This window comes from Ischnura elegans, chromosome 5 (genome assembly GCF_921293095.1).
Source record: "Ischnura elegans chromosome 5, ioIscEleg1.1, whole genome shotgun sequence".
Taxonomy (NCBI): domain Eukaryota; kingdom Metazoa; phylum Arthropoda; class Insecta; order Odonata; family Coenagrionidae; genus Ischnura; species Ischnura elegans.
The window spans coordinates 14,665-303,022 of record NC_060250.1 but is presented as its reverse complement, the minus strand read 5'-3'; the positions used below and the strand labels follow the sequence as shown (position 1 = coordinate 303,022).

At 40.0% G+C, this 288,358-nt stretch overlaps 1 protein-coding gene across 7 annotated transcripts; it reads right to left on the bottom strand.

The window, feature by feature from the left end:
* Window positions 1–155,369: 155,369 nt before the first annotated feature.
* On the bottom strand, window positions 155,370–278,379 carry LOC124158409 (gastrula zinc finger protein xLCGF3.1-like). Of its 7 annotated transcripts, XM_046533487.1 has the most exons (6): window positions 278,282–278,379; window positions 277,361–277,860; window positions 250,225–250,383; window positions 227,363–227,492; window positions 162,232–162,718; window positions 155,370–155,512 (listed from the first exon to the last, which is right to left on the bottom strand). In XM_046533487.1, exons 2-5 carry the CDS (start codon window positions 277,400–277,402, stop codon window positions 162,246–162,248), a joined length of 804 nt encoding a protein of 267 aa, XP_046389443.1. In that variant the 5' UTR covers window positions 277,403–277,860; window positions 278,282–278,379; the 3' UTR covers window positions 155,370–155,512; window positions 162,232–162,245. The 7 variants fall into 7 exon arrangements, with proteins under 7 accessions (XP_046389443.1, XP_046389441.1, XP_046389447.1 ...); XM_046533485.1 differs by lacking the exons at window positions 227,363–227,492; window positions 250,225–250,383 and adding an exon at window positions 213,173–213,518; XM_046533491.1 differs by lacking the exons at window positions 227,363–227,492; window positions 250,225–250,383 and adding an exon at window positions 213,173–213,518 and having other exon boundaries at window positions 162,529–162,718.
* Between the last annotated feature and the right edge of the window lie 9,979 nt (window positions 278,380–288,358).

Sequence of the window (288,358 nt, the reverse complement as noted above, 5' to 3'; positions counted from 1 at the left end):
TTAGGTGCGAATTAATATTTAGCTTGGTAACACCTTTTGTTACTCTATCATCTACACAACAATCATAATATGAACTCAAAGGAGAAATCACATCCTAATTGAACTGATCATTATCTTCGAAGCGATCAAGATCTTGGGCTCATCGCCCTACACTTTTTCACAAACTTCAAATTTCCGCTCACTTCAGATCTCACATTCACTTGATCTTGATTTTCACACAACACTGTAATAGTTTCGTGAAATGAAGCAACATACAACCATTCGTTATTTTCCAACAGGGTCCATAATGTTTGATAAAGACGAACAATTCTCACAGAACAATCTTATGGTATTTTTCGTATAGATTGAAGCATTTTAGCTTCACACTCTTCATGCAAATGTGTGCATAACTCAGGGTACAATAGTTTACAAAACTTCCCATATTCTTTAATTCTCTTACATTCTAATAAATCCTTTTCATTGACCTTATTATAGTACCTTTTAGCAATAATCATGAAAATATACGGTTTTTCTGTTTGAATAAACAAATACTTAGTACCACAGAAATCAGACCAAATAGGCAAAGGAATAAACTCAAGATCTGATACACATTGAACTTAGTGTGGTCCTTTAAAGGTACCTTAATCACATACACAAATAAATCATGATCGATGAACACATCAAATTCGATAACTTTTAACAAAACACTACTTTAAGTCACACTCAGTAGGATAGGTAGGGACAGGTCACTTGGGATCTCACCTCGGCTTATCTGCATACTTTCCACTATTAGTGCAGGAGTGACGATGTTTGGCTGTAGGATACACTGTGTCGCACCTACGATTCGCTCTCACTATCATTTCATAGTCCAATTCCACTTCCTGAATTGCACAATTCAACTGCACTGCATGCTTGTTCATTAAAATTATGGCATTCACACAATTAAATCTTCCTTTCAATTCACCGTCTCTTTCATCCAAGTTATCTTCATTTTTCTAGAACCTCCCTAACGGTAGAGCTAACTGTTCTGAGGGTAGCCTAAACCACTGGCATCTCCTCTCTCGTGAGTTTGAAAAAGCCTCTTTGCTCTCCTTCTCATTTACTGAAATTTTCCGTACAATATTTGGCATTTTTCTCATCTCTGATCCCAAACAATACCTTGCTTAATTCACCAATGAAATTAAATCTTCTCCATATTGACCTTAATGAACTCTCTTGATTACGGGCCTACTTCTTAATCAGCTTCCTCATACTGCTGATGTCTTTCATTTTATAAGCCACGCAGTTTTAAAAGCTCAAGATTAAATTTGCACAATTCAACAGACATTCACATTAATAATCTATTTCCACTAGCTTTACATACGTTACAATTCTCCATTCAGAATTGTACAATTGCGCCTCTTTCGTATTCGTAATACATCCCTGGCTAATCCCTCATTTTATCTAACTTAAAATCTAATACATTCACTACAATACCGGTAGCTTATCACTCGTCCCACTGTGATTTCTCTTAATTAAAACAACCATTTCAATCTATTATTGACCTTCGTAACCTAACTTTTACCTTTAATGGTTACATTAACACTCATAACCACGCATGGATCTGAACTATACTCTCATCCACTGCTCAAATAACTTTCTTTACCAACCCCTTTTGACATTCTCATCTTAGAGAAATACCGTATCCTCTCCTCGGGATAATTCCATCTCTCTTTCTAATTTATTTTCCTCAGTCTTCTTCCGCACCTTTCTTTTGCAGAATCACATCACCTTTCTATTCTTCTCTTCTTCCTGTGTATCTCTACGATTTCTCTGACATTTCTCTATCACCTTTCTTTTCTTCTTTTCTCTCTGCCCCTCTCGACGATTTCTTCGTCGCCTTAATATCACTTTTCTTTTCTTCTTCTCTTCTCGCTTCCTCTCTCGATGATTTCTTCATCATCTCCCCACCATCTTTCTTTCCTTCTTCTATTCTCTCTGTTTCTCTCGAAGACCTTTTCGCCATCTGTCTACCACATTTATCTCCTACTTTTCTCTTTATCTGTCTCGATGATTTCTCTCTGATTTCTCTATCATCTTTCTCTTCTTCTCTCCTCTCTGTCTCTCTCGACGTTTTCTCCGTCGTCTCTCTATCACCTTTTTCTTCTTCTTTCCTCTGTGCCTCTCTTCCGACCGTTTCTTCGACATCTCTTTCCTCCGTTCCCCCATCTTTATTTTCCCTTTCCAGGCTGAATATTCTACTTAGGGCATCAGCATTGGAGTTCAATGTTCCCTTCTTGTAAACGACCGTGTACTCAAATTCTTCAAGTTTGAGCCGCCATCTCATTAGCCTTGAATTTGGGTCTTTCACATTAAATAACCACGTGAGAGGTTTGTGGTCACTTATAATAGTGAATTTCCTCCTGTATAAGTAAGGACGGAAGTACTTCACATCCCAAACAATTGCGAGTAGCTCTTTCTCTGTAGTTGAGCAGTGCTTCTCGGCATTATCCAGCGTCCGACTTGCGTAGGCAATAGGGCGATCCTTCCCGATCTGACCTTGGGAAAGAACACTCCCTAATGCCCCATTACTCGCATCAGTCATGAGAACAAATTTCTCATCAAAATCAGCGTACCTTAGAATAGGCTCTATGGTCAGCAACTCCTTAAACCTTTCGGATGCTTCTTGTTGCTCTCTTCCCCACTCATACCGCGCGTTTTTCTCCAATAACTCATGCATTGGTTTGGCAATCTTTCTGAATGCAGGATTAAATCTTCTATAGCAGCCTGCAAGCCCTAAGAATCCCTTTAACTGCTTCGTACTTTTAGACTGAGGGAACTCTCTCACCCTCTCCACCTTTTCTGAGTTGGGTTTAACTCCATCTTCTGTAATGACGTGGCCCAAATACACCACCTCCTTCCTTAGAAATTGGCATTTATCCGGTTGCAGCTTTAAATTGCTCTCTTGCAGTCTCTGAAAAACATCCCTCAGTTTTTCGGTATGGCTCCTAAGCGAATCTCCATGCACCACAATATCTTCAATGTATACCAAACATTTGTTTCCTCGCAGTCTCGATAACACTGCATTAATTAACCTACGGAACGATGAAGGCGCACCCTTTAAGCCAATAGGCGCACGAGCGTACTCAAAATGGCCGTTTGAAGTACTCAAAGCGGTCTTCTCTCGGTCCTCTTCTCTAACTTGGATTTGGTGGAAGCCGCTCGCCAACTCAAAGGTTGTAAAATACATGGCCGTCCCTAGCTGATCTAGGATATCTGCGATGTTCTGTAGGGGAAAGGCGCCCCCCACGGTGACATCACTTAGTCCGGGGAAGTCCTTCCTCCATTTCCTCTTACCGGACAAATCCATTTTCTTTGGAACCACTAACAATGGCAAATTCCACTTGCTTTTGCTTGGCAAATTAATTCCCTCATCGAGCATTTTCTTAGCTTGCTCATTTACAATCTCTTTGTGTGCTTCGGGTATTCTGTACGGTCTTACATTGATTACTTTCATCGAATCGACTCCCGGAGTCGGAATACTGTGCTCAAGTACATCTGTGCGTGATAGTGAATCCCCAGGCAAATAGAACAATTCACCGTATTCATTAATCAACTCCATAACCCCTCTTTTTTCTTCATTATTCAGGTCATCGAGACGCAGTTGAGAATGGAGTAATTTCTCTCTACCCAATGCCGACTGCGCGTCAACTTCCTCGTCCACAACAAAATGTTGTTTCTCAACAGGAATCAGCTCTACGACGGGTGCTTCAATTTTCACGTCCTCTTCATTGGAGTTAATGAGGCATTCATTTCCCTCGCTGACGGTTAATGATGCCGCTAAATATACTCCAGGACAATTCTCCCATTTCTCTATGACTCCTTCTCTATCTTTCTCGGAAGGGCATGCCACAACTACCTCACTTCTAGCAGGAAGTAAGATGTGAGTGGATTCTCGCGTCCGCGATGATTCACAATTTTTTGATTGGGAATCAAACTTAACGATCACGTCTTGCATGGTGATCGACCTCTCTTTATAGCTGATCCTAGCCCCCATATCGCACAGAAAATCCTTTCCTAAAATTCCGTCGTATTTCAACCGAAGCTTTTCGTCTGCAATCTGGAATTTGTACGAAGTTTTCCTTTTCTTTGTCATCAAGGTGAGCTTCACGGACCCTAACGTGCTCGCCTTTTCACCTGTTACTCCGTTTACCTGAATTCGGTCTTCGGGGAAGTAAATAACGCCTTCTCTTAGCAATGAATGCTTCACCAGGCTTACATCGGCCCCCGTATCTACTAAAAACGCGAGGCGTTCCTTTTCGCACTCGTCAACATAAAAGGACACTGTCTCCACGGCGTTGGTGGTGAGGGCGCTGACCCTTTTCGTCACGGCAATATTTCTTCCGGGTCCCTTCTCCATGTGGGCCCATTTCGTTCCGCCCCCGTTTCCATCATCTCGGCCCCTGGGTTTTCTCTCTAGGTCACGCCGTGGAGCCCTGCAGTTCCTCGCCATGTGACCTTGAGCGTTATAGTTAAAACATCGGACCCCTGTTAAAACCCTAACATCCTTGGCGTCTTCTCGCCTCTTCTTTAAAAAGCATTTAGATACATGATGACCTACTTTGTGGCAGTTTTCGCATTTCATTTTCACATTAGCAAGGGGAGTGCTGCTGCCACCTCTTTCTCTCTGGGAGAGAATTGCACTCTCTTCCTCGAGCGCAATTTCTATTGCGGATGAAAGGAGAATCTTGTCACCGCGACTTCTTACTATGGTTTGAATCTTATCGCTCGATAAACCTTGAATGAAACAGGCTTTTGCTAAATGGTTAATTAGAGCTATCGCCCCATTTAATTCTTCATCCGTCACATTTCTTCTAGTTGCATCCCTCAATTCCGTCTGCATCGTATCGATTCGACTCCCCCAAGACGCTATCGATTCGGTCTTTCCTTGCTTGGAATTGAACATCTTACAGGCGTAAAAATCTAATGTCCTTTTCATGGCATAATTCTCTTCCAATACGCCTTTCACTCTCTCCCATGTATCTGTGAGGTCTCTGACGATTAACTTAGACCTAGCCTCACCAGTTATTTCCGCTTTTACGAATTTTAAAAGCTTATCGTGGCTATTAGGATGCACTAATTCAAACGCCACGTCCACATTATCGATAAACTCTCTCAATTTCTCCTTATCCCCGTCAAAGGGCTGTAAAATTAACTTGATGGCCTCCATGATGCTGACTACTTACACTTGCGTTACCTTGCGCCATAGTTATTTTATAAAAACTGATCCCAAAATTCACTTAGGGTTAGGGAGAAGGGAATGAGTGTGACTCACCGATGGCAACAGAGCGGCGGTGAATCTCCGGCAACCCCTCGTCCTCCTGGCAGCGTCTGCGGCGTCCGTCTCCGGCGTCGAACTGCTCAGCGCTCCCCTCTTGGATCTCTCCACGGCGACGGCTGCAGCTGCTACTCTGCACGGCGTCGAATCTCTCTCCGCGCCCCTCTCTATGGCGATGGCCAATGCACCTTTAAGCTCTCTGCTTCTCGGAAGGCGCCTCGGTGGCCTATCTTCTTCCTCAGCTACGGCGTCGAATGTGGGCAGCGTCGATCTCTCGCTCCGCGCCCCTCTCTACGACGATGGCCAATGCACCTTTAAGCTCTCTGCTTCTCGCAAGGCGCCTCGGTGGCCTATCTTTTCTTTCGGCGACTTTAACGGCGTCGAATCTGGGCAGCGTCGGTTTCTCTCTCCGCGCCTCTCTCTACGACGATGCACCTTTGAAGTCTGCTGCTTCACGGAAGGCGCTTCGGTGGCCTTTTTCTCGCCGAACTCGCGAAACAATCTCGTGCGAAATTACGCTGTGCCGACCCCGGACCTGACACCAGTTTTTTCCTTCCGTATGTTGTGTCCCGAAAGACAGAACGCAAGATGGAATAAACAATATAGATCTCCGACCCGAGTGGCTAGGCCGAAGTCTCGAAGAGTGGGTATAGGCACCAAAGAGTAGAAACTCAAGCGTTGGCTTTAAAAGATGTTTATTTAGCCCTGGCCGGAGAGTAGCAGAGCCTCCGGCGGCACCTTGGAGATTGTTCCCCGAGTACCAAAAATCTGGGGTATTTATACGCTACCCTGGACCAGGAGGCTGCAGTGGGTGGCGTGAGAAGGGTCCTTGGCTAAGGATTCCCACGGAAACACTTTCCCAGGGAGAGCAAATGCAATATTCGGCCAGTGTGCCGGTGGCCCAATAAGCGAAACCTCTGTTTTAACAATTAAAACCCAACACGGTTTGGGAGGACGTCTTCCAAAATTATGACGCCTGACGAGTGGACCAGACCACCTAAAAATGGGCAGCTGGGCCTTAAAATCTCCCCTTCACTCTAAGCGTGACCCCTGACGCTCCCACGCCAGCCTCCTGGACACATAAAGCACAATGACAGCTTCCACCCTCATACTTACATCTAGAAGAGGGGGCGACATACCTAACATATTGTTGAGTATGCCGTGTTAGGCAAAGTTGACATTAGTCCAATTAGATAGTGCGTGCAGATTAAGAATTGAAAAACTAAATGAAGAAGTCTAAAAATGTCTAAAAACCTTTACGTATTAAGTAAATTGATAGATGCCAATAGTATATTTAGGCCTTAGTGTATCTAATAGTATATTTTAATCTTCTATATTATTTCTACTGTATAGATACATTTTTCTCTACTTATATACAACCAAACTCTACAAATGAAGTACACAGAATTTATCAAAGAACAAGCGACGGCATATCTTAATTCCTAAATATTGCTATTGTTTCCTAAAATTCGTTTTTAAATAATAAAAAAAACATAAACCGGTAAGTATTCCTGACGTTAACGGCGCACAAACTGATATTTTGTTCATTTGCAACAATATCTCGTATTCCTAAAATAACTTTTATCAACATGCGGCTGATTCCACATTCAAGTCTCCTGATGATACGAAAGTGTGAGTCATCATGTGCGTTTAACAGAGGATAGTGTAATTACTTCCAATGTTGTGTTTAAAGAGGTCCTCTGACCTGGGAGCGGGCGAATCACGGTCGTCAAGTTTTATTTGGATAACTAGGTATTTTTGTTGAAAAAAACGGAACATATGGCATCACAAATTTAAGACCTAGATTGCCTTAAAAACTAACTAAAGATACACAAAATATTCAAAAATTTTGACCCCTCGATGGAGTGTGCCCCCCCCCCCCCCAAGCATTTGACTCACGAGCCGCCACTTCTAATAAGAGGATAAAAGTTTTTTGAAATATCCATTTCGTCAGAAACAAAAGACTGTAAAATTGAAACACATATTAAATTATATTTTTTTTCTTTTCGTTGTTTATAAAATCATGGTGGTGAGGCCGGTTTCCATCCTGAGACTCTGGATTTCCCCGGTTTTGCTTGGATGGCGAGCTTTCACGGTACGGAGGTGTGGTGGTGGAGATTGCAAAGGTTTTCGTTGCGAAGGGAAAGTAAAATTTCATTTAAAATTTTAGGTTTTTTTCCGGCGTATAGATTGATGAACAATTTCTCAGGATTTGAAACCTCGGAAGTGTATAGCGTCCCGTGTGAGTGCGGTCACGTTTACATCAAAGAAACTGGCCGCACAATCGAAAAACGTCTGACTGAGCATGAAAGATGCATACGCCCGTTTTATCCGCTAAAGTCGGCGGTAGCGGCATTCACTTTCGCGAGCCAACTCTTGGCAAGCAGAATACGTGGCGCGGCGCCGACGCTTCCCGCCCGCCCGCGCCGCAGAGACCTGCACTCAAGAAGCGGCTGGATGTCTCCTTTCTTTCCGCTGCTGCCAACACCCGCTCCTGCACCGCCCGCTGGAACAGCAGAATCAATCAAGATTCCGCTGACAAAGCGGGAAAAGAAGCAGCGCTTGCAAGCCGCCGCTCCCTCTAAATCTGCCGGCTTCTTTGTCTTCTCTGTCCATCCACGATTCCATGGAGGCCATGAGTACAATTGCTGCCAATCTTCAGGCAACTCTACAACTCCTGGCGTCCACCATGGCGCAATTACCTGATATCATTTAGTACATCAACAATGGCCAATAAATTACAACGAAAGCAACTCACAGTCCTCTCGTGGAACGCGGGCGGCGTCGTGGCGCGGAAAACTGCAGAGGTCATCGCATTTTTTGCTCGGCAAAAATGCGATGTGGCCGTCATTAAAGAGACACAGCTGAAGCCAACAAGCCGCTGGACTATTCCCAAAAGTGCTCTGCGATGATCGCAATACCGGCGCCAACGGCGGCGGAACGGCGATCATCGTCGCGGATCACATCAATGCACAGAGATTCTCTTTAGATACTTTGTAGTCATCGATCGAGACCACTGCCATCGCCCTGGAGATGGAAGACGGCCCGCTGCGACTCATCAGTAGATAGATTTTGGGGAGTCTGGCCCAGCCGCCATCTTGGCCGCCATCTTGGATTATGACGTCACGCGATTGTCATTTGTTTTTCCCATTTCGATAGTCACTTGTTCAATTTCGATTGTCATTTGTTTTCATCCACTTCCACGCCATCGTCTCGCCAGCTGCGGGTGGGAAAAGTGTGAAATAAAAGGTGAAAATCTTAGGTAATGTTTTTTTATTTTTTCAAACAAGTACATTTGTTTTCTTTTCAGTTAAATGAGACACTTGAAATTATTTTTTCAAACAAATACATTTGTTTTCTTTTCAGTTAAATGAGACACTTGAAATTTTGATGAGTCCTGCAAAAGCTCCTCAAATTCCTCAACTTTTATATTGTCCATGATCCATTTCCGTATTTTTTCACAGTTCCTCACAGCACAGGTATACCTCTCCGTCCGATGGATCCATAGGTCACATTCAACCTCCTTCGTATTTGGCAGCGTTTTCAAACTGGGCACCTTTAAAAATTTCTCAAGCTCTATCACCGGCCGATTGATTATTGCCGATATAACATTAGCTTTCTGTAAACCCTTCACAAACACAAAATCGTATGCTCTAGTTTCATTGTTCACTATGCTTTTCAGCTGCCCATACGGGGTATCCCCCATGCTGTGGTGGATCCCATGGTGGATCCCATGGTGGTAGTTGGTAAGCCACACATTACTACTATTACCTCTCTCGTATATCGCAGGAATTTCAAACACCCATGATTTCCGCCGCCCCGACAATAAATCCTCCATCCCCAATTCCCGTATTATGTATGTGTTCTTTCCTTGGAGGCACGCTTGGAAATCAATAATAATTCCCCCCACCCTTCCACGTGCACCGGATCTAGGGGAAAACAGGTCGTCGCGATGACCGACTGCTCCACCCCGAAGATGACTTTCACCTCCTCCATGCCCAACCTCCGTGCTGCGTTTTCGAATGAGAGGAAGTACTCCTCCAACCCTTCCCTGTGTTGGTTGACAAGGCGCACCGCAAGTTGGACATTGTCCAGAATACTTGCGAGGGCTTGCCATTCCTCCTTGTTTAGGGCTACTAATGCTCTCCCCTGGGTAGAAAAAACAATGTAGTTAGTATCGAAGAAATTTTTGAATGTTACGGAAAATTTTGGATTAGAAACCCCGTTTACAACGTCTGGATTGGGAATACCACAATTTAAGTACTCACTGATGTGATGCTCGTTGTGCTTTAGCAGGTGAAGATCGTTGGAGAAGAGATCAATCGCTGCACTCGACTGCTGTAAAATTCTCGCAAAGGCTGGTCCCTCAGCTAAAGACTGCAGCTCCAAACCAATGCGAAGAATTTTATCCCCGCCGAGAGAAGTGCCAAGGCAGTAGAGAACCTTATAGTCTTCTGAAGGGGATGGATACGCGATACAGTTTCCGATCGCAGAGTTCTTCCGCGGTTGAGAGGAGCGTTGTGAGTTCTTCCGCGGTTGGGAGGAGCGTTGTGGGGTAGGTTTTCTCTTCTGCTTGGGAATCCTTTTCTCTCGGGGCACTGCAGTCGATACTTCTCCGGTGGGCTGTGGCTCGCCAACTGACTCAGTAATTGCACTCTTCTTTCGTTTCCGCGTTGGGGTTTTGTCCGCTCTTTTCCGCTGCCTTGATGTGACGGTAGTGAGCTTGCGTGGCTCTGTGATTGGATCCTCCACTGCGGCAGATTTTATAGCGATGGAGGAGAGCATGTCTTCATCGTTTGATGTCTGCATCATGACTAATAGCTTTTGCGTAACCGCCTTCTCCAAGTACTGGTTTCTGCTAATGCGCAGCAAGTTTGCGACCTTGGATGACATCGGCGCTGTTGTCGACCACGCCCAAATACGCGAGAGAAAAGCGTGACTACTGCGCAATCATTGGCGCTGGGGTGGGGAAATGCTCGGGTGAATTGCGTCAGCAATCGCTTGGTCGATTTGTAATATGCATACAGGCAGCAGTACTCACCACATAAATCGGATTTAAAATTTTGCAATCGTTTGGAATTCATTTTCACCGACGCAAAGCGACGGAGAAAAGCCAGTATATCAGGTATGAAAGGAGGTAATGCGTAAGAATCGAAATATTCTGCACGTTTGTGATTGATAACGTGCACAGCAACCCAGTGAATTCCGGGTAATGTGGAAGGATCTAAATTAATTACATACAAACCAGGTTTGATTTTAAATTTTGGTAATCTATCCGAGGGGAAAACTCCTCGAAAAAAACCTCGAGTATATTGGTTACCTCTAAGCGCTTTAACGATTCCCAAACTATCCATGCTTAACGCTATTTCCATTATGTCATATTTAAGGTAATTTCCCTGTTTTTATTAATTAAAATTTCGGAATCATATTCAGCATATGCAAGAACCGTGACGGCATGTGTAAGAGGCTTTTGGAATTTACCTTCGATTCGTAAATCCCCCGAACGTCTTGCGGAAACATGGTTTGCGCTCACGGAAGCATCACGTGTGAGATTCCAAGCCATAATAAAGTAACCTTCTACAAACATATCTATCGTTACTTGGTTCCCTCCGTCAACGTGATGTAATCCTAATGCGGAGTAGAGCTGTCTATAAGCCCTTGTGAAAAACTTGTGTCCTACCGTGTCAAAATCCGTTTCTATTCCTCCACACGGGTATTCTTCAGAATCAACGTGAACTGAACATTGTATTAGACTATAGTGATGAAAACTAAATGGATTTTTAGTTCTCTTTCCAAGAAATGCACTGTCATCTATCATAACGGCAAGAAGTAAATTTGGAATCGGACCGTGAAATAGGTTATCGGTGAAAGTGCTGCTATTTGCAGGAATGGTGAATTGTTTCATTTCAACTCGTTTGTAAGGAAGAACAGCAGACATCCCACTTGCAAAAATTTGTGCATGTGCGACCAAAACGGCAGGATCGAGATCATATTGAGTCACATGCAGTGTAGCATCTAAAATTTTCAAAGTTGCTTGCCCACCTTCTTTATCTGTAATATAGAATTGCGGTTTTGCAAAAGCTAAATTAAAATCTAAGTCAACACCGTTTGGAAGGAGCCTTTCTTGATGAAGCATATCCACATGTAGCTTCCCCTCCAGTTCTAAAATATTGCTATTTTTAAACCACGATTTTCTACTAATTAATCCTTTATTCGTTTCCGCATTATCAAAATCTGCTCCAGTATCGAGGGCCCATCCAACACATTGCAAATGCGTCTGTGCGGCATCGATTCCATAATTTAGCAGGTTTTCTAAGTAACTTCGGTAGCCGTAATGAGATGAAGTTGTAACCCTTCGACCGTTCAAATAAACGTCGCAGTTCATAAACAACGAATGTAGTACGTTATTTATAATAGCGGGCTGATCCTGATCATTATCCGTATATTGTAAATTACCGTTTAAGAGTTTGAGTTTGATAGTCAACGAAATATCATTCAAGTCGATGTATCTGTCACCATTTCCCTTGATAGAAAATTTCAATTCAGAGTATGTATCGATAGAAGTTACGGGTTTATATGCAATAACGCGGTGCCCTAGAATACTACTTTGAAAGGGGCGACGTGTGAAAATATCCAGACATGAGGGAACGACCTGTGCCATTTTTTTATTGATGTACTCTCCACCAACGCAGTTGAAAGACTAATAACATATTTCGATAGACTTATATTATAATGAAAATATATCCCTCAATCCACTACCTTGTTGTTTCACTTTCCTCCTTTTATTTTTCGATTTAGTTTTGGTTTTTTTCTTCCTCTTTAATGCACGAATTTGTAACGGTTTCGTCGTCGTGCTCGTGGCCTTTTTTTTCGTGGTCTTTTTCAGATTCTTTTTCTTAAAACTCGGTTTTTTAAGAATTGGAATTGTTATCGGAGTCGATACAGTATAACGATGATTCCTTGCAGTGCGCAAACCGGCTCCGACCATTCTTCCCATTTTATCTTCAGCCCGTCTCCTTAAATTACTCCCCGCCTCTGTAATACGAGTTTTAAAAATTTCTTTGGCAGGTTTCGTACCGATATCCGAGAGTGCTCCAACTCCCGCCTTTACGGCTTCCTCCCCGACTGCTTTCAAACCGCTAGTGAGGAGAGGTCTGACGTATCGCCAAAGACCACTGAAAAAACTCCCTAATCCGTTTCCTCTCTGTTTATATTGACCAGCTCTGTAAATGTAACCGATATCTCCACCCCTTTGCTGGGAAGTAAAAAAATCTAAATATCGATCCACATCTGTGGACATCTTGATGAATACTAACGAATTTTATGTGCATCTACTTTTTTTTAAAGTTTAGAACCAATGCTGCTGGCTCAGTGCTAGAAGCAAATGGATAAGGTTGACCCATTTTATCTGCGAGAAAAATCTCAACACTATCAAATTCTTTTCGTTCAACAGGTACATAATACGGTTGCTCGAATATTTGATGTCTACCTCTCCCCATATTGATGACCCTCAGACACCTACTCATTGTATCACCAATGAATTGTGGCTTCACGAGATCGTTATAAACAAATATGATTCCGACGTATTCCTCATTATTCGTTTGTGGCTTGGAATCGATGATACCTACTGAATTTCCAACTTCTTTTGTTAAATTTGCAATTTCAACATCATACTCTAATCGTCTATTTTCAGGTACAGAATTTCGAAGCATACCAAATAGTGAGCTTAATGTGTAATCAGATTTTGTCAATGTAATTTTATGATTCTCGAGAGTATGAATTGACACCTCGGTACTCACTGAGGCGCGTGCAGGGGGTAAGGATATTTCACGTAAACCAACAACCCATTCTTCGTTTTCATTTAGGGTAATTCGTTCGGCGAGTTTTGTGCGAAAGTGGGCGATTGTATTGTCTGGGTAATAATTGACGGAACTATCGCTAAGAAGTGTAACAGTAAAATCATTCATATTTATTCAATTATTAATTAATCTTTTCACCGTGGAAGCTAATATCCAACTGTTAAAATTGTCTCCATAACCCTTCCATTTAACGAGATATTCTTGACCAGCACCACTACCTCTCCGTTTCAGGATTTTTTCAATTTTAAATTCAGTATCGTCTGCTATTCTACTTCGTACTAATTCATGCCCATAAAAAGAACCCTGTAATTCTTCACCATTTAAATCTTCCAATTTGTAGGTAGGTACGATTAAACCTTTGGAAATCGACTTCACCTTAAATATTTCCGTGGAATAATTAGGTGTGTAACCTTTACTGAAATGCAGCTTCTCCTTGCTAATACGAACATGATCACCAACCTCAAATTTTCTTCCACCACTGCCATCATGTTTAATTTGTTTCCTTAACTGATAGACAGCAGTTGAAAATGCATTTGTTTCATTTACTTGAGAAGGAGCTATTCCAATGCTAGAATGAACGCGATCATTATATCCTTTGAGGAGCTTAGGAACCACGTTCACATAATTAAAAGTGTTGTTTTTCGTAAAATATTTATACATTTTGCTTTTCAAGGTTCTATTAAACCTTTCCACAACTGCTGCTTTAACATCGGGATTGTTGGTTGTAAAAAATTTTATTCCTCGTTCGGCGAGAAATTTTTTAAATTTGATATTAGCAAATTCCCCGCCTTTGTCGCTTTGAATTTTCAAAGGTTTCCGCTTGTTCAAAATTGTACGGAAAGCTTCGATGATACTTTCGGGTTTCTTATTTTTCAACGGTTTTGCCCATGCATATTTTGAAAAAAGATCAATCACTGTAAGAAGATATTGATAACCATTGTTATATTTTTTTAAGGATCTCATATCATTCAGATCACATTGCCAAGTTTCATCGATGTAGGAAACATCATAGTGATTTCTAGGAAATCTTTTTCTCACCGGTTTATGTAGTGTATAGCTATCCTGAAATTCTAGCCACTTTTGAACGTTTTCCTTCGAAAATCGTCTTCCCGAGGCCGCCCACAATGCATCCCTGGTGGAAAAACTGGCTGGGTGGGAAGGATTGAAATAGATTTTCTTCAAGGATGATTCGACCATTGAATTTCCGTTTCCGTCGTTACCTTCTTTTTTTTCCTTGGAGTGGAGCCGGGAGGTGTCTTCTTTCCCTTTCGCTTCCGATTTCCTATCAGAGACTTTTTCTTCTTCTTCCTCGGAACCTGAGGCGAATATGGCATTTTTTTGACTCGCTTTCGGCTTCCTCTTCTTGGGATTGTTGGCAATACTCCCCAAAACGTTTCGTCTGCATCCAAGTCCATTTCTTCCTTCTCCTCCTCCCCGACGTCCACTTCTTTTTCTTCTTTCATTTCCACATCTCCTTCTCGAATTTTCTGCTCGAGATCGTTCAGTATCGCCTCCAACTTCTCTCCTTTTTCCCGCTGTTTTCCCCATTCGTTTTCAATTTCTGAATATTTTTTTAATAGATTTTTTCCTTTAGACTTAAGTTCATTTTTTTCTTCGCCAACTATTGGTGTTATACTTCCCTTCTTAGGAGAACTATATGCCTTGAGGTTTGTTGACGGAATGGTATCTTTGGATTTTTTAATGTTTTCTAAATATGAATTTAGAGCTCTTTTGTAATATTGCCATTTAAGAGAGTTTGGGAGATCTTCACGTTTTAAAATTCCTTGTATTTCTTCATCTAACAAAGCACTTTTACTCTTTTTACCTCCAACGCTGGGTTCATCCCTAATTCCATCACCGGGAATATTAAATATTTGTTTTACTCCTTGAGGTAAACTTAGCTTTTTTCCATTCTTTGCCTCCCTGGTGTATTTAGGAGGAGTGAGAACGTTGACTAAATCAATTGGAGGTAAAACATTTTCCCGTTTACTAACCGAAACCGTTTCCAAGTACTCATCTAAGATTCTTCTGTAATGATGCCATTTTTGTGAATCTGCTAAATCTTTTCTCTTTAAAACATCGTGCATTGCCTTATCCAACTTAGAAATCCGAGCATTAAGAGTTTGTGATTTATCGAAATCATCGGCGTTCACCAGCAGGTACTTTTGAAAGCTCATGATTTGAGAAAATCTATTTGATGAAACTCCCTATTAAACCACTCAGAAGAGAACCAAGAAGAACGGGTAAAAATCCCCCTTTTTGGCTTAATAATCGTCGTTTCTTTTTCAGGGGGACTTTGTAGCAAGCTATTTCACGGATAACGTCTTTAAATCTGGCTAATTTCTTCTTCACCTTGGGAGTTATTTTAACATTTCCGTTGATAATATTTTTACAACACTCACTCAAGGATTTGATAAGATCAGAGTTTGCTGTATCAATTATCGATCGTCTTTTCCGCGGACCTGCTCGCCTTAATTCTCTCAACACACTTTTATTTCGTTTTATCCTTTCCAATTTTTCCTTTTTCATATTCCTCGTTTTGTTTTATTTAGTCTTCCTTTCCCCGATTCATTAGCGTCGCTGGGACGAAGACTTCGGTGATCTCGTCAGGGAAAATGCTAGTCCGGAATCTGACACGATCATCCGTCTCCTGGGCGAAGTCTAAGAGTAAATAAGTGTATGGCTTCGATGTCACCTGCATATATACTTCAGTGAGGCCCTTCGAATCTTGAGGATATACTTGACTTGCTAAATATCTAAATTGAGAGCGATCTCGCACATTTCTGAAACAAACAATATATTTCGCGTTCAGAGATATCGTGCGAGAAAAAGGCGATTGGTAGAAAACATTTTGACTTATGAGAATGACTGAAATGTTGGCATGATGTGATCCCTTTGTGAATAATTCACTCACCTTATTATTATTTAAACAGTCATGCATCAAATCATCAATAATGAAGAGAGTGGGTGTCTTTTGCGGGTTCGCAAAACTCTCGGGGAGTTCATTTAAAAATGTTATTCCTTTCAATCCCGGTCTGCTTTCTTGACTGCAGCACCATATAATCTTAGATATTTTCCCCTCGACTAAGTCGGGTAAATTCTTCAGGAATCGTAAAACAAAATTCGTTTTACCGCAGGATGATGGTCCCGCAACAATGCATGTGAATGGCGCTTTCCACTTGATACACACTGACATTTATAAACACTCGCCTCGTCCGAAACAGAAATGTCTTATTTGGTTCGGTCCCACACTTATATATATGCTCGATAATCATTCCACCATTAAAATCATTTTATAATTTAAAAATTATATCGAATTAAAATTATGCGGATGAAATTGTGGAAAAAATTTTAAATTCTGGAAAATTATATATATATATATATATATATAATTTTCCAGAATTTAAAATTTTTTCCACAATTTCATCCGCATAATTTTAATTCGATATAATTTTTAAATTATAAAATGATTTTAATGGTGGAATGATTATCGAGCAATTTTCATTCTCATTCTATCTAGAATAGGGGGGGGGGGAATTGAAAAGGGGGAGTTATTGCTAGTTGTCGGAATTCACGATATTTCTTATTCTATCAAGAAAAGGTTGAAAAATTAAAACACAGTGGTAAAGACCCAAAAAAATTTAATATGAATAAAACAAAACACCATGTACATAAAGTCATAAGAATACAAATATGATATAAAACAGTTTTATTACATCCCTCATTCTCTCTTCTTTTTCGAACTATCCGTCTAAGTTTCACTCTCACTGTCCGACATCAAATAACGCTTTCTTGTTTTCCTGTGTGCTTTAGCGTCAAAATATGTCATTATCGATACAATTTTACAGTCAGATTCAATAACCTGTATGTCGTCCACATTAAGATGTCCACTATTAGAATTTTTCGAATTACAAGATCTCTTACAATAGTCCAATGGATGAATGTTCGTAAAGAGAGATTTGGTAAAACATATCGAACACCAGTTATCGACAGCAGAAATGATTTGCACTGCGTTCCTTGTCAAAACACTCTGCTCCATTCTCCTAAATTTCGAATCTCCATATTTAACTAAATAATCTTCATAACTTGGGAAAGCATCTATAATGGAATAATAACAAAATGGGCACATCCTTTGTCGTGTTCCATTTGGTTTTCCCAGAAGTATGTATGAGAACGTAATGTGGAACGGATTCACCCCCCTTATCGCAGCTATAATGCAGGCATCCAATACCGATAAGTCTCTTAAATTAAAGTATTCGCTGTAGGAGTGCCAACGTCGAAATATAACTCGCGTGTACATTTTTCCCCTCGTGGTCAAATAGGCGAAATCTCTGAGAGCGTTCCCGTTGACTGCGTCAGTTTCTTTCAAAGGCAGGTTCAACTTCATCAACTCCTTAAACAGGTGGGGATAATATTCTTTGAGTATCTTGGCAACTTCGTATAATTCACAGCGATGCTTAGTCCCGTTCCAACTTCTAATACTCTGCAGACACAATGTTTGCAACTTCTCCATGGCACGCGTGTAGCTTATTATCTCTATGTTATTCAATGGATTGAGAGAGGATGCGATTTGTCGCTACGTATTTAAACATCTCTTCCTATCTCCCCTTCCCCTCATACCCCTTCACATCCCCTGACTCCATCCTACCCCTCCTTAGCAGGAGGAATTAAGAGGTGGGGGGATTGGTGAACAGTCATGCGATTGACAAGGCTCGACGTTATTTTTCAAGTAATTATATTGCATCCATTGTGCAAGAGAATAAGCATTTCTTAGAGCGCATGTACTCTTACACAATTTATGACACGGGTTTAAACATGAAATCGATGGAAAAGAGCAATCCTCTGGCGCGGGACAGTGAAGTTCCGTCTTGAGAGGAATAAATGACCGTTTCGTCAATTCCGAGAAGAAATTACACTCCTCTTCGCTGAATGCGTACAGCGCCGTCCCCTCCTCGATGATAGCCTCCAAGGTCGGCTGCATGTCCGCGTGAGTGATGAATCCATTAGCGAACGTCGCCGCGCTGCACGTGAGTGGGTTGTGAAATTGAAGCTTTTTTCCTCCCGCTGTGAGCTTGGCGTGCCTTTGAAACACACCCCAGAAGAACCGGCTCGTGGTTACGTCAACAGCCGCCACTTCCACGACGCCCGACTTGCAAAACACCGCGGATAGTATGATGTTCATTCTGCCGAGTCTCTCTCTCGAGTGAGGAAGCAAAGTGTTCGGAGTTCATTTATAAAATGGCACCTCTCGATTTTTCGAGGATTCCCATCGATTTTTTTCCACCCGTGGATCCCGAGGTGGTCGAAGGGCTGTGGGATGGTTTGGACGAGATTTTAGAGGGGGTGGACGAATTGGTGGACGATTCATCAACGGACGAGTTGATCGGTGCCATTTTGAATGATGTTAACGAAGACAATGTTAATTTTTCGGAGGAAATTCCCGGTGAACCGGACGCGGCAATTCCCATGGAGTCGGATGAGGGGTCGTCATATCGCGGCGACTATACGGTGTTCCACCATGTTATCGTTCCCGAAGAATTGCCGCCCATGTCGCTGCAGGAAGTCCAATCTTTCTGCGAACAGATTGATGAACCGGCCATCGGTTTTTTCACCGATTTATCGAATGAAGGCAGGTCTTGGGTGGTAATGTGGAAGTGCGATAACATTTTTACCGCCGTGGCCGTGTATATGGCTGCCCCTCAGGTGTTTGGATGGGGAATCTCTCGGGTTTTCGACGCGAACGGTGATCCGATTGAATTTTAGTGAGTTCGAGTGAGAGAGAGCAAACCACTTGGAGGAGAAAGAAGCAGAGCGGTTACAAAGAATGGATTACAGGTAAGCTACTGTTATTTTTGTTTATTAGGTTACTAAAATTTATTTTATTTTTTTAATTCATCCCGCTTGATCCGAAACCGTTAAAACCTCTTTCCGTTTCGCTCATTTTACTAACTTTTTCTATAGTTGGGTTAATTATAACTTCACATACCAGCTGAGCTATCTTGTCACCAGCTTTAATGTTAAATTCACTGCAACCATTGTTAATTATTATAATTGCAACGTTCCCGCGGTAATCGCAATCAACGACGCCCCCAAAATATCAATGCCATACCTTAACGCTAGTCCAGATCTTGGCGCTATTCTTCCATAGCAACCTTTCGGTAATTCAATTTGTAGATCCGTTTTCACCAACGCTCGGCTTCCTGGTGGTACATCGTAGTCGTATGCACTTTTCAAATCCAACCCAGCCGCGTCTTTAGATCCCTTGGATAAGTCACAAGCATTCTCGGTTAACTTCTTGTAACGAAGTATATTATCACACATTTTGCTAGTTGGACGATAAGCGCCTTCTAATGTTTATATACTCTGGCTGATGTGGGTTTTCACGTTAACATTACAGTATGCCACGAGGCGAGAGACGCGTCGAGCGATGATGAAATGTTATCCGGCATGCGGCTGCCAAGGTGACTTCCTCGCTCCGCGTGAGTGTTGCGGTCGATGGTGGAATGGGCCGAGGACGCAACCGCAAGGTGACTCCCTCGCTCCGCGTGAGTGTTGCGGTCGATGGTGGAATGGGCCGAGGACGCAACCGCAAGGTGACTCCCTCGCTCCGCGTGAGTGTTGCGGTCGATGGTGGAATGGGCCGAGGATGCAGCCGCAAGGTGACTCCCTCGCTCCGCGTGAGTGTTGCGGTGGATTATGAAATTGGCCTAGGACGCAGCTTGCATGATCTCATCCTTCTACGTGACCGAGTGCTTTAATGCCCGTGTGATTCGGCAATGACGCACAAAGTTGTTTGTCGGATTCCAAAGATGATGAGTGGAGGACGCATACCCAAGGTGACCTCCTCTCTCGGTGATGAGTGTTGCGTTGGATTATGATATGGGCCGAGGACGCAGCTGGCATGATCTCATCCTTCAACGTGACCGAGTGCTTTATTGCCCGCGTTATGTGACAATGACGCACAAAGTTGTTTGTCGGATTCCAAAGATGATGAGTGGAGGACGCATACCCAAGGTGACCTCCTCTCTCGGCGATGAGTGTTGCCGTGGATTATGAAATGGGCCGAGGACGCAGCTGGCATGATCTCATCCTTCAACGTGACCGAGTGCTTTAATACCAGCGTGATGTGACAATGACGCACAAAGTTGTTTGTCGGATGCATAAGATGATGAGTGGAGGACGCATATCCAAGGTGACCTTCTCACGTGGCCATGATTGCGTCGCGATGATGAGTGGAGGACGCATACCCAAGGTGACCTCCTCACTTGACCATGAGTGCGTGGATTTCTTAAATCCTCTTCCTCTCCACTGAGTACCTATTACTCGTCGTCCGTCGCTGCACTCACCCGTTCGATTCCGTCGTGGACTGAAGCATACGACCAACGACTCTCTCGTCTTCACGATAGAAGTAAGTGAGTCACAGTCAATTCCACAATGTTTTATTATTTATATTTATTGGTAAAATTACATTCATACTAAAATTCGATTTTTTTGTTTTTTCAGATGGAAAACATAAGATCAAGTTTGAGGAAATTTAACGAATCGTTGCCGGCATATATAAAGAAGGAAGATTTGAGACCGGAAGAAAAATACATTATCATCAATATTTCGAGTGTTGACAGTAAGTACGGACCTGCTCTGTCGGCCCTCATTAAAGGGAAAGATATATATGGGAAAATCTTCCTTCCTAAAAGATACAGAATGTTATTTACGGAAGAGTTTCTGAGAACTATAAACCAGGGTGAAGGAGAACCCCTACATCTGGTGTGGGATGGTGAGAGACTCACCGTCATTGACTGAGGCAGATAATTTTGGAGTTTAATTTTTTTAAATGTCAGTGAATAAAGAATAATATAGTGATTTTTAATTTTTAAGGGTAATATTGTCTTGTTATTCAAGGTTTATCCTGAACATCTACATTGATTAATCTGATATATATATTGGAGTTGACTTTATTTTTTTTGGTAGACAAGAGGAGGTGAAAACTAAAGACTCGGAATTGTTCTCTCTTCAAAAGTGATGTACATATTTTGGGGCAAGTGCGTGTAAAATGAGGCAAGAGTACCTATGTGAAATTTGTTTTACTTATTTTCGAAATAGAGTCAGTCATGAGGCCAGTGAAGTGCATCGTAGACATATTTTACGACAAGTTGGTGGTGGTGATGCGAGAAGAATAGTTGAAATACAATCGGCCGCTAAAGATAGACTAAAAACGTATTGGGTTTACTGTTTAGATGAGGGTAGCGATTTGGTGACTTTCCTAAACAACAGTAAACCCGTAATTCATGAAAAAATAAAAACGGAGGTTCAAAATTCTCCCCTTAAAATTAACGTTCTAGTTAAGTGTAAATTTTTGAAAGAGGGTAAGTTCGATGAGAGATGGTTCAAGACGGAAAATGAGCGAATACTTGTAACAGATGATATTGATGAAGTGCTTTCGCTTTTCTTTGCAAAGTTAATGAAAGAGAAATCGGAACATCAGGCAAAAGAATCAGGCTGGACTTTATTTGAAATTTTAGGATTGGAGTTACGAATTAATAAATTCAATCCTTTGGGAGGATCAACCTTTATCGAACTTCCGAGAAAAATTTATAATACGAAAACAGTGATAAATGTAAAGAATAATGATGTGTATTGCTTTAAATATTCCATCTGTTCTAAATTTATTGCTAAACATGCTGATAGAGTTGAGAATTACATCAAGGATGGAAGGTTTGAAATAAAGTATAATTGGGATTGTGTTAAATATCCAGTTATTTTATCGGATATTCCTAAATTCGAAAGAATCAACAATATTTCGATTAACGTTTTTGGAATTGATGAAAAAATTAACGTGTATCCGATAAAAGTGGTAGACGAAGAATTACCCGATCATCGAGATTTACTGTACCTATCCGATGAAAACAAATCGCATTATTGTTGGATTAAACGATTTGATCAGTTGATTCGATCACAAATTACGAAACATAAAGCTGCTCTTTTTGTTTGCAAGCGTTGTTTCTCCCATTATCCTACAAAAGATAAATTAGATGTTCATCGATTAGATTGTTCTTTATATGCTCCAACGAAAATAATCATACCGAAAGATGATGAAAAATGGTTAAAATTTAAAAATTTTGGTCGAGCAATGCGTGTTCCAGCAATAGTTATTGCCGACTTTGAAACTATTCTCCCGAAAATTGAACATTGCTCGTCTAATCAAGAACATTCGTATATGTGCCCCACTCAAAAGCATGAAATAATGTCATTTTGTTTCTTGCTAATTTGCACTAATGGTTTGAATTTTGAACCGATTTCTTACCGTGGTAAAGATGCAGCAAAGGTATTTATGAGTTGGATTAAAGAAGTCGGGGAACTGGTGGAAAATATGTATCGACATGAAATACCAATGATTGATCTGACCCCTTCTGAAAAGGAGGTATTCGAAAAAACTACTCATTGTTCTCTTTGTGGAGAAGAATTAGGAACGGATCGCGTGAGAGATCACTGTCATTTAACGGGGAAATTCAGATCTGTTTTACATTCACGATGCAATCTAAGTTTCAAGATGCCGAACTTTCTTCCAGTTTTTTTTCACAATCTTAGCGGATACGATGCACACTTTATTGTGTTAGAATTAGGTTACGATCAAAAGAATATTCATTGTATTCCAAACTCTGAGGAAAAATATATATCCTTTAGTAAAAGCATAGGGAAGAATTTTAGTATCCGATTTTTAGATACCTATCGATTTATGGCCTCAGCTTTATCGAAACTAGCTAACAATCTACCTCGCGAGAAATTCATTCACACAAAACGTATTTTTGGTGATAAATTAGACCTTGTTACGAGAAAAGGTATTTTTCCCTACGAATACGTTGACAATTGGGAAACGTTGAAAGATACATGTTTACCTCGAAAGGAATATTTTTACAGTCACATCACGGGAGAATCAGTAAGTGATGAAGATTACGAGTTTGCTAAAAAATGTGGATAGAATTTGATTGTAAATCTCTCGGTGAATATTCCGATTTATACCTTAAAACTGATGTCTTGATCCTATCCGATGTTTTTGAAAATTTTAGGGATGTTTGCATAGACACTTATAAACTTGACCCTGCCTGGTACTATACATCACCCGGCTTGGCATTCGATGCCATGCTAAAACATACTAAAGTAACTCTCGATTTAATGACCGATTATGATATGATTCTTATGACGGAAAATGGAATTCGTGGTGGTATCAGTCAATGCTGCAAGAGGTATAGCAAGGCAAATAATAAATACTTGAAGCATTACGATAGTTCAATTCCGAATAGTTATCTTCTATATTTGGATGCAAATAATCTCTACGGATGGGCAATGTCCCAGCCTCTCCCACGAGGAGGTTTTCGATGGCTCAGTGAAGATGAAATTCAAAATTTCAATTTGAACGTGCCAGATGATAATCATAAAGGTTATCTTCTTGAGGTCGATTTAATATACCCAAAAAGTCTCCATGAGTCACATACAGATCTTCCATTTTGTCCGGAAAATAAAATTCCACCAACAGGTAAGTATCCAAAATTATTAACAACGCTGCTGCCTAAGGAAAAATATGTCATTCATTACGTGAACTTAAAGCAGGCGCTGAGGTATGGCTTGAAACTTAGAAAAATTCGACGAGTGATTGAATTCGATCAATCAAAGTGGTTGGAACCTTACATACAAATAAATACTGAAAAGAGAAAATTAGCAAAAAATGATTTTGACAAGGATTTCTTCAAATTAATGGTAAATAGCGTTTTTGGTAAATTAATGGAAAATTTAAGAAAAAGAATTAACCTTGAATTAGTCTGCAATAAAAAAAGACTGAATAAATTAATTTCCAGCTCGAAATTTTTAGATAGAACCATATTTTCGGAAAATTTGGTGGCTGTTCACAGTCGTAAATCGGTGATAAAAATGGAAAAGCCTATTTACGCTGGGCAAGCAGTATTAGATTTAAGTAAAACTTTGATGTATGATTTTTTTTACGGGCATCTTAAAGTCAATTATGGATGTCGAATGGCACTTAATCAAATGGATACAGATGGAATGATCATTGACGTGGAGACCGATGATATATACAAGGATATGAAAGATAATCTTGATTTGTACGATACATCTGAATATCCGCCAGATCATGCCTGTTACTCAAATGTGAACAAAAAAGTTGTTGGTAAAATGAAAGATGAAAATAATGGAAAAATCATGACACATTTCATTGGTTTGAGAAGCAAACTTTATTCCTACCGAATGGCCGATGATAAGGAAGTCAAAAAGGCAAAGGGCATAGCCAAACCTGTCATTCGAAAATCGATAAATTTTGAACATTTTGAAAAATGTTTGTTTGAAAATTCTATTGCTTACCGAGAAATGTACATTTTACGATCTATTAAACATGAAATGTTTACCATGAAAATAAATAAAGTAGCTCTGAGTGCGGACGATGACAAACGATACATTTGCGAGGACGGTATTATGACATTAGCTTGGGGTGATTATAGAATTGAAGGAGCTCAGTCACTAAAGCGAGCTCACGATGAGGCCTTTCCAATGACGTCAGAGACTTCCCCACCATTACCTCTCACTATAAATTCATCCTGACGTATGATCGCTTGCTCATTTGCTTCTTTTGCATGCTGTCATACGCATGCGATGATTGTAATAATTATATTTCTGCTCTTCGCAGAGCTCGGAGTGCAAAGAACGTTCTCCTCCAGTGAAGGAAATCAAACGCTATGCGTTGCTGAATATCTACGTCAGTATGGTTTTATAGATAGGAGTGAAAATGAAATTGTTAACATCAATCAAACTGATTTAAAAGAAGCTTTGAAAGTTTTTCAAGAATATTATAACATAACGAAAGATGGTGAATTAAATGAAATGACCCTTAATTTAACGAAAAAACCTCGCTGTGGAGTTGCTGATAATCCATCATTTTCAATATCTTCTTTCAAATGGAATAAAGATGTGATAAAGTGGCACTATGGATTTGTGAATGACTCTTATATCAATATCGCTCACAAGGCGTTTGAAATATGGAGCCAAGTTACAAATTTGAAATTTGAACATGATTCCCAAAATCCAGACATCTTCATTATGAATACAAGGTACAACCATAAGAAATATCTTAAGAGAGAAGTTTGCACAAATCCGTTAGATGGAGCTGGAGGTAAATTAGCCCATACTGAATACCCTTCATCTCGAGATCTCCCTCTGGAAATTCACGTCGATCAAGATGAAGAGTGGTACTTGGACACGGACTATGTACAATATCCGGAAAAACAGTACAGTTTACTCGCTGTACTCTTACATGAAATTGGGCATACACTTGGGATTGCACATTCAAATTATGAGAAAGCTGTAATGTATGCATATTATGATCATTTTAATTACCGCCTAACCTTGCATGAAGATGATATAATAGCAGTACAATTTCTCTATGGACCACCGATGGAGCGCAACGAGGAGCGCGATCCCTCGAGGAATGCCTCGACAAATGGAAGCCGCAGTGAAGAAGCACCTGAGATGCCAAGAGAGGATGGCGATGATGAACCAGTGGTTCAACCGATTCTACCTCCGAATTTATGTGAAATTGATAATGTACACCATTTACTCATTATCAATAACTTGCTCTATTTGTTTCATACAAAATGGTTTTGGTATGTGGATATGGAAGTGACTGAAAAAACTGTCATAGTTGGTCCTCAGCTTATCACAAATTGGTTATCATTTCTGCCTGAAAAGGATTTTAATGGTTTTGATGCTGTTTATCGAAGACCTAGCGGAGAAATTGTTATATTTCTTAATAATATGGTATACATGGTTAACTATCCAATAATGGATTTAGCTGATGGTTTTCCCATGAATGTTGTATCCATTGGTTTTCCTCGTAACGCTAGAGTCGAAGCAGTTGTTAACACATACTCCGGCCGTACCTGGGTGTTTCACAGTGGGGATTTCATCATTGAAATGGATGAGTGCACATTTAGACCAAAGGATCAAGCTCGTCACATGAAATTCCTACCACAGATACCACCAGGAATACGGTCGGCGTTTAAATATACAAATGGAATATTATACTTTTTCAACGATAAAAATGTTTATGAATATAGTGAATACAATAACACTGGTCAGAGCTGGTAAAAATGATCTCAGTTTATTCAACATACCTTGTGAAAAAAAGTATTCCTCTGAGATATCTACCATTGTTCATGACTTAAAAGCTATCGTTACTCGCATGGAAGATATTATTGTTAATTGAGTATAAATTGTAATGTAACGCTGAAAAAATAAAAAAAACATTACCTAAGATTTTCACCTTTTATTTCACACTTTTCCCACCCGCAGCTGGCGAGACGATGGCGTGGAAGTGGATGAAAACAAATGACAATCGAAATTGAACAAGTGACTATCGAAATGGGAAAAACAAATGACAATCGCGTGACGTCATAATCCAAGATGGCGGCCAAGATGGCGGCTGGGCCAGACTCCCCAAAATCTATCTACTCTCATCAGCGTTTACTGTCCGCCGCGTAATACCTTGCGCGCGGAGGACATTAATGCATTGTTTACATCTGACGAGCCGACGATCGCAGCGGGCGATTACAACGCCAAACACCCCGGTTGGCACTCCAGAGTCGAGAATCAGAAAGGACGCCGCCTTTTGAAGATCATCACGCAGCGACGGATTACCGTCAGCGGGCCGCGGACGCCGTCTCGTTACAGCACACAAGGGGAAGGCGATGTGCTCGTTATCGCATTGCATAATCTTCCGTCGGCGTTGTCTGCGAAATCTATACACGCGCTGGACAGCGACCACGTACCGGTTCTATTCCATCTAAACCGGCGCCCAGTCGCGCTGCTTCAACGTATCATCAAAGATTACCGAAATGCCGATTGGGAGATATATCGTACCGAGGTGACGACGGGTATGGAGCACCGCCTGCCACTCACCCCTCTCATCACACCGGAGGACATCGACCGGCAAGTGGCTACGCTGACGGAAATCGTCACGGAGGCGATCGAGAAATCGGTGCCGACCAAAACAGCTCGAAGCTCGAATCATCTCGATCTTCCTTTCCACATTCGATGTCTTATCCGGACCAAAAACTATCTTCGTCGCACATTCCATCGGCAGAGACATCCAGAGGCAACGCAGATAAGGCCCGGATGAACGACGCGAGACATCGAGTGCGCGACGCCATCAGAGACTTCAGGTAATCATCACGGGATTCAAAGATCAGCTCTCTGGATCTCGCCGACGGCGCACTTTGGCGCATGGCGAAAGCTTTGCGCGATACATCGGCGGAAGGAGCACCACTTCGAACGGAAATCGGTCCGATCTACTCGCATCAATCATAGGCGGACGCAATGGCAGATTATCTGGAGAGAATCTTCTCCCCCCTTCCACTAAAGGCTGGCATTCTATGCCCACTGCAACAACCTGTCTCTTAGTAGTATTAGTGTTTATTTTATAGGGTGCGTCGGCGGCTAAGGCCATTTTGCACCACTCACTGACTGGTATTGATAAGGGAAATTAGGCCCGTTCTGAAATTAACGTGTCAATAATTTACAAGAGGTATCATTTATATTTTATTGAAAAGTCGAGTTGAGTGTAGGAATGCTATCAGTCGGGAAATGTTTTCGGGAGTGTCTCCTAGTACCTCAGCTAGGTTGACTCCGAGGTTGTGATTCACCCGTGCAGTACGATATCTTGCACAGTCCGTCAGGATATGTCGCACTGTTAGTGGACAATCGCAATTTAAGCATTGGGGCTGTATTCTCTCTTCGGTGAAGAGGTATGAATGGGTTAATAAGCAGTGACCAATTCTTAAGCGTGTTAAAACCACTTCCTCCCTGCGGACATTTCTTATAGAGGTCTGCCACGCAGTTATTACGGGCTTTATTTCCCGAAGTTTGTTATTTTGGATTTCGAGCCATTGCGTCTTCCAATTTTGTCTAATCATACCCCTCATGGCATTCCCTAAATCTTCCGCTGGCATTAACTGAAAATCTGTATCCGGAGAACTGAGCGCATCTTTGGCTGCAGAGTCTGCTTTCTCATTCCCTGGTATGCCCACATGTCCAGGGACCCAAGCGAAGCTTATAGTGGTCCCTTTTTTACTCAGGGATAACAGAGTGCTTTGTATGTCCTGAACAATGGGGTGACAAGGAGAATAAAGAGATATGGATTGGAGAGCACTGTAAGAATCTGTACAGATCATAAATGACGCAACACTGTTTTTAATGGATCGGAGAGCAATCCTAATGGCAGTGAGCTCAGCCGTAAAAATGGAACAGTACGGATGCAATTTTGCCTTAAGGACTCCATGATATGGGGATACCACAGCGCACCCACAGGCGGTATCCGATTTCGAACCGTCAGTGTATACGAACGTAGATTCGGAGTTTTCGGCGCGGAATTCCTTGAAAAGTTGTTGGTATTCTCCCGGCATAGTAGTAGATTTAGAGCAGCGAGTAAGATCAAGTCTCAAAGCTGGCCGGGGAATTAACCACGGCGGCACGTTGCTGTACCCAGTGGGGTACGTGGCGGGCAAGGTAAAATTGCGTTCTGCGATAAGGTTTCTGAAGCGAACACTTAGAGGTTTAGTGGATCTTGTCTTTCGGTTAAAAAGGTCTAAAAGCAGTGGGTGAGAAATAATGTTAAAACAGGGGTGGTTCGGCGCGGATAAAATTTTTGTGGCATAATTGCACATCAACGTCTCTCTGCGATTGACTAGGGGAGGCTCTCCTGTATCGGCGTAAATGCTCAAGACAGGGGAGGTCCTGAAGGCACCGGTTGCTAAACGCAGTCCCGTATTATGAACCGTCGAGAGCGGTTTCATGTAGGTCTCACGGGCGGATGAGTACACAATCGATCCGTAGTCTAGCCTTGAACGTACTAATGCTCGATACAGCATAAGCATTGAGGTACGATCCGCGCCCCATGTCGAATGTGACAGAAACCGTAAAATGTTCAGAACTTTGAAGCATTTGTCTCTTAGAGCTCGGAAATGTTCGCGCCAATTCAGGCGCCGGTCCAATGTCATACCCAGAAATCGGGCGTTCTCAACGTAAGGAAGCTCATTACCATTGAGATATAGGGACGGTGGGGCTTGTACACCCCGTCCTCGGTAAAAGTGAATGCATTTCGTTTTCTCAGTAGAGAAACGGAATCCATTTCTCTGAGACCAAATGGAGAGCTTATTCAGAGTCAGCTGGATCAGCCTAGAGGCATTCGTTAATTTTGATGACCTGCAGAAAATAGCGAGGTCATCAACAAACAAGGAGCCCATAACTGGGGAGCGGATACACTCGGTCACATCGTTTATCGCAATGGCAAATAGGGTCACGCTCAGTACGGACCCCTGGGGTACGCCATTTTCTTGTGGATATAAGGTAGATAGATATTCACCTATTCTAACTTTAAAAACTCGGGCATACAGAAAATTTTTAATGAAAATAGGTAGATTTCCTTTAAACCCCCATTTATCAAGTGTCTTCAGAATTTTGTACCGCCAAACACGGTCATACGCTTTCTCTAAGTCGAAGAACACGCCAATTACGTTTTGCCGCAAGAGAAATGCTTCCTGAATGAAACTGTCAGTCCTGACGAGATGGTCGGAGGTTGACCTACCCCGTCGAAAGCCGCACTGGATATCCGAAAGAAGGTTCCGCCGCTCCAACCACCAAACGAGACGACGGTTGACCATTCTTTCCATCACCTTGCATACGCAGCTGGTGAGAGATATCGGTCTATAGTTGTTTGGGTCCGATCCATCTTTTCCTTGTTTAAGGATGGGTACGACTATGGACTCCCTCCAAGGGTCTGGAAAACTACCCTCTGACCAAATTTGGTTAAGGGATCGCAGCATATGGGGGAGTGCTTCTTTGGGAAGATTTCTTAGAAAAGCGTTATGCACCTTATCTATTCCTGGTGAGCCGTCACGGGATTCGAGGATGGCGGAGGTCAACTCCCACAGAGAAAAGGGGTCGTTGTAAACCTCGCCAGAGTCTCTCGGGTTAAAGGTAAGAGGTATCGTCTCATTCTGCTCTTTCAGTGTTCTAAATGGTTCGTCGTAGCTGCCGTTACGACTCGTCTCCGCAAGTCGACGTCCAAAGCACTCGCTTATTTCGGGAGGTGTCGTCAGAACTCGGTCAGTCTCCTTCAGGGATGACATTGCAGGGTTGTGGTTAGAGCCAGAGATGCTTTTAATCTTCCTCCAGATGTTGGATATGGGAGTCCTGTGGTTTATAGAACACACAAACTCCTCCCATGAAGCTTTCTTGGCCTCCTTAACCACTTGCCGAGCTTTCGCCCTGAGGCGCCGGAAGGCGGTGAGATTTGTCGCCGTAGGATATTTGCTAAAGATTCGGAGTGCCCTCTTTCGCACCTGTATAGCTTTTGCGCACTCCTCGTTCCACCAAGGAACTGTGGGCCTGTGAGATCTGCATTTAGAACGGGGTACGGTGGAATTTGCGGCTTCTAGAATGTTATCTGTGAGTACTTTTATGTTCCCCACACCATTCATATTGTCGTCGTGGTTAAAATAAAATTTTCTTTTAAAAAGAGACCAATTGGCCTTGCGGACAACCCAATTGCTTGGTTGAGTCGGACGGTGGATAAAACCGCCACCTTTAGTAATTAAAATAGGGTAGTGGTCGCTACCGCATAAATCTTTATGTACGGACCACTCAAGCCTACGCATTAGGCCACCTGTCGAAATACTTAAGTCGATACACGAGAAGGTACCGTTGAAGCTGTTGAATCGAGTTTTTTCACCGGTGTTTAGTAAAAACAAGTTAAGGTCATTGATAAAATTTGTGACTATGTGTCCCCTTTGATTGCACTGAGTTCTTGTGCTACCCCATAGGGTGTCGTGTGCGTTGAAGTCACCCATTAAAACATAGGGCCGGGGTAACTGACGAACGAGGGATTCTAAATTAACTCGACTCACAGGTGCACCTTCCGGCAGATATACGTTGCAGAGAGTAATTGCCTCGGGTGCGTGTACTGTTACTGCAATTGCCTGCAGCGGAGTGTCCAATTGCACTCGTGAGGTGTATAGGGCCTCCCGAATAGCAATTGCCACTCCACCCTGGGCTCGCTGACCACTGGTGTCGTCAAGTCTAAAAAATTTAAAACCTTTTAAAACGGTCTTGTCTGTCAGCTTAAACTGCGTCTCTTGCAGGCATATGCAGACGGGGTTATAGTCTCTAATTAAAACAACCAGCTCCTCCTTGTGCCTATAAAAACCATTCATATTCCATTGTAGAATAAAATACATGGTTTAAATTGTTAAAATAAATAAATAAATAAATAGGTTAAAATCTGGAAATGTACGTATGTACACAGTGAGCGGAGGATCAACGTTTTAACCGTTGTTTCCTCTGCTTTATCCTGGCCTGGAACACTTCTGTGTCCGAGGCACAGAGGTCTTCTTCCATGGCATCATATTGTGCATCTTTAGAGGATGTGGGTGGGGGTGTTTTATCCCGCTTATTCCCAGCATCCTCAGAAGTAGATTTTGGGTTTTTCTTAGGGGAAACCGCCTTAGAATGACTTTTCCTGTCTGTGACTTTATTAATTTGCTTTTCTGTTTTTTTTGTTCTCGTATGGGCATCTTCGTGCTCTCAATGCGAAAATCATTATAAGTCTGAGTAGAGATGGTACATGTAGTTTTTTTAGTTGTGGTTGCGACTATTTGCGAATACGATTTTGAAAATGTTGGGGCCATCTGTGACCGGTATTTCATTCGTGCCTCGGAATAGGGGATTCTTTCCAGGGTCTTTATTTCCATTATCCTCCTTTCATCTTTCATGACGGGACAATCTCGGGAGTACGATGGATGCGTGCCCTCGCAGTTGACGCAGAAAGGCTCCGATGAACATTTCTCACCGTCATGCTTGTCCTTGCCACAGCGCGGGCAGGTGTTCTTGCCCTCACATCGCGGTGCGATGTGGCCGAATTTTTGGCATTGAAAGCAACGCATCGGGTTGGGAAAGAAAGGTCTCAGAGGTACCGTTTCATAGCCTAGGTAGACTTTGCTCGGGATTTTATCCAAACCGAACGTGAGGATTACCGAGGTAGTATTAATCACTTCACCGTTACGCTTCGTTGTAAGTCGTCGACAATCAATGACACCCTGGGAAGCCATCTCCTTCTTAATTTCGTCTGGTTCGACATATAGTAGGTCGTAGTGGCTTATCACACCCCTAGATGTATTTAGAGTACGGTGGATCTCGACATTGATTGGTATATCGTGCAACTTTTCTACTTTTAACAATTTTTCGGCTTGTACGTTATTGGCTGTTTCGATTAATAGGGAACCATCTCTAAGTTTCTTTACTGAGTTTGGCTCTCCTGGAATGATGGCTTGAAGTGCTTTTTTAATGAAGAAGGGAGAAACCTTTTTCAAATTTTCGCCGTCCTTGGAGCATTTCAATGACAGAAACCGTTTTGCTCTTTCGAATAACTGTTCTCCTCCGCCCGTGTCCGGGCGGGATCTCTTTGGTGGAGGAAGAATTTCAGACTCCATACTACGTTATATTTCATCCCCTGGGCTCCCCACCCACCACGGAGCCACACATTCGGGACGCCACACCGAGATTCGGTGTGGTCACCAGGGCTACCCAAGGGACATAGGAACCTTCGAAAGGGGGTCTCTTTCGGGTTAGAACCTCCAGCGCGGGGGCCCTCCGAACCCACACGCCTTCAGCCGCCCTACGGAGACCCCCATATCTCCAGCACTAACCCGTCCTGGCGTACGCTCGGAAGGAGCCGCCAAGCTCCCCAGCCGCCAGGAGCCGATTGACCGAGCTGGGCTCTTCTCGGCCGCCCGTTTTGCGGGGAATCCAGGGCCGAAGTGGGGTGTTGAACTCCGGCCCATACCGGGTATCCGACGCCCAGCTGGGTGCCGGAGAGCTCACCCACCAGGATCCCCTTCTCCCCCACGTACGGGTCTCCACGCACGGCAAACACGTGGGTGATTCTGGACGCCAGATCTTACGGCTACTCAGAGCAGCAGAGTCACATGCTGTCTGGACACTATCCGAGCGAGCGACGGGGTTTTTTTACGAGCTTGTCTCCTCGGTGGGCTCGGGTCCGTGGGGGCGCGACTCCCCAAAGGAAGAGATAACTCTCCTCCCCCCGTGCGGGGACCTGTCTCTTTCCGCACGCTTAGCAGAGAGAGGTGGGGGCATTACGGACAACCAGCGGCAGAGGATGTGGAGGACTCTGGAGGGGGACTCCCCGCCCCCACTCAGGCAGCGGCAGAGCCGGCAGCAGAGGAGGAGGGGGAGGTTACAAGCCACCGAAGCTCCCCCTTCCCTTCCCAGCCGGCTGCGGGCGGCCTACCGGCCGTTCACCCGCAGCAGACAACAACAACAGCACAACGCCACGCACTCCCTAGCCTTTGCCTGTACTCGACCGGGTCTCCGATCACCTCCCACAATCCTCCCTCTCCCCCCTCAGCTATGAACCACTCACAACATTGGCCACGCGACCAGTGGGGCCGACTCCATGGGACCTGAGGGGGCCGTAGCCCCCTCAAAAATTCATTATGGGTGTGAGAAAAAAATTGTTAGGCTTGTCGATTTTCCCCGGATTGTCCAGATATCGAGATTCGAGTTATCAGGGTTCTAATGTTGATCATATGATTCTTTTTAAATGCTTAAAAAACTTAAAATTCACTACTTATAAAATTTCCCGGGGCAAGATCCCCGGTTTGTGCCCCCCCGATGTTTTTTGTAATTCGGCGTCCCTGCACGCGACTCCCATGCACCTGCATGCGTGGGAAGACCACAGGCAGAGAACATAGAAGCGGCGACGACCAATGCACTTGGTTCTCGCCGTTTCACTCATCCCGCCTCCCACCACTCTCCCACCCGCCCCCCAAAAAAGCAGAGGACAACATCACGTGCACGCGTGGGAAGCCAAGCAGCCGAGGACTTCGAGGCGGCTGAAAATTCGAATGCGGCGAACAATACCGATTGTTCTCGCCGCTATGCACAACCTGCGATACACCCGGCGACTAGCATCCCATCTACGAAGAGAAAGAGGCGAGTTCGGGGCGGAGGAGAGAAAGCGCCCGATATTTCGGCATCCCATCTTCTCCAAGCGGTGAAAAACACCAAGGCAAAGAAAGCACCAGGACCTGACGGCATCACCGGCGCCGCCATCCCGCGCTCAACGGCATTCATTCTGCTGTGCATAATGAACGCGTACGTCTCTATTGCACTCTTCCCATCTCAATGGAAGCGCGCACGCGTCATTTGCATAGTTAAGCCTGGTAAATCGCCCAGCCGCTTGGAGAATTATCGGCCGATTTCTCTCCTCAATCCGCTGGGGAAATTATTCGAGATCGTCCTATTACAGCACCTTCGAAAGAGGAGCTGGATCTTCTCCCGGACTACCAATCCGGCTTCCGGAGCGAGCATTCAACAACTCATCAAGTCGCACGTCTGCTGAACTATGTCGTTGAGGGCTTCAACTGTAATCCTCATACAGCTGGAGGCTTCTTCGACATCAGCAAAGCTTTCGATAAAGTTTGGCATGAAGGCTTGCTCTGGAAGCTGATATGCTTCGGTTTTCCACGTTGGTGTCTTCGCATCATCGAGGCCTGGCTCCGGGAAAGAAGCTTCTCCGTGGAATGGGGTCCGGCGACATCGATGCAGCGGCGAATAAGAGCAGGCGTCCCGCAGGGATCCGTTCTTTCGCCGCTGCTATTCAGCATCTTCACGGCTGACTTTCCGAGCAACTTCGGCCCGAACGTGATGGCGGCACTGCTCACCAGATCGTCATAGCAGTAGTAATGGGCAATGTCGACCATTTTAGTGATTCAATCATTTTGACTCGAGTCACATAAATGATTCAATCAATTGATTCAATGATTATGATCGAAAAGACTCAAAGGAATCAAGATCGAAAAGACTCAAAAGAATTATGATTGATAAGCAGTGGCGCCGACTCCATGGGGCCTGAGGGGGCCCGAGCCCCCCCAAAAATTCGTTACAGATGTGAGGAAAAAATGTGTCAGGCTTGTCGATTTTCCCCAGTGTCCAGATATCGAGAGTCGAGTGATCAGGGTTCTAATGTTGATCTTATGACTCTTCTAAAATGCTTACAAAACTTAAAATTCACTACTTATAAAATTTACCGGGGCCAGGTCCCCAGTTTGGGCCCCCTTAATATTTTTTGCAAGTCGGCACCCCTGTTGAAAAGGCTCAATCAATGGATGTAATAAAACACTTTGAATAATCGAATAAATACTGCCCCATCTGCGAAGAGCATTGGTAACGCTTATTGCTATCCATATTATCATTTCATATACTATTTTGATTGTAGATTCCTAGATGAGTTAACTAGATTGCAAAAATTAAGGAAGTAGTGTCATGAAAATATTTGGGAAGACAAAACTGCCACAGTCTCTTAACACTGATAGAATAATTTCAAACTATATATCTCAAAATATAATACAAAACACACCACACACTATGCATGAATCTGATGCGCAGGATAATTTTATGAACGGCACAATAAAATGTTAACAGCTGCAACTTCTACTTCTTAACGTTGTCCTGCAAAAGCCACCTTAATGTTTTCCTTTTACGTGTATTGGTGTTATTAATACTGATAACCGCTGGAAAGCATATAAGGAAAAGATTACACAAGTATTCAGTTCTTTAAATCGTAGTATAAAATTTTCTCACAACTATTTATGCCCTGTCAAAGAGAGATCAAGCATCGATCGTTCCAAATTTTGAAATAAACTGGAAACCGGGATGATTTATATGAAACCGGAAGTTGGAATGTTTGATGATTGATGATCGACTTGTTTAACGAAATAAATCATGAATCATTTGATTCACTTAGTGATTCAATCTTTATGATCGAATCGTTCATGATCGACCCATCACTACACAGCAGTGCAAAGCTGTCGAATACCTGCAACGTGCCTCTGACGATCTGCTGGAGTGGTGCGAGCGTTGGCGCATGGCAGTTAACGAGACAAAGACGCAGGCGATCGTCTTCTCTATAGCTCGGAAAGAGCCCGGCGAACTTCTCGTCGGCGCTTCGGAAGTGTTATGGAAAGACATGGTGGAATATCTGGGCGTTTTTCTAGATCGACGCCTCACCATGCTGCCACACGCTAGCCGCAAAGCAGCCATCATGCTCTCAAGAAGGAACCGGATTGCTTCAATTCTAATCGTAAAATGGGTTTTGTTGAAAGAATATTGGGAAAGTGCGACGACAAAGTGAGAGAAATTAGCTACTTTTCCCTCGTTAGGCCACATCTGGAATACGCTGCCAGTGTTTGGGATCCGCATGAAAAAGGCTTAGTAACAGAGTTAGAACGCGTGCAAAGAAGAGCTGCCAGGCACGAGAGAGGTCGTTACGATAGTCTTGTTAGTGTAACTGACCTATTAGATAAACTCGGATGGGAATCTCTGTCGGACCGTAGTTTGAAAAATAGACTAAACCTTTTAGATAAATTCAAGAGCAGTGTCTTTTCTGACGAAGTTGACCATATCTTACGGACGCCAACATACTACGTAAGATCAGATCATATAAATAAAATAAGAGAGATAGATTGTACAAAAGACAGATTTAGAATGTCATTTTTTCCACGATCAATAAGAGATTATAACGGCAGCGATAGACCTCATAAATAGATTGCATGACTTGTGGTGTAGCCAAGTAAGCTATGTAAAACTTAATGCATGTTTCTTAATTTCATAATTATTTCTAACAGCATATGGTAGTATAATTTGCTAGTATGCGTGACGTTTTGTGGACCGTGTGGTGTGCACGTTGGAGTCCAATTGCATGCTGCATGCTGGTGATTGATCACCCCCTGCCAAACACCCTAGAGGTGGCTCGCAGGGTATTATGTAGATGTAGAATGCTCGGAAATGTCAGCCTGCCGCTACATCGCCGGATCATGTTGCACAGGACCATTCTTCGGCTGATCATAGAATATGCCGCCACAGCGTGTATCGGACTCGCCTCCAAGACTGCTCAGCGCATACTCTGTGTTGCCGATCGCAAGAGTCTTCGAACAGCACTACGCCTAGGTGTCATGACACACAATGACGCCCTATGGCCTGTCTCAAAGTTGCCGCCGCTGGAAGATGTCTTCCAGTCCCGCGCGCAGGATTTCTACGAGAAATTCACAACACTCATCCACGGCGAAATTCGGCATTTTGCTGACTTTCACGTCATGCCGTGGGATCGATTTCGACGCCCGCGCGCGGGGACTGGACGACGGGATGACCAGCCGCCACCTCCGTCGTAGCGGCGGTGACTTCGACTCACGAGAGCACCGCTCAAGCCTGCTCCGCCAATGCGTGCGTGATGGCCCAAAGTCGGAGCCCGTGCATGATTTTTCACGAAATTGCTGTTCGAAGACTCAACGACTGTGCGCTGAGCAGTCGAAAAGGATGGCCAAGATGCTGGCCATCTGTTCACGTTCGGCAGCATTGCTTGGACCTTGGTCTTTCGATGGACTTCAAAAATACAAAGGTTTTGTGCCACACTAATAACTATTGGGTTAGAATTATAAAGGAGGCAATTGAAATTAGCCATGAGGAGAAGAGATTAGACAAAGGTAAAGGCTTCCAACTGAGCAGTGCCTGGAATGCCATAATTAATCGTTACATCCGCACACAACAGTAACGGTAACCAGGGATATGAATGAATAAATAAGTACCGTAAGAAAGTACTATTAAGAGTAAACCCCTGAAGACGATGGCAGACTCAGACATTGAAACGTTGGGAGAATTAACCCAATACCACACCCAAATAAATGGGAATCCCGAGAAATTTTTTATCAATTAAAATGTCATTGTTGCTCAAAGTGCAAAACCAATTTAGATGCGTGGACCAGGTGGGGGCGATAAATACACCTCAGAATGTCCACAGCACTAAATTAGTGTCATGAGGCGTCTCCCTATCCGAATGTATACGAGACGATGGGATTAACATTATGGTGTCAGACGAAGTCAAATGTCTGGGATTCGGGATAAATTTACCGATCTGGTGAGATGAAGCAGCTTTTAATTTATCGCTACATCCTATCCAAGGCTATGAAGTGCGTCACGTTTGGTGTTCAATTTTTTTAGGGAGAATGAAGGACCGAACTAATGGAAAGCCATCGCAAAAGCTATCACACTGTGTTCGGGAAAGCGATCACGTAATACCCGCTTGGGCTTTTAATTTCGTTTGCATAATTGCATTAATAGACGTTGTCGATTTCTACTGCACGCATGATCACGATAACTATATTTAACACCCAAATATTTTCTATTTTAACCCCTACATATACCTGTACTTAACTTAACAAATGGAATTCAATTATTAAAAATCTCTCAAATTTATGTTGTTTATGATGTCCTATTCACCTATTATGTACTACATTTCAAACCAATTTTTCTTAAGTAATACATGTATGTATTCCTCAGCAGGGGCGCAGCTAAGAACTAAGGCTAGGGGAGGTTTAGGGTGTTAAACTGATACTAAGGGGGTCTGGGAGGTATGGAATGCCCGTTAGGGTAAGCAAGAGGTGTGGTGGGTCCTCCCTCAGATATTTTTAAAGATAAATGATTCAACATGGTGAGTTTAATGTCTATCTGCGTCTGTCTATGTGAGTTTTAATCCACTTAACTATTATATAATTGCTTACTCTATAGTAATATTATTCCAATTAAGTAAAATTGATTAAAATTAAAAACTCTGTGAGCTCTAAGTGATAAAAAATTGTTATTGCGGTAATCCGTAGACGTATTCTTCGCGCAACTGAACTAGCTTCGGCAGTTACTCCGGAAAAATAAAAAATCAGGGTCCACTATCTTACTTCGGTTTTTTTTAATTCTCCACCATTTGTAAAAGTTAACTCTCAACAAAGTAAGTCAACAAACTCTTGACTACCCAAGTACATAGTAATTTTTCCGTTGATAAAAAACAGCATTATCTGCGAAGATACGAAATTGCGTATTTCATAGAAATCTTAACACTAAGGGGGGGTTTATCCCCCAAAAACATCCTCATCGCTGCCCCACTATTCCCCAGTATTTTTAATATTTTTTGGTTTTAATTCCATTGCATCTAGGCAACTTTTACGACTTTAACCAGAGACATAATTTACTTAATTTTTTTATTAACTTATTTAATAATATGCTTAATTCCAAAAGTCTATTACATGTACAACGCCCGCGGTTGCCTGGTGATACTAATGCAATTGTTGCACGGAGGATTGAGTTATTCAATTGGCCGTCCTCATGCCTCGACATTGACATCTACAAAGTGAACTGACATTGGCCTGTGTGCTAAATACTGTTGCTGATGTGTGCTAATAACTGATTCAAATGACTGATAGTCTGTAATAGATCCGTTGCACAAGTGAAGAAGGGGCCAGATTTACTCTGGGTCAGGTAAAATAAATCCTAAAGTCATGTCAAGTCCATAAATAATTTGCAACTTTTATGATGGTAGATTAGTTTCAGATCACCTTCACCAAGGCTGTACGATATAACCTCAGTATTTTTTCGCTTACCTCCAGATGTATGTCCATTTCTATGTGAAATTCAGGCCATAGTACTTACATTTATTGATTGCAAGGACAACTCCCTCGTTCACGCTGATTTTACATGCCATCATCTACTCAAAAATAGTCATTATCTTACGCAAACTCATTCACACCTAATTGTAGCGTATCATTCCTTCTAAACAATACTACAAATGGTACTAAATTAAATATCCTCATTCATACGTAATCATATACTCTCAGGCACAAAATAAAAACAATAACTTTTTCCAGTTAATTTCCACACACCCTCAACCACACTAAACTACATCCTCACATCACATTTAATTAAGTACACCCATTCAAACTAATAAATATGTAAAATATCACTCACCGAATTGCATTCACACTTTCACATTAACTCTCATTCATACTAAACAACAGTCTTATGGCACTAAATTACAAGCTCGCACTCACACTAAAGAATATGTACTCTAATATCAGTTAGAGTCACACACTCACTCGTGCTTAATGTAATCTCATTCAAACAAATTAATAACACTTCGCCGCACTGAATTACACACACTAAAAGTATATAATACCGTCTCAACTATTAGTTCAGTGATTAACAATTAATCACATGATTCTAATTTATACATAGCAACACTAAACATAAATTAAGTGCTTTTATTAGTACTAACAAATACATGGTCATATTCCTAATTTTCATGCATTCATATTCTCACTACATTATTAATATTCATTGCATACCCTTAAGAAAAACCTTACATTTATTTGGGTTAACGTAGAAAATAAAAAAATTGAGATTTTACTTCTCACAGAAACGCATATAAACATAGTTTAGATTAAAAATAAAATACAGTGACATATACAAGGTCTACAAATTAAACAATGAAAAAACGTTTCCGTATATAATTATATAATATTTTTATTTTATATAAAATATCATAATTCACAATTATTATTTCTCACTCTAGAAAATGAAACAGGTAGGTTTTGAATATCATGCACGAATGTTAACATTTTATTGAAAATAAAAACACCCATACACAGAAGAAAAATAAAAAATACGATTTTTTCCGCAGAGCAGATATAAAAAATAGGTAATTTAAAAGTATTATCTCCCTAGTCAGACATGCAGTAAAACAAATTCTGAAATTATATTTTGGCACAACATTAAATTGTACTGATAAAAACAAGGAAAACACAGTCAATGAACAATACCAAGTACAAGGGTTTTTGTCGGCGAACATAATCAGTTAAATGAAGGCAATTTAAAATTATTTATTACTGAAATAAACACATGAATTAAGTAGATAATTACTGAAGTAAAACATGGCTGATTGATAATTTTTTTATCCAATATAATATGATACAAATAAAAACATAATATACATATACACCACGTTTCGACTGTAAGAGTTACATAATATAAATAGGTAGTTAATTTAAAAAAAGTAGGTAATTTTTTTCCGCTCAGCGAATGAAGTAAAGAAACATTTTAAGTGAAATTTTAGTAAATCATGAAATTTATTGAAAATAAAAAGGTTTATACTTTCAAAAAATGGATTGCACATTGATTCGATATACATTAAATTACGGGCAAATTTTACAATGTGAATTAAAAAATATTAATGAAATGGAATACAATTGATATTTAAAAAAACTGAAACACTTACAACTGTGAACAATGTAAATTAATTCGTACACATTCCGATACATAAGTCACCAACTGCATTAGCCAGCGGAAAGCCATATAGGAAGAATCTAGTTCACCGGTTTTACATTTTGAAACCATCAATGTAGTTTGCAAGAAATCAAAGAATTCGACAAGTTCTGTGAAAGAAAAATTAGCAGGAAAAACTGCCGAGCAAAATTTCGAAAGTTTGTTTGAAATCACCATGGCAACCTCGTTGAAACATGGCTGTCCGCTGTTACACCCCCTCTCCACGTTGAGGACGCAGTTGGATTTGAGGGGGACATGCACTACTCTACCATCTACTATCTACGCTACCCAAGTTCTACGATAAAAAACAAGTACTACTTCAGCCATCACATAAAATGGCCTCCTCCAATGAAAACTAGATGGCACTTTCATTCACACCAAATATATTAAACCTTCATTCACACATAACGTAACACAAGGTCATTCGCAATATAAACAACATACCATCAATCACACATATATCGATAATAAACGCTTAATTATAATAAACAATTCCTTCTCATTCACACTCAACAACGCACTCTCGCTCAAACTAAAATTAAGTACTAATAATCGCACTCATTCACACTAAATATCATACCATCATTCACACGAATAAAATACCTCATTCAGACTACATAATATAACCTTATACACTCGAAAAACACACGTCATTCACACGAAATAGGATTCGTCATTCACACGAAGAAGCATACCTAACACACATCATATAATATTCCACATTCACACGGAATAAAATACTCATTCAGACTAAATAATATACCCTCATTCACACGATATAGCAAGCACCCTTCACATCATTTAACATTCCACATTCACACGAAAAAAATACCTCATTCACAACAAATATCATACCACATTCACATGAATAAAATACCTCATTCAGACTACATAATATACCCTTATATACTCGAAAAAACATACCTCATTCGCACGAAATACGATCCGTCATTAACACGATATAGCATACACCATTCACATCATATAACATTCCACATTCACGCGAATTAGTATACCTCATTTACACAAAAAAACATACCTCATTCACACGAAATAAAACATACCTCATTCACACGAAATAGAACATACCTCATACACAAGAAAAAATTTACTTCACACCAAGTAACAACGTCATTCACAATAAATGACACGCACTCAGTCATTCTAAAGCACGCAATTTAACGAACACTGATCCAATTACTCTCATATACATATATACTAAATACCATTCTCACATTCACACCTGATATCATTCTCGCACACAAACTAAATCTCATTCACTCATTTAAACACAAATTAAATCAAATTCATCAAAAAATACAAAAGGCACATACAATCGAAATAGACACAAAATACGAAACAAAATATAATCTAAATCTTCAGACTTCGGATCGCCATTCTTCTTCTCTTGAGTCTTCAAATGGTTCATATGTTCCTATCGTGTCTTCATCTCTTGACTCTTCAGTTCTTCAGTTCACGATCTACACAATTCGTTTCCTTCTTCATAATTGCTGAGTTCCTAAGTCAATTCCATTGGTCAATGTAGAGCATTCCACGTTCATTTCATTCCTAAATCTCCTTCTTTAATGTCCATCATTGCAAGCTGCCTCTCTCTCTGTCCCTGTTGATAAAACAAATTATTCAATATACTCATCCATGAGATAGAAAAGTCACCTTGTACGGCACAAAGGTTATTATTCTTGATATGACCAAGTTGAAAAAAATAAGAAAGGATTCGATTGAAAATACAGAAAAGGATTCGACTCCCTTGACTAAGTTTTATAAATAGCGGAATTGGATATAAAAAAAATTTTTTTTATTATTCAGTGTCATTGCTGAATATTAGATCCCTGCCAAAAGTTTATATTATGTAAAAAGATTAATTTATCGTCTTTGAAAACACAATTTAAACGAAGACAAGCTTAAAAAAGGATAACGAAAATTAATTGAAAATTAACTATAGTTTTTATGTAATGGGGCTTACAGGATATCTGTTAAGAAACGTAAAAAATAAATATCTCCAGGAATAAATGAAAATGCATGGTACCATTGCACGGGGAAAATCAGCGATGATATTAATAGATTCGCCAAGCCTTTAGGGTCCATGCGGTGAATTAGCAAATGATATTAACGTATGCAAGGATTGACTGACATTTTTAAAGCTTGAAAAAATAAATAATTTGCACTTGTCTAAGTACTAAACCACAAAAATTGGAGCGTACCGATTTGAAAAATTAATATTCACCGTTACACATCGGAATATGTATAGAAATCAATACATTCTGACGATGAAAGTACAGAAAAATCAAATAAATTGAAAAGAGACGTATAAATAAAAGGAATATGAGCATACTGTTACTTCTAAATTTTACCTGTATTCTCGTAAATGGCGTAAGGGTATATTAAATCAAATCAGATTTTGTTCACGAAAAATCGTTTCTTCCCTATGGCGTAAATCATCATCTTGGCTCAAACGGATATGAAAAATATGGCTTTCTTGAAAATGAATATTAATTTCATTGTCCAGCCACAGTGCAATTATTAATATTAATCGTTAAAAATCACTGGAAACCATAATCAATGTTGAACATAGTCATTTAGATTTTGTCAAAAATTAAATGGTTAGATAGGTATTATAAAATGTTTTCCTTCGCAATATTTTATAAAATAATATTAATTTTTATATGTCATTCAGAGTTTCATGGTACGTAGTTATGTACCCATCATATTATATAAAAATGTATATTGTAATACTAATTTTGTATGCATAAAATTATGTCCACTAACTGCACCATTAAAGAATTTGACGCCAAATAAAGCTACAATGATATTTCCTTTCAACCACGACTAAAAACCTTTTAATGGGCACCTTAAATAATCGATTCCAAAAATAATTAGACTTTTCCGCTCAGCTCTCCGTGAATATCAATTCTCCAGATCAAATTACAATCACGAATACATTTTTCGTCATTTTACTTTCGCAAGGGTGGAAATAACTCTCTCATGACTGCACGAGAATTGAGCATTCTCTATCGATAAATGAATGGGGTATGACGGCTATAAAATCACAATGCGACAGTGGTTTTGTGAAAATTATTCTTTTTTTAATGTCTAAAACAACTAAGGGAAACATTAAAAGGAATCAGAAAATCATGATGCGAACTTGATGAGCTATTTGTAAAGGATGCCGATCTTCTGAACAGAAATATTGAATAACACAAACTGAGCAGTTTAATGAAAATTCGTACTACTCATCGTTCAATGCTCATTTTCAGCAGTAATTGATTCAGCTGACAGAGTTAATACCAAACTGATGTTGGGCTGAATTTCGGATATCCATCCTTGCTGAATGAAAAATACTGAGATTAACGGTAAGCGTAAGGGATATTACGGAAGAGTTGGAGATATCGGAAGAATGATTCAAATTCTTTTTCAATTATTGTAATTTCATTAACGAATACCCCTTTCCATGCACTGTAAAAAATTGAGGAATTTATTAGGTCTCCGAATAAAAAAACCACCATTGCCTGAAGCTATTTACGTGTCGTTACCAAGGCCCAATCAAAGCAGATCAATTGCGATACACCACAACGAACAAGTCAAAGAAAAATAATATTACTGAATTTAACGAAAATAAAATTATCTTCTCTCTTTTCTCTATTTGAGTTATTCACATCGTACACTTTTAAAATAATTAACGGACACAGAAAAATGTAATTGAATGATTTTCTTACCTTTTGGCGTGATGTCACTGCATTATCACATTCCGGATTAGCGCCATTTTTCCAACAGCGCATTGCCATAATCCTCTGCGATGACTTGTAGCTGAAGAGAGAGAAACGGAAATTGAATTTTCCTCCTTTGACTCACATAAACTCCATAAAAATGCAATTATAATGAATGGGACGCGAGAATTGACTTTCCATTCAGCCATGCGCTAATTGTAATTGCCTATAAAGCGCATGTATTACCTCTTCACGAAAATTTTTAAAAGGCGTTTCCTTTCGACAGAGAGGAACTAGAATAAAAATCTAACTTTTAAAAGAATATTGAGGGATTTGTTCAGAGTGGTTAACCAAGTTGTAGAACGAATGGTGATTTCTAACCTGAAGATAACTTACATTCATGTTTCAATGCTCTTTAAAATAAAGTCTGTGCAAAGATAATTTTGAGTTATTTCCATTGAATCGATATGTCAGCAACAGAATAAGTGTTACATACGCATAGAGAGGTATTCAAACGTATTCACAAAAAAGGTATATTCCGAAAAATTAAAAATAAAAAACTTTTGGAAATGTTTTCGGAAGGATTCGAATTCAATGATAAGGAATGGAAATAAATCACCAATATGAATCAATCATTGGCCAGATAAATGCAGTGATTGCGTATTAAAAAAGACTTCAAAATAATAAAAAATAAAACTGATTAGACGCAGTGATCATAACGTCTCTGCGTGCTACGAAGCAAAAAGATCTTTACACAAAATTAAAGAACTTATATGTATTATTAAGCTCAGAGAATATAATATGTATTTAACAGACACAGAAAAGACAAACTATTAAGAAGATATTATAAATGATATAATCGGATTTTAGTCGGATTCAGTAAAAAAATAATAAAAACTTAATAAAACGTACTGGACAATAAATTGAAACAGTAATTGGTTGTCGAGAACTCATATCTAGTATAACTGTATAACATTTTGTAATGTAAGCGTCCATTTTAGGGCAAATCATATTTAATTGGTACTCAATTGAGAAAACAGGGGAAATTGATTTTAATTTCATTATCAAACTGAGGTTCTAAACTTATTATGTTCATAGGAGACATTATAACATCTACTCGTCCACAAAACATAATTACATCAACCTAACGATGCGATGAAATATAAAAACCAAAACAGCATCTAAGAAGCAATGGCGAAACATATTTTACAATTTTATTCTTACCGATTTCCATGTGAAGAATATCCTGGTTGATTTTTCTTAAATTCCTTCTTCAGTAAACTGATGGTCTCAATCTTCAGAATTCTTCATGTCTTCGGCCACTGGAATATCTTCAGCCTAAGGAGAAAGCGGGTTAGTGCATACAAGGAAAATAAATCACCCTTCCCCCCAAGGAATCGCATGCGCCCCACCACAATGCACGGGAAGTCACCGTAACACAAGGAGGAAATGACCACTTTTCCATCCAAGTGACACAGCTTCATCCCCGTACACTGCAATGGTTTACAGAGCATGCTAAACCTTGGTTCGACACAAAAAAACTATAATTAACGCAAGCTAAAAAACCTAGCCTTACTCGACGCCATGATCACGGCCCTAAAGGCCCAAAAGCTAACCTAGTTTTGAAGCTGGGGTCCTCTTCACGTGAAGTTCTGATGACCTAGACCCTGGGGAAAGAGGGAGAGAATACATACAAGGAAAATAAATGACCCTTCCCCCGAGGAATCGCATACCCACCACTACAATACACGGAAAATCACCGTGACACATGGAGGAAATTACCACTTTTCCATCCAAGTGACACAGTTTCATCCCCGTACACTGCAATGGTTTACAGCGCATGCAAATCCTCGGTTCAACAAAAAAAAAAACTAAAATTAACGCAAGCTAAAAATCCTAGCCTTACTCGACGCAATGATCACGGCCCTAAAGGCCCAAAAGCTAACCTAGTTTTGAAGCTGGGGTCCTCTTCACGTGAAGTTCTGATGACCTAGACCCTGGGGAAAGAGGGAGAGAACACAAACAAGGAAAATAAATGACCCTTCCCCCGAAGAATTGCATGCTCCCCACTACAATGCACGGGAAGTAACCGTGACACAAGGAGGAAAATTACCACTATTCCATCCAATTGACACAGTTTCATCCCCGTACACTGCAATGGTTTACAGCGCATGCAAATCCTCGGTTCAACACAAAAAAACTAAAATTAACGCAAGCTAAAAATCCTAGCCTTACTCGACGCAATGATCACGGCCCTAAAGGCCCAAAAGCTAACCTAGTTTTGAAGCTGGGGTCCTCTTCACGTGAAGTTCTGATGACCTAGACCCTGGGGAAAGAGGGAGAGAATACAAACAAGGAAAATAAATGACCCTTCCCCCGAAGAATTGCATGCGCCACCACTACAATGCACGGGAAGTCACCATGACATAAGGAGGAAATTACCACTTTCCCATCCAAGTGACACAGTTTCATCCACGTACACTTCAATGGTTTATAGCGCATGCGAGACCTCGGTTCGACACAAAAAAAAACTAAAATTAACGCAAGCTAAAAATCCTAGCCTTACTCGACGCAATGATCACGGCCCTAAAGGCCCAAAAGCTAACCTAGTTTTGAAGCTGGGGTCCTCTTCACGTGAAGTTCTGATGACCTAGACCCTGGGGAAAGAGGGAGAGAATACAAACAAGGAAAATAAATGACCCTTCCCCCGAAGAATTGCATGCGCCACCACTACAATGCACGGGAAGTCACCATGACACAAGGAGGAAATTACCACTTTCCCATCCAAGTGACACAGTTTCATCCACGTACACTTCAATGGTTTATAGCGCATGCGAGACCTCGGTTCGACACAAAAAAAAACTAAAATTAACGCAAGCTAAAAATCCTAGCCTTACTCGACGCAATGATCACGGACCTAAAGGCCCAAAAGCTAACCTAGTTTTGAAGCTGGGGTCCTCTTCACGTGAAGTTCTGATGACCTAGACCCTGGGGAAAGAGGGAGAGAATACATACAAGGAAAATAAATGACCCTTCCCCCGAAGAATTGCATGCACCCCACTACAATGCACGGGAAGTCACCGTGACACAAGGAGGAAATTACCACTTTCCCATCCAAGTGACACAGTTTCATCCACGTACACTTCAATGGTTTATAGCGCATGCGAGACCTCGGTTCGACACAAAAAAAAACTAAAATTAACGCAAGCTAAAAATCCTAGCCTTACTCGACGCAATGATCACGGCCCTAAAGGCCCAAAAGCTAACCTAGTTTTGAAGCTGGGGTCCTCTTCACGTGAAGTTCTGATGACCTAGACCCTGGGGAAAGAGGGAGAGAATACAAACAAGGAAAATAAATACCCTTCCCCCGAAGAATTGCATGCTCCCCACTACAATGCACGGGAAGTAACCGTGACACAAGGAGGAAAATTACCACTATTCCATCCAATTGACACAGTTTCATCCACGTACACTGCAATGGTTTACAGCGCATGCTAAACCTCGGTTCGACAAAAAAAAACTAAAATTAACGCAAGCTAAAAAACCTAGCCTTACTCGACGCAATGATCAAGGCCCTAAAGGCCCAAAAGCTAATCTAATTCACTTGCTTTCTTCTTGATGTGGTCCTCTTCTCTTGTTGTTTTCTTTCTTCTCCTCCTTAATTTGGAGGACACACGAATCGCACTCGAGTACTTTCGCCGTTCATGCGATCAAAACGCAATTTTCGCTCAATCGCGCAACGCATCGGATAAAACGCAACGTTCACACGCATGCCGGATCGCTTGTTTTCTTCGAGATCTCATCGCCGTCTTTTCTCTTCTACGTCATCCTGTAACAGAGCTTATTAGTGCACATGAACATGAAATACAAGTATGCAAGTCACTCAAGAAAATGCATGACAAAACAAAAAATCATAATCACCCACTAAAAATTAATAATTACGGTACCTATATCATGCCAACTTAAATTTTGTATTTTTGGCCTGTTTCGTCTACACTTTTCTACCTTTTGGTATATTCGGCGCCTTTTATAAATGTGAATTCTTTCGCCATGGTCTTTTACGAATTCTCTGCTCACGAGAATTCTCATCTTAAGACTAATTTACTTTATGAGTCCATAACCATATAATAACCTCATCGGATCCGATTTTACCAATAGCTGAATTCAACTCATACCCTATCACACCAGTTCTTCCCTCTTATTACAGATGTCAAAGGGAAACCGTATTGAAACATTCATACGCTGATATGCACATCATCCTGTACTGGGCATGGTTCGTGCACAGGTACATAAAATACGCATTCGATGTCACCCAAAAAGTAAATTACAAAACATAGAAACCATAATCATACGCATCAATTTGCTCAACATGGTACCTTTATGCATGCCAACTTATGTTTTGTATTTTAGGCCTATTTTTGCAAATTTTGATACCTTTTGTATTTATGGCGCCTTTTTAAAATTTCACTCTTTTCACCATGCTGTGAACTTTCCGTTCACGAGAATTCTCATAATAAGACCCATTTATTTTATGAGTCTATAACCATATAATAACCTCATCGGATCCGATTTTTTACCAAAAGCTGATTTCAACTCATACCTCATCATACCAAGTCGTCCCTTTGGATTACACTCATCAAAGAGAGACCTCATTTTACCATCATACCGCGGTATATATATATCATTGTGCTAACTAGCTTTTCATTCGATGAATTCTGTCGGGAAAGAAGCAACATATTAACAGCATGAATCATAAATCACTGAATTATAATAAAAACCTCAGCAATAAGCAGCCTTCTGCTCATCACTGCAATCCATCTACTCGACAGGAGATCCATCAGCTGCAAACACGCCTTCCGTAGTCATAGAAACACCTTGTATCTTATTCCTTGTTTCAGTTTTCTTGATACTTAAGATGACCACACGCTATTTTTACTCCTGGTAAACGGCTGTCTTTGTTCACCCTGTAATGAATAAAAATTATATTGTAATTTTGAAGTTTATTTTTAACCTATCAGTAAATATCAATATTAATCATTGCATTTAAGTTATATGCCAAATGTTTATTGCCATTTCATGCTAGTCATGCACATATCAATTTGTTTTCAATATTTGTTATGTGTTCTCATAATTTTAATTAGGTAACAAAATAGATTGCTGTAATCCATCAAACGATGGAAAAAGTCAGCACCACGTGTTCAAAGTCCCCTTGGATAAATATTTCATCTGTTGGCTGGTTACCATTCAATTTTCAACAAAACTCATAATGACGTGCGGTAATAATAGATTAATTGCACAAATTTTTACAATTGTTGTGTAAGGTTTCTAAGGGAAAATAAAGGTTTATGCTATGATTTGTAAGAAAAATATATTACCGTAAGTATTTAAAAAGGGTTTGAAATTCGGGTTTGCGAGTTGGTGCAAGATTTTACTTTAGATTCACAATGAAAAAGCTTCATAGTTTAAATTAAAATGGTATAACTTCATAAATTGACGCGGTATAAGTAACTTGGCGGAAGTCGGCGGAAGTATCTACTTTTGCTCTACGTTTATTTAAAAAAAAATGGCAGAAAAAATGCTCCACCATTTTGTAATAAATCCATGGTTATTGATGAAACAAAATGTTTGCAAACCCTCCAAATGGAAAATAAAGGAATTTAAATTAAGATGGTATAACATTTTTGTCTATAACACTATTAGTGAAACCACTGCATGGGGATAAATTTAGCTCTTTTCAGAAAAAAATCGAGAGTGGTCGTTTTTCGTTAAATTTGTTCAACTTATGCCTCAATGAAATTGTTAAACTGAAGGAACAAGGAAGAAATAATCTTGAAGGTTATGCACAATTTATTGGAGAATATGTATGCGAAGTTTCTACTTCCTAGCTCAAAAAAATCGATTTTGAGGTTTTGGCCAATTTTTTCGATTCTAGCTCACTGTGCGTCTGGGCCATTTACATTACATCACGCGGCACACACCCGTATGTCCCTCGTCAATCGCCGTGAGCTAAGAAAGCTTTAATAAAGATTTTACCGAAAGCAAATTATAATAGTCGACGTGTAATTCATCTTCCCATTGCAAAAAATTATTAATTCTAATCATCATTCCATTTTAAAAGCATTGATGATACGTAATAATTGAAACATAAAAAGTATACTATCTTGTGTGCTATGTACAAGCAATGAATACAATTTTTTTCACTGCGGTTATAGAAGATTTTTCATGGAAAATTGAGGCTATTTCTATGGTCTATAAAACAATAAAGTTACTGTAATTATTTCATCAAATTCTAGAAGGTTTGTTGCAGAATATGTTTCCGGAGAAATTTATCAATTGTGGAGCCCAGAGTGGGGTCTCGAACTTAATATGAGCAAATGCATGCCGATGCATTTATCGCCGAGTTTGTCCAACTTTAACCATGTTTATGGAGTGGATGGTGTGGACACACGGTCAACAGTCGAAGGTAAGTACGTCGGAGTTAAGATAATCTCGATCTTCTCGTGGGGAACACATGGGAGGAATATTTGCGGCATAGCCCTGAAGAAATTAGCATTCGTCAAGCGTATTGTGCGGAGATTTTCGGATGAGAAAATGAAAGAAAGGTGCTATTTCGCACTCGTCCGACCAAACCGAGATTATGCAGCGATATCAAATGTTATCCGGTGCAGAAATACTTAATCCACGAACTGAATAAAATACAAAGGAAGGCTGCGCGGTTCATAAAAAAAACCGCTACGGGCGTACAGACAGCGTTACTCAGATGTTTAGCGAATAAGGCTGGGAGCCGCCGGAGGCTCCGCTGCGCGCTAGGCTTAGATCGCTTGACCAAAAGGGTGGTTTCGTATTATTTTTTTATTGCCTGAATCAAAAGATTATTACTCCTCGAGTACGCATTTCACGCTTTGAGATTTTTAAATGACAATATCTATTTTTTGCGATGAAATGAAAAGTGAAAAATTTCAAGCGCGCGAAAACGCGAAGGCTAAGTGTGAATGCTGGAAAAACTCCGTGTGACGTCGTTCTTGTTCCCGCTGCAGCAAGTGAGATTACATTGGGGAGAGGCTTTGAACGCTGATACGACGCAGGATGCTAGCAGGTAGCAGAGTATCCTGCTAGTGGTAGCGCTCGGCTTAAATAAGGTTTATAAATACCTTATCAAACGATGGAAACTCTCCGACCATAGGTAGTTTTAATAGGTGATTATTGAGAGATGTTTCCCTTAGCTCTGTGCCTCATGCATGCATTGGTAATCTCAGGCGATGTAAAACTCCTACCTACTCGTATAGAAACTATGCCCCTGTGACATCACATGGAGTGGCATCGCATGGGCGCCAATCTGGCCTCTTTCAAATGAGGTTAAAAATGACCGTTAACATTCGTCTAAACTGGGATTTTTCTAAAACTTAATAATTTGTATATTATGAATACACTAATGGTGGGTAACGAATCGCAATCAATGCCTTTCGTTTTCTTTGATGAAGGAAACTACCCCATTGACAATGGAGCGACATGGTGAACTTAATACTAGAGCCACACTATATTTCCAGGCCCCACGCACGCGATAAATTAGGAGAAACATGTTGTCGAAAGGATAGATAGGCGAATTGCTTTTTCCCCCGGACCATAAAGGACTTTAATAAATGCCAGTCGTAATTTCCATAGAGCACTTCCATTTTATGTGTAAATGGCTGGTGTCCTATCACCCCCTGCCACAGGCCTTTTAGACAGCTGGCGGCGTAGAATGTGGGTGCAGAAGTAAAATTCATAAAATGCGAGGTCAGGAGTGGAGGCATTTGAAATAATGTGCAGCATAAGAATGATGAAGGCACAACATATTGACGTAGTAAGTGACGAAGAAGTGTAAACAGAAGTAGGAGAAAATAGAAATCTTGTAAAAGAAAACCCTCAGACATCAATAGGGATGATATCATAATGAAGAAAACTGTGGAATGACAACTGTAAGGGATGAAAGGCAAAGGACGGTCCCGAATGAGTTACAAAAGACAAGTAGCTAATATGTCACCCGAACACGCTCACCAAATACCAATTTGTTCACATGAATTAACACCAAAGCAAGGTAATTGAATGGCAAGGTCACACAAGAGGATATTACGCAGAGGGTAAAGAAATGGTGGGTCATTCATGGATGACTCCTGTGAGGAAGGTTTAGCACATAGCAACGGTGAGCAGAAGTCATAAACATGATCGTTTTACAAGGAGCAGAGGTAAAAAACATTAGTTTCTTATTAAACGAAGATATATTCCTGATTAAAATGTAAAAAATCACAAAATATTGTGTGTTCTCCTGTAATTATGATTCAAATATTCAACCGAAATAAACGTGAGCATTTATCTCCATTCAAATTCGAGTTACAGCACTATAAGTTTTTGCATACTGGTAGACGACCTCATCAAGTAAACAGCGACGTACCACGCCAAATTGGATGCTTTCCATTCACGCGCCGTCTAGTGTCGACTCACGGAAACTGTTCATAACTCTCCAATACCTGCGCGTAATCGTCTGTTGAGTCGTGTCACAACAGTCGGCGACTCTCACAGAATAGAACACGAAAACAACGACGCAAGTTGACTAGCGTCGACGTTTGTCTATCAATGGAAAGCACCCTTTAAGTCGAGATTAGGTTTACCCTAACGACGTATTAAGTCAAGTTTAGCTGAGGCCTAAATGCGGAGGCGAGGTAATTCATTCAGTCATTGCATGAACGACTCTTTTTGTCGATCTGCCTCACCACTCACAGCTCACTCCTCAGAGAGCCGCTCGCACAGTGCGACTCATCAAAGCGATTCTGTGTTGAAGGGAGGGGGGAAGAGGGGAGTGGAAGAAAGGGGAAGAGGGGAAGGTGGTGAGGGGGGGATTTCTAAACGAACATTTAAAATGCAACATTCCTAACGAAATTAGCTATATCTTACGGACGCCAACATACTACGGTAGATCAGATGATGTAAATAAAATAAGAGATATACACTGTAGAACAGACAGATTTAAAGTGTCTTTTATTTCACGATCAATAAGTCATTATAACGGCAGCGATAGAGCTCACAAATAGATTGCATGACTTGTAGTGTAGCCTACTAACTTATGTAAAACTTAATGCATGTTTCTTAATTTTATTATTATATCTAACAGCATATGGTAGTATAATTTGTTAGTATACGTGACGCTTTTTGGACCTTGTGGTGTGCATGTCGGAGTCCAATTGCAAGCTGCATGCTGGTGATTGATCACCCCCTGACAAACACCCTAGAGGTGGCTAGCAGGGTATTGCGAAGATGTAGATTTTGTAGATCGCAATTTGAAAATCACGTACTGCAGAGTCAAAATGTTTAACAGGTGATATAACTGAGGAGACATTTCTGCCGATACTATGTTATATCTTTCATGTAAGATGGAAAATGGATTCCGTCCCCCGAGCTTAGAGATGAGGACAATTTAAAAAACTCTGTTTTGACAAAATATTCTCTCCGAAACTACATGATAAGTTTATAATTCATAATTACCTGTAATTATTCAAGTTGTTTGTGTTAGAACAAATTTTCATCATTGCCTCGTAGATATAATTGTCTTAAATTTGCCGTTGAGAAAACTTTTATATGAGAATCTTCCAACATTTTTCTTTCACGACACATGGAACATGCAGGAGAGAAAATTACGATAAGGGTCATGTGAGTTTCTTTAGAGAAATACCCAGAAAATGAACCAGGAGAATCTTTCAAGTGACGTGAAAAGGTGAGCAGTGGGCAACCAGCGAATAATGCCTTGTGCTCCATTCGACCCGCCAAACGTGCGATGAGCATAACACGGAAAATGTTTGTGGAACGAGTCGCGTGCGCATGGAGTCCGACCCCACACCAACATTTTGCGATGAGGGAGTCGTAAGCGCCTAGAGTCTGAATTCGCCTCGAACAATAGGGTGGTTTCCTATTTATTTCGTATTGCCTAAATCGAAAGATTATTACTCCTCGAGTACGTATCTCACGCTTTTAGATTTTTTTACCGTATCTCCTTTCCGCGATTAGATGAAAAGTACACATTTTCAAGCTCGCGAAAACGCGACGGCTATATATGAATGCTGGGAAAAGACCGTGTGACGTCACACTGGTTCCGCCTGCCGCTGTGCGAGGCTACCTTGGTGCGAGGATATGAGCGCCGCTACGATGCAGGCTGCTACACGGTAGCAAAGTACCCTGCTAGCAGGTAGCGCTTGGGTTAAATGAGGATTATTAATACCCTATCAAACGTAGGAAACTTTCCGGCCATAGGCAGTTTTAATAGGTGATTATTAAGAAATGTTTCCCTGCGCCCTGTGCCTCATGCATGCATTGGTAATGTCAGACGATGTAAAACTCCTATCTACGCGTATAGAAAATAGGTCCCTGTGACATCACGTGGAGTGGCATCGCATTGGCGCAAATCTGGTCTTTTTCAAATGAGGTTAAATTTGACCATTTAACATTCGTCTAAACTGGGATTTCTAAAACCAAATAATTTGTATATGTATTATGAATACACTAATGGTCGGTAACGAATCGTAATCAATGCCTTTATTTCTATTTCTTTGATGAATGAAACTACCCTTTTTCAGCTACAGTATGGCCGGAGGGAGTCGTTTGTGGAGGGAAGGGAGTTTCGACTCACCGAATAAGACTCGCTCGGCTCACAGCTCTCTCTCTGCTGAGTCGCTCATTCGAACTGACTCACTCTCACACTGCCCATCACTGCATTCATTCAAAGTTTAGATCTTCGGTTGACGTATGTCTGAGGCGGGAGTTTGCTGGTGGAGGCCTTAAACGTTGGTGATAAATGTTTAACGAAATGAATGCCTTCGAAGGAAGGAAAGTGGTCGGTCAGGTGCTAAGGAAAGTATATCTAACGAATGGAAATAAATAAAGCATCAGATAAATATGGCAGGAATCGTTAAAAATTACTACAGGCGAAAAGTCAGCACAACAGCGCTTTGGCACGAGTGTTTTTGGAAGCCACTAGTTATTTAACTGTTACGTTCCAAGATTAAACAGCTTTAAAAATTGAGGAGAGTCACCTATCATTACTGGAAAAGAGTACATTTTGAAAGAAACGAACTGTGTTTTCAGATCGATCAGAAACGATAAAATACGGGAGATAATTCGCCCAAGAGATACGTATAGGATTTTTTTATTTCCCACGCATAATTAAGAATTTGTTAGGGAAATTAAACCAGCGTCATGACACCCACAGCATACACAGAGGCAGATTGTTCATAAGACCTCTCGGTCGCCGCCCCTCCCAAAGATTTCAAGAAGAAAAAAAATTAAGTGCCCATTCAATTACATTTATACATCTTATTAACCAAAGGGTTTTTCTTCAATCGCATACATCGAATATGTGGGAAAACACACGCAAAACTAGTGCGAGAAGTTTTAATTTGTAGTCCTGGGGTGCTGGCCAGAACGTACAAATCCATATTAACATGCAGTTATATGGAGAGTGGTAGTGGTAGGGGCTGCTGGCGCTATGACGCGTCTAAGGTTGTGCCTTGTGGAAGTCTTAGGGCGCCGTCCGAGCCTGCGCAGAGCGACGTATCTAGTGAGTTGACATCGCCGCGCCGCCCAGCGGCCGTATAATATTGATGTGTTGCAGAATACCTTGTTTTGGTGACCAGTTGACTTATTATGTGTAAATTGTTGTGATGTAAATAGACCTAGCTGTAGCTGATTTAATCGATTCAGTGATTTTTAGTGTCTTAGTGAGTCATAATGGTCTCTAGATTGCCTTAAAAAGTCACTAAAATACAAAAAAAAATTTTTTTAAATTCATCCCCCGGTGCCCCTCCCAGCATTTGACTCACGAGCCACCACTGAGCATATACTTAAATCTCTCCTCTATCTTAATGTCTATCTGAAGCATTGTGATCCCCCTCCATGCCACTAATGAGTCATCTTGCGGAGTAAGATATATACGAAGACTATTAAACAAACATTAGACTTAGAGACCGCTCTAACTGCCATATTTATCAATATCATACGTATCTACATTCTTTCCCGCAATCCTCATGCAAGGTGTGTGGCATGGTATGCTACGAAAACAGCCGTTTACGTATAAAAAAGAAAATGCTCAAACAACATTACGAATGGTAGTTTTTTTAAAACTTTTATGGCTCGGGGAGATTTCCTGGAGTACAATATGTTTAAAATTAATGGTATCATTCTGAAAATATCAGAACATGTAGAATATACCCTTATAATTAAACTTTTTCTATTCACAATAAAAAATAGCATCAGATTTCTCCTTGAGGTAAACTGTTCCTCTCCTTCGCCCGTCAGCCATTCTCCTACGTTACAGATCGCTCTCTGCGGTCGCTGTATACGCCACTCAAGGCCATGACGTGCACATATTGATGACGAGAGAAAGTAAATCTCATTGCACTAGAAGAACATTTACAAGCGAGGCTTTGCAGACGGAGATTTGATATTAACCCATTTATGCCTAGTGTTCCATTTTTGGAACACCTGACGCGACATTCTAATTTAATGACTACGACTCATTACACACCAATGTGCCACGGTTTTCCTTTCTGTGCCTCTTTATAACGATATATTGTATTATGGGGCGCAAGGATTTAGTCAGTTCTGCCAACCCATCGCAGCCAGTGTGTTGAGAAATATCGGTCTTTTTTATCAAGGGAGTTTTTCTGAGACCATCTCTAATATTATGTTATTAACTACTTTAAAATACGCTCAAATGTTGTTAATTTTTCCCGGCATGTTCAGTAATAGTTAACCTAAAGTACTTAATGAAGGAAATTTTGAAACAACGTATTTTGTTTTCGTTATAAGCTTTTATTTAACAGTGTTCCATATTTGGAACACTAGGCAAATCCACTACTATTATGCGTGCATTCAGGCGCACTGAAATGTTCACTTAAATTTAAATAAACCAACTAATTCGATGTGGAACAATAAATAAACTTCCCGGTTCATTGCTGCGCGCTTCTTGACTATTCTGCTCTTCTTTTCGTTGCCTTCACGACCATCGTTGAGGCACTGTTATCTGGTATAATGCTACACCTGTTAATGGTCGCTAGATTTTTGCATAGGCGAACCACTGCCGTGGGGAGAAAGGAATTGAGGATTACTACTGTTTGTTTATCCATGGAGAAAAAAATAGCATGCCAAGATTTGCCGATGACATAGCCGTTATAGCAGAAACAGAGACGGATTTGAAAAATATTCTGGTTAATATGGGTAGGGTAATGAGTAGATATCAACTGAAAATAAGCACGAAGAAAACCAAGATCTTAGTATTATGCAACAGAAGAAAAGAAGCCAAGACCAACACTAAAATAGGGAAGCAAAAACTGATGGAGGTAGATGAATTCTGTTATTTGGGAAGCAAGATAATTAGTGACGGGAGAAGTAAGAAAGAAATTATCAGCAGAATAGCCCAGGCGAAGATAGCATTCCACCAAAAGAGAAACCTGCTTACAGCGGGAAACTTAAATATGGAAGTAAAGAAACAATTTATGAGGACATACATCTGGAGTATGCTCCTATACGAAAGTGAGGCATGGGCAATGACCGCAACGGAGAAAGCAAGGATAGAGGCCATCGAAATGTGGTGCTACAGAAGAATGATGAAGATCAAATGGATCGACCGAGTTAGTAACGAGGAAGTTCTAAGAAGATTAGGAGAGAAGAGAAGCCTCATGAAAACCTTAATAAGAAGACGGAACAACCTTATAGGCCACATCTTGAGACATGATGGCCTGATGAAGACGATCGTTGAGGGACAAATGGAAGGCAAGAACGGAAAAGGAAGACCCCGAACAAAATATATGTAACAAGTAAAGAGAGATGCTGAAAGAGAAGAAATGTGTAGTTGCGAAAAGATTAACTGATAGGAGAATAGAGTGGAGAGCTGCGTCAAACCAATCCTACGATTGTTGATGACCACTGTTTGTATTCCGTTTTGTTGGCAGGCTCTTTATTCGGTCCATTTTTTGCACTCTTATTTTGCCCGCACCTAAACGTAATATATCAAAGTAGAGCCCTGGGACCAAGTCTAAAATTTTCGTTCAGAGATTCCGCGTCGAAGGCAGCAAATCCGATTCCTGCAGCACATGGTACGACTGAGACTGACACTAAAGTGTGACTTCGCAAGATGCAGATAGACTGACGGCAAGCTGAAAACGAAATATACGCATGATCTTCGACTTGGCCTGCAGGTGTCGGTTGATTTGGTTTCTCAACTTTTTCAGAAATACTCAAGATTATGTTTGAGTTATGCAAAAATCAATTCAAACTTGAACGTTAAGAACAAAACTTTGTTTAAAGCACCTCTATTGACAAACCTGCAGTGAAATAACGTATCGAGGGAGTTGATCGTTCATTGCAATGTGGAATAACATGTTCGTATATCCAATATAATCAGAAAACAACTCACTTGGGCAACTGACGAATTTAAAGAGTAGAGGAAGAGATGACTGGAGCTTTCCTGGCGAAATTTCTGGTTTAAGTTCTTTCGGGCTTTCATTCGGGTGAGATAATTCACCTGGTCCAGCGATTAGAGGACCATTACATTCTCCTTCCTCACGGAATGATCCGTGAATACCCCATTCTTCATCACCAAAAGGGTGATCTCCTATTATTAGTCGATTTGCCTAAATCGAAATATTATTACGCCTGGAGTACGTATTTCACACTTTTAAATTTTTTAATGACGATATCTATTTTCCGTAATTAAATGAAAAGTGAATTTTTCAAGCGCGCGAAAACGCGACGGCTAAGTATGAATACTGTGAGAAGTCCGTGTGGCGTATTTCTGGTTCCAGCTGTCGGCGTGAGGGGTGACCTTGTTTAGAGGCTATGAGCGCTGCTGCGATGCAGGCTGCTAGCAGGTAGCAGAGTACCCTGCTATCAGGTAGCGCTTCGCTTAAATAAGGGTTATTAATACCCTATGAAACGAAGGAAACTTTCCGACCATAGGCAGTTTTAATTTGTGATAATAAGAAATGTTTCCCTGAGCTCTGTACCTCATGCATATAATCTCAGACGATGCAAAACTCCTACCTACTCGTATAGAAACTAGGTCCCTGTGACGTCACGTGGAGTGGCATCGCATGGGCGCCAATCTGTCTTTTTTCAAGTGCGGTTAAAATTGGCCATTAAACAATCGTCTAAACTGGGATTTCTGAAACTAAATAATTTGTTTATTATGAATACACTATTGGTGGGTAACGAATCGCAATCAATCCCTATATTTCGTTTTCTTTGATGAAGGAAACTACGCTATTGTCAAACCAAGGAATGCAGCACTCATCCAAGCCTCAGTGGCGCAGCGAGGGGGGGTTTTGGGGGATAAACCCCCCCCCCCCCCAGAGCTCACAGAAATTTTTAAGTTACATCTATTTTACTTATTTGGATTAGTATTTCTCATAGAATAGTGAGAGGATTAATAAAATATCCCTCAAAAGACCGTAAAAATCACCATTTTGAACCATTTATCTTAATTATTTTCCGGCGGAAGGCCTCCGCACCTCCCGCTTACCCTGGCGGGTATACAATACCCTTAACCCCCCCGGTATTAGTTGCGCCTGAAACCCCTCCTACCCTTAATTCCTAGCTGCGCCCCTGCCAAGCCTTAATCAGAAACGCTCACACACATAAACCCCCCCCCCCCCACCCCAGACGCTTATATAATAGACAAGATTTTTTATGCAGTTATCATTCCATTCGACATGTTTTGTGCATTACATAGCCTCAGTACACAATGTTATTAACTTTCATATTAAAATTAAGAGCATATTCCGTTTCCCCTCGGCAGTGCATTCTACCAAAAAGACGGACGGTGAAGAGACACGCCATTTCTTCGAATTAAAAATAATACTTTGATGAAAATCACGTTAAAGTTTATTTTGAAGAAAATATCGTTCAAAACTTCATGTTACTTTGATGGGCCTGAAAAAGGCACAAAGGATACGAGACTCAAGACAAGGTAAAGTAGTACTATTATATAAGAATAAGTGTTGATTCTAGGAAGAAATTCATGAATACTTTCGCATGGACACATTGATGTGATAATGGGCGCAGAGGAAGAGAGAAATGACCAAATATAAAGTCGTAGAAATGTGGTTTTGGAAGAGGGTCACAAGAACAAGGTGGGCCGACAGATTAGTAACTGAGCAAATGCCACACGATGTCCAATATGGAAGAAAACGAATATAGAAAGATCAAAATGAGAAAGTATTTGAGTTTACGCAGTCACCGTCTGAATAAGTGGACGATACAAAAGATGGCAGAACCGCTTTCATTACGATAGTCACCAAACACATGTATCCATGGAACACAAAACAAAAAAAATATCAAAACAAAGAAATAAAGAGCACTCACGTACGATAAATATAGGAGTATATATACAAATCCCAACAGAAAGCAAAATTCATCTGTCACTTGATACGAAAACAAATCTACGAAATTGCTATTTTTTAATGACTTCAATCTCGTTTTGAAGAGTCATTAAAGAGTCATAACAGCCTTCGAAATCCAACTGTGAAACATTACGTACAGTCACTTTCAAAAGTCGGTCCCCACAGACAGTGCGAGCAACCTTGTCCTCCGCCGAGCTCCAACTTCGGGTACTGCCTACGTTATCTGTGCCTTGAAAGGGCCAGTTTGACTTAGTCTCCTCACCGTCTGCGAAAGTCATACCGAGGCATTCTTCTCTATTCCTAAATTCTTCGCAACTTCCCAAACTCCCGGTGCCAGAGCACAAGGCGAAGCATAAGTTCCCAGTCACGAGATTCTCACCCTGATAATATTCTTATATAGATGGTCTGAGTAATCAAGCTTGCACTCAAAAATATCGAGACGTATTAGCGTCACAACGCACATATAAGGAAGAAAGGAAAATCGGAATTTACGTCTCAAAGAGTATTCTAAAAGTTCTATACAAAATGACTGTCTAGATTTTGCCTTTAACACCCCATTGCCAAACACCATCAATGCATATATCTCTATATTTTTAAGTACTTTAGACACTCTGGTAGGCGTATTCATTATTCCTGAGCATTATCTTGGGATATGAATCATCCTACAGTTTTCTAAGTGTCTCATTACACGAGAAACCAAAAATACTCCTGTGCGCTAAATTGTTATGTTTACTTCGGCATTATATTAGTACCAGTTACTAATAATATTTCCTGAAGCATATATTTAAATTATGCTTAATATATTCCAGGTATCAGTAATTAATAAACCCAAATCTTCATAATCATCTAAAGTGTGGATGTCTTAATAGTTACTATAAATATATTTCCGATAGTTAAAAACAGAAAAATCACTAATTAAATAACTTGTTTGCCTATTTATTGCCATTTTAAGGCAAATTTAGTACTATATCAGTTATCTTTGCCTCTTTAATTGAGAGGTCAAACTAAGCCCTTTTATTTTTTGCTTTATTTCTCTGCAAGAATCAGACGTAATTTGCGCAAATATGAATTGAATTATTATTATTATTATTATTATTATTATTATTATTATTATTATACAAGTAAGCGCAGTAGAGGTTTGAGTCGAAATTATCTTTGAATCCCTAATGATTGTTCACAACGACACTTATTTCATTAATAATCATTGATGATAATATTATGATGCTTTTTGAGGTATTCAGAATAATTATTCATCCTTCCCTTTGCGTTAATAGAAATGTTTAATGATAATCAGAAACCACTAGGCAAAATCTCGCATGAAGGACTATTCTATTTGTTATACAATTATACGTACAAATACCTTTCAAAAATCATTTCTCGTTACGGAATCTAAATTTTTGTATTCTATCGTCAACGGCTTAAAACAGAAACATTAAAAATAAGCATTCAAATATAAATTATTAATTGATTATAAATTATATAAACACAAGGATCTAATCAGTGGAGGGCTACATTAAACTCTGATTAACAAAACACAGCCTATAGATCTCACGCATGTGGCTTAACTATAATCATTCCTTCTTTGTTATCTTATTTTAATTTAATTATCATACTGTTATATCGTTATTACTTCTACGGGTTCTTACGAGAGTTCTTAATTAAAATAAAATAGTTGAATTACAACACCTATTTAAATGAAATTTGCACTCAAATGTCGCTAGACACCTAATGTCTGTTTATTTATTTAAAACGCAATAACTTGTGTAGCAACATGGAAAAATGACCGATATAAAATGCAAAAAACCTATAAAACTCTAAAATAATGAAACCGAACCATATGAAAATGTAATTATAGCAAGCCACACTTGGATTTGATTGTTCATATATGTACCTAATGAGTTTTTTTGTGAGTCTATCATTGTATAATGAGTAATGCTCCAAGGGTGATTGCCGGAGCATAATCAAATATATTCTATATACATTCCAATGCTGAAAGGGACTCATCAATATCGCTATTATCATTCTGGAGACTGCTTTTCGTCTTCGAAAATTTTTCAGAGTCGAGAATGCGAAGCTGTGGGTTGGGACTAGGAGTGAATTGGCACGAGAGAAAAGAGAAAGTCGATGCATCGAAAGAGATAAGCAGAGCGAGAAATATTTGAAATTGAAGCCGAATAGAACGCCTATTTTACTAATAAGTATATCGACATCACCTCTGTTTTACCGACTATACCACGAATTAAGCTTAGAGTGGGGCATAGACAGGGCATATTCCTTCTCAACTTTAGATGGCATTTGAACTTCCTTAATCGTCAGAAAGGAAACCAATTTTCCCCATAGCGATAGCCATGGCACGAATTTTTGTGGGATACTATTTTTCCTCAATAGTCCATAGCCTGTAATAAGGCCGTCGCTGATATCGAAGTATAGCAATCGCTAAGGGAGATGATATTCCAAAGAAGATATAATCCATATCCTCAACGAGAGGATTAACTGGTCTATATTAAGGTGACTAATGTATGAAGGAAGCCGATTACAAGATTCTGCAGTAAAAAAACGGGAAGAATTAAAAGGAAATAGCCTGCAAAACAGTTAGGCAGCAAACAAACAGCACGCGAAGAGTTGTTTTGGAAGAAAGTCGTAGAATAAATATTATATTCCTATCAACAATTGCAAATCAATCGCTGTTCTCCACTCTTGTTGACTCCATTATATTTACTCGCAAAGATAAGGTAAGTGAATACTCCATTTCATTCAAATACATTTCACAGTATCTGAACGTTGTTCAAAGACGCATTTAACGAATGCCAATTTTTAAAAATTCCACGCATGAGCCATTGATGTGTTCCGTTATACTGAGTACTTTGTAAAATTCAGGGGTAAAAAAGCGGAAAACTAAACTCTAACGTGCTGTTACGTCAAAAAATAAAAACCTCGGCTTCAATTAATGATAAATGGTTAAAGGTTTTCGGAGTATTGCTAAAATCATAGGAGCCTTCAATGGTGGTCTAGTCCATCATTTATCAATGAGTAGCTCATATCGCTTTCAAGACCATCGCAAGGTAATTATACGCAACACCAGAGGAATTATTTATTGTTATTATATGCTAACTTTTGCGTCCACAAGAAAATATTGTTTCACAGAATGAACTAACAGTTGTTAGACGCTATAAGGAAGTTACCACTTATGTTTCTGCACCCAAGTTTATAACTACGCTTAACGACACGAAGACGATGAGATTCATTAAGGGACGTTACTTTTGGTTAGAGAAAGAAGACAAAAATTGAGGGCCTTAGACTTGTTAGTTCCTACTCATTTCTACACATGATAATTAAAGCATAGATTGCGCGAAGTGGCGAACGAATAAGTCTTGTCGAATATTTGAAGATGGAACAACATTTGGTATCATTTATTAAATAATTCCCTACTTCCTTAAATGCCCCGTTTAAATTAACTGTGTGGATATTCCTATATAACTTAAGCTAATGGCAAAAGAATCATCATATTGTATCACCCGTGGCCAATCCTCGACTTTAAATTTATCGAGTTCTAGAAGATTTGTAGTGGAAGATTTTTCCAAAAAATGTTCATTTGTGGAGCTAAGAGTGGGGACTCGAACATGATCTGAGGAAATGCATGTCGATGTATTTTTTTGCTGTTTTTGTCCAACTTTAACCATATGGTGTTGACATAAAGGCAACAGACGAAGTGAAGTACCTGGGAGTTACGATAACCTCGAACCTCACGTGGGGAACACATATAAAGAGGAATGTTTGCGGCATAGCCCTGAAGAAATTAGGATTCATCAAGCGTATTGTGGGAAGATTTTCGGATGAGAAAATAAAGGAAAGGAGGCAATTCACACTCGTCCGACCGCACCTTGAATATGCAGCGATATCAAATTGGATCCGGTGTAGAAAGACTTAATCCATGAACTTAATAAAATACAAAGGAAGGCTGCGAGGTTATTCAAAAAGCCACTACGGGTGAACAGACAGCGTTACCCAGATTAGGTTAAGTGAATTAGGCTGGGAACAGCTATAGAGACTCGGAGGCCGCGCGCTAGGCTTAGATTGCTTGAAAAATTGAGAATGGATACCTTTAGGAGCGACACAGACAACAAAATAATTATTAGAGCCACACTATATATCCTTGTCCGATAGAAGCGATAAATTAAGAGAGATGTTTTGCCGAACGGATAGATATGGGAGTTCGTTTTTTCGCCGGCAACAATGAAGGACTTTAATAAATGCTTGTCGTAATTTTGTTTGATCACGTGCTATTTATGTAAAAAAAGGCTTGTGTCCTCATACCCGCTTCCACACACCTTTTAGGCGGCTTGTGGGGTATTATGATGATTTAGATGTAACATCTAGTGACCGACTATGAGAAGGAGGTAAGTCGAATCCTCGAAATTCTAAAAGATATTTGTTTAATACCGACACTTAAAATTGACACCATAGAAACAACTATAATTGTGCTAGATAGAAAGAGAAGTTTGGAAAGATAATTTATATATTAAGTTTGTAGTGTGTCTGCCCGTCTGTATGAGTTGAAAAGGTGAATTTCGTGGCCCCCTGCCTCGTATTCACAATAGCGCGTGTCTAGTGTTGTATAGGAAGTGAATTAGTGCATTGAGAGTCGAAGTGGTTCACTCGCATTGGATGAAAAAAATAAAGCGCTATTCCCCGACGGAATAATATGAAGCAACGCTTAGGCCGTTATCCACAGTGCGAGGCTAGGCTGTCCCAAAAAAAAACATTTTTTTAAAATTTCAAAATCGTCAATCGGATTTCGATGACCCTCAGGTATACAAGGATAGCCAAAAAAAAGATTTTCGGAAAATTATGAATAATTATAGTTAGCGAGAGGCGCCCAAATACCATCACCCTCAATTTGTCATACGATTTCGCGAAAACTGTGAAAATCAGGATAAGTTATGACCCATAAAACTTAAAATTTATCGTTTTTTTTACGTATCTTTCACCGTTTAGGCTTTGCAGCCCTCGCAGCCTGGCGCCAAGAGTGGCGCTAAGCGATGCGGCTCGCGCGACGCGGCGCAACAGACGGCTGAGAGGCCGTCCCCCTCCCCTCCTCCTCACCCACGGCCATGTTCACATGCTTCAGTGACTCTCTCTCTAATTCAGATTTTGAACTCGCTTCGTAGACCTAATCATGTCGGCACTTATGGCAATTAGTTTTATCTTTATTTTATCTCGCTGCGAATGGGAATGCGCATTTTCTGCCTCAGGGTGAGGCATACGCTCTTCAGCTATTTTGTAACCACGAATGCTCACTGCAAGCACGCGAACCACCCGCATTCATAGTGAACACAATATGTCTTTGATGTTTAGAAATGTGCAAGTTGCTGCCGCCACAAGTCTTCTCTCTTGTTTGTTATTACAATATTCAGGGTGTTTCAAGTCTTTAACGTTTAGTTTCATAACACTTCACTAATAGGGTGATTTCCTACAATTTTTTTGCCTAAATCGAAAGATTATTACTCCTGGAGTATGTATTTCACGCTCTTGGATTTTTAAATGACGATATCTATTTATCGCGATTCAACGAAAAGTGAAAAATTTCAAGCGCGCGAAAACGCGACGGCTATGTATGAATGCTGGGAAAACTCCGTGTGGCGTCATTCTGGTTCCCACTGCTGCAAGTGTGGGGACCTTAGGACGAGGCTTACAGAGCCGCTGTGATGCAGGCTGCTAGCAGGTAGCAGAGTACCATTCTTGCAGGTAGCGCTTGGCTTAAATAAGGATTATTATTCCCCTATCAAACGAAGGAAACTTTCCGACCTTAGCCAGTTTTAATAGGTGATTATTAAGACATGTTTCCCAGAGCTCTGTGCCTCATGCATGCATTGGTAATCTCAGACCATGTAAAACTCCTATCTATTCGTATAGAAACTATATCCCTGTGACGTCACATGGAGCGGAATCGCATGGGCGCCAATCTGGCCTTTTTCAAATGAGGTTGAAACTGACCATTGCCATTTGCCTAAACTGGGATTTCTAAAACCAAATAATTTGTATATTATGAATACATTCACTAGTGGTGGGTAACGAATCGCAATCAATGCATTTCCTTTTCTTTGATAAAGGAAACTACCCTATTGTCGGATCAAGTCATGATTATCCATGATGTCAGTTTCGTTGTGGAGGTTTGTTGGTTTGCAGTGCAGAATTGTGCCTTGTTATGGAGCGAGGTAGACGGCACTTGAAGAACAGCACGGGGCGAGGCACCTTTGAGCACTGCTCTCTAACAGACTAGCACACGTCCACGGCACAGACACGGCTCGCGTCGAATTGTGCGACGCGAGCGCCTAATAGCGAGAAACCCCGGTATCCACAGTCCGAGGCAAAAACGAGCATTCGCAGCGAGGCATTCGCAGCGAGCAGCCTCGCACTGTGAAAGGCGCCATGGGGACCACGGCTCGACGTCCCTTCCGACGGACGGAGTGTTGCGCTTGAAGTGTCCTCCACAAAACATTCAAGCAGGGATTGGACAGTCTCTGAAAATGATCTGCCACCGCCGGGATATGAACCCGAGCTCACGGAGTGGGAAGCCAACACGCACTAGCCACCACACCAACCCGATCCCCTTGCACGAATAACTAAGCGCTTAAGATTTCAATAGTCATGCGACATCCGCCACACTTCACACGACATTTTAGTTTAGTTCGAGGAGTACGTTGATAAGGCAGCATTTGCACTGCATTTATAGTTAATAACTTAATACATTTGACAATACTATCTGTATGTATTTCTTTGCATGCCACAACTCATACATGAATCAATTGCTACGCTAACTTTTCTTTTTTCTTCACAGACTAACTAGTACCCTGAATTGCATGTGCTCGTGTCTAGGGACGCCGACTTAAGAAAAATATTGGGGGGGCCCAAACCGGGGATCTTGGCCCGGGAAATTTTATAAGTAGTGAGTTTTAAGTTTTTTAAGCATTTTTGAAGAGTCATTTGAACAACATTAGAACCCTGATAACTCGAATCTCGATATCTGGACAGTCCGGGGAAAATCGACAAGCTTGACACATTTTTTCCTCGCATCCATAACGAATTTTTGAGGGGGCTCGGAACCCCTCAAGCCCCATGGAGTCGGCGAAACTGTTCGTATCCTTAGCACTCTCCTAGTTTCTGGTCTGACCGCTTGTGCCGCTGTCTTCTTTAGAGATTGGGCTTTGTCCAGCAAGAGAGCGTGTTTCTGATTGGTGGCTGAGATGAGAGCGACGAATGATAGCGTATTGCACACCAGGGGCGAAGCCAGAAATTAAGGCTGGTGGAGGTTTAGGTTCAATTAATACCGGGGTGTGTGGGGGTTTGGTATACCCACCAGGATTAGCGGTAGGTGCGAGATTAGTAAATTGCGGGATTATAAAATAAATGGTTCAAAATGGTGAGTTTTACTGCTTCCTGAGGGATATTTTATTTATCCTTGCGCTGTTCTATTAGTAGTATCAATTTAATTATAAGTAAAATGGATTAAACTTAAAAATTTCACTGAACTCTGGGGGGGGAGGGTCTATCCCCCAAAACCCCGCCCCCGCTGTGCCACTGTTGCACACACACACACAATTTGCTGCTTGCCTCGTGTGGAATCACCCCTTGCCACACGAGGCCCTGGCGCTGGCTTTCACGATACCTCGCAGATGTAGATGAATGCGAGGTTCTGCTCAGTTTTCGAGATTAGAAAATTGTCCACATTGTGCGTGCAATACCTTAACCTTCGCCACCAATATTTGATCCCTAGAATCTTTCTTTCATAGCATGTTTCTCAACCCAATCCACAAACTGTAGATGGAATCATCACTTTAATAACTTTCGTCGTTTCAATACATTCGCCATTTACATCCTCTTGAGCAATGTGCATATATAATTTGTTCATTTGTAAAAATGCCTCTTTTAAAAATTGAAAAACGTGTAATTACTTCGGACTCGATCTACCACAGAACTCTACCACATATACTACTCATACCATGGACCCTATCGACTACTGAAATAAGTATTATTGAGACATAAACAGCAAGACGTAATGTGAATCTGACGATAGGAAAAAAACCTCGCCACGGAGCCCGAAAGAAAACACTACGACGGCACAAATGCCTGCAGCGACGTGAGTTTCTTCAGTTCATTTCATTTGCTAAAATTTTTTTCGATTGGGCATTCGCTCCTGGAGTTTGATACTCCTACTTCGGTATCTCTGTCGCCTCCGTCCTCGTCGGCTCTTGGTGCCGTTAAGGCTAAGGATGCAGGTTGCTTCATGTGCCAACCTTCCAAGTTTTTACCGACCGGCCCCATCAGTTAAGTGGGTCTCATGGGTTTATGCGTATTATTGAAAACGATAGAACATTTGTATATTACGGAAAAGGACTCCATGAAGAAGAATATCTGACAGGAAATTTTTCCAAATTTTTTCTTGAAATGAGATTTTGTTTCGAAAAACGATATCCGTGGAATAGAAAATGAATTGTTGTCATGAAAAAATTTACGACAGCAGTGGTCAATATTCGTTAAAGAGGGTAAGACAAATTAATTCCTGCCATCGCAAAAATAGTTCCTGCCATCGCAAAAATAGTTCCTGCCATCGCACGTCTCAGAAAAAAATCTTCAGAGAGGTTCGCAAAATCCGAATTCATATTGCTATATCCTCTACTTTACCACCAAGCCAACATACTCACTGATTCATATAGTGCCTCACTATGAGCTTTCCTAAGTCATGCAAGGGATCAAACCAGTTCTCTCTTATTTACGAAGAAAACTGACTTTTAACACACAGTGGCATCATTTGCAGTTATGTTGCGGCGGATATTTTATACATACAAGGGCATATGGAAAAATAGCGTTCAGACAGCGTTTTACGTTCGATACGATATCTAATAACGAGGAGAATTTCAAATTTCGCGTATTTCTTTCCATTTAGAATGACTACCAGCTCCATTACGATGAAGGAGTACAATAAACAGGAGTGACATAAACAGATCTTAAGATAAGATACCGTAAATCTTCGGTCAGTATCCTCTACTTCGATCTGATTTCTGAAGTCCGTAATACGAGACAAAATATCTTAGCATATTCTAGGGTGGTTTCCTATTATTTTTTATTGTCTAAATCGAAAGATTATTACTCCTGGAGTACGCATTTCACGCTTTTAGATTTTTAAATGACGATATCTATTTTTCGCGATTAAATGAAAAGTGAAAATTTTCAAGCGCGCGAAAACGCGACGGCTAAGTAGGAATGATGGGAAAAGTCCGTGTGACGTATTTCTGGTTCCATGTTGTCGGCGTGTGAGGTGACCTTGGAGCGAGGCTTTGAGCGCTGATACGACGCAGGCTGCTAGCAGGTAACAGAGTACCCTGCTAGCTGGTAGCGCTTGGCTTAAATAAGGATTATTATTTCCCTATCAAACGAAGTAAACTTTCCGAACTTAGTTAATTTTAATGGGTGATTATTAAGAGATGTTAAAAAGATGAGAAAAAAATGATCAACATACTGAGCAAAATACTATAGTAAAAAAATAATTTTCTAACCCCCGTGCGGGTGACTGAAAAGTCTTTCAATGGCATGTCTCACATAAATGCTTCTTTAGTCGATAAATGCAAGGAGTCAACTAAAATATTAGCGGGCGGTGAAGACAGACATCCATCTGAACTTGATATAGCATCAAAATGTAGCGCAAGCCAATTAGAGCCCAGAAAAAAATTAAATACGCGCGTCCTGTATATCGGACCTCGTGCACTATTGGGTTAAGTTACTCATTGGCAAGATAATTATCGGCACGGCGTCCATTCGAGATGGGCGTCCCAATTGCCGTGAGAACTGCTGCCTGTCATTACTTTTCTGCATGCGGAAATGGTTGCTTCGATTGAAATTCATCATCAATTTGAAAGAAGTCCATCGCCCAAAGTGCAAACGCTTGAAAAATGTTCGGGAGCGGAGCAGAAAATTTACCGCTCGCCGTCTCAACGTTCACGAAATTCAGTGGAATAGTTCAGTGGTTTCCTATTATTTTTATGGCCTAAATTGAAAGATTATTACTCCTGGAATACGCATTTCAGGCTTTTAGAATTTTAATGACGACATCTATTTTTCGTATGAAATGAATCAATGAATGCTGGGAAAAGCCCCTGTGACGTATTTCTGGTTCCCGCTGCCGTCGAGTGAGGCCACTTTGGTGCGAGGCTATGAGCACCGCTACGATGCAGGCTGCTAGCTGGTAGCGCTTGGCTTAAACAAGGATTATTAATACCTTATCAAACGAAGAAAACTTTCCGACCTTAGCCAGTTTTAATAGGTGATTATTTAGACATGTTTCCCTGAGCTGTGTCTCATGCATGCATTGGTAATCTCAGACGATGTATAACTCCTATCTACTCGTGTAGAAACTAGGTCCCTGTGACGTCACGTGGAGTGGCATGGGCGCCAATCTGGCCTTTTTCAAATGAGGATAAAATTGACCATTGCCATTCGTCTAAAATGGGATTTCTAAAACAAAATTTTTTGTATACATATTATGAATACACTAATGGTGGGTAAGGAATCGCAATCAATGCCTTTATTTCGTTTTCTTTGATGAAGGAAACTACCCTATTATCGGCGCGGTATCCATTCGCATTGGGCGTGCCGATTGCTGTGTGAAAAGCTGACTGTCATTACGTTTCTGCATACAAAAATGGTTGCTTGCATTGAAATTCGTCATCAATGGAAAGAAGTTTATCGTCCAAAGAGCATACACTTGAAAAATGTTCGGAAGCGATGCAGAAAATTTACTGCTCGCCGTCTCAACGTTCATGAAATGCGGTGGACTTCTCAAATCATCGGGCAAGATCATTGGTTTACGTCTTCTGGGTCAGAAAGTGTGTCCTGCTGATGTATTTCACGTCCAGGATACAAAAGTCAACCACGCGAGGCACAATGCGCCCCCTGCGAATGTGTGATGAACACTTTGTCATTTTTTAATTCTTTTCACTCGTTCACTTTTTCAGATGAAATACAGGTGCATTCGACCAAAGTTTCAAGATTGAAAGCTCAGTGTTTATTAGGTTCGGTCCTCTGCTTTCACTAAGTTCTGCTGAGCTTCGAGGAATTCCCTAGCACGGTCGCGGAAGGCGATGCTGACCCTGTCTATTAACCAGTTTGTGCTTCGCTGGTCATACGTACAGTCACTTTCAAAAGTCGCTCCACATACCTGACGCAGCCGTCTCAGTTATTCTCCGAAGTCGACCTTCGCGTATTTCTTCCGCGTCACTTGTCCGATTGATTTGATCGGGTTGTGCAAATGGTGCAAGTAACCCTCGCCAAGAGCCCCGAGCACGATTTCTGAGGTCCCGATGAACCCTCCCCCCCCCCCCCACAACCAAACAATTCCACCATCGAAGAAAGCGGAGAAAATTTAAGAATTTCTTCTGGCGAGTAACACATCGTGAGAGGGACATCCGAAATGTTTGGTAATCTTATACTGCACATATGATGCAAATAAAATTTTCCAATGCTACCTAAAACGCAAGGAAATGCATCAAAAGGAAGTAATGAGAAATATTCCGTCAAACATGACGCAATTTTTATTTAAACTCCTTCTCCAATGCACATTTCAAGCAAGCATCTGTCACGTACGTAAATGCCTCTTAATATATAAAGATATTTTATATCTCTTACGTAATCGCCCGGCGGCTTCCAGTCATCGGCCGACACCATCTGCGCGTCGTCTTCCCATCGCCGGCGTCCGTCATCACCGTAGGAGGCGGCAAGAGGAAAGGCCGTAGGACCTAAAGAGGGCCATTTTCGCACTTCAATCAAAATCATCGGAGAACTCTTCAGTCCCTTCCCGTTGCCATAAGGGATCAACCGGGGGGCCGCGGCTGGCCGAGTTTGTACCTAATTTCGAGCTCGGCCACTGCGGTTCTCACCCTCGGGTGTCGCCCCCTCTGCACGGCAACCATCCCCGGTCGCTCTCGGCCGTTTCCCCCGGACACCCTTCTGAGCCGTTAGCATCGCTCATTGCACAGTCCGGGGGAAACGGCCGGGTCCCCTCGTTAGGGAATTAGGCCCCTCCCCTGCCCTCCCCCGCCAAAGAGGCCGCAATGGCGGCCAAAACCGACGTCGCCGACTCCCCCACGGAATCGGCGGCGCCGGAAGACGATGATACAGCGGCAATCCTCGCCGAAATCACGCGCCTAACAGCCAGACTAGGGCAAAAGTCATCGAAAGCGGCCGCGGTCCTAAAGAGGACCATTCCTGAACTCCGCCTGGCAGTATCCTCCGCGGGACCAGAAGCCGCTCCACAGCGCGTCTCTTCCAAGACGCCAGCGCCATGCCCGGTTATAACAGAGAAAAACTCCAATAAGTTTAGCCCCAGAACTACACGGCATAAAACAAAAGTAAAATCTACTCTTCAGCCTGCTGCCTCACAACCCGGCCCCTCAGGCCCATCAAAAGCCGTCAAGCAGTCTCCTGCTCTCGAGCAAACAGAAAGCCGTGCTACTCCTGCCAGCCAGTTCAGTCATGCGCACTCCCAATGTAAGAGCCTGGACGAAAATATCTCTACCAGACGTAAAGTCACTTCAGTTACTCCTATCATTGCTGTCAGCAATAAGTATTCCATTCTGGCAACGACTTGCGAAACGGAAACTGATCAGATAATCCAGCCTGCACTCAATAGTACCGAACCTAATGAAAATACTGTTATTCCATCTGCACCTTCAACCAATTCCATTCCCGCTGCCATCCCGTCAACCTCTACTCCATCTGTAAACATCCCCTCTCCTCCTACCAAAGCCAAAATTCCTCCAATCATTATCTCTGATACCACTAATTGGTCCGCCCTTCACGCAAAATTGCTTAAATTCTGTAAATCTCCACCAATATCTCATGCTACCTCAAAATCTGCTGCCGTCATTAAATGCAGCTCTGTCCCTGATTTTAATGAAGCCAAGAGGATTCTAAAAGAAATGAACATTCCATACAATACCTACTGCCTGCCAGAGAACAGACGCCGAGAATTCGCTCTGCGCGGTACCCTCACCTCCGTGGCGGACGAGCAAATCAAATCAGATCTTTTGAACCTAGGCTTCCCCATAATATCCTGCAAACGCATCTATTCAACCCGGCCCTCTGCCACACAGCGCGGCAGGGGAGTGCCGTCAGTCCCGAAATACCCTACACAAGTAGTCCACGTAATCACAGACTCCTCCATCGACGCTGCCAAATTCATTCAAACCAGATATGTAGCCGGACTGAAAATCAGCATTGATAATTTTAAAAAGGCAATTGAACCTGTGCAATGCCATCGATGCCAGGCCCTCGGCCATACAAAAAACTTCTGCAATCAGCCGCCCAAATGCGTACGATGCGCCCAAGGACACTTCTCCTACGAATGTCCAAAGACAGACACACAAACTCCGGCTACTTGTGCTCTCTGTGGCAGTGATCACACCGCCAGCTACCGCGGCTGTGAAAAATTTCGTGCGGCAAAAGCAGCCATGGCTGCCCGCCGCAAAAACTTAGAAACTGCTCCGCAACCCGCTCCACTAACCCGCTCGTTCGCTGCTGTCACCAATCCAAATGAATTCCCTTCACTATCATCCACCGACCAACCCGAAACCAATGACCTATTCTCATGGTTCAACAGCATCAATTCCCACCTGTCTTCTCTCCAAACTATTGAGGAGAGAAAAACCTACATTCTCTCCCAAATGCTTCTCCTCCAGCCCTCGCCATGAACCAACACCATACCACCAAACACTCTTTACAGGTCATCTCTTGGAACTGCAACGGCGTACTGACTAGAAAACACGAACTCCTTCAGTACGCCGTAGACAACAACATAGATATCATACTCTTGCAGGAAACACACCTAAACCCGACTCGTTCTTTCTTCTCTCCACACTTTAACATATACAGACTGGACCGCAACACACGCCGAGGCGGAGGAGTTGCAATCCTAATCAGAAGTAACATTCCCCATTCCCTCCTGAACTCCCCCACTCCAGAAGTGTTCGAAGCTCTTGGTGTATCGGTACACACTCAAGCCGGTCCCTTAAACATTTACACAGTATATCACATGCCAAATAAACTTATCACCAAAGACCACCTTGATAACCTGTTCTCCGCTTCAAACGGAATATACTTCGGCGATTGGAATGCCAAACATCCGTACTGGAACAGCAATAGAATCGACAAAAATGGAAAAATCCTGTACTCTTACGTCAAAAACAGAAACCTCCTTCCTCTCTCTCCACTCCAACCCACACACTATGCTCCCCGTTCCAGCGATGTAATCGATTTCGGCTTCTCCTCCAATCTTCCCATCCAATTCACTCCCTCTCTAATCTATTCTTTCACTTCCGATCATCTACCTCTTTCATTTTCCATTCCCTTAACGAATACTACGCTACTGCCCTCCGAATTTACTGTCACAGACTGGGACAAATTTGTCACGTTTCTAAATGACTCTCTCTCTACTCTCCCCCCAATATCCAATCCCACGCCGGAATTGATAGAAAAACAAACAGAAGCCATCACCACTGCACTTCATTCGGCCAAAACTTCCGCCTCCCGTACATTTGTTCCCCGCGCCAAAAGGCCAGACAGATTTCCACAGTACTTAGTCAACCTCATCAAACGCCGTAACACCGCTCGTCGTGTATGGCAGCAGTTCAGGATCCCTTCCGACAAAACCATCTATAATAACCTCGCAAACTCTGTGAAAAAAGAAATTAAAAAATATAGCATAAGACTCTGGGAGAACCACATCTCAACACTTACCCTAGAAAATCCGACTGATCCCCAAAAGAAACCAATCTGGAATACCATCCGCGCTCTCAAACGCACGGACAAACAGTTATTCCATCCAATCTCCTCCAACTCAACCTTGATATTCGATCCCGCCCAGAAGGTCGAAATCCAAGCTGATCATCTTCAACAAACAACATCCCTTGATTCCTCACTTTCTCCAATAGAACCCCAAATAAACTCATTCTACAATAACCTTCCCCCCTCCTCCACTTTCACTACCATCGCCAATCCCTCTCAAGTCCGCAATATTCTTAACACTCTTCCTGTCAAGAAAGCTCCCGGGCTGGATAACATTTCCAACTCCCAGTTGAAATATGCCAGCCGTTCCCCAAATTTTCTCTCTGCAATCACTGATCTTTTTAACCACTGTTACTCTGCCCCATATATTCCCGCTGCTTGGAAACAAGCCAAAGTCATCCTCATCCCAAAGCCAGGCAAAGATCCAAAAATCCCCGGAAACTCTCGTCCCATTTCCTTACTCTCTAATCTTTCAAAAATTCTCGAAATTCTTATTCTGTCCCGCCTCGAATCTTTCTCTTCCGCAAACAGCCTCATCCGACCTGATCAGCTTGGTTTTCGGCGCAAAATGTCTGCGCCCCACCAAATCCTCAGACTAGTGGAAAAAATCAGCCACGGTTTCAACCGCCGCTACACAACTGACGCGGTCTTCCTCGACGTTGCAAGAGCGTTTGACAGAGTTTGGCATAAAGGCCTCCTGTACAAACTTCACCTCCTGAAATTCCCTCCCTCAGATATTCTTTTCATCAATTCCTATCTGCACAACCGTCAATTCCGAGTCGCCGAAGCCAAAACGTTATCATCTCTGCGACCCATGGAAGCTGGAGTACCTCAAGGCTCCATCCTCAGCCCGTTCCTTTTTACAATTTATGTAAACGACATGCCCTCCACACGCAAAACATCGCTCCACATGTACGCCGATGATACAGCAATTGCCGCTACATCATGGAAGGGAGATACAAACATAGGCAAACTCAACACTCACCTTAGACTAATCCATAAATGGACGAATCTCTGGAAGATTCGCATCAACGCCTCCAAAAGCACATACATACACTTTTCACGCAGAAAAAAATTCGGCCCACAAACACAACCACACATCAACAAAATCCGTATACCAAGAGCCCGATCACACAAATTCCTCGGCGTCTATCTGGACAGCAAACTCACCTTCCTACCCCACTTAAAATACAGTACTGCTAAAGCCATCAAGGCACGGCAAGCGGTTTATTCCCTTTGCTCCTCATCCTCCCCGCTACCGCATTCTTCTAGAATCCGGCTTTATACTGCAATAGTCCGTCCTTCATTACTCTACGGCTGCGAGATTTTCGCTAACAATAAATCCATCAGAGATAAACTGGAATCCTTCCAAAATAAATCCCTCCGCCTTCTACTTAACCTCTCCCGACTCACAAGGACCAAAGATATTCGCTGCGCTCACGGTGTTCCGTCCATTGGAGAATTTATCAACAAACTAGTAAAAAACTTTAAGTCCAGGCTCAGGGAAACAAACAACACTCTCCTTACAGACATCTGGAATTACGATCCTACAATCCCAACAACATACAGACTGCCTCAACAAGCTACTCTTCTATGAGTCTATCCTATATCTTTCCTTCTTCTAGATATTAGTATTGCTAGGTTAGCATTGTTTTGTGTGTCCACAGTAAAAAAGAAAGAAAAAAAATATATATATAAAAAAGAACAAAAAGAAAAAAAAAATAAAATAAATAATAATAATAACAAAGCAACAAAACCAATATGGAAAAAAAAATTAACTAAAAAGAAAAAAAAAGGGGGCCAATAAAAAAATATATATATAAAAACTATTAAAAACAATGAAAAAATAAAACGTATTCAACAGAGGAGGAAAAAAAAAAAAAAAATCAAAAGAGCCCATTACAAATGTGGACGTTCTTTCCAACTCCGTTTTAATTACCTTGTACTCATCATTCTTCTGTAAAAGAAATTGCAAGATGTATGTAGCTTAGTGTATTTTGATGTTTAATATGTAAGTTTCTGCTAACACAAACAACACACTACCCCGACAACATATACAACTGCGCCCAAAATTATTGTATTGTAAACTGGCTGGTAGGGGTAAACATCGCTTTACCGGAACGGCTTTAAACGCGCCTTCGGCGCGCAATCTAGTGAAGATATATATCTCTTACGTATTTGATTTCTTACGCGAGTCTCGCGTTCGTCTAATACTACTTAATATTTCTAGTCTAATATTCCTATGTAAACGTGTCCGGCTACGGTATATATCGCTGTAGTCTCTATCATTACGATAAGAGACCTTTATTTTTACTGCTGGAAGGTTTTCTCATGCATTACAGGCATATCCTAATTACTTCGCCAATTCCCTGGCTCCCAGTACCAGAACACAAGGCGAAGCTTAAGTTCTCAGTCGATTCGCTATAGAATGACTCCTAATGCTATCAAAAGAGATTGGGGACATCTCGTACTTGGTTAACACAGCACGCCCTCGCCCACGGCTTCGCGCCAGCCATCGTCGCCGCCAGCCCGCGGCAACAGCCTGCGGCTAAGCCGCCACCGCAACTCTGCGACATCACCGCCGGCAGTCGAGGACACCCACGGCGTTCTCCTGCCACACCCTCCGCCATCGTAGGACTTCCTGCGCCTACCTGAAGAGCCGCCTAGGCCCTTAAGAGGACCTTTTTGGGGACTCCAACTTTTTATCTGCAAACCAGCTAAACGGCTTCCGGACGTCATTAGTAGAGCAGCGCCCTCAAGGATTTCGGCCGCCGAGGCCCTTAAGAGGACCTTTTCGGCGGATTCCAAGATTTCGCCAGAAGTCATCGGAAAGGCTCCAGCACACCCAGAGGCATCAAGCGCCCTCACGGGTTCAGTCGGCAGACTGCCCGGTAACGTATAAAAACAGAATTTCTGGCCAAATTGGCCCTCTTAAGGGCCTTACACGAATTTTACACGTAATTCGCCACACCACTTGCCCATAAACAACATTACCCGACACAACACTACACTAGGTACATTCACCCGGCAAAGGCGCCTGGGGGGAGGCGGGTGCAATCCCCAGGTGGCGTTTTGACCGGTCCTACATTCGGTTGTTCTCGGTCGGCAACCCCAAGGCAGAGGGCAACCTCACTGCACGCCTTGGGGGACCCGCCGGGTCCCCTCGCTAGGCTACAGACACACCAACATGGCTCACGCACTAGACTCTGACTCACCTCTCTCTCCGGAGACAGTCCCAATGGCTCCACTCGCCGAAGATCCGCGTTTCCTCGCCCTCTTGAGTGAACGCGGCGCCGAGCTAAAATCATTTTTCGCCGAACAGGCTGCAGCCACTACTGCCTTCACTGCACCGCCCGCCTTTACCGTCGTCGACAGCAGTTCCAAAAAACGCAAGGCGAACACCCCGCCTCCATCGACCTCTGCTTCCCGCCCGACTTCGCCCATACTGAATACCAACCGCTATGAGGTACTTAGCCAGGACGGTGACGATATGGAAGAGGAAGCACCGGAACCCGAGCCAACTTCAAAAATCCCGCCCATATTCATTAGGGACACTACGAACTGGATTGCTAAGAGGAAATTAATTTACTCGGTTTGCGCATTCCCGCCCGTTGCATCATTGCGCAGCAAGGACATTCTAATCCAATGTCAAAAAGTCGACGACTTTCGGGCGACTACCAGAATCCTAGCCGACAACAATATTCCGCACTTCACTTATCAGTTAAAAACTGACAAAAAGCCCCATTTTGTCATTAAAGGTGTGCCCGCGGATTCCACTCCGGACACGGTCAAAGCCGAGTTAGCTGCAAAAGGCATCACAACGGAGCATATCGTCCAGCTCCGATCCTCCCGACCGTCAGCAGCGGAAAACAGAAAGCGAACTCAGCTTCGTCAAGCCGACCCTGCCGCGCCTCTACCATCCTTGCCCTTGCGCCCGCTGCCGATGTTTCAAGTACGGCTAGACTGCCCGGACGAAAGGGCCAGGCTGACACAAATGAAGGACATCTTCGGCCTCAGCGCTAAAGTCGTTCCTTTCAAGCAATCCCCGGGGCCAATCCAGTGTCGCCGCTGTTTGAACTTCGGCCACACCCACAAGACCTGCGGCCTAGAACCAAAATGTTTTAAATGCGCTGGCCCTCACTTCTATACTACATGCACAAAGGCAAAAGACGCACCCGGAAAATGCGCCAACTGCAACGGCGCGCACATTGCAGTATATAAAGGCTGCCCCAAATACAAGGAAGTAGCTCGCCTCTTACGTCTTAGAACAACCAACGAAACCCCGGCCGCAGCTCCACCTACTCTAGATGAAGTAAACTTTCCAGCACCGCCTCCGCCAGCAAATGCATGGAACGCACGAAAACAAACTGTTCGCCCTACAGCAATTGTAACAACCTCCGAACCATCCCAACCTTCCACCTCACAATCTATCCCTTGCCACTCCAATCCCCAACCGACAGCTCAGACCGCACCGAACACCAGTCCACCTGTCAGAAACCTTTCCCAACCATCAACCTCAACACCAAGCCAACCTACTCCGGCTCCGCAAAACCCCACTGCCACCACGGACTCGTGGAAAACCCATTTAAAAGCCTGGTTATCAGGGCTTATCCGGAAAATAATAAACCCAGCCGAAGGCAAATCCAGAATGGATATCCTCTTAGAGGAGATCATCACAGGCGCCATGCTGCTCGTCAATGGCCTGTAAAACATACAAGACTCTCAACCACCTTAAGCTGCTATCGTGGAATGCGGGCAGCATCAAAACAAAAAAGGGCGAACTTTTAAATATATTACATTCCCATCAACCAGACATAGCCCTCATTCAAGAAACCTGGCTACGACCGAAAGACGTCTTCAACATCCCGAATTACTCCACTCGGCGAAGTGACAGGAAGGAAGGAACCGGCGGCGGAGTGATGCTCCTCTACAAAAAACACCTTCTAGAAACCCCCCTTAAAGCTCCACCCACTGCAGCCCTAGAACTTGTCGGATCCAAATTTGTCACCGCAAAAGGTGACCTCAATGTCTGGAGCGCTTACCTGCCCCCGAAAGGACACGGTATCCAGCAAAAAGACCTGGACGCTATCAACTCCATCCTCTCCTCCACTACGGTTCTGGGCGGAGACTTAAACGCGAAGCACAGCGCTTGGGGCTGCAAAAACACCAACCAAAAAGGACGGAATCTACATCACGCCGAACTTACCTTTCCCTTCACAGTCTTACCCCCACCATCCCCCACCCACTGTACTGCAAACCCAAATCACCCGGCCGACATCCTTGATCTTTTTCTTACCAAAAACCTCTCTCCATTCCTCCTACCGTCCACTTTGCCACTTACAGCATCCGATCATGCCCCTATAATTCTAAACCTCCCGCTCTCTTACCCAACCATTCCTCCTCCCCCGCAAGTAAATTGGAAGAAATTCAAGGATTCAGCAACCATGATCAGTTTTCCGGATCCGCGCTCCAGTTCCACAACGGAGGACGTGGAAAAACACGTTTCCCTGCTCAACGCCAGTCTCAATCACTGCCTAGAAGAAGCATCATTCACCCCCAAACCTACGCCACTGATCGACACATCACTTCCGCCGTCAATTCTTCCACTTATCCAAAAGCGAAACAGCGCGCTGAAACAATGGCGACGCACCCAAGACCCCATCGTGCGGAACTTATATAAGGCCCTTAGGAACCGAGTAACGTCAGCCATAAGAACCCACCGACAGAAGCTGTGGGACGAAAAAATTGCATCATTGTCCCACAAGGATCATTCCGTATGGCAGCTTGCCAGATCCCTCCGAAATCGAAAAACCCCTCCCCCCCCGGGGAACTTCAACGGCACACAAGCCACCACGGACGAAGATAAGGCAAATCTATTCGCCAAACAACTGGCGGAAACGTTCCGTGACGCTGAACACTCTGACGCTAATGAAGAATGCGAAGAGTCCAACTCGTCCATTTCTCTTTGCCCTAGCCCAACATTCCCTCCAGTTTCTCCAACCGAACTCCAGTCACTTATTCAACAACTACCAAAGAAGAAAGCCCCAGGACCGGATAACTTTACCAACCATCTGACCAAACAGCTCCCCCCGAACTTTCTCCTCTACCTTCGCCACCTCTTCAATACCTGTTATAAGATGTCATACTTTCCAAAAGACTGGAAATCCGCCAAGGTTATCCATATTCCGAAACCGGGGAAACCTCCAAATGACCCGAACAACTATAGGCCCATCAGCTTACTATCGGTTTTCGGCAAACTACTGGAAAAATCCATCCTACTCCGATTACTCCCAGAACTTCAAGAACATCACCTCATCCGGGACGAGCAGGCAGGATTTCGCTCCAGCCACTCCACCGCTCACCAAATTACCAGGCTCGTCGAAGCAATCCAATTCAGCTTTAACATAAAAAAGTACGTCGTAGGTGTCTTCCTGGACCAGTCCAAGGCCTTCGACCGTGTATGGCACAAAGGTCTCCTCCACAAACTCCACTCCACTCCCATTTCCATGTACCTAACAAAAATTATTCAATCCTATCTATCCGACCGTACCTTCTTCTCCTCCGTTAACCTCGCACAATCCCCACTACAACCAATCTCCTCCGGAGTCCCACAAGGCTCCATCCTTTCCCCATTCCTCTTTAACATCTACATCAACGACATTCCCTCCCATCCGAATACAGAAACCTTCCTCTATGCTGACGACCTTGCCATAATATCCAAATCATTCGACCCAGACACGGCCGCGGACCGGATCCAGGAACACCTCGACGACATCGAAGACTGGATGTCAACCTGGAAACTGAAGCTAAACCCGGCAAAAAGCCAAGTGATGCAGTTCGCCAAAAAGACCAAACGATCACTATCGACCCCGATTTATTACGGCAACAGCCGTATTCCACGCAGCAACACAACCAAATTTCTGGGCGTTATCCTGGATGAAAAGCTGACATGGAGCGCAAACACCAAAGCAGCAGTGCAAAAGGCAAAGAGTGCGTCTGCAGCCATATTCCCACTCCTCAAAAGTCCCCACCTGGGTCTACACACCAAGAAAATACTCTACACGGCCATGATCAGGCCGATACTCACATATGGCTATCCAGCGTGGGGATCCATAGCCAAAACACATTCACATAAACTCACAGTAACACAAAACAAAACACTAAGAACAATCACGGGAGCTCCCTGGTTCGTTCGAAATTCCTACATACACGATAACCTAAAAATTAAAACAATGACACAATACCTAAACGACATAGCAAAATCATTCGAACAATCACTCCAAAAAACACAAAACAACCTACTGACTCCTCTATGGAACTACACAGACAATCCACACTTCAAACACCAAAGATCTAAAACAGCACTTACACACCCGATGCAATAATCTCATAAAAGCCACTTAACACAAAACCGCCAACTTCAAAAATAACGCCAAAACGACGATTACCAGCAACGGCTGAACATCGGAAACATAACTGCAATGCAGTTACCAATACAGCGTCAGCGTCAAGTTCTCAGTCACGCGATTCTCACCCCGATAGTATTCTGAGATAGAAGGTCTGAGTAGTCCGGCTTGTACTAAAAAAATACCGAGACGTATCTGCGTCGCAACGCACATATAAGGAAGAAACGAAAATCGGAATTAACGCCTGATAGAATATTCTAAAAGTTGTATACAAAATGAAATTCTAGATTATACCTTTAACACATTATTACCAAACGCGATCAATGCATATTGTTCTAAATATTAGTATTTTAGAAACACTGATAGGCGCATTCATCATTCCTAAGCATTTTCTTGGGATATATATTAACCTACAAATTTCTACGCCTGTCATCATACGAGAAATAATAAATACTAATGTGCCCTAATTTATTATGCTTACTTCGCTATGATATTTACTCCAGTCGTTACTAAAAATTCCCTAAGAATATATTTAAATAATACTTAATGTATTCCAAGTATCAGTAAGTAATTAACACATTTCTTCGTGTTCATGTCGTGTCATGAAAGTTGGAATGTCTAAATACTTGTCATAAATATATTTTGGATAGATAAAAACCTACGGAAACAATTATTACATAACTTGTTTGCCTCTTTCTTACCATTTTAAGGCACATTTGGTATATTTTTTATTTTTCACCTTTTCACTGAGAGGGCAAACTAAGTCTTTCCCATTTTTTTGTTTTTTTTTCTGCTAGAAACGGGCGTAATTGGCTCCTGGTGATATCATGCACGTCAATGTTTTCTAAATTATTATGTATAAGTGGTTTCCCACCAATAATAGAACTTACACTCACGTCATGAATACCTTGTGGCAGTCTTACGGGTGAACAAATACTGATCATTATCCGACGAACAAAAAACTACGCATACATAGTTTTCATCCGATAAAACTATGCGGTGTCGGGTACCCGATGACTATTTCTGCGCAATTAATAAAAGCGATATGTATTAGCTACCAAATATAGAGCTTGTGATGTAGCGATTTACGGTGCGGAAACTTGGACGGCGACGAAAGATGGGCAAGAAAAGAATGAAGGCATCCGAGACGCGAGTATTAAAAAGAACGGAAAAGGTGAGATGGACGGAGAGGAAAAGAAACGAAGAAGTGATATCCATAGAGGAGAGATTTGAGGTACGGGGGGAGGATGAAAGCAGGATATGGATAGAATGAAAGGGCCCTAATGCAAATGTGAGTTACTGTTAATTAAAGTGGTAAGTTCAAGTTGGGAGGGGCTCAGGCGAGGTGATTCGTAAAATCTTTCACGGAATCAAACATTATCAGGATGCCTTCATTATATAATATTATAACTCCCTTTTTCATCTCAGAAGGGCGGGTAAATTTTGTTTTTTTCGTGACCACCATAAATGGTTAACTCACAATCATATTGTCACGCTGTTGTTCGCACAATTTTTCTTAAAAAACACCGAACAATACTAATGTAAGAGCATTCCTCAGAAAGAAAAGGACAGCATTTCCCACGACACTATGCGGTCTGAATGCTTGCCATTTTTCTCAATGCCCAAATATATCTCGCTACTTCTTTCACTGAAAAATTATATTTATCTTCATAGAAATTCAAGGCAATCCGATTGCACATCTGAAAAATATACTGCAAAAATTATGTTCTCTCAGAAAACAATTTCTTTACCGGTGGTTTTTCGAGGGAAAAATTAAAATACTACTTCTTATTTTATATTAACAGTGCGGGAATAAGTTATGGTGTTATAAATGTATGCACCACTTGTACTCCGAATAAACTTAAACTTGAGGAGTAACTGATATTTCACTTGTAAACATTGAAAAATATCTGAAAATTCTTCCCCCTCGACACGGGTGAACGCGAACATGGATGGTAGCCGTGACGCAAACGACAATATTAACATTGGCGCATATATTTTCGTATTTTTATCAAGACCGTGTTGAGAAAAAAATATTGCAGCATTATGCTCGAAATGTTCCGAAAATTTTATTTGCATCATATGTGCAGTATAAGTTTACCAAACGATTCGGATATCCCTCTCACGATGTGTTACTCGCCAGAAGAAATTCTTAAATTTTCTCCGCTTTCTTCGATGGTGGAATTGTTTGGCTGTGGAGGGGGGAGGGAGGGTTCATCGGGACCTCTGAAATCGTGCTCGGGGCTCTTGGCGAGGGTTAAAGCAGTCAACTTGCACCATTTGCACAACTCGATCAAATCAATCGGACAAGTGACGCGGAAGAAATACGCGAAGGTCGACTTCGGAGAATAACTGAGACGGCTGCGTCAGGTATGTGGAGCGACTTTTGAAAGTGACTGTACGTATGACCAGCGAAGCACAAACTGGTTAATAGACAGGGTCTGCATCGCCTTCCGCGACCGTACTAGGGCGCCCCCTGCGAATGTGTGATGAACACTTTGTCATTTTTTAATTCTTTTCACTCGTTCCTTTTTTCAGATGAAATACAAGTGCATTCGACCAAAGTTTCAAGATTGAAAGCTTAGTGCTTATTAGGTTCGGTCCTCTGCTTTCAATAAGTTCTGCTGAGCTTCGAGGAATTCGCACTTCAAACGGAGGCTGCGCGCTAAGCTTAGATTGCTTGAACACTTGACAATGGATATCTTTAAGAGAATACGCAGAACTAATATTACAACAAAAATATAATTCCAAGTCCCACAGAAACGATAAAATTAAGAGAGATGTTTTGCTGAACATATATGTATGAGAGCTCGTTTTTCTCCCGAACCATTTAGGACTTAAATAAATGCTAGGCGTAATCTTGATTGTGCGAGTTCTTTTTATGTGTAAACAGCTGGTGTCCCAACACCCCCTGCCACACGCTTTTTTGGAATAACAAAAGAAATAATAATAGTCAAAGGGAAAGCAAAATTCCTCTGTCATTTACACGACCACATCTCATCAAATAGAGTACTAGAGGGGTTAGATGGAAGATGGGACTTTCTAGTCCCAATCTCGCCCAATAAAGATGTTTATTATTATTATTATTATTACTAGAGAAGAAAAAGTTCGTAGAAAAAGAAAAAAAATGACAAATGAGAATTCCATACGTAAAAGTGTTTGCGAGGAAGCATAGGTCGTGATGCATCGCACGTGAAGCTAATGGTTAGTGGAACCGAAGAAATAACCGAGAATAATATGGTCAAATATTTCCTCTATACAGTCAACTGCCCGAATGGTTATGGAAGGTAGAAGTTTAAAATTTCAACAAATAACTAAGCGCTTAAGAATTCAAAAGTAATGGGAAATACTCCACACCACACACGATTATCTGAAAATTTTCTGAGATTAGAAAAATGTGCACATTGTGTGCGCGAAAGATCCGTACAACCACTGATCCGTAGCGAGACATTTTTACCCACTAGGCCACCGGAACGATAGGGCTGTTTCAGTTCCAGATCAAGGTAATGTTCACAGATATCCCGACGAGGGTAAATTCATTATTCATAGGTGAAACGTAGGCGATCAACTGAGAAAGAATTCGTAGTTGGGTCTTGTACGAGTTGTTTCACTGCGACGTACGTGATTAAATTTCACCTGTACAAGGTGTATATAGTTTTAAAATGTCTGGTTGTACATGTACACGTATAGTCATGTGACATTCTCTATGGGCCTCATACTCGGTTCTGCGAAATTTCAATGATCAGAAAAATGTCCGCATTCTGCGTGTGCAATACCTTATCATCCGTCACAAAGATTGGATTCAAAGAATCTTTTTTTCATAACATGTTACGTAACCCACAACAACAAAGAAACAATGGCGCTCTCTCGCAATTCAAATGTCCAATTTGTTCGACTTCGTTCGAAATGTCGACTTTGTTCCAATATATTCCGACGAGAGATTGGGGAAAGCATGATCATAAAAATATGAGAATGTATTAGCAGTCGGATCCGTTAAAAGCGTCCTCATACTGCGACGCATGTAATATTTCCCCGTTACAAGGGGTTATATGCTTGAGAATTCAACGAAAAAAATATTAACTGTAGCTCCGAGGTTGTAAAAGAAGGATATCGTCAGTCAAGAAAACGTTTCAGTCAATGAAAAGTGTTAAAAGTATAAGATATTAGAGTTCGTGGTACATTGGTGGGGCCCCCTAAGGCTATAGTTATACGAGACCAAAGCCATGAATAACAAGTACGACAATATCTGATTTAGCAAGTGTACGAGAGTAAATGCCTTAAATTGGAAAGAAATCTGTTATAGATGGCGCAATACTTTCAGTATACATTCGGCGGCTTGCTGGACAGATTCTTTTTTGCAAATACAATGGCTAGGTTCGATATTAATCTATTCACGGAATAATGAAGAAACTCTTACGCACCTCTTCATTGAAAACGGATCATTGTAAATTCAAACAGAAAATAGATAAATAGCCGCGACGGAAGATCATTCATCGAATCAAAACAACACAAATTGTCTTCTCTGGTAGATATATGTAATCCGTTACCAGTGGCGCCGACTCCATGGGGCCGTTATGGGTGTGTAAAAAAATGTGTCAGGCTTGTCCATTTTCCTCGGAGTGTCCAGATGTCGAGATTCGTGTTATCATGGTTCTAATTTTGATCACATGAATCTTCTAAAATGCTTAAAAAACTTAAATATCACTACTTATAAAATTTCCCAGGATTACATCCCAGGTTTGGGCCCCCCAATATTTTTTGTAAGTCCGTTACTCCTACCCGTTACCCCTGCAAGGTGTTGGTTAGTGACTAATTCTTTGGAAATTAAAACGACACAAAATGTATATCAGATAAGTAGATTTGATGAATTGGTAAACAAATCCACATCATTAATTTATAACTGCATTTTCGATACGAAATTCTCTCGCGTAAAATAACAACAACGCGTAGTGTACAAAATCTTTTCAATCTGAAATTAGGGATTAAACAAACGCCAGTAGTGGCCTACGGTAAAATATTTCTCATACGCCGAAACAACGTTGCTTCCTTAGTAATAATTAAATATTTAATAATTAGTTTAATAGGGAAGTTTCCTTCGTCAAAGAAAGCAAAAATTATTTGGTTTTAGAAATCCCAGTTTAGACAAATGTTAAATGGTCAATTTTAACCTCATTTGAAAGAGGCCAGATTAGCGCCCAAGCGATGCAACTCCACTTGACGTCACAGGAACCTAGTTTCTATACGAGTAGATAGGAGTTTTACATCGTCTGAGATTACCAATGGCTAAAATTGCCTAAGTTCGGAAACCTCATAGCCTCTCACCAAGGTGGCCTCACACGGCGGCAGCCGGAACCAGAATGACGTCACATGGGCTTTTCCCAGCATTCGTACTTAGCCGCCGTGTTTTCGCGTGTTTCAAACTTTTCAATTTTCATTTAATCGCGAAAAATAGATATCGTCAGTTAAAAATCTAAAAGCGTGAAATACGTACTCCAGGAGTAATAATCTTTCAATTTAGGCAATAAAAAATAATAGGAGACCACCCTATTGTATTTCACTTTTTTTCAGATTTCATCCTTTCAACTCAATCTTTCGCTCAATTTTTCAGTTAAAAAATATATACCGAGTTCACATTAATTATTTTTTATTTTTTTTATTCGAAAACTCATGGTTTAGATGGTTCGATCCACTGCTTTCCGCCTAATTTCGAGGAATTAGCCCAATGGAATGAATGCGGGAGGAAGCAGATGCCGTGATTCATCGAACGTGAAACTAATGTTTATGCGAACACTGAAATAAGGGCTGCAATGCGTAAAAAAAAGGAGTTCAAAAGTCAACCTACAGTCAACTGCCCAAATGGTTTAGCGAAGTAGAAATTTAACATTTCAACAAATAATCAAATAATCTAAGCGCATAAGAATTCAATTAATTTCTGATTTAAAAACAAGAACAAATAAACTTTATGAAAACAAAAGAAACAACTAAATATGTGCGTCATTTCCAATTCACATCGCTGCATTATTTCCAAGGATTAATTAAAACTATTTATAAATGCACATAACAACGGAAAGGGTATTTTTACACAAGAGAATAAATATACATTCAACCGAGAAAACTCCCACCCTCCTTTTAAATGTTGAATGCTCAAGAACCTATTTGACTGAAGTTAACAATTGGTGATATGTCACGTGGTCTCAACACAGTACGTCTGTACGGTAACACGAAAAGTTGTAACAAACAAACTCACCTCTGTCAATCACCATCCACTGTTTACGAAAAGGTTTGTGTTGTGTAGCCTAGCTAAAAAGCTCTCTTCATTGCTGGTCATCTTCATTCATGATATTTAAATAGCGTAGCAATTATTTACGAAGGAAACCAGATGGCTACGTTATATTTTATGAATTGCGAAAGCATTTGTCCACGCGCTTACATTTAATACCATTTTATAACCATTTTTAATTCACTTTTTGACCAGGGGCCGTATTCTGTAACTCCAAACCGATCGGTGCGGCACCGATTCGTCGGGTGCGACGTCACACCGACTCCCGGTAAGAAGTCGTGCGATTCTGTACGAACCCGGTCGGTGGGGCACCGACGAGAGGACGGGAGATCGTCGCTAGCCGTACCGACAGCAAATAGGTGTCGGTACGGCCACCGACTAGTGGGTTTCTCTGAATGATTTCTCCATTGCTGTTGGGTCGCTCCATTGCTTGCTTGGTTTTCTCCATTGCTTACTTGGTCACGGCTTGGTGACTTAGACGCGGCACGCCGCCAACGAGGGACCTCATCGGCATCGAGGGACACGCGTCACCGCTTGAGGCGCGGCAACCGCCGCCCGGGCCGTCGAGGACGCCCTCAGCGTCGTCCGGCCAACCCCCGGCAAGCAAGGAGGCCTTGCCATTCGACTCGCGTCAGCGGACGAGAAGGCAGCGTCACCAACTCCGGTCCGAAGGACCTAAAGAGGACCTTTTCGGAACTTGGAAAAAAAATCGCCCTAGAAGCTTGCGGTCACGCCGGACAACATCAGAGAGGCCCTAAAGAGGACCTTTTTCCGGACTTCATTCCCCTTCCGTCACCTTCAGGGACCAACCGGTGGGCCGCGGTTGGCCGAGTTTGTCCCTAATTTTCAAACTCGGCCACTGCGGTTATCACTTCCGGGTGTCGCCCCCTGCTGCACTGGTGACCATCCCCGGTCGTTCTCGGCCGCTACCCCGGGCATTCTGAGCCGCTAGTATCGCTCATAGCACCGCCCGGGGGAAACGGCCGGGTCCCCACGTCAGGGTAATAGGCCCCTCCCCTGCCCTCCCGCGTCAAGAAGGCCGCTATGGCGGCCAACTCCGCCGCCAAGGGCTCCCTCTCGGAACCCGAGGCGCCGGAAGATCCCGAAACAGAGCGAATTCTAGCCGAACTTCGCGCCATTTCTGACAAACTTGCGACGAGATCCGAGAGAGCTGCGGGAGTGCTCACCAGAGCCCTCCGGCGCATCAAAAGATACTCCATTAACGACGGCTCCTCATCAGACGCCGACGACAACTTCTCCGTATCGTCGGCCCCATTAGGAAAATCTCCCCCTGCCAGCCAGCACTCTACCACTTGTAACAGCCTGGACGATTCTGCGCCAAAAGTTCCCCCAGTCTACATTCGGACAAAAAATGTCAACCAATCACGCACTGTTACGCCAATGATTTCAAAAAAAAAGTCAAAAAAAGATACTAATAAACATTCCTATTCCGGAACCGTTCCGATTTCGAATCAGTATGAAATTCTTTCAACAGAACCTTCTTCCGATAACGCTCCATCAGAGCCGAATCCGCCAAGTGCACAACCTGCTTCATCTACTGCTCCTAGACTTCCCAAAATTCCCCCGATCAAGATTGCTAATACGGAAAGATGGCCGGAAATACATTCAAAAATCAATTCAATCTGCTCCTCGCCACCGATCTCACACGCGACCGGTTTGAATTCGGCGATAATCAAGTGTCACTCCATCGACGACTTCGTCAATACTAAATCCGCTTTGACTGAACTCGAAATCCCTTTCTCCACCTACCAACTAGCCGAGAACAAGCGCCGAGAATTTGCTTTGCGTGGCGTCTTCCCGTCAGTGGCGGACGAACGGATTTTAAAAGATCTCCAGAACCAAGGCTTTCCTGTGCTATCCGTTACCCGCATTACATCCACCCGCCCTTCCCCCGCTCAGCGGAAAAACGGAGACAATTCCGTAAAACGCTATAGAACCAATGTCTGCCATGTCACCACTGAACCAACAATAAATGCCACCCTTTTCATGGCAGTTAAATACGTCACTGGCCTAAGTGTCACCATGAGTGATTACAGAAAACCGGCACAACCTCTGCAATGTCATCGCTGTCAGGGATTCGGTCACTCCAAAAATCACTGCGCAATGCCAGTCCGCTGCCACAAATGTGGACTCAACCACTACTGGCGTGAATGCACCAAGCCAACTTCCTTACCGGCTAAATGCGCTTTATGCGACGGTCCGCATCCTGCCACCTTCCGCGGCTGCGAGAAGTATAAGGAAGCCAAGGCTGCCTTCTTTGCGCGCCGCAAGACTGCCAACAACCAAACTCCCACCCCTCCTCCGCCTCTTACTCGTTCGTTCGCCGCCACTGTCAATGTCAACTCCAACTCCGAATATCCTTCTCTCGCTTCCCAGCCTCAACCTTCCGCTCCGTCTACTCCAGCAGCCAATGAAAACAGTGATCTACTCACCTGGTTCACTGGAATCATGTCTTCCCTTTCCTCTTTCACCTCCGACAATGAGAAGAAAATCTTTCTTCTCAAGGAACTGATGCTTCTCCAATCCGGACAATGAATACGCACTTCACGCAAACTAACGAGCTTAAAGTCATTTCATGGAACTGCAACGGCATATTGAATAAAAAACACGAACTCTTTCAATATGCCGTAGACAACAACATAGACATAATCCTTTTGCAAGAAACCCACTTGAAACCGCATCATTCTTTTTATTCACCACACTATCACATATACAGATTGGACCGCATCACCAGGGGCGGAGGAGTGTCAGTTCTAGTCAGCAAAAACCTTACCCATTCCCTTCTCAATTCTCCCAACCCCGAAGTTTTCGAAGCTCTTGGAGTTCAAATCAACACTAAAGCCGGTCCCCTCAACATCTACTCTGTATACCACATGCCAAGCAAACGTATCACCATTGAGTCCCTTGAGCGCCTGTTTTCTGCTAGTCCTAATGGGCTGTTCTTCGGTGACTGGAATTGCAAACACCCTAGTTGGAACAGCAACAGAACGAACGCGAACGGTAAAACTCTCCACTCTTTCATCCGCAAAAAGGATTTCGCCATTCTCGCTCCTTTACAACCGTCTCATTACGCCCCACGCTCGTGTGACGTAATAGATTTCGGTATTTCTTTCAACCTTCCCTTTCTTTTCAATCCGTCAATCGTTTATTCTTTCACTTCTGATCATATGCCTTTACTCTTCTCACTCTCTCTCTCTAAATTAAATTCTCCGCCTCGTTCTGTTGCTGTTACCGACTGGGATAAATTCCTCTCAGTTCTCGACCAGTCTCTCGAGGGCCAACCTCTCATCTCCGATCCCTCCCCCGAAGCAATCGAGAACAGAACTGAACTCATTACCACCGCTCTCAATTCTGCCAAAGAGCGCGCCACCAAGTCCTTTCCTGCCCGTGTCCAAAAAGCCCGCAGATTCCCCGAGTATCTAGTGTCACTTATCAAGCGCCGCAACGCCGCTCGTCGTGTCTGGCAACAGTCCCGAAGCAAAATCGACAAAGCAGCATATAACAAACTTGCCAACTCCGTCAAAACGTCCATAGTTAAACTCAACCAACAATACTGGGAAAATCATATCTCCAAACTTACTTTTGAAAACCAAAAACCAGAAAACTCAGACAACTCACTCCACGATTCTTTACCAATCTGGAGAACAATCAAAGGCCTAAAAAATAAACAAAAAAATCCACACGTTCCAATCACCACAGACCAAGGCCTAATCTTTGATCCCGAAGTTAAAGTAGAACTCCAAGCTGATCACTTACAAACAGTCACTTCATTAGACTCCACACGTTCTCCCATTGAATTCAAAGTAAATTGGTTTTGTGATCGCCTTCCAGCATCTGACAATAACATTCTGATTTCCTCCCCTTCATCGGTCCGTACTATTCTTGCCACTCTCCCTGCCAAAAAGGCCCCCGGCCTAGATCAAATAACTAACCTCCAGTTGCGATTTGCCAGCCGCAGCAACCACTTCAATGCTCTCCTTTCTAATCTCTTCAACCACATCTACTCCCTCTCCCATTTCCCCTCAAAATGGAAACACGCGAGAGTAATCTTAATACCAAAAACTGGAAAAGATCCAAAAATCCCAGGCAACAGCCGACCTATTTCCCTGCTGTCCAATTTATCCAAAGCATTTGAAGCTCTTATCCTGGCAAAACTGGAATCCTTTGTCACTCAGAAAAAAATAATTCGTCCAGACCAACTCGGCTTTCGACGTAAAATGTCGGCTACTCACCAAATCCTGAGATTGGTGGAGAAAATAAGCCATGCATACAATAGAGGACACACGACGGACGCGGTATTCCTTGATGTTGCGCGTGCATTTGATAGAGTATGGCACAAGGGACTCCTCTACAAACTAAACCTTCTCCAATTCCCTCCCTCCGACATTCATTTCCTCGCCAACTACCTCCTCAATAGAAAATTCTGTGTCGCCGAAGGTATGGTCAACTCTTCCCTTAGGCCTATGGAAGCTGGCGTTCCACAGGGCTCATTGCTGAGTCCGCTGCTATTCACACTTTACGTCAACGACATGCCAAGTACACCTAAAACATCACTACACATGTACGCTGACGACACTGCCATAGCAGCGTCGTCTCGTACAGGAGACGCAAACATCAGAAAACTCAATAGACATTTAAACCTTATTCATACTTGGACAAAAACCTGGAAAATCACTATAAACGCAACAAAAAGCACTCACCTACACTTTTCACGCCGACGTAAACACATCCCGCAAACCACACTACACATCAACAAGCTGAAGATTCCAAGAGCTACCACGCACAAATTTCTCGGCGTCATTCTTGACGGCAAGCTTACCTTTACCCACCACCTACGATCCGTTATCTCCAAAGCCATCGGAGTCCGACAGGCAATCTCTTGCCTCTGCTCCCCCACCTCTCCCCTTTCCCATCAGTCAATAGCCAGATTGTATAAATCAATTGTTCGCCCAATTGTACTGTACGCGTGTGAGATCTATGCGAAAAATAAGAGCATCCGTCAGAAACTGGAAACTTTTCAAAATAAGTCTCTCCGGCATCTTCTCCGTATCAGTCGTCTTATTCGTATGTCCGACGTCCTCTCCGCTCACAACATTCCCACTATGAACGACTTCATTTCCGCCCTTGTCAATAATTTCAAGTCCAGGCTGAAGAGCACGAATAACACACTACTTACAGACATATGGGATTACGACCCAAGTATCCCGACAAAGTATACACTGCCTCACCAAATCACTCTCCTATGAGTCTTTCCTATCTTCTTGCAGATCTTTTAGCTTTAGACCGACATCTATTACTAATCTTTAGGTACTTTAATTAATTATGAACTCATTCCGTAACTGCATTTATATGTATTTGTTCCACAGCCAACTGTCAATAACTGGCTCTCCCTCATAAAACTCTAGTATGCATATGCCCAAAGAAAATGTATATACTGCAGTGGTAAAAAAAATAATCCTGAAAAAAAATATATATAAACTATTTTAAAAAAAAAAACATAAAAAAAAAGAATAATAAAGAAAAAAATTATATCCAATCAAAAAAATGACAAAAGAAAGTACACATTGTACTAGAAAAAATCGAAAAAAAAATATATATATGTTTATAAAAAAATATCTTAAAAAAAAAATATACATAAAAGAATTAAGCCACTGCAGGAGAAAAAGAAAAAAAAAATCTATGTAAATATTGTCACATCGCTTTCTCAATTTCATGTCATGTAAAATATTATTGTTCAGATTACAGTGTAATCGTCTAAGTTTAGTCTAATTTTAAGTTTCTCTTTCTCGCGAACAAATCACTACACCGACAACGATACACGCACGCCATTTACTGCTTTCATTTGTTAACTGGCTGGTTAGGGTGAGAAACATCTCACCGGCACAGCTGTCAAGTTCGCGCCTACGGCGCGGTCATTCCAATGAAAAAACCGACTAGTGGGTTTCATGAACTCCCCGGTGCGCATTGCACGTTTTATTTTGTTTTTACCTCATCACCAAATAAATAATGAGGTTTTCTGCAATTTTATCACACTGTGTCATCATCTATATTGATTACCTTGACAGAAATATAAGATAATGGTTAATAAAATGAGGTTTGCTAACATATAATGACTTTCTCTCATTTATGTTACCACTTTCACTCGCTTGTAATAGGCTTTATTTCTCTCTATCATGATTTATTTGCTCCTTTGACGTATAAAAGATATTTTTGATTAAATATGAGTTTTGCCGCAATGTTATCACTTTATATCACTCTGAATAGGCGACTGTTATTTCACTCCATCATCAACTTGGCGTTTCTCTCGGCATAGAAATAAGATCTTTTTATTTAAGTATGAAGTTTGCCACAACGGTATCAGTTTCTTTCATCTGTAACAGGCAACTATATTTCATTTCATCGTCACCCATTGATTCCCTTGACGATAAAAGAAGATATTTGTTAATAAGTATGAGGTTTACCGCAATATTATCATTTTCTCTCACTTGGAATGCGCAACTTATACATATGTATTTCACCCAATCACAATTTCTTTATTTCCTCGTCATTACACTTCTTTTAATTACACCCAGCTCCTTATTTTATAACAATTTCCCAACTCGTTCCTCTAGTATGACATTTACATTTGCTTTTGAATCCTACGTTCACGTTCCATGGTATGTTATTTTCGTCTGCTACGGTGCCAATGGCATAACCTTCTGTTGATAACATTTAGACGGAACTTACTTAATGACAACTATATTACCAAATCATGAATAAATAGCAATATACGGAACCAATATTTAAAAGAAACTACGATCTCAAGGATAGTTTCAATAATTCATTCCAGCAACAACAATCTTCATCACATACAAACTTTATTGTGATGTTGTAATATTGTTTCCTTCGATTCTGTAGGTACAGCATTACTACCACACATTATATAAGCATTGTTAACAACTTATCCAATATCGTTTTTCTTAATCTAGCAATAAGTCGTAATTTCCGCAAAAAAAAGATTGAGAATGACGACAACAAACTGTGCCAATGAGTCTTCACTTGTTTTTACCCTTCTTTCATTGGTGGAGACACGTGAAACTTCGGATATATTCGGATTTTCCCTGTTTGGGAAGGGGAGGGAACTGGAGGGAACCGTACCGACTGGTTTGAAACCGACGACCTTACTGAATCGCTGAAAGTGTCGTCGTCGGTGCGGAATCCGTTGTCGGTACGGTTTGATGTCCAGTCGGTGGGCTTGAAAGGGAAACCGACCGGTGCGGCACCGACGAAATACAGAATACGGCCCCAGTTTCCGGCTAATTATTGTAACTACTAAGGATGGACGATATCCTACTGCTTACGTCATATAGCAATGGGGATTAAGCAGATTCCGCGATACGTCGCATGTGTAGTTAAAGTGAGGTTAGTGGGTGAAACAAGGGATGCAACACGCAGAAAAGGTGGTCAAAATTCACTCCCCAGTCAACTGCCCGAATGGTTTGGGTGCGAGGTAGGAGTCAAACGTTTTAGCAAATAACCAAGGGCCTAAGACTTCAGTAGTCATGCGATATAATCCACACTTCTCACACGTCTTTCTGCAAAGGTTTTGAGATAAGGTAATGTACACATTGTGAGTGCAACACACTGAAATCTGTCAACTAGATATGATCCATAGCACTTTTGCTTCATTAGCATCTTACTTAGCCCACCGATCCAATTGTGTAGTTCACAAAAGTTCCAACGAAAGTTACCTCTATCCTAGGTGACATGTGGGTGAATCTTATTTCGGATAATGTGAGCAAGAATTCGAAATAGGGTGGTTTCCTATTATTTACAGAGAAATCCGTTCCAGCAAAGATATAGATGAACTAACGAATGACCTTGCTGCTATCCAAGCTTGGTGCGATGCTTGGCAGTTAGAATTAAATTTGGAAAAATGCGTCGTAATGAATTTCTGGAAGAAGAATAACTCCCTACAGCGTAACTATATAATTCGGGGCACCCAGTTAAAGGCAGTTGAATCCGTGAAATATCTAGGGGTTAGACTCAATAATGATCTATCGTGGAATAAACATATTAGAGAAATAACCGGTCAAGCTAATCGTAAAATGGGTTTTGTTAAAAGAATATTAGGAAAGTGCGACGATAAAGTGAGAGAAATTAGCTACTTTTCCCTCGTTAGACCACATTTGGAATACGCTGCCAGTGTTTGGGACCCTCATGAAAAAGGCTTAATAACAGAGTTAGAACGCGTGCAAAGAAGAGCTGCCAGGTATGTGAAAGGTCGTTACGATAGTCTTGTTAGTGTAACTGACCTCTTAGATAAACTCGGATGGGAATCTCTGTCGGATCGTAGATTGAAAAATAGACTTAACCTTTTAGATAAATTCAAGAGCAGTGTCTTTTCTGACGAAGTTAACCATATCTTGCGGACGCCAACGTACTACGGAAGATCAGATCATATAAATAAAATAAGAGAGATAGATTGCAGAACAGACAGATTCCGAATGTCATTTTTTCCACGATCAATAAAAGATTATAACGGCAGCAATAGAACTCGTAAATAGATTGCATGACTTGTAGTGTAGCCTACTAACCTATGTAAAACTTAATGCAAGTTTCTGAATTTCTATTCTATATTCTATTTCTAACAGCATATAGTAGTATAGTTTTTGTTATACATGACGTTTTTTGGACGGTGTGGTGTGCATGTGGGAGTCCAAATGCATGCTGCATGCTGGTGATTGATCACCCCCTGCCAAACACCCTAGAGGTGGCTCGCAGGGTATTATGTTGATGTAGATGTGTAGATGTATTTTTTATTGCCTAAATCGAAATATTATTACTCCTGGAGTACGCATTTCACGCTTTTAGATTTTTGAATGACGATTCCAATTTTTCGCGATTAAATGAGAAGTGAAAATTTTCTATCACGGCTAAGTAGGAATGCTGGGAAAATTCCGTGTGACGTAATTCTGGTTCCAGCTGTCGCCGTGTGAGATGACCTTGTGGCGAGGCTTTGAGCGCGGATACGACGCAGGCTGCTAGCAGGTAGCAGAGTACCCAGATAGCAGGTAGTGCTTAGCTTAAATAAGGATTTTTAATACCTAATCAAACGCAGGAAACTTTCCGAACTTGGGTTATTTTAATGGGTGATTATTAAGTGATGTTTCCCTGAGCCCTGTGCCTCGTGCATGCATTGGTAATCTCAGGCGATATAAAACTCCTATCTACTCGTATAGAAACTAGGTCCCTGTGACGTCACGTGGAGTGGCATCGCATGGGCGCCAATCTGGCCTTTTTCAAATGAGGTTAAAATTGACCATTAGCATTCGTCTATATTGGGATCTCTGAAACTAAATAATTTGTAATTTGTGAATACACTATTGGTTGGTAACGAATCGCAATCAATGCCTTTCGTTTTCTATGATGAAGCAAACTACCCTATTTGGTTTGCTGTATCGCAACACGTGTGAGGTGACATACATGAATTACGTGAGGCGTTTGGAGTGACGGTGATTCTTACCTAATCACCCGCGGAGAAGAGGGGATTTCCTGGCAATTAACGGAATATTTTTCCGCAAAAAAAGTGTAAAATTTGATTCTGGACTACGATTTAAGTAATCTTAAAGTCTTTTCTTAAATAATCTTACATAAAAATAATTAAACTAATCGCTTTTTTTAATAAATCCAACGAAATGAAGCATAGACATGTTTACCCTGAAAATACGCATTTTGAACCATCCCACGTGAGAATAGAAGAAGGGGGTTGAACCAAATATATCCACGATAACTCAGTAAGGTGCAATAGGGGCTCAAAAAATCGCCAATATCACCTTTACGTAATTAATGGAATAATGTGATCAATATGTCCCTGGTAAAAGGACTGTGTTGTCTAAAAATTCCGCGTACATAATATCAACTGTCCATCGGAGGTCAAAAGAAGGATATCGTCATCCAAGAAAACGTTTCATCTAAAGAAAAGTCTTGCATTAAATTTCAGGGTTCATTGTCCTTTGGTGTTTGGCTAAGTAAACAATACTAAATCCAGGGATAGATATTACTGTAGTAGCAGTATTGGCAATAATAGCACGTAAATGAATGCCTTAAAAGGGGAAGAATGAGGAATATCCTGTTATACCTAACGAACTTTTTATATAGTCGCGTGATTCCGTGGCTTGCTTATAGATTTTTTTGCAAAGACATTAGCAAGATTCGATCGAACTCTATTCACGGGCTAATTAAGGTACGCAAGCGCACCTCATAATTGGATGGGGATCAGAATAAACTCATGTTGGCAGGGTCCAGGGGGTCGTGACCCTCCTGGACCCTGCCAACATGATCCTGGACCCCCCCCCCTCGAAAAATAAAAATACAATTATTTTTCCTTTGTAAAAGAAAAGAAAATTTGAAAAATTATAAGTTTACATAATATTTCTCTAGCAATTGAAGTTTTTTTTTGACAATGAGAAGTGTTAACATTAATTTAAAACCCTCTACTTAGTACCGTGTTTTTTTTAAATTTCCTCCCTGGTTTTGGACCCCACCCCCGAACGAAATTCCTGGCTACGCCACTGACTAGGTCACATTCAAAGCAGTTTTAGTGATAAACAATCCAGGAGAATCTCTTTAGAAAGATAATCCCTTGAGGAAGCGACCAGCATCGGTCGGGAAACGTTAGGGCCACCCAAGAATTGACGCGGCGACAGACACCAAAAAGTTTTCATTCAACATGACGAGTACCCGCGAAAGTTTTAACGAAGAATTACTATGAACTCAAATAAAAATATATAGTAATGACCGCTATGGAATTCACACGTAACTTCCTTCGTAATAATAAAATATTTGGAAATTGATTCAATGTGCGTAATGTAATTAATTTATTAGAGAGTAATGCACATTCTGTCCGATTAATTTCTTTTCGCTCAATCATTACAAAATTTATCAGATTAAACACATATGTACGGACGGCCAAAATATCAGAATTGATAACTCAGGGTAGAGATTACTGCTCCATCATCGGCTCCCAATAAATTAGGTTCTTATATTATTATTATTATTATGTATTCTTGAGTATAGTAGGCTAAATGGAACGCCCTCTGTCGAACTTGTAGGAATCTTCCCTCATCGATGAGGAAAGGAAATGGAGGAAGAAGCAGAAGTGCATCGCAAGTGAAGATGATGGTTAAGGAAACCGAAAGAATATCTGTAATACGCAGAAAAGGTGGTCGAAATTCACTCTACAGTCAACTGCCCGAATGGCAATGCAATGTTAGAGTTAAATTTCAACAAATTAGGTGTGGTACGCTATTTGGAGGAGGCGACCGACAGCTGAGGTCATTTGCGCCATGAAAGAAGGGTAGGTAAGGTAACGAAGGGTGGAGGGAAACCCGGCGTCGGCATTAGGCTGATCTGAACGAAAGGCGCCGAGGGGACCACGGCTTGACGTCCCATCCGACGGACGGAGTGTTGCGCTTGAAATGTCCTCCGCACAACACTCGAGCAGGGATCGGGCAGTCTCTGAAAATTATCTGCCACCGGCCGGAATATGAACCCGAGCCCACGGAGTGGGAAGGCAACGCACACTAGCCACCGCACCAACCCGATCCCCTTCCACAAATAACTAAGCGCTTAAGATTTCAATAGTCATGCGACATCCGCCACACTTCACACGACATTATAGTTTAGTTCGAGGATAACTTCATAAGGCAGCATTTGCTCTGCATTTATAGTTGATAACTTATTACATTTGCCAATGTACATCTGTATGTATTTCTTTACATGCTACAACTCATCAATCAACATGAATCAATTGCTACGCTAACTTTTCTTTTTTCTTGACAAACTAATTAATATTCCCTGATTTGCATGTATTTGTCCTTAGTACCCTACTAGTTTCTGGTCTGACCGCTTGTGTCGCTGCCCTCTTTAGTGCTCGGCCTTTGTCCAGCAAGAGAGCGTGTTTCTGATTGGTGGCTGAGATGAGAGCTGCTTGCCTCGTGTGGAATTACCACACGCCCTGCCGCTGGCTTTCACGATACCTCGCAGATGTAGATGAATGCGCGAGGTTCTGCTAAGTTTTTGACATTAGAAAACAGGGTGGTTTCCTATTATTTTTTTATTGCCTAATTAGATAGATTATTACCCCTGGAGTACGTATTTCTCGCTTTTAGATTTTTAAATGACGATATCTATTTTTCGCGATTAAATGAAAAGTGAAAAATTTCAAGCGCGCGAAAACGCGACGGCTAAGTATGGATGCTGGGCAAACTCCGTGTGTCGTCGTTCTGGTTCCCCGCAAGTGAGGTGACCTTGGGGCGAGGCTTTGAGCGCTGATACGACGCAGGATGCTAGCAGGTAGCAGAGTTCCCTGCATTTGGCTAAAATAAGGATTATTTATACTCTATAAAACGAAGGAAACTTTCCGAACTTAGCCAGTTTTAATAGATGATTATTAAGACATGTTCCCCGGGGTTCTGTGCCTCATGCATTCATTGGTTACCTCAGACGATGTAAAACTCCTATTTACTCGTATAAAAACCAAGGTCCTTACATTAAAGGTTGCCTCATTCGCGACTCGGACTCCCATTGGCTTGACGTCACTGTAGACCCAACTTCCAGCGCCAATTCAAATTCTAGCCTTTCCGCGGGCGTAACTGCTTACCGCAGCGAGTTCTTGAAGTTACCCTCTATCGAACACTATAAGCCGAACTTTAAATTGAATGCCGATTTATGAAAATATAAATAATGTTAAGATTTAAAAAAAGATAAATTCGTGTATTCAGACGCTATAATTTCCTGATGAAGTTATGAAATGGGAAGGTATGCGAGTTAATTCCGTGTCCACACTTCCTTCCTGTAACTCTCAAAACACTGTTTTCCTTGCTACATCTGCAATATAATTTAAACATAAATTAATATGGCTGGGAAGAGAATGCGCCAAAAACGAATTAGTTGCTTCAAAAAATTACAATTCCGCCACTTTTTAAAGAGAAATTATGCTCGTTTTCATTCCTCGTCGGGCTTTGATAATATATAAAATAAAGAAAATTATGCAAGAGGACATTGAAATCCTTCCCTTCAAAGGGAAGAAAAAAATAAGCATATAGAGTGAAAAGAGTTGTAAATTTACCGTTATTACCATTTTCAAATCATTCGTAATAGGAATTCAAAGTGATCACATGTTAAGCAAAAGTCATACAGATGAAACGGAACTAACTTCAATATTACGCTGAGAGAAATAAGAATTCCCCGGTAAAATAATTTCTAGAAATGGAAAATGAACCACTAACAATTGCCGTTATCAAAACAGCACCATAGTTGCCCGCTTGAGTGGAGAACAGCCTTCGAATCAGAGGACTCTCCTCTATCTTAAATCCCACAGAAAGTTTCCACTGTAGCAATTGGTCAAAAAACCTGAAAGAAAAATGTTTCATGGCACCAAAAACAGGAAACAAATTCGATGATTTTCAGTGAAAATTGCTGATACAAAAACTTAGACTAATACATATCAGCTATTTGGTCGATCATAAGTCTGTTGTAGAAATTTAGCTTCACCGTCAAGGTTCATTTTGAAGAGGGTACAAATAATAAGACTCAAGAATTTATGCATAAGGATTTACTGAACCATTTTTAAATCTTTTTAGTGGCACTACCAAAGTTTGCTCTTCCTTGTTGAATTTTTTTTGTTCAAACATTTTATTCTTGTGAAGACCCTCTGCTTGGCGTAACATTTAATAATTGCTTTGTCCAAGTTGGAGACACAGCACAGAACATTGGTTATTTGTAGAATTGGTCCTAATTAGAGGGTAGAGTGTACTTCATTACAGTTTCCAGGTAAATATAAACGCGAAAGAGTACTTAAAAATATTATATGGTTTGACTCAAGTCAACATTTATAAGTTTATAAAGCCTATTCTTAACCAATTTACTAGTTCGAGAGATAATATTATGATTAAAATTAACGTAAGTTTCTTTTATGTGAAATACGATGTAATACTCGATTCCTGATAAATATTTATATACACGCTAAAACTTTTCTGTCCCTAAATTAATTAACAATTTTGCGGAACCGTGGCCTCGAAAATTTCTCAATAGCTCTCAAAGGCATACGAAACGACTCAAATTTACAGACTTAGTACTAGAAATTTACCTGATATCTTACCATTGGCACACGATGTTACTCATAGCATACGTGGTAAACGATGAATTTGCAAAATAGTTCCTGCATGAATGAGTGCGAAAAATATTAAGTTCAATTTGCCTTAAAAGGGAAGAATTCCTGATTTTGCAATGCAATAGGGGCATCTAAGTTCTTGATTACGAAATCTTTAGCATATCCACTTAGTTTGTCTGGCTGATTCACTTTCACCACCTTTTTTCACATGTGTGGGGGGAGAGACTCGGTCAATGATTCTATTAGTTAATATATACAATAAAAAGATTTTTCAATTTAAGCATCCGCCTGTGATATGAGACATTCCGTCCAGCTTTCTTCGTTTTCGACAAGCTGTTGGAGCACGTTGCCCCAGTACAACGGGAGCCTGGCATATCCGACGATTAAAGGCGCTCTTCACCCATAAAAAGTTCGTCTTATGAGTAGTGGACTACAAAGACGATTTCCAGTGAAATTGCAGGAAATGTGTTCAGATTCGCGTTAAACACAAGGCGGCGCAAGGTCTCAGGAACTTTTTCTCTCTCAATTTCTAGCGTGCAAACAGTGAAATGGCTAGGATCAGCTTGGATACAGGGTCTACAGTGACGTAACAGGACTTCTGCTGACGCATGCGCAGTTACGAATGAGGCAACCTTACAGTCTAAGAACCTTGTATAGAAACTAGGTCCCTTTGATGTCACGTGGAGTGGCATCGAATGGGCACCAATCTGGTCATTTTCAAATGAGGATAAAATTGACCATTGATATTCGTCTGAACTGGGATTTCTAAGACGAAATAATTTGTATATTATGAATACACTAATGGTGGGTAACGAATCGAAATCAATGCCTTTCGTTTTCTTTGATGAAGGAAACTACACTATTACATTCTTGACGTGCCACGTACAATGTATGCAAAGAGATGCCGACTTACAAAAATATTGGGGGGGGGGGGATCTTGCCCCGGGAAATTTTAAAAGTAGTGAGTTTTAAGTTTCTTAAGCATTTTTAGAAGAGTTATATCTATGAAATATTAGAACATTATAACTCTAACATTAGAACCCCGATTACTGGAATCTCGATATCTGAATACTCCGAGGAAAATCGACAAAGCAGACACATTTTTCCTCACACCCATAACGAATTTTTGAGGGGGAACGGGTCCCCTCAATCCCTATAGAGTCGGCACCACTGTGCATCCACGTATAATACTTATCTTCTCACAAATAAAACATATCACTATAATTAGTCCTGATATAAGTAAGAATTACCAAAATAGTTTTTCATATAGTGTGTGCTGATGCATGTATGTGATTACGGGCACTAAGAACGATATGGATAACATGAGTAACCAAATTTAAAATTGCAGGAATGTAATTTTGGAGGAGAAGTACAAGACCAAGGTGGACCTACAGAAAACGACTTGAGCAAATACCAAATGACGTCCAATATGTGAAATAATCAATGAAAAAAGATCATAATGAGAAAGTATTTCATTTTACGAATTCACCACCTAAAAAGTGGACGATGCTAAAAATGACAGAACCGTTTTTATTTCGATGGTAACCAAAACAAAGGTATCCAAGGGCCACAAAACAAAAATAAATATCTAAAAAAATTAATAAAGAGCATTGATGTACGATAAATGCGAGAGTACATACACATATCCCAACTAAAAGCACAATTCATCTGTCACTCACACAGGCAATAAATCTTCTTTCGAAGTTTTACAGAAGCAAAAATCGTATTAAAAGACAAAGGACGATTGTGAACTTCATTCGTAAAAGTGTTGGCGGTACGACTTATATGCATTTCGAACTGTAGAATGAAGAAATGTTTGAAAATGAAGTTATATTCATGGTTGCAGCAACAAGGTCAACCTTTAAAATAGCAAACAAAGACCTAAACTCACCAGTGTTTGGAACCAGCAAAGCTTTACGAAAGACTCAAATCCAGTCAATTAACTCTGAAGGTCGACGTTTCTAACAGCTGCGTAAGGAAACAAGTTAGAATCGTTTAATCATATTTTCGACCAAATTTTGCAGAAATAATGTTTTATTTTCTTATTACGCAGGCAATCACAGGGGGCAAGTCGTGTGGAATTTATATACGGAATATTTGAGGCAGAGCTCTGAAGAAATAAGGATTCGTCAAGCGTATTGTGGGAAGATTTTCGGATGAGAAAGTAAAAGAAAGGTGCTATTTCGCACTCGTCCGACCGCACCTTGAATATACAGCGATATAATATGGGATCCGGCCGCCCGTTTTGCGGGGAATCCCTGGTCCGAAGTGGGGTATTGAACACCGGCCCATACCGGGTTTCCGACGCCCAGCTGGGTGCCAGAGAACTCACCCACCAGGATCCCTTTCTCCCCTATGTACGGGTCTCCAAGCACGGCAAACACGCGGGTGATCGACGCCAGATGATTCGGCCTCTCAGAACAGCAGAGTCACTTGCTGTCTGGACGCTATCCGAGCTTACGGTGGCCTCGGGTCCGTGGGGACTTCATTCATCCCCAAAGGAAGAGATGTGCCCCCGTGCGGGATGCAATCACTCCGTAAATTTCTTTTATAACTCCTTAGGCGTGCAAAGTCATTTCGTATGGTCCGTGTTATGACGGCCTCCTCGACAGGCCATGGTATTACGGCCTTTAGGGCATAGCTACCGTCCGACTTATGGCATTTCACTCAGAGTAGAATCGCTCGGTATGTCTCGAGGCTATAGTTATGGTCGATTTCGACTTAAAGCCCGGCCATACGATTAGTGGAATAACCCTACTGGTGTAAAGAGAACTTGCCTTAGAAATTTCCCCCTTCTTGTAGTATATATTCAGTAAATACATCAAGCAACACTACCTAATGACTGGAAAATCGCTAATGTAACGCCAATATTCAAAAGTGTTGACAAGGAACAGCCATCTAATTACAGACCGATATCTTTAACGTCCACCTCATGCAAAGTCCTTAAACATATCGTAGTCAGCTCGGTAATGACACATAGACGCGCAAAACGTATTAATGAGAACTCAACATGGATTCAGGAGAAGTAGATCATGCGAAAACCAGTTAGCGCTTTTCGCCCACGATATTTAAGCCTCTGGAGAAAACAACACTCCAGTTAACGCGATTTTTATTGATTTCAAAAATTTCAAATTGGACAAAGTACTCCACGGTAAGTTAATGATGAAACTGAAATCTAATGGTCTAGATGAAGATGTACTTTCCTGGATAAGAGAACTTTTGAGCGACCGCGTCCAAAGAGTAGTATTAGACGGTGCAGTCTCCAATGAGGTTGGAGTCACTTTCGGCGTCCCTCAGGGTAGTGTCATAGGCCCACTCCTATTCCTTCTTTATATAAACGAAATTGGCGAAGTAGTACACAGTAAGTTACGATTACTTGCAGACGACGCTGTAGTTTACGGAGAAATCCGTTCAAGCAAATATATAGATGAACTAACGAACGACCTTGCTGCTATCCAAGCGTGGTGCGATTCAAGGCAGTTAAAATTACATTTGAAAAAGAATAACAATATCATTCAGGGAACCCAATTAGACTCCGTGAAATATCTAGGAGTTAAACTCAATAATGGATAATCTATTGTGGAATAAACATATTCGGGAAATAACCGGTCAAGCTAATCGTAAAATGGGTTTTGTTAAGAGAATATTGGGAAAGTGCGACGACAAAGTGAGAGAAATTAGCTACTTTTCCCTCGTTAGACCACATTTGGAATACGCTTCCAGTGTTTGGGACCCTCATGAAAAAGGCTTAATAACCGAGTTAGAACGCGTGCAAAGAAGAGCTGCCAGGTATGTGAAAGGTCGTTACGATAGCCTTGTTAGTGTAACTGACCTCTTAGATAAACTCGGATGGGAATCTCTGACGGACCGTAGATTGAAAAGTAGACTAAACCTTTTAGATAAATTCAAGAACAGTGTCTATTCTATCGAAGTTAACCATATCTTACGGACGCCAACATACTACGGAAGATCAGATAATATAAATAAAATAAGAGAGATAGACTGTAGAACAGACAGATTCAGAATGTATTTTTTTTTTAATTCATGTATTTTTTTCCACGATCAATGAGAGATTATAACGGCAGCATTAGAAGTAATAAGTAGATGACTTGTAGCGTACTGACTTATATATAATCTAATGCATGTTTCTGAGTTATATTATCATTTCTATCAGCATATGGTAGTATAATTTGTTAGTATGCGTGACGTTTTTTGGACCGTGTGGTGTGGGAAAAATAATTAAATGGTGCATGCTGGTGATTGATCACCCCCTGCCTTTGTCGTTTTATCTATAATTGTCGTTCTCTCTATAAAAAATACAATTAAATGCACAAATCAAATATTTTTCCCGTGATGAGATGAAGAATACGACCGTTTCATAGTTTTTCGCGTGTTCTTCTTCACTCTTTCGATTAAGAAACTTTTTACGTTCTTCTACACACGTTTTTTTCTTCTTTTACGTTTGAACAATGTTTGATGATTCATTTTAGATAAACGTCTTACTTGGGCCAGCCACATTCAGACCCAAACAGATAAATCTATTGGAATCCATGCCGCTTTATTTCCCCTCTTAAAATCAACATTTCCGTTAGCTCTAAAAACGAAACTACTTATATATTATTCCACAATCAAACCCCTATTAACTTACGTTTCGCCAGCATGGCTTCACGTCAGCGCTTGCCATCTTAAAAGAAATAAAAAGTTGCGAAAATAAAATAATCCGCAAAATCATAGGCGTTTAAACCAACCGGCAAATTCGCATTGATCTCCAAATTTGTCCGTTTCTAATCTCATTGCAAGCTGCTCTGATTCAGCTTCAAATTTATTTTAAAAGAACTAAGAATAAGTTAATTGAGAACTATGGGACTATGCAATACCGCCGGAAACTAAACCACAGATACCCAAATCAGCCCTAGCCCCTTAACATGTTCGTTTCCTAAGCCCGCAAAGCCATGACTGAAATCTTCAATCCAGAAACTAAAGTATAGTATAAGAATCAACCCGTTCCTGCAACACCAAGAAGACAGCAGATAAGGTTGTTTCCTATTATTTATAGGGTGGTTTCTTATTATTTTTAATTGCTTATATCGAAAGATTATTAGTCCTGGAGTACGCATTTCACGCTTTTATATTTTTTTAACGACGATATCTATTTTTCGCGATTAAATGGAAAGTGAAAATTCTCAACCGCTTGAAAACGGGACGGCTAAGTATGAATGCTGGGAAAAGACAGTGTGACGTCATTCTTCTTCCCGATTCCACCGAGTAAGGCCATCTTGTTACGAGGCTATGAGCGCCGCTACGATACAGGCTGCTATCGGGTAGCAGAGTACCCTGCCAGAAGGTAGCGCTTGGCTTAAATAAGGATTATTATTCTCCTATCAAGAGAAGAAAACTTTCCGACCTTAGGAAATTTTGATAGGTGATTATTAAGAGATGTTTCCCTGAGCTCTGTGCCTCATGTATGTATTGGTTATCTCAGAAAATGTAAAATTCCTATCTACTCGTATAGAAACTAGGTCCCTGTGACGTCACGTGGAGTGGCATCGCATGGGCGCCAATCTGGCATTTTTCAACTGGGGTTAAAATTGACCATTGACATTCGTCTAAACTGGGATTTCTAAAACCAAATAATTTGCATATTATGAATACATACACTAATGGTGGGTAACGACTCGCAATCAATGCCTCTTGTTTCCTTTGATGAAGGAAGCTACCCTATTTTCTGGGAGCTTGGGAGAAGAGTATAAAAGAAAATTCCGCTTGGCTAGGCTATTAAATGATTCATTGTTGCAGTCGAATAAAAAATTAGTAAAGCGATGAATGAGACGACCCTATGGAGATTATGTAGACTTTCATACAAATGATTAAAATTCAATGTTTTCGCTTTTTCCGCCGATAGCAAGCACTAATCAGGAAAGCTGTAAAAGACCCGTCTTCGTCTCAATGCAAAGATTTAACCTTCATGAGTCATGAAACCGTTATGTACTACGGGGGAAAAAAGTATCCCAAAAAAGTTTGTGCCGCCAATACCGCTCCGCGGCTTCTTGGGCTTCCTTTCCAGTAGGTTGCTATTCTCTGGTCAGTGAGGGAAATTCAAACAAGGCAAACCATTTCCTATATTCGTCGTCCAAGTACGCGACCGACTACTGAGTCTCCCGCAACCCAGAGCATGACTCGCGATGAACTCCTTAGAATAGAGGCGATTCGACGGCATCATGTGCGCACATTGGGAACGCTCCTCTGAATTTTCCTTCGCATATCTCAACGAAACAACAAAAGTCACCACGGGCCACAGCGAGCGTTTTCTTGAGGTAAACAAGACAGTCAACGAGAATATTCGATGGGCCACGTATTTGAATGCAGTTAGTTTTGAAGAAGTTTTACCTTCTCCGGAAGGACTGCCGTGCATTGCCAGAACGTATTTTTCTTTCGATCGAGAAGGATGTTTTCCCATCTTCATTGAAGATACCTTTGTCAGCAGGCGAAACAGCGAAAAGTAGTCAGCTTGTTGGAGGCAGGCTTATCAGTAGTGGACACATAGCAAAGGATGAATAAAAATTGAAGTACCGTGCACTACTCGGAGAAACGCAACAGGGAGGGTAGTGAGGCATTGAACAATCGGAGAAGACCTCCACCTGAGATGTAACCGATTAGGACGTAGGTGTACAACCGGAGATGTTGATGCTGACATATTATAATACATCGAAGTGCTGCTGAGATTTCGCATTTAATAAAAGGAGAGACATTGTCCCAAGAGAAGTGCGAATGCACTGGAGTATATTTTTCTTTCTTCATTTTTTTGTCCACAGTAATTTAGATATTTTATTTGACCATTAAATATAGTCAAAAGTAATTTGACAGCAAAATGTCATGCATTCTTTTAATTTTACAAAATTGGTTTTCAAATAAATTGAAAAAAGTAAGGTATCAAAATGGAGAAAATACGTTTTTTTGTCACTGTCTAGGAAAAAATTAAATGTTAATTTTGTTTTATGATTTATGGAATTTAACTCGAAAATTGTGTGTCGTCAATTAAATTTTTAGCAAATATGTCCATATCATTGACGAAATTTTCAATGGCAATTGACGCACTAAAACCTTTTAAAGTGATAATTGTTTAGGTATCACTGGTCAACATAGATTTTGTTCTAGAGACGTTGTAAAGTGATATTAGGCGTACTTTTCGCGATGATTCCGAATACGTGCTTAGATTCTTTCCATCACATCTAGATTTTTTAGGACAGTTTAATGTATGTTTTTGCTTTAACGAAAGTAGTAACTTAATTAATTCATGTATCGTGATAGAATGAGAAAGTGAAAATTAAACTTTCCTGCCAAAACCTGTTGTCCTACGATGTCATGCCTTCCTATTCCGTCAAAATATGTTTAAAATTGTACTATCTTATCGTTTTGTTCAAAGCAATGCTGCTTCAGCTGCCCTTTCACATCAGTATGTGACCAACTGTAGGAGCGAGAAGACGTTTGCTTTCTCTGAAGATAGTTAGAGAATAGGGTGGTTTCCTATTTTTTTTACATTGCCTAAATTGAAAGATTATTACTACTGGAGTACGCATTTCAGACTTTTAGATTTTTTTAGGTGCGAAGAAGAAACGGAAAGGAGGGTTAGTGGGAGATAGCGGGTAAAAGGAAGGCACAATTCCTAAGGATATCGAATGCGTCAACATTCTAGAGAAGAGTACGAAATACATATTATCCTCGGTTCGAGGCTAGTAAATTCACCGTCACGACCCTGGTGGCTGAAAAACGACCGTATTTGAATTTCCCTCGTCTCATTCCAAGGATTTCTTACCGTTAGAAAGGGAATCCATTCTCCTGCGAAACGATACCGGCGGCACAAACTCTGTTTGGATACTTTTTCCCCCATGGTACATCGTATTTTTTTATGGAGAGGACGACATCTTCGCATTACATGTAGCTTTTTTAATTAAATTTTACCCATTCCTTGATTTTTTTAATGGCCGAAAGGTAGATTTCAATTTCCAAGGTTTAGAAGGGTACATGAATATTTAAGTTACGTATGCTACACGAAAAAAATATATTTCCAAACTTTTCATGCCAGGATATATCTATGTTGTTACTCTTAATTAAAGTAAAAACAAAAAAAGACGAAAACAGTCTTTTTGGTAGAAGGCATTGCCAGGGAATACGAAATATTCTCTTAATTTTAATATGAAAGTGTTACTAACAAAGTGTACTGAGGCTCCGTAATGCACAAAACAAAATGAATTAAATGATAACCACATTAAAAATAATGTCTATTTTATAAGCGTCTTTCACTATGTGTCTAGCAAGCGAGAGCTTCTCTGATTTGTGGCTAGGATGAGTGCTGCATTCCTTGGTTTGACAATAGCGTAATTTCCTTCATCAAAGAAAACGAAAGGCATTGATTGCGATTCCTTACCCACCATTAGTGTATTCATAATATACAAGTTATTTGGTTTTAGAAATACCGGTTTAGACGAATATTGATGGTCAATTTTAACCGCATTTGAAAAAGGCCAGATTGGCACCCATGCGATGCCATTCCACGTGACGTCACAGGGACCTAGTTTCTATACGAGTAGATAGGAGTTTTACATCGTCTGAGATTACGAATGCATGCATGAGGCACAGGGCTCAGGGAAACATCTCTTAATAATCACATATTAAAATTTTCTAAGGTCGGAAAGTTTCCTTCGTTTGATAGGAGAATAATAATCCTTTTTTAAGCCAAGCGCTACCTGCTATCTGGGTACTTTGCTACCAGCCTGCATTGTAGCGTCGTTCATAGCCTCGTACCAAGTTGGTCTCACACGGTGGCTGCCGGAAACAGAATGACGTCACGCGGGCTTTTCCCAGCATTCATATTTATCCGTTGCGTTTTCACGCGCTGTTTGATGTCGTCATTTAAAAATCTAAAAGCGTTAAGTATTTACTCCAGGAGTAATAATCTTTCGATTCAGGCAATTAAAAATAATAGGAAACCTCCCTACTAGGTATGTAATGTGCATTATACGCAACTTCGAAGAAAATGTACTTCCTATGGTGGAGGAAGCAGAGGCCGTGATGCATTGCATATGAACCGTTAGTGAGACCGTAATAAGGCCTGGAGATAACAGAAAAAGGTGGTCAAAAATCACTCCACAGTCAACTGTCTAAAAGGTTATGCAATGTAGGAGTTTAACATTTCAACGAATAATTAATCGCTTGAGAATTCAGTAGTCATGCGACATCCCCCACACCTCACAACACTTTATAGTTTAGCTCTAGAATAACTTTACAGGGACTAAATAAAATATAGCCTATGAATTTACAGTTAATAACTTACTGTATTTTTCAATACTCACTATAGCTAGTATTACCAACTAATAGCTTATGCCTATCTATTGCTAGATATATTTGCATGCTTCTCTTGGCGTATTATAACTCTGGATTGAATCTCTCACTACGCTAACATTTCATTTTCCTATTGCTGACTAGTAGTTTTATTAGCATGGTGTAAGTTCGTATTCTTAGCTCTCTCTTATAGTTTCCGTTCAGACCGCTGTGTTCTTTAGTGCTTGTCCTGTGTCTGGCGAGCAAGCGTGTGTCTGATTGGTGGATAGAATGGGTGCGGCATGCCCGCAGTGAAACACACAACATGGTTCCTTAGGTGGTGACTTACACGGTACATCGCAGATGTAGATTAATACGAGGTTCCGCTAAGTTTTTTAGATTGGAAAATTGACCCCACATGGTGCGTGCAATACCTCAACCTTCGTCGCCAAGATCTGATCCTTAAAACCTTTCTTTCATAGCATGTTACTTGACCCAATCCACAAACTGAAGATGGAGTCATAATTACTTTCATAACTTTCGTCGTTTACATACAGTTCCCACACTTACATTGTTTTGAGTAATGTGAATTTTTTACGGTCATTTTTAAGAATGCCTCTTTTAAAAAACGAATAATGTGTGATTACCTCGGAATCGATCACTCCCAGAACTCTTCCGCAACTGCTACTCATAGCGTAGACCCAATCGCCTAAGGAACTTATTATTAGTGAGACATGAACAGCAAGACGTAATACGAATCTATAAAGATAGAAAAAACCTCGCCACGGAGCCCGAAAGAAAACACTCCGACGTGAGTGTGGACGTGAGTACCTCAGTGCATTCCATCCGATAATCTTAATTCTGATTGGGCTGATGCTCCTGGAGTTTGACTCCCGCTTCGGTAGCTCTGTCGCGTCCGTCCTTGTCGGCTCTTAGTGCCGTTAAGACTTCGGATATAAGTTGCTTCACGTGCCAACCTCCCACTTATTCACCGACCCGGCTACATCAGTTAAGTGGGAGTCATTGCTGTCTACATATTATGGAAAACGATAGAACATTCGTATAGTACGAAAAAGGACTTGATGGAGAAGAATAACAATCAGGAAAATTTTTACGAATTCATCTTGAAATGAGATTTTGTTTCGAATGACGATATCCGTGGAAAACAAAATGAATTCACGCCATTCAAAAGGTTATAACGAGAGGAGTGATTAATTTGCGTTAGAGTGGATAAGAAAAATATGGTACTGCCATCATGTGCTTCGGAAAAAATTTTTTTCGTAGGTATCAGAATCCGTGACTTCAAATTGCTGCCGTGAAAAATAATTTGCTTTTCCACTAAGCCAACTCACTCACTGATTTCAATATTGTTTCAGTACGGGCTTTCCGAAATCATGCAAGAGAACGAACCAGTCTTCTAGTGTCATGAAATCAAATTGAATTGGAACTCGCTGTGCCAATACTTGCCGTGATGTTGCGACGAATATTTTATGCGTGTGTTTTGTTCGTTATCTCTCATCTCAAAAGCTACGCAGTTAATTGTAATAAAAAGTACTGCCACGGATTGGCCAATTTACGAGATAAAGTGATTTGAAGTTATGGAGGTGGATTTATTATGAAGCATGAGCTGCACAATTTATGTAGCATTAAAGATTGCTCACATCCCGTGTGCAAAATTCTCTTTTAAGGTGTAATAATGATGAAGATATTGCGGGAGATGGGAACGTTGATCAAATTTCTCTCCTATTGGTCAGTGGCGGCTTGCCCATAATGACGCCACCCCTCCCAAAGATTTGAAAAAGGAAAAAAAATTAAATACCCATTCAATTATAATTATACAAATAATTCAATAAAGTATTTTATCAATCGCATACATCGAAAATGTAGAAAAAAAGGAAGAATAGCGCGAGAAGTATTAATTTGTAGCCGTGGGGCGCTGGCCAGAACGTCCCAATCCATATTAACATGCAGTTATATGATATAGTGGTAGTGTTCCGGGCTGCTGGTGCTATGACGCGTTTAAGCATATGCCTTGTGGAAATGGAAGTTACTGACAGTGCATGGATGGTGTCTCGGATTTAAAACATTTAAATGATAAAGTCAAAAAACAAATTTAGCGAAAAACACATCAATGCCTGCATTAGGTACACCGTGATATACAAAGTTGACATAAGCGTCCAATTAGATAGTGCGTACAGATTAAGAATTGAAAAGCTTAATGAAGAAGTGTCTAAAAACCGTTACACAAGCATTAGACTCACGAGCCGCCACTGCTACTGGTACTATAGAAAATAATGAAACTCAACTTCCAAACTGCGGCGAAAGCGGCGCCGCTCAATTCTTTGCAATACTTTTGAATCCGCCTGTGGACAGGACTTAGTTTTGTGAAGTTTCCCCGAACATAATATCTAACTATTCCTCTGAGGTCAAAAGAAGCATATATTGTCAGCCAAGAAATCATTTCATCTAAAAAAATGTCTCTCAGTAAATGTCAGGGTTTGCGGTACTTTGGTGGGCCTCCAAAAGGCCACAAGTTTACGAGGCTAAAGCCAGGTGACCAAATTAGTATGGCATTAGCTGCACGAGATATATCACGTAAGTAAATGTCTTTGGAGTGAACGCAATTCTGTTATACATGACGCACTTTTTAGTTGTATGCATTCGGTGGGTTGCTGGATAGTATTCCAATGCAAAGAAATTAGCAAAATTCGAATAAACACTATTCAAGAGCTAATTAAGTAACTCAAGCGTACCACTTCATTGGATGGGGATCACTTTAACCTCAAAAAAATACAGATAAATGACCGCAATGGAAGATAATTCATCGGATCACAACAATATAATAAATTCTATTCTCCGATAGATATACTATGTAATACGTCACTCATTTCTTATTCGCAAGATGTTGACTCGTAACTAAGTCTTTTGAACTTAAAAGGACACAAAATTCACACGAAAAGGCACAAAATATAGATATGTGTAGAGCGTTACTAATTTTTATTCGCAAAATGTTGGTTCGCAACTGAGTCTATCGAACTTAAAACGGCACAAAATGTACTTCACAAAGGTAGATGTAATAAAGTTACACGCAAATTAGCATGACCGCATTGTAGACACAAAAATCCCGCGTATGAAAAAAGTCGAGAATAAAAAATCAGTTCAATCTAAAAATAGGGATTATAAAAAAACAACAGAAAACGCTCACGGTATAATATTAATCAGATTTCCAAATAACGTACCCTCCATCATAATAATTATAGTCTTCATATGCACATATGTATATATAAAATGTATGCACTTATAATACTTATCTCCTCGCAAAAAAAACACATCACTATGATTTGTCCTGTTTCTATGAAGAAATTCGTGAATAGTTTTTCATGTAGTGTGGATGGTGATGCATGGATATGATTGCGGACAACAAGATAGAAATGGATAACATAAGTGACCAAATTTAAACTTGCAGGAATGTAATTTTGGAGGAGAAGTACAAGTACAAGGTGGACCTACAGAAAACTGATTCTGAAAATACCATATGACGTCCTATTATTGAAGTAATCGATGGAAAAACATCAAAATGAGAACGTATTTGGTTTTACGCAATCACAGCCTGAAAAAGTGGACGAAGCTAAAAATGACGGAACCGTTTTCATAACGATAGTAAACAAAACAAAGGTATCCATGGGCCACAAAACGAAACAAGAAATATATAAACAAATTAATAAAGAGCATTCATGTACGATAAATGCGGGAGAATAAACACATACTCCAACTGAAAGCACATTTCATCTGTCACTCACACAGGCAATATAATACGACAAAGAATATTACAGAAGAAAAAACTAATAGAAAAAGGCCAATGGCGATTGTGAACTTCATTCGTAATAGTCTTGGCGGTATGAATTAAGTGCTCTTCGAAATATAAAATGAAAAAGGAGACATGTTTGAAAATGAAGTTATGCTGGCTGTCATGGCCTATAAATAAGGTCAACCTTTAAAATAACAAACAAATACCAACAGCAAAGCTTCGTGAAAGACCTGAAGGTCAACGTGTCTCTATCAAAGAGATGTAAGTAAACAAATTAGAATAATTTGATCGTATTTTCAACCACCTTTGGCAGAAATTGTGTTTTCTTAGCTAGACTTAGATTGCTTGAACAATTGAGAATCGATATCTTCAAGAGCGACGCGGAGAACATAATATTAGAGCCCCCACTATATTTCCAAATCCCTCATAAACGATAAAATTAGAGAAATATTTGGCCAAACGGATGGATATGGAAATTTGCATTTGCCCCGAATCATTACGGACTTAAATAAATGGCAGGCGTAATTCTGTTTGAAGATTCACTTTTCATATATAAGCGGCTGGTGTTTTAACACCCCATGCCACACGCCTTTTTAGAATAACAACACAAATAATAACAGTCCAAGAGAGAGGAAAATTCATCTGTCAATTAATACGAAAAAAAAATATTAATGCAGAGTACTAAGGAAGAAATGATTCGTAGAAAAATAAAAAATGACGATCGAGGATTCCATGCGTAGAAGTGTTTGCGATGTAAATGAGATTCACGTCCAACAATGACATCAAAAAAGAGAAAGAAATGGCTGAAAATGCAGTTAAGTTTAAAGTCTTGTCTGCAGCAACAAGGTCGACCTTTGAAAGAAGAAGAACCTAAACCAACCAGTCTTTCGAACCGGCGAAGCTTTTCGAAACACGAAAATTCCAAGTCAATATATCTGAAGGTCAACGCCTCTCTATTTCGTAAAGTAGTAAGCAGACAAGTTATCTTCATTCCCTCGTACTCTCAACCATTTATTTTGCTGAACATTATGTTGCCTATTTTATTGTGGAGACATTAACTCCAAATCTGGCAATATGCAACGAAAGACTGCCCTTTTAAATGACTTCGTAAAAATATAAAGTGACGGTAGGTTTCTCGTGGTGTAAATGAAAACAGCTGGATAGGTTGTTCAGTCGTTAAACTTGAATATCTATAGCAAGGATTTCCCAATGACAAAGAATTCATTAACTTATTTAATAAGTAAATGCATTACGAAGAAATGGACGATTAAGTTAGGAGCCTTTCCCATGCTTTCAAACATACAGTAGAGATCGACGCAAGATCTTATCAAAATGTATATCCGTTGCAAAGTAGGCAGTTCATTAAAGGCTAATGAGTAGGTTTTTAGTAAATGCCAACTAGACAAGACTATTAAAATTCGTTCATCACGTTAAAATATAATCGAATAACAGCAGGCGAATCAATAAGTAGCATTGAGGCATAAACGTGTTGATGTTGCCAAGGAAACATAATACTGTCCACAGATAATCACAGCAGCGAAATGAATAAGGCCAATCCTTCACCAAATGCAAATACAGCCGGAAGAACACTCGTAAAGCCTATTCACAAGGCGCTAATATCCATGACGAATACTCAGGTGTAGGTAAAATTTTAGAATCCACTAAGTGGTAAAATGATTAATTTTGAAATAAGTAAACTATGATAGGGAAATTTAAAAAAAATCGTCACCTCCATCTTGAGATCTACGCAAAAAAACCTAAACTCATACGAAGCTCTATCGATCTTATTTTGTATTTTCCCTGCATTGTTTCTAATAATTCCATTAACGGAGGAACAAGACAAAGAAAAATAAAATCTTCAGTTCGTAGACGAAAGCATATAATCCCGCACATGTAAATAAATAATTACTTCCATTTGAAGTAAAGGTTAGCATATTAATGGCAACATTTTGGCATATAACATAATGAAATGATGTATAATATTAAAAAATGAAATCCACTTACCATTTCTCCCCTCAGGATATCTCTCCGACGTAATATAATTCCCAGAAATTCCACACTCGTATAACTGACACAGCACTATTTTCACACGGAAAAATTTACTGGAAATAATAAGAAATGGACACACATTAACATAATGCTATCATCAAGCAGAAACCAAGAGTACAAAACCCGAATGATTAAATATTACCGAAGCAACGTCCGGCTATTGTGAACACGGAAAAGTGTACATCGGAAATTAAAAAATAGTGAAAAATGATAGTTAATCAACTTAACTATTCAATTCAATTCTTATAATTTGCAACAGTCGTGTGATTCAACGGTAAAGAAGAGAAAGTTAGCGAAAAAATAATGAGAAGTTTTTTTGGTTGAATTCAGACGAAATATCCGAATAACTGCGATAAACTTAAGCGATCACAACTGCTTGCCGACGACAGAAAGGAGAGAGACGTCTACTTCAAATATAAACGCGAATTATATTAAGAAGTTAGTCCAGTAAGATCTCCGCATAACTCTCGTGACTGAAAACATCTGGGTGTAACAAGCGATGGTCAAATGGGGCAGTCTTGCGAGAATTCCATTTCCTTGGTGATAAGGCCCATAAAACTCGGAATATTCTTGCGGCAAGAGCTACCTCCGAATACGAGAATAATACGAGATAACAATCGCTTCCACCAAACGATGGGGGACGAATTCCTTCGTGTAAGTTGTTCTCAAAACCTCTTAAGAAATCACCGGAGGAGTTAGTTCGTATGACCTTAGGGAAAAAGTACTCTGCAAGCAATTCACATATTATCGCAATCATGTCTTATTGATCAGAATCCGCCTTACATTAGTGAAAATAAGATCGCAATATGACCAATGGATCGCTGCAACGGACAATTTACGAACATCTGATATGCTAGACATTCTGACGACATTACTGAAACTAGATCACTAGACATCGAACTCAATTTGTGAACAATGTAGACTCGCAATAACTCTCGGAGTCGTGAAAGCGAAAAAGCGGTAATGAATAGGGAATGTATTGAAAATCGAAAAGAGAAAATATATCCCAATATCGTCCTATCTTTGGCAGGAACAATGGAAACACAGTAATCACTGTCTAATATATATCACAATTACGCTACCTTCAAACATTTGAGGTTCTTTGCATTGGGTAATACAAAATAATCAAAGGCGGGATAAATCTCAATAAAGTAGAGAAAATCACGAATTATTATAAGCACCAAGCAAAGCAGATTCACTGATATATTAAACACTAAAATGTTATAGCAATGACCTATGTATGACACGATAAAAACGTAAACTAATGAATGGCTTGTTTACTTACGTCTTAACTCCACGGTGGTTAGCAGGACACTGAGAAGGATTGGGGCTCCGTGGATGCGATTCGTCACCTGAGTGAAGGACGTTTATGACGTAACGAAAATTTGAGTCTCATTTATTTCGTAAAAAATTAAAATAGAGTATCAGTGTTCAGCTAATAATTAATATAAAATTTAAAATAATTTTTAAATGTAATATTTTTGAATACATTCGTTTAAAATAATTTTAAAAACTATTACGCCACTTTTTGATTTACGATTTCGAACACCGATTGGCTTTTGTTTTCCTGACGTCACGTCTGCTTTCCTTGTGCGCGGAACAAGTTCGTCTGTCTCAGTGTCTGGGCCCTTTTGACTCTCCGACGGTTTTTAAATGCTCTATTCAACTCCTCATTCCATTTTCGTATCCTCCCCACCTCCCTGACTTTCCTCCTCCACCCACAACTCAACGGTCTTCTTAACCGTCACCACACCATATGAATCGTTATCTTTTGTCTCATTTCAAACTGCTTGCACACCGCTATAGCGTAACATTGTCTACATCAACAGACGGCTGTTTCTAACTCCATTGACGTCTGTGTGACGACCCAATGGATACACGGATGCAGATACGTGATTATTTATCGTGCACGCGGAGTTTGCTGGAGAAATTTAAAAACAGTGAAATAGCGTGTGCACGAGAGGTCAGAGTTGGAAGAAAACCTGGTGCAAACAACGGCTTGCTAGGACGACATAAACGTGATTGGCAGTATTTGGGTCCGTGAGTAAAATATTATTATTAATGTGTATTATCATTATAATTGCCATCGTATAATATGCATTTCATTGCTTGATTCGTCGTTGTTTGGCTAATATCCATCAAAATACAATAACATGGTCAACTTCTGGGATCTTATGATTCAATTTGCTGCACTTTTTGACTCGACAACTCATCACAAACATCTGGCCGCCCTGCGTTTTATCAGCGGGTAAATCGGTTTCCCTTCGAACGGTATTTCTTTCTTAAGGCATAATTAAGCGGTACATTAAAACGTACGGGTTAATATGTGAATGAATGAACGACTTTGGTGGATATAAACGGAATATTTCACGAATGCATGAACAATATTAGAACAGGTTCCATTTCCTGTAGATGCATTTGCTTAAGCTGGGTGGTTACACGCAGGGCCGGCCTTAGGGCGGGGCGACCACCACGGGCCCCGCGCTTTGGGGGGGCCCCGCGTTCCTGAACAAAAAATAAAATATGCGATAGTTTTGAAAACCCAATTCCAACTATTACTGTATTGTTAAGTCCAGGCTAGACAAAAATTAATATCATGAAAAAGGAATAATAATGCAGTAAATTTATTGTGCAATTGCGTTTGTCAGTACAGTACTGTGTCGTGTGAGTGATAACAACGAACTCAACTGCGTGATGGTATCATAACGGCGTAATTACGAAGTCTGAATTTGGGAGGGGAACGCATACTTAGCCAGAGAGTGGTAGGGATTAAAAATGCTCGAGTTTGTAGATGGGGTATAGAGTTTAATATTTTAAGTGAACGGCCCCGCACTGAAAGTTCGCCCCTGGCCCCGCACCTGCTGGGGCCGGCCCTGGTTACACGGTGCATTTTCATGTTCATTTACGCGTTCGTACATTCAGACATTAAGTTGTTAATGGCTGATATTCCGTGTAAACAGGCCGTAAGTGACGGTCTCTTTTGTGTATTTTTAAAAGGTAAATGCTTCATCGCCGTTTTGCTGGGAAATGATCCTACGGTACATGTGCTTTACTGCTTACAGAGAATGGGGGTACGGAATGTCCTGTCTATGTTTACGTCTCTCCATAGCAACCTTCCGTTTGATGCAGCGATCGAGTGAGTGATTACAATATAATTATATTTTCGTAAATCCCCTCAAATGTAGTTCCACGCCCCACCGCAATTGTTCAATGGCGCCCTTTCTGTTGTCTTTTCAACAGGAATCCCTCATTAATATTCCATAAACTTATCGGGTTGCATAGGATGGGTTATTGATATTATTTTCACAGTTCAGTCCCATAATACATTACAAGTACTTTTTTCAATTTCTCGGATAAACTACCTGTATCTCAGCAATATTTAATGTGGTCACTTATTGATATTTATGATTATCATTTGTTTGCTTAATCACCCTATCAATAGAATCCCTACAAGTCCCATACTATAACGATAATCCCATAATATTTATTCAAACTATCGGATTCATGCAATATATCTATTTAAATCTACATCTACTTCCAAAATCTCTTACATATACTTCCAAAATCATTTCTAATGCCGTATTTATTCTTCGGTGTAATTTTACAGTGATGCTGTTCCAATCGTTTTCCTGGGCATTGATCCAAGTGTTATTCGGAACTGCTGTCACGGATATGAGAAATAAGCAAGGAGAAAATGCAGTGTCGATATTTGGTACGAATATGGCATCGGAGAAGAACTTCACGGGAAAAAATTTTGAACACGTTAGTAAAGAAAATGAATTTTCATATGAATGGAAGTGCTATTGCAATCTACACAGGGGTGCCAACTCCCCCAACCCCATGGCTGTACTTCAGCTTACCCTCACTGAAGACCTAATCCTGCGAAAACAGATGCTAATAACCACGGATGTGGGGGGGGTAACAGGGGTCATAAACCCCACATTTTATCTAAAAGAGTTTATAATTAATGGTCCAACAATTTTTGTATCCTTGTAAAGAAGTAGTGAGAGTGTTTATAGGGGAGTTAGTTATATATATTACGAACGCCAACATACTACGGAAGATCAGATAATAAAAATAAAATAAGAGATATAATAGACACATTGATTCAGAATGTCGGTTTTTCCACGACAGATAAGACGAGACTACAAAGGCAGCGTATTTTCAAATGCTTCATTCCTGCAAACCCGGGCGTATATGGACAAAACCCTTCGACAGTATTCGTACCTAAGTGTCTACTATCAAATAAAAATAGTTTTATTTCTTTCTTGACATTACTTACTTAAAGTCTCCTTGTCAGAAAAAATACGTCATTTTTTTTTAATCGTTCGTTCATCTGCAATCGCTTTCTCTCGTTGTAGGGTGGTTTGGGTCCCCCAAATACCCTCCCCTCGAAAAAGGCCTCTGGTCTTTTCCCGTCACTCTTAATAATATCGTCCAGAAATAACGCCCCCGGCTTGGCTCGAGCCACCAACCTTTGGGTTAACAGCCGAACGCGCTAGCCGATTTCGCCACGGAGGCGATGTGGGAAAGATGATTTCTATTGGTCTAAGGATTTGTGTAGGTGATACCTAACTTTCACTTGATTAAAATTAGATAGAGAATTTAGTGTTTCTACAAATTTCGGTAGGGTTGGATACCATGATTTTTTCGTATTCCGGTTCGTTCACACGAAACATTATTATGACTCTGTAAACCAGAGGTGGGCAGTGGGTTTTAAAGTATAATAATGCTACACCTTGGCGATAAATAATTATAAATACCTACAATCAGTGTGATTAAAAAAGCCAAAAAAACTTGATTCCCACAAGCAAAGGTATAAATAAATGTAATACAATTAGTTTAATTAAATATGAAAATTATCCTTACTTTATTTTTTCCTTGTAATTGGAGCCGTTAGACGCTTTCCACAAGAAAGAAGCCAAATCGTAAGATCCGATAATCCTTGTTACTCTTCTTCGGTAACTTATTTAATGTTAACCCAACAAGCTACACAATACAACACAATCACTACAAGGTGCTTCCCCACTTACACCATAGAACACACTTGACACTATGCACCAGGGGCTAATCCAGTGATTTCCAAATTCGGATTATTTTATTAATCCACATTCACCAATGCACTTATTCACTTTGCACCACGAAAGATTAACATCTTAGATAAGTGTAAAACACTTCTTTCATATGTTGTCAGAACACGGGAATAATTTCTTCACTAGACAGAAAAGGCACACTCGGGAATAAAATTCAACACTCTCGTCACTCGGTTACCCAGCAACTGAACGATATTCAGAGTCACTTCGCATAGTCGATGCGATATTTTTTCTCCACCCTCAACTCTGAATTGCGTCATGCCGAAGGCCATATAGACACGAACTCTTCCTACGGTTAGTGCGTGACACAGTTCGCTGCATCTTAAGCCCGTAAACATTGAAGAAAATGCGGCCAGCCGAAAGGCAGTAGTTCGCCATGTTCACAGCGAGAGTGAATGATATTAGCCATCATTCACGATGACTCCGTACGGGATCCACAGTTATTCTTTGGGTATGTGTAATGCTAATTTACGCTCCTCAGTGATTGTAGTCTAATCTAGGGTTAAAATGTTTAGTAAAGATTAGAAATATCAATGGCTTAAAACTTGGAATTAATAGTGAATAATGAAATTAATAGCATTCGTCATTCCCATTAGAGCCTCCCCTGCATATTTGCACACCTATAAGCTCCGCACAAAAAAGAACACAAATTCGAAATCGCAGGAGTACTGCCGCCTTCACGAAGAGTAAATAAAATTCACGAACGGATTTTTCTTGGACGACGCAGCGAGCTAAACGACAGTGATGCATCGGGTGAATGATAGCGATCATGCACGATGCCTTCGTATACGGAATCCAGAGTAATCTTTCCCATAGAGCGCATTGGCAAATAGGTATAATATGGAAAGAAGGATGAAATATAAGATCTCGCTGCGGCATGCGATAGCGTAGACTCAAATACAAAAGCATAAATGAGAGACGAGGTCTCATGAATACAAACAATTGAATAGCGATCGCCACATTACGGCATCAGATGAATCATATAGTTTTAATTACTTTTTTAATTACTGAAATACTTATTCTCTGTGCTTTTAACAGCACTGATTGGGGATTATAACAGAAATTTACATCCAAGATGACATAATGCATCAAATTCATCTCCTTTCCACGCTATTCCTCGCGTTTGCAGATATAATCCGTTGCAAATATAATTAACATGGACGTACCTAGCAGGAGACAAGTGCCCCCCCCCCCCCCCAAGGATAAAAAGTAATTTCAACAAATTTTCTTTAAATCCAAGAAAAGTGATATTACTGTAAAACGTGTAAATAAAAATCAAAAGATTTTTTATGAGTAAACATTTTTAAAAACTAAGAAAGCGTTCTTTTAATTTTCTTGAAATTTTGGTTCCCTAAACCTTTTTTCGTGTTTAATGTTGAACGACCACGGCTTGCTTCCCCCCTCTACTTTTGATCCTGGATACGCCCTTGTTTATGGAAACAATCGGTTCACACTGTTTACTCATCGCTAGGATACGAGCGTACTCGAAAACCGTTTTGAATCGCCCCAAGTAACAATTATATAAACGAAGCATCTGCGGGACACAATTGTTCCTTGTTTTTGCATAAATATTTGCATCAATTTTAATGAAGAGCTAGATATTCTCTATACCTAAATAAAATATACCCTATGTTATACAACTTTGTTAACATTAGAAGGAACTGTTTCTTTGATGGACGACCTCTTAATTATTCATATTGCCTACAATTTTTTAAATGTCGTTTTCATTTTTCTGACTTTTATTTATTTCATACGGTACGTATTCTTTTTAAAAAATAATTATTTTTATATTATAGAAATGGGGTTTTAATAGCTTTCTCAAAAGCTTAAAACTTGTCAAAATGACGGTTTATATGTTTCTGTTTTATTTATGACGCGTGTTCTGTTCGGAAAATCTCAACACCATATTACGTCCATCCACTTTGATATTTTAGTTAGCACATTTATGCATTAGAAGTGCCTTATTACTTTTTGAATTGAAATAATCTGTATATCTGCCATAGTGAGTGGTGATGAGGGTAGTTGAACAGAAGCTTCGTGACCACTGTTAATTTTAACGTTTTCATTGAAGAATTATTTGTAAAAAAAAAATACTCAGTTTTATTGATAGTTGAAGGAAGATTATTTAATGAAGCAATGAATTCATTTTAACATAAACAAATGGATATTTAAAATCATTAATACCCGCAAAATGAAGAGTAATTGTAATTCTATGTATGATGCATAGCGATGAATTTCTGGAAAAAGAATAACTCCACAAAACATAGCTTTTTCATTCGTGGCACCCAATTAAAGGCAGTTGAATCCGTGAAATATCTAGGAGTTAGACTCAATAATGATCTATCATGGTATAAACATATTCGAGAAATAACCGGTCAAGCTAATCGTAAAATGGATTTTGTCAAAAGAATATTAGGAAAGTGCGACGACAAAGTGAGAGAAATTAGCTACTTCTCCCTCGTTAGATTCCCATTTAGAATACGCTGCCAGTGTTTGGGACCCTCATAAAAAATTCTTAAAAACTGAGTTAGAACGCGTGCAAAGAAGAGCTGCCAGGTACGTGAAAGGTCTTCACGATAGTCTTGTTAATGCAATTGACCTCTTAAGGTCACATCACACTATAGCGACCACCATTTCGGCTGCACTCCATCACACATTGCGCCCGACGCCACGGTCGCGCATGCGCACGTAAAGCACGTCTGGTTTCGCTGGGGCGGGCGTCCCGCGGCTGCCTCCATAGATACCTCTACGGCTGCCTCCGACTGCCGCGTTCGGTCGTCGCGGTTGGACGCTGCAGCAGGGTGTTTTGTTTCTTTGGGGCGTCCCGGTCGCAAGACGTCTGCTGCCCGACAACATTGTTTAGAGCAGAGAATGCATTTCAGTTTCAGCTGTTTGCCTCTCAAGAGGTTGGCTTGGAACAAGGTGGAAATGGACGACGATTTTCTCCTGATGCATTGAGCCTTCGCAATTAACTTTGGGTATATTTTTTTCATTTCTAAAGCCGTGATCTTCACTAAATGGTGAACTTCGTCTTCTTATGTCTTTAATTATTTCCAATCCCTTTTTCGCTCTCTCTTCAAAATATTCAGCCATCCTTGAAGTACTACTCATGTTAGCTGCCTTTGAAGTCTTCCTCAATTTCGTACACTTCTGTTTACAATCGGAGTCTGGGGTTAACGCTCTTGAATCGTCTGAATTTTGTTTCTTCTTCACAATTTTTCTAGCAATAATGATTCAGAGGTTCTTGGTCTAACAGCTCAATGTCGATGCCATTTTGACGTTTTGACAGAAGCAGGAGAGCCTGTCCCGAGCTTTTGCTTTCAATTGTATTTTCATCTACATCTACCTAATACCCCGCAAGCCGCCTAAAAGGCGTGTGGCAGGGGGTGTTAGGACACCAGCCTTTTACAGCTAATAAAAAAATGAAGTGCTCTAACGAGGTTGGGACTAGCGTTTATTAAAGTCCTTTATGGTTCGCGGGAAAAACGAATTCCCAAATCTATCCGTTCGGCAAAACATCTCTCTTAATTTATCGATTCTATCGGAGCTGGAAATTAAAGGTATCCATTCTCAATTGTTCAAGCAATCTAAGCCTAGCGCGCAGCCTCCGAGTCTCCAACGGCTCCCAGCCTGATTCGCTTAACATCTGGGTAACACTGTCTGTACGCCCGTTGTAGTTTTTGACGAAACGCGCAGCCTTCCTTTGTATTTTATTAAGTTCGCGGATTAAGTCTTTCTGCACCGGATCCCATACGCTCGCTGCATATTCAAGGTGCAGTCGGACGAGAGCGAAATAGCACCTTTAAAGTAATTGTCCCTTTCATTCTTCTACCTTTTTTAGTCATTTCCTTTATGATAAAAGAAAAAATACCAATAAGTCAATTAATAAACAGATAATCTTTTTCAAGTGTCTAGCTACAGGAGAAACCTTTCGGTCTCTGAGCTTTGCTTTTCGTATTTCATACAGTTACTAAAGTGTGATACTTAAAGAAACACTGAAAGCATTGTGTAGCCGTTTAGTACCTTTGTGTACTTCCCCGCAAAATCGGAACTTTGATGACGGAAACAACTAACACTTTGAAGAAGAATGCTTTGGATTTTTGGGAGAGGTGGAACTTTCCAAATTGTGTGCCCCCCGTTGACGGAAAACACGTTGGAATATTCTGCCCAAAAGCCAGCGGATCTTTGTTCTTGAACTTCAAGGAATACTATTCTATTGTGTTACTAGCCATGGTTGGCACTAATTGCAATTTTTTTGCCAGAGATTGTGTAGCACATATAATGAGTCAGTGACGGCCGGCCGCGGCAGTCGGACGCAGCCGCGGGACGCACCAGCGAAACCAGACATTAAGAACGTTTCTGCTTGTGGCTTGTTTGTTTACGAATTCCCAAAGAATGGATAGAGAGCAGCAATTGTTGAAATTAAGGCAGTTGTACTGGCATCGTAATAGGAAGTTAATAGAAGTCCAATATGTTGGGCTACCTGCGCCCAACATATGAGGTTTCAGGTCCGCTCTTTTGTAATTCTCAATGGTCGGATCCCACAGTATTGGCCGACATTCTACTTCGTGTAATATACGGATATCTTACGCCGAGGAGAATTTTGATCGTGCTTTTCCTTGATGCTGGGCTTCCATCTTCACTTTAAAAATCCGAAATTATCTCAGCGTTATCTCACAACCTTCTTGAACTTCCCTCGCTACGGTAAACAAAACAAACACGTCTGCCGCAAGCACGCGAGATTGAAATGGAGCTCTCTGATTGGCTGCGACTGCCTCGCTCTGATTGGTCGACGGGCCAGTCGCAGCCGCAGCGCCGGCCGCAGTCACTAATGTGATACGGCCTTTAGATAAACTTGAATGGGAATCTCTGTCGGACAGTAGATTGAAAAATAGACTAAACCTTATAGATAAATTCATGAGCAGCGTCTTTTCTGACGAAGTTTGCCGTATCTTACGGACGCCAACATACTACGGAAGATCAGATCATATATATAAAATTAGAAAGATAGACTGCAGAACAGAGAGATTCATGATGTCCTTTTTTCCACGATCAATAAGAGTATAACGGCAGCGTTAGAACTCATAAATAGAATAGATGAATTGTAGTGTAGCCTAATAACTTATGTATACTTTAATGTATGTTTCTGAATTATGTCATTATTTCTAACAGTATGTGGTAGTATAATTTGTTAGTATGCGTGACGTTTTTCGGACTGTGTGGAGTGCATGTGGGAGTCCAATTGCATGCTGCATGCTGGTGATTGATCATCCCCTGCCCAGTGGCGGCTAGTGAGTCAAATGCTGGGGGGGCGCACTCCACCGAGGGGTCATAATTTTTTAATAATTTGTGTATTTTATTATGTTTTTACGGCAATCTAGGAATAAAATTTTGTGATGCCATATGTTCCGTTTTTTTCAACAACAATACCTAGTTTTCGTAATGAAGCTTGATTAATAAATACTAAATGCAGTAGACTCTCGGTCACACGGATCGGCTTAGTCCGGACTCTCGATTATACTGATCAATGATCTTGAAGAATAAAAATATATTTGCTGCGATATTTTGCAAATACAAACGAAAATACGTAACTTTAGGTTTTAGCGCCTACATTCTTCGTGCGGATATGCCCGCAATACACTTATGTTGTTCGTTTTGCAATCATAATGCGTTATTTGTCAAATCTATTCAACATTTACAATGATTTAGGTAGCAATGACATTTGTAACACCTGAGGAGGGAGGCGAGATGTAAACATTGCATTGCGGTGTTCGCATTGCTTCTTGAATACAGTGTGATTTAAAATCAATAATTAAATGTTTCTCACACATTTTTAACAAAATCTGAAATGCTCACATGCCTTTAGTTATATTGCAGAAGTCCATCCTTCTTTCCTTTTGTCCAGCAAAGTGATCAATTACACGTTCGTTGAAATCAGCGCCGGACAACAATTTCTTTCCGATTGAACACATGGAAAGGGCACTAGTCCATAAATATACAAGGGACTTAATAAACAAGGGACGACACAAAATAGGCCGACGAAAAATACGACCAAAAAGAACAAGGTGCCTGGACACAGAATTGGGGACAATTTCCCCCTATATTTCCCTAAAACAAAAACAAGCACTGTTGATTAATTCAAAATTGTCTTCTTGAATGTACACACAGCACTAAGAAACTTCTTAATCGGCAATTAAGCACAGTAAACTCCTCGAAAATGATGTCTGAACTCATTTCACTCCGTTCTTTCCGAGAGTCTTGCCGTTACTATGAGGAAGACTCAAGGGAGATAGAAGTCGTGGTCCACTAATGCTGATTCAGCTGAGGGACGAATTTATTGAGTGCAACTTGCTTTTTTCGTTGCGAAGCAGAAAAAATTATGGACAAAAGATATCCTGTGTATCAAACTGTGTCTGATTGTCTTGGTATCAGCTTGATATCAGTGAAAAGAGTCGCGGCTAAACAGAATGATTGTGTAAAGGAGAACACAAGTGGTGAACTTCCTACTTCCTTTTAAAGCAGCCTTTAGTGGTCCAAAGCCCACATGAGAAATGCTGATGGGAATTGATTCAAATAGTTTTTTTTACCATCCAATAAAATTTACGCTATTATGGCTTAGAATTTACGTCGTAGAAAAGCATTTTTATGAAAGCTCTGCCCAACCTGACCTTAAGTTTACCTGAAGGGTGCTACAACGATACTTTCATCGTGCGAGTCGGTCATTTAAAGGAAGCGCGCCCTCTGCTGAGTCGGTGGCAACCACGCGCCTCTTTTCGCCTCCCCCTCCCACGACGGAGCTGCCGGTACGCGCATAGAAACATCTAGATAATTAATAAGTGATATTGACGTTAATATTGATATTTAATATACATTTCATATGTGCTTGCATTACTAACATTCTACGGAAGACAACAATACCAATCAATTTTCAATTGACTCACTGGTTTCGAAGTTAGCAGAGGTTTGCGTTGTTTACAACAACTCCGTTAATTTTAGTGTTATAAACAATTTGTTTTCGGCAAACTGCTAATAATAGATGTGGCTTCTTTAATTCAAAATTTCAAGTTAAAGGAACGAAAACTACAGGAATGCCAAGCGCTCAAAGTTGGGCACCTTGATTTTACGCGCAAAAAACGGGTACTTTTTTGAGAAAAAATTAAGTACAGGAAATACTATTTAGCCAAAAAAATTTAAAAGTACATGATATAACGTAGAACTAAATTCTCTTTCGTATACTTTTAATTGCATTGAAATCGATTGCTTCGTTTAGACGCTAGATCTCCTCAAACTCGAGTATCTTGCTTTTTTTTACAGACACAAGGGCTGTGCGTGTTCTCGACCACCCGAGAGTCTCGGCGGTCAAGACGAGAATTTCGTTTCTCGGCATTGTCGGGACGAGACTCTCGGCGCGGCGAGACTCTCGCACCTTCGAGATTTCTCGACATCCGTCGAGACTCCAGGCTCCTCGAAAAAATAAAACTATTTCTACTTTAGACACTGGAAATAACTTCACAAGCAGATTATTTTAAGACATCTTATATATTTCCAAAACTAAAAATAGTTGTAATATAAAATCGATATTGACACCTTAAGCATATTTTATTATTTAACTAACCAAAATTGACAGGTAACCATGAGCCTTAGTTACCATAAATAAACATTGCAAAAAGATATGCCGGGGTGTATGGAATACCCACAAGGATAAGCGGTAGGTGCGAGATTAATAAAGTACGTAATTTTAAGATAAATGGTTCAAAATGGTCAGTTTGAAGGCTATCTGAGGGATATTTTATTTATCCTTACACTATTCTATTAGTAATATCAATCCAATTAAGTTAAATGGCTTAAACTTAAAAATTTCCTGAGCTCTTGGGGGGGGGGGATTATTCCCCACAAACCCCCCCTCACTGTCTCCAGTGATAGGTTCTCAGGGACCAAAAGAGTCATCACTCATTGAGTTATAATTCTATATGTATCACTCGGTCATTCCCAACTTCTCTTTTTCCATCGCTGACTCTGTCACTTCCCACATGTAACATTCAATTAAAAACCGAGCATGGAGCAACGTCAGACACTTCTTCCTTCCAAATCCTATTTTATTTCTTTTCAAATATAATATGCCAATCAGAACGCCCTCCCCTTCTCTTCTCCCTCCTCTAAAATTAAATTCCCTCCTCTTCTCAATTACAGATCTTTTATTCAATGGCTTCTCACGCAACAATTACCCTCTCATAACCCAACAAACCCTTAGCAACTTCCCATCCCTCTTAAGCATCCTCCCATTCCACATAAACATCAATTTCAACACAGACGTCGAATTAATAAAAGTATTAATTAAGCATTAACATTAACATCAAATGTTTCGATCGCTGCAAGCGGAAGGGCGTTCTGATTGGCTGTAAGGCGGTATCAGCCAAAATTTTTATCAGTGGGAAAAGGGACAAAGGGTCGAGTGATGGATAAAAGGGATGTGATTCCCATCCCTGGAGTCATAGCGAAAAATGATCAAAGTGAAACGGTCATTTTTCCACTATAATTTTAGCCTCCCCCTCGAAAATTATGAAAAAAAATTATGCTATTCAGGCTTTAGTAAAAAAACAATAAGAATACTAAAAAAACTAAGAAAGAAATCCTAAAATAATAAATTTTCACCGGCGAATATCAGTGGCCTCCATTTGAATCGTAAACATTTTGAGGAAGTTTTTTCGTGATAACGACGCGTTGACTCATTTTTGGTGGAAAAAGAACTTTTTCAATGATTAATTTTATGAACCATAAAAACCTTCATCAATTTCATCATCGCGGAGGCCTGCGTAAAAGTTAACTCTTTGCTACGTCACGGCGCGGCGTACCTTCCACTTTCAAAATTGCCTGAAAGAGAGTGTTGTAGTACTAGTGGACAAATATTAGCCTTTCCTTTTGAATTCAGCACCTTTTACCAATAATTGGAATGAAAATCAAAGCGGCGGAAAGTTTATTTGCTATCAATTGCAGCAACAATCAAATTAGGAAACTTTCGTGGCTTATTATCGGGTCGGGCGGCTGCCTATATATATCCCATTCTTAATGGAAAAAGGAGCAAGTTGAAGCAAGACTTTTCTCCTGAATTATATAGCAAAGATCTTTCTTGCCGTATATATTTTTCGATCGCGTCTCGTCGCCCTCCTAAAGATTTTTTTCCACTTTATGAATAAACGAGTCGATGGGCGCTTGAATTCATCAAGCGGGTTTTGGAGGGGGGTGGGAACATATTTGTGTCACGTGTGTTCAAGTATTGGGTCCATAAGTTTCTTAAAAAGCGAAAAAAAACACTCAAAGTATCGTTGAAATGGGCGGAATGTACGAACAACACGCTCATTCGCCCTCAACAATACTTAAGGTCGTCTTAGTTACCACGATGATATAAGCGTTGAGGGAACGTTTGGAATTGAATATTTACGTAGTGGAGTGATTGATAATAGATATCGATATAAAATGAAAAATATGGTTGGCAAGGAGACGTAATTTTCACTAAATAATCATATTGTTAATAAGGTATGACGCTGAAAATTTCAGACGGGTAAGGTCAATATCATAGGAGAAAATGAAACCTATCGATATAACTTCATATCGATATATCTTCATAAGGAAACGAATCGCATGAAAATAATTTATATTTATGAATAGTACATTGCTTTCTTAAAATAATGGTTACAGTTTTATCCTAATTACTGTTGAAATTTTTCTGTAGAAGGGATCTATCGAATGCTTACTTGTATCGATCATAACTTCGACTGTAATAACTGCATTAGTTTCCTTTTACTTTTATATTATTTTGTATTATAATATTATAATTCATCAAGGGTTTCAGTCTCTTGCCTTAATTAATTAAAAATATATTAGGTAAAAATCGAATTCCAGGATTTTCGATATGATTTTTCTTGCTGGTTAATGGGTAAAGCGGAATTTCTATCATTTCTAATTATGACCCCTGTGATAAGGATTATATCCTTAAATCTTTGTTCATCTCGCAAAAGAGGAAACGTATATAGAACGATTTGAGTATATCCTCATTGACTTTACATTTAAAATAATTATCGACATAAAACGAAAACTATGGTTGTCATGGAGCCCTCATTATAAAGAAACATTTATATTGCCACTCAGATACTACCCTGAAAATTACGGACAGGTACGGTCAATAGCAAGGGAGAAAATGAGACCTATCGATATAAATTCATATCAATATATTTTCATTAGGAATCGTTACCCATCAAAATTATTTACATGCGTGCATAGAGCTTTTCCGTATTACCATAATATTATAATTTATATCCCCGTAACTATGTAAATAAGTCTCATAAAGGGATCTATCGAATGCACACTTGTATCGATTATTACTTCAGTTGTAATCAATTGATCCGCTTGATTTAACTTTTATCGGATAAAATACATTAGAAATTGTATTGTGTATGACTTTCAAATTCAAAACTTGATTAACAATAACGTTATTAGCGATTAAAGCGTAACTAAGGAGATTAGTATCGATGTAACTCGCACATGAATCGATCGAGCGGAATGACCATCATTGCAAAAGTTGACCTTTTTGATAAAAGTATTGCCCTGAAAATTTCATCCATCTAGCTTGAACGGTTGCTAAGATATTCAAGATTGTATGGCGACAATGATTTTTCACAAAAAAATGGCGACAATGATTTTTCGCGTGCAGGATATTTTTCGGAATTTTATTATGAATTAACCAAGATGGTTACGGGAAAAGTAAGGTAGATCGTGAGGGTACGAAGTGCCCTCTACGGTTTTTCCAGGAGATTCCAAATTTTCATATGGCACATGTTTCAAGGCCGAAATCCGATTTTGAAAATTCGCCCATCACGACAATGTAAAATCGAAATCGTTTATTACTCGGAATTGTTTCGACATATGAAAATTTCAAGATAGCCAAAAAATTGACCGAAAAATCCTCCACCAAATAAGTCAAGGAATTTGTCCTACAATTATTGCAAGTTGGTCAAAAAAACTCCTAAAGTTAGCCCATAAGAAAAGCATTGGAAAAGTTCAAGCGTAATAAAAAATACTGAATATCAATTGGTCGCCATGACATCCGTTTCAAAATATCAACCAAAAAATCTAGTTTACGTCCATTGAATATCATGTTCCTCAGACGTTAAAAAGTACGTAATAAAAGCGAAAAAGCTTTAGTCCCATATGGCTCCCATGTTAATTCAAGTCGATATATCTCGAAAACTAATCGATTTTTTCGAGTTTTCAGATTTTTCCTCCCGATGAATTTTTTTTTTACTTTCACATCCAATAAGCCAAATATCCACACCTATCACAGTTTGGGCTGCGAATTTCGACGAAAATGTGGTTTTGCAGCTTTATATATGCGCAGCGTAACTGCAATATAGTAAACTTTTCAATGTTTAATTATTTATTATATGGAAAAAATAATTAAAATCAATATGTTTTTATGTATAATTCTTATGAAAAGTTAATTTTTTCAGCAATTATGCTCACAAATTTATAGAAAACAAGCTGATCGACTAACGAGCGAAAGTAAAGACTTGATTTGTGCGAAAATTCAGATTTGAAACTTAGATTATTTTTTCTCATTTTTAAAAGCTTCTGGTGACTTTATGGATGAACCAAATATTAAGATAGCCATATAGTTCCTTAATCTTCAGTCATTATACTCTCAGACTGTACAATTTTTGCTTTCCAAAAAGAAAAGTGAAAATTTAGGGTTTCGTTTAGGGTTTTTGATTTCCGCCCACTGTGCTCCGTAGAAGGGTGGATTGGCATGAATTATGGTAAAAAATTAGCATTTTGGCCAAAAATTATAAATGTATCTCGGGCGATAGTAACTCGACTTCTCTGATGCTGTCAACGTCCAAGACTCGCTCCCATAGAGAAACAATCTCCATATATAGCATCTGATTAGTTGTTTCCGTAATTCCTTGAAGCATCGCCGAATCTAAAATAAAAGCTTCTATTAATATTGCATTCCTGCAATAATGCAACTTCTTTTAATGATGCATTAAACTTCTTCGCATAATTCTCTTCATACCTTCTAGGTTTAATTCCTCGAAATATCGCAGCAAAGGAAAGGTTAGATCAGAATGCGAGGGCAGTTTCTTTTTTTCAACCTCCGATAGCTCAACAAAAACAGTACACAAGCGACAGGCGTGTACTGCGCAGGTAGGGCAACTGCACGTCCTCCGCACCACACGCTCAAGTCATTTCTCACTGTAAGTAGTTAGTTTAAGGTTAGTGGCAATTTAATTAACTACACTGCCTCAATTGATTCTTCCGCCAATTGTGCACTGCGGAGAGAGAGACAGAAAACTCACCGAATACCTTCATCAATGACATGTCTTCGCCTTTGTGCCGATAACAGAGAATTTCAACTTTAATGCAGCTTCTCGTGTTAAACAATTACGTCCATTTTCATCCTAAACAAAAGAAGAGACACGTTCACTTATGTAAGTGTTCTGATCCATTTCAACGACCCTCATCTCAACGCTGATGCAGCCCAACTGCTCCTGGAGCAATTTCATTGGGACATTTACGATCACCCACCGTGCAATGCCGACTTCGTGCTGTGTAACTTCCATCTTTACGCTGAGTTGGAGATGTGACTAGGACGGAAGCATTCGCAACGGAGCGATGAACTTCAGGATAAAGGAAAAATTCACTCGAAGTCACTCAATTCATTTGAAGTCATCGGCGGCAACATCCTATGAAGGAGGTACTCATATAGTAAAGCTAGTCCACAATCACGACCGATTCCTCAATCGCCGATGCGATTATGTCGAAAGGACACCACTCATAGTGTGCACAATATTTACCAATGAAATAATTTTCAATCAATCCCTTCGCCTTCTGTTCATGGCCAATCGGAAGTTGAAATAAAACGGCCCACGTACATTCCCACAAAATTTGAGTTTCAGTTATATGAACCTCTAAGCTGTCTGACATTCGATGGCGGTGGATCGTTTTTTTTTTCTTGGCCTTTACTTTTTTCAAGCCTGTACGACACTTTCCAATTTATTGGCGCGCAATATTGTTTAAAATGTTGGGCTTTGCGTAACGTATGACACGTATCAATATTTGCACCAATATTGGTCATAATATGGTGTTCAAATGTCCCGCTGGAGAAAGGCCATTGTATTTCAATGATTTAACGTTGCATGAGTGCCGTCGTATTGTGAGTTTTACGCTTCAACCAACACACAAACAACTTCTTTAATCATCTGGCTATTTTCGTCCCTCAGATTTGGGACGCAACTCAACCGTCCACTTACCACTTCCCACTAGAATACACCCGCATGAATCCGTGGTCAGATTATTGCATTATCAGAGGTTTTTTAAAGCCAAATATTACAATAGATTTCCGATAATTTTCTCTACTATTGGATTAATGCGTTACCAGAGGTTTTTTAAAGCCAAATATTACAACAGATTTCTTATAATTTTCTCTTCTATTGGAATCACTAACATTTTTAAGCATTGTGGAATTTTAAACGGGTTTCCAGCGTTAATAACGACATAGTCAGTAAACACAAGGTAATAAATAACCCAGGCGAAACTACGGAAGCGTTGATGAAGTGTTGTTGCGGAAGCGTAGGACGGAGTGTTCTGGAAGTACTAGCGGTCGATTATAGAGGGAGAGTTTAGGAGGTGTCGCGGAAGTGTACGGGAAGCAGATTATGGCCCACTTGGAACGTCTCCGGAAGCGTTTTGGAAGCATTCGGGAAGTGTCCATCCGACACCTGACGCTGCCACATTGTAGAAAAAGATTTCCACGCAGAAAAATAAAATTTTAACTGTAAATCATGGATATAATAATGAACAGCAGGCTTTCGTAGAATGAAAGGTAGAAAAGCTTAACGAAAAAATGCCGAGTACAAGAATCGAACCTATGGGTTTATGCGTCGGATACGGCAACCACTGGTCTACCACTGCTGGTCTGATGAGGATAATGAGGATAATGATGAGGATGTATGTCTAAGGGATTACAACGAACCTGTAAATGATTAACTGCGACCCTCGCTGGCGGCTGTGGGGCTCAGAAACTCTACGACGGCACGTCCATCCTCTTCCTAACCATACATTGCTCTGCGTAGAGCAGTAGCGGATAGAGAAAAAAACTCAAGAGGGGGGGCACAAAATATTTATTGAGCTACCTTTTGTTTGATTGGAATGAAAAATAAGTCGCATGAAAAGTTTGAGAAATTATTTTCATTTAAGTTGATTTTACAATAGGGTGGCTTCCTATTATCTTTTATTACCTAAATCGAAAGATTATTACTTCCGGAGTACATATTTCACGCTTTTAAATTTTTAAATGACGATATCTATTTTTCGCGATTAAAAGAAAAGTGAGAATTTTCAAGCGCGCGAAAACGCGACAGTTAAGCATGAATGCTGAGAAAAGCCCGTGTGACGTCATTCTGGTTCCCGCTGCTGCAATTGAGGTGACCTTGGGGCGAGGATGTGTGCGCCGCTGCGATGCAGGCTGCTAACAGGTAGTGCTAGGCTTAAATAAGGATTATTAATACCCTGTCAAACGAAGAAAACTTTCCGACCTTAGGCAGTTTTAATAGGTGAATATTAAGAGACGTTTCCCTGAGATCTGTGCATCATGCATGCATTGGTAATCTCAGACGATGTAAAACTCCAATCTACTCGTATAGAAACTAGGTCCCTGTGACGTCACGTGGAGCGGCATCGCATGGGCGCCAATCTGGCCTTTTTCAAATGAGGTTAAAATTGACCGTTGCCATTCGTCTTAACTGGGATTTCTAAAACCAAATAATTTGTATACTATTATGAATACACTAATGGCGGGTAACAAATCGCAAATCAATGCCTTTCGTTTTCTTTGATGAAGGAAACTACCCTATTATACAAGATAATGATATCCTATGATATAAAAAAGTTACAATTCTGCAATGTTCGGTGGCCCCGCAAGGGGGGGCGCGCGCCCCCTGCGACCCCCAAATGTGTCCGCCACAGGCGTAAAGCCGTGGAGCGGCCTAAACGTGGTGGTTTTTAGTGCACTACCGTGATAACATTTAAAATGCTCCCACAACACTCAACCGCTACTTCTTCCACTCCCGCAATACTTCATAGTCGCTCCGATGAAATGAGAAATTAAAATCTTCAAATTTCGTGGAAAGTATAGGCAAAGCATGAGGTCAAAGAAATATTGCGTTTTTATTCCATAAAAATCATGCCAACACAACACCACCTGCTTAAATTCAAAGGTTTCCGAAGAAAAACGAGATCGCGCGTGTTTTAAAAAAATTGTCATGTTTGGGTCACTGTATCTCAGTAACGGGTCGTATGGATGTAAAACAGCACATACATCTATAGTTGGTAATCATTTATAAGTATTTACGCCAATTTTGAAGTCTCGAAAAACGTCATTTTGGACTTTTGTCCAGCTTTTTTCGATTTCAGCCCACTGTGTGTCGAATAGTTTCGTTCTAGGCGTCTTTGTAAATCCCTAGGTCGACAACGTGACTGATTCATAATTGGTAATTAAGTCATCAATAGGTCATCCTTAGTTTATTTTCTATTCTAAACAAATTGAGCGTTTAAAGCATGCGATAGGTGACGCTGTGGACTTATACACGACGACGCTAAAAACAACGAAATTGCATCCGTATATGAATATAGTTTCAATTATGAATCCCACTAACAGCTGTTGTAATTTCCCATGCTAATTCAATCGCTCCACAACAATTTCAACGTTGACACGTCAGTATCAACAGCTGTTCTGTATAAGAGTTTACTACGCGATAAGATACAAATAACAAAGTGGACACGAAATCATACGGACAATAATTTATGAAACATTGAGAAACTATTAAATATTTCGAAAAATAAGTACCCGAACTGTTATAACTATAGGAGAAATTGGGTGGCATATATATTACTTTAAATAAACAACTTCATTCATTCACACGACGCCTTAAGCGCAAACATGCGTATGAATTCATAGGTACGGAAAGAAAGGGATAGGAACATATAATAGAAAAAGGACCAGGTGCTGTGGTAGATGGAAAAAGCCAGAAATCAGCGGGTAAAAATGCGGCCTGACTGGGACTCGAATCCAGAACCTCCTGGTTGCCGGCCAGATGCTCTACCAGTTGAGCTACCGGGACGCTTAGAATTATTATGATTTCGGCGGGGGTTTATGGTTTATCCGATATGTAAAATATCTCTCTGAATTTTATCGTTTCTGTGGGGCATGGAAATATCTTGTTCTTCTAATATTATGTTCTCCGTGTCGCTCTTAAAGATATCCATTCTCAATTGTTCAAGAAATCTAAGCCTAGCGCGCAGCCTCCGAGTCTCCAGCGACTCCCAGCCTAATTAGATTAACATCTGGGTAACACTGTCTGTACGCCCGTAGAGGTTTTTGACGAACCGCGCAGCCTTCTTTTGTATTTTATTCAGTTCGCGGATTAACTCGTTCTGAACCGAATCCCATATGATATCGCTGCATATTCAAGGTGCGGTCGGACGAGAGCGAATTAGCACCTTTCTTTCACTTTCTCATCCGAAAATCTTCCCACAATAAGCTTCACGAAGCCTGACGGTTGATGGCCTGATGAAGAGAATCGTGACAAGTGGATGGAAAGAAAAACAAAGGAAGGTCTCGAATGAGTTATATTAGGCAAGTAAAATAAGAGAGTAAAAGTGAAGAAATACGATAATATGAATTGAATTTTATTAGACAAGTAAGTGCAATAGAGAATTGAGTCAAACTATTCTTTGGATCACTAATGATTGTTCACAACTTACTTACAACTTCATGCTTAGTATGTAAATGTTCATTGATGATAATATTATGATCGTTATTGAGGTATTCTGAATAATTCTTCATCCTTCCGTATTCTCTAACGGAACTGTTTAAGAATAAATCATAAACCACTCATATAACATCTCGCATAAAGGACTTTTCTATTTGATATCCAATAGGGTGGCTTCCTATTATATTTTTTATTGCCTAAATCGAAAGATTATTACTCCTGGAGTACGTATTTCACGCTTTTAGATTTTTAAATGGCGATATCTATTTTTCGCGATTAAATGAAAAGTCAACATTTTCAAGCGCGCGAAAACGCGACGGCTAACAATAAGTATGAATGCTGGGAAAAACCCGTGTGACGTCGTTCTGGTTCCCGCTGCCGCAAGTGAGGTGACCTTAGGGCGAGGCTTTGAGTGTTGATACAAAGCTGGATTCTACGAGCAGGTAGCAGAGTACTCTGCTAGCAGGTAGCGCTTGGCTTAAATAAGGATTATTATTCCTATATCAAACGAAGGAAACTTTCCGAACTTAGGTATTTTTAATGTGTGATTATTATGGGATGTTTCCCTAAGATCTGTGCATCATGCATGCATTGGTAATCTCAGACGATGTAAAACTCCTATCTACTCGTATATAAACTATGTCCCTGTGACGTCATATGGAGTGGCATCGCATGGGCGCCAATCTGGCCTTTTTCAAATGAGGTCCAAATTGACCATTAACATTCGTCTAAACTGGGGTTTCTAAAACCTCGCTCGGACAATCGTTATCTGAACCAGGCAACTTCTGCTTGGTTACCAAGTAAATAAGTACGATACATTTTCACCTATCAATGGATCTATAAATCTTTCTGGGTGGTAAATAAATGAATGTTGAAAAACGTTCGTAGTATAATATTTATTAACCGCATAATTATTTACCTGCTTGCTTCTACTCCACGCATCGCTTCAATGACGAAGCAATCACTGTTTATTCAGGAAATCGGTCGCCTTAAGGGGGACGACCAAAGGTAATCTGTGTTATTGTGCCTTATTAAATCCCTCTTAAGTCAATTTGTCCTTATAAAAACTACTACAAAGCTCGAAAATGATTTTTACCTGTATCTCTTGCATTCGAGGCCCTACCCCTCCACTGTCTTATATGCTCCACTGTCACTTTTTTCTTTGTTTCACGAAAAATTCTAATGTAGACACGCGAGTGCATTAATGACTCCGCGTGCCGTAAAATCCTTTCGTCGTTTTGTCAACTTCATGAACTTTTGTAACTCAAACCTAAAGAAAACTAATACGTCTACAGCATTCATCTTCCACAATAAGTTGCAAATATTTGTTGGGATAAGTAGAATGACTTTGTCGTATTTTTAGAACGCATATTTTGTTGTTGGTTGGCGAAAAATTTTAAACATTATTTAGTCCTACAGGTTACCCCGAAATAAAAAAAAACATTGGTAGGAAGGCTTATTAATTTGTGTAATTTTTATATGAACGATAATTTATAAAAATATTGATGTTTATGAATGTAAATAACTTCTTTGTATGCCATGTTGCCAATCCGCCACAGTGGTCCGCGCCTGGCCAGTGCCAGTAACCGGGAAGCAAAGTTTCGTGCACCAGACGTGGCAACGCGGCTTTCGTTCGCTCCGGCGTATTTCTTTAATGGCCATATATAATCTTTAATACCTAAAACTCATGTACTTTCGGATCATATAGAAATAAAAAATAAATTAAGAAGTTTTTCCATCGATTTCATTTTTGTATTTCTTGGTATATTCTATGACTAGGTAGTGTTTAGAATTTTCGTTATTTTACAACAAAATATACGTTTCGCAAATACGAAAAAGCCATTTTATTAACTTAAATTGATGTTTGCAACTTACTGTGGAAGATGAATGCTGTAGACGTAGTAGTTTTCCCTGGGTGGAGTTTCAAGTTCATGAAGTTGACGAAACGGCTAATTTTATGGTGCGCGGAGTCATTTATCGTACTCGCGTGTGAATTGTATGCGTGGTATGAACTATACAAATGAAAATTATGAGAATTCGCCGAAGTGAACGAGTGCTGCGTTGCCATGTCGTGTGCGCGAATCTCGGAGTGTTGTGAGACTGAAGTATTTTCATTCGAGATTTAGGAAGCACATTGACGTTCAATAAGTCAAACTATTCATCAAATCATTCCTAAATGGTTAACACTTTGAGTGCCGGACACTACTTTTAAAGCCCTACTGAAAAATCAAGCCATTTTTACAAAATTCGCAATTTTTTTTTAAACATTGGCTTCAAATATATATTTATACGAGCGTGATGCTCCCGCTCCCAGCTCTTTTCATTGCAGGTCCACAGAGGGATAGGCGCGTTTTTAATTTTAAAATGTAGAAAAAAGGCAGGGTCTTATGTACAAATTTAATTCGTATATTCATGTACAAATTGAGGTCAGAGGACCTCTTTAAACACAACATTGGAAGTAATTACACCATCCGCTGTTAAACGCACATGATGAATCATACTTACGTATCAACAGGAGACTTGAATGTGGAATCAGCCGCATTTTTATAAAAGTTATTTAAAGAATGCGAGGTATTGTAGCAAATGAACAAATCTATCAGTTACTGCGCCGTTAACGTCAGAAATATTTACCGTTTTTTTGTTATTTTTAAATTATTAAAAAACCAGTTTTAGGAAACAATAGCAATATTAAGGAAGTAAGGTATACCGTCGCATGTTCTCCGATTTGCTTTGCATTTTGGTACCTACCTCATTTGAAGAGTTTGGTCGCGTATAAGTTGAGAAAAAGGTATCTGTACAGTAGAAATAAAATAGAAGATGGATGTGTTTTTCAATAGAAATGGACTTTTTCTTCTTATTGAATGAGTTGAGTAACATTTATTATTGACTTTTAAATATATTTTTTAATAACGAAAACCTGCTATTTTCGAAAAATGAAATATTTGCAACAAATGATGTGCCGCCTTAAAATGCATATTATTTTTTATCACGCTCAATTTGAGCTATTTAAAGCATGGAAATCATACAAAAGCATTGTTCCATGGAAATCATTCAAACCCTGGATGACAAAAAGGATCATTGCACCATCAAGAAACAGTTCTTTCCTCCAAAGAATTTTCTCACAAAGTAGGCTGAGATAAGGGTGCCGGTAGCTGCGGAGGACTTTTCGTCCTCAAGACATTAAAAAGAACTCTTTTTTCCATCGAGCAGTTGATTTTTTAAATAACAGAATCACTAAACAGTAAACTTGAAAAGTACCACGGACGAAATATTACGGCTTCACGCATACAAAGCCAATTAAATGGAAAGACGTAATATTACGTCCATGGCAATCCTCAGAAGGATTAGCAGGAAGTAATATTACGTCGATGGCACGCATAATGTTAACCTGCTAATTTACTTATTTCTTCCTTCCAATAAAGTGAGAAGCACAGAAGATTCCGTTCAATGTGTCCACCGGTTACTCGGGGCTGCCGCTTGATTGGTGCAGATCTTGAATAACAAAACCCAATCGTGGAATATCCCAGAGTATTCTCCGCTTAATTGGGACAGCATGCCGCTTTATTGGGCCATGAGTCGGCGACAATGCTCGCGACGAAATTAAAATTTTTTGTTTTCTGAATACTATTTTTTATATTTACCTCCATTGATTCACACTTCTTTTTCACAAAAGTTCCTATTCTTGCCCTATTTTGAAAGCTCTTGTTGTTATACCATCCGCAAGAGGATAGGACTTTTCTTTAATAGGACCTAGTAAAAGACATTCATTCAGCGTCGCCCGAGGCTGTGAAAAATACTTTTAAGTAAATTGTTATATTTCTTAAAAAATCATAGTAAATTAACTGAACTCGCTGATTTATAATCAAATTCATAGTTTAATTTAACTTATGTTGCATTATAAACATTCTTTAGCCTTCTTTCTATCACTTCAACGTTTGTTTATGCCCATATACAAGAGAGTTCGCCTAATAGGTCTCTGGAAAAAATTTTAATATCCCTTCAAATACTAACTAAAAATCGTAATATATAGTAAAATGTCATAAAGGCCACTTTAACGCACTTATTTCACATATTTTCTTAAGAATTTACTCAATAAATGACCGAAACAGTTCCAAAAACACACCCACTTCAAAACGCAATTCGATTGGCCAGCCGGAAATTGACGTCAGCTCATGCAATCGTGCGGGAAATCCAGTGGCGTTGCGCATTGTCACCAAATTTCTCGGTTTATTTAACGACATTAAGTGAGGTTTTATTTCTTATATATCTTTCGGAGGTTTTATCGTAAAAAGCAAACGCCACGGAACCTGGTTTCACCAAGGCTGACACCGGAAACTTGCCGAAAATTACAACGGCAGCAATGTTTATTTACAAAAGCAACAGAAATTGCTACATGCATGCTGAAAGCCGGGGAGTGAAGATGCATAGCTATGGAAATATAATATCACCGGCTCTTGTAAAATACATATTAAATGTGTTTATGAAATTTAACAGTGAAATTACATTCATTAGGGTCGGACGAGAAGATTACGCTGACGACGCCATTGGCAGTCTAAAACACAGTGTCTAAACATATGTTTAGACTGCCATTGGTTGCGTGCAAATTACGCACAATCAAAACGAATGTATCGTTCGAGCTCGTGTGTGCCCCGAGCACAACCTATTCTTTGGAGGCACGAGTTTTTGAGGAGGACGGTGAGGTGGAAGTTAACAGCCTTTCTTGCAATGATTGCATAGCTAGTTCTGAGAGCAGTTCAAGTATAATGTAAGTAGGGCTGGGCAAAATTGAAGTGCACAATACCTGTGACTTGGAAGTTTGAAATCTAAAACAGTATTTGAAATACTTTTTGAAAAAAAACATTTGTAAGCCGGCCGGTCGACGGCCGACAGGGGGCTTCGGTAATATTTTTACAACACCTTCCCTAGGTATTTCGCTGGAATCCTCATTCCATGGACAGGTGAAACTTATTTCAGTTCCAAAAAATGTCCTCAAAAAGAAAACCACGGCATCACCTTATTCATTAATCACCAGAATTTTCCCTACATAGTGAGCAACTGACTTTTTGCTGCTTAATCTAGCCAGAATCCAATCCCCACTTTGAATGTTAGTCACTGAATTTGTTAAGCTTTTTCGGCTCATGCTATCTTGTTTCAGGCATTAATACCATGTTGTCTACATCCTCCTCGTCAGAAGACATGATATCCAATGCCCTATCATAATCAATCAACAAACTGAAGTAAGCTATCTTTATCAGATAAACCTTCAAAATAAGAGTTAATGAGAGGACTCTAATTAAAAGACCTAGTTTTATGAACTTCGGTGTTTTGCAACATTTATTTAAGAAAGTTTAACGCAAGAACTGTTAGATAGAAGCTAAAAATTCAATCCATACTTCAACCTCGTATCCTGGGGTAAGTGCGGCAGGGGGTCGCACTTACCTCAGGCAACGGGGTCGCACTTGCCCCGGAAGGTAGGAATGAATAATGGTTACGACGGGGAAAGTGCGACCCCGCATCTAAACTAAATATAATGACCCGAGTTCCTAAATTTAAAGTAAAGCAAGGTAAACCAATCCATGAAGAAGAGAAAACAAGATATAGTTCTTACCTAACACCTCCGATGCGTTGATTCAGAGGGAACTGCGGTGTAGCCTCTCCTCACAACCAACTAAGTCTACGAGATGAACGGACGGGTATATTTCCTAAGCATGGGGAACAAGAAATTAAGGGATAAGTATTACAAAGTCGTTCGCTCTGGTTTCATAACAATGTGTGGAATATGTTGCACGACCGCCACCTGCTTCGAGAACGGAAATACGATTTACCTGAAGGGGGGTCGCACTTACCCCGCAGTCGCACTTACCCCACCTCACCTTATGGAAACTAAGATAGGTATCTTAAAAAATATTTAACCAGTTTTTGCTCGTAAGGATAGTTACAAATAGCACACGAGGTAGGTATGTTTTAAAAATATATATTTTATTTTTTAAAGTAAAACTTCTCAAATGTTGCTCTATATGGTTGCATTAGTCTCCCTGAGGAATATAAATTTTTCAAAAAGTGTCGGACAGAGATCCCCTCGAAATGGATAAAGCCAGCAAGTGAAAAATCTTTCCACTGGTGAAGATGAGTATAGGATTGTGTCAAATCTGATAAACATTGCGTTAATATTAGGATTCATTTTTTTCATTCATTCACATTCGTCGGCACTTTCTCATCCGAACCAATCTTCGTTCTACGTCTTGGACGTCCGTATGAAAATATTTATTTGGAGCATTTCTAGTCGTATTTCTGCACTTAGGCACAATGCAGTACTTGAAGCTATACGCTGCGACATATCGAGGAATAACTACGACACGAAAATTACGGCGTAATAACCACAATATCTCCATTGTAAACTTCAATAATGTTCACGGTCAAGGTGGTTAAGAACAACACTATTGCATGAGCTGACGTCATTCAAGATGGCGGCGGTGCAAATTACGTTTTTCCTTGATGGCTTGTAAGACGTATTTTAAATGCTCATAATAAAAAAATAGATGACTTTACAGCCATATTGTTATAAGTTTGAGCTTAATAATTACACCTACTTTTCAGAAACGTCTTTATCTACATAGGTGTTAAGAGACCTATTGGCGGCAACCTATCCCATAATAATAAACAGGCACGACCAATAGGTTAGTTTCCTTCGTCTAAGAAAACGTAATGCATTTATTGCGATTAGTTACCCACCATTGGTGTATTCATTATATACTAATTATTCGGTTTTAGTAATCCCAGTTAAAGACGAATGGCAATGGTCATTTTTTAACCTCATTTGAAAAAGGCCAGATTGGCGCCCATACGATGCCACTCCACGTGATGTCACAGGGACCTAGTTTCTGTAAGAGTTCTACATTGTCTGAGACTACTAATGCATGCATGAGGCGCAGAGCTCAGGGAAACATGTCTTGATAATCACCCATTGAAATTGCCTATGGTTAAAAAGTTTCCTTCGTTTGATAGGGTAATAATTATCCTTATTTAAGCCAAGCACTACCTGCTAGCAGGGTACTCTGCTACCTGCTAGCATCCTGCGTCGTATCAGCGCTCAAAATCTCGCCCCAAGGTCACCTCACAACAATATCGCGGTTCTTCGGTGTAGCGCCGGGTTTCCTCTCCTCTGTCTCTCTTCTGGTTTGGAGACGTGGCAAAGTGGTGTAACGCATGGTTGAGGCAAGCCATTGGAAGTCAATCCCCGCACAGCACACTCAAAATTCATACCATATAAAAGTTGCGTAAATGGATTCGTATAATATGCAAATAATATTCCGTCGATTATGTACATCTATGGCATAAATTTGTGCTTAATATGTACATGTAAGGTGCATATAAATGTTATATATGGGAATAATATGTGCATATATATAGCCACATCAATGGTATAAATCGTGCATAAAATGTATGTACATAAAAGGTATATATAAATGGTATAATGTCCTCATATATTCCGTACATATCAAAACATAATGCAATTCCATCAGTGCGTATATTCCGCAATTTATGAGCATATGTCGCCATTTATGAGGACATTATTTTTTTTTATATGCACATTTTATGCACGATTTATACCATTTTGGTGGCACAATATTCGCATAAAATTTGAATAGTATTATGTGCATATTATACACTTTGTGCTGCGTGGATTAAGGATAGGATATACACGTATGGTAGGATGAGGCCTTGGAAGGAGGGAGAGAGAGTTATTATGATAGGTGAAAAATGGAGTACTTCTCACCCCAAACTGCAGTTTTAATACTTGCTAAAGAAGTCTTTATCTCCAGGTATGCCTGTGGTTCAGAGAGCATAGTTCGGAGGCACAGAAATTTTGGAGGGGGGGGGGTTCACTAAAAAAAGCCACATTGTATATACATTGTGCCCTCCGAACCAAGTGTGTACCAGGATCAAAAAACTAGGGGGGGACGCCATGGATGTTCAAGTTCAGGGACGCCGACTTGCAAAAAATTGGGGGGGGGGGGGCAAAACTGGGGATTTTGTCCCTGGAAATTTCTTAAATGGTGAGTTTTAAGTTTTTTAAGCATTTTAAAAGAGTCAGATGATCAACATTAGAATCCTGATAACTCGGATATCAATATCTGGACACTCCAGGGAAAATCTACAAGCCCGACACATTTTTTCCTCACAACCGTAGCGAATTTTTGAGGGGGCTCGGGTCCCCTCAGGCCCCATGGAGTCAGTTCCGCTGTTCAAGTTGTAGCTAAGATTTAAGCTTGAAAACGGAAATCAATACTTTAAGGAAACTGTAACAGCTCTTTATTCGTTTTTAAAATTATTTGCTTCAAAAAATATTATTTTCCTTAAATACATTGGTGATTTATGATTCTTGGGGGGGGGGTCGCGTTGTCCCCTCCTGCCCCTCGCTGGGTATGCCCACGATATACGAATGGAGTTATGGAGAAAGCACTATTGGATACCGAGAGCGAAATTTCAGCTGTTTCTTTCGAAATAATTTTAAAATTTAAATTAAAAATTACATCTCTCATCGCCTTTTTAATCGCTATAGAGTAATTTTACTTTTACAGAACATGCATTACTAATTACCATGGGGATTGAATTTCTAAGTGAATTCTAATTTGTCTGTTTTGTGATTTAAATGGAATCTAATTATTGATCGTAGCAGTCAATTTCTCTATTTGAGATAATAAAATTACCATCGATTTTGATGAAGGCATCAGAAAGATTCTTAGTGAAAACTTGGCGACCATCTACATCTACCAACTACCCAGCAAGCCGCAAGATGGCAGGGGGTGTTAGGATACCAGATGTGTACACGTGAAAAAACAAATACTCAAACATTATTACGATTAGAATTTAAAGAAGAAGTCCTATCTTGTTGTCGGGGGAAAATGAATTCCCATAGCTATGCGTTCGGCTGAAAATATCTCCTAATTTATAAATAGGGTGGTTTCCTATTATTTTTTATTGCCTAAATCGAAAGATAATTACTCCTGGAGTACGTATTTCACGCTTTTATATTTTTAAATGACGATATCTATTTTTTGCGATTAAATGAAAAGTGAAAATTTTCAAGCGCGCGAAAACGCGACATCTAAGTATGTATGCTGGGAAAAGCCCGTGCGACGTCATTCTGGTTCCCGCTGTCGCGGTGTGAGGTGTCCTTGGGGCTAGGCTCTGGGCGCTGATACGACGCAGGATGCCAGCAGGTAGCAGAGTACCCTGCTAGCTAATAGCGCTTGGCTTAAATAAGGATTATTAATACCTTATCAAACGAAGAAAACTTTCCGACCTTAGCCAGTTTTAATAAGTGATTATTAAGACATGTTTCCCTGAGCTCTGTGCCTCATGCAAGCATTGGTAATCTCAGACAATGTAAAACTCCTATCTACTCGTATAGAAACTAGGTCCCTGTGACGTCACGTGGAATGGCATCGCATGGGCGCCAATCTGGCCTTTTCAAATGAGGATAAAATTGACCGTTGCCATTCGTCTCAACTCGGATTTCTAAAACCGCACATATTGGTGAAGAAAGTAAATAATAATACGTCACTTTAATGATTTTTTTCTCAATTCTGATTCATATTTTTCTTTTATGAAAAATTCAAAAATCAAGACACGCCAGTGCAATAAATGACTCCGCTCACCATAAAATTAGCCGTTTTGTCAACTTCGTGAGCTTTGCAACTCAACCTAGGTATAACAAATACGTCTACAACATTCGTCTTCCACAATAAGTTGCAAACATTAATACAGATAGATAAAATGGCTATTGCGTATTTTTAGAACGCACACTTTGTTGCAAAATTATTTTTTCATTGGCATATATGCTATATTTGAGCAATTTTTTTCTTAATTTCTTGTGTGGAAAAGGTCATGAAACTTTTCACATGAATTTGCTTAGTTATATTTCACACATTGAATTGCTTTTAAAGTTTCAACACTTGATAGTGATTTTTTCTGATGCACACACTTCATTGGTTGATTGGTTATGGTGCGTTCTTGGCATTACTATTTATTAATGGTTATTATCGAAATACAATGTACACTCACGTTCTTTAGACGCAGAAGGATCGCTCAATATGTTCCCCTACGGAACCCCAGAAACCATTTTCCGAAGAAGTCTGTTAATGTTTAATTCTAAAATTGTGTTTAAAAACTGCTTACTCACAGAAAAAAGCCGAAGAATTCATTTCAAAGTAGAAAAAATAGTACTATTCATCGAAATTTCTCATTGAAAAAAAAACTATCGACTATTTAACCACATAGCAACGGATTCCTGCAGTGAAGATGATCGTAAATGAGTTGAAGGGTTGGGTTTAATTGTCGAAGAATGGCCCTAAAGGACTCGCTAAGCTGAGTGTCTCAGGCTGGGCCTGAATGCATCCGGCAATGGCTACCACGATCTTAGAAAAAGAGATTTTGCTACCTCAGCGGTCGCTTCCCTTCCCTCTCGACAGCAAGACACAACCTCCGATCGTTTACATCAAAAACATCCGCGACAACTATACCCAACGTCATTAGTCTTCCGAGTATGAAAACGTCAATCTGCTTAACCGGGATTCGATGCGAAAATGCTACGACCTAAGCCTTCGACGCCTGGAACAGAAGATGCATAGAAGACAAGAGAATAAACAGTCACACACACAAAAGTATTTTTTTTTTAATCTCACGAACAAAGGTCTTCTATGGAGCTCGTTCATTAATTGGAATCGGGCAAAATACATTGCAAGAATAGCATCGCCACAAATCACGGCTGACTTTTAAAAGTGATTCTCCTATCGGTGATCGCAATCACGGGTAAGAATCGCAGTTACCATGGGCGCAGCTAGCAATTAAGGCTGGGGGGGGGGGGGGGGGGGGAGGTTTGCGTGCAACTAATACCGCGGGGTGTGTGGGGGTATAGAATACCCTCCAGGATACGGGGTAGGTGCGAGATTAATAAATTGCGGAATTTTAAAGATAAATAAACGATTTCAGTTTTTCCTGGTGAATACTTCTGACAAATATTTATCGGGTTTGCATCCAGGTTAAAGCTTTTATGCAAGCCGACGTTTCGGAGGATGGAAGACAAGTCGTCTTCCAAAACGTCAGGCTTGCATAAAAGCTTTAACCTGGATGCAAACCCAAGAAATATTTGTTATAGATAAATGGTTCAAAATGGCGAGTTTTATGGCTTTCTGAGGGAAACTTTATTAATCCTTACACTATTCTATATTATTAGTAATATCAATCTAATTAAGTGAAATGGATTAAACTTTTAAAAATTTATGAGCTCTGGGGGGGGAGGGGTTTATCCCCCTAAATCCCCCTGTGCGCTGTGCCACTAAAAAACACAACGGTCTGATAGGGGAGGGTCGTAAAGGGGTTGAATTATTCCCAGCTGGGCGGATCTTGGCCAAAAAGCGTGAACGCAAGGTAATATTAGTCCAGAGGCCTTTACTTATTTCTTTGTGAAACTCTTCTCTGCTTCTTATACTAAAACCAAACACGCACAATAGGTTCTGCATGTATAATTGTAACAGCCAGTGGTGGATGCAGAATAAGGGCCAAAGCAGGGGGTATCTATTACCTCTCTGCATTATTTGGGGTTCGAACAAAATCACCACTTTATCTAGTGTGTATACATACATTGGACACCCAAGGGGAGGGCTGTGGCCCTTTAAAGAACTTATACCACTCAATTGCAACATAATAAAAAAGCACGTAAAATAGGGCCTATGTTTAGAGCTAGTTTCTATATCAATTCGATAGAGTAGGTATATATATGTAACGGAAAGCATATCTATAAATACAATATACAAGGGGGCAAACCCTTAACCAAAGCATTCATGAACGGGAAAGAGTTTCTGAGAGGATCATCACATAAGAATTTCAACCTTTCCGTGACTGTGCTGTGTGAATAACTCAGTCACCCCAAATTACGTTAATCTTGTTAACTTTTTAATTATTTTGTCCCTTTGACAATTTTTGTACTTGAGCTCTACCACTTGGTCATTATTTAGATGATGGATGATTTTTTAAACATTTATATTGTTTTTGAAAACTTCAATTTTTATTTTGAAAACTTTGAGATTTACCCCACAGCTGTTGGTGGGAAGAAAAAAAAAAACTTGTTTATTCATATGAGTGCACGGATAAAAGTTGAATGCAATAAATTTTATTAACTTACCCCTTCAACAATGTCAACATTCTACATGATGGCACCTTTAGTAGTTGTTTTTCCATTCCATGATAGTCAATGCACAGTTACATGCAATAGCAATTAATATGAAATATTCGACTGCCATTTCGGAGAAAATAAATGTAAAAACCTAAATGTAGCCTCCTATGTATTTATGAATTATGCATAACAAGATATTATATAATTAAAAAAGAAAGACATGGTGTTGAATTACAGGAAATACTAAAACAGTGCATATAATTTATGAATTGTAAATGGGGTACCCGCGAGATACTCAACAATGTCCTTCACAAAAGTTTTCTACGCACAGTACAGGAGGGCAAAAGAAAAGGTTGGAGAAAGGTGTATTTACTGGAGTGTCGAGTATTACAGTGCAATTATATTTCCTATTTACTAAGAGGACAATTTCCAACACAATGGGGAGTGATTTTTGAAGAGTAAGGATAGGAACGTAGAATTCCAGAGAACAATATAGAGTCAGAAATCAATGTTAGGTATATGGAGAGAAATGATTCAGATCTAATCTGGAGGAACTCTAACATATTGTAACTTATAACTTATTAATAAAATCAACCCAAATTATTTATTATGTTGATTCAATTCCATGATGTCACGCCTGAGACAAGTAATTATGGTAAAAATTATCATCCATTTCAGATAGATTCTAAATAAAACATTGAATACATATATCATCTGTTGAAAGGGAAGTAGTAAGCATATGTCATCTTTTTCCCTGATTATTAGCAGTCAAAATAACTTGCAATATAGCAGATGACCATATATATATGCCTCCCTAACATACTGTGTTTACATTGCTCAATTGTACATACATACATACATGGAATGACGTGCTGAAAAAACACACTATTTGTTTAATTTTTTGGCTTGAAAAAAGCAAATATTGTTAAAAATACAAGCATGCCACCCTCACATTGATAGGGAAGGAGAGGACCCATACAAGTGGGAAACTTGGAATTTATGGTAAAATATCGAGAACAAGAACGAAAGTCCCACCCCGATCGTATTCCCCATGTCACTGCCACCCAACGCAGACCAAAGGCCGACCTGAGAGACCATTGTATGTGTCCTGGAATCCTGGGTAATATTTCTCTGAACATACTGATGATTCTTGTAATACCAAATCAATAAAAAATAACACTTACTTATCCCATGCCGTCATGAAAGCAGGTTCAGGAAAAACCAGGGCTTATATTTTTGAAGTAGGCAACTGACATCTGATTACATACATTTACAGGGATAAGTTAATGTAAATTGTTTCATTGCAGGTAATTGAAGGCGTTGCATTATTTGAGAATTGCTAACCTTAATTATAGCAGGAGCTAAGTGAAAGCGTGGTTAATTAAGTGATTATGATCTCCATTTAAACCTGACTGAGTATTCTCCTATTAAAAATTACTCTGGTTAAGGAACCATCTTGTACCTGGCAAGACATTTTTTAATGAATACCTACAAATTTGTTTTTCCACAGAATTTTTTATTAAATCACCACCATGATGATGTTGTCGGGACACAAGTCACTCTCGGCTGAATCGCCGCCTGATGTAGGGCAGCCTAAAGATAAACTGATACGAGGGACGTAAACTGTTGCATCGGAGACAGATCTCTCTTGGGGGATAACTGGCATCAACAATAAGGGAATATAAACGCCGCAAATCCTCCAGTAAAGCCCCACTCTTGAAAAAAAAATAATATAAAAGAAAATCTTATAAAAAGAATTCTATAAAAAAAACAGAAATGAGGCAAAACGATGTATATGAATTGACTGTATAGAAACTTCCAGACCAGTAATTATTCACTTTATTAACTAAAAAATCCTGTACCAGAGCCCAGATGGCTAATGGCACCTTCTCTCCGCCTAATATGTATTAGGGCATTTTCTCATCTTCTTTGGCATCAGTTGGACTAAACACTCAACTGCAATTCACCTGGAATGAAAAGAAAATTTTGATCATCTATCAGTCCAAGAAGATTATCATGAGTGCGTGAAATATATTTGGCAATAAAAATTGTAATCAGTAACTAGAACCCATTATTATTTTATAAATTAATTGGTTACCATTACAAGTATATTGAAAATAACTATCCTGAGCATTTTAAAAATTTAACAATAGGTTTGTGGACCATAGCGAGTTTAGTTCATTTTAACAACAATTTAAGACTATTTACTATGTATCCGCAAAATGCATAATGCTTATAATTTAGAGTATTCAAACAAGAGTAGAAGAAAATATCAGATATCTGACATTCAACTTAAATGATTTTGATCAGCTAATAGTTCATGAATATCATCAGCCATGCGTAAAGTATTTAGATATACAGTAGAACCAGGAAAACGTGCTAACGAGGAAAGTAAAAAATAGCAGTCGAGGTAATTGCAATCTGTGGAAAAGTCGTCGTAATTACAATTACTATCGGTAGTTCTCGTAGGATCGCCTTCCTGAACTCTTTTCACCTTTAAAATAAAGAAAATGGGCGCTACATTGAAAAACAATACTATGTGAATAAAAATCACAATGTTTCATAGATTTCCCGAAGACAATTACATGAAAACGGCGTCTTTCTCCCGTGATTTATCCTATATGTATTTATAGAAAGAGGACAAGTAAGGCTAAGTCATTTCTTTTTTGTCACAGCATACTCGGAGAATATAACAACAAACCTGAGCATGTCAACGGGTTGTATTTAAACATCATAGAAATTGGACAAAATTATATTAACCTTAAATATATCGATATATCGAATAATAACACGCAAGATTATTAGAATATGACGTAATTACAAGAAGACTTTATATTATACAATTGAAATTTACTTTAAAAATTTGTGTAATGTCGTCTGCTTTCGTGCCGAGATCAAGTATTTTTAAGCTAAGCTTCACGTGCAGATCCAGAGCATTGTCTGCTCCCACAGCAGTAGTCAAATACGCACGTACCCCGTAGCACTGACATAGAGTTTATGAAGTACGTGCAGTACTGCTTTAGATAAAGTGGGAAATGGATAAGACTCATTTCTTCATCATGATAACTCGTGTAATAGCAACAGTTGCCCACTTGTTAAATTTGTGCATAGTGGGCACTCCAGAGGCAACAGAAGGTGAGGAGCTCGGGGTGGGGAAAATTGGGGCTTCTCATTGGCTGTAGTTTTGCATAGTCAGACATTCCTGATAAATTCATCACGTCATAGGAATTGAGAAATGCATTTGGATAAATCACGGTCGAAGATAGATATGTAGAATGAATGAAAGAATGTTAATGGCTAGTAATAATAAATTAAATCATGAATTCGGAGCTTTACGACCCTTAAGAAGATACTGGTGAACGATTTGCGGGTTGCATCACGGCTAGCAATTGAGCGTACTAACAAGAAAGCGCAATTTTTTCAAACGTACTAACCAAATACTTTTGCCTGTATTTTGTTCCGATGGTACCGGGACCGAGAGAAATCGTCGTACTAAGGAGAAAAACGTACTAACAAGGAACGTACTAACCAAGTTCCACTGTAAAAATTTGTAATCATATAGCAAATATAATCAGCTGCAATTTAAAAAAAAATCAATTGGTTACAGTCATTCACATACAACAATGACACACAACTTTGTTCTGAATATGCATAAACTTCTAATGTCGAAGGAGGACGTTAAATCAATTGTCGGGAGCACTCAGTTGAATTTGTAAGCAAGTTTGTAGAACGATCTTGTGTGAAACACAGTGTGGAAAAAAAGTAACTGATTTATTTTAAAAAGTGTCGTGTGTAAATAGATTTGTGTACAGTGAATGTAAAAAGTGTTCATAATAGGGTGGTTTCCTATTATTTTTTTACTGCCTCTATCGATAGATTATTACTCCTGGAGTACGTATTTCATGCTTCTGGATTTTTAAATGACGATATATATTTTTCGCAATAAAATGAAAAGTGAAAATTTTCAAGCGTGCAAAAACACGACGGCTAAGTATGAATGCTGGGAAAAGCCCATGCGGCGTCATTCTGGTTCCAGCTACCGCCGTGTAAAGCCACTATGGAGCAAGGCTATGAGCGCCGCTATGATGCATGCTGCTAGCAGGTAGCAGAGTACCCTGCTAGCTGGTAGCGCTTGGCTTAAATAAGGATTATAAATACCATATCAAACGAATGAAACATTCCGACCTTAGGCAGTTTTAAAAGGTGATTATTAAGAGATGTTTCCCTGAGCTCTGTGCCTCATGCATGCATTGGTAATCTCAGATGATGTAAAACTCCTATCCATTCGTATAGAAACTAGGTCCCTGTGACGTCACGTGGAGTGGCATCGCATGGGCGCCAATCTTACCTTTTTCAAATGGGGATAAAGTTGACCGTTGCCATTCGTCTGAACTGGGATTTCTCAAACCAAATAATTTGTATATCATGAATACACTAATAATGGGTAAGGAATTGCAATCAATGCCTTTCGTTTTCTTTAATGAAGGAAACTACCCTATTGGACATTCTCCATGAAGGAGTAGTGTCAATGATTGAATTTACGTGGTGTGGACATAAAAAGTTTTCAATCCTCCACCTCACTGATAAGCACCATCGAAGATACCGTTGGTAAGTACATGAATTTGAATTTTAGTTATTTTCAATTGTATTTGACAAAATATATTTTTCACTAATGATGTTTCATTAAGTTTTTTTATGTACTTTCATTCGTGTGGTTCCATGCAATATTTTTTGCACAATTCAGCATAATAAAATTTCTGTTTAACAAACCTATCATGGCAGTTCATAGAATTTTGTTATAAAGACATTTCACTGCATTCAAAGAGGGATAATACGTGAAAAATAAGAAAATTCACCACAAAATTCAGCTTCCAAAAAGGCAAAAAGTAGTCATACCACACACAGCCATATATTTTAAATGGCATACACTAAATTTGTTATTCATTCTCACCCATTGTTAAACCATAGAACTCTTTTGATAAACTTAAAACTTTGTTAAAATAATCGTGAAAATTATATACATAATTATTTTCACTGTTCAACATAGATTATGTCCTAGAGACATAGTTGGTCGATCTTAGATATATTTTTCATTCTTATTCCAAATCTGTGCTTATATTCTTTTTATGACGTCTATTTCCTTAGGACAGCTTAATGAATATTTTTCCATTTACAGAGGTAGTCATTTAATTCATTCATATCTCGTGATAGCATCATTGGCATAGCCAGGGGGGGTGTCCAGGGGATCCGGATCCCCCCAGAATATAAAAACAAAATTATTTTCCTTCATAAAAGAAAATGAAACATTGAAAAATCATGAATTTAAAAATTATTTCTTTAATAAATAAAGTTTTGTCGATTATTAAAATTAGTTGAAAAACCATTACTTTGTATCCTGTTTTTCAAACATTTTCCCCCATGGCTTCGGACCTCCCCCCCGAACAAAATTCCTCGCTACACCACTGGATAGCAAGTGAAAATGAAACTTTCCTGCCTGCACATGAACGTGTTTCATAACCACAGCCCATCTCACACGGTGCAAGAACGGCCGCATTGAGGTACGTTACACTCCCAATTATATCCTAGTGGGCTGAGATGACAGGGAGAAGAGACGGCACGAACAATCGGAATACACGGATAAACCAAACTTAGACTTTTAATTTTTTTTAATATTTGTAAGGGTGTCTTGATTGCTGTCTCGTGTCAGCTCGGTTCCGCTCTCGGGGTAATGGAAGAATCGCAGAGTCACGTTCGAGTGATGGGTCCAGTATCTGAAACTCATAACACGTTGCAACCTCTTGCGTGGGATCCATCCTCGTGCATGACTCTATATACTCATGCTATATATTGTAATGGTTCAAGCCCCATTACAATGCATTTCTACTCTGCGCATTTTCTTCCCTACCAGTTTACCCGCTCGTTCCACGACCTTTCCCAAAACCCAACCCCCAGACCATGGCCCGTGGAGGAAGGCGTGGATGAGTAAGAGGGGATGAATGTGTTTTCGCCGATTTTTGAATGGTTGTGTGTGAGTGTGTGTGTGGGAGGAGGGGAGCTCGGGTTTTCCCTGAGTGAGTGGCGTGTTACTCCTCCCTTTCTTCATTGTGCATTACCCCACCCCAACTTGAGGTATAATAAAAGGTGGTGCGCGTAAGAGAACCGAGAGAATTCTTAAGTGACTGTCGGGCGGAGCCTATGCCCAAAATCAGTGCGACGCACGGCAGGAGGAGACAAGGGGCCCAAATATTTTCAGAAAGATTGATCTGGAAGAAGAATCCCCCCCCGTCCGAAGGAGCAAAGGACCAGCTGAAGAGGACGCATTATCTCCGTTCCGGATGCAGCTTCCTCCAACAAGGGAGAAAGGAGTGCAGTAAATGGAACGAGAGAGTGTTGGATCCAACCTGGTCCAGACTCGGACTACGATAAAGTAAGATTGCAGCTATTCCCCCCCCCCCCCAAAGCCCCCTCGTGTCTCCTGCCAAGCCAAGTTAAGACAAACAGTCACGGAACGCACCCGTTACATTAGTGAAAGTGAAATTAGTCACCAAGTACAATTAATGTTCGCACCACAAATTTACATTCGACAGGATGGACTATCATTTACCTCCCCAGTCAAGAAATCATTGAATTTGTATCATATTTACGTGTTCACCACTGAATTTTACTTTGTTATCATCATTTTCTATATTGATTTTCATCTAGAAACCAAGTTATATTGTTTTTTTTTTATCATTGATGTTTCATGAGTGGCTTTCACCAATTCATATTTCATTAGCGTATAAGAGGGTTTCTTTTGTTTTTGTCATATGCAACCTTATTTGTGTGAATTATATTTTGTTTAATTGAAAGTGTTTGAGTAAGTGTTTTCTTCTGATTCCTCCACGGGTCACCCCATGGAAAATATCCTTCGTCCTTCCTTTCGCCCCGTCCGTTTTCCTTCCCGTAAATGCGAGTTGGACGAGTGCATCAGCGCCCGAACGTCACCCATCAGTTTGAATCGGGAACCCCCCACCCGCAATCATCTCCAAAGAAGGGGAATATTTTTTATTTATGTGAACTACGAGAAGTGAGTGGCAGTTTTGTCCCGTAGGTCCCATGCGGGAGGGATCTTCGCGGATTTGTATATTTTTTTTTATTTTTGTGCGACGTCTCCCCCCGGTTCTATTGTGGTATCCGGGCGAGTCGGGGGTGGGATGCCACAATATATTGATCATTAATTACACTGGGGAACAGCCATTTTGCAGTCTTAGACCTGTGACTTTTTCTGACTAACTTTTAGTCTCTGAAAGATTCTCCTGGTTCATTTTCGGAGTATTACTCTAAAGAATATCATACGACCATTATTGCAATTCCCTCTCCTGCATGTTCCATTCATCGTGAAATAAAAATGCTGGAAGATGGTCATGTAAAAGTTTTCAGGAAAAGCAAATTTATGAAAATAATATCTGCGAGACAAAAATGAAAATTAGTTCCAACACAAACAACTAAGATTAATTGAGGAAATTAATTATGCATTTTTAACATGATCACATGGTTTCGAAGAAAATATTTTGTGAGAACAAAAATTTTTCAGTTGTCATCATCTCCAAGGAAAGGAAACGGAATACATTTTCCGTATTCCATGAAAGATATAACGTAGTATCGCCAGAAATGGTTCATCAATTATATCACCTGTTAATAATTTTCACTATGCAAAACACCATTGATTTTAACCCTTTTACTGCAGCAGCCTATTTCAGGTGGGATGTACGAAGACTGCCAAGGCTATTTTCCGGAATTAGCAACATTTCAGGTTTAAAAATTTCTCAGCTACTTAATAATATTTAATACTTCTAGATTTTTTCCCAATTCCTAAGATATACTTATATCTTATAACCATAGATAGATTATGGGGGCTTACTTAAATTACAGCCGATAAAAAGGCCACAATCACAAAAAAAGTGAAAAAATTTCGCTCAACCAGCAAGGACTGATATATCAGCCCGTTGGCAGTAAAAGGGTTATATCAATTTTTCAAATTGTTATCTCGGAAATGTTTAAATGTTTGTTCAGAAATACCCCCCCCCACCACCTTACCATCTTCCCCCTACCCCCCCACCTTATCAAACATCTATTTACGCTAGGTCTTTTTGTATCACCCCTTGCAAAATATGGAATCAATAGGGTAGTTACCTTCATCAAAGAAAATGAAATGCATTGACTGCGATTCCTTACCCACCATTAGTGTATTCATACTATACAAATTATTTGGTTTTAGAATTCTCAGTTTAGACGAATGGCAACGGTCAATTTTAACCTCATTTGAAAAAGGCCAGATTGGTGCCCATGCGATGCCACCCCACGTGACATCACATGGACCTAGTTTCTATACGAGTAGATAGGAGTTATACATCGTCTGAGGTTACCAATGCATGCATGAGGCACAGAGCTCAGGGAAACGTCTCTTAATAATGACCTATCAAAATTACTTAAGGTCGGAAAGTTTCCTTCGTTTGATAGGGTATTAATAATCCTTATTTAAGCCAAGCGCTACCTGCTAGCAGGGTACTCTGCGACCTGCTAGCAGCCTGCATTGCAGCGGCGCACATACCCTCACCCCAAGGTCACCTCACACGGCGAAAGCGGGAACCAGAATGATATCACACAGAGTTCCAGAGAGCATTTATTACTATTATTATTCCCTCACCCAACGAACAGCGTTCAGTGCATCTTTGCATGGTGGTTGAGCGTGCTCTTCTGCGAGAAGCGCTTGTGGCACACGCCAAACGCAAAGGGCCTCTCCCCCGTCTGCACCCACAAGAGAGTGTGCAGGCGCCACAGGATCTCGTCTGGGTTCGATACCCGTGATTCTGTTTCCCACCCATGGGTGGCGGCGATGGCAAGGATCCTAGTACGGTTGTACCCAATTTTCCTCGTAGTGGTCGAAAGAGTCGGCCATTCAGACCCCAATGTGAGTAAGAGAAGGAGCTCGTGTCCCTCCCACCTGGTGAGCTTCGGGGAGTCCTTGTTGTTTGCCAGGAGCGTAAGCAGCTCCAGAACCTCCTGGTCTGCGGGTGTGGGCAGCATTCCGGGCGCGGTGGCCGGGAGAAGCTGTCGAAAGTCTTGTTCCAGGGAGAGGGCCTGGGGAGCTGGCTGCGATGCCGGAGGCTGTGACTCAAGGTATTGCGATGGTTCTTGTGTGGAAGGCAGCAATGGTTTTGTAATGATAGGAGAAACATCGGCGTAAAAATTTAAATGTCACGCTGAGCGAACAGAAACTACATGACAGAAATAATGAATTCTTAAGGCCGTTTTACACGGGGCATGGAATTGTGCAGATTAGAGCTGCATTAATTTCTAAAGTGGCGTGGAATTGCACGAATGCATGAACGAAATTAGATCAGGGGCTATTCTGCCATCTCGCATCCACGCATTCTCACATGTGTTCCAGCAATTCACCGCTTTACACAACACAATTTTGATCGCGCCTTTGGACGTACGTCAGATTGCACAATTCCATGTACCCTGTAAAACGACCTTTAAAATAGTAAAAGAAGAGATTTGTTAATATTGTCAAGCCTATGATTTTTCCAAAGCCCTTGAAAGAGTTCTGATGCCCTGAAATATTATAATCCCCTGGAAAGCATCAACAATCTCAATTACAACATTAACATATTATCCCTCAAGCCGTCCCAATAGGCGCATGGCCGAGGGTGAAATCAATTTTTTCAGGCTGTGTAACTGATTAAATTTGTATATGAGAGCGTATGGGTTGGAGAATTGCCAAATTCGACCCAGAAATATGAATATGAAATATCAAATCAAGTCATCGCACAAATTCAATAGAGTTGAATAGTTTTTGCAGATTGCTGTGTGGAGCAAAAGCAGACTTTTTTCAGGTCTTACTTCATTAAATTCACAGAGTATTCTGAAAAGACAAAAAGGCCCACATGATTCCACGATATCACAGCTTCACAGGTAAGCAGACACCCTCGGGGAACTTCAGAGAATCTCTCACGAATTGGATGAGAGAAAATTTAGAATTCCTTACACCTCCAATTCGAAGCATTTTCCATGAGAGGAGACTTTCAGTTCATGACTTTACCTGTGCGGTTTGATGGCACTATGGCTCTTTGCGTGCTGGGTCAGGTCACTCGCCTTGACGTACCGTCATCCGCAATCCCCATACGCAAAGGGGAGCTCCCCCGAGTGGAGAAATTTTACAACATTCCAAGTTATAACCACGATGGATAAGAATTTTAAAACACCCAAAATTACTTATATACTTTTAAATAATATTATATTTATGTATATAAAAGGACAAGGAATACAGGCGGTCCCCAACTTTCGCACACAATGCGTTCCCGAAAATGTGTACGAAAGTCGAACCATTGACTTTCATACTAATTAGGGGTTACGTTCCAAAAGAACGTAATATACGTACTAAAACCTTTTTTTCACGGATTTTATTTCAATTCACTAAATTTTAATAATACGTCAATAAAACTCCTCAAATCATCTAATTTCTTTCGAAAATACGCAGAAAATGTAAATAAAAGTTAAAAAAAAAAAACAAGAAATGCGTTGACTATCGAGTGAAACATCCTCTTGGCGTTTAAGTTGACATTCCACTTATTACGTCCACTATAAATAAAAAGACATATCAAGAAGCATAACAAAATGTAATTGTTGAACCCGCGCTCTGGATACCTTTTAATTTTTACACCAAAATTCGACATTCGGCAGGTGACATTCCTGATCGCGTATATTTCGCATGTTATTCAAAAAAGACAAACGAAATTCGGTTGATATTTCGTGCAATATCGTTGCTGAAGGTGAATTAAACAGCACTCAAACGAAAAAATTCAATTAGAAAGAAGATCTTACTAGTTTTATTGAAAGCTATTTTATGATGTCTAGTCAACTTTTTTGAAAAATATCTTCAATGAAGGCCTTCTTCTTCTCTTGATGAAGGAGCCTATAGCAGGTAGTCCCTCTCTCAAATAAGTCACCTAGATTAGACTCAACTACCAACAATTCCCTTCATTGTATACGTTCGTATTGTTCGCATATACTGCCATTTGAAACAATTGAATGTTGGGATGCGCACTGAACATCGCGGGAATTCAAAATAATTACATACCCACATACGAAAGTCCAAATTTATCGTACGGAAGCCAAGTAAAAGGTGTCAATTTTGAACGTACGAAAGTGTGAATTGTACGAAAGTCGAGGACCGCCTGTACATTAGTTAGCACATGTTGAATTTAAAATTTAAATTTATTCCATGCAAGCTAAGACACCGTTTAGACCTCATAAGCAGATGTTGAAGCCACCTGGAATTCTATTCTTTGTGTTTTTGAAACTTACATTTCGATTCTGTTGGTTTGCCTGACATTCTACGTTTCCATGCAGTCATAAAAAATATATTAAGCTACTGCCCTAATGATTAAGAAAAACACAAATTTAGGCCAGAAAATGGGCGTTGAACTGGAAAAATTATAGGTGAAACGAATTTGCAAAATCAGAAAATACCTACACACACAACCAAAGCACCTGTAAGTCTAAGAAATTTCACAACACTTTCTCTTCTCACTGCGGCTATTAAACGCTGGCCTGCTCAAAATCACTGGCCCCTAGTCCTGGATCTGACTAGGCTGCTTGCTGGCAATATCACCATGCATCGTCTAGTTAGAAGCAGCTGCTGAACAGTGATTTCGTCTTATAGCGCACTTGGTTGTGCCTCCAAAGTGGGCTGGAGTTCGTCTTCAGCCACAGCTGACGTAAGCGACGAATTAGAGCGTGTGGTGTTTCTATCCTTTTACCTCACGCAAAACAGACATGCGAGTATTCTACCTACACTGCAGGATGTGTGCAATATTTAACACTCATTAAAATCGAAGTGCAGAGACATTCTGTTTTTTTTGTTATTTTTGTGAAAGCAGGACTTTCACGCTTTTGAAGAATAATACAGTGATAGAGCTCTTTACATCGTAATGGAGGGGACCAAAATTTGGTCTATTTGATGCATGGAGGTTCACTATAGAGAGATTTTAGTGATAGGCACCATTTTTACATATCCCTCAGAAATTAAGGCACTAGTGTCTTTTAAACCATCATACAGGTATATATGTGTTTAAACAAACATGCATTTACTATTTAATAATTGCAGAAAGCGAGTGCTATCGCATGATTTTTACCATGATCAGAGAGAAAACGATGTGATCTCTCTTAAGTCAACAGTCACTTAAAATGATTAGGATAGTTGAACATCTTTTTTCTCATTTACTGTTAGATATGCTCTCGTATGGAACAAACCGGCACAACTAATGGTTAATGTGAAAATTACAACATATTAAGGGTGTATGTATAAAAAAAGGTGAAATGTTTAATGCTTAAAATGTCATTTAATGTACGAAATTGCAGCTGCATTAATGGTCTCTAGCTGCCTCGCTACAATTTGCAGAGGTAGTTAGGCCATATTGGGTGTTTCTCCTTGGTGCGATAAGTGGAGGTTTTACGATATAAAGAGGTTAACTACATAGAGGTTTGCCAATAAATTTACCTGTAAATCTGACAGGAGCGTAGGCGTGGTATGAAGTATGGAGGTTTATGATATAAAGAGGTTCACAACATAGAGGTTTTACTGTATTAATATTAAGTAAATTATAAAGGCATAAACCATAAATCAAAATAATTACAACATCAGAATATTGTGACAATGAAAACAAATGATTCATTTTCCATTGTTGTACGTATAGTGCCTTAGTATATGCACACATTCACTACAAACTAATGTGGTATCTGATAAAATTAAGATTATTTTTAACGTGAATAGATAATCAAGTTAAAGTTATTAACGCATGCAAAATCTGATTTCATAATTCTCAATATTCTTGTTGCTACAGAGATTCAAAGTTTGCGAAAACTACTAAATTCATTAGCACTGTAAGAATGCTCTGAGACTTTAATGAAGATTTCTCGGCGCGGAGTTGAGAATCCACAAAATTGAAATGGAACATAAATCAAATCAACTACCTCGTTCGCTAGTAATCTAGAGCTTGGATAATAAAATGCACTGAGAAAAAGATACATACTAAGTGATACATAGGTTTTCCTAAAAACGGGACGAATAGTTTACTGGCACCACGTAAACGTTTTGTTTATTGGACTCTGACGTCATGCTTATTTGTTCCAAAAACGCGTAGGCAACCCAACATATTCACAATCTGCAGTCTGACGTTAAAACGGCAATATTTTTGCCAAATTTGCATTTAAGCCCCAGCATAGACCAATTTTCTAACCACTTCCTCAGTGTGTCATCATTGGATTCTGTGCCGTGACGTCACACACAAGCGCTCATGATGACATTGTGTTTTCAGGCAGCTGATGAAGAGTTATTTCGAAAGACTCATACCTCCGTCATAAAAAACGTCATTCATCCACAAAATTTCCATTGAATACATAGAGTTCTTTCTCTAGTACTTGAACAAAATCATGCATGTTCCCCATTGCAGATTCTCCCGGTCGTTGGACCCCCTGTTCCATGAAGAATGCACTCAACATGAACTCCTACGCTCCAGTCGTCTGCCAGACCACACTCCATTGAGTGGTCACCAGGGTTTGGGAGTTTTTATTTCCTCTCAATACATTCACCTCCTCAAGGAGGAACTCCGAGAGGAAATCTGAGATCCTCCTCCGAGAGGGGAGAATAGGAGAAGGGAGAAAGACGAAAAACTCGCACGCGTTTCTGAAGCCAGAATACTCCCTCCCGATCGAGGAAGAGGACATTTTGTCGTGGAGGAAGAGCTATTTTGAGGATTATTTCAGGTAACCAAATGTTCTCCTCTTGTTAGAGCTATGCTGTGAGGACTCTGAGAGGAAATGAAAAGTGGGTCCCAACCGCCATTAGGGTCCCTCGGCGTGAGAGGTCCGATCCTTTCCTATTGTCCGCGTGGGGATTACCTCGGCCCATTCCGGCTCTCAGTGTCCCACTCAACGAAGGTGCTCATGGTCACTTATTTGTTTATGAGTTAAAATAACTAAAAACGCTCATGTTGCATTTATTGAAAATCAATGCGAGGAATTACATTCTGTTTGTTCTGCTGATTGGTTCCAAATTTTAAACGGAATTCTAGCGTTCATATTAACGGAGTTGATCATCACCTAGAACAATTTTTGGAGACGCTAAGGTTAGATGTTTAATTGTTATTTTTATAACTTACTGGCAAGTTTATAGGAGCGATATTGTAATGGTTTACATCTAAAAATATACGTTACTCTGTTAGCTACATTCTAAGTGTACATTTGCAGTGAAATTCGATAGAATATCCGATTTAACTTCTAAGAAAAAAGCCCTCGTAATGTAATAAAATATGATTCTCTCAGTTCTTTGTCGTGAGCCAAAATTACAGCGACTATTTTTTATAACCTCTTGCCAACCTTTGAATGCAAAGATATTACAAACGATTTTCGCTATAAATACTGATTATTGCATATCCTAAAAAATCGTAAATTTAACCCATTTCTTCCCAACGTTGCGTGAACGCAACGCAAACTTTGCGATTTTTTCTCTCCGTATTTGTTATTGATAAGTAGTTAATGTTTTTAGTATAGGTAGTTCAATGCTTTCTTAAATGCTATGAATTTTTTCACGGAAGAAATTTTGTAACTTTTGTTCTTACAATGGCCTTTTCATTTATATGTAAGTTGTTATTTTAGGTTATCTTCAAAGTTTACATATTATGTTAAATCTGAGACACTCGATGATTATAACTCTCTGCAAATACAATGATGCATTTGTATTCTAGGCCATTGCAACAGATTGGGTGAATTTGACTATGTGGTTCTCAAATTATTTAACAATAAAGCAAGTGTTGCGTTAACGCAACGTTGGGAGGACCCCGGTAATCTAGGGAAACGGCGCGCCGCGGCGGTAGTCGTGTAGAGCGTTTCTTTTTGGACTGAAAAATGAAAAGCTTATCAAGAATATGTTACCTTTTTATGGCGAAACTTTAGTTTCAGGCAATTGTACAGTATTTTAGTCCTAAATATACATCTATATAAGTGTTGAAGGGTCTTTACTAGGATGTTTGGCAGGTGGTGAGTTTTTACCGAGTTGTGACTGTTTGATATTTTTGACTTCACGTATCGAGCAAGATTAAATCAGCGTTTACTTGTGCTATAGTGGAAATTTACTGTGACCTAAACAAAGGATGCATAAAAACTTTGCTATACAGTTCTCCAGAAAAATGTCCAGATTTCTGTAGGCGTCTGCAATTCCAAGACATACTGGCATTCTAAGTTAAGAACGATCTGTTTACCACAGTTGACAAGTATGTTAAAAGCAAGTGAGTATGTGAGGGTTAGCAAATAGATCGTAAAGTCGTATTTACGTGGTGTTGTTGACTAGGATTCAAAGGGAAGGTAGTGGGAGGGTAAAATGCATAGTTAGGCTGGGCGGGGATATCCCGGCACCAATGGGTCTCCGTGCACAGCGGGGGTTGGCGAATGAGCAAAATGAATGGAGAGATAAGAGGGATCACATTATCGCATTATTTTCTGAGAAATTCATGCCCACTGGCTGCTGACGATAATGAGCTGGTAAGGCTCCAAATGAGGGTGCAGGTTATTTCGAAAGAAATTTTTTGAGAACTATGAGTGACTATGAATGCATTGGGATACCAAGAAAAATATTTCTTGGTATTTTGACTCAGGTAAAGGGCTTTCTGGGTATTACGGTATATAGAAACAGATGTTCCGTTCCATCTGCTTTTACTGTATCTGTGGTTGTCTGTTGAACAATCGTTCCCTCCAAAGAACCTGAACTCACATTTGCAGCCTAAGTTGTTCACTATCGCCAGTGATCATAGTGCGTGAAATTCTCAGAAAAGATTCCAAAAGCGTGGTATTTCTTCCGTTCTGATGTTTAGTGGTTATAACACCTTAGCATAAAATATTACTGGAGTAAGGACGTGTTCCTAATGTGCGTCAAACGATGTTCCGGAAGCGTTTTGTTGAACCTAAAATGTTCTTACGCCTGACTGGTAACAAAAGTTTGGACCAGGGGGATAAGTTTTCTAAGATACGTCCATACTTTGCGAGCTCAACCAAATATTTCTACGGTTTGATCCAATTTCTCATAAATTATCTTTTGACGAGAAGATGATGCCATATTTTGGCGAAAGTGAAGGAGCAATTACTCATTATTAGCAGTCACATGTTTAGTGATTACCAAAAGTGCTATATTCATTTACATACTGATTGGTCCTCTAAAATTCATGAACAATACCAAGTTTAATCTATATTTTGGGTTAATTATATATTTGGGTTACAATAAAAGCAAATTATTTGCAAAAATAAAAGAGTTCCGAAAGAAAAGCAAAACGGCTCATATTTTATTCATGCACACAAACATTCTTGAATAAATTTTAATACAATGCAAAGAAAGAAAATGTTGTTTTACATCGAAAAAACTGACATATTATGTTTTTTTCACTTTCCGATAATCTTAACGTACAGAGAGCGAAAGAAGAAAGTGTAAGGAAGAGAAAAGAGAAAAGTACAGGTCATAAGTGGTTCTGATTTTTAGTAGTTTTTAGTGTTAGTCATCGGAGAATTTTGCAGTTGTTCACAGCCCTGCGTGTCTATGCCAAAAATTTCTCCAAAAACTATCCCGCATGGCCCAAAAACTGCGCGGAATAATTTATAAGTGCTCTCCAAAAATGTTTCAAATATAGTTAAAGTTACTAGTCATTTTATATTCAAAGTTTTGCCATTTCTATCACTTCTACAGTTAACTCTTTCGCTGCTGTTCAATCTCCGGAAACCTTCTCCTCACATGCGGCGAATATGTTAAAATGCGTTTCGTGGGCCCATGGAGCAGGTACTTCCAGGATGGGTGTGGTGCACACTCCGAAGGGTCGCTAATCCACGGCCCTATCCTGGACGAGCTCAACCACGCAGGACTGTCTCTTCGACCCTACCAGCGGGGGGCCTACCTCCGGAAAAGTGACCACTCTGACTGCGATTTCAAATTCAATCACTCAATCTGATCATCAAAAAATAATTGTTTTCATCGCACTCCCGCCAATCAAGCACGTCTTTGAACCGTGTTTCTACGATGAAAAATAACGATTTTGTTAACTCTTCTAGAGACGTGGCTGCGGACAACCGGAAAAATGGCCATTTTAGCAAAGTTAACAAAATCGTTATTTTTCATCGATGAAACACGGTTCAAAGACGTACTTGATTGCATGATTATCGGGAGTGTGATGAAAACAATCATTCTTTCATGATCGGATTGAGTGATTGATTTTCAACTTGCAGTCGGAGAGGTCACTTTTCGGGACGTAGGCTGCCTGCTCGTAGGGTCGAGGAGACGGTCCTGCGTGGGTGAGCTGGTCGCGGATTAGCGACCCTTCGAAGTGCTTCGGCGAAAGAACTGACCGCATGTCTCCACTCTGTCCAGAGCTCTGCCACATGCGCCATAAATACTTTTTTTGTATTGCTCTAGCTCTTTTGGGAGGAAACTCTTTTCGGAGGAAAACCTTTTCATTCACCTCTTGACATATGCTGGAGGAGAAAATAGCTCTGAGAGTTTTTTTTATTTCCTCTGAACAGAGTTCTCCTCCCAAGAGTTTCGGAGGTAAGGAGTTGGGAGGAATACCTCCTGAGTTTCCTCCAAGGAGGACTCCCAAACCCTGGTGGTCACCTGCAGGGGCATCGCCAAGGAACTCCTGTCTTCACTCCACTGCCGCTGTTTGGTTGAAGCAACAACTTCTCAACCTGCAACCATGACAACCTAAAAAACAATAAGGAAATTCTTATTTTAGAGAAACTGGGCCAAAAACATCCCCACCAGCCAAAAATGCTTATTTTCTGATTGTACGTCTTTAAGAGATATCGTAAATATAGTACAGTGTGTCCTCGTTTAACGCCATCCAGTTTAAAGTTGTTTCACGATAATGTTGTCCAAAAATTGAAACCCTTCATCATTTAACGTCGTTGCTGCTTCGCGATAATGTTGTTCAAATTACGCGCGACGAAAAAAAATTGAATGGCAAATAGGACGCAAGCGCATCTGATGTATAGTAAATATTACTATATTAATGCGATTGATAATTTTCGTTCAACAGAAAAGGTTGGCGTGGGTAGCACATGTTAAATATGCATCTGAGCGAATAATTATCTATTATCTGAACATTTATCTGATTCCAACCGAAAAAAATGTCCACGAAGACGAGTGGCTATCCTGGAGGTTCTTCAGATGTGAAGAAAAAACGGCGACATTAGAACAAAAACTTGATATTATTAAATGAATTGAAGAAGGTGCAACTGCTGGAGATATCGGGCAAGTTTTAGGTTTTCAGCTTGAGTTTTTACAATTAAAATTTCTTCTGTTACTGAAAATATCAATGTTACGCCATTAAAATACTTTCTCAATTTAGTTAGTATATTTCTTTTAATAATGCCTTATTCCCAACCTTTTATCGTTCCACTGTGCATGAATTGTTATCATGCTGAAATTAATAATGCTTCTCGCGATTTCCACCGGGTTAACATTTTGAGTGCCGGCTGCTAAATTTTAAGCCCTACTGAAAAATCCAGCCATTTTTTACTATATTCGTACATTTTTTAAAACATTAGCATCAAAAATATATTTATATCGATGTGCAATTCAATAAAAGTGGACTTTTCTCTTCTTAATGAATGAGTTGAATAACATTTATTGCTAATTTTTAAATATACAATTTAACAATGAAAACCTACTGTTTTTGAAAAATAAAAACTTTGCAACAATGTACTGCCATAACATGCATAATAATTCTTTTAATATGCTCAATTTGAACTATTTAAAGCATGGAAATCATAGAAAAGCATTGTTCCAAGCAGAGCATTATAAATCCTGGATGACAAAAAGGGTCAATCAACGAACGGTCCATTGGCCAAAAGAATTTTCATACCAAGTGGCCTAAGATGAGGATGTCGGAAGCTACAGAGGACTTTTCATCCTCAGGACATAAAGTGAACTCTTTTTCCATAGAGCAGTTGATTTTTGAAAAAAAAAAGAACCCCTATGCAGTAAACTGGAAAAGTACCTCGGGCGAAATATTACGGCTTCACGAATACAAAGCCAATTAAATGGAAAGACGTAATATTACGTCCATGGCAATCCTCAGAAGGATTAGCAGGACGTAATATTATGTCCATGGCACGCAAAGTGTCAAAGAATCCATAGCATCATGAAAAGTGACTCACCCTTCACCCTCCTGCTTGCCACCGTATATTTTTGAAATTGCCAAATTGTTTTGTAATATTCATGTTTAATTCCATCTTATCATTCACCAACCAACCAATCATTACATCTTTCATTAGCTTTAGATATTTTGGGGGAAGTTATGTGTTGATTTGTGTGGAGTAATTTGGTTCAATGAGAATAAATGGTTACTTGTTATTGGTTACACTTAAATGTACAAAAGACGAGGTCATTCTGATTACTGAACTGTGCCTTTTCGACTTGTTCGACGCTCGGATTCAAATCTGGTCGTCGTTAACGTACCGGGATCGTATGATCCAATGCCCTTAGGTGAGTTCCCTTCTTGCTCGATCGACTGATGAGCTGGCTTCAGGGGTTCAATTTGGCCTTAGTGGTGCCCTTTTTGGAATCTATTTTGAAATCTAGGGTCCAAAATCCTTATGGGAACGGCGAGGAGATAATCCCGTCAGGGCATCAATGCACTAAGAAGGTGAGTGTGATGGGAATTTCTGGCAGAAATTGTGTCACGCGATATGTTTGCAGAACCATGAGTGTTACGTCACTATATATAAGAACAGAATGCACAAAAAATTTTGACATACCTTACCTTTGTACATATTTATTGATATTACATTACTATTACCTATTTACCATTAATTTTGATTTATTAAATAAAAATAATTTTTGCTAAGGTTTTCAATGTCAGTTTTTTTATTACAACTGTAAATTGATTTAGATATGTGAACCATTTGTTGGTGATGGTCATGGCGGACACATCGAAAATGGACGCGCTTGCGTGTGGCTCCTGCAATATACCCCTCGCTACGCGAGATAAGTACATCATTTGCGAATGCTGTAATTGTACATACCACCACAAATGTACGAACATGAACGAAATCGCACTGAAAGCATTATCGGAGTGCCGTGATATATATTGGAAATGTTTAAAGTGCCGGTCCCTCGGGGCTAACATTGCCAATATGGCTGCCGACATCGAAGTTTTAAAAGCTGAACTTGCACAATTAAAAAATAATTTCGTAGTCGCTCCGAAGAAAAAAGTCTCGTTTTCGGAAGTGACTGGAGTGAATTGCGATCAAAGTGCTAGCAGACTCTGTGACGGAAATAATCCAAAACCATCGAAATCGATGACGATAACGAACGGTGAAGTGATCCAAAAATGTGAAAATTCGACGATTGAACTGTCGCCGCTGCCACCTAAGAAAACTCCGGGGCAACGGACGTCGCACGAATCTCAACTTAACAAACAACGGAATCAGCAAGAGGACCAGCAACCTGCGGACGATGAAGAATTTAAGGTCGTTACCGCAAAGAAGAAACACGCTGGGCAGAAGAAGAAATCAGCCCAAATCATAGGAACTGGTAAATCTGACGTAAATGGTGCTACGCTCGGCCTCCGAGCGGCAAAAAGAACCATGTTCGTCTACATAGGGCGCCTAGACAAAGAGACGCCCAAGGAGGAAGTAGCAGGGCATATTAAAGATAAGTTTTCTGTGAAATGCATTTCATGTGATGCTATTGAAAACACTAAAAGCGCCAACGGCTCATTTAAAGTTTGCATCGATCAAAATGACTTTAAAAAATTGAGGGATCGATCCCTCTGGCCTGAGGGTGTAATTGTTAACAAATTTATATGGCCAAAAAATACTGCTAACGTTGATCTCGTCAATGGAGCATTTGCTCCAAAAAGAAACAGTGAGAGTGTCTCCTGACTAGCTACGTTTTCAGTGCTGCACATTAATATACAATGCATTAGAAATAAAATAGCTGAGATTGAACTTCTAGCTGAACACCATATAGACATAGTCTGTATTTGCGAGCACTGGCTAAAGACTGATGAGATTCAGCAAACTATACTTCAGGATTATTATTTAGTTAATTACTTCTGTAGATCGAATCTGAAAAATGGTGGAGTAGCTATCTATTCCAGGCACAATTTAATGAGTGAAGCTATCAGAATCCCATGTCATGACCTATGTGTGGAACAAGTCTTCGAGTATGCTATCTGCAAAGTGTCTGTCGGTACTGATACTATTATCTGCATTTCAGTGTATCGTTCACCCTCTGGTGATTTCCAATTATTTCTTGGGAAATTTGATAGCCTCCTCAGATGGGTAATGGATACATATCAGGATGTCAGTATCATTGTAGCTGGTGATTTTAATTGTAACTTTCTATGTGAGACCCCTGATAAAACTGATTTTATAAACCTGTTACAAACTTTATCATTAATTCCATTGATTAATGATACACCCACACGAGTATCTCATGCATCAGCATCATTGATCGATAACATATTTACTAATATCAACATCTCCATTGTTAAATCAACTGTCATTGATAGCGATATATCAGACCATTTTCCTGTGTATGGTGAAGTTTCCATGGACAAACCCATACCATATAGCGCCAACGTGATAGAGCAGCATTTAAAGGTACTCCACATTAACATTCAATGTGTACGCAACAAGACCCTTGATCTAGAAGTTTTTGTGAGTGACCATAAACCAGACGTTCTCTGCCTTAACGAACACTGGCTTTCGGCCGACGAAGTGAACACTTTCCATCTGCCCGGCTACGTTGTAGCAGATTTTTTTAGTCGATCTATGCTAAGAAATGGTGGCGTCTTAATCCTCGTATCTCGGAATTTAAGATACATCCCTGTGAAAGTCCCCTATGATAGGCTGAACGAAGAACAAGTGTTTGAATCTTGCATGACTAAAATTGAACTTGACAAGAGAGAAATCTATTTAGTGACCGTCTATCGCTCTCCTTCCAGCAGTTTCAATATTTTTCTCGACAAACTATCCGAACTTCTTGAACTAATTCATAATGACGTTGAGAATCCTTTTCTAATCGTTACTGGGGACTTCAATTGCAATGTTCTTCAAGATTCTAGAGAAAAATGGGAATTGTTAGATATTCTTTCTTCTTTCAATCTGAATATCACAAATGATGAACCGACAAGAGTTAGTCATACTTCCGCGACCCTCATTGATTACATCTGTACGAATTCTGACCCGATGACTGTTGAAACTAAAGTTGTTGTGTCTCATATATCAGATCATTTCCCATTACTTTGCAAAATTGAAGTTAGTTCTTCAAAAATGAGTTCAACCTCATATAAGAGACTCTTCTCTGAAGAAAATATTATCACTTTCTGTGAATTGCTAAATTCTCATGATTGGTCTAGCATTTATCACATGTCCTCTTTTGATGACAGCTTCAATCTCTTTTACTCATCATACCTAGAGTACTTCGACTATTGCTTTCCCATCTTGCCAATAAAAAGTAGAAGTTATTCAAGGACAAGCTACAAAAAACCTTGGGTCTCGCAAGAAATTCGTAACTTATCAAGGTACATGAAAGACATGGCTCTGTACTTCAATGGTAAAACGGACCCCACTGATAGACGCGAGTATACTGTCTTGAAAAAGAATTATAGGTATATCCTTCAGAATGCCAAGAAGACATACAATAACCAAAGAATTAACAATGCAGCAAATAAAACTAAAGAAATTTGGAAAATTGTTAAAGAATCGAAACATAGCAAGAGTAATAGGTCAGACTTTAAACTCTTGAACTCCCAGGACAATACCATTTTGGATGATAATTTTCAAATGGCCTCTGCCCTCAATGATTTTTTTCTGTCACATCAACTACCCAAATTAAATCAACATACTAAATATTCCCGAACAGTAACACCTTGTAATTCCTTATTTCTTCAGCCTTGTTCTGATTCAGAATTAAGGAATGTTATCCGGAAACTAAGCAATAAGTTTACTTCTGGCCTTGATGAGATTCCAATGGTTGTAATAAAGCGTTCTTTCCATGCAATCATGTCCCCATTATTATTCTTGATCAATGAATCTTTACGGTTAGGCATTTTTCCAGGTCCACTCAAAGTAGCAAAGATCATCCCTCTATACAAAGGTAAGGGCAGTTGACAGAGGATGAATTCATATCGTCCAATCTCTCTACTGAATCAGTTCAGTAAGATTTTTGAGGTAGTATTTTATTCACGTCTCATAGCTTATTTGGAATCTCAAAAATTATTATCCACCGCCCAACATGGCTTTAGGAAATCAAGGTCTACTACTACTGCCACTTACCAGGTTGTGAATAAAATATTAGATGATCTGGATAACAGACTAGAATCACTTATTCTCTCCTTTGACTTTTCTAAAGCGTTTGACTGTGTCAATCACGGTCTATTACTGCAAAAACTTGAAATGTTTGGAATTAGAGGTGCAGGCTACAAGTGGATTGAGTCTTACCTGAGTGATAGGCGACAAAGTGTTGTCCTTAGAAGGGATGGAACCAATTTTATGTCCCCTGAGAAAAAAATTGTCATGGGCGTTCCCCAGGGCTCAGTTCTGGGACCAGTTCTGTTCCTTTTATTTATAAATGACCTCCCAGATATGTTGAAATATGTACCAGGTGTACTTCCAGTATTGTACGCTGATGACACCAATGTTTTAGTGTCTGCCACATCAATGGAAAGCCTGACCTTAAAATCTAATGATGCAGCACGTGTCTTACAAGAGTGGTGTAATCAAAATTCTCTCCTCCTCAATGTGGAGAAATCTAATTTAATTTACTTTTGCAACAAGAATAAACAGCAATCACAGATCTCTGTTAATACTGATGGTAAACCTATTCCACAAAACCTCAGTTCCTCCTTCCTGGGTGTAACTCTTGATAATCAAATATCTTGGGAGGAACATATTCAGAAGCTTCGCAGTAAATTGAGTTCTGTCTGTTTTTTGATCCTGTCTATCCGAAAAACTGTAGATATTGATGTACTATTATCAATTTATTATGGTGAATTCTACTCACATGTAATGTTTAGTATACTCTTCTGGGGCCCTAGACCCAATTCCAAAATAATCTTCAAAATTCAAAAGAGGATACTCCGTATTATCGGCAAGGTGCCTGTTTATGCTCCATGTCGCCCTCTTTTTAAGAAATTCAACATTTTACCTCTCCCCTGTGTATATATGTATGCTGTAATTGTCTGTGCAAAAAAGAATCTTTCGAATTATGCAACAAATAGTGATTACCACTGTCATTATACAAGGAGTTCTACAAGCCTCCATCAAACATTTACAAGAACCAAGAACTCAAGTTATGCACCTTGGCACATGGGCCTACTGCTATTTAACAAACTCCCACCAGAAGTGAAGGGAGTCAAAAACATATATCTCTTCAAATCAAAGCTTCATGAGTTTCTTTTGAAAAATTTATTTTATTCTGTGGATGATTTTCTTCATCCATAACACCTTGCTTTTTTACATGATGTATGGTAATACCTGTAGTTTTTTGTATCTATGTATTTTTGTACCATAATTGACGTGTCCTATATTTGTAAGAACAAATCGCCGGACAAATAAATTATTATTATTATTATTATTATTATTTCCTTGAATATTCTTTTTCTCAAATTAACCTCATGATCTAAAATTTCGTTGCTGTCAAAATCAAAAACATGGCCATTGCTTATGCTATGGCTAGCAAGAGCACACAATGGGTGCTTTCCATTCATTGACACACGTCAACACAAGTCGACTTGCATCGCGGTTTCCGTGTTCCATTCTATGTGTGTCGCCGACTGTTGTGACACAAGTCAACAAACGATAACGCGCAGGAATTAGAGAGTTATAAACAGTTACCGCGAGTCGACACTAGTCGGCTCATGAGTCGCATGAATGGAAAGCACCCAGTGTTATACCACCTTTTGCTGATGACTTGTGAAACTAACTTTTAAAGGCTGTAAAATCGTACATCCGAGTCTTTTTGTTGCATTTTTTTAATCTCAATGTTTCATGTTTTCTAGTTTTCACTAAAATATTTAATTCTGTCGTTCTGTTTTTATGACCTAATCTATTTCACATGCTTAGTAAAAAGACTATGATTCTCAAGATTAGTATTGTTTACCCTATCTACTTCTACAATCTACTTCACGTGATATGGTATAAACGTTTAAACGAGTTTACTGTGAAAATGTTAGGGTCTCTTAATTCCACCAGCAATATTCTACACTTTTTCAGCGGTGGATGGGAGTGGAGACCATAAGTTGCACTAATGACCATGCTTTTATTTTCGGATGATGTCACGGTCTCCGCCGCGACTCCTGCGCATGCCTGCAAGCCGTAGGAAAATTTTAGCTATGCGGTCTCAATGCGCTCCGACCACCTCAGAAGAACAGGTTCTGGCATTCCACTCCCCCTTCTACTCTTCCCCTACCTCCCCTCGTCACCTCCCCTCCCCTCCCGGGAGTCCTCCCTTCCTGGCGACGTGCGCGAACGACCGTCGCTCTTGCACTGCTCAGACTTGCGAGTAATAGGTCCTCTCAGCAAAGCTGCAGTTCCGCCCTGCTCAGATTTCGGGTTTTTTTTGTAGTGCAGAGAGCTGCTACTCTCTGGTTGGCGTTAGTCGCCATGTGGCTGTGAGGTGGATTCTCTCTTCCTCTCCCAAAAAGCTGAGGGTGCATGCAGCCATTCCTTAATTTTTTTTGTGATGACAGGAGTCATAATTTTATTTTATTTTCACCTCATCTTACAAAGTGTGGTAAGATGAAGAGATGAAGTTGCTGGAGAGTGTGACCTATGTGAATGTGTGTTAAGTCTAGAAACTTCCCCATTGGAGGCTTGTTTGTAAATGGAGGAAATTCATCATTACTCCCAGAATTTTAATGAACTTGTATTAAAGTCTTGTAGAAATACAACTTGTATCTGTTACATTTCATCTCGTCGTAAAAGGTTGTGACGTACCTACCTTGGTGGTGCATCCAATGCATGCACCTGGCGCCCTATTTGTCTATCTCTCAACCAAGGTTTAAGGTTTTGGGGAACCAACCCCATCTCTACCAGCATCGGTACGTTCACTGAGTCTAAGCTACGCCCGGGCGACAGACAAGTAAAGTTTTAGTAAATTTAAAAAATTCCTGAATTTTTCCCATAAGAAAAGCATTGGAAACGTTCAAAAAATCATAAAAAATACTAAATATCAATTCGTCGCAATGTCAACCGTACCAAAAAATTGACCAAAAAATCTTGTTTGTGTCTATTGAATATCATGTTCCTCAGACGTTGAAAAGTACAAAATAAAAGAGAAAAAGTTTTAGTCTCATGAGGCTCCCATGTTAATTCAAGTCAATATATCTTGAAAACTAATCGACTTTTTCAAGTTTTCAGATTTTTCCTCCCAATGAATTTTTATTTTTACTTTTACGTCCAATAAGCCAAATACCCACACCTATTACAGTTTGGGCTGCGACTTTTGATGAATCAGTCAGTCATTTATTTTAACATGTATTAAACGAGGTAAGAAGAAAAAAAAATAAATATACATGAGATATAGTACTGAAGTTCTCATATGTTGTCTTGTGCACGCCTGTAGCATTAATTAATTTGGTCAGAATAGCAAATATGCATTTTAAAAGCATATTCAACATTTCAGCGATATTTACGAGATCACTCAAAGGTTATTTGTGCTGTCTTTCTTTGAAAACATGGGGGTATCCAGCTAGCAGCAGCTAGACCCCCCTAGAAGTGAAAATAATTTGAATTCAAAACGAAATTTTTGAATAAATTTTCTTTTGAAGAAAAATGATTTAAGTTTAAGACAGGGATCTTAAAAAAAAGATCATTATTTATCCAAACAAATAATAATAAGAACTAATAAATTTTCTTACAATTTTGGTCTCATTGACCTTTTCTGTGCTAAAATGTTACAACTTAAAAGACCATGGCTCGTCTCCCCCCTCACCCCCCTAGTTTAGATCCTGGGTATGCTGTTGCTTGAAAACTTATATATTTTATCATAATAGGGTAGTTTCCTTCATCAAAGAAAACGAAATACACCCATGTCTCGTATAGTGCCAGGGATGCGTTCCTTGGGGTCTTTGCCCGATACAAATTTCTGCCATATGAGAGCGTTTTAACATTGGGAAGATAGGGATACGTTCCTGCAGGCCCGGACTGGCCCGCCGGCCCATCGCCCCTGGGCCGGTGCGCCCTTAGACCAACGTGGTCTAAGGGTGCACCCTCAGAAAAATGCGTTCCCGCGCACGCAAGGCGCAAGTACGTCTTTTCTAAAAGGTGCTCCAGTCAATTAAAAACCCAACACTTGTATTCAAAAACAACTTATACTGATAATACAGTAACTAAGACGACAGCGACATGCTATGATTGCAATGACACGCTGCGCCATTACTAAGGTTTGCACGTTACGAGACAACGTTGGCAGCTGTGGCGGCGCTGATTGCAGACCTATGATGCAGACGACATGGCGCCAAACGAGAGGCGATTGTTCTTCGAGTTTTTCCAGCGGCTATTAGGGATTGCTCGGAAGGGTGTTGCCTATTTTTTTATATTTTCTCTGATTTTTAATTTCTACCTCTTAAAATATGCTCTGGGGTGCAGAATGGATATTCTAAAAATTTCAGCTCAATTGTTTAACATTTAGAGGTCGCTCAAAGAGCATAAATGCAATAACTTTATATTTTCCCAATTTTTTAAAGTAACATCATTTTCAGGGGTAACGCACGATTTTGCAGATCTTTAGAAACAAAATTCATTCCATTTTAACGTCCGCTCAACAGTTTTCCAGGAATACAATACTTTTCCGTGAGCTACAGCAGCGCGTCACACCCCTGACGGCGAGCTGGTCGCTCGCAGGCCGCATCACGGTCAACTGATAAGTCCTGCGCCCCTCACTGCCTCACACCCCTTCCGCCTTTACGAACGAAAGTCGGATTAAGAATGTAGGAGTCGAATACTATGTTGGTGTTTTTCATACCGAGTGTATGCTGTAGTTTACCCTTTAAAATAACTACATCACTGTTCTTCGAGCCTAATTAATGATAAAAAAAGAAATTTTCATGTTAAGAATCCAAAAAATATGATAGACTGAGAACCTAAGATATGAAAGTAGTAAATTTGCTCTATTTACGCTTATCAAATCAATTGAAAGTGCTTTAATATATTCGCTAATCTCCACTCTTCAACGCAGGCGTGAACAATCTCTGTAGTGGCCCGGCCACCCACTGGCAGTTCCGGTGAGTTATGGAATCTTTAATGTTGTTTTTATTTCATCAATCGGCCATGAGATTTTTAGAACCATTTAATGTCGTAATATGCAAAATAATATTTACTTACTTTATTCAACGAATGAGTAAATATTTCCTTTAGTAGACAGTAACCCCTGTTACCACAACATAGCAACAACAAGAACCGTTGTCGCTCCTCTCGTGCCAATGCCCAAGGCTTCAAAGATCAGTGCAATTTGGGGTGTAATTAGGATTTTCCTACCTTCTTATATCTTCTCTTCTATCTACTCGTCATATCTTCTCTTCCTCTCCACTCGACGCGCCGACTTCTCTGACTCCTCACTCTCTTTAATTGCTAGATAAGCATCTCATTATTTAGCAAGCCAAGGTGCGGTATAGCTGTCCTGGTAAACCAAGTCCACCCCAATCAGCCAGTTTACAATGCATTTCATAATGTGCATTTGTCTATGTCGTGGGAGATTAGTTTTTTTGTGCTATCAGAAACTGGAAACTAATAATTATAAGGAAGTTTTTCTGAAAGAAAAATATTTTGAAAACACTCTTAGTGCTAACTTAGTATCTTTTGAAGCGGATATCCTGGTCGCCTCTTTATTTTCAAGAGCACTTTATCCACATCATTTTGAATAACTTCCAGAGCACTTACCGCGGCAATATCAAACAACCGATCCAATTTTTCATTCAATTCCATGTCATTCGTTAGCTGTTGCATAGGTCGCCGCCAAAAATAATTATTGAATTATTACAGCTCACTGCACAGTGCCTCTATTTTACATATTCCACGTATTTCTTGAATAATTTGAATTCTCGACATAATACTCCTGAATGGAACCACGAACCTCATCGTTAGTCTCGTATTTGGCACACACTCCCTGTTTCAGGGTTAAGTGGTGGTGATAGAACACCTGCAGCACTTCGCGAATCAAAGGCAGCTTATTTTTCGCGAAACAAGCGGCCTTAGCTGCTTGGACACCGATTACGAACATTTCAATATATTTAAGCGCGATAAACGACACTGTTTTTATCAACAGCGTCTCGACTCCGAAAATTAACTCTACGCCATTCAAAATCCAAGTGCGATTAGGCTAAAGGGGGCGTGAAACACGCAAACTCGGGTAAGAAAACATACACATAGTTGTCTCTAAACATCAATCTCCATGGTTCCATCTATTCTGCCTAATCTCAACGAAAGTCTTATGAATTTATTACAACGTAAAACAATACAGGCAACTCCTCCCTTCTTCCACCGACTCTCGTTAGGGAAGGCGCGAGGGGGGAGTAAGGCACTGAGGACTTATCAGTTGACCGTGATGCGGCCTGCGAGCGACCAGCTCGCCGTCAGGGGTGTGACGCGCTGCTGTAGCTCGCGGAAAAGTATTGTATTCCTGGAAAACTGTTGAGCGGACGATAAAATGGAGCGAACTTTGTTTCTCAAGATCTGCAAAATCGTGCGTTACCCCTGAAAATGATGTTACTTCAAAAAATCGGGAAAATTTAATGTTATTGCATTTATGCTCTTTGAGCGACCTCTGAATGTTAAACTATTGAGCTGAAATTTTTAGGATATCCATTCTGCACCCCAGAGCATATTTTAAGAGGAAGAAATAAAAAATCCAAGAAAAAATAAAAAAATAGGCAACACCCTAGCTCAGCCTCCCGGGCGACAGAGGACCAGTACTACTCCGACCACTGCCACCAACAGTCCTCCATTGTGAATAGTCCACGCCGAGCGTCGAAGGCTGAAGTGCGGACGTGCCGCCGCAGCCAAGTTGGTGAGTCAAAAAAGATATTTTGATAGAGATGTGCGAATAGTATCCGCGAATACTCGAATATCTCAAATACTAGAAATTTAATTAAATCCCATTCCAGCCGCCGGATGATATTTAAATGACCGCCTTTTTAGCATATTATCATTCAATAATTTATATCTTTTATGATATACGACCAGTATCGTTGACAATGTTTGTGAACTTGCGTCGTATAATGCGCTACTATATATCAATTTTTCGAGCGATTTGAATAAATATTTATTATTCTATGTATCTCCTTCTTTGAACTATTGAATAAATTTTCAGTTTTGAAAGATTTAAATTTGGTTTCGAATAAGCCGTGAGACTTCTAACATTCCATTCATTTTCAAAGCACAATTACATGATTTATTTTAGTTATTTGGGGTTGAAAATTTCATAACAGTTTGGATACTTGTGATAAGTTTACCCGAAAGTTTCATGTGGTTCATGCAACGCGGCATATGTGGGACAAACTGGCCGTAGTTTCATAACCAGGGGTAAAGAACACGAGCGAGCTTTTAGAAAAGGGGACGACCGATCGATGGTGGCAAAACATCTCCTGGAAACAGATCATTATTGCAACTTTGACTTAGAAATACTCCACACGGAAATAAAAGGGAAAAAATTAGACTCCCTGGAAATCTTAGAAATCCAAAAGTTAAAACAGTTGAAGATTCCATTGATGAACGAAAATCTTTTTCATTACCCCTCGCCGTTACTGGCGATACAATATCAAAAACACAGACACATACAAAATACAGATCTCCCATGAAATGCCAAAAGTCATTCCCAGCCGCCCCCCCCCCCCCCTTTTTTCGTGACACATGCCTGGACCCTAGATTCCCAACCGTCACAGTTGACCCCGAAAAAATACGTTACTATATCCAAAGGTTTTTTAAAAAATTTTTGTACAAACCCTTTCCACACTACACCCCCACTTTCACACCCCAGAAGAACAATAGAAGAAGGACACGAGGTCAACTACCCAGGAGGAGAGGATCATCTGTGCGAGGACTCCATCCGGACAACCACAACCCGAAAGAAGACAGTGAATGAGTGCGGGGTACCCTCACCCATCCTAGAACCTTTCTTTCCTCCCCCTCACCCTGCCTCAGTTCGAGACCCTAAAACGACCCTCCAACCCCCCCCCCCCCCACAGCCTTCAATATGCTCACTTCTCGTCACCCAAACCCCATTCTCCATCCTACTCCCACCCTCCCCTCAAGCACCATGATATATAAGGAAAATCTTTAAGACTTTTTTCACACTTGAAAATGTCGCTGTAACGACGAAACGCGTAGTGTAAAATAAATCTATAAGTGGAAATATTGCAATGTGTCATTTCAATAATATTACCCGTTTCACCTACTTGAAAATTTATCACTTCGCCCATTTATCTGACTTTATTCTCTTATTACCGTATCATTCCATATAGGTAATCACGTGCTAATGTTTCAAACATCAATATGTGAATATTCAAATGATATCATCTTAGAAAATCTGCTTTCTGCGACATGATTTGAAGCAATCCAAACATAAGCCCACTGCATTTTTTTACACCAGTACACGCTGTCTCTTCATTTCCCATATTAGGCACAAACTGCACACCTCCTTTGGGACTTTGATTTCTTCCCAGCTGCAGGAATTTTCCTTAAGAAATGCATTTCTGTGAGTCTTGGTACTAAATTGTGTAAGAATGACGGCCCTATCCAAACAGTCCTTACGAAGTTGGATGCTTCAAAAATATTACCTTGACCAATTGCACGCAAAATGATAAGTGCCAATTTTTTATACGTGTTTTTCCTGTGAACAACGTATGAATTTAGGACTGCGGAATTCAATAGTTTCCTAAATAACTTCGTACACCACTTTTCATGGCCCTTTCTTTCCATTAGGTACGAATGCAATAACAGGTCCTTGAAATTCACCCCACCAATGAATTTACTATAACCTTACACACTAACAGACTTCCGAGTCTCTTTTTTGCCTTTCAATACCATTCCCATTTCGAAGGATCCCCAATTATAAATAACAATACCACCCACAGGAAGTACACCCGATGAGAATTTCAACACACTGCCTGAAAGAAAACCACACAGTATGAATGACTCTAGTGGACTGAAGCACGTGTGGTTTCGAAGCTCCATCAAGAGACGAGAAAATATCTCGAAGGGGTCCTGGAATATGCTGACTGTTTAGAAGGAATCTTATCTTTGGTGATTACTGTCCAGAAAAAATAAATAAATTCAGAGCGAAGAACATGGCCCCTTCGCTTAGGACGTTTAGCACTAACGATGCGGACCAAACACACCTGGGGCTCGAGGAGACGACACACAAGGAGAAGACGGAGAGAAGGCAGTGAGCTTAGAAGATACCGTATCTCAATCTAAAGTAGCTGACCCTTCTTGACGCCTCGCAAGCAGAATAGGCGGCAGTTTTCAAGATAGTACAGTTGAAGGAAGTCGTTGAGTTTTTGGATCGAATTCGTAAATGCGCTAGTTTAAAACGAAATTTCATCCAAACATTTAAAAAAATCCTGAAGGCATAAAGTCGCTATGTATATATTATTGAAGAGGAAAAACATTTCTTCAAAAGATAGAGTAATTAGTTTTAATTAAAAATAAAATATCTGGCGGAGAATAAATATCATATACAATAGGTCAGGAAGCGTACTGGGTCCCATGACGGCGGCATACGAAATTTAAAGGGCGCGTACTGGGTAGGCATGGCGGCGTTGAGGGGTTAAGCATTTTACGCGAGGAAATAAATGTCAAAATACTACGGAGACTTAGCATTCTGGCGAGACTCAATATGAGCAGCAGAGCTTCTCGGAAGTTGATGCGGTATTTTATTCCGAAAACATATTTCAAGTTAAAATTTATGAGTTGTGCTATAAATTCTATTGTTACAGTCACATACAAAGGGATATTTTCTCAGGATATTTGGTTTCTCCCTGATTGCAATTCGAATTCATCTTTTTATCTCCTAAGAACTTCCAAAGATGTACTGAAAATAATTTAAGAAAATCCGGTGGAAAAACGCGTGTATTTTGCAAAACGCCTCAGATTGTCCGCTAGCACTTGACAGCAGGAGAGGGAGTAAAGCGACCTACCTGTTGAAAATAAGGAGTTGGATGAAGCCGAGTATCAAATGGGCGTACCGCTGAAATGGCATTTGGTAGATAAGAATGTATACATCCGACAGAAATCCATCGTTGCAGTGTAAATGCCTAGACGGCATGAAATCTTTTTTCGCGAGGTGGTGTGTCCCATAGAATATTTGACAGAGATGTTAGTTGAATGAACTGTATGCCCAATTGATTCCATAAAATTAAAATATTCTATTAATCAGCTTAATTCCTGTTCGAATCCTTTAAAGGAAATTAAAATTACTCCCCAAAATCTAGGGCTTCCTGCTGCATAGGCAACTGAGCAAAATTCTCGCATTCTTCGTTTAGTATTCGAGATATTCGAAATCCGAGGTATTCGAGCAATGATTTAATATTCGAATTCGATATTCGAGTTTGAGAAATCTGCTTTTCGACCCATCTCTATATTTTGATTTACTTGATTTTGGTAATATCCATTAATTTGCTGTAAGATTACTTCTGACTACACAAGAAACTTCAATAATCATGTATTGCCGATATTTGGCCTTGGACCTTCACTCCCACATTCGTGTCACCGTCAATAATTTATGGTGGACTTATCCACAAAACTAGACATACCGTATTTGCACGAATCTAAGACGAACACGATTCTAAGACGACCCCCCTTTTTTGGAACTCCACTATGGGAAAAAAATTTTTTCGGGGAAAACGATCATTGCGGGAATGTTTTGCTATGTTGCCTATGTCCCAGGAAACGCAGGATTTTTGGCGCGTAATGACAGGAATAGTGGTACTTTATCGAGACATTTAGGTCTTATTGTTGATTCGACTAATAGTTTCTTCGGAGGGGCCGTGGTCCGAAGACGAATAAAATTAAACTAGTGAAAATGTAACCTGACTTTATTAAACCCACACGCAAAACACTCCGTGGTATGAAGGCAAGCCACCCTGGAAAGTAGGTAACCACTCGTACGAGCTATGCTATCGCATTCGGCGTACGCAAAGCATACTGCAGGGGGTGAAGCATGACCATATGACTGCGCCATGAAATGTTTTGTCCCAAAGATAGGGCAACTTACCCATTCTTCTCTAATTAGCGTAGCGTCAGATGGGCGGATGAATTCGGATTGTTAGTAGGGAGGAACAAAATATCCTAAGATATCCCTTCCTCAGTAACTCTGACAAGTGAAACTTATGGTATAACTCGTAAATTGATAACTGATAATAACCTGATATCCTGTTTTCGGAAAAAAATGCCGCATTTACTGCCGAGAAGCTCAGCTACGAGGATATTGAGTTTTGCCAAAAATCACCATTGTATTTTTCAAACTAGTTCCTTGCTGAAAAATGCTTAAATAACGTTAGAAATACATCGTGTTTGGTCTCATTCTTTTTTGAATTACGAGCACATTGAAAATATTCCAGCCTAATAAAAGTATAATACCAATTGCCGAAATTCATTGTGAGACACCTTTTGAGCTAATAGGTGATTGCATGCAGCGGTTGACCGCCAGAAACTGGGAACTTTGAAGCAAGTAGGCTGAAAAAGGTTAGCGGGTGAGAAAATGGGGGGTGTGAAACACATTTCTATTGTTCTCGTGTAACGTGATATTTATTTATTTCGTCTCATTTTCGTCAAAAGATGAATGGAGGAAAAATTATACATCGGGACCACGATCTTCAAACAAACAATGCGGGTCAAGCGATACTTCGGAGATGCAGGAAAAAGTTACATTGTCTATATGGAACTTTATTTGGGACCAGAAACGGCAAACAATGAATGTGGGAAAATGATTAATACGGGTACAATAGATCGGGGTTCCACTGAATAACTTTTCTTTTGAAAGCTGCAGTGTAGTAATTTATTTTCTCTGCCATCGTAATACTCTGAAAGGCACGGAATCACAACTGAATCAATCTGTCTAATCAGAGGCAAATCATGTTGCCTTCTTACCGTTGCTCTGAGAAAAGTGCAACGACTTCGTAGCAGTTTATTCCGCGACGGCATTGAGGCTTTAACATTACAATTTAGGTAAATTGTAACCAATCACACGAACATTTTGTGAGTTGATCGAGCTTTAACTTGAATGGAGCCGAACCCAGGGTAAAGCAGGCAATCTCGCGGACACGGCAAAAGTGCACCCGGCGGCTGATCGGCATGCGCCGAATCTTTGCCTGCTGCCCAAAAATGAAATTTTTTTACTTGAACGCAAAATTAAATATGCTAAATTACTGTTAAGCTATTTTTGACGTTGATTTTTCGTTGTATTGCTATCAGGTGGCAACCTCAGGTGTCTATAATTTTTCCGACGTAAATTATGCAACCCGCTTGACGTCAAAAATTTTGCATCCGATTCTAAGACGAACCCTCTTTTCCGCAGGAGTTGCGAGGGAAAAAAACCTCGTCTTAGATTCGTGCATATACGGTATTTCTTTAAAGCGATTATTGAGGACATTTTCGCATACATACATTTCTTTTTTAGGGAACAATGGAAGCAGAAAGGCCAAAGAAAAAAAGAAAATCAGGAAATGGATACAGAAAAGAAAAATACGATAGGCAGAGGGAAAAAGTTGCTCAAAATTTGCCAAAGATAACCACTTTTTATGGTCATGGTTTACAGCCAAGTTATTCTTCCAATGCTGATGGAGAATCTGGGAGGACTATCGAAAACTTAAAAAAAATCTCATGTTCAGAATATTCCGTGGCGGAGGATGATCCGGGGAGTGATATTCAAGTGGATTTGTTAGTTTCCGAAGTGAAAGTAGTACAGCCAAGTGAACCGGCAGCAGCGACAGACAAAACAGACAATGAAGTTTCACTGACAGTACAGAGTCAAACAAATGAAGAGTTAATGTTGGACAACGAAAATGACAAGTACTAAAAAAAGCCAAATCGGACAGACTTGGACATTGCTTCGTTTTTCCAGTTTCATCCTGTTCAGTTTGACAGAAACGCCAAACGACTGCCTTTTAGTGAAAGCATTTTTACGGTAGATATTGATGGCGAAAAATTTAAACGCAGCTGGCTTACTTACAACACTAGTTCAAAAAAGTTGTTTTGCAGTATAAGCTTAGTTTTTACGGATTGTTCATCAGTTTCCTGCCAGGGGTTTGACCGTTACAGACATTTGATACAAACTGTACTTGAACATGAGGCTTCAGTATCGCACAAAGAATCAGTTAAGGCTAAGGTGGCGCATGACAGGGGATCGACCATCGACAAGCAAGTTTTTGAAAACAGCTTCCAAAAAGACAGAAAGAAGTATTCGATCGAAGGCAAGTGGTGTCTGCTATTATAGATGTTATAAAACTTATTGGAAAACAAGTCCTTGCTTATATGGCATCAGAAGAAAGTGCCCATTCCCTTGATAACCATTCATTGAACCATGGAAAATTTTTTAGATATAATCCTTCTTCTCTGCAATTATGACAGAAACTTAGAAAATCATGTGCAAAAAACCATTCAAATGAGTAAAGCTGCGTTAAAATCAGCAGACGATGATGATATTTCTAAAGCCATAGGAAGGGGAAGCCAGGTGACATTTCTGAGTAAAACCACCGTTAATAAAATAATGAGCATTATAAAATGTTTGATCTAATCAATTATCGCTCATGAAGTAAAGCAAGCTACGTCGTACTCTGTTTTAATGGACTCAACTACAGATGTCTCTGGTTTTGACCAATGTGTCATTGTTTTACAATACGTGTTGGGAACGGAAGTAGAAGAAAGAATTTTTGGCTTACAGAACGTGCAGTCGTCGTCAACAGGAGAAAGTTTATTCAAGACATTTACCGAAGTAATAAGGGAAGCAGGACTTGATATCAACAACTGCATTGCCAACTCATCTGATGGAGCTGCAAACATGAGTGGTCAATATAAGGGCGTTTCAGCCAGGCTGAAAGAGCAGATCCCACACCACATTCATACGTGGTGTTATTCCCATTCCCTAAACTTGGTTATGGTAGACGCATCACAAGTTGTGACGGCTTCGATTTCATTTTTTGGTTTACTGCAGCAAACTCAAGTGTTTGTAAGGGAATCTCAAAAGAGACTAGTATTTTTTTTGTTTGGAGCAACATCCAAGTTATAGGTTGGGTGCTATTGGTGCAACTAGATGGAGATCAAAGAGTGACGCCACTTCCAAGATCTTTGGCTATTTCTGGATGAAATTGGTGGAAGATGAAGGAAAACAACCTAAAACTGTGTACATAGAGTTGATCATTTCTCTTTCTATCGTGGCAAATACCCAAGAATTCAGTTCCAAAACAAGAAAAGAAGCAAACAGTCTTCTTCAAAAGTTTTTGTCGTTTGAAACAATCCTAACTGCTATGATTTTCTTGATTATTTTCAAATCAACAACGCCTTTGTCGGACTATCTTCAAACAAAAAATTTGGATCATGCACAGGCTTGGAATTTGATTTCATCAGCTCAAGACAGTCTTAAGAGAATTAGAGAAGAGTTTTCAGGCATTGTACATGCTGCAAAACACTTTGTCAAGTTCATGTCAAAAAGTCTGCTTAATAAAATCGAAGAAAATCCAATTTTGGATCAATATTCCAACAACATCAGCATAGAGAGTGAATTGCCAGCCAGGAGACAGAAGAAACGGAAAAAAATGCCAGATGAAACAAGTGATGAGGTCGTAGAAACTCCATTCAGCAGTGAAGGTGGTTTTAAAGTTAATGTGTTTTATGTGGTTGTTGACCAAATTAATGTCAGTATGGAAGCAAGGTTTTCTGATCAAAATCGGGTTTATCAAGATCTTTCATGCTTTGATCCTGTAAGATTCTCTGAGTTAAGAACAAATGGAATACCAGAACATGCATTGGAAAAAATATGCTCTGTGATCCCCAACATTGACAAAGGCAAGCTCCAGGAAGAACTGGAACCATTCATTGAGCAAAGGCCAATCTTTAATATGAATTTACAAGATCACTTTCAGAAGGACTCCAGTGACATTGAAGTGAATTCTAAAGTTCTAAATCAGAAGATGAAGATGAAGAAATAATTTGGTCTAAAAGCAACAACAAATGCCACTCCTGTATTAAATGTGCATACAAGATACTTTGTCAGTACAATATGTACTCATTAATGTATCCGCAACTCCATAAGGCTTACAAGTTCCTTTTAAGAATACTGATGACCCAAGTGAGCTGCGAACGTGCATTTTCAAAGCTCAAGCTCATAAAATCGAGAATTCGTTCATCCATGAGCAATGAGAATTTGGAAGCTCTCCTCTTGATGCAGTCGGAACGAGAATTAGTCACAAAGATAAGCAATGAAAAAATTATAGATGAACTCTGTTTCCGAAGCAAGGAAATGAAGCGCCTACTTTCCTTCTGATAATTAAAGTGGGCTCCAAAAAAGTGGCCTTCACAATAATTAGTGATAACTTCAGTTTTCAGAGGCTGTTTTGTATTTATACAAAGATATGTTTCATTTTGTACTAGTTTTATTTCATAAAACAGTTGAATACGTCTCTTGTTTCATGTATGATTTGGATTGCATAAATGTATACATGAATAAAAGCCTTAATTTTACTTACAAGTTTTATCTTTTCCATCATTCAAACATTGTAAATAGTGGCTGTAGTGTAATTTGTAATATTAATAATGAATGTCTTTGAAAATATTAAATTATAAAATATTTAGAATGCATCCATGTTAAGTAGAAGCCAATTACACATGATCATTTGGAGTATTCGCTTGTTAAATTAGCTTACCTTCTATCGCATTCGCGTTGTAATAGTTAAATAACTTTTTTGAAACCATTTTAAATTTCAAAGCAATATCCCACAGCCGTACCCTCGGACTGCGCCCTTTCTTAAGTTGAAGGCAGCGCCCTTTTAGAGGTCCCAGTCCGGCCCTGCGTTCCTGGTAGCACAGGTCTTGGGTACTGAATTTCCTCTAAAACATATATTCGCATAAATAGCCTTAGAAAATATTATTTATACAAATGTTTATAGTTTAAAATACCTTTAAAGATAGTATGCACGCATTCAAAGACTTATATTCAAGTTAAAAAAAAATTCTTATGAGCTTTTGAAATTTCCTCCTGTCGTGCGGGTGGGCTAACATCTGCTATCTCAGGGGTTTGTAATGCATTGCCGACAGTTGACGATTTTTCAAACCAGTCTAAAAACAACTATTGTGTCACCCAGGCCCTTTTGTCGCTCATTGAAATGACAGTAAAATGCTACTTTGAATGCCATTTCATAGCTAGCGGAGTTTATGAATGATAAATCATTTTAATTTGAAGTCCTGCAAGTCATTAGCAGCTACGTGAAACAGTCTTTAAATGCCTTGACACCTGACCCAGGTTTTCCTTCCCTGAAAATGAATGTACGAGAATGCATTCTTTTCCAAAACAATATCGTCTCGTCAACACTAGAAACTGGTTGAGGGGGAAAGGAGCCACTTTCAATCACAGCTTGGAGTTCATCAGAAAATGTTGCGGTGACTGCGCTATCAACACTTGCAGATCCACCTAATATTGCCGCAGTGAAAATACCTGCATGCAGTTTAAAATTCTGGAAGCAACCAAGCTTTCACTAAATGTCTCGGAGCCATTACCGCCCTCGTCTTTTTGTACAGATTCACAATGAACTTTCCCTATGTCTTGACCGCTTGGTTGATGTTGGTGCGGCTGAGGTCACTGATGTTTTAACTTCGTCTTTATTCAGAATAAGGCATCGTGCATTTAAACTTCCACGCAATATCGCTTTGACGCTCTCCATTTTCAAAGCAATTGACCTCTCTCAAGTCCTCTTCTAGGTCTATGGTTTTTCTTGATAAATTCTTGATTTTTCTACACGCATTCCTATTTTTTGCCATATTCTCTTGGTTTTTACTCTATATGGCTCTATCTAAATCACCTTCTTCTGCTGAACTGTGTTCCTGAGACGCAGAAGGCCTATGACTGCGGGGAGGGAACGAAGCCATTGTGTTTGAGACTCTATAGCGGACCCTTTTATGTGTTGATGCTATTCATGCGCAACTCGGCCACCGCTCCATTTCTCCCCTGTGAATACCAATGACCTTGAAGGCTTTAGCATAGACTCTACCTGGAAGTCAATTGCCCGATAACCTATGACGGCAAAAATTACATCTCAAACAGTATTGTTTATAAAAACTCATTTCCAATAGCCCCACGCTTAATTAATGATCTAAATTAACTATTATCATTCTGTTAAGGAGACGAGATAAATTACTTCGGTAGGCCGGCTATCTGGACCAAATGGCGAGTAATACTTTTGGCACTTGCACAGCAATGGATTTCGATTAATATATAAACAAAAAAGAATATTTGAGGCGAGGAATAATATTAATATGCGTAAAATGATAGCAATTCCGTGTGTACTTAGCGAAAGTCCACGTTTTATCATGAGAGTGTTTAAGATTTTTGATTAGGCTAAACTGCGTTGCAATGTTTCCCCGAGGAAGGAATTTGCGTTATATCGAAATTGCGCTAATCGAAATTGCTCTATACGAGACATGGGTGTAAAGGCATTGATTGCGATTCGTTACCCACCATTAGTTTATTCATAATATACAAATTATTTGGTTTTAGAAATACCGGTTTAGACGAATGGCAATGGCCAATTTTTATCCTCATTTGAAAAAGGCCAGATTGGTACCCATACGATGCCACTCCTCGTGATGTCACAGGGACCTAGTTTCTATATGAGTAGGTAGGAGTTTAACATCGTCTGAGATTACCAATGCATGCATGAGGCACAGAGCTCAGGGGAACATCTCCTAATAATCACCTATTAAAACTGCCTAAGGTTGGAAAGTTTTCTTCGTTTGATAGGGGAATAATAATCCTTATTTAAGCCAAGCGCTACCTGCTAGCAGGGTACTCTGCTACCTGCTAGCATCCTGCGTCGCATCAGTGCTCAAAGCCTCGCCCCAAGGTCACCTCACTTGCGGCAGCGGGAACCAGAACGACGTCACACGGGGTTTTCCCAGCATTCATACTTAGCCGTCGCGTTTTCACTTTTCATTTAATCACGAGAAATAGATATCGTCATATAAAAATCTAGAACCATGAAATATGTACTCCAGGAGTAATAATCTTTCGATTTAGGCAATAATAAAATAATAGGAAACCACCCTATTACCACGAGGGCCGTTTTTTAAGTAAGGGCCGTTTTGCCGTACACTGTAGTAGTAGGTTGTGTGCGCTTGCCGCCTCCCCGCATTCCTTGCGTACAACCATGTGTCAGTTGAAGTTCTGTATGTAACCTTTATGCTTTACTGTGGATCTATAAATGTTTAAGATTACACAGGCCAACAATGAAAAACTTTTTTACTGAAAATACCTTATTCTAATGTTTTTAAAGTTGCTGAATCCAAATATGATGGTTTTAAAGTTGTATCACCCACCTTTTATTCACATTTTACAGTTGAATTTATGAAATCAAGCAATATTTTAAGTATTTAACAGCTTTTTTACAGTCATAATAAAATTGAAAAAGTAAGTCTAATGAACGAAGGTAATGGGGGATTACTGTTGGTACTTCACCGAGAAGTTCAGCAAGCGATTCATCGCGGAAAAAGCTACACAAGAAGCTTCAAGGGAAAAAGGGAAAGAAAATGAAGACCAATTCCAGTTGACAAGTGAACCCTGTATTATCACGCTGAAGTAAATACAAACAATTTTATCACGTTGTGGTGAACAGTAAATACAAACAATTTCATGATGTAACACAGTGTTTCATTGATTTCCCTATTTACCCTATAGGTAGAGGTCTGTGAATTTCGCGAGATGTAATATCGCGAAATAACACGAAATAATGCAAAATCGGTATGTAATTAAAAACGAAATTTCGCGTTTTTTGCAATTTTCGATGAATTAGCAAAAAAATCGCATCCAATGAGTCATAATCTATTAAAGCCTAAGCCTTCATTTTTTGACACTGCCGACGTTTATTTGCTCAACCTTATTACGATTCCAAGGTCAATTGGCTTGTTAAGTCTCCTGCATAACGCATCCGCGTAATATCGTGCACCATAGTGATTTCTCCACCAGAATTTGCCGTTAAATTTATCACAGTCTCTCTCTTCGATTCCAATACATGTTTCAATCCTTAAATATTTAGAATGAGGCGCTTTCTAACCTGAAGAATTAGAAATTATGAATTAAGAAGGGCTGAAAGAAATATAACGCGGCCGTGAAGAGCGGAAATATAAGCTGATGCACCCGGCACGCGTCGATGCCAAGCAGTAATTCCGGTGACTCATTGCGACACATTAGACAGTGTTAATGGATAACTTGTCGCAGGAAAACCTTGAGTTTGGATCAAATGTAACAATTCTCTTGACTGAAACACGACCGCTGGCTGGGAACGGGCTGCCGTTCACGGCACGGCTCACAGAGAGTGGCAGAGAGTCGTCTCGCCTGGAAGCCACCTGAATTTCACGCCGTAGACAGCACACCACCGGGATTGAAATGGGTGCTGTGGTGACCACAGGGGCTGTCAACCGTCCCGGTGAGGGGTACCGAAAGGGAACCCACGACATGAAACATTTCGGCCAATTTCTAAGTTATACAGCACTATGGTTATACCGTAGCTACACAGCACTCAAGTTTGAAAACACCATCGTGAGTGGTTGTGTTTTGCGGTTGGACTGTTTTTTTTTTATCGTAGTTCCAGCTTTAAATATCAAACGAAGGATGGGAATTTTAAAATGCCAAAAGCTAGTGATACCGCTCATACCAGGGCAAGTGAATTCGGCTGAGAAGGATTTTATGCGAAAGACAGAGTATTACTGTGCAAAGTTTGGGATAAAATATTTTAATTTGACAGATGTGGCACTTTGTAAAAGCACATCAGTAGCGATACATATAAACGTTCGAAAGAAAGGGGACACCCGCAACACGACAGCTATCATTTGAACACACAGTCACTCAGTCAAAGAAAGCAAAGGAGGAGCTTGTTGTTGCTACTACAGAAGCATTTTTAAAGGCTTTATTTAGTGTAGAATGAACTTGACAATCCAAAAATTCTGGAATAGCTCTCGAAGTATACACATTTGATGCAGTGGGGATTTGCCGATTGCCGATTGTATTCGCCACGACTACATACATAAACCATTCATATGCCATGAACCATTTCTTTCATTTAGTTTTATCAGAAATTTTGTACAATCAAACTTGTGTTAAATAAAATCAACAGATTTAGGCGTTACTTGGTGGAACGATGAATGTGTTGAATGTTATGTAAAAAATGTAATGTATGTATACTTGTGTTAAATGTTATGTAAAATGCTTAATGAAAGTATAAGTATTCATGAAATGTGTACCATAAAATAATAAAATGCCTGTAAACGTGGAAAAATTGTAGCATTATAATAACACCGCCAAGATATTTTATAACACTAAAATCACATGGTTTTAAAACGAATTTTAGCAAAAAAAAAACCACTTTCATGGACCACTACATGTAGGGGTATTAGACTGAATATTAAATACATATTGCTTGGAAACTATGGGTGATACAAAAAAACAAAGGCCAAAGTTGGATTCAACACATAAACATCTATAAAGATCAGCTATTAAAATAAAAAAAGTTTTCAAACAAAATTTTTTTCTTGGCCTGTGTTATCGAATTGCCTGCTGCGTGTGAGATTCGGTCAGTGATACGATTTTTGACTTCAAGAAACATGTCGGCAGCAGACATCCACCGTCAGCTCTGTGAAGTGTATGCTGCTAATGCAATGAGCAAAGGTAAACTGCGGAAATGGGTCGGAGAATTCAAAGATGGCCGCGAAAATGTTCACGATGACGATGATGATCGCGCAGGATGGCCATCTTTGATCACAAACATTGTCGCTCTGAAAAATAAAGGCAACGGTGTTCTCGGACAGGCAGACTTTATGACAAGAGGAATGACGATATATTCAGAAGCCTACTGTGCAACCGTGGCCAGGCTCCAACGTGCCATTCAGAGCAAAAGACGTGGCATCTAGTGCTGTGTGAGAATCTCGTCTCGGCAGTCAAGACAGGAATTTCATTTCTCGGCATTGTCAGGACGAGACTCTCGGCACGGCTAGAGTCTCCCCTGGGTCGAGGGTGTTGACGAGAGGCGAGAAGTCTCGCCCCTTTGAGAGTTTTCGACACCCGTCAAGACTAACGCGCGAAGCGAGAATTTTCGATAAATACCGCAATCAGTTGATAATAGAGATTACTGGGGTATCCCTTACGACTTTTATGGATGTATTCACAATATAAAAATATTTTATTTAATGATATACCCTCTGCATCCAATTTTTTAAAGAGTGTGCACGATGCTAATAGTGTTCCCAACGAGGGATTTGGAAAAAATATTATTTCTTTTTCCTGACCTTAATATTTAATATAAAATTTGAATCTTGGAGTGTAGGTCTTTAAATTGAAATGTGAATTTTGCCAACGTTTCCATTTATTTACAAACCGTTATCAGGGCTTAAAATGAAATTGTGCATATAATTTTTATACATAGGCATGTTAAAGGGTTACATCAATATTAAATATTATAGTAATATAATATAAAAGAAACATTAACTTGTAAATTAACAAAAAAGAATAGATCATATTTTAATTCTTAAGAATTTCATACATCTTTTTGAAATGTTTATTTATGGTAACTAAGGTTCACGGTTACCAGTCAATTTTGGTAAATTAAATAATAAAATATGCTTAAATTGTCAATGTCGATCTTATATTACAACTATTTTTAGTTTTGGAAATATATATGATGACTTAAAATAATCTTTTTGCTAAATTATTTTCAATGTCTAAAATAGAAACAGTTTTATTTTTTCCGGAGAGCCGGGAGTCTCGACGGGTGTCGAGAAATCTCGAAGGGGCGAGACTTCTCGACTATCGACCCAGGCGAGACTCTTGCCGCGCAAACGAGAGTCTCGTCCCGACAATGCCGAGAAATGAAATTCTTGTCTCGACCATCGAGACTCTCGAGAGTCTCGCACAGCCCTAGGCGCATCTCGAGTGAACTCATGGTTGTCAGGGCAGGAGGCCAACTTCTTTAAAGAGTGGTTTCAAAACTTAGTTTTTAGGTATGATAAGTGCCCTAACAAACCAAGTAACAATGTGGAAATATAAAGAAAAGTATGATACTTCTAAAATTGAAAGAATTTAAAAAAAAATAATTTTGGTTTACTTTACGTAAAAAAACAGCCCTTACTTAAAAACAACCCTTATATTTCCATTCATAAACCATTCATCATTGTCACACCGCTGTCCCACGGATTAGGTTTATTCAAATATTCTTATTTCGATCTTGTGGTCATCGAATACATATTACACTTTAGACTAGGCAAACGAACACCAAGCTTACGTAACATACAGCAATAAACGAAACCAAAAATCATAGCCAAAGAATTCCCACTTGACTGCATTTGTAGAGAAACTTTTGTGAGCAGCCATTGTTGAGTGCATTTGGTGAAGACATGGGCAAATGGCAAATACAGGGAAACCTCCTTTGTAGTGAAACTCTTTACATACAGTGAGTCCTCATTCTACGTCACCCCGTTTAACGTCATTTCGCAATAACGTCACGAAAATTTTGAGACCGTCATTCGTTTATCGCACCTTTGCTTTGCGATAACGTCAGGTCTGGTCAGGTCTTTTAAATTTCGCGCGAGAAAAAATGCGAAGCGGCGGGCGTTGCAGGTTGTTCGTTTTGTGGGCGGTAATACAGTCAGTCTAAACGAAGTGTAAAACAGTGTGTTTATTGTCGATTTCGATTACGTTTATAGTAAATTTTCTGCAAAATGAATTCTTAGGTAGGTGCGCAAATGTTAAGTGCGTAAATGTCAAGTAAAGTTTTAGCAAATTTTACTTGACATAACGGTTTTCTGGAACCTGAAAAGTGATTTCTAGCAATTTTTCCGGGTAGAACTCGGAGTATTTGTCGTCACTTTTTCGCCGTGTTCTCAATAATTTTGGTTCCTGTAACTGCGACGATGTTTCAGAGATGATGATGCCCAGGTGACCACCATAGCAAAGTCGAAAAAACAAACGCGGGAAGATACAAAAATGGAGAAGGATGTACGTCGCTGCTGGTATTGCCGTCAATGAAGACAGGGACTCGTGTTTATGCCATAGTTGGCATTCCCATCGTAAGAAATGGCCCAAATATGATACGCTAAAATTTTTTCGCGTAGGAATTGTGAGGTCTAGGAGCCAATATTCACTTTTTACATTGTTTCTTATGGGATATTGTGCTTCGATTAATGTCATTTCATTTATCGTCACATTTTTCAGGAACGGTAAGTGACGTTAAACGAGGACTCACTGTATTAAACTTCCACACATCATACCACCCCCACGGTCCCGTTAGATTTACATGTTAATTTATAGGCAAACCTCTTTGTAGTGAACCTCTTTATATCGTAAAACCTCCACTTATAATACCAAGGAGATACCCCCGAGACTACCTAACAACCTCTGCAAATCAAACCGAGACAACTAGAGGCCATTAACTACAGCTGCAACTATGTAAATGGACTGACATTTTCAGTGATAAATGTTTAACCCTTATTTTTCTCATACACCTTTAATATGCTGTAATTTTCACATTAACCATTAGTTATGGCCTTATTGTTCCATATGAGAGCATACCTAACAGTAAATAAGAAAAAAGATATCCAACTACAGTAAAACTTTGATTTTACGCAGTTGGAGGGACCGAAATATGGGCACTGTGTAAAATCAAGAGTTGGTATTGAGGTGAAGTATAGTTTTCAGGATAACTCTTGATCATTATTTTTAGAACGCTTAGTCTTACACTTTTGTATAGTTCTGATTTGAGCCAGAACCAGATCCAGAAAAAGTCTCATATGTGAGGCCTTACACTAAAAGAGCATGAAATCCTTTTCAATCGCATCAGGTATATGTTTCCCAGATTCAATTACTCATTTGGAGGCAAGAAAATGAAGCCTAATAATCTTATTTACTCGCAAGCAACACCACAGATGACGTGTTACCTTAAGAGAAACACGGTTGCAATCCTGAACAATGTCTAAAATGGTTGAACTGTTAGCATTTCTGGCACTAAGATTACTTCTGTTACGCAGGAGAAATTTCGGAATGGTGATACTAAATGCTTGCAGAGAAGCTAATTTTCGAAAATATTCTCATTAAAAGCAGTTTTCAGGAAATCCGTTTAACCACCTGCGAACAAACAAGGATTGGGGATTAAAGAAATGAGATATCTGAGGATAGTCATCCAAATTAATCCCATTAACAGGGAGCAAAATTTTGCTAATGCATTACAAAGGTTTTACACCCTGTGGGCCTGGGTTTAAGTCCTGGGAGTTGCAGAAACTTATCAGAGATGGCCCTATCCCTACTTGAGTGTAATGTGGAGGGCACTTCCAGTGCACCACTCTGTCCATCAGATGGGACGTTAAGTCCTCGTCCCTTTTAAGCTTATCATTACAACCTGGCTAATGCCAACATAGGGTTCCTATCCCCCCAGCCCTTACTTCATGGCGCTAATGACCCCAGCTGTCAGTTACCTTCTTCCAAATAGCATATCATAGATAATATGGAGCACACAGGACCCGGGAAATTCAGAAATTCAGATTTTTCCGATGTTTAGATCACTTTTTTAAAGTGAGCTATTTAAATAACCGCGCAACTACCGTCATGCCGCCAGTGATGAATAAAAAAATCATTAATAGTCCGGAAAAATTTTCCTTATTTATAATTTTTACGCATTAAAAAGCATTTTCCCATGAAATTTTAGCATTAGTAGATAGAATCTAACGGGTATAGCTTCTCTGTCGGCATTCTTCCGCAAATTCAGCGCCGGGACCTTCGACTCACAAGCCATGTGACTCATCTTAACGTAATATTTTGCTTCCCCATATCTGATAACAACACCGGACACTTTTGTATTTCGATTTAATGGTACTAAGCCATTCATGAGTTTAAAAGGGACTGCCTTATCACTCACATCTTGAATTTGACTTCAATGACGACGCGAGTTATTCTCCGAGGGCATTAACTCCCGTTCCGTTAAAAATAAACGCTTGCCACCTAGCGGAGTTAAGCTGCTAGCTATTCAAGTTCCAACCATGTTTCATTTAAACCCACTGACAGTGAGATTCAAGTTGAATCAGCTCTAATAAGCGCGCCACGCAATCAACTTTCCCTCGCCTCAATTCGTCCCGCAGATGTGGGGTTAGCCCGCGGAATGAGACAATGTATGCTGCTTATACCACCGTGTTGAATCACCATCGACTTACGTCCATATTAGAAGTACGACCGTCTTTTTTGGATCACCTTGGAAGCCAAAATTTTGGCACGGGAGGATTTTTAACGGCTCATTTCGCTGTTATATTTCGCTGGGGCGAAGGAAAACATAGCGCCGGCAAAATTCTAGAAAACCTTACATTAGGGATAGATATTCCGTGGTTCATAATTCCGTATTAATGACCATCTACTGTAATTACAATAAATATGGTGTCACGTGAAAAACACTGTTGGAATGGAAGTGGGAAACCCTACCAACTATCTCTTCCCTGAACACATGGAGTACAACCAAATGAGCCTCGGAATCTCATCGCCCGGGACCCGTCCGCAAAGGGCGGGTGTCGGGCACAGCAGCGAGGTCGGCAAGGTCCTCGGGGTCGCCAACGTGCGAAATCCTTGCAGAGACTTATCATCATCAACAGCAGCAATGAAGAAGGAAGAAAAGAAGACCAAGAAGATGGAGAAGAAGAAGTCGGCTTTAAATGTAGGGACGTAGAATGTGAGGACTATGATGAGGGCGGGGAAATTAGAAAATATCAAAAGGGAAATGGATAAAGGGAGGATAGACGTCTTAGGATTATGCGAGGTGAGGTGGAGGGATGGGGGGGACTATTGGAGTGATGGGTATAGGGTTATATACAGTGGAGGGGAAGAAAGCCAGCGAGGGGTAGCTTTAGTATTAAACGGGAAGATGGGTAAGCATGTGGTACGTATAGACCAGGTAAGCGATAGGATTCTGGTGGTAGAAATTGAGGCGCGGCCCACCAACCTTGTGGTGGTCCAGGTTTACATGCCCACTAGCAATCATAGGGAGGAAGAAGTAGACGAGGTGTATGAACAGCTCGAAGAAATAATTAGAGACACACCGCGTAAGAAAAATCTGGTAGTGATGGGGGACTGGAATGCCTCAGTGGGGGAAGGGAGGGATGGGCACGAAATAGGAGATTTTGGTCTAGGAATACGAAACGACAGGGGAGAGAAAGCAGCAGAATTTTGTAGGAGAAACAAATTATTCATCACTAACACGTGGTTCAATCATCATAAAGGGCGAAGGTACACGTGGAAAAGTCCAGGGGATGCGGGGAGATATCAAATAGACTACATTATGGTAAGATAGAGGTTTAGGAACAGTGTGAAAAACTCGCGCAGCTTCCCTGCAGCGGATGAGGATTCGGACCACAATCTAGTGCTCATGAAATGCAACGTAAGATTCAAAAGACTTATGAAAGTTAGGAAGGCGAAGAAATGGAACGTAGAAGCCCTGAAGGGGAGTATGAGGAGAGAATATCAGGAGCTAGTGGACATTAGTATACGGGAGATTGAAAGTACCAAGACGGTAGAGGAAAGATGGGATAATATAAAAACGGGAATAGTCAAAGCGGCGGAGAAGTCAATTGGTTACGTTGACAGTAGAAGGATAGAGAAGCCGTGGATAACGGAGGCAATGGTAAATGAAATGGAGGAGAGGAGGAAGTGGAAGAACGTGGACACAGAACAGGGCAAAAGAATGTATAGGGAATTGAATAATCGTTTCAACGTGAAACTAAGAGGGCAAGGGAGGCTTGGTGGAAAACACAATGTGAGGAAATGGAAAAGTTCCAGAAGGATGGAGAAGTAGGCGCGTTGTACGCCAAAGTTAAGTCACTATCGGGCGGCAAAAGAGGACAAGCCATGTCTAAAATTAAGGCTAAAGATGGGAGGATGCTAACCGAGCGAGAAGAGGTACAGAGGAGATGGAAGGAATACGTGGAGGACCTGTATGACGGAACGAATAGACCAGAGAGATTGACTCTAGAGGAGGAAAGTGCAGTGGAGGAGGATAATCTTGGGCCGGAGATATTAGATTCAGAAATAGAGAGAACACTCCGTGATATGAAGGCTACGAAAGCAGTAGGCGTGGACAACATCCCGTGTGAGCTTCTGAAGAATCTAGGGAAGGAAGGTAAGAAAAGGTTTTTCGAACTAGTGCGCAAGATCTATGAGGAGGGATGTTGGCCGGAGGATTTCGTGAAGACGGTTTTAATTCCGCTTCCGAAAAAGAAGAAATCTGTGGAATGCGGAGATTATAGGACTATCAGCCTAATATCCCATGCGGCTAAAGTAGTGCTGAGGATATTGAACACACGAATGGAGGCAAGGGCAAACGAGTATTTGGGCGAAGATCAGTTGATAGGGTGAACTGGGTAAAGTTAATGGATATTCTCAAGAGAATAGGTGTAGACTGGAGGGATAGACGACTGATTTGTAATCTGTCTATTGCCCAGACTGCGCAAGTGAGGATAGCGGACGGGCAAGGGGACGGGCATCTGGGTGGGCAAGCATTGGCCGAGGTGTGAGGCAAGGCTGTCCTCTATCGCCACTGCTCTTTAACGTGTATGCTGAAGAGATGGTAAGGGAAGTGACTACGTAGATTTCCGCGGTGTTCAGGTTCCAATTTCTCCATATTTCCGGTGCAACCGCGTCGGTTTGTTGGTGATGACAACAGTTTCGCTGGCACTGCTGCCAGCGTCTTCAGGTCGAAGATGATGCCGGTCCACGATTTTCGTCCTCCTTATATAGGGGGTCAGTCCCGCCAGTTGTGGCTGCCGCTCTCCTATTGGTCCGCCTAATGAGCCTCCTCCAATGGGCATCCAGATGGTAGCCGTCGTCTCTGTTAAAATTGTCCGTCCGGGCTATCTCAATGGATTCGCGGATGAGTCTGGGAAAATATCTGCCTTCTTTCACTATTATCTTGGCGTCGTCAAACTTAATGTCATGTCCCGGGGTCCAGGCGTGCTCCGATATGGCAGACAGCTGGAATTGCCTGTTTTTCGTTGCCCTTCGGTGCTCTTGCATCCGTATCTTGAGTGAACGGCAAGTCTCACCGATGTATGCTTTTCCACATGAGCAAGGGACCTTGTAAACACCTTCATGAAGGTCGTGCTGTAGTCTGTCTTTGGCTGTGGGCAGCAAGTCACCAATTTTTGTCGTACAGTGTAACCTGGTGGTGATGCCGTGCTTTTTCAGGGCCCTGGCAATCCTTTCGGTGGTCCCTGCGACGTAGGGAATGACGGCCCAAGCTCTTTCGTCTTCCGTTTTTTCACTTGAAAGTGGTTTTCTTTTAATGGTCCTTTTTAGGGCCGAATCCGGGTAGCCATTCTTTTTCAATGCTGCAATTAGATGTGCTGCAGAAGAAGAGAAACATCTAATTGCAGCATTGAAAAAGAATGGCTACCCGGATTCGGCCCTAAAAAGGACCATTAAAAGAAAACCACTTTCAAGTGAAAAAACGGAAGACGAAAGAGCTTGGGCCGTCATTCCCTACGTCGCAGGGACCACCGAAAGGATTGCCAGGGCCCTGAAAAAGCACGGCATCACCACCAGGTTACACTGTACGACAAAAATTGGTGACTTGCTGCCCACAGCCAAAGACAGACTACAGCACGACCTTCATGAAGGTGTTTACAAGGTCCCTTGCTCATGTGGAAAAGCATACATCGGTGAGACTTGCCGTTCACTCAAGATACGGATGCAAGAGCACCGAAGGGCAACGAAAAACAGGCAATTCCAGCTGTCTGCCATATCGGAGCACGCCTGGACCCCGGGACATGACATTAAGTTTGACGACGCCAAGATAATAGTGAAAGAAGGCAGATATTTTCCCAGACTCATCCGCGAATCCATTGAGATAGCCCGGACGGACAATTTTAACAGAGACGACGGCTACCATCTGGATGCCCATTGGAGGAGGCTCATTAGGCGGACCAATAGGAGAGCGGCAGCCACAACTGGCGGGACTGACCCCCTATATAAGGAGGACGAAAATCGTGGACCGGCATCATCTTCGACCTGAAGACGCTGGCAGCAGTGCCAGCGAAACTGTTGTCATCACCAACAAACCGACGCGGTTGCACCGGAAATATGGAGAAAATGGTAAGGGAAGCGTGGGATGAGTTAGAAGCTGGGATAAAAGTGGGAGGAATGATGTTCAAATCAGTGAGATTCGCGGATGACCAGGCGTTGATCAGTCAGTCAGCAAGAGGGCTTCAGGCCCTAGTGGATGCGTTATACGAACGTTGCGAGGAGTTTGGGATGAGGATTAATCACAAGAAAACTAAGGTAATGCGGTTTTGTAAAGCATCACGAGCGAGGAATGTGAGACTCAAGATAAAGGTGGGTGGTGAAAAACTTGAGCAGGTTGAACAATTCAACTATTTAGGCAGTACATTAGAGGAAAACGGATACAGTAGTAAGGACATCAGGAAGAGAATAGCATTAGCGAAGGAGGCGTTCATGAGCAGGAAGGAGCTTCTGAGAGGATCGTTGTGTAAGAGTTTAAAGAAAAGGTTAGTGAAGAGTTTGGTTTGGAGTGTAGCTCTCTACGGTGCGGAAACGTGGACTCTGAGGAAAGAAGACGAGAGAAGATTGGAGGCATTCGAGATGTGGGTATGGAGAATAATGGAGAGGGTGAAATGGACGGAGAGGAAAAGGAACGACGAAGTGCTGGATATGGTTGGCGAGGAGAGACAGCTTTTAGATGAGATACGCAGGAGACAGAAGGTATGGATGGAGTTAGTGCTTAGCAGTGAAGGGATGTTGAAAATGGTGTTGGAGGGTAGAATGTTGGGGAAACGAGGGTGGGGAAGGAAAAGAATAGGATTTTTAGATAGATTGAAAGAGAGTAGGCCTTACAGTGAATTAAAGAAGGCAGTGCTGGAAGGAAAGGGAGGCTCCCAGATCACCTCTTTAGTACTCCATGGAAACCTACCTTAATCGGTAGAATACTATACAGTGAGTCCTCGTTTAACGTTGTTGATTCGTTCCTGAAAAAGTCGACGTTAAGCAAAACAACGTTAAACGATGCAGCGTTTCCCATAAGAAACAATGTAAAAAATTTAAATTGGTTCCTAGCCATGCTCCTAACAACAATCCATTCTTCGTGAAGAATCCAGAATTTCCCGGGCGAGAATCCAAGGAGGCCAATTATCGGAGCCGTAACTTTAAGCAGACTTCGTGACCAATCGAATCAGGCCAAAATGAAAAAATCTGAATCTTACACTCGTAAGCACGAGGATGAAGGGCGAGTCAATTTTCGTGATGATATGAATTCTTTAACGCGGCGGAAATCGCGAGAAACATTCATTACCGATTATTCACTTCAGCATGATAACGATTCATTCGAAATGAAACGAATTTTCATAACGAAAAGGTTGGGAAGAAGGCATTATTAAATGAAATATAAAAACTAAAAAGAAAGTATTTTAATGGCAAAACATCGATATTTTCAGTAACAGAAGAAATTTTTATTGTAAAAACTCGACCTGCAAACCTAAAACTCGACCAATCCCTCCAGCAGTTGCATCTTCTTCAATTCTTTTAATAATACCAAGTTTTTGTCCTAATGTCACCGTTTTTTCTTCACGTCTGAAGAACCACCAGGATAGCCACTCTTCTTCGTGGACATTGTTTTCGGTTGGCATCAGAAAAATATACGAATAATGGGTAAAGGAGGCGATAATTATTCGCTCAGATGCATATTTAACATACGCTACCCACGCCAACCTTTTCTGTCGAACGAAAATTACCAATCGCATTAATATAGTAATATTTACTATACATCAGATGCGCTTGCGTCCTATTCGCCATTCATTTTTTTTCGCCGTGCATAATTTGAACAACGTTATCGCGAAGCAATAGCGACGTTAAATGATCAAGGGTTTCAATTTTTGGGCAACGTTATCGTGAAGCAACGTTAAACAGGACGACGTTAAACGAGGACACACTGTAATAATAATAATGTTATAAATAGCGTCGATCAATGAGTCGAATAATAAACGAAAAGTGATAATTTTAATATCTCCGGCGATCATCTGTCTGCAATTGCCATATATTTTAGGTTTCGATATCCTTCTATGGTAAATTTTAACTAACAATAAGAGCGATATTTGCATTCGTAAAGGAGCCTGAAATATTACTGAGAGGGTGTAAGGGGAAGCAATAATTAGATTTGCGATGTTTTTAGGTTCACTCTCAACAGCGCAACGTCATTTCAACCGTTCTTGAATTCATTTTTGCAACTCATTTAGACGAATACATAACCTAACTTCATATTGCTCCAGTCGGGATTTTCAAAACAAGTCGAAAGACAACTGCCTAAAATCAAGATTAGCGGCCTCTGTGGGACTAGGGTTATGCTGCCCAAAATCGAAAAACTGTGTAAAATCAAGAAAAGATGTAAAATCGAAGTTTCATCATTGGAATTCCCTATGCTTTCCGGTCGGACTTGAGTGTTGCTGCGTAAAAACGAGCCTTGATGTAAAATCAAAGTGCGTAAAATCGAAGTTTTACTGTATCCTAATCGTATTAAGTGACTATTGAATTAAGAGAGATCACATCGTTTTCTCTCGAATCTTGGCAAAAGTCACGCGATAGCACTCGCATTCTGTAATTATTAAATAATAAATATATGTTCTCTAATGCAAGCATGTTTATTTAAACACATAAATATAATGGTTTAAAAGACAGCAATGCCTTTCATTTCCGAAGGATATGAAAAAAATGGTGGCTATCACTGAAACCTCTCCACAGTAAAGTGACCATATGTATGTACCAGTTTACCCGGGACAGTCCCGTTTTCAGAATGCTTGTCCCGGTGTCCCTGCGATGTTCCCCGGGACAGGCAATTGACCTGGTTTTTGACTTGCATCTGTGTGAAATACTGAAACTTTTATTTTGCGTTAGTTTATAAATTTGTTGCCCAAACAAAAATCTGGGATTAATTCAAGGTTATTATTAACAAGAGACAAGAAAAATTAACCCATCAACTTTTTACTTTTATTATTTTAGCCGTCTACAATAACGGGACATTTTACGGCTCTTTAATTACGGCAGTTAAATTAACTTCCTTGCCAAAGTGCTGCACAGTCACAAGTGAGTATCAATTGAACTATGTATTGGTATATCGCTCAATCTCAGAGATCTGTCTGAATGTCAAAGCGGGAGATTCGCGGTTGCGTCGTCTAGTATGGATATCTCAACGGTCTTCGGAAGACTGACTGTGCGTTTGCTGACTTTTTCATTGATTTCTAAATGAATGCTGAAAAACTAAGTTAAAAGAACTTGATATGTAATGGTAAACACCATAGCAGACCGTAAGTTGTGAATCTAAGCTAAAACTTTGTAATTTTATGGCATGTTCTTTGTGGTTTTAGAATTTAGTCTTTTGACTTTGCCTTTGACAGTGCTTTCGTTTGTTATTCTTAGCTAGGTTTTTGCTTGGTATTTGGGCTTTGGCTTGGGCCATTGGGATTTGTCACCTTCACAGGCTTTGGACTTTTGCTTTACAAATCAGTTAATTTTCGAGACTTCACTATTTGACTCCCTACTTCAACCCTTAACCGGTGACGTGTGGTCTGAGAGACCGCTGCGTTTCTAAAATTTCAAAATATCTATAATTCTCGTTAGCTTCATATTTTTGCATAACAAGGACATCCCACTCTTAAAATTTAACGTTCCTTTTATTAATTTTTGTAAATTTGAATTTCAATTCGATTAGCGGTCTGCAAGACCACACGTCACTTACTAAGAACGCATCAAGAAAAGGAATAAGCGGGATAAATTTCATGGCTACTTACTACTTAGCCTTCCAACTTTAACGTTTAAGGCCTTTTTTGAATGTGGCGAAATATTGATACATAAATTAAATAATTATAATTCGAGTGTTTTTGGCATCAGTTGTTTGATCCTGCTTCAAATCACAATTTTTTATGACAAATTGGTTCGTATTGGGAGAGTAAAAATTTTAATATCGGTTTTAAAATAGTTGAGCATTCAAAGAAAAATTAAACAAAGAAATAAAAATGGCGTAGCAATATTTTATGAATTTTTGATTTATTGCGGTCTCCCAGACCGCACGTCACTGGTAGTGTAACAAGAATTTCACGTCACTGGTTAAGGGTTAACTCTTATGTCTTCAGTAAGGAATTCAGCAAGTTTAACATCATAACTATCATACCTAAGGTTGAGCGTTTTGAAACGACAGGTATGCTGAAAATTTTAAGTACAAAATTTAATATATTTTTTTAATAAATTACTAAAAGACAACACAGTACAAATGCCAATTACTGCATAGCTATCTCACTTTCTTCCTCCTAGTCTTTCCTCATCACTCACCACTGAAAATCTGACTGAAACTTTCAGCCTAGGAAAAATGGGGAAACGGCATTGCAAATTTGGCAGGGAACTGCAAAAGGAATTTCCTTTCGTTCAAAAGAACAGGACTGATTCTGATGTATGCTGCACAGTGTGCAGATGTGAATTTTCAGTAGCTCCTGGTGGTGGGGGAGACATTTCCAACCACTTAAAGACTGAGAAACACAGAAATACAGTAGGGTAGACTGGGGCAATTCCAACACCTTAAGGCATTTTTAACTTTATGTTTTTTACTAATTTAGCTACATCGTTCATTGAACTACTTGCAAATTAGTTCGAATTTTCTACATCCGTATGATATGTTATGTTAACAAACTAATGTAATTTATGAAGGAAAAAAAGTGTTTTCTGTGACTGTTACCAGATGTCGGTATTTCCCTGGTCACTGGGGTGATTTTGACAGGCCTTAGGGGTAATCCCGACAGTGGTAAAAAATAAGAAAATAATTTGATTGCTGATTGTTTATTTGTGAAAACGCTATTTACGTAATTATTGGGCATATTCAAGAGCACGGATAAACAAAGGAATATTAGAAGGTAAGAAGTACCAACTCTTACAGAAGGAAAAAAATTCGCGTGATATTTCGGCGATAGCTTCTTTTATTTCATAATAAATAATACTTGCCCGATCTTTAAAAATGACCACCAGGACTTAAAACCCACTAGCCCAGTCCTCGCCAGCCATTTTGCTCTCTCTATTGAAATTATGCTTAACATTTAATTTTTCAGGAAGATCATACGCTAATTGCCTTAAATCAGTCAAATTTATGCCATATAACTGGTTTGGCAACTGTTTAATATGATTAGATAAAATGGTTTCCTGGTCTGGTGTGAAGTAAGATTTTCTGGTTTGGCCATAGAGTTGGATTTCAGACGGTCATGAAGGATGATTCTGGGAATATCTAATTCAGCCACCACCCTTTTAACAGTTCCTCTACTTTGAACCAACTCAAACGCCTTTTTAAGGGTCTCCCCATTCCATTTCCCCCTCTCCGCGGTCTGTTTCCTCAATCTCACCATCTGGAGGTCATTTAAAATAAACAATAAGGCCCTAACAACAGTCTCATGCAAAAGTATAGAATAAATGGGGAAATACTGACACCCTGTTGGTATTTCCCCCTCATAGGATGTCGGCATTACCCCGAAAGAACAATATGGTGGTTACAGAACCCTGGAGACTACTCTGAACGTTGAAGTTTAACAAGAGATATACCAAAACGTTAGTTATATTACGTAATTTTTATTAATCTAAGAGCTATAACAATGACACGTGCTGTTAAAGTGCTACATTGATTTGTATGGGAGTCAATTTTTAGATGAAAAACTATGAAAATGAATTATGCTTCACCATAAAACAACTTGTTTGCTCAGACGACAGGAGCATACCAAGCACTAATTGCAATGTCGCCCGCAACGCATCAGCACTAAAAAGCAGCGCCTGGCCCTCTAAATACGACCGCAAAGTAGGGTGTCGGGATTGCCCCGGGTGTCGGGTCTACCCTAACAGCAGCATCCCCTTCATCAGTTCTAACAAATTTCTTTCGAAATACAGAAGCAGGAAAGGAGGAACTACAAACAGCAGCTGGCTGAAGGAGAAGAAATGGCATTTAATTCATACTCTCAATCACAATCACAGTTTCCGTTCTATGGATTGCACTTCAAAGCTTGAGCAAAAATTATTTAATGGCAAGTTTGCACGTGCTAGAACTAAAGCTGAGGCTATTGTTACAAATGTTTTTTCTCCTTTTGCCATGGAACCACTGCAAAAGGAACTTAGAGAATCAGAGTTCATCGCTATTTTAGCTGATGCCTCAAACCACAAGGCTATAAAAATTGTGAGAATAATTGTGCGGTTCTTCCTGCCGTCAAGTGGATTGCAAACAAAGTCATTAGAATTGCAGGGCTTGCATTGGAGAAACAGCAGAACTACAATGTAAGATTTCACTTTTTCCCGGCGTATGATGGTGGTGAATTCTTCTCGGGTTTCCATCCGGGTGAGCTCCATCTCCATCGCTGCCGACGTTTCGATAGAATCCTTTTCTATCGTCATCAGGGCCGATGATGCCAGTAGGAAAATGCCAGGTTTATATATCCTCGGCCCTGATGACGATAGAAAAGGATTCTATCGAAACGTCGGCAGCGATGGAGATGGAGCTCACCCGGATGGAAACCCGAGAAGAATTCACTGCCATCATACGCCGGGAAAAAGTGAAATCTTACATAACCAGCCTCTACGGGGAGGATATCTACCGCAGCACTCAGGAATTTGCTGCAAAGCGGAGGGAGAGGGCGACACTTATCTGTAGTCTCACCTTCCTTCTGAGATGCCGGGATGAAGGAGTAATTCCAACTTTCGCCAGATTAAAATCCTCGGTTATGTCGCCAAAAGCAGAACGGATCCTTGAGCGTGCTAGCAAAGCCTTAGTACGGGAAAGGATTCATGACAAGAGAAGACTACTGGACGCCAACGCCAAACACGGGAAAAATCTTCACCTGTGGCTGTCCACAAAACTCTCACCCTCCGATTGGGAGTTTATTGACCGAATCACAACGGCCACGGCAAAATCACTCCTGACGCAAGAAACGGAGAGATTGAATAAGAAATTTGATCATCTACAGGCACGTCGGCCAAAGGCACCAGCAATCGACCAAAAACGAGTGGTAGTGAACCTAACTGACACTGAACTTGATGACTCCACCAGAGCGGTTCTCTCCAAAGGATTGAATTTTGCACCAGCGCCGCATAACAATAAAAAATAATAGTTTTTATCGAATCTAGAATCTTAACTTGCTAACCACAGAAAAATTGCCTTCCTTTACATTTTAAAATTTTTCCCAAAACTGAGGTCTCAAAATTGGGGGGGGGGGACTATATTCGGGGGGGGACTATATTCGGAGATATACGGTACTGTAAATAAGGTGGCATTTCAGTGACCCTTCAGTCTTACCACAGTCAACGCAATCCAGCTGCTGGCCACTGTTGTGTTTCTCCGCTTCCGCATGCGCCGCAAGTTCCCCCTCCGTGAGAAAGGCCGCATCGCAGTCAGCACACGAGAAGTGCGTAGTCCGTATGTGTGCCGAGAGGTCCTTGCCTTTGCCAAGCACCGTGCCGCACGCCAAGCAAGGGAATTGCGACACTTCCTCTTCCGGGTGCGCAGTCTTGCGGTGCATGAGCAGGTAGTCGCTGCGGCAGAAGCGCTTGAGGCACGTGGGGCACTGGTACGGCTTCTCTGCGTTGTGTGTCTTGCGGTGGAGAGACAGCTTGTCCTTGCGGTTGAACGCACGACCACAGATCTAGGAGGGAGACAACAATGAACAATAGGTGGTAACCATGCAAAATAAAATACAGCACACTCCTGATTACAGTGAGTCCTCGTTTAACGTCACTTACCGTTCCTGAAAAATGTGACGATAAATGAAATGACGTTAATCGAAACATAATATCCCATAAGAAACAATGTTAAAAGTGAATATCGGCTCCTAGACCTCACAATTCCTACGCAAAAAAATTTTAGCGTATCACAACTGAGGCATTTTTTACGATGGGAATGCCAAACTATGGCATAAATACGAGTTCCTGTCTTCATCGACGACAATAGCAGCAGTGACGTAAATCCTTCTCCATTTTCGCATCTTCCCGCATTTGCTTTTCGGCTTCGCTATGGTGGTCGCCCGGGCGAGTGTCGCCTGGGCATTATCATCACTGAAACATCGTCGCAGTTACAGGAACCAAAATTATTGTGAACACGGCGAAAAGAGTGACGACAAAAACTCCCGAGTTCTACACGGAAAATTCCTTGAAATAACTTTTTAGGTTCCTGAAAACCATTATGTCAAGTAAAACCTTGCGCACCTACCTAAGAATGCATTTTGAAGAAAATTTGCTAAAACCGTCATCGCAATTAACAATAAACACACCGTTTTATACTTTGTAAAGACTGACTGTATTACCGCCCACAAAACGAACAACCTGCAACCTTTTTTCTCGTGCGAAATTTAAAAGACTTGACGTTATCCCGAAGCGAAGGTGCGATAAATGAATGACGATCTCAAAATTTTCGTGACGTTATCGCAAAATGACGTTAAACGCGGTGACGTAGAATGAGGACTCACTGTATATGGGCTAATGATGGGGAGAGATATGGCACGAATACCATATATGTATATGTCTGAATATTGTCCCCCCTTTTTCCAAAAATGCCCGTGGTAAAATTAAAGGGGGGGGGTACTATATTCAAATGCATTTTTTCAACTTTTCCCGAAACTGAAGCCCCAAAATTAGGTGGGGGGAATATATTCGGAGGGGGACTATATTCGGAGAAATACGGAAATCAGAAAACATCAATCCAAACTTTTGCTTGAACATCTTCTAATTTTCATTATTTACATAAAACAAACAATATATTACTATTTATGCAGTTATTCTGTTATTTTAGAGTGCTCCTCAGACTCAATGAGAATTTTCTTTGCCAGTTTTTGAATTTTTTTAGCGATGATAACATGGTTGTAGTCGTATCATTAATGCTCCATGTAAGGCCTGGTTTCAAAAAACCCCTCATCGGTGTCTGCGTGATCACGGATACAGTAAAGTGGTTTGCAGGAATGCCTCAAAACCACTGTTCGACGTCGGAAACTACACTGTCAGGCACCACGCCACGTAGTCGCGTCTGGCACTAGTTGCCGGGGTTGCAACTGCTGCGGGACGTGTATCCGTGATCAAGGACCTCGGTCGCGCACTGCAGAGCTTGGAAAACTGAGACATGGTACTCCACTGAATGCAGCTAGTGCGCGATCACTTCCATTCTATGAAGGGGATTCTAACAGAAATAATAAGCCTGGTGTATCTTCGCATTAATGCAGTAACGCGGATGAGTTCGCATCCGATTTCTTAAAATAAAGATCGCAGAAAAAATTGAGTGGGAGTGAAGATCATGCATACGGATAATGCGCAACACGGATACACTGCAGCCGGATAATCAGGAGTCTGATGTATAAGGGAATGTTTGTCCGCGAGCGGTGTGCATTGTTTTGCTAAAGCTCTAGTCGAGTTTAAGTAAATGAAAGATCGTAGCACTTTTCCGCAAGAATTTTTAATGCGTACAACGCATTTCAGCTCACTGAGCCATCATCTGGTACAAGACACTTCAGAACATGTGAAAATCCCTTCTATATACCCTTGAGAAAGGAGGGGGTAGGAGAGGATTTGACATCTTTGAGGATGGGGGATGGGAATAGGCATACAGAGCAGAGACAGTGGGAAAAGATACAACTACGGGATGTGGAGAACCCACGTTGGAGGGAGGGTTCTAGTCATAACTGTAAAATGACGACACGTGGGGAAGAACCATAGCAAAACGGGAGGAGGGGGTGTTGAGAAGAGTGAAAAAAGGGACGGTTTAGGGTAAAAAGAGGCCGCGTGTCTTTTGAAATTGAGAGGAGTAAGTAGCGATGCAGGAAAAGAGGCGGGGGTGAGGAGTCCCTTTGGGTTAGCTGAGAAGGAGAGAAAGTTAGCGGGGGTACAAGGGAGGAAATTGCAAGCAAAAGAAAATGGTCAAACACAATACGGAGAAAGGGTGGGCGGACAGGAAACACCCCGTGGATGTTGGGGTCACTTAAGGCGTGGGTGAAGAAAGAATTTCCCCATTTGTTTTTGGGGAAGGGTATCTTTAGGAGAGGGGCGTGGGTGAAAAACACTTGCTCATTCACGAGCGTATTCAAATCACTTTGTACAATTTCGAATTGCTCAAAAACATCCAGTCTTGTGCCCTTACTTTCTAAATGTAGAATTTCAGGTTTAAAATTACAACAATGCAAAGTCTGTAGAAGGAGTTTGGCGAGAAGTGACGTTTCATTCCCATTTTTCTAGCACATTCTATGTTCTTTCATTCTGGTAATGAAACTTCCGCCTCTTTGACCGATGTAACACATGTTGCATGAATCACAATTAACCTTGTAAATGCCAGATTGAGTGAGCCGAAACGCAATGTATGCATTAAAAATTCTTGTGGAAAAGTGCTACGATCTTTTATTAACTTAAATATGTCTAACTTCCATTAATCACAAGAAAACTAAGGTTATGCGGTTTTGTAAAGCATCACGAGCGAGAAATGTGAGAGTCAAGATAAAGGTGGGTGGTGAAAAACTTGAGCAGGTTGAGCAGATTGGCAGCACATTAGAGGAAAACGGATACAGTAGTAAGGACATCAGGAAGAGAATTGCACTAGCAAAGGAGGCGTTCATGAACAGAAAGCAGCTTCTGAGAGGATCGTTGTGTAAGAGTTTAAAGAAGAGGTTAGTGAAGAGTTTGATTTGGAGTGTAGCTCTCTACGGTGCGGAAACGTGGACACTGAGGAAAGAAGACGAGAGAAGATTGGAGGCGTTCGAGATGTGGGTATGGAGAAGAATGGAGAGGGTGAAATGGACGGAGAGGAAAAGGAACAATGAAGTGCTGGATATGGTTGGCGAGGAGAGGCAACTTTTAGATGAGATACGGAGGAGACAGAAGGTATGGATGGAGTTAGTGCTTAGCAGTGAGGGGATGTTGAAAATGGTGTTGGAGGGTAGAATGTTGGGGAAACGAGGGAGGGGAAGGAAAAGAATAGGATTTTTAGGTAGATTGAAAGAGAGAAGGCCTTACTGTGAGTTAAAGAAGGCAGTGCTGGAAGGAAAGGGAGGCTCCCAGATCACTTCTTGCGTACTCCATGGAAACCTACCTTAATCGGTAGAATACTATAATTATAATGTCTAACTTCCACCACTTGAAGCCTGAATCTGTTGAACTCTTGTCGAGTGTCTGGGCGTGAGAAGAGCTGCTCCCGGGAGGCGACCAAAGGCACCTTTTTCGACCACCGCTACCTCCTACAGCCAAGGTAGAGCAATCCTCCATCTCTGTTCCTAACCTCGTCTTTTCCCCAAATCCTTTAGTTGGTTTCCTCGCTACCAAAGTTCAGAGAGGTGATTTTTATTCTGAATCGACCGTTTCTTTTGTTATTTAATGGATTGATACTTGTGTTCAACCGTGCCTTTCTATTTTTTTCTGTGCTTTACACTCCTCCGCACACCCCCAGCCCTCAAAGTACGTTTCCACTTCCAATGCTTTGCCTGCCGGAGATTCAGTAATAAACACCATTAGTAATTTCGGCGTTCCCACTCCAAGTAAATTATAAAATTCACAGTTTTTTCCAGGTTTTCGGGGTCTTAGCACCATCAAATTCACAGTCTTGTGACAGGTCAATTTAGTAAGAAAAATTGATCACGTAACAATCACTGGATGCAGGGTAACTAAAAAATTTATCAAACGCAAAAGACACAGCGAATGCAAACATAGCTGTGAGAGCTACAATAGACTGTCATTATTACGAAGTTTGTGAGAGCGAAAAACCGGAGGTTCGTATTAACGATGTTCGTATAACCGTTTATTTTTTAGGAATAGGGTAGTTTCCTTCATCAAAGAAAACGAAAGGTATTGATTACGATTCGTCACCCACCATTAGTTTATTCATAATATACAAATTATTTGGTTTTTTGAAATTCCAGTTTAGATGAATGGCAAGGGTCAATTTTATCCTTATTTGAAAAAAGCCAGATTGGTGCCCATGCGATGCCACTCCACGTGACGTCACAGGGACCTAGTTTCTATACGAGTAGATAGGAGTTTTACATCGTCTGAGATTACCAATGCATGCATGAGGCACAGAGCTCAGGGAAACATCTCTTAATAATCACACATTACAAATATCTAAGTTCGGAAACTTCTTTCGTTTGATAGGGGAATAATAATCCTTATTTAAGCCAAACGCTACTAGCTAGCAGGGTACTCTGCTACCTGCTAGCATCCTGCATCGTATCAGCGCTCAAAACCTCGCCCAAAGGTCACCTCACTGCAGCAGCGGGAACCACAATGACGTCACACAGAGTTTTCCCAGCATTCATACTTAGCCGTCACGTTTTTTCTCGCTTGAAATTTTTCACTTTTCATTTAACCGCGAAATTAGATATCGTCATTAAAAAATCTAAAAACGTGAAATATGTGCTCCAGGAGTAAAAATCTTTCGATTTAGGCAAAAAAAAAGGAAACCACGCTTTTGTTAAAAAAAACCATACCAAATATACATGATTAAATTACGCACAAATACATAAAAACAAGAGAATTCGTCTCAGTTTCTCAATAGAAGAATGCAGCAATAGGGTGGTCCTTATTTTTTTTGATTTTTCGAATTTCTTTTGGGACGCCCCCTCATTTTATGTTAACTGGTATGTGAAAACATTTCGACTGTAAAATATTATTGCAATTGGATGACAGGAGAAAGTGCTGCATCGCACTCAAAGTTGAGAAGTTTTGGTATTTTCGGCTGTTTTTCGGATAGGAATGGCGATACAAAGGTGATGGTATTTTTCAACTGTTTTTCTACAGTAACTAATGATACACTGGACATTTGGAATGCTGCTCCTAAAATATATTCCAATTGTGACCAGTGGTTCTCGAGATATCGTCACAAGAGTGAGCACGCCCCACCCCAGGAAAACATCTTTGGTGGCACGCGGGTTGCATATGCTCTACATTTGTTGATCATTCTCACTCATAGTAAAACCATAAAATTCTTTAGATAAACTATAAAATTCGTCAATATAACCTTTAATGCTATATTTATCACTGTTTATTGCCAAAACGGGCTTTTATTTGGACTTAATGAATTACTCTCCATAGGTTTTGAATTATTTAAACCAGAGGAACATTAGTGTCTGACGACTTCCCAATCCTCGCGTCGAAGACACTTTTTAAAACCAGCTTTATATATGTTCAATGTTAATCACTGATGCATGCATGTTTGTTTAAGCACATAAATATAATGGTTTAAAAGACAGTATTGCCTTTCATTTCCGAAGGATACATAAAAATGGTGCCTATCACTAAAACCTCTCTGTAGTGAACCTCCATGCATCAAATTGCCCAAATTTTGCTCCCCTCCATTACGATGTGAAGAGGTTTTACCATATCATTAGTAATTTTGGTTGAATCTGGCATCAGCTATCTAGAGTTAAAATTTCGTAGCACTATTTTAATCCATTCTGAATTGACCATGGACACAGTACAGCAGAATCCTGATTTAAGGTTTTTCAGCGGGGACAAAATTTAAAACACTAAATGCGGAAAAACACTAAATGAGGACCTGCCATTTTTTTCAGGTTTTAGGGTCTGTAATGATTTGAATGGATTTTTATGAATAAGAAATATTATTCTAAGTAACTAAAAGGTGCTGAATGCAGCAAAAAATTCATTGATTAAATGTTCTTTGCCCAATTAAGGTTGGAAAATACTTTTCAGGAATCAGCTAAAAAAATGGGTAGTAAAAATAAGTAATGAGAAGATGACAATTGTTTTAACGAAATATTTTTAGAAAATTATAATATTGATCAACTTAAAAGCATTCCCACATGGAATATTATTATTGAAATTAGTGATTCCATTTACGCATATTTCAGTGGCCTCAAAGAAATTTTAAAATTTTTTCTGTAAAAGTGGCATGTAGGTGACTAAAGCATTTCTAATATAGGTAATAAAAAAGTTGTAAGCAGGTACTCGAAAAATCGTCATTGCATTAATAAAGATGAGTGAACTAAAGAGACAGCAGAAGATCGCTAATTCCGAATTCTAAACTACCGAATATCTAGTAAAAGGGAGATTTTCTGGAATTTTGCCAACTTAACGTTATCTGTTGCCTCGGCGAAACAAGGTATTTATGAGCCTTTAAAAAGCCTCCCGTGCGCACATTTTGGATTTCGAGGTCATCCAAAAGAGGAGAATCTTTTTTCCAGTAAGCGTGCAAGTCGATTCAACTCGATCAGGGTTCCCACTCTACCTGAATAATGAAATTCACGGCACTTTCCAGGTCTTCACGGTTATTTTTCCGGTTTTCATGGTTATTTTTCAGGTTTTCACGGTCTCAATTTCGCTAAATTCACGGTCCGTTAATAAGCCAACAATAAGAAAATCACTGGCCGTATATCAACAGAAAATTAACGTATGCGACAAACGCCGTGAATGTTAATGCCGCAATGAAAAATGATATCTGTTACGACGTGATCTATCGTTTGCAAAATTCAGGGCCGACTAAAGGACCAGCCCAACCGCGCTCTTGCCTGGACGCCGAATACCCTTCGGACCTTCTTCCGTCCGGACACCCGAGGTCCTTTTTTAATTCCTCGCCGAGAGATTGTTTTTTGCGCACGTTGTTATTACTGCACAGTAACCGAATTTCCCCATCCCAATCTTTCTTATTTAACGGAAAATATTTTATTTACATTGTTTATAGAATATAATAAATTGATTATTTCTTATTTAACGGAAAATATTTTATGAAAATTGTTTATAGAACATAATGAATCGAAAAACAATTTCATACACCGTATTAGCACGAATCTAAGACGATTACGATTCTAAGACTATCCTCCTTTTTTGGAACTCCACTAGGAGAAAAATTTTTTTCCTAATAACGATACGATTACAAAATGAATGCGGAAAAACGATCAATTCTTTACTTTTTTGCTAGGTTGCCTATGTCCCAGGAAACGCAGGATTTTGGCGAGTAATTAAGATATTCATTAAAGGTTTCAAACAATATTTTAGATAATAACAGTACATTATCAAGACACACAGGTCATATTGTTGATTCGACCCATATCTCTTTCAAGGTTTCATAAACAAAAGCTACATCATGCTCTGAATCATCTGACAAGATGCATAAACTGGAAATAATAAGCTGTTTAGTCAGGTGATCTAGAGTATAAATCACAACAGGGTGTACCGTACAACTATCACTTGTCCAGTGATTCCCTTGCGCCTCATCCTGGATAACATATGAGTAGTTCTCGCTGAAGTCAAAGAGAACAGCTGCTTCATGGGGTCCAAGATTTTCTTTCATTTTCTTAAGGTAGTTTGCCTGTACCTTCGTAATAAATGAATGGGGCACCAGTTTTTCCACTCTTTCAATTTAAGTTGATGGGTACTCATCAAATGTCACCGTGAAGTTCACCAGTTTGGAAACCCACTGACTGTATGAAACTTCATCTCCGGGGTCACATTCTTCAAACTTTTTCAGCAGTAAGCTTTTCAATTTTTCACGTGAAGGACACTGAGAGCAATGTCGCAGTATACAGTCCCTATTATTTCTAGAGCACACGAAATAACCAATTAGGTCCTGGCTTGTTTCCTCTATATTACAGGCACTAAGCAATAGGTTGACATTTTAATGAATTATGCAAAAACACACTGAATGTGTTCCAGGACATCCTGCTACCACAATTTGGACCTGCAACATTTTGGACCTAGGTTGCAGAATTTAGAAAAGCCAATTTTAATTCTGGGGAAGTCAAATTTAAAAGTGGAATACAATTCTTTCAAGTTAGCAAGTAATAATCTCTTCTGAACATGTACATTTTTGGAGATACTTATGGAATCTTTCTTTCCAGGCATCATTCTGGAGTACTTATCACTTTCATAGAAAGTCCTAACTAATTGTAATGTTTTATTTTTGCCTTCCCTTTTCTCAATTCAGGTGCAGCTAATTTTCCATTGTCTCTGAAAAGTTCTGTTGCTTGGCGGGCAGTGTACTCACTCACATGAAACTCTTCCATTACTTCCTTCCTGCTCCATGAAGTTGGTACCAATGATAACAGATGTACCTTTCCTTTATGGGTGCTTGATGAGTCAACTTTTTGTTTGATTAACCCGTCAGCGTCCAAAGTTTTTTTTTTAATTCACACATATTTCACTTTTAAAAAATATGATACATATGAACTTCACACAAGAACACCATTCAAACTGACTGAATAATGGAGGAAACCTTCTACTAAGTATGTGCACCGACGTGTATGCTAAAATTCACGTATTAAATACATTGCCGGAGCATTGGCTCAGCACTGGGTGCCCTATGGCACCCGTGGGCATTGACGGGTTAAGTCTATGAGCACATCTATATCATGAACTATCTGAAGTAGTTCTTTTGGCAGTTTTGGGTCATCCTTTTCTGGAGATTTCTGGAGATAATTCTTTATCAAGAACTCTTTTAACTTTCCTTTTAAAATTACTGCATGCTGACTCTACTTCCCTTTTAGCGTAGGTTGACCTTCTGTGAGATGATATGCCATGAAATTTTAAAGGTGACGCCTCTATATCTTGCAGCGTTCTGTTAAGTAGCTCAGTTGATTTTTCTTGGGATACTGTTGTTTGAAAATTCAAAATACTATCATTGCTGTCTTTATCTACTGCTTCAACATCAGATAGCTCATTTCCAAACCTGGAGTGTTTCTGTACTTCCTCCCTACATGGCTGGCATATTTTCATTCCTGGCACTAATTTCCGAAGAGTTGGGATTTAACAGGCCTTTTCTGCAAATTCAAGACTTACATTTCTCAGTGATTTTGATATTTTCTTCTAGTGGCTCTTAAAAGGATCAAGACAATTTATTTGGTAGGTTTCATACTTTTTCAAATAGTATATTCTGTGATGTTCGCAGACATTGGATAGGACTTCCCCAGGTACACCACTTCTGAGAGATAACAGCTGTTTTTCAAGCATACTCATGATCTCAATTTTGTTCAGTTGCACCACTGGTGTGTAGCTTTTTTTGAGGCAATCAGATGCAGTTACTTTTCCAATGCTGCACAGTTCAACAATTTGCTCATTTTGAAGCATAGTGGAGACACTAACCTTTTTTAATGTCAAAGTTCACAATGAGCAGCTTCGCCTAACTCATAGCACACACAATTAATGTACAGGTAAAAATACACTGATCGTACACACAGAATAAACTTGGACACCCGTGGAGCATCTTTACACAAGAAGACTTGGCAGAAGATTAAAAGTGGTACCCTAGAATCTATTTTGATTTGTCATGCCCTCACTGCGATACATTGTAACACTTTATTCTTCCTAGAGGTTGCACTTAATTCACTTATTCCTTGGGGAGATGGAATAACACTGAAAAGTGAGGCTGAATAGGTGGGATTGCATTACCTTCTCAAGTTTGTCATGTAATACAATCATATGTGAGGCAGGGGAGAAGGGCACATAATGTCAGCATTATCTCTCCCAGTGAAATAGAAATTTAATACTCCAGTTGCCATCAAGGAATGTGGATATTGGTGACAACCTACTGCATATCTATAAGTAATACCATTTGCTCTGCCAGCTCTTCCATCACTAACGGGTTTGGAAGACCGTACTTCTTCTGTGAAAGAGAGGCTAACTTTGTACAAATCCAGTTCAGCAGGACTCATTTAATCACTTTTTCACAGATCTTAACAAACTTGTACATTGCATGTGCTTATGATGACCACTGGTTTTTTGGATTAGTGATTTCTAAACACGAGGAAGAACATGATGTGAAAGTGAAATTTATGTACCCATATCGAAAATCCCCATGTGATGGAATTGGTGGTATTGTAAAGCATTTAGTTGCCCGAGAGAGCCTCCAGAGATGTTCAGGAGATGCCTTAAACACATTGAAGTGTATTATTTAAATACTTTTATTGAAATTAGTATTTCCATTTATCCTCTAATGCACAGTAAGAGCCTAATGTATTTTGATACCAATCTTTCCATAAACTAAACACTTGAAAAATGGGTAAATTCCAGGAAAAAAGCATCATTTCACATTTCTGAGCCATTTGGATTTTTTTACCCTAAGCTGCCACAAGCCAAGTATTGCTATTAGAAAAAATGTATGAACAAGAGCCACATTCACTAGACTACATGTTTGGTCTTAGATTTACTGACCAATATTTCAAATATATCCTCATGAAGGTATGGATCCACTTATACTTATTATCTTACAGTACGTGTCCAAAATCCCTCTCACAGGGGCAGAAAAAAAGTAAAACCTGAAATACTCATAGTGGCAGTCAAAACACCACCATTTTTATTTCACAGTATATTGGAGCACATATTAACCTTCAATTTAAAAAAAAATTGGATGAGTTAACTGCTCTGCCTTTTCGTGATAATTCTGAAAATATGAAGTAATGTTTTTGAGCTAAAAAAATCTGTTAATTAACAACTGTTGACATCATTTTGGCCAACATAGCAATGCAAGGAGAATAAAAGACATTACTATGGAAGCTATGTACTTGGATAGACAAGGGGTCAAAATTTCATTCAAATATATTATGTGGTTTCTGAGTTATGAATTTTTACCCTGTGCCCTGCACTCTGGAATTTGACTCCCACTAGCACCACTTCTGAGCAAACATCTCAAACTTTGACTCCTCATATCTTGCAAACTATGAGAGTGAGAGAGGAAATATTTTACATGGGTCATTAGATAGGTGATAGTGGCTTGTGACAAAAATTTCATTAAAATCCGAGTCGGTGGGTGCCATGCCTGGGTGAACTGACATGGAATGACCCTGTAGGGAATATTGAAGATCAGTCTGGAAGTGAATCGTAAACATCAGTTCAAGGACATTAAGACCAATCCATCAATATCTGCGTGTGATGGAAGCGACGAAGTCCAAGATAGTGAATCCGATGGCGACTTTGGCGTGATAGCAAATGCTTAGCTCTATCCAACAAAATGCAGCTGTCCTTTTATGAGGTAATTTCCAAATAAACCAGACAAATTTGGAATCGAGTACTGGGTTTTGACAGATGTGAAATGAAAATACAGCCCAAATGAAATTCCACATTGTGGCGAAGATGTTGATATGCCATCAAATCAAGCTTTGGGGAAATAAATAGTTACTAAAGTGACCGTAAAATACAAGAATGCAGGAATAAATGTAACTTGTAACAATTATTTTCCATCCATCCAGCTGGCAGGAAGTCATAAAAAAATGGAATACTTCTCTTGCATGGACGATCTGAAAAAATCAGGCGTGACGCACAAATATCCATGACCCCTAAAATAGCCATGTAATCCATTCAACGCGAGTGTTCAAAAATACCTTAGGCCATACTCTTACGTAGAATCAGGCAAAATAGAACAATAATGTACTTTCACTCAGCAGCATGATCTCAGGCGACACCATTTCCGAAACGAATAAAAGAATACCAGAGACCATCCTATTTCATAATAAAAACAAAGCGGGAGTAGACATGATGGATAACATGTATCAATTTATTTACACATCTCCAAATCCAACAGCCATATCTCCACGGGCACAAAAAAGAAAAAGGTGCCAAATACCGTCAAATTGAATCATTGCACCAATTTCCTTTCCATTTTCCAAATTCCTTTTCATGTTCAAATGGCTGGTGTCTTAACACCCCCTGCCACACGCTTTTAAGCGGCTTGCAGGTTAGTGAGTAGATTAAGATGTAGATGAATAAATCTTCCAATGAACGCATTCAGCGCAAAAAAATATTTTGTGGATACAGCGCTGAAAAAATACTGCCTGTCTGAGCTTTACAACAAAGTAATAAGTTTTAAAAATTTTAATGTAAATTTTGTAAACCCAGTACCCCTATTGTTTGAACATGTAGCACAACTTTTGTATTGAGTGTATGTATTTTCATTATTTGATTTGCAATCAACTACTACATACGGTTTAATTCATGATTCTTTAAAATAATTGTTATTAACTTTTGACGACGGAAATAATATTTAATAATGTTAAATAGTGTTCTTAATGAACTGTTTCAACAATTATTACGATTAAACTGAATATTGGTTGAAAATTAGGCGTTTTATTCCCAAATACATTTTAGGGGTCAAATGACCCCTAGCCGTCCTTCTACGTAGCGCGAAACTCCCGTCCTCCTAGTGTTCATATGAAAGTGGCAAACTCTTGCCTATTCATTTGCTATTGCGCACGGCATAGTTTTCTTCAAACAAGGACTAATGCATAAGATTGCACAAATAACGATAGTAAATAAGTGTGAGTGACCAATGTGTGTACCGCATGAAATGACCTGTAGTAGCATTAAAATCGAAAATGGCATAAAAATAACTCCAATGTTCGCCAAAAATAACAAAAACTAATTCTTTAAAATTCGTAATTTTATCTTATTTACCCGCAAAACTCATTAAACTGCTAATTTACTCTACTCATCTAAATTTTCCATCGATTTAGAATTACTGCCATAAAATATACACGTTACCACAAAAATATACGCAAATAAAAGTGGAATAAAAAAGTTGACTCTTGAGTGCGACTCATAATTAAGCACCCCTGTGTGAACGGAAGGGCCATTGTTGAGTATAAATAGCAGAAATGAGTTTTAAATGTATACTGAAGTGCCGTTTGTAGACGAGGCAGTTGTAGTAAAGCAGGGAAAGAGTTGTAAGAAGCAGTAGAAAGCACGGTCTTTAGCGAGCGCACCATGAGCAAAATGTTGAGCAAAAGGTATTTAAAGTGAAGCCCTGGTGTTGTAGTGAACGCTTATAGAAAAACAAGGAAGAAAACGGTGAAATAACGGCAATAATAACCGTAGGGGTGAATGGATTCTATCTGCGTGAAATTCCATGGTAGCCATTTGCAGCGCTTTTTCTTTTTTTTCATTGACTGAAATCTTTTAACATGGCAGTGGACATCTACGAAAGGAAATAGCCATGAATATTATAAAACAAAGTGAATATATTGTGAGAAAAAGGTAGCCAGTAGCATTCGGTCTCGATTCCTTAAGGAATTCATTTATTTTTCGGAAATACCTCTTCTTGCATTTTGATTATAAAATGTAATTTCCTACATAATTTATATGAACTTTTAAATATGGCTTGCCTTAATGAGAGTTTCCATAGCATCTTACGATCAATATTAGCTCATTTCCAGTTTCAGGACCACACCACGCGACGAAAGAAGCGATAATTGGTCTAAGAGACAAGAGGCTTTATTTCATTCGTTGGTTTAATCCATTTTGATGGAAATGTAGTACCTCCTCAATCCTGTTGAACCACACCGAATTTGATACCAATGGGTGGACAAAAATAGTTTGCCTAGATTATTCAAGGTAAAAAAATTCACCAAGGGAAAGGACTGGTGTCAATTTTATCAAAATTTGAATTCAAATTTTTACATCTAACACTAATCTAAATTTTATAATTCATGCCACTTAATGAAGGATTGACCGTAGAACAAGAAATAGAAACTAAATGATTATGACTTTTCTTATGATTTAAATTTGCAAAACATTACTTTACCTGTAACTATGTCGGTCGGCACTGCAGTAGTAGAGATAAATGAAGCGGAATCCCAGGTAGAAAATAGCAGCCACAGAGAACCACAATGGATAGAGGGCCATGGCAATCGAGAGTGCAATGAACCTGCAACCTATGGATACGGAAGAAAACCACAGATTAATGCAGGAAGAGAAAGTTAAAATTCTGAAAATGTGATTTACATTTATTGCTCAACAATATAATTACTCTTGTTTGCCATAAGAAAAAAGTAGAGGATGAAAGGTAGTCCTTGCACAAGGTCCGACCGACGACAATACGTGCGGATTATTACGAAACAACATATCCAGAGCACATTCCGAGGTAACCTCGTTCCCCGTTGGAAACACGCGCAACGATGAAAAATATGAAAATGCCTTTTCGCATGCCGCTCAATAAAGAAATGCGTAATTGATGTGTGATGCAACACCACCAACCACTTCCAACGCAAGTTTGACAAGTGTGGTGTGAGTACTTCGCAACGTGACTAGACTTGCGCAACGACTCAGAAGCAATTGGACCCCTTTTCGGGAAGGTTGGCAGTTTTATTAGTGATTAGATGACCCGGTGAACTAAGTATTACCTTCTTCCATCTAGTATCTATATGCAATTAATTAAGACTAGTTAAACTATTTCAGATACAAACACAAAATTGAATTTTACCAGATACTAATATGATATATTACCTTGTAAGTGGGCATGGAATGCTGCTCCCTTCTTTCATTACTTTCTTATTATTGCTTTTATTACTTTCTTGATACTCATAATTTTTCCCACATTCCCAACGGCAGCGACATCCTTGTGGAAACAGTTGATGCCGTGACCCTTTACACATCTATCCCCCACGAGGAAGGAATTCTACTTGCTTCACCATTTCCTTTCGCGAGGATCTACACCGTATTCTCCATCCACCAGTCATAAGCAAGATGGACATTCAGTTCGAAAACAACGACGATTTGCAATGCTAAGGAGTGCCGATGGTCACAAGAATATAAATGATTAATGCGATGTTGAAATGATGCTCGGGATCTGATCTGGTTGCCGATATTATTTTCGGAAACTATGTACTCTCGCGATGCCTCCTTGCACTCAGACATCACTCTCGTGATGAGCACCGACTTTTCGTATTCCGACTCGTCACCCATTCCCAAGGCTACTTAAGGAATATTTGAGGTCACCATTGAAGCTCTGCATCAGGAGGGGCGGGATTTGTTGACTCCCGATTTTTGTTGCGGAGGACCACGGACCAGCGTAAAAAAAGCTCTAGAAATCAATGTTCTTTTCAGAGGTCGATTCCAAGAGCTGCTGATCGGATATCCAGTATCCAGACATTTCATTTACCAGTCTTATCTCTATAGCCTTTTCAGCTTAACAATCCCAAAATTCGTTTAATCGCCATAAAACTCTGGTGTCATCCCACCTTATCCTGCGTAGAGTGATCTATAATGATGTTGTTTATGTTAATCATTTGGCTCTTAATAACATAATTCCACTTTTTTCATGATTGCTGATATAATTGGATGTTCTGCTAGAGTAATATAGATGTAAGTGAATTTAATTATCGTGTAAATTAGACAATATTTGCACAGACTTCGAAATAAGTTGGAATGCATAGCGTAATGGCTTACATATATGTGGGTTATATTATGCATTGGAAACAGGTATGTACTTTGGTTTGGAAGTATATCAATTTGTGTATTATTTGATATGTATTTGGCACCACTGCCTTTTGACATGTATATATGTAATAGAGCTACAAATTGGCCATATTTACACTTTTTGGAAGTTTGTGACAATCCATTACGGCGTGCAAGTTTTACCACAGGTAAAATGCTTCCTCGTCTCCGGCTGCTGAAGTCGAGACAAAGATTTAGGGCAAGAGGAGATGCAGGACCTATCAGCGGACCAAAACTACGGCCCGGGAGTACCCGATTCGGCGTTAAGAGCCAAAGGAGCAGCTAAATTCTGCGCAAAATATTTGACATATAAAACGTTAGTCTAGCATTAAAAAGTGTGAGTATTGGTTGAAATTGACTTTCGTAGTAGTAGTAGAATTGAGATAAAGGGTGCGTCGACGGCAAGATCATTTTGCACCACTACTCAATCGTTTGATTCAAGACTCATTATAAATGGATCTTTACTATGCAATTTTTTAACATAAAAAAGAGGGAAGCTTTTAAATTTTGTTGAAAAGACCTATTTCCTTGAGAAACAAAATTGTACTATTTATATTGGTGGGGTGGTCTCCTAGAATAGATTCTAGGTCCCCATTCAGATTGAACCGTGTCCGCGCATCACGGTATTTGTCGCACTCTGTCAAGATATGTCGGATGCTTAAAGGGCACCTACACTCCTCACATTGAGGAGCTTGCTTCTCTTCGGTAAAAAGAAAGCCATGAGTCAGAGGGCAGTGCCCTATCCTCAAACGAGTGATAACTACTTCCTCCCTTCGATTGATCCTGGTAGAGGAAGGCCAAGCTGACGTTGTATGTTTGATGCTTCGCAGTTTATTGTTATTCAAAGTCCTCCACAACTCCCTCCACTGTTCAAGTACAACATTTTTTAGTGACCCTCTTAGGTCTTCGTACGGAACTAGCGTTGATTTAATCTCTTCGTTAGTAAGAGCTTCCTTGGCCAACAAATCTGCTTTTTTGTTTCCGCGTATCCCCGCATGTCCCGGAACCCAAAGAAAGCAAACACTTATTCCCTTGTTCATGAGAGTCAGCAGCGTGGCATGAATGTGTTGAACGACTGGATTCATGGGTAAGAAGTGAGAAATGGATTGTAAGGAGCTACGGGAGTCGGTGCATATGACAAACGAGCCATTTTCGTCACTCAAGGCTTCCAAAGCCATTTTAATTGCGAAGAGTTCCGCCGTATAAATGCTGCACAGCGGATGACTTTCAATTTAATCTCTATCCGTATTTGTTTTACGAAACCAATGGAGGCGTACATGAATAGGGAAAATATGTACCATTAGGTCACTCTTTAAAATGATTGTCCTCAATGTAATCCGGATGCAAACATTTGCAATTTCAGGTACTGACAAGAATGTCCCGAGGTGGAATTGAGTAAATGCCAGAAAAAGAGATATTTTAATATTTTCAAATCTATCTACATAGTCAATATATGGTTGCTAATTACGAGAGCAAGATGGTGGCAAGGCAAGCCAGGCGTGCATGTCTCTCCACAGTATTATTTTATTTCTGTGGTTACAATGTCTTCGTTTATGTTTTTCCAACGCAGATAGTGTTTCACTTTATTGGGATGAGTTGCAGAAATGCTGTTAATGCAATTTTTTTATTATTGTGCTTTATACTGGTTTTGGTGTTTTTTAGCCACCCTTCTCAATCGGGCCCAACACTCTCGGTCAACGTGACTCGTCGCTCCCGGGATTTGGCCTGCTTCCACCCCGGCGACCGTTTTTCGTCCCTTCCGGTATTTTCCCATTGTCACTTCAAGTCCATCCCAAAAATTTTGTGCATAGGTTCTAATTGAGTGTTATGCAATGAATGGTGTGTTAGTTTCTTGGCGTCCTTTCTCTACGTAAAATGTGTGCAACGAAGTTGAGTGTATATTACCAAAATTTACGTAGTTTGAGAAACAAGCTTGGGGAAATGGACTCGTTTTTTCATGAACTACGAAGTCACCATGTGATATCCCTCACGGAGACGTGGCTTTGCGACAATGTTTCTGATGGCGAATTATCTATATCCACTTCTCATAAAATTTTCAGATGTGATCGAGTCGGTAAGCGTGGCGCAGGTGTCCTTCTTGGCGTTGGCAATCGTTTCTTGGCGCTACGTCGCCCTGATTTGGAGTTAGGCCCCAAGATAATATGCGTCGAAGTAACTCTCTCCTTTAATACAATGTCTTCTGTAGGGAGATGACTATTAATTGGTACATTTTATCGACCACCTTCTGATGAGAAGAACACTTTGGAAAGGTGTTTCAACTCTGTGTCACTAGCCCGCAGTGTGGGTGAAGTTGTTCTCTTAGGTGACTTTAATTTAGGCATTGACTGGTCCTACCCTGTGAATGTTAAGAGTTTATCTGGCCTTGAGGAGTTTTTTGTTGATCATTTCATTAATGGCCTGGGCCTCCAGCAATGCAATATGTTTCCTACGAGGGTTGGTAGTCCTGGATCTTGTCTTATCCTCGCTTGAGTTGAAAGTTTGCCCTGCTGGCGACTATTTCTGCTCTGACCACGAGTCCCTAGAAATTTCGCTTGAACCCAGCGGGTGGCCACCCCTACACCAAGGTCTACTTCGCCCCTTTCTCCACGTCCTCTAATCCCCATCTGGAAAAGAACGGATTGGGCTCATGTAAATGACACCCTCATCTGCCTCCCATGGTGCCTCTTGGAAGAAGGCTCTGTGGACAAAGCCCTTGATATGTATAATGACTGGTTGGCAGGTGTCCTGAGGGACTGCATTCCGCATCGGAAAACCTGTTCCAGAAGGTTCCTACTTTGGATGACCAGTGAGACAGTTTTTGTTGTAAAAAAAAATCTATGTGCTTGGCGCCAGTACAGATATTTTCCTAACCACAGCACATAAAAAAACTTTCAAAAACCTTCGGCACCATGCCAATTATCTAACTAAGTTAGACTTTAACAACTATATATCCTCAATTTCCTCCGAATGTGTTTCCAACCCAAAACGGTTCTGGTCTATGATCAACTCGAGGCGTTATTCTGCTTCCACGCCTTTGGAAATGTCTTTTGGTGATGAAACTGCTGTTGGTCCTGGGTGTGCTGACCTTTTTTCCAAGTTCTTTTCATCCACCTGCAACTCTAACCAACTTTTGGATACCTCTGTTCTTTATATTAATTGTGTTAGTTCCCACTCTCTCTCCTCACCTTCCACTTCTCCCGATGAATGTCTTAAATTGTTGATATCCTTTAAGACCAACCGTGGAACTGGTTCAGAGCAGCTGGCCGCATTGTTCCTAAAAAATGCAGCCCCATCCTTGGCTGTACCCCTATCCATCATTTTTAACAGATGTTTTTCAAAGGCATATTTTCCATTAGTGTGGAAAATTGTTCAGCATTTTCCCAATCTTCAAATCTGGAAAGAAATATTCTGTAGAATCATACCGTTCTATCTCAATTTTGCCAATTATATCAACTATTTGTGAGCGCAGCATTCATTAAAGTCTGTTGTATTTCTCTTTCCCCTTAATATCTGACGAATAGCATAGTTTCCTTCCCGAATCATCTACAGTTATAAATCTGTCCATTTTGCACAAAAATTGCATTGACGCTTTCGAGACTTTATCACAGCTGGATGTATGCTACATTGATTTTGCCAAAGCTTTTGACAAAATTAACCATCAATTACTGCTCTTCAAATTAGAGAATCGGTATAATGTCCATGGCAATTTTCTTTCTATCTTATCATCTTTCCTATGAAACCGGCAACAACACACTATTGTAAATGGGTCGCGTTCTTTGATGGCACCGGTTACATCTGGAGTTCCACAAGGGAGTGTCCTCGGGCCTTTACTGTTTGCTTTGTTTATTGATATCTGGTTAAAATTATCTCCTCTACCAATTGTAAAATATTATTATACGCAGATGACTGCAAAATTTTTGAACATATTGATTCCCCGAGAAACTGCCTTGCTCTGCAGAAGGCTCTTGCATTGACCAATGGTCTGAGATTTGGAGTCTGAAAATTAATCCAGCCAAGTCTACCATCCTACCATTCACAGAAACGCAACCTGCCATTCACACATACGCAAGTCTATCCTGAGTATAAATTACCGATTATCTGGACATCATATTCCTTCAGTCACGTCTCAGAAGGATTTAGGGGTTATTTTTGACTCTAAGCTGCTCTTTCGTGAGCACATTAAATCCATTTCCACCCACTTTGGTGAGTATGATGTATCGCCACAGTGAGGTGTTGGATTTAATTGCTCTACGCACCTTCTTGCTTTCCTGTGTCTCTCCGGTCCTAGAATACTGCAGCCAAATCTGGTCTACGGCCCCAACTTCTTCATTAAAGCTCCTAGAACGCCCATTGAATTTTTTTCCTCTTTATTGTCCGCAACCACCAATTGCCTTTTCGTAACTTCTCCCACAATAAGATTAGATCCCCTCTTGGCATTGCTACTTTAGCTGATCGCCGTATCCTCAATGAACGGAGACTCTTCTTAAAAATCATTAATGGCAAATACAGATCATCTGACCTTCTTTTTTTTTCAGCTTCGTGTTCCTTCGCGCACGACGAGGTCGAGTGACCTATTTCATTGTTTCACCACCCTGTTTCACGTTATTTTCAACTCAGACTTCCTTCTTCCATTAACTCCTATGCCAAATGTGTTCCAAATTTTGATTCCTTTTTTCATCCCTCATCCATCTTGCACCATCACTATTGTAATTTTCCCCCGTATTCCTCACACCACCCTATGAAATTTACTATTCATTGTTATTTATTTGTAAATACCGTTGAATATTTTTGTTCATTATTGGTTACGTTGCTTAATATTATTAAATTCTTTCTCCTGTTATTGTATTCCTCTGTAATTGGCCTCCTGCTGTTTTTGGACAGGATTAAATAAATAAATAAATTAATTAACGCATTCATCGCGGTGCTCACAAAATATTTCTCGATTCTCCACAGGCGTTGCTGAGCGCTGACGGTGGATACCCACATCCACGCGGGGAATTCACCGCGCTATTACTTGATGGGATCCCCATTAATCCTCTTTCTCATGCCAGTCCCACCCCTACCTTGCGGGTAGGGTAACACGGCTCGCCAGTTAAACACCAGTAGGCAAGGAAGTGTGCTCTTTGCTGGTCTCTACCAAAAGAAATAAATCTTTCCACTGTCTATACAGGAAGTAGCCTCTCTTGCATTGATGTTATTATCATTTTAATTGAAAATAATAAAATTTAGAAATCTTACATCACGTCATCTCACAAACCTATATTCCTTTTTTTCTGTATATAGAATTGTAAATCTTGGGAAAAGTTGGAATTAACGCAAATGCGTCTCTAAAAGCATATACGACAGTACATGATAAAAAATGGTAGCAAAAAAGTTTACATCATCATTCAGAACTATGGTAAGCACCCAGCGTTAATGCTGTCGGTACTCAAACTAGCATTTCAAATAAACACAAGTACCTGGATCTCCTGCACGCTAATTAAGGCAAGAAAGGAAAGCGCGTACCACAAGTTTAGGTTGATTTAAGAAACGTACCGTAAATTGCAAGAAATATATCTCGCGCAATGTTGGTTTTGCCATCTTGACCATTGTGCTAAACGCGTCTAACAACATAGAAAGAAATTCCTATTTGGTTGGGTATATGGCTAACTATTTTATTGAATTTTCAATATTGCATCATAATGCCAATTTTCAGAGCTAAGATTGCGTCCAGAATAATCATGCCTTGATAAAAAAAACCTCTTAGTAAGTGTGAATATCTCCCTGGCGTAGTTCCACTTAAAAATGAGAAATTTTCAATCTCAGAAATAATTATTTAGCTAAAGTTTTAAGAAAACAACTTCGGTTTTCGTACTGTTTTAATTATTTTGTGAGAATTTAAATGATTTAATCGACTACAGGAGATAGGGTGATCCCGTGGCTGAACATTTCTATTTCCATGTTCACCGATTGAAAAGTACACCAAGCCAAAGTCAAGGGTCAATTTATCCCTCAGGCTAAGTATCTAATATTCTAATGCTTTATTGTTGATAAGACAAAAAAACATTTTTTCAGTATTTCTACTCCTAACAAAAGTATAAGCTTGGCATAATATTCATACGGTGACCTTTTTTTTGCCTTTTTTTGGCGGCGTCCAAGCCAAATATCTTCAAAGACGACCGCCGCTTCGCCAATGTCCAATGCACAGCCAACTTTTTACATAGCGCGCGCAAGCGCAGAACCGCGTTTTCTACCAGATGAGGAGGATACCCAGCAAATTCTTGCTATGAACTTACCAGCACACGCCACGTCGCGTAGTGTACCACCCCACGTGTGGAGGGGAATTTTTAACATTTTTTTCTCACAAAATGCAGTAGTGACAAATCATTCCGAATCCATTCAAAATTCATGAGTCATATTCCCAAATATTTGGTGTGCTGCGGCTATTCAGCACCTAAACAACAGCCGCCACTATTTATCACACGCTCCATCCACGACCTGTATCCTCTGGATTCACACTAGTCTCCTCTTTTTAACCTATCATGTCTAATACTATATCTTTCGTTATTCTTTGCAACATATACCCTCTATTTTCCTGCATACCATATCTCGAACACCTAGAAGTCTATTCTCGTCCTCCTTCCTTAACGTCCATGTTTCCTTTCCATAAAGCACCATACTCAAGATCAGATTTTTTGCTTGTTTTATTGACGCTTTCACTGATCCCTTACATCAGATCTATCCTATTCATATATCATCCCTTGCAAACGCAATTCTCATTTCGATATTCTTGCCACTGAGGTGTCATTTTTCCTCTAACGTGTTGTCCAAAGAATGACCTAAATATCAAAAGCGAAACAATAACTAATTTACTATAACAAAATAGACGACTAATGCGATATAATTTCTAAATATGTTAGTATCATCGTAAAAATTTGAACCTCTCCTAGATTTGTAAACAGCAAAAACAAATTAAAGTATGCTGGGACTAACCACGGTGATAACTTTTTACGGAGTCACCCGCAATGCACAAATAGTGCGAAAAATCCTCAGAGGAAAAATCATTCGCCTTGATCGGGATTCGAACCCGGATCCCTCGATTTCCGGCCGAGTGCTTTAGCCAGTTAAGCTACCGAGGCGTCATTCTCCCATGTGGAAATTTGTGGACTATACCGGACAAGGTGTATAGTCCACAAATTTCCACAGGGGAGAATGACGCCTCGGTAGCTCGGACGGAGTGGACGTGTTTCGGAGCTATCTGTGAGTCAGCGACCGAGGTTTTCTTTCCCGGCGATCGAGCCCTTGATCGCTGGGAACGTGGTTTTTGCGTTCCCGGTGGAGTGCTTTGCCTTTCGGTTGAAGGCAAAAACTTTGTTTTTTGTGGGTTCGCACCCCTGTACCAGGGGTGTGCGGACAGTGTTTTGTGTCGATGTACGCAGAGCGAGCCGTCACGATGCCAGTTGAGAAGAAGAACACTCTCCGTGTCAACATAGAGAGTGTGAGTGAGGCGCCATCAGTCCTTGAGGTCCACCAACTGCTCGGTGGAGACCTCGGGCTGAAGAAAGAGGAAATCTACGGAATCAGGCTGGGTCCGGCAAGGAATTCGATCTTCGTTATAGTCAAGCAAGAGACTACCTTCGAAAGGATTATGGTGAAAGCAGGAGAAAAATTTCAGGTGCGAGTCCATCTCCGAAAGATATACATACGTTAAAGTGTGTCAACTACCCTTCGAGGTGTCACGTGAGCAAGTGGAAGCTGCATTATCCAAGTACGGAAAAATATTCGCGTATGTGGAAAATAGGTGGGCCGGCGATGGGTTACACCAGGGCACTTTGACGGGCACTAGGACCGTTAAGATATCCCTCACCGAAAATATACCAAGTGTCATTAGTATTGAAGGTGAACGCGCTGTCATTCATTACGATGGGCAAAAGTTAACGTGCTCAAGATGCGGAAGTGAAGAACATTTGAGGCTACAGTGCCCCAAAACGAAGGCGGGACCGTCATACGCTAATGCACTCAAAAATTCTGGGGTGGGGAGAAGATGAGAACGACGAGGAGAGGATGGACATCCCAGTAGAAGACGGGGTTGTACAAGTGGCGGTGGAGACGCCCAAATCGGTTGAAAGTGGGGACAATGTTTCGCAAAATAACGGCGAAAGTGCTGTGAGTGCAACAGAGGGGGTGGAAGTGAAGAAAAAGGAGAAAAAGAGAAATAGGCAACGTAAGAAAAATATATCCAACGGCATAAACAACGATAGCAATGTGCTTGCTTCCTCAACCGAGATGGACACGGAAGAAGCAGTAGTGTTGGAGAGAAATTTTGCAGTGAAGGGGGGAAAACCCGATAGTAAATTGTGGAGATCATAAGTGAAGGGGAGGGAGGAAATGTTTTAATGAATGCCTCAGGCATTGTGGGTTCGACCGAAATGATGGATTTGAGGGAGGGAGGTTGTGATGACAACATGAAAGTGCTGGAAGAAGAAAAAACGTCCTCGGCCCTTGGGGGGGTGGGAGGGGAGGGAGTTTTTTCTTCCTTTCTTACACAACCAGGTCCAAGCAGGCTGTGGTCGCAGCGAGACGACGAGGAGATGGGCTCTAGTGATAGCGCGGCCCTCACCCCTGCAGAGGATGACGAAACGAATAGAACTGCAGCCGCAGTCGCGAAAAAACTATTTGGGAAGGACCTCACACAGAAAAAGAAGTGGAATGAGAGGCTTAGAAAACGAGGCATCAGAATCCATGGTGGTGAGCACAAAAAGGAATAAAAAAGATCGTCCAATTTAAAAAAAATAAAAAATTATGGATAATAATTCCTCCAAAGTCTTTGTAAATCTAACGTTAATTAATTTAAGTAGCACTTGCTTTGCTTTGATTATAACTATGCATGTAAATTGTCAAATAACCCTTGGTTTGATAATCAGAGTTTTTTTATATGAACCATGCCGAGGGCCAGACTTTACTTTCATTCCTTACTTTATAAATTTGAACATTTTTTTCTCTTGAATTTTTTTCTTTAAATACCGAAGCTGTCATTCAAATGGTTTCTATTTGTTTCCCCAACATTAGAAAGAACTTTTTTCAAATACAACAATGAGTACCTCTCCAAATAAACGAGAGATAACGGTGGCGTCACTGAATGTGGCCAGTATTACGAATAACTTAAAAATCAATGTTATTAAGAACTTTATGTACAATGATCTAAAAGCAGACGTCATCTTCATCCAAGAATATAAAGAATCGACTGCTTGGCAGAGCAAACATTACTGTATATTTGGCAATACTGATGGCTCCTCTTTAGGTACAGCAATTTTAACTAAAAAGTCTTTAGAGACAACGAATGTGCGTCGTCATGCCTCCGGGAGGATAACTGCACTGCAAATCGGGGACACGCACTTTATTAACGTATATGCCCCTGCAGGAGGTGGGATAGGGAAGGACATGCGAGAGTTCCTGGCAAGCGAAATTCTGCCTTACGCATGCCTTTTCAAGGACAAGGCTATAATGGGGGGAGACTTCAACGCGATATATAGGAGGGAGGACTGCTCGGCAAACAATACGCAAATACGATACCCAATAAACAAGACATTTAAAATTCTAGTCAGCAATATGGACGCAATAGACACCGGTAAAAATACAGCTCACAACAGATTACAATAACCAGAATAGGTACACACTCGAAAACCAGAATCGACTACATATTTATATCAAAGAAACTAAAGAATGATTTAATTCAATATAGTACGACCCCTATTTTTGTAACAAAGATGTACCTTTCCCAGATCTGGTGGTCGTATTTAACATTCCCTATCAAGTGCAACTAATCATAGAAAGTCTGATGACATAAAGTATGATGGCAGAGATAACCAATTTGCCCTTTTTAATAGACGCAGATTTTCTTATGAAGAATATTCTTCCCGCACGCGCTCAGAATGTGGTAAGTGCCCAGGTCTTTGCCTTCCATGAAATTCTGACTATCATACTCACCAATTGAAAACCCAATATATAGTTGTCAAAGACATTACCAGCAATATAGGACTAATTTTGTTAATAAACGCCTTGATAACGTGTTCTTTTTTCATTCAATAACTGATCTGATAATAAAGATCTGCATCAGCTCAATGATGCTTATGGAGTCTATCGAAATTCCTAGGAAGTAAGACCATTGATCACCAGAATGAGGTACCGGATGTAATAATAATAAAAATAATACTTCATTATATGTGTGTATCTTGACTAAACTCATGGATAAAACATTCATGAGTTCCGTCAAGATAGAAATAGAATATAGATGGGTCAGTTCCCATACCCGGTTCTCGGTTCTGCCGGTTCTTGGCCTATGGAACCAGTATTGAGAACCGATCGCGTAAAGTCGGTTATTTGGAACCGGCTCGGAACAGTGGCAAGGATTTGAATTTTGCACCCAATGGTCTCCAGTGTATTCAAGGCCAAAAAGAGTAAATAAAAAAAGATTTAAAAAACGTTTGGATCGCATGTCGCCCACGATTGTTTCTTTTGAGAGTTGCTCGCTAGCACGCGCATTTAAGGGATCATCAGTTTGTCACTCTCGCCGACATTGTAACATTTCTGAAGCTGCCGCTTTCAAACAAGCTGACTTTTCGTGTGCCAACGTTCAATCCAGCCCGGCAATGCGTCGTCAATGGCGTGAAATACAGACAATGCTACATCAATGCTGTTTTCAGATAAAACGAGTTTTTGCTGGCTGCCGTACACGAGAAATTCAGATGGCTTTCAGACGAGACGCCGTGAGCAGTGAATATTCTCTATCTAATGGCAGCCAGCAGAAAATCATTTCGTCTGAAAGCGGTCTTACGATTATATTATGTACATATACTGTAGTTCTTCGATATACGATCAAGATGCGTTCTGAATGCTTGTTCGTAAGTTGATAAACCTATACAAGGAATCGAAGTGTGTTTAGCCTGTAGAATGCAACACTGCATTGCAATTTTACGATAACTCAAGACCGCATAGTTTATCCATGGTGTCACTGTACCGGCATGATGAGCAGTTTATTGTTGAAGTTATTATTACTGTGACAGTGACGCATGCGAATAAGTTATCAATTAAAGTAACAGTTTAAGCTACATTCCAGAATACAGAATATATTTTGCACTGACCCAAAAGTTAAAACAAATTAACGGATGATGTCGTCAGAAGTTGGTGTAGTTTCACAATTGATCCTGATGCTATGCAGTACGTAAGCTGTGCTCCAAGCATATTTCGTGCGGGCATTCAAAATCAACATCGACCACTACTGTTTTCAGTGAACACCTGTTCAGCACTGCAGGCAATATTTATGCCAAAAAAAGAATAGATTAGACCCAGATAGGGTAAAAATGTTAATTTTTAAAATCAAAACGTGAAGAAACAACCAGAGGCTACCTGATGTAATGTGACATATTGGTCGATCATTTATTCTTTAACAACATGTTATTTAAACTATTTTACTAGGACAATAAAATTATGGAGACCATCTTAAGTTCTTTTTCAGAGCTTTCCTGCTAATGTGCATCTTCAGTGAAATTATTTTCATTCACTTCTTGTGGTTGTTCATTTAAATTTGCCATTAATTCAGATAGTAAGAGTTCATCCTTGGAACTGAGTATCGAGGACCGATTGGGGAGAACCCGACCGGTACCGAGAACCGAAAGAATTTAGGAACTGACTCATCCTTAAAATAGAATAAAGTACAAACACAATACAAATAGGTAATAAAATATGCACATGCTGTACTACAAACATACAGCTATCCATTAGGATTGAAGTTAAGATTCATAATTAAATGTAAAACATCAGTTATAAACTCATTTAGATTAAAGTAGCAATTTTAAATCAGAACATGTTTCGATTCAGCTTTAAATTCAGTCAATGAAGAAATATACCTATAAAGTTATCATGCAATTAGTACTCTTACGTGGGGAGGAAGTCTGGACAAGTGCCAAAAAATAATGAGGTGAGACTTATTGTCTTTGAAAGTAAGATATCACGTAGGGTATAAGGACCAGTTAAAGAAAATGGAGTGTGGAGAATGAGGAAGAATCGGGAACATAGGCCACTTTACAATCCTGACGTACTGTAAGTCCTCGACATATGAACAAGATGCGTTCTAAGACCTTGTTCTGATGCTGAATTTGTTATTAACAAGGAGACTTTGCGATAGTGATGTCAAGAAAGAAGATGAAACCTTTTTTATTTGAAAGTAGACACTAAGATAGGAATACTGTGGAAGGGTTTTATCCAAATACGCATGCCCATGTTTGAGAGAAAAAAGTATTTAAAAATTTTAAAATATGGTTACATTCAATTTAATTTACCCTTTCCCTGATTTACCCGTACTACCTACGGGCAAGTAAAAACTGGCCTTCACGGATTTGCCCGTATGTGATACGGGCACATCCGCTTGGGAAAGGCTCATACTGACACACCTGATTTTTTTTTCTCTAATAGTTAAACGTCTTCCCATATGTCGTCTCTATGTTTGTAGACTGTAGTGGACTCTGACGCCAAATTTCGTTATTATTACAATTTTTCTTGTCAGCAGCATTTTTGCAAGTGAGCAGTGGTTTTTCAGCCAATCATAGTCAAATTTTATTGCATTTTTTCAACTGTTGTGGTACATTTTATCCAATAGGGTTATTTCTAGTGATGGGTCGGTTTGATTCCTCGATTCTCGACCAAGAACCGGAATCAAAAACGAGTACTTGCCAAGGTGAAAAATCGATTCTGATTCCAGTAGTACTTCAAACAACAAAATATACAACCGCATTTCCAACAGTCATTTGAATTTTTGCGCCACGTAATCATAATAACAAAACACATATCTTCCAGGGATGTGTGAGTACTCGAAAATTCAAATCGATCGAGTAGTTGGTACTCGACTCGAGCGTTTCGAGTAGCATTACAAATGTTGAGTCGAGTAGTTAAGGTTACAGAGCTTTCGAGGCTAGTAGGTCCAGCAATCTGCCGACAGGAAGTGCTATCATGAAACTCATGTAGTAATACAGTTTTTAAAGCCGATAAGTCATTCTAATGCCTTGGCCTGGTAGATTCAGCTTGCTGTATACTCTATAGTTGTCGAAGTGGGCGCCGAATACCTTTACGCCAGCCGCTGCGGCCGATCGTCTTCTGACCCGGCGCACACCGGTCCAAAATTGGAAAAAGCTGGTATAAAGTCCAAAATGACCTTTTTGGGAGTAGAGACTTGAAACTTAGCGTAAATACTCAAATATCATTACCAGATATAGATTTATATGCCACTTTACATAAATACGACCCTTTAGTGATGATACAGTGGCCCAAACATGACCAACTTTTCAAAACCATGTGCGATCTCGTTAATTCTGGAAATTTTTTAAATTTATCCAGGTGGTGTTGCGTTGGTATGAGTTTTATGGAATAAAAACGCAATATTCCTTTGATCTGGTGCTTTGCCTATACTTCCAATGACTTTTGAAGATTTTGGCTCTCATCTGTCTGGTTTTACAACGCATAATGGCCAACCCGTTTTTCACGTGAAATTTGACATAAAGTAGACATTATCTTTCGTTTACGTAAAATATAACTCGGAAAATTTGGTCCACAATATAAAGTAGAGATTTATAAAGATTAGTAATTAGAAATCTTGAAAAAAAAAAAAGTTTGTTACGAAGGAAATAAGAGCGATTTTTCAATCGCTCGTCAAGGCTGAGCTACATGCCGCGGAACTCTAAGGCTCGGTAACTGAGGCCGAGTTTTCAAGTTTTTTAAAACATTAGTCTTGAAAATCATCATTTAAAGCATGGATAATCGTCTTAATTGATTTCAAACACTAAAGTGAGGATGTTAAAAAGGATTATGCATAGATCGACTAGAACATTTAGCGCATTACTCGAGTGAAAATACAAAGGTTTGGATATTTTTCGGAACTATCCCACGCATAAGAAATGTGGCTCGGGTATTGAAGTAAAGTGAAGAGATTAAGTCAGCATGCTTAAGAGAGAGAAAAATGAACTGTTTCCGTGAAAGGCAACAACCGATACCCTTTTTCCCTTTCCACATTCGCCGAGGTGAGTCGCGCGGAAGGGGGAGTTTTCACACCACAAGGCTCTTTTAACCTTTTTTATTACTGTGTCCGACCGATGTGATATTCATTTGTAGCGTTTAGTTTCTTTCTTGAAGGGAAAAAAGGAAGAGATTTTAAGGTTGATTAAATGACGTGAGAAGTATAGAATTTTTTTGGCTCTACAAAATAAAGTTTAGTTCTTTAGTTCGTTCGCTTCGTCCACTTGAATTCCATGAAGATTCAAGATCCTAAAAAATCGTCGATATAATTTTTAATAAAAATTCCAAAGTCTCCGAAATCTTGCAATTTTGGTAGGAAAGTACTTGCCTAGTCACACAAGTGTGTAGCAAAAGGCAATTTTATGCAGGCAGTAATAATGTAGCATGGAGACGTCAAAACCTGCTGGGTGAGCATGTAGAATAATTGGTTTTTCTGCTTGAGAATTTGAAAGGGCCAAATATTACATGATTTATATACGTAGTATACAATCTTTATTACAGCTATGAGAATTTCTGTACTCATGGCTCTCCCTTGTAGTTTGGATACATATATATGGTCGACATATTATGAGTGCCAATATTCTAAAGTAATACCTATCATGTAACACCACTTTTCAGGTATGTTCTGTTTTGAAATATAGCTATTATATTTTAATTACATAGTGATGATATGAAAGATGCTTTTGTCAACTGATTCTTTCACAGAGTAACATTTTTTTAAGTGGTTGTCTAGTTGACTATTTTTCTTGGAGCCTATGGCATCAGAATCGATGGAATCGGTATCGGTAGAACCGGAATCGAAATGTCAGAATCGGAATCGGGATCGGAATCGATAAAATTTTGGAATCGACCCATCACTAGTTATTTCCTTCATCAAAGAAAACGAAAGGCATTCATATTACAGGGTTCCCACTCTGACTAAATTATAAAATTCACGGTTTTTTCCAGGTTTTCACGGTCCGAATTCCGTGAAATTAACAGTCTGTTTGATAAGCCATTTCAGGCAGAAATATTGATCTCATATAAATCACTGGCCGCACGTTAACTTAAAATATAGCAAAAGCGATAAATGCCGGGAATGCAAAACGCAGCAATGAAAGTGCACTTATGACATCGCCTATCGTTAGCAAAATTTAGGGCCGGCTAAAGGTTGTGGGTGAGAAAATGGAGGGTGACAGGGAAGTGAAGAGGTGTCTGATTTCTCGCCAGGGTTAATGATCACTTTGGTTAACGGTCGTCCAATCACAGCCTTAAGGTCTGTATCATCATGACATACGGACCATTATCATTGTGTCAATGTATCAATGTGATCATTAAACATGGAGAATGAATCAATGATTGATTGCCCTATATTCTGATTATTAGTACAATAGTGCGACAAATGGCGAGGAGGACTTCATTGCGCTAGTAGATTTACTGATAGAATTTGTGTGCTTAGAAAATGAATACGGAAGCAACTCGGAAGTTGCATGCCTGTTCATATGATATACGAGGGTCGCACCAAAAGTAAGGTTCCCAATGAGCTACAATGTTGAGCGAAGGTGCTAGGCTAAATCCCACAACATTGCCGCGTGCAGTGGTTCCCCTACTCCCCGAGTCCGCCAGTCTGGGATTCACTTTGTCGCTCATTATTGGCTTAGCAACCGTCAACAATGAAAGTGATGATCCCCGTTCCCGCCAAGTGTGAGGATCGAGCAGTAATCCGATTTCTCCTAACAAGGAAGTTACCGCCATTGGAGATTCATCAGCAACTGACTGACGTTTATGGTGAAGAGTCCATGTCTATTGAGCGCGTCCGAAAATATTGCAGGGCTTTTGCTGAGGGCCACACGGAAGTTCGCGATGAAGAGCAGAGTGGAAGACCGACGGTTTTGGATTGCCCAGAAGATCAACAGTGAGCTGCTCATAGATCGGAGGGTCACTGTCCGTGAATTTGTTGAACGCATTTCGGAAGCTTCTCACGGCACAATTGAAAGAACTTTTACACAAACGTTGGGATTTCGCAAGATGTGTGCTTGCTGGGTCTCCCGCATGCTGACTGACGGACTCATGGAGCAACACCTTGACACTGCTCGCAAAGGGCATAGCCGAGTAAGAGATTGAAAAGACCCCCTCACGGATTTTTCCCAGACTTGGGGCATAGGATTTGGGATCAAATAGGACTAACCTCCCAACACTTCCAGCCCGCTAGAGGCCCACCAGGTTTATTTTTCATAAGTTTTTTTTGTTATTTGTATGCCTAACAGTAAATAAGTTGCAAAATTGAACAAGATGGTATGAAACGGGTGTTATGGGGACAAAGGTCGCGAAAAAAACGGCAAAAAATGGCCAAAATGGCATATTTTATTTTTTTCCGGGGTGTTCCACCACCTAAATGTTCTTTTTTCATTGCATTAGCCGAAAGGTATTTAAATACTCCTTCAAAACACATTTTTTAATTGTGGCCCTCTCAAAAGTATTTTATTAAAACTAACGTTTGAAATTTTCAAATCGACGCCATTTCTCATTATGCGCCTGAAAAGTTGTAGGAAAGGTGCGCTCCATTAAGAAAGCCATCAAACGGTGCAAACTGCATTGAAAAATACGCTTCCTATCTCGAGATATTTAAAAAAGAGTGGAAATCGAAATTTCGAGCTAGCCGGCCCTGGTGGGCCTCTAGCGGTCTGGAAGTGCTGGGAGGTTAGTCCTATTTGATCCCAAATCCTATGCCCCAAGTCTGGGAAAAATCCGTGAGGGGGTCTTTTCAATCTCTTACTCGGCTATGCCCTTTCTTCAACAATTTTATGGTGGGGGACAACAAGGGGAAGTTGTTGGTCTCTACCGTCACTGGCAAGGCCGTAGCAAGGGGGGGAGATCAAGGGGGATTCATCCCCCCCCCCCCCGAAATGAAAAAAAAAAAATAGATACTTTATGCTCGCTTGGTGCTCATACGACGATATTATATGCGGTGCAGGGACACTAGTAGTCCAATGCGAATCAAGTCAGTAATTATCTAAGCGAATTTGTATGTGCAGTGTGTGTAGTTGTAGTGCAGTGTGTGAAATAATAGTGCTGTGAATTAGTAGAGAGGTGAGTGACTTATGAGCCTCCTGGAGGGACTGCAGAATTGACATCGACACCGAGAAGTTAATTCATTTGTTCGCTCTAAAGAAAGCTAGAAGGCTAAATTCAATTTTATAATAATATTTTTATATTTTCCTTGAAGGTTTATAATAACTATGTATATTTAACCGTATTCGCTATTTTATTTATCTTATAAAAATAATGTCATTTTTGTCTACTATTCCATAAACCCCCCCCAAAAATATTTTCTGGCTACGGCCTTGCTCACTGGAGATGAAGCGTGGGTATTGCACATTATATCCCCGAAACAAAACCCTTGGATGGCAAATGCTTCAAGAGCGACGATGAAGTCCGAGCAGAGGTCACACACTTCCTCAACGGGTTGGCGGGAGACTTCTTCAACTTAGGGATAAAAAAGCTGGAGTACTAACTTTAAAAGTGTGTCGAAAAAAAATGGAGACTACGTTGAAAAATAGGCAAGAGTGTAAACTTTTCAACGATGTGAAAACTGATATCAATAAAAAAGTTTATTTGTAAAAAATATGAGAACCTTACTTTTGGTACAACCCTCGTACTTTTATTCGTCATGCTCTTTGTCTTCGTCTGATGTTGCATCTTATTTGCTTTTGAAATACCGTGAAATAAAATGTGATTACTATTAAACATGGAGAACACAGCTATTGCTGCTCGAATAAAATCATTTTAATCCTTCCAATGCATCATGTTTCACAAATATGAATTATTTATATATGCTATGTATGCATGTTATATTTTACATCTTAATTGCATGTGTAATATTTGTGTATACCTTGCACCTCATTAACTATGTTGTATTTTACAAATAACATGACTTTAGCTTTCACTCAATAGGTTTTCACAGATTTTTCACGCCCCCCTCCTTGTGTGGGCATTTTCCTGCACTGGCTTTTCTCGCTGAAGGATACTACACCCTTATCCTCATGTTTTTTCCCACAAACATATATCTTTTTTACATAAAATTTTCACATATAGTCATTTATATTTTTGACAACTCACAAATAGTGTATATTGTATATTCTTTGTATTGTAAACGTTTGTCTACCATTATTTAATATGTTAGCATTGACGCTATCGAGGGGCTAGGTGGAAGAGGGGACTTCTTAGTCTCAACCTCGACCGAATAAAGGCATTTTATTATTATTATTATTATGTTTTAACATTTTTAAGCTTTCAAAATAATTATTTTGCTCCTCTAAATACAGTAGATTCCGTTTAATGGGTCCACCAGTTACTTGCCGCTTAATTAGGGCAGATCTTGAAGAACAGAACCCGATAGAGGAATATCCCAGAGTATTCTCTGCTTAATTGGGACAGCATGTCGCTTTATTATTGGGCCATGAGCCGGCGACATAGACTCCATAATCGCGACGAAATTAAAATTTTTTGTTTTCAGAATACTACCGTATAAGCGTGTGTAAGAGGCGCACCCCTATTTTGAGCATCGGAGCTATGAAGAAAAAAAGTTTGGGGCATTTTTTTTTATACTATCACGCGGTGTTGCAGACGTACGCCTGGAATTTCGACAGTTATTGAACTTTCCTCTTTCAATATTTATTGAGAGAAATTTTCATAATTGCGGCGGTAATAGCGGCATAAGAGGGAGTAGAAAGAGTTCCGATCCTCTCTTCGCATACGCCATTGCTCTACGACGCTTGTCCTATTCTCGAACAATTTTGTTTAAATGCTCTCGCAGGAGTATTGCAATAGAATTGCAGCCGTGGAAAATTTTAAGGCAAAACACGACAGGCACATAGCGTGATCCTTCCCAAGAGCTGGGAGAACAATCAGGGCAATCTCAGCACCGTAGGATAATAACCACGTCGTAGATTTAACGGAGCCACACTCGGCCCTCCATCGGCCAATGCCTCTGCCGTTTTTTTTCCTTTCGGAGACCCCACAGGAAAATAGGAAAACATCAAGTTACAGGGGAACAATGGAAACATGTTTCATCCCTACCCCGCCTCACCAACTGACCTTGATCGATCTCCCAGTTTATGGAGGACAAATGCTAGGTGAGTCATCTACTGATGTGAGCCCGAAGATATCTCGATAGCTTTCAATAATTGTATGACACGCACGAGGTTCAAAAAAAGGAAAGAGATCTAACGCGACGCATATCTGACAGAATTTAAGTATTTAAGCTCTAACTGTTAGACACAAAGATTTATAGTTACAACAAGGCTACTAATATTCAAAATAGTGCTAACAGCACAATTTCGGAAGAAACAAGCGTAGCATAAGTGCATTCAAACAAGACTAGACAGACTGGAAACTTCAGGCAACGCAAACTGCGTATATCACATTGCTGCGCCTTCGCCCCATCGCTTTGACGGCAACGGCGTCACATGCAAGATCGGACGTGTTCTTCCCGTGCTCCATTCGCTCATAGACTCGTAGCTTGAAATACGGAGGGGAGGGAGCGCGCTCCTTCCCCTCCGTATTTCATTGCTTGCTTCGAAGACGGAGGGATCGCGCTCCTTACCCTTGAACTCTCCTTCCACGCTCTTCACTTATAAGCATTTCTGATTTCCTCCATCCACAATTTAGTCCAACAATGAACACACTCGTTGGAATTTTTTAAAGCGCAAGTTTTGACACCAATATAATTTTCCGTTACATTCATCCTCATATTAGCGTCTGAAGATGATTTTTGGAAAATCAGGTCCTCAGCATAATGGAATTTACTCGGCAAGACAGATATTGACTATTAACCAGGTATGTCCTTCAAAAATATGCGTTTATCTACGTTTGATAACCGATTACTATATGTAGTATAAATGCCGCGGATGCCCACTCGTGGCAGTAAATTTAGCACGCCCTCCGGAGCGAAAAACCCCGTGCAATCTTTTCCATGTTCACCTCTGGGGTACCGTCGTGACAGCGCGATGCTTACAAAAAAAGCAAACAGGAGCATTTTAAAAATACGTCACTTAGGGAGAAACTCCCCTGCCTGCCGCTTGTTTTTGACTTAGGGTTACAGATGACTCACACTGAAAAACAAAGGCTACTCAGTTCCCCTTAGACTTGCGACCAGTGAAGAGGAGGGGGGAAGATAAGAAGTTTGCGTAAAAGGCGCACCCTCATTTTCGGCTGCAATTTCTGGGAAAAAAGGTGCGCCTCTTACACGCGCTTATACGGTATTCTTTTATATTTTTCCCCTAGGTTTGATTTGCTCTTATTTTCACAAATGTTCCTATTCTTTCCCTATTTTAAAAGCTCTTGTTGTTATACTATCCGCAAGAGGATAGGACTTTTCTTTAATAGGACACAATAAAAGACATTCATATGAGAAAAATATTTTTAACTAAATTGTGATAATTCTTAAAAATGATACTAAATTAACTAAACTCGCTGATTTATTAATCAAATTGATGGATTAATAAACTTATATTGCATTATAAACATTCTTTAGTCTTCTTTCTATCATTTCAACGTTTGTTTACGCCCATATACAGGATAGTTCGCCTAATTGGGGCAAAGTGCACAAGTCCAGGTACGTCCCAATTAACCGGAATCTACTGTAGTGCTATAATTATGAAAATCTAAGGACGAGGTACACTCGTCATTGCGCAGTTTGGCATCGAAATTTTGTGAAGAGCTAGACTCATCATTACAGTCCAAGGGGTTAAAGATATCATTGCTTAAATTTTTAAAGATTGTTTTCTTATCTTTATTGCCACAGTGGGTTCGGGGGTCTTGAGGACCGGGAACCAAGACTCTTAATAGTCTCAGAGACTTATACACCCGTGCCTCTCAAGAGGGGGAGGACAGAGGAAGGAAAAAGGAAGGGAGGCATCGCCGCAATGAGAGCCCGACGACACCTCCAGGGAAAGGATGGGGGAGGAAGGGAGGGGACGAGCAGTCCCGCACCGTCACAAAGGCGGGCGGGCCCTACTAACAGCGAAACCAAGCTTACGCAATTAATATTCTAACGACCTTGGAGGATCATTCTATGAGGAAGAATGACCCAACGATCAAATCGTTAGATCTTTATTGCCACAGTGAAAAATATCTTTAGTGACTCACCGTTTCAGGTCCATCCACAAAGTTGAACTTGTCTGGGTCAAAACCATTTTCGAACGCGGCCATCGAACCTTTGCATTGCTCCTTGAACATTTTGAAATCAGTCAGTTTGTCCAGGCAAGATGAGCACACAGTCTGGGGATAGCCATCCGAGCGCATCACCTGTAAGAGGCACAAGACGGGACTTAATAAAAACAATACCATCGTCCGTAGGCAAACGTACTTGCATAGGGTGACCAAAAAACAAAAAAGGGTAGTTTCCTTCATGGAAGAAAACTAAATACATTGATTGAGATTCCTTAACCACCATTACTGTATTCATAATACATATACAAATTATTTGGTTTTAGAAAACCCAGTTTAGACAATTGGCAATGGCCAATTTTATCCTCATTTGAAAAAGGCCAGATCGGCACCCATGCGATGCCACTCCACGTGACATCACAGGGACCTAGTTTCTGTACGAGTAGATAGGAGTTTTACATCGTCTGAGATTATCAATGCATGCATGAGGCATAGAGCTCAGAGAAACATCTCTTAATCATCACACGTTAAAAATACCTAATTTCGAAAATTTTCCTTCGTTTGATAGGGGAATAATAATCCTTATTTAAGACAAGCGCTACCAGCTAGCAGGGTACTCAACTACCTGCTAGCAGCCCGCGTCGTATCAGTGCTCAAGCCTCGCCCCAAGGTCACCTCACGTGCCGACAGCTGGAACCAGAAATATGTCTCACAGACTTTTCCCATCATTCCTACCTAGCCGTCGCGTTTTCACACATTTGAAATTTTTCACTTTTCGTTTAGTCGTGAAAAATTGATATTGTCATTTAAAAATCTAAAAGCATGAAATGCATACTCCGGGAGCAATAATCTTTCGATTTAGGCAATAAAAAAATAATAGGAAATAACCCTATTAACCCTTTCGAGACGGCGGAGTTTTCGTCTTAGCTTGACTGCTGTACCGAGCCCCAAGAGACTCTTCTTTCTCGTGGTACGGAGCATTTTTGGAGGGCATTCGTTAAGAAGGGTCTCGCTGAACCTTTTTCGACCCCTCCACGCAGGGACTCCGCATTATCTCGGACTCCAAGAGTACTTGTGCTCCCTCCTTTCCGGGTTTACGACAATACCTGCGGCATTGGTTCGCGGTCAACTTATGTATTGCTTATATGTATTTAGCAAATGGATAATTGTTGCTTGCACGTAAATTACAGACATTGAATATAATTCCTCATTTTTATCTGAGCATTGTCAAATTTTAAACGAAGTTCTAAGGCCATCTTCAAAGCATTTAACGCAGCAACAATTTCCATGCTGATGTTTATATACATAACTCGAGATATAAGTTAATATTTGTCGTAGAATTTCGTTTAAAAATTGTAAACGCTGCTCAAAAGACAAACAATTCAATTCTTAGTTTATATTTCTTGAGAAATGAACTAATATTTATTTCGAAAATTGACTCTATAAACAATTGTATGACCGCTGTCCCTTACCGCTGAGAGGGGTTATAAAAGACGAAGGGTCCGGGTACCTGCTCCCGGATTCGGAGGGTTAATCCTGAACCCCGAAGCGTTGGGTCCCGAGACAAAGGCGACCTAAACCCACGACCGTCCTGAAAGGGGGAGAGCTAGAAAACGTATATATACGGGTTTCGTTTTCTTGACCGGGAAAATCTCACACGTACATATACGCCCGTGGTCTCCCGGGTCAGGAAACGTCCACACGTATATATACGTGTACGGTAGGGAAAAGGTTAATGGAAACTTGGTCAAGTTCAGCACATACACAAAAACAAATATGGGTCAATCCATTTCAAATCACCCAGGCAAGGTTGCTCGACATTTTTAAATTTCCTGATTTTTTTCCATGTTCTTATAAGTGTGTTATGTAGCACATAATTTTTTTCTTAGTCGCTAGTGTTAAAGCGTCATCTTCATTGTAATATTTATTTTCAGTTCCTTTATATTTTAACAAAAATAATGTTTTTTAAGATATTTCCACTGAATTAAAAAAAATATTATGCAAAAAATTCTGTTCTCTTGGACTGCGGCATCTTTTTTTTGCATCTGGTTTGTCTTCAAACATGGAAATTTGATTTTAAAGATGAGAATTTGAAAACAATTAAATCAATCACGACTGTTTAACTACAAAATTGTATATAAGAGAAAACAAACACTTTGTAAAAAAAAAAAAAAAAATCGAATACTTTTTTGTACAGACTTCTAAAAGGCTTTATCTACATTGCAGATTCTTTAAATTTCCCTTTGCACTTTGGCACTCTTTTGGCCACACATACTGACTTTTTACACAGCTTACAAAAACCAACATTTCCATTTTTATTGCATTTTACCTTTACTTGACAGTTTCTAGTCCATTCTGGTTCAGTTTTGGGTGATTTCTTAGAATTGTCACTAATTACAACATGAGGGTGAAGAGAGCTTAGAGCAACAACACATTTTATCGATTTTCCCTAACAAATGGTAAGTGTAACATAACCGTTTTTGTACAATTTATTTGGAAACAACTCTTCCTGAGAAGCTTTTATTCCGGCAGAGATATCCTTCTTTCTCTTATTTATGGTAACCAAAAAGTTTGTACCCTTTCTTTTTCTAGTAAAACCAAGCAAAGTGATGTGAAATTGGCCAGTAGTGATATTTCTGCCCTTGGTCCAGTAGGTCCGCATAAATTTCGTAGCATGATCTGTAAAGTGATTGCCAGCTTGACGAGAGTCGTCCTTGCCAAGGTAATGAAATCCGTTTATTAAATAATTACTATCCTTATTCCCTACAAGCCAGTATTTTTTCCCATATTTATCAGGCTTTGATGCCATGAATTGCGTGAATGGGCATCTAGCTTTGTTTGGAAACAGCTGTTCGTCAAAGGTTATGTGTGGCCCAGGCTATGGTTCCACAGCATGGCCATCTCCTTCTCAGGTAGGATCTTGAACGAGAAGGCGTCGTCACTTTGAAGCCTGGCCGGCATCACGTCGGTGCACAACATCACGACTACGCATAAATTTCTTCTGTCCAATAGCCAGTGTTGATCCATGTTCGTCTAAAACACAATGAGGAACACACCGCTAATACCGTACATAGCACATACAAATACTCAATCGTGTGTACATGCTACGATGTTTTTCCGTCGTAACTGAAGTAATACAATGCCCTAACCATAGCCTGGACCGCACATAACCATTGACGAACAGCTGTTTCCAAACAAAGCTAGATGCCCATTCACCCTATTCATGCCATCAAAGACAGGAATATCATTTAGTATTGCAATATTTTTCTCTGGTGTAACACGTGTATACGGTGTCATTATCAAGACTAAACTGCCGATGCAAGTCGGTAAGCACGTCTCGACTGATCGTGACACGCCAGCAAGCCAGTCTGTCAAACTCCACGCCAGGCAACCAAACACAGAGGCTCGGCAGAAGCAAACTGCATTGTTGCGCAATAGGGTGCCTCGTTTTGCCACTTTTTTTTAGGAGCGAATCGTAATACCCGGCAAAAGTTGCGTATCTGGGTGGGTATTACAGATATGATCATTTTTCAAAATCGGTTAATATCTTCTGTTTGCCATTTTGTCTTGAAATTTTGAAATTTTTAGCGAAAAATGTAAATAATTTAAATTTGGTTTTAGCAAGCACTCATTTTTTCCAATGGAATAAAGCAATGATCTTTCCTTGATATTTTAGACCAAAAACGCTAGCTCTATTGCTTTTAATTATCGAGAAAATGACCTTTTATCGTGTCCCCTAAAGCACTTTTGTGGGATAGGCAACCCGCAACAATAATTCTCTTTTTATGCCATGCATGCGATAAATGACGCGAAATAGTTTTTTTTTTAAGTCCAAAACGTGGAAATCATGTCTGAAGTTGTCAAGGGTAGTCACTAGGATGAGATTATGCTCTTTTATGCCATCGCCGTCTGTAATGACCACGCATGCGATAACATGCGATATTTTTGTGCACAAAGATATCACTGTTATCAGTTTTTGTCAAGGTATGCGCCATTCGGATAAAAGCATCTATTCCAGCAGTTACACAAACCAGAGTACTTCAACTCATCTCACACTACACGATGAAAACCATAGGGCATTCTTTGTGGATCAGCGATGTCTAAGAATATTCCGAATTGGAACTATTGACATTCCTATGCCAAAAAATGCAAGAAAGGGCTGAACTAAATCATTTAAATGAGAGGCATAAACTCAAATCACCTGAATCATCGGTTTTCATATTTGAATGATTATGAATATTTTGAGGATATTTAAAATTGATGAGGAAAATCATGACGAATGGTACGCTAATGATGTAGCATTCACCAAACCAAAAGAAAGAAAGAAAGTCCATATTCAAATTAGATATGACTGAGACTGCCATAATTCCCTAGAGATACATATAGTGTAAGTGAGAGGGCTGGTGCACACACTACATGTACTGTACTTCACACAGCTTTAAAAGCTGGAATTATAGTTCAAGAGAAATATAGTGTCATATCGTCGGCATTCTTTACAGACAAGAGCAAAATTTGGCATTCTAAATTAAAACGTTCTCTATATCTGAAGCGCTGCTTTAGGGATGATTGTCAGGTAACTTAGTTTCAAAACAGCCAGAATGTGAAAAGCTCCCAGTGGTGTCATTTCATCTCCTAAGTTGTGACTTGCTAAACGACAGCCCAGAAGAAATCTAAAGTCATAATAAGGAACCGAAGTACTTAGGCCGTTTTCCAATCAACGTAGTATACACTCATTCCCTTGTTCCCTTTCTTTCCCTTGCACCCTTACTAATGCTCTAGTGGCACCATAAAGTGTGAACAGAAATAATGCAAACTATTGACAGTAACAAAATGTGATGCACGGGGTAGTGTTGGAACATCTGGTGGTTGATTTAAGAATCAATTTCACCTTTATACTTATATTTTTGCATTTGGAGAGCAAGAATTCACAATGCCGATATAATATTACGTAAAAGAGCTAGCATAATAAGCACAAAATTACTTAACACTCCAGTTCAAGATTTCTTAGTTTTCCATTGCCGCCATTGACCACAGCTAACAGAGTTCCTAGTTCTTATACATTTCTACTAAGATACCTACTACCAAGAAATTCATCGAAATAGTGACATTTATATTAAAAGTCTATGCAGTGATGCAATGCAGGATCAGGACTCGATCTTCAATCGCCCATGGTGATCGTCACGTCTGTGAGACCATTCATAGATATCCTAGCCCAGGAATCACCGAGCAGTAGTTCATTCATCCATCCAAACAAAAGTGTTTCCCGCACTCCCAGAAAATCTTCTTTTTGCAGTGATAAGATATCATAGACTGACCGTCCGACAAGAGGCACTGATGAAAATTCTTAGAGCTATAGAACATGAAGCAGATAATGAACATGTTGTTGTGTGACGTCTCCGAATAGCCAGCTATGACAAAGTATGCCTCGGGATTTGCACCTTTTCAATTTTAAGAACGCCTAACCTTCCTCTTCCCCTTCCTCTTGGACGAAAACATCCTGGTTCCACTTCACTATATAATGGCACGGTGGAGATGCTATTAGGTCTGTCGCACTCAGGATCTCACTCAGTAACTCACAGTTGGAGTCGAAGCGCAGGCCTTTTGTCCCGTGCGACCGAAGCGCCTCGCTATCCACCCGTGCCGTCACCAGCAGCTCCTCTCCTTCCCAAGAATTTGGTAGTATACTAAATTTTGGCTATTCTAGACGCACTGACTCATAATTACTTTATGTATTGAATTGATTGGGAAACTGGGATTTTAAAAGGAAATAAACTTTGGGTTAAAAACTTCAAATACTTGTTGAGACGTCAAAACTGCTGGAATGACCGGATGATAGAAGGCTGTATGCCGTGGCTGCTGCTCGGGCTTAGCTTAAGGATAAATTTAAAGGAAATACGCTCCACAGATGGTAGAGTGGGTGGATTCCCTAAGAAATTGCTTGAGAATAAGATTGGTAGGGCGCCAGGTGCATTCATTCGATGCACCGCCAAAAAAAAGGGAACAGTTTTACAAGAAAGCAGTCACAGAATGTAGACAATTTTAAAATACATTATATTTAACTATGGTCGAAGACAATTTGCAGAATTTTAGCTTTCACAAAAACGATGTCCACACATCACACAATTTTTGAGTTGGTCGTAGATGAGGTAGTTCTTCAGGCATCAAAATTAAAACATAGGTCACATCCACATTTACAATGAAAGAAAACTTACTCCTCATAAGGCTCTTGACATTTGTTCAAACAAAAATAAAATCTTCATGGCCAACTTCTGTCATGAAAGAGCACATGTTGAGATAGGAGAGAGGACTCGGCGGCAGATTACTGCCACATGGACAACACCATGGTCAGGAGAGAAGAAAAAGAAAGGCTTCAACCCCAGATAAAAGCCCTTCAACGAGAAGAACATTGCAAAATCAGGGAGGAGGCAAGCTTGACAAGAGTGACCTAGGCATGGAGCTGTATGGAGCTTACCGATCACGGGCGGATCGGACGACGTGGTGGGAAAGACCTTTCTTCACGCGACGCCAGAGAGAGAGAGAGCTAGAGAGCCTCACGCATGCACGTCCCGGCGGCGGAGGGGAAGGAAAGGAGGGGAGAAGAGGAAGGGAGGGTAGTGAAGTGAAAGTTTCCGCAGAGGCGCCGGACGCGGGCGAATCCCGAACTAAAATTTCCGAACTCCTGCAGGAGTTCACGGGTCCCGGAGTGAACCGTGACATTGTGTGTGATAACTTGCTTCCCGACACCAAGGGCAAGAACCCACACGCAATTTGAGGCGTGCGACCTGCGACTTTTCGAGGAGGTGGGCCACACCCTTACAATTGGGAAAGCACTGATGTTTAATTGTCGTGCTACCAGTTGAGAGGAAAATATCAAGTGAAGAAGTAGTTGAAAAACTGTCTCTATCTTAAAATACCGTATTTGCACGAACCTAAGACGAGGTTTTTTTTTCTCCTAACTCCTGCAGAAAAGAGGGTTCATCTTAGAATCGGATGCAAAATTCTCGACGTCAATCGGGTTGCATAATTTACGTCGGAAAAACTATGGACACCTGAGTTTGCCACCTGATAGCTATACAACGAAAAATCAACGTCAAAAATAGCTTAACAGTAATTTAGCATATTTAATTTTGCGTTCAAGTAAAAAAAAACATTTTCCATTTTAGGGCAGCAGGCAAAAATTCGGTGCGTGCCGATCAGCCGCTGGGTGCACTTCTGCCGAGTCCACGAGATTGCCTACTTTACCCTGGGTTGGGCTCCATTCAAGTTAAAGCTCGATCAACTCACAAAATGTTCGTGTGATTGGTTACAATTTACCTAAATTGTAACGTTAAAGCCTCAATGTCGTCGTGGAATAAACTGCTACAAAGTCGTTGCATTTTTCTCAGAGCAACGGTAAGAAGGCAACATGATTTGCCTCTGATTAGAGAGATCGATTCAGTTGCCTTTCAGAATATTACGATGGCAGAGAAAAGAAGTTATTACACTGCCGCTTTCAAAAGAAAAGTAATTCAGTGGAACCCCGATCTATCGTACCCATATTGATCATTTTCCCGCATTCATCGTCCGCCGTTTCTGGTCCCAAATAAAGTTCCATATAGGCAATGCAATTTTTTCTCGCATCTCCGAAGTATAGCTTTCCCGCAATGATCGTTTGAAGATCGTGGTCCCGACGTATAATTTTCCCGCATCCATCTTTTGACGAGCATGCGACGAAATAAATACAATGTGTCATTTATGGCTAATAACGACAGGAACATAGATTAAATCTTCCCCACGAAATGAAACTACCATTGGGAGAAGCTCAAAGCCGTGGGATAGTGACATAAGCGCATTTCCCAAGATCCGCTATCCCCCTCCATTCTGCACTCGCCTCCCCCCTCTGACGCTTTCCTCTTCTCCAAAATCAAACAAAAGGTCCCAGCTAGTGCAGGGATCGTATTACGAAGACCTTAGCTTCAAAAAAAATATCAAGTTACACGAGAACAACAGAAACGCATTTCACGCCCCCCCCCCTTTTCTCACCCACTGACCTTTTTCAGCCTACCTGCTTCAAAGTTCCCAGTTTCTGGAGGCCAACCGCTGCATGAATCACCTATTAGCTCAAAAGGTGTCTAACAATGAATTTCGGCAATTGGTATTATTCTTTTATTAGGCTGAAATATTTGCAATGTGCTCGTAGTTAAAAAAAGAACGAGACCAAATACGACGTATTTCTAACGTTATCTAAGTATTTCTAAGCAAGGAAATAGTTGGAAAAATACGATGGTGATTTTCGAGGAAACACTATATCCTCGTACCTGAGCTTCTCGGCAGTTAATGCGGCATTTTTTTCCGAAAACAGGATATCAGGTTATTATCAGTTGTCAATTTACGAGTTATACCATAAGTCTCACTTTTCAGAGTTACTGACGAAGGGATATCTTCTTAGGATATTTTGTTCCTCCCTACTAGCAATCCGAATTCATCCGCCCATCTGGCGCTACGCTAATTAGAAAAGAATGGGTATCTTTGGGACAAAAAATTTCATGGCGCAGTCATATGGCCATGCTTCACCCTCTGCAGTATACTCTGCGTACGCCGAACGCGATAGCATATCTCGTACGAGTGGTTCCATACTTTCCAGGGTGGCTTGCCTTCATGCCACCGAGTGTTTTCCGTGTGGGTTTAATAAAATCAGGTTTCATTATCACTAGTTTAATTTAATTGGTCTTCGGACCATGGACCCTCCGAAGAAACAATTAGTTGAATCAACAATAAGACCTAAGTGTTTCGATAAAGTACCACTATTCCTGTCATTACGCGCCAAAAATCCTGAGTTTCCTGGGGCATAGGCAACCTAGCCAAACATCCCCGCATTGAACGTTTTCCCCTAGAAAATTTTTTTCCCCATAGTGGAGTTCCAAAAAAGGGGGTCTTAGAATCGTGTTCGTCTTAGATTCGTGCAAATACGGTACTTGGCCAGAATATTCATTCGCCGTATATCTCTGTCACGCAGTGGCAGTGGAACGGACAGGAAAGTTTGCCTCTAAAGCGGCTACGTTTTTAAGTGGGAATAACGCCAGGGATGGCTGCAGCAGATCCACTTTGATTTCTCGGGAATTTCTGCCAAAATATCAATTGAAATCTCAAACTATCACAATTTTTCCGGACGGTGACGATTCTGAACAAATAAACTGGTCTGCATTACGTTGGTTGGGTGGATGAGGCGGAGGAGCCCAAGGTGCAGCAGCCACCTCCACGTGGTGGGCTCTGGGTCGCTTGGCTACCGTTTCTATGGATAGGTGAGCAAGGAGCTGCACATTTGCTAGATCATACTAAAATATAAAACCCCTTTTCTACCGCAGGGAGATGAATTTGACCCTATAGGGACATAAAAACCTCTAGTTAATCCAGAATGATAGTTTCCTCCTTCAGAGTATCTTACTACACAAAAATATGGTCAACATAGCCGGCAATTGCATAAAAGAGCATAATCTCATCCTAGTGACTACCCTTGACAACTTCAGACATGATTTCCACGCTTTTGACTTTTAAAAAAATCTCCTTTTCTTGCATTTTTTAGCATAGGGATGTCAATAGTTCCAACTCGGAATATTCTTGGACCTCGCTGATCCACAAAGAAGTGGTATCTACTCTAGGGTAGAAACATTTTTTCCTTATGACAGACACATTTGGGAAAGTTGGCACTTTTGCAGAAGGCTTTATCAAATACATAGTTCCGTTGTCTCCTTAGTAAAAGACTTCAACAAGTCATCCTGTTTTTTGAAGTACCACTTCACTCTATAGGATTTAATTTGCCCTATCGTTTTCATCATGTAACGTGAAATGAGTTGAAGTACTCTGGTTTGTGTAACTGCTGGAATAGATGCTTTTATCCAAATGGCACATACCTTGACAAAAACTGATAACAGTGATATCTTCGTGCACAAAAATATGGTCATTACACAAGGCGATGACATAAAAGAGAATAATCTCATCCTAGTGACTACCCTTGACAACTTCAGACATGATTTCCACGTTTTTGACTTTAAAAAAAAATTATTTCACGTCATTTATCGCATGCATGGCATAAAATGAGGCTGATTGTTGCGGGTTGCCAACCCCACAAAAGTGCTTTAGGGGACACGATAAAAGGTCATTTTCTCGATAATCAAAAGCAATAGAGCCAGCGTTTTAGGTCTAAAATATCAAGGAAAGATCAATGCTATACTCCATTTGAAAAAATGAGTGCTTGCTAAAACCAAATTTAAATTATTTACATTTTTCGCTAAAAATTTCAAAATTTCAAGACAAAGTGGCGAACAGAAGATATTAACCGATTTTGAAAAATGATCATACCTGTAATACTCACCCGGATACGCAACTTTTGCCAGGTATTACGATTCGCTCCTAAAAAAGTGGCAAAACGAGGCACCCTATTGCGCGCGTCACTACACTTATGTTTCACGGAAAATAATGGTCGTCTCGCTAAAATTTGGATCGTTTCAAAGAAAATCATTCGCAAATAGAGCGGCATATATAATTATCTTATGAGCTAATAAAATTTCGAAAAAATGATAACGAGCTGATATTTATTGAAAAAGTGTAAAATATAAACAATCATGAGTAGGGACATGCAAAAGTCGCAAATGCGATAACGCGAATTTTAACGCGAATTCCGGGATTTTCCCGCGAAATACGCGATTTCCGGCGTTTTCCCGCGAATACGCGAATTTCGTATTAATTGCGATTTTCTCCAATTCATGGGCGATTTTCACTAACTCAGACGCGATTTTCACAATTTTTTTCTTCTGCTCATGCTCCTCCCACGAAATTGTTTTTCGAGGCGTACATTTAAGCCGTAATATTTTCCCTGCATTGGCCGCTTTTCGACGCGACGAATTTCCATGGGCCGCCGTTCACGGCTCAGCGCCGTGAGATGTCTCGTTTGAAAGTGGCCTGAATTTCACGGAACCGTGCCGTGAACGGCGGCCGGCGATAAGTCGTCGCGTTTGAAAGCAGCCTCAAGATAGCACGATGTGTATTTCACGCCATAACGGCGCACCGCCGGGCCGGATTGAACCTTGCCTTGCTGACCGTCAACAACGCCGTGCCGTCAACTGCGCGATTCGACTCGCTTGAAGACATGCATTGAGACCAATGGTTATTTGAAAGCACAGTGCCGTGCCGTTGACGACGGCCGGAGCAAAGCAAAAGCCTGAAAGCGGCAAAAAGTGGCTGTGCGCCGTCTATTCCGTGAAATACTCACGGAGCTACATTGTAGCAGCTTTAAGCCAAAACGACTTATCGCCGGCCGCCGTTCCCGGTACAGCGCCGTAAAATTCAGGCCACTTTCCGACAAGACGACTCTCTGGATTTCACGGCGCTGTGGCGGGAACGGCGGCCGGCGGCCGCGGAAATTAGTCGCGTCGGTGAGCGGCCAATGCCGTGAAAAAATTACGGCTTAAATATACGCCTCGAAAAACAATTTCATGTAGAGCAGAAGGAAAAAAATTATGAAATTTGCGTCTGAGTTGGTGAAAATCGCCCATGAATTGGAGAAAATTCATGATTTCCACAAAGAAACACACTCGAGGAAATAAGGCGACTTGTTTGTCCGGAGGATGTCTAAACCGCATTCACGATGTCCACAAAGTAGCCAAAATGCCATGGGAATCAGATGGTTGACTTAATAAAATTACTGGAGGGTTCAAACTATCCAAATACTCACATTCTATAAAGAGATAACCCTTTCGCTGCTAATGACGAAAATATGTGGCAGGACGTTTCTTGACCCGGGAGACGAAAGGCAAAAATTTTTGTCTGAGATTTTCCTACGCAGGCCTAATGCCGAAAATACATTTCCTTGCTCTCCTCCTTTTATGACATTCGTGGGTTCGCAAAGTCTTAGTTTCGGGACCCAACACAGGCCAACACCATGGACTGGCAAAATCTGTAACTGCCGAAATCCGGAAGCATGAACCTAGACCCTCGTCTCTTATTACCCCTCTTTTTGGCAAGGGACCGCAATAATACAATTGTTCATTCAGTTAGTTTGCAAAATAAATATATGGTTCTTTCTTAAAAAAAATATAAACGAAGAATTGAATTTTTTGTCCTTTGGCAGAGTTTACAATTTTTAAATGAAATTCTATCATAAATATTAACTTATATCTCGATTTCACTATAAAATCAACATGGAAATTGTTAAGGCATTAAATTCGTTAATGCTGACGGTAGAGCTTCATTCAAAATTTTAAAATTCTCAGAATAAATCGAGGAATTCAATTGGAAGTCTGCAATTTACGTGCAAGCAACAATCATCCATATAGCTAATTCACATAAACAAAGCATGAGTTGACAGCGAACCAATGATGCTGGTAGGGTGGTAAACCACGAAAGGAGGGAGACCAACTACCCTCAGAGTCCAAGATAATGCAAAATGCCCACTAGGAAGGATCAGAAAAGGTTGGTGTTGAGAGTGTTTGATTATCTGCAAGACCTTTCTTAACAGATGTCCAACATAAATGCTCCATACAGAGGGGACCAAGGAGTCTCATAGAGCGCAGTCCCGCATTCATGTTAAGGAGAGAACTCCACCATTTTGAAAGAGTTAAAGAAGTTAAAAATGAGCCTCAAGAAAATTCATAAGAGTACTTTTTTAGATAAAACCACTTATTAAATCTGCAAAACATGAAAACCTCTAAAGCAGCTGCTGTAAAGTCAATACCTATGCAGATGGCTGAAAAAGCGTCAACCAAACTTAGTTCTCTTATGGTAGAAGACCTAAGCAGAAAAATAGGTACATATTTGAAAAGATCTCAGTTTTTGATCCCCAAGAAGTTCCGTCTACAGACATGAACCCTGACTTAAAAACAAAAAATTCATGGCCTGGAATCAATGGAGACAGAGAAGTTGATGTTTGGGTTGGGAGGATTACAGAAATTACTACAAAAGCAAAATTCCCGGGGTTCAGTGGATGTAATTAAAGCAATCCAGGAGCTCAAATGTCTGAGACATCCTTTGCATCTAAGTGCCTTTAAGCAATTTGGATCACTTCTGCAAACATGGACTGAGAAAGATTTCTTTCCTGCTATAACGCTGTGTTAACAGATAAGAGAACAAATGTAAAAGATGACAACTTGATCACAATAGCAATATTTCATTTGAAATTACAGACATTTAAAAGTAATTTCTCTCTAAGTAAGCTAGATATATGTATACGCAAAGGATAAACATGTAAAATAGGTTAATTCAGTCAATACTCCATGTATATTATTGCTTTAATTATTTCCAATCAATAATATCCTAAATTTAAGGCAATGGGTGGGCCACTGCCCTCAATCAACATAAATTACTTTGCCATTAAAATAACACCGATTTCAGGGCAAAATAACATCGCTTTTGTAGAAAAATAACACCACTTTTGGCTATAAAATAACCCCACCTTTTGCATGTCCCTAATCATGAGGATAATATTTAATTCTAAAATACTAATTTGGCTAGTAATAATCAAACTGCATCCCACGAAACACCTAATCCGAACAAATAAATGATAAAATATACTGGGTGTCAAAATGACACCCTCTGGCATTCAAGGTAAATTTGAATTTTTAAGGTGAAAAAAGAGAGGGGGGTATCCCTAGCACTGTCGTCTTATTAAGTCCTAGAATTGATTAAAAGTCATGAAATATTTTATTCTACAACTCTCTTTCAAAGCCAGCTGTGAAAAAAACGTTCGCGTAGGGTGTCAAAATGACACCCTTCGGCATTCTAGTGCTAACCCTAAACCAGTGACGTGAAATTCTTGTTACACTACCACTCTGGGAGACCGCAATAAATCAAAAATTCATAAAATATTGCTACGCCATTTTTATTTCTTTGTTTCATTTTTCTTTGAATGCTTAACTATTCTTAAACTTATATTAAAATTTTTACACTCCCAACATGAACCAATTTGTCATAAAAAATTGTGATTTGAAGCAGGATCAAAAAACCGATGCCAAAAACAATTGAGTTATAATTATTGTACTTATGTATCAATATTTCGCCAGATTCAAAAAAAGGCCTTAAATGTTAAAGTTGGAAGGCTAAGTAGTAAGTAGCCATGAAATTTATCCCGCTTATTCCTTTTCTTGATGCATTCTTAGTAAGTGACGTGCGGTCTCACAGACCGCTAAACAGAGTTCAGTTGCAAATTTACATAAATTAATAAAAGGAACGTTAAATTTTAAGAGTGGGATGTCCTTGTTATGCAAAAATATGAAGCTAACGAGAATTATAGATACTTTGAAAATATTCATAATTTTAGAAACGCAGCCGTCTCTCAGACCGCACGTCACCGGTTAAGGGATAAAAAAGACATACCGCTGTTCATATCTTAGAAAATAACAAGGCTACAAGGAAGGCAGTCATGCCAATTAAAATCCCGCTGACGGATAATGAAAATTTGCTTGACGCATATATTTGAATTTGCATCTGGACAAAAAGTTATTTCGTGTGGTCAAGATAGATCATGGGACACCTTGCATATGCAAGAAAGTGTCAGGATACACAGTTTTCTTTTAAAGGTGCATCATGGGGGGCATTGCACATCAGCCTTATAATGCGCTTCTGAATTTTAAAGATTTCAGTAGCATTGGGAGAGCAACCCCAAAACAGGATACTTAAAATAATGAGAGAGTAAAATACATTAGTAAATGGACAATACTACATCATTATTTATGGCGTTCCTGATGCTTCTTATGAGAAAGCATGTTGAACTAAGCTTGTTGCGCAATTTACCGATGTGCTCGACCCATGTTATATTTTTGTTCAAGGTAACTGACAGGGTTGATAAAAAGCATTATCTTTTTCAAAAAAATCATTTTTGTTGATTTTTTTTATTTAAATCAGATTTTATTGATTTAAATCGCATTTTACTGATTTAAATGAGATTTTTATGATTCTCCATTCATCAAAAATTCAGTTATTTGAAATACTAACTATTTGGGCAGCATATTGGAGAATAATCGTTTGCAGAGAAAATAAGAGGCAACATACTCTAAACTTAATACAACATTTAGTCAATCAGGGGAGAGAACTATGGAAATGCCAATGGTATCAAATTAAAAATTACACCAGCATAATATAAAATTGCCATTGGAAGCATCAAATGTGCTATATTATGTTGTTCTAAAGCATATGAAGTTTAGAAAAATTCTGTAATTGCAACTTTGTATGGTGCCTACGCTTAGAAGTTAAATCAGAAAACAATTTTTTTTCAACGGATACACTAGTATTCTAACCAAAGCCATTTTTTTAAATTTTCATGTTACATGCATTCCTACAGTATCATTTCTATTTAAGAGCCACCATTGTGCTGATAACTGTCGATTCATTGTATTAATTAAGAAATAAAAATCAAAATTATACACTTACAGCTTCCTTTTCTTGACTCTTTAAAAATCAAACATATAGATCACATTATGATTTAAATCACTTGATTTTTTAAAAATAAAAATCAAGTGATTTAAATCAATCAACCCTGGTAACTGTACAGTAAGGGAGATCGGGTTGGTGTAGTGGCTAGAGTGTTGGCTTCCCACCCGGCGGGCTCGGGTTCAAATCCTGGTGGAGGCAGAGAATTTTCAGAGACTGCCCACTCCCTGCTTGAATGATTTGTGGAGGACAACACTCCGTCCATCGGATGGGACGTTAAGCCATAATCCCCTTGGTGCCTTTCGATAAGAGCAGACTAATGCCGACACTGAGTTTCTCTCTACCCTTCCTTACCTGCCCCATCCCTCGTGGCGCAAATGACCTCAGCTGTTGGTCGCCTCCTCCAAAAAAAGCATACCAACTTTACAGTTACCTTCTAACATTACAGTTGGAAACAGCTAAAGCGTAGCCTTCAAAAGGACGCTCCAAATATTCATCTACGCCACAGAACGGTGCCGAAGCAGGATGGTGGATTCAACACTCTTGAAGAGGGTAGCTCCTGAGGTTACAGCACCAGAAAAGTTTGGCGCTGCAACCAGAGAAGTCGTGCAAGGCAGTTATCCTTGGGACAGGTTCACTGACCCATTGAATCAGGAGCAGCCATAAACGCATCGACACCCAAAGTGAAAAGGTACTCCTCAAAACTCACAGTTTGTGCAACATAATGATCATTATACTTTGTTTTGGAAAGAAAGATTGGAGTGAATAATAATAATAATAATAATAATAATAATAATTTGACATGAATTAAGACATTGCAATATTTCCACTGAGTTTTATTAACAAGTCTTGAGATAAAGTTTGGCCTGGTATGCTATGCTAGCATTACGAATATCTTGTATGATGTTGGGCACGATATGGTAGAAGTACCACGTCCATCGTCAGAATCGGCCGTTAAAATAAGGAAGAAATATAGATGAGAGGGGTTTCCGTGCCATAACTTTCGTTCAAATACTGCTATTTTCAAACGGCGCACACGATTCAAAAGAGGGAATATGCCATGCACACGATCAGAAGACTCGGAAGTGGATATTAGTCACGTGCGGAGGGAGAGAATGGGCTCCCGGCCCAACAACCGGCAGAGCACGTCAATTGACATGCTCCGTATATCGGCGTGGACGGGACCATGTCAGTTGACGTGCTCCGTGTTGAATGTGTTAAAGCATCATATACAACTGCTAAATTTATGACAAATTCAGAAGAACTGAAATTTTTGCAATGGCCTGCATACTTAGACCTTTCTCCAGAATCTCTGTATTTATCAGCAGCAGCTTCTATGAAATGTTTGACTGCTGACTGTAGAAAATGCTGTGGACTCCAGTACCCGATTGGAAATTTCTTTACAGAAATTCTTACAACAATTCTGTAAGACTTGTAGGATTCTATAAGTTTTACAGAATTCTTATAGGATTCTATAAGTCTTTGTCCTTGCTTATATTCTTATGTATATTTAATGCTTTTTCTTTGATGACTCACTGGGATGCTGCTCTGATTCTGCCTCTCGATCCAGAGTGACAGCCACTTCTCCATTTTTTCCACGGTTTCAGACCGCATTCGATTTACTTTTGCAGCGCTTTCACTCGTTGCACATTTAAAGCTACTTTTAATTCTCCCTGCATTGGAACAAATTGTCCTAACAGTAGCTTCGTGTAGATCCACGGCACGCCCAATGTCCGCGATGCGCTCTCCACGTTCGAAATGTTCCACTATTGCCATCTTCGCTTCCAATGTAATAGTCTTTCTCCTTCTTTTCCTTGGCCCATCACTCGTGGCAAATATTACACGTTTTGCACTCATGTCCGGAAGTTTAGAATTGGTTTTTATGCGGTAAAACCACTGACAGACGAGCACTCGGGATTTGAGGGGAAACCACGATGCGCCGTAAAGACGTCACAAGTGGGAACTATCTATCCAACTCGCGGGGTAAATTGATACAATTTACTTCTCTGTTCCATTTCAGCACGAGGTTTTTGAGACATCAAAATGCTCGCATTCGCTGAGCTAACTGGATACTGCGGATGCCTTTTTTTCTTCTACAAAATGGAAACTTAGTATAATTTCACGTAATCCTGTGATACCGATATGGTGGAGGCCGACAGTATAACCCATTACGATGTTTAGATATTGATGTCGTGGTCTGGGCTCAACAAAAAAGAATAAAATGTGTAACATGAAGTTATTTTTCATTTCGCAAATGATTTTTTCTCAGATTACAGGCATTTGAATAGCTTTTTCCGACGGCACTGCAAAAAATTTGGATGTCACACTCGCGCACTCGGCGATCAACTCCAATGATGTTATGATTTTATGAGGGCCAATGTAATTATTACAATTCTTAAAGTAGATGACGTAGGATATTTCTTCCCGCTTTATCCTTACTTAGTTACTCAAAAAAAGTAGGCTTTAGTGTATTATATGCATCTGAAGTTAAATTAAGCGGGAACTTAGGTCAACTTCAGTAAAAGTGATTTTTGAGGACCAATCGTGTTAAAGCGAATATCGTGTTAAGCGAATTCATGTTAAGCGGTGGATACCTCAATCAATATTTTGGGTTAATTATATATTTGGGTTATAATAAAAAAGAATTATTTGCAAAAATGAAAGAGTTCCGAAAAAAAAGGCAAAACGGCTCTTTTGACCCGAGGAACTCCCAATGTTGCGTATACACAACGTTTTACTGACGGCTAACTAAAAACAATAAAAATATATAAAACAATAATTTGCCTTATTTGAGTCTGTTTTATTGCTAATTCATCAAAATATTGGGAATTTTTAAGTTATTAACATGCTTGGGATTTAATGGGTTAATATATTTACTTGTTTCAACGAGTATGCTGGCGAAGGATTTTATGTCTTTGACAGACAAAAACAAATTGTTATGCGTAAATTCTGCAATGCAAGAATCGGCTGAATGTGTAAAGATTCCTGCCAGAAGCACCAAGCAACAGCTCTTCAAAAAAGCAAGAAAGAGTCACCGAAAGCTAGACTATTGACGCAATGGGTTTCACTGCAACAATGTTGAGATAAATCAAAAAAAATCAGGCTGGATAGAGATCAGCTCAATTATGGTTTGACCGAAGCCATTAAAAAGGCTTATATACCACTCGTAAAAATAGAAAATCCTGCTCTAAAAGGTTTCCCCAAGAAATACTGCCCAGGTAAGTTTCTCAAGTACTGATACAATGTGTCTGTGGTTAAAGGACTATCTGCAAGCATGGTTGTGTGTGATATGTACCATATGTTCTTCCTTGCAAGGACAGGGGATGTGTCATGCTGACAACTTTCGTACCAAATATGTTTTTGCTGCAGGTGTAAATCAGGCTCAGGTGTAAAAAAAGCTGTTTATGATAAGCAAGTTTGTTTAATATGCAACAAATCTACTGACTGAACTGGGAAATATGTCTCCACTATACTTATAAAGTCACATCATGGCTCAAGTAAGCAGTGCATTTATGTAGGTGGAGTTAAGGTTTTGGAGAAAGCAAGTGGTGCATAGTGTGCCAGGGCAATACTGAAAGTGGTTGTAGACTGCAACGTGAGGTATGAAAATGTAGTGGCAATAGTTACAGATTCTGCCCAATATATGCTTACATGTGTTCACTCTTTAATTATACCTTTTAATGAAGACATGGTACATATACAGTGTTAGGCTCACAAGCTCAACTTGGTAGCCAGCATATGGTCTACGTTACTTCAGGAGCTCCACACATGTGATACACAATGCAAACTTTTGTTCTCAAAAACTCACAAAAGAAAGTGTCGATACCTGTCGCATCTGAAAACCAAGTATCCTAATGAAGAAATAAGTGCAAAGTTGTTCCAAATTCCTGTTTTAACGAGATGGACAAGCTGGAATAAGTCAGTAGAATACATTAGAGATTATTGTGAGGACTTTGCTCAACTTTGGATGATGAGAGCCATACTGTGAACTACTTCAAGAAGCTTACCCGGGTGGATATCCAAGTCGTTAAAGCGATGACAACATTCCTTTCTGAACGCTGCAAAGGTATTATTGATTAAGATCCACCCCTTACCCACACCCCAACTCTACGTTGCCGTGTGATTGGGCACATCCAGTCCACGGGATGGAAGAAGTTTTTCATCGCTCTCTTGAACCGCTGAATGCTGAGGCCCCATAAATCAGCCCTCTGCCTTGTACCGTGCTCACACGATCGGGGGCATTGAGTTCACCCCTCTATATAGTCCGAGAATTGTCTGAGGACAGCCACAAGGGCATAGTTCGGGGTATGGGGTGAGGTTTCCAGGTAAGAATGGGAAACGCCTTCGTTACTTGTAAAAAAAAGAATGCTTCCATGAAGAGAGGAGGCGGAAGGGACAACGACCCTGTTTTGGTGATTCGAAGGAAGGGCTTGTTTTGTTTTTTCGGGCTTGTTTATTTGCTTCATACGCATGTGACAACTGTTGTATGACTAGGCGAGAGCGTGAGGTGCATTTTGGGGCCAGTGATTGGCTGCAATCCGTGCTGGTGGAGGGTTCTACAGTCCTCCTATTTGCTGTGTCATTGGGCAACTCTCGCTGGCCGGACTGTAGTCAGAGAGTTTTCTGGAGAGCGATTGCGATAATATTTTACTTAATTTACAAAACCTTCAGTGCCTCAGAATATAATAACCCTGGGCGGTTCATATGCCTACGATAAAAGCATCGCATGGGAACGGATTAGCGAGGATGCATGTGCTGATTCACAAAATTCGGAATGGAGTATTATTTTTGACAGAAGAGTCTTATATAGGAGCTTTGAATCATTGCCAAGAGATTCAAAGGATCTGATGTAAGAAATAGTAATTTTTAATTGTGCTCGCATAGTACATAGCCACTGAGGGTAACCCGCATCTAAGTTGAGCCATTAGTTTAAACAAATTTCAGGGAATGTGCAGAAGTGCGTCACAGTTCTGCTGATATGATGTGAAATTTTGAATTATTAAGAATTTTGGAGAGTACGAAGAAGATTGAAGATTCACTATGATTGGTCTCTAAGAAGATGGCTTCTGCTATCAGCACAGAAATTCTGATTTTAAATTTTTTTTACAGTTGATTACTCGGCGGTGCTGAGTCCTCGTTCGATAACCTAAGGTTTATTGTTATCTTACACCATCTTGGTGATAATTGTGATTTTCCTACATGGCAATAGCTGACAATGTCTTGATCAAACTACATTCCGATGCACATATGAAATATCGAAATAACTTCGCTGCATAGTAAGCAACGGCAGGTAATGTTGCCCTAGTTTTCCATAAGTCGGAAGTCAATGTAAGTGTGCCAATCTAACTACAACAGTGTTGCGCTTTCAACTTCCATACCTCACACTGGAGGAGATGCAGGGGGTTTCACTACGATGTTAACTCCCACGCTTTAAGGCCTGGTTAAACGGTACATTAACACGAACCAGTTAATGTACATTTGGATACGTTTGTAACAGAACATTTACAAATGCATGAACCAAATTAGAAGAGGTTCTATTTTCTGTGCATGCATTTTGGTGTTCATTCTTGCGTTAATAACGTTAAGACATTACACCCGTACATGCTAATTTATAATTCGTGTAACCAGGCCTTAAGACTTAGCCTATTATATTATTATAGTGATGAAGCCAGCCACAGAGGATGGGGGGGAACTAACTCCCTCTCCCACTGTCATCTTCCTCCCACTCCCATCCCACTGATAACTGCGAATAACAAAATATGAAGGTAAAACGGGAGCAAGCAGAGCGTACTCAAGGCCATAAATCACATAAATGCATGGACTGGCTTCAGGTGTTGTAGATCTGACACACATCTTGTATTTTTAGTTTAATGAACAGATAATACAAAACATAATAGTTAATGATCGCTCAGAGGTGCATCACCCTCGAGAAATATCTGTCGTAAAACCGAGCGTACACAGTGGAAGGAACTTTTTGACCTAGCAAAATCCGATTTATTTTACATGTAACACATATGCCAATTGGCAGTACAAGGACTATCACTCGCAAAAACGCCATTCTCGTAAAATGCCGTACCAGCAAAACCGGGCTTCCACTGCATAAAGAAATGAAAAATTGAATAAGGCATGAAACTAAGAGGGAAAGGGAGGCTTGGTGGAAAAGACTGTGTGAGGACATGGACAAGTTTCAGAAGGAAGGAGAGGTAGGCACTTTGTACACAAAAGTTAAGTTGCTATAGAACAGAAAATGAGGCCAAGCAATGTATAAACATAAGGCTAAAGACAGAAGGATGCTAACCAAGTGAGAAGAGGTACAGAGTAGAGTAGAGTATCTGTATGGTGGAAGGAACAGGCCGGAGGGATTGACTTTAGAGGAGGAAAGTGCAGTGGAGGAGGATAAATATATGGCCAGGGGATCTTAGATGCTGAAATCTAGAGAGCCCTTCATTACATGAAGGCTAGGAAAGCTGTGGGCATGGAAAAAATAGAGTGTGAGCTTCTGAAGAATCTATGTAGGGAAAGTAGGAAGGATTTATCAAACTAGTACCAAGGAACTATGAGGAGGGATGTTGGCCAGAGGATTTTGTGAAGACTAGGACGTGCGTTCCTGTTTGGTGGATTTCGAAAAAGCATTTCATAGAGTGAACTGGGTAAATTTAATGAATATTCTCAAAAAGATAGGCTTAGATTAGAGGGATAGATGACTCATTTGTAATGCTTATACGGCCCAGGCTGTATAAGGGAGGATAAAAGAGGAGGAGGAACGTGGTGGATATGGTGGGTGTGGAGAGACAGCTTCTGGATGAGATACGGAGAAGACAGAAGGTATGGACAGAGCACTAAGCTGGGAGGGGATGTTGAAAACAGGGTAAGAGGGTAGAATGTTAGGAAAACTTGGGAGAGGAAGGAAACGAATAGGTTTATAGTAGGGATGGGTCGAATAGTAGATTTCTCGAATTCGAATATCAAATCATTGCTCGAATATTCGAATACATCGAATTTCGAACACCTCGAATACTAAACTATGAATGTGAGAATGTTTGACTAGGTCGCATATGCAGCAGGAAACCCAAGTAATTGTGATTGCCTTTAAAGGATTCAAACAGCTGATTAATGGAATATTTTAATTTTATGTAAACAATAGGGTAGTTTCCTTCATTAAAAAAAACAAAAGGCATTGATTGCGATTCGGTACCCACAATTACTGTATTCATAATACACAAATTACTTGGTTTTAGAAATCCCAGTTTAGACAAATGTTAAATGGTCAATTTTAGCTGCATTTGAAAAAGGCCAGATTGGTGCCCATGCGATGCCGCTCCACGTGACGCCACAGGAACCTAGTTGTTGAGGAACTATTTCTTTTGTTTGTATCCATGCGCTCACTCCGGCCGGCCAAGGGAGTCAGTCTTGTGGTCAGTCAGCCTCGCGCAATCGTCTTGGGTGGACGTGTGGGACAGTTCCCAATCCTTTCAAGATCATTTAGTTTACTTTGTGCTCTTCTTACTAGTGTAATTTCATTAAAGGAATCCTGATAACAAACCAGCATTTAAATTAATACAGTCCACTATAATTCAATACCCACACATTTTGGTCCTTCGTCAGCGGATTCTTCTTGAAAAATTACGCACACGCACTGCGTCGTAAGAATCGAGCCTTTAGTTCCCATTATCATCCCAAGCAGCTGGCCGCAAGGGGAAGTGACCAGCCCGGACTGAATGCCGTGCAGAAGAGACACGCAGCCGCCTTCTATCTCCGCTATCGCCGACGAGATACGCGCCGTGTCGAACAAGTGCCGACTCAACTCAACACCCCATCCCTGTTCGTGTGGCGCCGCACTCAAATCAGAGGCTCATCCAAGGTCAGATCCTTCCATTCCTAAACCTTTTTAGTCATTTTCCCATATGATGGATTCAATAACAAAGGGCAAATTAATAAAGCAAAGGGGCGTGATTAAGGGAAAATTAACACGTGCTCTCAACTACGTCAACTCATTCTCCGTGAATGATAAGCTAAAAAATTTACATGCTAGGCAAGCCAAACTTAGAGAAATATGGGATCAATACGATGAAGTCCAGTTACGCTTAGAAATTGAGGATGAGGAAGACCATGGCGCGGACAGAGAAGATTTTGAACGCATTTATTTTGAAGTCGAAGGGAATATTATGACCATAATTAATTCCCAGCCAATAGTGAAACATGAATCTTCGAATAAATCTGAGCGATCGAGCCAATCCAATCAAAGTGAGACGCCAGATATGAATAACATAAAATTGCCACGCATAACACTGCCTAACTTCAACGGAGAGTAAGCAAGCTGGAATCAATTCAGGGATACATTTGAAAGTCTAGTTGTGAATAATCAACTACTTTCTGAGGTACAGAAGTTCCATTATTTACTATCTGTGCTAAAGGGTCAACCAAAAGAGCTAATTCAAAATCTACCTGCAACATCAGCTAACTTCAAGGTGGCATATGAAATCATCTGTGAACGATACAACAACAAAAGATTAATTGCAATGCAGCATGTCAGAGCTCTACTTACGTTACCAAGTGCTCACAAGAATTCGGAACCAGAAATTAGACAATTAATTAATCAAGTGGTTAGCAATAAAAATGCATTGGAAGCAATGGATCTACCCATTCCTATTGGAGGACTTGCTGATTTCACAAATGATTATGGAAAGGTTGGACAAAAATACAAAAATTGAGTTCGAATGGAGGTTCGATAACCATGATTTTCCCAGTTTAGAAGATTTGAAACAATTTCTGGAGGGAAAATGTCAAACTCTGCAGTTAGTACATGCTGAAAAACCAAATGGTAGTGAAACGGAAGATAAGTTTAAACAAAACAAGAATCACAAGAACTTTAAGCAGAGTTATGTAAACACCATCACTGCATGTGTAGTGTGTAAGGGATTGCATGCCTTATTCAGATGCAATGAATTTATTTCAATGAATGTTCAAAGACGAATTGGAATAATCAAGCAGCATAAATTGTGCAACAACTGCTTAAGAGGGAATCATTATGCAATGGAGTGAAAATCGAAACGCTCATGCTTCAAATGTAATCGACATCACCACACCTTGTTGCAACAAGACAAGCCACACCACGTCGAGTCACCAAGAGTCAATTCAGAACAGACAGGAACGTCAGGATCAAGAAACCCGTGCTTCAGCACAGCCTCACCTGAGTTATTACACAATGAGAAGAAAATCAATATCGCAAGTATTACTGAGCACAGCCGTCATCCAAGTCAGAGACAAGACTGGACGGTGGGTCAATTGTCGAGCCTTACTTGACAGTGGCTCACAAACACATTTCATTAATGAACATTGTGCACAACTTTTGGGAATACGAAAGAAAAGAAACCATATCCCACTACAAGGATTCAATAGCATCACGTCATCAACCACTCACAGTGTGGACATAGAAATCAAATCAATAACGACTGATTTCACTGCTAAATTGAATTGTGCTGTACTTCCAAAAATTACAGGCAATTTACCAACAACACTCATCTCTTGCAAGAATCTAGGTTTGCCAAGAAATATTCAATTAGCTGACCCAAGATTTAATGAACCACAAAAAATCAACATCCTAATTGGAGCAGAACTGTTTTGTAAGTTACTGTCGCCAGAGCAAAAGACCAGACCTGGACCATACCCAGTTCTTCAAAATACAAAATTGGGTTGGATCATAAGTGGAGAGTATAAAACAGATCAAGACCAAGTAAATCAGTACTATAAATAATCAGTACTAAAAGTAAATCAGACTCAACAACTAACTTTGCTTGCAAGAAGTGATTCCATGCTGGAACAACAGTTAAGTAAGTGGTGGGACATCGAAGAAATGGAACAACCAGTTCATTCTAAGGAGGAACAGCTTTGTGAACAACATTTCACAATTCATACAGTACGAGATGACAAAGGCCGCTTTATTGTAAGACTACCAACAAAAAACGGCATTGAAAATCTAGGAGACTCTCGAGAAACGGCACTGCTGAGATTTCACCAAATCGAAAGAAGATTGGAAAGGAACATTGCCTTGAAGAAGGACTATACGAACTTCATGCAAGAATATGAAGAGCTTGGACATATGATATTGAGTACTGAAGAAGGAGGAGTCAAATATTATCTTCCACATCACCCGGTGTTCAAGGAAGTAAGCTCTACAACAAGACTACGAGTCGTCTTTGATACATCTACGCGTACAACCAATGGAAAATCATTAAATGATATGCTACTTGTCGGACCCACAATTTAACTGGAGCCCCTGTTTTAGCACATTATGATCCTAGTTTGCCTTTAAAACTAGCTGTTGATGCAAGTTCTATGGGTGTCAGTTGATTATTAAGCATCGTGACCAATGAAGGTGTGGAGAAACCGATTGCATTCCACTCTAGAACGCTATCTCAGGCAGAATGTAAATACTCACAGATAGACAAAGAAGCCTTAGCAGTTGTGTATGGTGTAAAAAAATTCAACCAATATTTGTATGGTCGTAAGTTCACATTATGCACGGACCACAATAGAGGCCAGACACAGCAGAGGCCTTGACAAGAGATTTTTACGTGGACGACGGTTTAACTGGATCAGATACTCCAGAAAGTGCAATCAAACTACAAAGGGAACTACAAGAATTATTAGAACTAGGAGGATTTCAACTCAGAAAATGGTGCAGTAATGACAGGAAGGTGTTGGAAGCCATTCCAACGCAATTAAAAGAGCTAAACCATTCGTTGGCAGATGATGATAGTCAGATGGTGAAAACACTAGGTTTGAAATGGCTACCTAAATCTGATCAGTTTGTTATTGTGAATTCAATCCACAAACCTCTATTGCCAGTTTTGGATTCATACTGCACGAAAAGGAAAATTCTCTCTGTAATATCATCAACATTTGATCCCTTAGGATTAGTGAGTCCAATCACCATAACCTTCAAAATATTCATGCAGAAACTGTGGCAGTGCAAATATAATTGGGATGAAAGATTACCATGTCAACTATTACAAGAATGGTTTTCTCTATGTAAACAGATCCCAGCAATGAATGACATTATGATTAATCGTTTCGTGCTAACAAGAGGTTAAATAAGATCGATTGAATTACATGGATTCTCAGATGCTTCTGAGAGAGCTTATGGGGCATGTATTTACATCCGATCTACCAATCAAAACAATGAACACACAGTGCATTTGTTGTGCTCAAAGTCAAGGGTAGCGCCCATTAAACAAATAACTCTCCCAAGATTGGAACTATGTGGAGCATTACTACTATCAAGATTAATGAAGAAACTGCAGAAAACGCTCATATTCATAAAATTGACAGCGTACATCTATGGACAGATTCAACAGTAACCTTGGCATGGGTGTCTGGATGTCCGACGAAATGGAAAACATTTGTTGCCAACCGAGTGGCTGAGATACAGAGCAGTACAAAAGACTGGAAGCATGTACCATCTCAAGACAACCCTGCTGATCTTATTTCCCGCGGAATATCTGCCGAAATGCTACGTGAGTGTTCCTTATGGTGGGCGGGTCCAGATTGGCTGAAACAAGATCCAAGTAATTGGCCGCAAGGACGTAAGGAAGAGTGCTTTGATGATATTCCCGATGAGAGAAATGCAATCATTTGTTTAAATGCATGCAAGGTTGAAAGGCTATTCATTCATAATTATTCAACCTTTACCAAATTACAGAGGGTAACAGCCTACCTGCTGCGATTTGTTTCCAATTGTCAACGGAAAAAACAGCATTCCTCTGCATCACTGACCCCGCATGAGTTGAAGGCAGCAACAAGAAAACTTGTCAAAATTGCACAAGTTGAATCATATTCATCTGATATGACTTCATTAAAGGAAAACAGCGTTGTAAATGGTAAGAGTAAACTCAAGCAGCTACTTCCTTTCCTAGATGGTGAAGACATATTGAGAGTAGGAGGGAGATTGCACGCTGCAGAATTACCATACAATTCTAAACATCCTATGATACTTCCACCAAGGCATCATATCACAAAATTGCTGATTGAATATGAGCACCAGCTACACGCAGGACCTCAGCTGATGATAGCTTCACTTAGAGAAACCCTTTTGGATACAAAGGATTAGGCCAGCAGTCAAGGCAGTGAATTCAACACGAATTATCACCCCATCTCCTCGTGCAAGGCCACAGATTCTTTTCTGATATCACTCGATGTGAAGTGCAGCTCACACACCTAAAATTAATAAATAAGAAAATAGCAACTAAATTACTGTCATTTCATTTTCAATTTAAGGCATTTCTGAACGAGAAATACATCTAATGACTTGGCTGGAAAATAAAGGAGATAAGCTTAAGATAATTTGAGATGATGAAAGCCGGACACAGTTAAATTCCGGTTCATTGCACCACTCATGATTATAAGAGAAAAACGCATATTTTCACTCACGGCGGTTCATCCACACTACTTAATAACATATACAAGTTTCTGACGAGACTCGATGAATTACTCATCATTGCTTTCCATGCAACTCATTAAGTGATCATTCAAAGAAAGTTATCAAAAATCCTATCTTTGTGTGGATATGTTACAAACATTGAATCCGCAACCATCTGACAAGCAAAAGATTTGTAAAAAAAATTTCAATATCTCCTACCATCACCTGCTAAATACTTCCTTAAATCGATGCGACAGATTTTTTCTATGCTACATTAATTCATCAATTATATTTATCGCTACCTCAAGCACAGTAGAGCGATGATACCATAGAGTTTACATTACTAAGGAGGCCCCACTAGGTGGCGGTAGCAGTCATAATTTGAACACGGGCCCCGCGCATTAATTCAAGTTCCAACTTTTGCCACTTGTGGCGCGACCGACACTACTATTCCTTTCATTTGGCTTGTTGTCAATGGCGGCTTATGAGTGAGCGGCTGTTATCATCCTCTGTGAGCCGAGAATTTCACCGATTTTGGTGTTTTTTTTTAGTATTTCTCCACCAGTAAGATATTTACGAAATATCATGGGTAAATCTCGGTGTTTTGTGCCCGGATGCAGCTCAGGCTACGATTGGGAGCTGAGGGAAAATAAGCGGTTGGGGATACAGGACCATAGCAAGAATTTTTATCATACAGACTGTCCCAAGGGTCGTGTGTCATTTTTGACCTGTAATTTTAGTAACTTTGCATGGAGCAATATTCATGAAAATTGTCACACTTATGGGGAAAGGTCCTAAGTTTTGTTAAGTGTAAGCAAAATTTTACAATTTTGACCTTTTGACCTCACAAAGTGGGTCCAAACCAAAAATTTGAATTTGCCTTATGGGGTTTCAATGTTAAAAAAATCGAGATAGACAAAAGTGTGAATTTCATTGACCAATATGTCAATTCTTAGGTTTTCGGACACGAGAAACCCGAAAATAACACTTTTATTTACGAATATTCAACCGTTGACCCAGTAAGGCCACCGTCAAGGTCATAAGGGTGGCAAAAGGAATAGCATACCAACAAAGGTGTCGATCCATGGGTTTTGTAAGGTGCCCAAGTCATTGGTATTGTCCAAATACCCGTATTATTCACTAATTGACCTCCGAGGGTCACCACGGGGGTCAAAGGTCATAGAGTTAAAAGTCGGGCAATCATAAAAACCAAGGGGTCAAACCATAGGTTTTGAAGGGTGCCAAAGTCGGTTAGGCTGTTCGTAGATCCGTATTGTTGATATTTTGACCTCCGAAGGTCACAATTGGGGTCAAAGGTCATAGAGTCAAACGTCGAGCCATCATGACAACCAAGGTGTCAAACCATAGGTTTTGAAGGGTGCCAAAGTCGGTTAGGCTGTTCGTAGATCCGTATTGTTGATTTTTTGACCTCCGAAGGTCACAATTGGGGTCAAAGGTCATAGAGTCAAACGTCGAGCCATCATGACAACCAAGGTGTCAAACCATAGGTTTTCAAGGGTGCCAAAGTCGGTTAGGCTGTTCGTACATCCGTATTGTTGATATTTTGACCTCCGAAGGTCATAATGGGGGTCAAAGGTAATAGAGTTAAATCGGCCCACCATGACAGCAAAAGAGTGTAACAATGTGTTTTAAAGGGTGCCCAAGTCAGTTTTGCTGTTTTTAAATCCATATTGTCGACTTTTTATTACCAGCGAGGGTCACAATGGGGTCAGAGGTCATAGAGGTATGTTTTGAAATAATAGGAAAACTAATGTCCCCAACCAAAGGTTGTTTTGTTGTTTGTTTCCTATTATTTCAAAACATGCCTCTATGACCTCTGACCCCATTGTGACCCTCGCTGGTAATAAAAAGTCGACAATATGGATTTGAAAACAGCAAAACTGACTTTGGCACCCTTGAAAACCTATGGTTTGACACCTTGGTTGTCATGATGGCTCGACGTTTGACTCTATGACCTTTGACCCCAATTGTGACCTTCGGAGGTCAAAAAATCAACAATACGGATCTACGAACAGCCTAACCGACTTTGGCACCCTTCAAAACCTATGGTTTGACACCTTGGTTGTCATGATGGCTCGACGTTTGACTCTATGACCTTTGACCCCAATTGTGACCTTCGGAGGTCAAAATATCAACAATACGGATCTACGAACAGCCTAACCGACTTTGGCACCCTTCAAAACCTATGGTTTGACCCCTTGGTTTTTATGATTGCCCGACTTTTAACTCTATGACCTTTGACCCCCGTGGTGACCCTCGGAGGTCAATTAGTGAATAATACGGGTATTTGGACAATACCAATGACTTGGGCACCTTACAAAACCCATGGATCGACACCTTTGTTGGTATGCTATTCCTTTTGCCACCCTTATGACCTTGACGGTGGCCTTACTGGGTCAACGGTTGAATATTCGTAAATAAAAGTGTTATTTTCGGGTTTCTCGTGTCCGAAAACCTAAGAATTGACATATTGGTCAATGAAATTCACACTTTTGTCTATCTCGATTTTTTTAACATTGAAACCCCATAAGGCAAATTCAAATTTTTGGTTTGGACCCACTTTGTGAGGTCAAAAGGTCAAAATTGTAAAATTTTGCTTACACTTAACAAAACTTAGGACCTTTCCCCATAAGTGTGACAATTTTCATGAATATTGCTCCATGCAAAGTTACTAAAATTACAGGTCAAAAATGACACACGACCCTTGGGACAGTCTGTGTGATAAAAATTCTTGCTATGGTCCTAATACCGGATCTGACCCTTCCCCAAGTGTGCCTAGGTGGTCTGGTAATGATGTCAACGAGTGCTCTTCTTTATGAGCTGCGCAGGAATCATTCTTAATTCTCTAAAACATAGGTGTCGGAAGTTTAAAGACATGGTTGATATCTATGGGCCCTCAAACTTAATTCAGGCTAGGGAAAGTTAACAGCGTTTCCTTACCCACTTATTCTTCCCTTCTCTCAACGTGAATTAGCGTACCGATTTTGTGATTACGTACATTTTCACCACCAGGAAACTACATAAACTCACGGTGATAGTTTATTTTCGTGGACAGTTGACACGAACTTTATTTCTTAGCAATGAACGATTGAGACATGGATTCAAATTCGCCGCAAAGCGTGCCTCTCGCGGCCATATTAGGGTGCCTTCACAGCTCCGCGTTGCGTCGACGCCACGAGAGCTCCCGCTCCGCCAGCAAATTTTGCCCTTCACAGCTCTGCGTTGCGAAACGTGGATTCAAATTCGCCGCGTAGCGTGCCTCTTGTGGGCGTGACAACCGGGGCTCGCTACATCAGCGCCGCTATTTGATGCGATCGGTGGGAATCACAGGAACCAAGGGAGTGGAGAATCCTGTGTAGAGTATTTATGGATGATACTAACAAAAAATATCAGCTGAAAGACGATTTGCGCCTTTTGCATGACGTTTTATGAAACAATGGAACGGCCGTTATTCGCGCTGTGTAAACGGGAAATTATGATCATACTATTGTGGTGTAAACGGGAAAGTATAGATGTGACCATGGTCGACACTTTTGTAGTGTATATGATAGGCTAACTCTATACAAATTGCGCAGGATGCTATCGGCCTCTCAGCTGTTGACGTTGTGTGATGTTAATATGGATGGACCTCCGTTCACCCTCCCTAAAGTTAAGATAAAAACTACGGTAGGGTTGAGTTATTCGAGTGGTTGTATTTCGTATTATAACAGCTATTTATTAAAAGTAATCGTGAGAACTAATAACAAGGCAAGGGATGCGAGAGATTATGCTCGGAAATATATTTAAGTACTGCGATCGACGACCCAGAAATTCAGACCAAGAAGGAAATACCTTTTAGTTTACCGCTTAACCCATTGGTTGTTTATATAGAGGAGCACCCTATAAAATTTATTGACTTAGAAATAAAGAGCGGCTTTAAAATAAACATCATTTCACCTCCATGAATAACCTAAAAAATTAACATGTTAAAAAGTAATGCGTTATTTTCTAGCACCTTTCGCCGCGGTATTTAAGGAGAGAAAAAATTTATGACGCTTAACAACATTTATTTAAAATAAAAATCAGATATATACATTTTCCGGTAAACATTTCATATTGAAGAGGTCAGACGACATATCAAACAATGTCACAAGGCATGGCCATCAAAGCATAAATATTACTCCAGAAAGTGGAATAAATAAAAGCTGCCACAGGTTCTTAATTTCAATTTCAGCCGGAAACAACCTCCATAGATCGTGCCATTTGAAGTTCACCGATGAACCGTCACCAGCAACAGCTATCAGTTTCACAGGCACCACATTATCTGATGGAAAAATTTGATGAAAGAAACATGATCAGTACAAATGTAAGGGCTAATTAGAAAACTTTATGTGATATTACAAAAAAACTAGTCTTAACATTCTATATATTAGACAAATAATGTTTAAAAAAATATGAAGCCATAAGGAAGATAAATATATTGTCAATCTAATATTTCTAAACACCAAGACCAGTATAATGAAATAATAATGACTTCCGAATTGGAGAAATGTCTCGACAAATAGCATTATACTACCGTATAACTCAATACCTACTGATTAAAATCAAATTTTACAAAAGAGAGGAAATTATTGAATTAATCTCGATAATGGTAGCCACACCAGGTTCTTCATAATTGATTATATGACCAAATTTTCAAAGTTCACTCTAAAGAAAGTTTTAGCTGCAGAGAAAATTATTATGTTGTTCTAAATACCACATATATACATAATTCCACTCAGCACTCATGGATTTTCCAATATACCTACTGTATTGGAAGGCGGCTAGACGTCAATTTACTAAGTCTTTTCAATATGAGAACTTATACATCGTAATTTCCTCAGTAGTTCTTTCATGTTCTCACTAATTCATACAATATTCGTTCATTTCATCTCCAAGAAATACTTCATCTTTAATTATTTCCACAGATTTTCATGCTTCACCGATCACAATAAGGAGTTTTACCTGCAAGAGTAAGATGGATTAATTCAAAAATACCACGCATAGATATGATATCACTCAGTACCCTTGGATTTTCAACATACCTAGAGTATAGTAAGGCAGATAAATATCAATTAAGGTACCCTTATCGATAGGAGAACAAATATTGACATTTCATCAATGTTCTTTCATGTTCCACTGATTCATAAAATATTTGTTGATCTCATTTCCAAGATCTTATCTACTTATGTTCACAGGTTTTCATAGTTCACTGATCACAACAAGAAGTTTTACCTGGAAGGGAAAGATGAATTAGTTCAAAATACCTCTTATATATTCCATATCACTTAGTAGCAATTGATTTTCCAATGTACCTTCAGTATTAGAAGGCGGCCAGATGCCAAATTAGCATGTCTTTCGGAAATAAAGATATATGTTGTCATTTCATCAGCAGTCTTTTCATGTTCCACTGATTCATACAATATTTCCTGATTTCATTTGTTAGAAGTACAACTCATCTACTTATGTTCACAGATTTTCATGGTTCACTGATCACAATAAGAAGTTTTAAAAAGAGGAGAGGGCCTGAAACACTGTGGGAGTAGCACCAGGGGACAACTTTAGGCGATCTAACTCGTAACTTTTCACTTCACCGTTCTTATTCATGTAAATTACTCGGTGTAGGATATCCCGCTCAGCAAAATGCTTGAAGCAAACTATTGCGCTTGAAGAAAGATTCCAATCTTTCCGAGGGATGTTCTTCAGCCACTTCTGTCTACTGCGTTCATCTTTGGTGAACTGGAACACAGTCACATACCCCTTGTTTTTGGTGGATAGGTAGTTGCTTCTGCAATATGCACACAACAACGCTTGGGCTCCTTTAATGAAAACCATGGAAAGTTGCATTAATAAAGATACTTTCGCAACGAGTAGCCATTCGTTGTTCAATAATATACGACGTTATTTAAACACAACTACACATAGTTATTCATAAGGCACACCAAATAAAGCAATCAATGTTAACCCGAGAATAATAATATTGTAAAAACAACGCAGCATTTATAAACCCGACAAATACGCCTCGTTTCATTGTGTACTCTCAACGTTACTTCGTGGCCGGCCGCCAAGAGACGCTACCCCAGTGAAAATTTTGTATAATAATAATAATAATAATTTTATTTCTGCTTGGTTACAGTGTAACATAGAAAACGTCATAGTGGACAAACAACACATGAGATAAAAAACATAAAGGACAGATGACAGTGGTACATATTTTAGCTTATTTTAGCATATTTTTTTTTTACACAAGTCGTAGAACTCATCTAGTGAATAAATTGAATTTTGATATATAAGCGTTTTTAATTTGTGCTTGAATGAGTTGCTATTTTGGATTGCTTTGATATCTGGTGGTAGTAAGTTAAAAAGTTTGGCCCCTTTATGATATGGTCCTTCACTAGCAAGTTTAGATGACCTCGGTTCAATATGTATATCATGTTTTTGTCGTGTGTTTATTTGGTGTATTTGACAGTTTAGATCAAATGAGTTCAGGTTTTTTTTACATACATTATTAAATTAAATACATACAAGGCAGTAAGAGGCATAATTTTTAAGGATTGAAAATGTGCTCTGCATGACTCCCTATAGGGTAGATTGAGAATAGCCCTGAGAGCCTGTTTTTGTATTTTAAAAATTTTATGAGATTGATGTGAGCCACCCCAGAAAATAATTCCATATGACAGATGTGACTGAAAATTTGCATAATAGAGGCATTTTCTAATATCGATACTGGTACTTGTTTTTAGATATCTTAATTGAAAAAGAGTTTTATTTAGCTTAGAGGTAAGGGTTTCTATATGCATAGACCATTTCATTGTTGATTCAATATTTACTCCAAGAAAATTGAGGTTTTCAACAAATTTTAAATCATTTCCACATAATTTTACTGGAGGTGTTAGGTCTCTGCCAAAATTAACACAGACTGTTTTTTGAACGTTTATGGCCATCATGTTATTTTGACACCAGTCTTCTAAACATTTCATTGTGGAACAAACTTTCTTTAGTAGATCAGATTTTTTATTGGACTCGATGAGAACATTTGTATCATCTGCAAATATTATAGTTTTTGCTTCTGGGACACTCTCAGGTAGGTCATTAATATACAAGAGGAACAACAGAGGCCCAAGAATGGAACCTTGCGGAACACCCATTTCAATAGCCCTTTCATCTGACTTGAATTCAGATCTGTAATTTGTGGAATTGTCAAGATGGGGGATTACAACCACTTGGGACCTTCCTTTGAGATAAGAATGGAACCATTTATTTGTATTACCTGTAATTCCATATTTAATTAGTTTTTGCAATAATAGATTATGATTTAACTACGATGATTTACTACATCAAATGCTTTAGAGAGGTCTAAGAAGACACCCAAGGATGATTTACCAGTGTCCATTGCACTTAAAACATTGGTAATAAGTTCATGAAGAGCTGTGGAAGTAGATTTGTTTTTTCTGAAACCATGTTGTTGTTTAGTGAGAACTGAATTTTTTTCCAAGAAATTTACAACACGTTTTTGCATTACTTTTTCAAAAACTTTTGAGAAGCCTGATAGCAAGCTTATAGGCCTGAAATTTGTTATATCCTTTGAATTTCCTTTTTTTTGCAATGGAATTACCTTGCTTACCTTCAATCTTTTGGGAAAGCTACCCTCACTTAAGGAAAGATTAATGAGATAGACGAGGATTTTGCATATATAAGGAATGGAGAATTTAATTATTCTGTCTGGTACACCATCAATTCCTGCAGAGTTCTTATTTTCCATGGATTGACCAATTTGAATTATTTCTTTCTCTGTGACAGGAAAAAGGTAAAGTGAATGTAGTACCATGTTATTAGGACTATTTCTTAAATTTCCATTTTTAATACACGAGACAGAATTTTTTGGAGCCTCAATAAAGTAGCGATTTAGGGTGTTTGCTATGTTATTTGGGTTAACTTGTGTATCATCATTCACTAATAGCTGTATATTTTTTGCTTGACTATTATTATTTGTCTCCTTTTTTATTATCTGCCAAGTGGTTCTTGTAATATTTTTGGCACAGGCAAGAAGTTTATCATTTGAGGTTGACTTTGCTTTTTCCACGGTTTCTTTAAAATATTTACAAAAGTTTTTGTACGTAGTCTTATGTATATCACTGTCAGTGTTTTTGGCTAGAAGATATAACTCCCTTTTACGTTGACTCATATTTACAATTTCCCTAGTTAACCACAATTTTTTTTGATGGGTATCAGAAATTTTGTACCTTTTCACAGGAAAGTTGATATCAAAATAGTAAAGGAATTTGTCTAAAAATGCATCCATTTTTTCATCGAAGGAGTTGGCAGCATAGACTTCTTTCCATTGTTCATTTTTTAGATCATAGGCTAACAATTGCATTTGGTTATCATGGAAGCACCTTTTATAAGTGTAATACGGATTGTTTTTTACACCATTTTTTACATTAATATACAATGAGATACCCTTATGATCAGAAAAACCAGTATCAAATATATTTAACTCACAATTTTCCCTGAGAATATTTGTAATGATTTGATCTATAATGGATTTGCTAGTACTGGTAACCCTAGTGGGTTCAGTAGCAATAGCACTAGCCTGGAAGGAGTCTAAAACTGACAGAATTTGTTTAACTCTTTCACAATCGCCATTAAGAAAATTTACATTTAGATCTCCACACACCACAATATTATTTGCTTGTTTGTACAAGATGTCAAGTAAGTTATATAGATTATCGATAAAGACATTAAAATTTCCAGCTGGTGATCTATACAGGCACACAACAAATATTTTAGGTTTCAACAGCTGTATAATGGAAAATTCAAAATCTTTCTCTATTACATTGATGTTATTTAGAGTAACATTTTTGAATTCTATGTCATTTTTAACAAATATACATGTCCCCCCATTTTTGAATTCATTTCTGCATGAAAAACTACCCAAATTATAGTTGCTGATGTTAATACAAGTTAGTTCATAGTGCCTGAGCCAATGTTCAGTAAAACATAAAATATCCATCTGATTTAATTCACTTTCTAAAAGAACATCGAGCTCTGTCAATTTGTTTTTTAGACTTTGAACATTTTGGTAAAACATCTTAAGAGTTTGTGTCTTTTCTTTTCTATCATCATCAATATGGTTGGATATAAAATTGTCATCATCTGGCACTTTCTTTAGTTTCCCTGTTTTTGGTATAAGGAAATAACATTTTCAATATATTTACCTAGTAAAAAGGAACCTTTACGATTTAAGTGCACACCATCTTTTCCCAGGCAGTCAGATCCCACATACTTGTTTACCTCGCAGAACAGTGCTCCCAGAGTTTCACAAGCCCATCTTATATTACAGTTTACCTCATTTATGTATTGATTATTTACATATCTCCTGTGTATGATGGAATTCACTGCAATCAAGGACTTGGGAAATGTTTCTTTGGTCTTCCTGATGAGGCAGTACATTTCGCCTAAGATATCATCGGGGTTCTTGGATCTTGTCAGGTTGTTCGTTCCTACATGGAGGAAGATAGTTCTTGGGTGCTCATTTTCTTCATTAGGTTTCATATCTTGCACTTTTTGGCACAGTTGCTCGATCTTTATCCCTCTATACACTAATTTCGAGGCACTCTTTGTTTCAACGTGTTTCACCATTGAATCACCAATCAACAAAACACTTCCACATTCTGGCTTATTTTGCCGGTTTCTTGAGATTTCAGTGACGGATCTTTCACTTTCACTGACCTTTTCCACATTTAAAACCTTTCTTTTGGTTAAATTTGCACTACATTTTTTCACTTTATTCACCCACTTGTATTTTGACGCTTCAGTAACGTCTTTCACTACGTTACTATCTCCGTTGTGTTTATCTATCACTTCTGGGTCAGGGCTCAGAGCTTGGTATTTATTCCTCACCGGAATATTCGGAGTGTAAATAACTTTTTCTCTCACTGCTTCACGCTTTCCAGTCCCAGTATTTTGTTCACACGGCACATTGCTACTCTTTACGAGCTGGCTACGTTTGAGTTTGTTTAATAATTCCGTCTTTTCGTCTGCAAGGACTTTGTTTCGTATTTTCAGATCCTCGATGTCCTTTTTCAATAAAAGAACTAATTTGTCTCTGGTTTCAACGTCACTTCTTAGCCTCTTTATGCTCTCTTCATGTGTACATTCTTCGCAGCGCCATGTGTCTTCGTCCTTTACTTTGTTCAAATCTATACGTGCACATTTACTGTGAATCCAATATTTACACTCGGCACAGAAAATACC

Excerpts from the sequence above, each read along its gene's own strand:
- LOC124158409 (XM_046533485.1), bottom strand. The coding sequence starts at position 277,402 with ATGCTGTTTTTTCCGTTGACAATTGGAAACAAATCGCAGCAG. Across the intron at positions 213,519-277,360 it reads TTGGAAACAAATCGCAGCAG|ATCTGTGGTCGTGCGTTCAA; the intron begins GTAGGCTGTTAC and ends TCTCCCTCCTAG. Across the intron at positions 162,719-213,172 it reads GCTGGATTGCGTTGACTGTG|AACCATCGCAATACCTTGAG; the intron begins GTAAGACTGAAG and ends CTTCCACACAAG.